A 248,132-nucleotide genomic window follows, 5' to 3' on the forward strand; every position below is an offset into this window, starting at 1 on the left:
GCAATCTAAGTTTTCTCTCGCACCCAACGGCCCGACGCCGATTCTACATGCCGAATCGCAAGCTGTCTGGTGTTGGCGTAAAATAGCGTCGAGCAAGGTCTTAAATGCCACAAAAATGAATAAAAAAGCCCTGAAAATTCAAGATATTAATTGTCTGTATGATCTGAGTTGATGTGTTTAGTTAAGCTATATCTCGAAAAAGAGTGCTACTTTTTTCTGAAAGTATAACAGTTCAATAAGCAGTAAGTTAGGTACACGAATTGAATTTTTAGACATAACATCGTCAATTTCGCCACTAGTTCCAAACAAAGCAGAATATCTTGAATGGTGGTGTTTCATTCTTTGAACATTCAGCTTTTTTGAATGAATCGGCTCAGTGTAAATGATTCATTAATCTCATTATTTGTTACTGGTACAGTTTGTAGGCTACATATGTTTAAAAATTCACGTGGGCTAAAAAAATGAAACACAACAAAGAAAGGCCATCCAAACTGAACATTCATCAAAAGTGTTCAGTAGCGCATTCCAGAAATGTGTCAGTGTTCCAATTGTACTGCAATCTATATAGAAATGAAGTATACAATTAAGTGTATAATAGAAATTAATACTACTGTACTTGTGCTAAAATTATACTTTGATGGTAAGCAGGACCTGAAGGTGGACTTCCGACTGAGCCGGGTCTCTATGGATGCCTTAAAGGATTAAATTAAAATTTCCTGATAATTTACTCACTCCCAGTCATCCAAGATGTCCATGTCCTTCTTTCTTCAGTCGAAAAGAAATTAAGGTTTTTGATGAAAACATTCCAGGATTTTTCTCCATATAGTGGACTTCAATTGCCTCCAAACGGTTGAAGGTCAAAATTACAGATTCATTGCAGCTTCAAAGTGTTCTACACAATCCCAGACAGGAATAAGGGTCTTATCTAGAGAAACTATCACTCATTTTCTTAAAAAAAATTAAAATTTTATACATTTTAACCATAAATGCTCATCTTGAACTAGCTCTCTTCTTCTCTATCAGAATCCCAGCAGTGTAGACACTGCTAAGTGTATTACTGCCCTCCACAGGTCAAAGTTTGAACTAAATTGTCATATACAATATGCTAATGCAAGTATATAACAATTATTTCAAACTTTGACCTGACTTCGTCTGGGATCGCGTAGAATGCTTTGAAGCTGCACTGAAACTGTCATTTTGACCTTCACCCGTTTGGAGGCCATTGAAGTCCACTATATGGAGAAAAATCCTGGAATGTTTTCATCAAAAACCTTAATTTCTTTTCAGCTGAAGAAAGAAAGACATGAACATCTTGGATGACATGGTGGTGAGTAAATTATCAGGAAATTTTAATTTGAAAGTGAACTAATCCTTTAATAAAGCCCAAAGTATATTTCACTTTTTACGTGTAAGCAAGGGTCAGCGAACAGTGTGCTTGACACGAATTTCGTTATCAAATGAGTACACACGTACTGTACACACAGGTCGCACATGTGCTTTTTTTTTTTTTTTTTAAGTAATTAGTTTATTCACAAGGTGGCAATGGTGCCCTGGGGTCTGGGGGGTGTCAATTCACAAGGTAGTCAAAGAAAAAATGCATAAACAGAACAGACCGGAACGCATGCAAGCTACAGTGACAATGGAGGCCTACATAGACGACACATTGTGCGAAGAGGATAGAAAGTACCCTCATTTGTACAACTCTAGCATTAAAGAATACAACGATGTTTAGATGGCAAGTTGTAACTCGTGGCGAGAGATTACTCAAAATTTAGCATGCGTCGAACGCCTGTGTTTGCGTACGAGTCAAATGAAGTATACTTTGCAAGGCTGTGTGTTCGACTGTGCGCGTACATTAATATACATTAGTATACCCAGGGCTTAAGAATGTTGCCACATGGCTGGGGACACCACATAACAGTACTGATAACCATGTCCTGGTCTTTCATACAGTGAGGTGTCCCAGGGCCTTTAGGTGCCAGTGTGCAGACTGGTTCAGGAATCATAAAGATTGCAGCCCTGTGCCAGCAGACCATAAAGTTGCCAACTGTCCAAGAGCTTAACAAGGTTGGCCTTGGGCATTGTGTGGGTGCCATAGATGGGTGTCATGTCCGATTCAAGACCCCAGGACTACATCAATAGGAAGCTCTTCCCATCCTTTCAGTTACAGGCAGTGTGTGATGGGAAGGGCAGATTCCTTAACTTTTTTTGTGGGATATCCAGGTTCTGTCCATGATACCAGAGTCCTGAAGAACAACAGGATCTACAGAGAGGCTCTGTATCTTCCACAAGGATACTTCGTTGTGGGGGATAGTGGCTACCCCTGCATCAGTCATTATTTTCATCCATATACCAAGAGCCAGTCCAAGGGAGGGTACGGGTCCATATCAGCTGTCCATCACGGTGGTGGAGAAGTGATGATTTGGGCTTGTTTTGCAGCCACAGGACCTGGGCACCTTGCAGTCACTAAGTCGACCATGAACTCCTCTGTATTCCAAAGTATTCAAATGAGGCCATCTGTCTGACAGCTAATACTTGGCCGAAATTGGGCCAGGCAACAGGACAATGATCCCAAGCACACCAGCAAACAGAATGGCTAAAAAAGAAAAGGTGTTGCAGTAGCCTAGTCAAAGACCAGACCACATCCTGACTGAAATTATGTGGCAGGACCTTCAGAGAGCTGTGCATAAACACATGCCCACAAACCTCAATGAACTGAAGCAACATTGTAAAGAAGAGTGGGCCAAAATTCCTCCACAACATTTTAAGAGATGCATATGAAACAGAAAAAGTTATTGCTACTAAAGGTGGTTCTACAATCTATTGAATCATAGGATGTACTTAGTTTGGTTTTATTTTGTTAAATAAATAAGGACACAGTGCAATATGTCATATGCTCTTGCTCATCTTTGGTTGTATTCACCTAATTTTAAGACCTGCTAGATGATTTTTTATTGTGACCTGATATGTAAAACCATAGAATTCAGAAGGGTGTACTTTCTTTTTCATATGACCGTATATGCAGAACAATGTAGAGTACACATAGACAAATATTGAAAATGGATATAGAAACATAAATTAAAAGTAGATAGTAGAAACAGTTTATTAGAAAAGTGCCAATAGGAAATTCCATCATTTAAGCCTTAGGGAAAACTTGTATAATAAGATACATAAGTTACTTGTAACATTTGCCATTCAATTAAGTATTGCTAGTAGGCTAAAAATCTTTTTTGACCTATTCTGAATGCAAAGAACATATTGGTATACAACTAATTTATATTTATTTTATTCCATCTTATGTAAACAAGAATCACAGAGTCCTCAGAACTAACTTTATAACATGCACAGACTTGGCATCACAACACACACTTTCAGCATTACCCCTTCTCTGACCCCACAATTACCTACAACCAAAAAACGTGAGTTCCATCTAGTGGCAAATTAATGTAAGGACATCACATATTCCCCTCTAAGTGAAATGCATTATTTCTGTAGTCAATAACAGTGTATGAAATAGAAATAAAGAGCATCACATTTGTTATAAAACATTTTCACATGTATGTAAATAGTAGCCTACACTAAACTGAATAGTAAATAAATGTGAGAAAACACTCTCAATATGAACATATTGTTAAATGTAGCCTAATAACAAGATTTTGGTCGTTTTGGATGAAATCGAATGTTAAGTTAATTTTATGCATTACCAAAAATAATATAGCATGTCTGAAACATCCCTCTCTCCTTGCCTGAAATTTGTGACACGTTTATGTTCTTTGGACTGACATGACAACATTTGATAGAAATGAAAATAAATTAAATAAGCCTAATTAAAAACGAATAAGTGAAATTATAACTTTTAAAACAACAACACTTTTTCAACAAACATTTATCCGAAGCTTATGAATAGCTACAACAGCGATTCATCTTAAGGAGGCAATTAATGACGCGAAGTGAGAGAAATACAAAGCAGACGATGTTTCAAACTTTGGGATAAGTTATAATGAAAGCATATAATAAGATTTATTGAAGAGTCGGGGTGGTCTCGGAAGAGATGAGTTTTCAACTTCTTCAATATTATCAGAATTCGGCTGCCCGGATAGAGCTGGGAAGAAGGAACAGAACGGAAACATTGTGGAAAGTGATTTTGTGCCTCTCTGTGATTGTACCACGAGGCGCCGCTCACACACCGATCGCTGGCTTCTGGAGGAGATGTAGACTAATAAAAGAGGTAGGAAGATGCGGAGCCTGTGGTTGTTTAACCAGGGGCGTAATTTTGTCACCAGTGACAGTTCTGGCACCTTTTCCTTACTGCGAGTCAGTGGTGTAATTATCTATTGTCCCATATTCCAAGTTCAAGGCTTCATAAAAAAGACTGCACAAAACAAATTGTTCAAAAATTTAACAAATATTTTGTTCAAAAATGTTCATGTCATTTTGTCCACTTTAAAGGGATAGTTCGCCCAAAAATGAAAATTCTGTCATTAATTACTCACCCTCATGTCGTTCCACAGCAGTAAGACCTTTGTTCATCTTGGAACACAAATTAAGATATTTTTGATGAAATCCGAGAGGACTTTATTGAACAATATCTTATGTTCCATGTCATTCTCATATGCTGTTTACATTCAGGCTTCCAGGTTTTACTTCAGAACGCTGACTCATTATTGGCCAACTATCACACGCATGCGTAGTGCTGCTCATGTGAACAGCCTCTGCCAATACTGAGCCTGCATTCTAATGTGGAACCTGGAAGCGCTGAAAGTAAACAGCATATGAGAATGACAGAAGAGAAGATATTGTTGAATAAAGTCATTTTTTTTTGTTTTGTTTTTGCGCACAAAAAGTATTCTTGTCACTTCATAAAATTAAGGTTGAACCACTGCAGTCACATTGACTGTATTAATGATGTCTTTAGTACCTTTCTGGACCTTGAAAGTGGTGGTTAAATTTCTGCCTATGGACGAGTCATATCGGATTTCATCAAAAATATCTTCGTTTGTGTTCCAAGATGAACGAAGGTCTTATGGGTGTGGAACGACATGGGTGTGAGTAATTAATGAAATAAATTTCATTTTTGGGTGAACTAACCCTTTATCGCACACCTTATGGCAGCCGAGAAATGAAGCCTAGAAATGAGCTGGCTCAACTTAATGTACATTATCCAAAACGGAAGTTTTAAGGCAAAAAAAAAAAAAAAAAAAAAAAGCACAGTAAAACTACTCAAAATTTTGCGTTTCGTTAGAGCAAATAAGCTACCTCTAGGCCAAGTCTGATTTTGCCATCTTCAGATCATGACCTGTGCCGAGATATTGACGAAGGGCATTTCAAGGATGTCTTCGTCTCATCAGTCTTGTATATTTGAACTCACAGAGGATGAACTGCAACTGCTTCAAGACATTTACTCTTTAATCTTAAAGTTCAACCAATACAGTAACATAGGCCTAACTAATTATTTACATTATATTTGAACTGTAGCCTATAGCAGGGGAGAACTGATCCGGTCGTTTTTTCCTGTTTTTTTTTTTCTTCTTCTGCATCAGATGGATTTTTTTCACACTATAGAGAACTAGCCTAGATATTATGTAGGCCTAATTTGCATAGGCCTAATAAGTAGGCTACGTGACTTTCAATTAACTTCACGGTTAAACATCACGGCCTATTTCGGAGAATCTCGGTATTCTTAAAATCGGGGAAATTAACACGGTAAGTGGATTTTCTCTGAAAAAATTTGGTAGTTCATAAGTGGCTAATAGCTTAAATGATTGGGCTAGGTGTTGAGATAAAAAAGTAAATCCAACCAAAAGAATCACTTTTGCATGCAGTACATCGCCTTATTAATCAAGAAAAACATGAAATAACTGGATTTTACAAGGTGCCTGTTTAATATTTTGGAAGGCTATTAAATAATGACGCTTAGTCTATTTTGTTCCCCTCAAGACATGACATTTGCGAACAAATTTCACCACTTTACAAGCTAGCTCAAGTGCACAAACATTATCTTCAGAACTTTAGAAATCGAATCGAGAATTAGTTTATTTCAGTGACGTCTGGACCACAGCCTGATGGTTGCAAGGATGGGACACGTGTAGACAAAAATCAAAACATTAACACTATTATGATATTATTGCTATTCTTTCACAACCATAGAGACACGTTGAAATGTTTTTGAATCTACAGTAACTGAGATAGGCTTGCGCTCCATTCTCTTTTTTTCGCAGGAAAGAGGCGTGTGCTGCACGTATATATGCTATAGCCTATTATTCATAGGTCTTCTCAGAAAACGACGCATTGATCACATTACGAAGACCTATACACATTATACCTATTAAAAACCTATTTATTGTTCTTAAACCAAGTTCCGTAAAATAATATCCTACATTTAATAGACCAAACCAAGAGTTCCACATATTTGCTGTTCTTGCATATAGCCATAATATTATGCACAAATGCTCAGATAATAAACACCTGCTGGCAGAACAGTCTATTTGAATGTAAAGATATGCTTTTTTTATGATAAAGTATTGAGTAAATGATGTAAATGATGGATTGTTTGTAATAATCACGTCTTTTAGCCCTCAAATGCTTTATTGATTTGATAAAGTGTTTCAGTGTCGGCCAAGTAAATGAATGGAGTTCGAAAAAGAGCGGCGAATAGGCGCGTAGAACGCAAAATATTTAATGTGGTACAAATTTATTTTCGTTTCGTTTTTTCTGCTCGCCCTACTAAGGGGTAGTTTTGGGTTAGTGTAGCCTATAGGGATGGAGATTCATATTCATACAAATCGTACATTTTCATACGAATCACATCGTAGCCTACACTCTAAAAAACGCTGGGTTAAAAAAAATCCCAAATTGGTTTGGAAATGAACAAACCCAGCGATTAGGTTGTTTTAAACCAGTTGGGTTAAATGTTTGCCCAACCTGCTGGGTAGTTTTATTTAACTCAACTATTGTTTAAAAATTACTGTATTGCTCACTTAAAATGAACCCAAAATATGTTGGAAATTATTTATTAATGTTTAATAAATTAACATGTATTAATAAGTTTAATAAAGAATAATTAAACAATAAACATTTATTAAATTGCTTATTAATAAATGTTCGCATTTTGATTAGTATTGTTGCATCTAGTAATTATGTGTCTGATTTTTAATTTCCTGCCATATAGTGATTTTTAATTTCCTGTCATATAGTAATTTTTAAACAAGTTGAGTTAAATAAATCTGCCCAGCACGTTGGGCAAACATTTAACCCAACCGCTGGGTTTGTCCATTTTCAACCCAACTTGGGTTGTTTTTAAGAGTGCAAGTATAAAATTGCATACTCGTAAAAGTATCATTGCGTAAAACATCTGGTGTCCGATGAGGCCGTTTTTTGAAAAACAAAACAAACAACCTTTTTCATATGAAATACAAGTGGTGTGGCTAGTGATTTAGGAAACGGTGAGTAGGCTATACGTTGCAGTGTGTGCATGGATTCCGCAACAGGTCACATAATAGGGTGAACAGCTGACTTCGAGGCGTGCTGGCAGATGGTTGGTATAAGCCGGGTGGTGGTGGTGTGTGTTTGGTGGGGGGGCTCACATTCATTGTTTAGTTATTTGAGCCCCACGCACAGACAATAACCCCATCCAGTAGCAAGAAAAGATGGAAAAGCTTCTTCTTACAGAGAGGAAATGGTCTAAAAAAAGTTTAGAAAAATCTCATTGTTTTGCCCGTCTGCTGCTTTCTACCCGCAGATGTCAGTCGTTCAAACTCATTTGCGATTCGTTTTTCTTTGTAACAGATGCATTTACTTACATATTTTATAGTATAAGCTAGCCTAATAATAAATGAAACATAATCATAACCCCCCAACAAATAAAAATAAAAAAGTCCTATATGCATAGACTATTTAAAAGGTTAAACGTAATTCTTGTGAATCCATTAAAACAATTTGATTTTTCCCCCACTAAAATTTCATTTAATTGTCCAAAGATGTGTCCCGTTTGTAGTCATGGTAAGCGATGTCTTTTGAATAGGCTATTTCAACAAACACTCATTAACTTTAAGAAGTCTGAAATCAGACCTCTACGTCAAAAATTGACTTTTTCATTTGGTAAGCGATGTCCTTTAAATATAGTCAGCTACTCCAAGAACGCCAGAAAAAGGGGACCTTTCAGTTCTCCAGATAGCCTACGGATTTGCCCCTCCTCTTTTTCGAGCTCTGCAACCCATTCATACTATAGGTCCCAACAGACTCCCGCAGCATCATCACGTTCTTATGGTTTTAAACGGGCACCATCCCCATCCTCACCAGTACAGGGTAATCGGCAGAGCACATAACCTCTTCAGAGCACCTTGTGAATGTTTGAATCCATATCCTGAGTGGGTTTATTTGTAGCAGCACATCTGCAGACGTTATTTGGGAAGTGAATGTTGCTCCCGTGGAACAGGTGAGCAAGTGGACGACGCACATAGAGTTTGAATGGGTCTCGAAAAAGGATAAATCTACGCCAAGAAAGCAAGTTTCCAAGAAAAAAAAAAACTTTCAAGGACATCACGGGCAATTTCGGAGAATCTCGGTATTCTAAACATCGGGAAAATCGTTCCATCCTCTACTGAGTCATCAGGAGAATCTTCAGATTATTTTGACTGTTTGTTGTAGGCAAGTGCTTCTGCAGTTTTGCACAAGAGTTTACCTTGTCATTCAAATTTGGTGGTAAATGTTTGGGAGTCCAGATCACTCGCCAAGAAACATCACCGGGTTGAAAGTGGAAACTTTTGAAGACGAAATGGATCCTGTTCGTTCTTGGGTTCGGAATGTCGGCGTTATTGATGCAAACATAGCGGCACAGAGGTAGGATATTCTGCATTGATGCGCACTAAATTCTTTTAATTAGTTCAAGTCTTTACATACAAAAACAACACCTAAAGACTGAGAATATTTCTTTACTGGCTGTTCTGTCAGCAATGTGAATTTAGCCCAAATAACACGCATGGGCTACTACACAAATGTTAAACTATTACCATCCAAAAGTACAGAGCATAAATGTAGGATTGAAATTACTTCTATAACTATTAGCCTAAACAATTGCGTGAGTTGTCAAAATGCGGTTGTTATATTATTATTAATAGTAGGCTAGTATAGTAGTAGTAGATGTCAACTACTTTCTACCAGTTTGCTATAACATTTCAAAAATAGCTGCAGCAACAGGTCGGCCTCTTTTGTGGCGGTGGACGTAAAATGACACCGGAGATTAATAGCGTCATCTCAGCCTTCAGTGCTGTTGTAGCTTGAGGTGACAGAGTCACGAGCCGAATGAAAGAGGCAAACAAGACAACACAATGAAACCCGTATTGGCTCATGGTGATACTTTAAGACGCTTGAGCACGTCAATTGAACGGCGATTGTTCGCGACGTTCTTATTTCCTTTTCATTTCTTGCTCATAGCCTATATAGCATAATGTTCTTTGAGAGTATGTTGAATCCAGTATTATTGAACGATTTGTCAAACGTAATTGAATAATTTTAGGAATTAAAAATCAAATCATTAAAAGTTGACTGGTAACTCTAAATAACGTTAGGCATTTATATTAACGAAAACACACACATCTACTGTTTGATAAGTCGATTAGTTATCTCATTTATGACTCGAAGTTAACAACTGCCCAGAGCTGCGTTTCCACCAAAACATGGTTAAGGCTGCAATGCTTTTGGAAAATGCAGACAGCTGTTTCTTGTCTATAGGGCTATAAATAATTTCGTAGTCAATTACCAAATTAATCAGAGAAGTAAGTGTGCAAAAGTTATATTATCAAATGGTACATTATTAGAACAATCAAATAATTGTTAAAAATAAAATAAAATGTTGGCTACATTTGGGTGGTTCACCAATTGCACACTGTGCTTTTTAGAGACTTGATGTATCTGATATTACTGCAAAACGTTTGTTCAGGAAAAAAAAAAATCAAAGATTTAAAATTTTAAAAATGTAAGAACGTGTAATTGAATATGGTGAGGGCAAATAATAAAAATTAATCAAGACATTTTCGAAATTAGGCTTTTATATCATTTTTTAAATTATGACAACAATGTGCTCAAACACACTTTTTAGGCCTAAAACTGTTATTGTCTTCAGCAGTAATAGGTTATAAAGACTCAAGCAGACATTTTTATAGGTGGAATGAGTGGAAATGTAGCTTCAAATGTGGAAGTATTTTTTTATTTTGATCTCATCCGAGACATGCATTAAGAATTGTACTGAGCTTATGTTGAATTTAGCAGATGGTATTATATAAGTAAATGGTCAGTTATATGAATTGTGAAAAAAAAAAAGAATAAATAAGCTGTTTTTTAACTCTCTGAAACCCTACATCCACAGTGGAGTGTCCTTATCCCGTGCTCACTTCGAAAAGCAGCCTCCCTCCAATCTCAGAAAGTCCAACTTCTTCCATTTTGTTCTGGCACTGTATGATCGCAATGGGCAGCCCGTGGAAGTGGAGAGGACAGCGTTTGTTGACTTTGTGGAGCAGGACAAGGTATATTCTAAAGCATGTTCCACATGATTGAGCATCACTGGATTATTGATGATTTTACCTATAGAGTAAAAGCTTGAGCTTTAAGAGAGAAAACACAACCTTATAAAACATATAGGATGTATGGAATATTTGAAATCCAGCAAAATGAGAGAAGCCATTCATGTACTCCTGACACTTATTTTACAACATTAACTCCCTCCTCCCAACTCTTCCTTCATGCCTGTTATCTATGTCCATTTTTTCCCTTACCTTTAATCCATTCTGGTAGGCTCTTTTTGCTTGTCCTGGCAAGACACAGCCTAATGCAGGTTCTCAAACTCTAAAAAAAAAAGACAGTTTTTTAAATTTGCTTTAGTACTATTTTCAAAGGTGCAAACTGATCACATTTGTACCAAACCAGAAGCCATTTTTTCAAAACATCATCTCATGTTTTCATTGCAGTTTTACATATATTCTTTCCACATAATCATTGTTTCACAATGCAATATTGTAACATAATGAGAGCACAATAGTATTGTCTTCTTTCAATTCAGTAATTTAACTGTTAATGAAGTGCAACAATGCAGGATACATGTTTCAAATCACTCTCGTTACTGAATGAAAGATATTACAGTAATGCAGTTGCCACATTAGAAAACGCACTTACCTAACTTAATATAAAATCTGTAATGTTTGTAATAGTATCTCTTCATTAAAAGTTGCTTTGAAGATTTGACACGGCCATGAGTTTTGCAAGTTTGCTACAAATAGTAAATGTTTTCACTGTACCCAATGACTGAATTTACAGTTGAGGGGTGACTTACAGTAATTTAGCAGTCTCTACCATGGTAAGGCCTAGATTTACAGTATCACATGGCATGTAAAACTCAAATACAGACATTACAGCTCAACAGTTAACTGCTATCTGATCAACCTGATGGTTAAACTGATTGAGAAGACAGTAATAGCATTTTGAAAGGCAGTTAACTGAATAAAACTTTTTGAAATGATGAAACACTTATTATGTGATTTTGTGTTTTGTACTAATATAACTGAAAACATGCTGAAATGTTTGAAAAAGTGCATTATCTGCTGTGAGATTAGAGTTTTGAAAATGTACCACTGGCGCCTGGCACCAAAGTAATTAAACAAATATATGTGCTAGTTGTGTAGACAATATTCATGCCACAAACTCCTGTATGTTTTCCTGCTTGTTTAAATGTTAATTTTGCGTAATCGAAATTTTGTCCTTCCCGTGTCTGTCCTTGCTGTTTTTCTAAGGAGCAGACAGGAGAAAAGACCAACAATGGAACTCACTACAAACTCCAGCTTCTCTATAGTAATGGTATGCTCATAATTTCTCTTCTCATATACACCTTTATGTCCATGTAGATATTATTCTGTCTGTTGGGTCATATAGCATGGGACATATGTGACATCAGCAAGCTTTGTTTGTTGTTTTTGTTCACAGGCGTTCGCACAGAACAAGACCTTTATGCACGTCTCATTGATTCCGTCACTAAACAGGTAAAGCACCACCTTCTTTGTCTTCTAGCCACTAGAAACATGTTCTCAGTTTTGCTTTCTGTGTTGATGACCTCTTTTAAACTCTGTTTTGCATGGTTCAGCCCATATCATATGAAGGACAGAACAAGAATCCAGAAATGTGTCGTGTTCTGCTAACTCATGAGGTCATGTGCAGGTGAGTAAAAAACACAATCAAACCAAAATAGCTCTATTGTGCTATTCGAAAAGGGCTGACTTCTGAAAAATGTCTGAAAGAGTGCAGCATTTACTCTACAGTGATCCATACTCCAGCCACTTCTAAATCACAATTCTTAAAAATATAGGATGGTTTCATGAAGAACATCCATGTAACATTTTAATTGCGCAAAAGGCTCTTTATAGTGGACAACGGTTCTTTAGATTATTAAAATAAAAAAAAAAAAAAAGGTTCCTTTAAGAAATGTTATGTGAAAGGTTCGTTGGTGAATCCAAAATGGTTCTTCTATGGCATCACTGTGAAAACTCACTGGAACCTGCATTTTTAAAAGTGTATCTAAAATACACTCCCAATAAGTATAAGCAACTTTAAAAATGATTAGCTGTCATTGGATGAGGCCACACCCTCTCATGAATAAAAAGGGGAGGTACTTAAACATTAGAAATGTATAGATGTACCTAACCCTGTAATATTTAGTAACATTCATTCATGATTGGTTTCAGCCCCTGAAGAGGAAATTTCCCCAAAACATCTCAAACACTGTCCGCTAAAATGTACAAATAATGCATGCTACCTTGTCTTTGGTAACGTGTTCATAGCAGCAAAATCCCTAGCTAGAAGTTTACATAAAAGAAATACATCTTTAGGAAACATGCTGAATGTCCAGCCTTCTTCTAACAACCAAAAACATTTCTAAAGTTTGTTTCACTCTAAGCCTGCAATGATGTTAAGAGTGTTCACAGAAGGCTACATTTCTTTGGAAACATCTTCTTTTTTTCTACATCTTGGCCTTCTGTCCACACCGAGATGGTGTTTTTGTCCTGCGTAAACTGAACCTTTTGAAGTGGATACATTTGAAAGTGGCGTTTTCATGTTGTAGTGTGGTCTGTGAGGTACAGTATTTGAAAACGATGGCATGTTTAGTCATGTGACGCATATATTGTACCGATAGATATATGGTTAAATGGAATGTGCCTGCTGTTCTCTTTCACAGTTTTGCTAAAGTTGTTACTTTCTGATGAACACAATCTTCATATCACATTCCTGCAGAATGTAGACAGAACATTTACTCTCAACTGCTGTCCAGCAGCAAAACATGAGAGCAGTTGTGTTTTAGACCCTACATGGAATGCCAATTGAGACGCACCAGTAAGTGGTGAGATATTTTGCTAATAAAATGATTAATGCCAGAAGAATAGCATGAGAAATTTGGTGTCTCGGTATCATCTCAGTGAGCTTTTATTGGTAACGTTTTATTTTATAGTGTCCTTGTTAGACGTTACATGTACTTACTATATTAATAACAGTAAATTATGCATGATTACATGCAGCTAACCCTAATCCAAACCCTAAGCCTTTAGTAAGTACATGTTGTTAATTAATCTTACTCAGTACAATAACAAGGACATCTTAAAAGAAAGTGTAACCCTTTTGTTCTGGTTTACGCATGGGCAGCAAGATGATTTTAGCATTTTCTGACATTTCAGTGTGGACGAGAAACTTTTGGAAAACTCTTGATGATGCTAATTTCCAAATGAAAACACTGTTTTCAAATGTTTACGAATTAGATGTAGCCTGAACAAAATGAACATGAGCATTCTCTGCTCAGTACAAGAAAACACAGGCTCATTGGGAAAATGTGCCTCTACCTATATTTTTGCAAAACTCAAAACACACACAAATACATACAAATCACTGCAGGTTACAGCTGAAATGAACACTAGAGGCAGTAAAACAGCAACAACATTTATTCCTTTTCACACAAAAAATATGATTACAGGGCCAGATTGCGATTAATAATTTTCACACGCTTCCTTGTGCAATACTGTGTTATGACCTCAAAACACTTTTACCTTAGTGCATCATTTGTAAACTAATACATATTGACCTTTGCATCATGTAACAAGCTCCATAAACACTGTAAACCCGAACAAGTTGAGCTAACTGAAAAATTTGAGTTAATCAGTTACATCAAATTTTTTGAGTTATGATGTTCCCAATTTTAAGTAAGCAGAACTATCAAGTTTTGAGTTTGTAGTACTCATGCATGTTAATTGCTCCTAACTTTAAGTAATGAGTTAGCTAACTCATACATTTTGATAGCAATTAACATAAAAGATTTGGTTAATTAACTTTCTTTTAATTTTGAGTTCTTGCAAATCAAATATGTGGCTTTTCTGACATAGTAGACTTGCTCTGTAGCTCACCTGGTACAGCATTGCAAATCTAAAGTAGGCCACTCATGTACGATAAAAAAGCTCAAAGACTTGTAGAAGCAAGCAAAAATAGCATGGTTGCTCCAGTAAATGCAATTTTATCTCACGTTTGCTTTAGTTAACACTGTTGGGAATGTTTAGGCTTTAGTGTAGGTGGTATGTCAAATGCGATAGAGCATTAACCTCTCAGGACATTTTATTTCCAAACTGCTGTGATACACCAACCAGCGTAATAAAATGCTGCAGGATTCACGTTTATCTGTTTTGGGTAAAACTGAACATGCTTTAAGCACCACTCACTTGACATTTCACTTTAAAAAGTGTTGCGAAACGTGCAAGATGCAATGCAATATCATTCATTTTGCAGAAATGTCGCCACGTTTTTCCAATTAGCCTGGGTTGGAACAAGCACAAGCACAATGTCCAAGAGAGTATATGGTAGCTGGGCTAAGAGAAAAAGGAACAGCAAGTGTCACAGCAGACAGAAAAGACAGGGGGTGTGCAGTGACCTCAGGCTTGAGGACAGCATTAGGGAGGGCAGAGGGGGAGTCAGAATTGGCTCTGCCCCCATTGTGTAGCCAGCAGATGCCCGAGTGGGCGCTCACAGCTGGTTAATAACAGAGCTGATGGGGAAGGGGGTGCAGAGGGCAGGCGACACAGCTGGGGAGTGACTCTGTCTGATGGGGGGACTGTGGGGTGGGGGAAAGGAGAAAGCATATAGGCAGATGGCCAGGGGTGGGGGGCACTTTTGTTATGCTGGTGGCGTGGTGCATGAGGTGGGGGGATTGTGTGTGGGAGGGGGGGGACGTGCCCTGCACAGACAGGAGGTCCACCGACGGTGTGTGTGTGTGTGTGTGTGTGTGTGTTGTCTGCTCTGTGTTTGTGTGTGTATGCTTTAGAAGCAGGGATTGAGCTTGATCATTCACAATCAATGTGACAGATTGCCGGCCTGCCTTTTTCTGAGTCTTAATTGTGGTGGTCTTATGGAGCAAGTTTTAATAATTCATTATGTTCTCTTTTTCCATACAAAGTCGCTGCTGTGAGAAAAAAAGCTGCGGCAATCGCAATGAGACACCGTCCGACCCTGTCATCATTGACAGGTAAGTCAAGTTACAAAACTTTTCTAGTTCCCTACACACGAGCTTGAGTGATTTATATGTTCACGTGATCCAGAGTATGTTTTTGTGCAAGCTAAAAGGAAAGGAAAACCTGAGAAATAATAATTTTGAGCGAACTCATGGGAGTTGTAAGGCTAGTATACTAAAACTAGGGCCAAACTGACCAAAGTCTTGGTTTATATGTAAAGAATATAAGTAATTTTGGATTTTTAGCTAGTGATTTGGGGTTTGAGAATAAACACATCTGTCCTTCTTTATTCTTTGCCTCATTGCAGAGAAAGGATCAGTACTTATTTTGGTAACACTTTAGTTTAGGGTCCAATTCTCACTAGTTCACTTTAAAATGAAAATTACCCCATGATTTACTCACCCTCAAGCCATCCTAGGTGTATATGACTCACTTCTTTCTGATGAACACAATCAGAGTTATATTAATAAATATCCTGACACATCCAAGCTTTATAATGCAAGTGAACGGGGACCAACGAGTTTGAAGCTCAAGAAAGTGCATCTATCCATCATACTCCACACAGCTCCAGGGGGTTAATAAAGGCCTTCTGAAGCAAAGCGATGCCTCTGTGTAAGAAAAAATATCCATATTTAATAAGTTATGAAGTAAAATATCTAGCTTCCGCATATGGAAGGTTTAGGACGTAGCATAAGCATTTTAAACTGTGAGAGTCATTACACTTTCTTCGTAAGTTGAAGGCGGTCTGGCGGAAGCTAGATATTTTACTTCATAACTTGTTAAACATGGATATTTTTCTTACATTGCTTTGCTTCAGAAGGCCTTTATTAGGCCGTTTATAATAGATGGATGCACTTTCTTGAGCTTCAAACTCGTTGGTCCCGTTCACTGGCATTATAAAGCTTGGATGTGTCCGGATATTTATTAATATAACTCTGATTGTGTTCATCAGAAAGAAGAAAGTCATACACACCTAGGATGGCTTGAGGGTGAGTAAATCTTAGGGTAATTTTTATTTTAAAGCAGAACTAAGTAACTTTTTTTACCTTCATAAATAGTTTTCTAAGTCCTTACGATGGTTAATTGACTTGTAGTGGTGTGTTTGAGGCGTGCACTAACCCCCTCTGGCACGTCTACGCCAGAAAACAGCACTTGCAAGTTGAGCTGCATCGACCCGACACAATCTCGCCTCATGTTCACGTTCACGCGAGAGTGACAAAATGGTAATTCAAAAAAAATGTATATATTATGACTTTAAAAGACAATTTCGAAAATTACACACCTACATCGAGATTTCTTGTACTGTATTTGCAAAACTACTGCGCTGGTGAGCGTTGTAGTCATTGTAGTCCAGAGCTGCGCTTGGAGTATTTACGACAGTGTGATTCACTGAAGGAACCTGTAGGGGGAGCTTCGCAAATCTTACTGAGGTCCACTTTAAAGTGAACTAATCCTTTAACCAGTAGCTTATTAGCATGCATATTAGTAGGATATTAGCTGTGCTTATTAAGCACATATTAATGCCTTATTCTGCATGACCTTAATCCTACCCAATACCTAAACTTAACAACTACCTTACCAACTATTAATAAGCAATATTTATTGATTATAGTTGATAATTAGTTAATAGTGAGAATTGCACCCTAAACTAAAGTGTGACCCTTATTTTCTACTCACTACATAAATACAACACTTAAATGCTAGTTATTTTGCTCTCTTATGCATACTAAATCACTCTTTGTACCACAACTTGATCACCCCAAGCTATCTTTCAAAGATATTTAGTTTCAGATATCCCTCTATACCTCTCTCTCCCCACACTTTTCAAGCTAACAGTGTTTATAAAGCGTCTCTGAGGATCTGCTCGGACTTTCTCAAGTCAAGAGTGGAAAAAAAATTGATGGTTGTCTCTGAGATTTTCCCAGAATTCCTTAGCACAACATCTGTTTTTATAGTTTTCTCTGTGATTCTTCTCTCCTCTCTCTTTCTCTCGCTTGCTCTGTCCTATCTGTTTCTTCTATCTCTTTAATACACCAAAACAAAGTCAGACTTACCCAGAGTTTTAATATAATGAAGGGTTTAGACAGCCACCTTTGGTATTGACAGATGTTTTGTTTTGTTTTTGCTGTAGCTTATATATTGCCTCATTAGTGCATGATACTTCTCAGATTTGGCAACAGTAAACAAACTGGTTGGCTTTTTTGATTTTTTTTATGTATTGTGCACCATTTTTAAAATCATCAATGTGTAAAAAATGCCTGTTGTGGATATAAGATGTGCTACATCATTGATAGATTCATACAGTATCTTCTTTTCTTGGCTACTTGATATCCGATATCCACTGAAATTTTTAAAACCAACAAATGAGAGTTGACAAAGATGTTTAATATTTTATTAGAAGATATTCACATATTTTTAAAGATTTCCTAGTTTTTATAACCTTCACTCTCTTGTTTTCTATGCCATCTACAACCTTTCCCCCTAATATTGATATAATTAGTCAGCCTCATCAGGACACCTCCCCAGTGCCTGTGGGAATTGGGATCCCAAAGCACCTAAACCCCCCTCCTTTTTTAATCTGTGTCCGTTTTGTTTGGACCTGCTGCTCAGTCTGTCTGTCTCTCCACCCCCTTTCTTCCTCCACAACTAATCCAGTTATTAGCAGAAGGGGAGAGAATAGCTCTCAGCTGATGCTGAAGGAGGCTTTTGTCACATTATGATCCCCACATCTTCCTTTGGCTCTTCTTGCTGCCAAAGATTATGGCTCAGCTTTTACCTGTCCATATGTTATATTAAACATGATTTTTTTGCACTTTGAAACCTTCATTAGTTTCTGTTATTTTGTTTATATGATTGTACGTCTTATCATGTGCTTGTGCATATTGATTAGAAGACCAACTGAGTCAATCCAACAATCCATGACGGATCAATACCACCCATGTGTTCTGGCCACATGCTTTAATCTTGTGGATGAAAGCTACTGTTTTAAAAATGTCTCATGCAAATTGGTAGTAGGGATAATATGTTAATGAACATTTTGGTTGGCATATGTTGACCACGAGCCGTGTGTGTGTGTGTGTTTGTGTGTGTGTGTATCACTGATCTATACTTGATTTACATATTTGTTCCTAGAAAGGGCTAACTCTGACAAAGCCAATCAGAGACATCTGGTGCTATCATCATCATTTATAAAAACATTATATAAATTAAGTGCTTTTTTATTGTAAAAAGATTTGAGTTAAGGTATGGGTTAATGTTATATTTATAATTAACTGTGAAACTATGAAACATTAACTATGAAAATGATTGAGGTCCATGAAATTTAAGTCATATTTTTATATGATCATATTTTGGGGATAAATTTGTACTCAAAAGTGAGCTAAACAAAACCGGATGTCCTCATTTGTTAAAAAAAAAGTAAATTATATATATATATATATATATATATATATATATATATATATATATATATATATATATATATATATATATATATATATATATATATAATTGTTATTGAAAAAATGCAAAATGTTTTTAGTTACACATAATTACTAGAGGCAACAATAATAATTAAAAGGTGAACATTTATTAAGCAATTTAATAAATGTTTATTGTTTAATTATTATTCATTAAACGTATTAATACATTTTCATTTATTAAACATATTAATAAATGTTAATTTCCAGCATACTTTGGGTTCATTTAAGCAAGCAATACAGTAATTTTGAAACAATAGTTGGGTTAAATAAAAATACCACCTAGCAGGTTGGGCAAACATTTAACCCAACTGCTGGGTTAAAACAACCCAATTGCTGGGTTTGTCCATTTTCAACCCAACTTGGGTTGTTTTTAACCCAGCATTTTTAAGAGTGTAGGGTTAGGATTAGTGTGGGTTAGGTTTTTATAACTAACTGTATATAAAAACAACAGAAGTCTATGCAAGGTTCCCATTTAGATAGCCAAGTAATGGTGTGTTTGTGTGTGAAAGTGTCAATTTATTTCCAGTTGTTTTTAGTGTTATGCAAAACATGCCTAAATTGGATTAGGAAAAGTTTTGGCAAAGTAGAAGCACTATTTATGTACGGCTTCATGGGTAAAGAAAGGTTTCTGAAAGTCCTGGTATATATATCTTTTATCCTTTGCAGTAAATGTACAGCTGTATGGACTAACAGCTTGAGACTCAGCAGGTCAGTACCACACAGGTTCAATAAATGGATGCAAACGACTAGTGGGGGTTGAAAAAGAACTGTTGAAAAGAAGGAGAGGATTGAATAGGGATCAATCCCATGGTGGGTTTTGTGTGTTTTCAATCTATATAGGTTAAAACAAACAAAATAATCAATCTTATCAATAGAATAAGGCAACCAAAAGAACAATGCTGATGGATTGGTATGCTTGTTAATTTGTTTGTCTTTTATTGTAACTATCAAATCAGTTTCCAAATGTTGTCTCGGTGATTGCTGAAAACGTTGCTAATAAATGAATAGTTTGTAATATCTACACAGAATTTGGTTGTGGTAATAAATACAGGTCCTCCTTCTAATGTTTACTAAATGAAATTCTGATTTCAGGATTTATAAATTAAAAAATTCCAGAAAGCAACAACAATAACAACAAACTTTGGACCACTGGTTATTGTATTCTCAAATTTAGCAATCTGAGGACGTGCACTCAAAAACAAGCATCAACAAACTTAGCTGTTTTAAAGACTGGTCTGACATAGCATTTTATTTGCATCCTTAGTTCTATCTGCAGTGAGTGCTCTGGAAAAAAATCACAGTGGTACCATCTGTCCCCTCTCACTTTGCTAATCAAACCCAGGGGAGTGCAAAACTATTGGATCAATAGAGAGAAAGACAATTAACTGATCCTGAAGGGAAAATGTTCAACAAAGAGTGAGAACTAGAAGACAAGTGAAGAGATCACAGAACAAAAAATAATAGCAGTTCTTTGAGCATAATACAATTTTGCATGTAAAAGTTGCAGTTTTAAGAACAGAATGTGCAGAATTGTTTATGGTGGAATAAAATAAAATACAATATTTCTGCCTTGCCTTGCAAAAGTATTCAAGCCCCTTTTATTTTTATGTTGCAAACTTATGTTAAAATACTTTCAATTATTTGTTTTTGTACTTTTTATATTTTTAAAACAACTATACACTAAGCCCAAGATCTGCCGGATCATGAAATAACAAAGAAAACATGGTAACACTTTACAATTAAGGTTCATTAGTTAAACATTAGTTAATGTATTAACTAACACAAACTAACCATGAGCAATACATTTGAGTTACACTTTATTTTAAGGTGTCTTTGTTACACTCTAATGATACATTTAAGTACTGAGTAATATTACGTAACTACATGTACTTATTAGGATTAGGGTTTGGTTTGGTTTAGGGTTAGTTGCATGTAATTATGCATAATTTATAGTTATTACTATACTAACTACATGTAACATATGAAGAGTTTCGTTGCAAAACGAGATAACTCCGTTTTTAAAATTTTTGTCAAAACATGTTTATTATTATGTTATCATGTTATTATTTTGTTTTATGGTGCTACTTAGCTGTATTTTTTAAGTTATGAAGGTTTAAATCAAAACAAACTAACTGCAGTTGAATTGATATTAATTGGAATGCACAACCCAAAAACAAGATTTTTGAAAAATTAAAAAAACGGAGTTATCTCGTTTTGCAACGAAACTCTTCATATGTAACAATGACACTAAAATAAAGTGTTACTGTATTTACTAATCTTCGTTAAGGTTAGTTGTTCATTGTTTGTTCATGTTAGTTCACAGTGCATTAACTAATGTTACCAAGATTTTAATAATGTATTAGTTAATGCTGAAATTAACATTAACAAAGATTAATAAATGTTGCCGTTCATTATTAGTTCATGTTAACTAATGTAGTTATCTAATGTTAACTAAAGAACCTTATTGTAAAGTGTTAACAAAAACACAGTAAGTACAATCAACAAATCAAGCAACAGAAAAAATAATACCCATAACCAAAATAAAATACAAAAGGGGGGTAAAAAACTACATCTTCAAGGGTTAGTTCGCCCAAAAATGAAATTTCTGTCATTAAAGGTGCTAAAGAGGATCTTTTCGTCGACTGAGAAACCAAAGACTGTTAGCGAGTTTTTGAAATGAGCGCATGCGTAAGAACAACCCCCCTCCTTCACAACACATTTCAAAGGAACGCCTCCCAAAACTCGTAAACACTCGTATTGGAACACGAGTGTTTACCACCGGCATTCACTGTGTCGTGTTAGTGGATTCATTATGTCGGACTCACCGCAGGTAACTCATAATCTGCAGTTGTTACTCCTGTCTCCTGACAAAAACATTGCATGCAGCGCCTGTGGAGTGTGGAAAGTTACTGGAGAGCGCAGCCGCGCTCGTCTCTCACAAGGAACGTCACGGCAGTGATTGACAAGCCAGAGGGCCAATCGTTTAAGCGATGATCGCGTAAACGATTGGCTGATGTTTTTAAGGCCCTACCTCGTGCACAGATGATGTATATTAATATAATTCCTTTCAGTGCACCTAATAAATAGTCTTTTATCAGTTAGTAAAGACAGTTTCAAGTAATATTGCAAAAATGTATAAAACAAACCATCCTCTTTAGCAACTTTAATTACTCATGTCGTTCCAAACTCGTAAGACCTTTGTATGTCTTCTAAACACAAATTAAGATATTTTTGATGAAATCCAAGAGCTTTCTGACCTCCGATACGCTGCAATGCAATTACCACTTTTAAGGCCCAGAAAGGTAGTAAAGACATCAGTAAAATAGTCAAAGGGGGGTGTCAGAAAGCTTTTGGATTTCATCAAAAATATCTTAATTTTTGTTCAAAGGATTAACGGAGGTCTTACGGGTTCGGAGCAACATGAGGGTGAGTAATAAATGACATTATTTTCATTTTTGGGTGAACTAACCCTTTCAAATCTCAGTAGATCAGATAGAGCCTAACTAAGGTCTAACCAAAACGCTTTAAATAATTTTCAAAAATTTGGTTGCATCCCTGAATTTGAGGTTTCTACACTTTGATTGGAGTCCATCTGCTTTATATTCAATTGATCAGGCATGATTTGGAAAGGTGGTTCCTGTCACCGCTGTGAGGAACAGTGCTGCCTATGGTGCTAAAATATGATGTCCATGACTAATCCATAGCAAATGTGTACACATGCAGACAGAAGTGTGGGGAGAGTGAGAGCAGGGAGGGGAATGGGAGGAAGGAGGAGTAGAGACTGACAGGGCTCACAGCAGGCCTGCTGTGAAGCTGTCAATGGCCCTATCAACTCTGACCTGAGTCCTGACAGATTCATCACACACATATACAGAGACATAGGAGTCGACATTATCTGATCTCTCACAAATGCACGTCTATGATATGACATCAGTACTGTAAACTAATTCGGGGCATCTGTTCTGATCCTTAATTCTGCTGTATACACAAAAAAAAGGAGGAACTTATGTGGAGAAAGTGGGATTATGTTGAGGCATATGGAATTTACCATGGAGGACGAGATCTTCTGGATCTCCTCCAGATTACTGGCAAGCAGACACACACACAAATAAACAGAGGGGCCAGGCTAGCACCAGGGGGCATCATTAACTCATTAGTGAAATTTAAGACAGTCAAGCACCAGTGCCTACACACACACACACACACACACACACACACACACACACACACACACACACACACACACACACACACACAGATGTATCCCCAAACATGACAGCATATCAATTTAACCGTCAGGCAGACGGTTCATTTCAGCAAACTGGCATTTCTAAAATGTCTCAATATGGCTTGGTTGCTAATTAAGCATTTTCTATGATATATGTGGGCCAAAAATATAGTGCCTTACAAAAGTATGTTTTTTTTTTTCAGGCACTTATTTTTCTTTTTTTTCTTGAAAGCTGCATGCTTCTCCTCTCAAAACTCACATCAAGCTGTTCGGTTTGAGACATTCAGTAACATGAGTGCTGGCATGCTCCATTCTACCCCCCTCCCAAACACACACACACACACACACACACACACACACACACACACACACACTCCCAATTTGGAAACAGATGTTGTTTGTCAGATCCCATCATTACTGGCTAATTAAGCAGACATCTTTTCCTTCTCTTCTCCTATCTGCCACTCTTGTATTCATGCAGATTATCCTGCCTTTGTTTCCCCACAAAGATGAAGGCTTGTGCAAAAAAATGTTTTTTCTTTGCTTGTTTGTTTCTGCATTGGTTAAATAAATCTGCGCTTACATAGACATACTGATCATTAAATATAAACATAAACATCATCTTTAACATCATCAATATATATATATATATATATATAGAGAGAGAGAGAGAGAGAGAGAGAGAGAGAGAGAGAGAAGAGAGAGAGAGAGAGAGATGATGATGATATTAATTAATGTTCATTTTAACATTAACTAATATCAAAAGTTCATATTATTTAATGGACCTGAGTTAACATGAACTAATATTGAACAGTTGCATTTATTAACAAACCTAAACGAAGGTTAATAAATAGATTTCTCATTGTTAGTTAATATTAGTTAATGCATTAACTAACGTTAAAGGGATAGTTCACCCAAAAATGAAAATTTGATGTTTATCTGCTTACCCCCAGCGCATCCAAGATGTAGGTGACTTTGTTTCTTCAGTATAACACAAATGATGATTTTTAACTGCAACCGCTGCCGTCTGTCAGTGGTATAATGCAAGTCAGCAGGAACGTGGACTATAAGAGTAAATAAAACACGACAGACAAATCCAAATGAAACCCTGCGGCTCGTGACGACACATTGATGTCTTAAGACACGAAACGATCGGTTTGTGCGAGAAACCGAACAGTATTTATATCATTTTTTACCTCTAATACACCACTATGTCCAACGGCATTCATCACTCGATTCGTTTGGTCTGATCGCGCTCTGACATCGGCAGTGATGTCTCGCTCTCATTGAAGTATATGCGCGAGACATCACTGCCGCTGTCAGAGCGCGATCAGACCAAACGAATCGAGTGATGAATGCTGTTGAACATAGTGGTGTATTAGAGGTAAAAAATTATATAAATACTGTTCGGTTTCTCGCACAAACCGATCGTTTCTTGTCTTAGGACATCAATGTGTCGTCACGAGCTGCATGGTTTAATTTGGACTTGTCTATGCAAGTTTTATTTACTCTTATTGTAGAAGTTCCCATCCACTAGCATTATTTGACTGACAGACAGCAACGGTTGGAGTTAAAAATCATTATTTGTGTTCTAGTGAAGAAACAAAGACACCTACATCTTGGATGCTCTGGGGGTAAGCAGATAAACATCAAATTTTCATTTTTGGGTGAACTATCCCTTTAACTAATGGGACCTAAATGTGAAGAGTATATAATAGAAATATATAATAGGTATGTTGAGATCAGTGAAAATTATTTCTGGGACTTTTTATGGATCAAATCCAGTGGTCAACATTTTTCTTGGTATCCCTCTGAATGTGTTTTTGTATTCACTGTCATTTTACTTTGCCTCGATTATGATCATAAAATATGGCGAAAAAGACATAAAAAGTCACGTGACTGAAACAGATGAATGTCAACTGTGTTTACAAAGTGCTTTACAGAAAGCATATATAAGAAAAGAAACTAATTGTAAAAAAGGGGAAAAGGACGACAAGTGAGGAGGAGATCAAGAAAAGAAAATGCTTAGAAAGTGCTAAGAAAGTGAGTCAACTAAGTAGCCGGTCAGTGAGAGAGTTACTACACAGATTAGGACCATAATGACTAAAAAACAAATAACTGTTATAATGTTACTCTAATGTATAAAAAGTCAGACTTCCTTGCTGCAATTGAAGCACAAAACATGCTCTTTGGAATATTCTAAGGATATGCTGGGAAAACATGGATCTACACATCTTACATCCATGCCAGCAGGTGTGCATGCTATCATTAAACCAAAAGAGATGGCAAATATAAAAATTCATGTACATTTTTTCATCTTCAAACCAAACTTGGGTCTTCAGCCAACAAAGAAAGTGGACAAGCTCAAAACGTTTTAGGCCCTGTTTCCACCTGGTATTAAAATGCGTTTTGGTCGATCGGATCGGAAGTGGACGACACTAAATACAGGTGTAAACCTTGTCTAAAAGATTTTGAGCTTGTCCACTTTCGACCACTTTACAGAGGTAGTCGAAAACTCATTAGAGCGGATTGCTTTTCGCTCATGTGGTCAAACGCATTCAAACAGCCACAAAAGACCATCTACTCTCCGCCTACTGACCTAATGCGTAAACATTATGGGAAGCGTGCTTGCCAGAAGGGATTTTGTCGGCTGAAGACCCAAGTTTGGTTTGAAGATGAAAAATGTACCAAACACAATGTTCTCTCACCGTTCCTGATTTCTAACACTCGCTCAAAGCGTTCGGCAGGTCTTGCGGCTGTCAGAGCAGAAACGAAAGCTCATGCTCTCTGTATGATTTTCCGTCATGTCTGTGCGCTTTCATATGTAAATTGCGCAAGCTTATTTCACCCACTAGACTGAAAGACCTAAAAAAGCCCATACATTTACCCACCCTTAGACCCTCCCCTTGAAGAAATCAGGGTGGTTGAAAGTGGACAACAGAGACAGATTAAGGGGAATGCGTCTCCCTCGGCTACTTGTGATCCGATCGACCAAAACGCATCTTAATACCAGGTGTAAACAGGGCCTTAATTGACAGGTAGTTGCAAAGTTAGTAGAACGTCTCACAAGCATTTTTAAGAATTTACTGACAGAATATTTAGAGCAGTTGGTAACTGTCTGAAAAAAGAAGAAGAAAAGTTTTTGCCTCAGTAAAGGCAAGAGTCCAGACACAAGATATTGGTTGGTTGCTTTTATTTTCCTTAGTTGTGGGAGCAAGTGTGAAAGGTCCTGGTGTGGTATGTGCTGATGGAGGTATTGATTTTTAGAGCCTGTATGTGTGCCCTGTTAGTGGGGTCAGAGGTTGGGAACGTGCCCTGTTAACCCCACGACCAGTCTGGCCCCAAAGTCTGCCAAGGGATTCTGGGAGCCCAGAGTATTTATGACCGGCTCTAGCTAACCTCTGCTACCCAGAACCCCTCAGAGGCTTCCCCCACAATCCTCACCTACAACACACCATTCAACACTAGAGATTTTACTTTTTGTTGTTGTTGCTTAATTGCTGATGATACGTATAATATCAGTACGTCGATCTGATACTTCATCTCTAATGAACAGCTGGTTCAAATCTTAAACGATGTTGTCTTTGATTCGGGTTGAATGTAATGTTGTTGTGATGTAAAACTGAATCTCTGTACTCACACACATGTGGTATACAGTCGTTGATGTATCGCTGCCGAAACTTTTCAGCATGTCAGTGTTTCGATGCTGCACATCTGGTTTCCTAATTTTCCTTCCCCCACTCCCTCTATGTCATGACACTGTTTTGTTTTTCTAAGACGGAATGGGAGGGAGGTGAGATGGACAAGGGGAAATACTGATGAGTGATTGTTCTGAATCCAGCATATCAACAGTCTCTTTCTCATCCTTTGTCTCTGTCTGTGGTAATGGGTATTACTTGCTATTCAAATGATAAATATATCAAATATATTCTAAAGTGTAATAATACCAATTTACAGCCATTAAGATAACAGCTTATTCTTTGAGTTAATCCACATCTTATAAAGGAAATCGCAGGATGATTCATGATTCAGTTTGGAAATTTAACATTTGGAAATACCTATACTTATTCTGTAATATTACTTTATCTACATTTTAGAATTAGTAAAATAATAGTAACTTCCACCAATTAAGTATAAAATTACTGTACTTATATGTGACCAAAAATGTTAAACCAATCAAAACTATCCAATATTTTAGCTTGGCCTGGACATTAACTCATTAACTCATTCTCTGATCTAATGTAATAATTTAAAACCTTAAATATTCTTCTGATTAATAATAATTAAAAATATTAGGTTTTGCAAAAAAAAAAAAAAAAAAAAAAATCATATTAAAGGTTTGGAATCATTAAGATTATTTTATGTTTTTGAAAGAAGTCTCTTCTACTCACCAAGGCTGTGTTTATCAAAAATACAGTAAATACAGTAATATTGTGAAATATTATTACCATAACTGTTTGAATATACAGTACAGTCCAAAAGTTTGGAACCACTAAGATTTTTAATGTTTTTAAAAGAAGTTTCATCTGCTCACCAAGGCTACATTTATTTAATTAAAAATACAGTAAAAAACAGTAATATTGTGAAATATTATTACAATTTAAAATAACTGTGTACTATTTAAATATATTTGACAAAGTAATTTATTCCTGTGATCAAAGCTGAATTTTCAGCATCGTTACTCCAGTCTTCAGTGTCACATGATCCTTCAGAAATCATTCTAATATGCTGATTTGCTGCTCAATAAACATTTATGATTATTATATATAATCCTGAAAAAAAATATTGTACACAAATATTTTGTACAATTGTACACATTAAATGTTTCTTGAGCAGCAGATCAGCATATTAGAATGATTTCTGAAGGATCATGTGACACTGAAGACTGGAGTAATGATGCTGAAAATTCAGCTTTGCATCACAGGAATAAATTACTTTGTGAAATATATTCAAATAGAAAACAGTTATTTTAAATTGTAATAATATTTCACAATATTACTGTTTTTTACTGTATTTTTAATTAAATAAATATAGCCTTGGTGAGCAGACGAAACTTCTTTTAAAAACATTAAAAATCTTAGTGGTTCCAAACTTTTGGACTGTACTGTATTTTAAAATAATTTGTTCCTTTGATGCAAAGCTAAATTTTCAGCATAATCCAGTCTTTAGTGTCACATGATTTTACCTAAAATATTCAAATATGCTGTTTTGGTGCTCGAGAAAACAGTTTTTGCTGCTTAATATTTTTGTGGAAAGCATGATACGTTATCATTAAAAAGTTTGGGGTACGAAATTAATACTTTTATTAAATTGATCAAAAGTGACCTTAACGACTTTATGTTACAAAAGATTTCTATTTCAAATAAATGCTGTTTATATTCATCAAAGTATCATTACAAAAGCAGTTTCCACAAAAACATGAAGCAGAAACTCTTTTGAGCATTGATAATAATCAGAAATGTTTCTTGAGCAGAAAATCATATTAGAATGATTTCTGAAGGATCATGTGACACTGAAGACTGGAGTAATGATGCTGAAAATTCAGCTTTGCATCACAGGAATAAATTACAGTTTACAATATTTTCACATAGAAAATGGTTATTTTAAAATGTAAAAAATATATTTCACAATATTATTATTCAAATAAATGCAGTCTTGGTGAGCAGAAGAGACTTTAAAACGTCAAAAATCTATTCACTCAACAGGGCCAGGATTAACTCAACTGTAACTATATATTTGTCCGTATACATGTTTTATATATATATATATGGAACAATTTTATATAAAACTACTTATGACAAGTATTATTTTTTAGTCATCTCAGTTCCAAATATATGAATCATTGGCCCACTCTGAAGACCTTACTCCAGTAAATCCAAATATCACAGCAGTGCAAAACTTGCATTGTTATTAATAAACTTTTCCTTATGATACAGCAGAGATGGAGGGGTGTTGTGCTGAAGTTGCAAGGTTTTCCAGGAGTCCTAATTAATTATGCAAGATGGGTCTAATTATGATGCAGTGAATGGATACATGGCAGAAGGTGCAAGGCAGCGAGGCTTAGAGATTTGCATGCTAAGTGGGTGGGGGAGTGACTAATGCATGTTAATGTGAGCTTGGCCGATGTGCTTTCATTTGCCTGCTTGCAGCTGTGCTCTATGATATCATGAAGGACTAACAAGTTTATTATAGTTAAAGTGAAAAGAATCTGCCGTGGGTCGGCCATGAAACAGCACACAAGAGTGTGTTGTAAGATATTATAAGAAAGAGAGACAGGGTTGGCACAGACAGTGGTTCAAACTTTAGGCAACTAATTGGTTAGTCTTATTTCAACTGTATCCACATGTTTTTTGGGGTCCATGCAACAAAACTGCTGGAGTCCTATTTTTTTTTTTGTTGGCTGCTATTCCTATTAAACATTTACAAATGTGTGACCATATGGTTGCGTCCAAGTTCTTTACATATCTACAAGATAAGAATGAAAATTTTACATACATGCAAGAGGCATAAAAGTACTTAAGGGAAAAGAATAGATTTGCTTCATGATGACCAATATGTTCTTTGTAATTTGAAGGTCTTAATAAGTTTAAATATAGTAATGAAGTGCAATTAGTAAGTTACACCTTTGGACATATGTCCATCATCTCACAAATAACAAATTTGTTCCTTGGACCCATGATGTGTTTATTTTGGATTTAGTTTGTTTGGAGGATTTAACCCTCATTTTCTGGTCATTTTTACACGGAGAGGATTTTCTTTCCCCTGAAAATGCAAGTTAATGTAATCGCATTGGACTGAAACTGACTGACTTCGCTCACACAGTGTATAACAACTTCTCAAAACATTTATTGATCATTTTTGTTATTCTTTTTTTTTTTTACACTTGTGGTGATTTGAGTCAAAAATGACCAGACTACAAAAAAATGGCTTATAAATCTCCGTTATGCTACATTATTGCCAAATATTAGACTAATCTTTTTCTCAACTTGTTTTCTTTCACTGAGCACAGGTTTTGTATTTCTTTTTGGATCTGATCAAAAAATGCTGGGTTAAAAACAACCCAAGTTGGGTTGAAAATGGACAAACCCAGCAATTGGGTTGTTTTAACCCAGTGGTTGGGTTAAATGTTTTATATTTAACCCAACTATTGTTTAAAAATGACTATATGGCTGCTTAAAATTAACCCAAAATAGGTTGGAAATTAAAAATCAGACACAGAATTATCAGAGGCAACAATAATAATCAAGGTGAACATTTACTAATAAGCAATTTAATAAATCTTTCTTGTTTAATTATTATTCATTAAACTTATTAATAAATATTCATTTATTAAACATGTTAATAAATGTTCATTTCCAACATATTTTGAGTTCATTTTAAGCAAACAATATAGCCATTTTTAAACAAAAGTTGAGTTCAATAAAACTACCCAGCAGGTTGGGCAAAATTTAACCCAACTGCTGGGTCAAAACAACCCAATGGCTGGGTTTATTCATTTTTAAACCAACATTTTTTAGAGTGGCATCATTGATCTGAGCTGATGCGCCCCAGTTTTTGAATGAAAAAAGTTCATTCAAGCTTATTCACCTCAAAAAAACAAAAAACTGAGGTGCATCCTCCCAGATCAATGAGGCCTACGATCAATAAGTTGCAAAAAGAAGTACAAAACCTGTATTTTTTTGTATTTCTAACCCTAGAATATAACAATTATTCTTCTGTGAACTGTACAAAAACGAACAACTGACAGAGTGTGGGATGGTCGAGTGAGAGACAGAATGAGTTTTGCTTAAGAACTTTATGCTCACTTTAGCATTGGAGTACAAAATATGTATCATAGAAAATGTATCACAGGCACAACAATAACCATTTCTAAATGTCTCTTGAATTTAGCCGGGTACTCGGCAGTCAATAATTTAGCACAAAAAACACAATAAGGTCAGCAGAAATCATGTTTATCCTGACTGCAAATGAATGTTTAATGTAGTCTAGTTTCTTGCATAGTTTATTATTGTTTTTGGGTTTTTTTGGACGATCAGGGCATGTCACTCCAGTTCATGCTGGCATCTGCATATTTTGGCTGCTTCTACTGGTCGTACATACTTTGAACTGAAAGTATTTATGACTATTGTCAACAACAAAACATATGGGAAGTGTTTTCTCCTCCCTTTTAAAAGTGGATACACCTATTTATTATGTATTTAGTTATAAGAAAGCTACTAATAGAAGCAGGCCATTGTTGCTAAACAATTCACATCTCCCTCTCCATCTACAATACGCCTCCTCTTCTAGCTTGAATTACAGCTTGGTTTCCTGTTGTTTCCCACAGATTTTTCTTGAAGTTTTTCCTAAAGTGCAATCAAAATTGTCTGAAAACAGCAGGGAACCCCAGAGACATGAGGAGATTTCAGGTATGGATCATTTATATGTGAATGAAATATTTACAAAATGCAGAAATGTTTTGCTTAAGGCAGAACAGTCACAGTGAATTTATACTTTTTTCCGAGATTATTCTTTTCTAATAAATAAATAAATAAATGGGTTTTTTTTTGCAAAAAAAAAAAAAAAAAAAAAAAAAAAAGAAGAATAAAAGCAATTGAGAAAAGTCTGCAAATCAAAGAACACATTCTCTGAAAACTGTATGCAATTTCCTTCTCAGGTACATTTATCATGTTTTAAGGATATTTCTACTGGAAAATAAGACAAATTTACTTATTTAAGAATAGGTTTTGTTTGCAGTGTAGTGGTGGATAAACTAAGATTGTGAGTTCAATATCTCATGAGAAAAATCAGGAAAGTAGCAGAAGCAGGGATCATCAGGAAATCAGGCGAGGTGCTTCAGGAAGTTGTCAAGATTTGAGTGATGGGCTCCAGATGGGGCAGGTCAGGCTCTGTGACCCAGGAAGTGCTCACTGGGGACCCTCCTGCTTCACTTCCTCCCACTTGTCTTTCATTGCTGGAGCTGCTATCGGACATTTCATCCCTCACTCTTCATTTCCCTGCTGTCCTTCCTTATTCATTTTTGTGCTTTTTTTTTTTTTTTTTTTTGAAATGTGAAATTTCTTCTTTTTTTTATTTTGCAGCATCCCTCATTCCTCTTATGTGTTGTTATGTTGTTTTCTCATCTTCAACTCTTCAATCTTTTTTTGCATTGGGGCTGCACGATATGTCAAAATTAACTTCAGCCCAAGAGGATTTTGACCTTTAATAAAGTCTTTAGAATAAAAATGTTTTTATTTTCTAGCGAAGCACTTCCCACTCACAGAACAATTCTTTCTTTCCAAATATAGCTTTTCAAGTCATCTGGTGAACATTCCTGTATTTTTTTTTTTTAACCAGATTAGTATTTTGTTTGAAACCCAATTAACATTGGATTTTTGGCTCGAGCACATAGGATTCACTCCATAATTTATAAGTGTTTATAAGTCTACAGTGGCATGAAAAAGTATGTGAACCACTTGCAGAATCTATGAAAATGAGAATTATTTTAAGTGAGATCATACAAAATGCATGTTATTTTTTATTTAGTACTGTCCTGAGTAAGATATTTTACATAAAAGATGTTTGCATTTAGTTCACAAGACAAAACAATAGCTGAATTTATTAAAATAACCCCATTCATAAGTGTGTGAACCATTGATTCTCAATACTGTGTGTGGTTACCTGATGATCCACGACTGTTTGTTTGTTTTGTGATGGTTGTTCATGAGTCTCTTGTTTGTCCTGAGCAGTTAAACTGAGCTCTGTTCTTCAGAAAAATCCTCCAGCTTCTGCAGATTCTTCAGTTTTCAAGCATTTTTTGCATATTTGAACCCTTTCCAGCAGTGACTGAATGATTTTGAGATCCGTCTTTTCATACTGAGGACAACTGAGGGACTCAAACTCAACTATTAAAAAAGATTCAAACATTCACTGATGCTCCAGAAGGAAACACGATGCATTAAGAGCCGGGGGTGAAAACTTTTGAATTTAAATATCAAGGTAAATTGTACTTAATGTTTCTTCCGGGAAACATCAAACTATCTTCTGTTGCTTCCGAAGGGCAGTACTAAATGAAAAACAATGATATTTAAACAAAATAAGGAAAATTGTGACATCTTCATCCTGTTCAAAAGTTTTCACCCCCCCCCCCCCGGCTCTTAATGCATCGTGTTCAAGCAAAATGCTTGAAAACTGAAATTTCTGCAAGACCTGGAGGATTTTTCTGAAGAACAGAGCTCAGTTTAACTGCTCAGAACAAACAAGAGACTCGTGAACAACCATCACAAAACAAACAAACAGTCGTGGATCATCAGGTAACCACACACAGTATTGAGAATCAATGGTTCACACACTTATGAATGGGGTTATTTTAATAAATTCAGCTATTGTTTTGTCTTGTGAACTAAATGCAAACATGTTTTATGTAAAATATCTTACTCAGGACAGTACTAAACAAAAAATAACATGCATTTTGTATGATCCCTCTTATTTTATTAAAATTATTCACATTTTCAGATTCTGCAAGTGGTTCACTTACTTTTTCATGCCACTGTATAAGGTTTGAATGCTGTTGTCTAGAAATAAGCAGGAGAAAAGAGAGAGAAATAAACTAAAGGAAAAAGGAAAAAAAAGAGTAAAAATGTAGATTTTAGGGAGAAGAATACAGGAGAACATAGAAAAGGAAGAGAAGGAAAAGAACAAATAATTCCAACAATAATTGTTAGAGGACTGCAATATTCTGTAATTATCACTTTTTTTTTCTTACGCTCTTTGGCTGTTATTTGTGTAGTGCTCTTTATGACAGATGATTCGACAAGTGCTAAATCTATGGATTTTAAATCAGCAGCAGTAGCAGTTTCTAAAGATAACATTGCAAGGATATTATTCATCATATATTGAGATAAATCAAATTATCAGTTTTTTTTTTTTTTTTACTTAAATCTCCTCAATCAAACGGTTTTTGTTATCAATATGCCTTTCTTTGCATTCCAAACAGGTGGTTCTGTCCACCACGGTCAGCGTGGATGGTCCTGTACTGGCCATTTCTGATAATATGTTTGTGCACAACAACTCCAAACACGGACGTCGCTCTCGCAGAATGGATTCAAACGAGACGGTGGAGACTAGCATGGAATACGGTGAGATTTAGAAGAAAGGCCACTGAGAAAAAGCAAGGGGAGGAAGATTTTAAAGGGCTAGTTCACCTAAAAATGAAGATTCTGTCATTAATGACTCACCCTCGTGTCGTTCCACACCAGTAAGACTTTCATTCATCTTCAGAACACAAATGAAGATCTTTTTAATGAAATCTGAGAGCTTTTTGTCTCTCCATTGACAGACTGTGCAACTATCACTTTCAAACCCCAGAAAGGCAGTAAAGACATCATTAAAGTAATGCATGTGACTCCAGTGGTTTAACCTCAATTTAATGAAGCAAAGTGAGTGTTTTGTTTGTGCAAAGAAACATAATTTACCACTTTATTTACAAAATGTTACTCTCCAACGCTCGTTCACTCAACATCATCTGATTTTGCATCAAAAATAGTGTTTTTTTGCTCAAACAAAAACTTCATAAATTTGAGGTTTAACCACTGGAGTCACATGGATTACTTTAATGATGTCTTTACTACCTTTCTGGGGTTTGAAAGTGGTAGTTGCATAGCTGTCGACAGATTTCATTAAAAAGATCTTCATTCGTGTTCTGAAGATGAATGAAAGTCTTATAGGTGTGGAACGACACGAGGGTGAGCAAATAATGACAGAATCTTCATTTTTGGGTGAACTAACGCTTTAACCATGAAGTCAAAAGGGGAGCTCGACATTTTCTTATATAGGTCTGCTGTTACAAGACATCTAGTATCTATATTGTCACTTAGGATGTTTATTAGACTTTACGTAATAATTTCTTGCGTCTTTAATGCCCTTTTCATTCTATCTCCACTACAGCTACTCCCTGTATCAAAGCCATCAGTCCTAGTGAAGGTTGGACTACAGGCGGGGCGATGGTCATTGTGATTGGGGAAAACTTCTTTGACGGTCTGCAAGTGGTGTTCGGGAGCATGCTAGTGTGGAGCGAGGTATATATATGTATATCAAAGCAAACTTTGACGTCTAATGAGGAAAGCTTTTGTAATATTTTGATAATTGTCTCAAGGATTGAGTACCAAGAATATGTAACAAACTTTTTTTCTGTCATTATTCATGCAGTTAATCACTCCTCACGCAATCCGAGTTCAAACTCCTCCTCGACACATTCCAGGGGTTGTAGAAGTTACACTGTCTTACAAATCTAAGCAGTTCTGTAAAGGAGCTCCAGGGCGCTTCATTTATACAGGTGAATACATACCCAGACATCCACACTCATGCACAATCGCAAATTTAAAGACAAGTGTATTATGTTAAACCAGTGGTTCCCGAACGTGTTCCTGGAGCCCCTATCACTGCACGTTTTGAATGTCTCATTTGTCTGATGCACCCTTTTCAGGTATTTGAGTCTATACTAATGAGCTGATCAGGTGTGTTTGACTAGGGAGACATACAAGTGCTGCATCCCAATTAGCCTACTTATACAATGCCTAAAAAGTAGTTACTGTTTTTTTGAAGAAAAAGTACTTACTTTTGAGTGTGTAGCAGAATAGTAAGCAAGATTTGAGACATACTTCGTCATAATTACGTCTTAACAGTCCGCTCTGTTGCTTGTTTACATGCATCCTGTCACCATTTAAACTGCCCTGTCAATCATCTTGTCACAGTTAAAATCTTCCACATTCAATTTAACGTAATTTCCTACCGAATCTGAGAGAAGTGTAATCACACGTTGTTCTCTCTACACTGTAAAACCCAATAAGTTAACTCAACTCAAACCATTTGAGGAAACGAATTGCTTTAAACCATTTAAGTTTAAAAACTAATACATATGAGTATTGTGAACTTGTATATAAAGAGTCACATTCACTCATAATTTAGTGTTGATTTAGTCAATCATTTAGAGTATAGGTAACTTGAACATTCTAAGTTAATTCCATTCATTCAAACTAACTGATTTGAGTTCATTTAATAAATCTAACCAAGCCTACACAACTATATAGCTACTCAAATGGTTTGAGGAAACCGATTGCGGTAAATGACTTAAGTTGTTTAAACTCAAATTAATAAACTTACATAAGACAAGGGAAAAACATTAGTTTAAAGCAATGATGAAAGAAAAGGATGCAAATATTAACAATATTTATTGAAAATCATATCACAAAAGCTTCTGTCATAAAACAGAAGTGTGCTGTTCAGTCCAAATGCATCACATTAAAAATACAGACTTGCACTTTCCCCGTGAAATATGTAATCTATTCCTTATTTCTAATGTAGTTCATCCAAAAAAAAAAAAATTCTGTCATCATTTACTCAACCTCAAGTTGTTACACACCTGTATGAGTTTCTTTGTTCTGTTGAACACAAAATAAGATTTGAACAATGTTAGTAACCAAAAAGTTTCTGTTCCCCATTGACAGGGTTGGGAACCACTGTAGTAAACTACTTTCTTTCTATGTTTGAAGTGCAGAGATAACCATTAGTCATTTGTAGGTTGTCAGAAAACCAATACATTGCCAGATTTACATGAGTGACCCAACATGTCATCTTCTGGCCTATCCAATAAAAGTTTTGTGTGAAACTACCTGTTTGGCTGGACAATGGAATATGGTAGTATGGGAGTTGGAGTGTTTGGGAAACCTGTTTGGACACAATCGTGGTAACACTGTCCACTTCAGACATTCTACTAACAATAAGTAACTTTTCAACTACATGTCAACTACTGGTCATCTCCTTAATATCTTCTAACACTTTATTTTGATGCTCCCCAACAGACATTCTACTGACTATAACTGACCATTTTATACTAACACTAACCATAACCTAACAGCCTTCTAATACTCTAATGACAGTTAGTCGACATGTAGTTGCAAAGTTACTTTTATTTAGTAGAATGTCTAAAGTTGACCATCGAAATAAAGTGTAACCACAATCGTTTGCAATTCTGATTGGTGCCACTACTGAAGAAGAAATTACATACTTCACCTTTAACAATTTTTGTACGAGACTGAGAATATCACTTAGGACTAGAGTGGTTATGGATTCATACATAAATACCTTACCTGATTCCTTGGGATTTATTCAGATATGTGGAGGGTGTTTTAATGTAAATAATGGATTCTCACTAAGTATGATTATCTCTAGCGCTGAATGAGCCAACTATTGACTACGGCTTCCAGAGACTTCAAAAGCTGATCCCTCGACATCCTGGTGACCCCGACAAACTGGCAAAGGTTAGTATATACTGGTGTACACATATAACCATTAAGACTTAAGTACACACAAACAGACCCACAGATGTCATATTTATCTTCTCTCTCTGGTACTGATTTTTTGTATTTTAGGAAATGTTACTTAAAAGAGCCGCAGATGTTGTTGAATCACTGTATGGAAATACCACCAGCAATCAGGTAACCACTGAAATGCAGTAAATATATACAGTAGATATAAGAATACATTCATTGGGGTCCAAATGCCTGAGATCACTAGTGAACATGCTTCTATTTCTATTTTAAAATTGAACTGAAAATTTTCAGAAATCTATCCATAGTATGTCAAGATCCATATTATCCAGCATGGTTAGAAAATGTTCCATAGCACATCATGTGTACTTCAATGGAAGTAAGGAAATCTGGTTAATGAAACAAATCTGCTTATTTGATTAGTGAAGTTTTGAATCCCAGATTTGCAATGTGGTATCAGGCTTTTGGGACATTAAAGGGTTAGTTCACCCAAAATGAAATTTCTGTCATTTATTACTCACCCTCATGTCGTTCCACACCCGTAAGACCTTCGTTTATCTTCGGAACACAAATTAAGATATTTTTGATGAAATCCGAGAGTTTCTGAACCACACATAGGCAGCAACGGCATTGTACCTTTTGAGGTCCAGGAAGGTACTAAAGACATGGTTAAAATAGTCAACATGACTACAGTGGTTCAACCTTAATGTTATGACGAGAATATTTTTGCGCGCAAAAACAAAACAAAAATAACGACTTTATTCAACAATTTGAACCTGTGGCGTTCGGACGTAAACACGGAGGCCTGCCCTGCGTTTACTACATCAACTGCGTATGACAACAGTGCAAATTGTTAAAGTGCTTTCAGTCCATACAATCCAACATTTCCATTCCAACTGTCTTTATTGATAAACATAAAATCACAAAACATTGTTTTGTATCATAATCCTGGTTCAGGCCTTTTGGGGTCAATGTTTGCAAAATGTAAATATAGTGAGTCTCCCTCAATGACGTGAATATGGAAGCTTGTTTCCGCCACTGAATACAAAATAAAAAAAAGTAATTGTGTCTTTTTAATGCAATTGCAAATTTATATCCCTCAATTCTGACTTTATTACTCGTAATTGCGAGTTTATATCTCACAGTTTTGAGAAAAAAAGTCAAAATTGCGAGAGCTAAACTCGCAATTGTGAGGAAAAAAGTCAGAATTGCGAGAGAAAGTCACAATTATCTTTTAATTTGTTTTATTCCGTGGCAGAAACAAGCTTCCATATGCAAACTTCATCAAATATGAGACAAGTTCAAATTCTGCACTAAAGCTGTATAATAGTGTCATTTTTCAGCTCAATTCAGGTCAATAACTGTGTCCATTCATATCAAATGTATGATATCAAATGATATCAAATGCAGCTTCTGCTGACAAATCCTTGTTTTTAAAGATCTTTATGCCAGCAACATAGACAAGGTTTTAATTAATAAATCTAATTTTTGTGTTTGATTAACCTGATGAAGACCCTTTTAGGGTTAGTAAATTGGAACTAATGGCAGTGTACCAGTGTTTGTTTGTTTGTTTGTTTTGTTTGTTTATTTGTCCTTTATTTATGTAGCACTTTATACAATACAGATTCAGTGATGCTAACAGTTTATTTCAGCAGCAGCTCTAAAAGAAAATGGTGTCATTGTTCAGCTGAAGTCAGTTCAGTGTTGATTCAGTTCCACTGTAAAGATCATCAATTATTAAATTAGTTCATTTAATCTATAAATTAGTTCTGCAGAAAACAGTGATGTCATCGTCCAGCTCAGTTCAGTTCTCATCCACCAGTGTCAGTGCAGTCAAATCAATAATATTGTTGAATATTAAGTCTCAGACGTTGGACCACACTGTATGTGATGAGTGGCTGTAAGCTGAATTGATTTGTCCGTCTCCTGTTCATATTGAGAGAAATGTAATTGCTTAACACAAGTGATGTCACCCAATAGGTTTTTTCTGTTTTTTTTGCACTGAATCACAACTTTTCTATTCCGTTGTTGCAGGACATGTTGCTGAAACGGGCTGCAGATATAGCCGAGGCTCTGTACAGCGTGCCACGACCTCACAGTCAGCTGCAGGCCATGCCAAGTTCTCCGGTCCATGGTAGTGTCATGGGCCTCAGCTCTTATCCCTCCCAGCTGGGTGTAAGCATTGGAGAACCTGGGCAAACCAGTAGCCAAGGTTAGGACCTGAGGACATTTACCATAGATTCAGTCCTGATCAGTGTTATAGATAAGCAATAAGGTACTCAAGGCTGTGCTGTATCATGAATAAGTCACGGCTGAAGGGGTTGCAACAACACCCTTCAGCCGTGACTTATTCACGATACACTAGCCTCGAGTACCTTATTGCTTTTATAAAACGGTTACCACACAATACAAATATTAAAACCAAAAAATATGTATCAATGCAACTTTCATGAAGTAAACTCTTACTAAAAGCCTTCCTTCTGCCGGAAAAAATAATCCCTGACCGTGAACAGCAACAGAAGTTACATTATTACGCCATTAGATGGCGGCAAAGACTGTCTTTATGAGTGTGTCAGTCAGTAGCGAAGACTTTTACATTGAAAAGACACGGAACAAGAAGCAAATGACAAATGCTTTGACTAGTGCTGTCAGTCATGGGAAAACCCTTAACTGTTAAAAGGACAAGATATTGCAGTTTGAACATTTTTTATTATGAACAGGACTGACCTGAAGGAAAATGCTAAATCTGAATGCAGGGAATAAACTCGCTCACTCGATCTCTTTCTCACAACACTCTTCTACATAATTCAGTAAGCTTCAATGAACAATATCAATTGAAAACATACAGTTTACGTTGCTAAAGTGGTTGCTAAGGGTGTTGTGATACACAGAACCGTTGGGTGAAGCGATCATAGCCGTGTTTTATCGTGAATACAACACAGCTATTGACCAATCAGAATCAAGGAAAGGAACTAACCATTTTATAAATGTCAATAAGCATATGAAGAGTTTGGTTCCAAAACGCAATAATTCCATTTTGATTAATTTGAGTAAAAAGGTTTTCTTTACCAAGAAAGTGGCAAGATGAAAACCACTATTTTCTGTTTCAAACTTTCACATAGCATCTTTTGGTTATAAAAACATTAAAAGTTCAAATCTACATTTTGATTTTAAAAAGTTTATTATAAAAACATGTTATTTTTTTTCCCCAAAATGCAATAAATCCATGATACTTTTTTTTCAAAATGCAATTAATCCATCAATATAAAAGTTATTTTTTAAATTGAAAATACACAACAAAGTAAGTTGATTCACACATATATGACAGAGTCTAAACTTTGCCAATATTTATCTTATGTACAGACATTTTACTAAAAATACATTCAGCTGTCGCTCCCAAAATGAATTCAACGGGTCATCTTGTTAATGTTATAAATTATTTGTCATTACCGATTAAAGAGTATCTTGCGCCACCGCACTGTTAAATAAACACATTTGCCAAGTACATTGTTATTAAAATCGGCTTTTTAAAAAGCCTTCAATGTTTACAGTGGGTGGAATGGTGCGCTGGGATTGGTTGAGAGAGGATATATCGCGTTTTGGAGAAAAAGGAGACTGGCGTTTGTCGCATTTTGGAAAGAAAGGGAGGGAACATGACAGGATAACACAACGGATATCGCATTTTGCGCAAAATTAATAAATGACTTTTCAATACTGACCATATACAATACTGATTTTGGCGGAAACTCTTTTTTTGAAAATGGCGTTTATCGCGTTTTGGAACCAAACTCTTCATATGTTTTACTCTAAATCAGTGAAAAAAATAAAAGTTATAAATCTAAACAAGTTGTGTTCCAAATTTGACATTGATATCTCAAAAACAAAACAAAACAAAATTTCAGTAAGATTTTATTTGGGCGCAGTACTAAACGTTCCCACAAAAACCCATTTTCAAAAATCTGTTACTTGTAATGCGTTACCCCCAACACTGCACATAGGAATAAATAGGAATATTTCTTTTCATTTATTTCCGTAATAATTTGCCCCAAACATCATACTTTGTGCTGGTATTGTTTGTTGATTAATTGAGCAAAGTATTGTGATTTCTCTCTGTTTTCTTCAAGGATACACTCGCAGTTTGTCACCACGTGGCTATCCATCAGCATCGACCCCGCAGCAGTCAGGTTATGGATCCAATGGGGGCATGAGTTACGGGGCAGTGCCCATGAGCAGCCTGGGGGTTTCAGGGTCACCTGGCTTTAACAGTGCCTCCCCAAACAGCTCTCCTTATGCTAGTGAGTTTCAGTTTTGTTGTCCCTTTCCACCTTTTTTATGAATGGGATTTCTCATTTTTAATAATCCTCCTGCTGGAAACAGAGTGAATTTAGACATTCAGATAAAATGTTGGTATAATCGAAACACCTTTTTTTTTCCAGTCATGCCATCTAGCCCCACTGTACCAGGCTCCAGTTCCTCATCCTCCCTCTTGCCCTTCTCATCTTTCCCGTCTTCTACAAAACAAAAAAGTGCCTTTGCTCCAGTCTTGAGACCACAGGGTTCACCGTCACCTGTTTGCCAAACTTCAGGAGGCACCAGCTTTAGAGGTACAGCTACTGTTTGAAACCAAATTCACACTTTGTCAAAAATGTTTTCTTTTTCCCCAAGGTACACTCTTAAAAATAAAGGTTCTACTCCGTACCCTGCTACTTAATTTAATCCCCCCATAAAGGAGCTAAATTGTTCCTAGTTTCTGTGGTGCGAACACGCCAAAAAAGTATATAGAAACTGTGGAGATATAGGCATAGTGTATGAATTGTTTATTGAATCATCTACTTAATATAGCTGCATTTTACTGTCATAATGGAACAACTTTTTTTTTTCTTCATTTCCAGCAATGACAGGCCTCGTGGTTCCTCCAATGTAGAGGATGAGTCTTGTCCAATCCTAAGCTTTAAAGCCAGTGGCAAGAACTGGACTGACACCAATGTTCAAGCCACACTGAATAAAAAGGATACAGTTGTCTAATCTTCTGATGAAGAAAACCTTCAAGAGACAACAAGGACATATTCAAAACACTTTGGGGAACCTTCTTAAGAGATATCCACTCTATGCACACCGTTCGCATCTGATCGTGAGGAGGTTGCCAAAGGGATGGTGTTACTTAAAGGTTCTTCCACTAACAAAACGCCAAAAGAGCTATAATTTGAGAACATGAGACTGCTACACATTTTTGGCCATGTGCTCTCAATAGACTTTCACCACAGTAGATGCCAGTAAAAGGAATGTCAATTGTGTCAAAACCTTTTTATTTTTTACAATATACTGTTAGATACACATCCCTAAACTGAAATTGTGCTTTTAAAAGTATATATATCAGGATTTTTCATTTAGAGCAACAGAAAATGTTTATTTAGGTTTAGTTTTATGAACTGATTACCTCATATATTGACTTATTTAATGACAAAAACTATATAAGTTATATTTTTAGGTTAATGACTAATATAAGGAACCATAATTGTATTTGCTATTATTTGGTATTGTTATCTAAATGTGTTTGTTTTTCTGTAAACATTTTTATATGTTGTCATTTTGCTATTGATATTAAAATAGTGACTGTAGATTTTTACATGTAAAAGTTTTGTTGTTAAATACATAGATGATATTTTAATTCTTTACCGACTTTATTAAGAACACATTTGTAAGAAAGTATGTACTTTTGCAGAGTTTTACAGATTCTGATCAGGAAAACGGTGCGAAAGGAGTCTTCGTATATGAAATTACTCCAATCAGACACTTTTTTCAGAGTTTACAGCAAAAGATCAGACCTTGCTATCTATGAACATGTTTTCACATTATTATCCCTACAAAATATTTCTGACGCACTAAAAAAACTGACATTTTTTTCAGTCATTCCCATCTATTTATTCCTTTCTGTAATCATTAAAGAGTTTATTTTTTTATTTTTATGTTATTCCAAACAAACCAAAGGCAGGGCTGTAATTATGGACAATAACTTTTTAGTATAAACATATTAAACCATCTGTGTTATCAGGTGAAGATCACAAGTCATTTTTTTAATCAGATGATGTTGCTGCCTATATCACTTTTCATTGATACAGTATTGTTTTTCTCTTTTCCCCCCATTCTTCCTCAGACAGTTTTGTCATTAGCACAGGTAAACAGGATCATTTAATTAATGTTATGCATGAAAAGAGCATCTGTTTAATTAGCGCAATAAACAAATTGATATGTGTGCAGGTATATGGCTTAACATATTCTACCCGAATTTATAGCACACAGACAAACAGTTTTCATGAAAACTGTCACCAGACAGTGAATATGATCAATTTATTTAAGATGAAGAATGTATGTTGGTAATGGCTTTTTTTGTTTCATTCTCATCAATAGCGAGTAAAATTGACCATTTGAATAAAAACAGCCATTCTGGCCTTTCCTCACAGGAAATCTCAGTGGTCACGACTTCAACATGGCCAACAACCTGCATAAATACATATGTAAAATACATGTATGCGTTTAATAAGTTCTGCTAGTGAGCTGCTGAATTTTTTGGACAAGGAGGGTTAAATAGGGGTAAAGATTTGGGCCATGGATTTGGAGGATAAAGCTCTTTTTTTAGCTCAAGGCCATTTGCTACACTTTTGACAAATCCTTTATTGAGGTACATTATAACTCTTCCAGATTCACGCCTCCTCTCTGAGTCCCCTGGGCGTCAATGGCAGATGGAATACACAGAAAAGAGTCCCTTGTGTGTTTCTCAAAACAAAACAGAATGTCTCTCTCACACACAAATGCATTCAATAAATTTTGGCCACATGTCCACTTTCACATAAATTTGTAGATATAGTGTTCATTTTTGATAATAGAAGATATTTTATATCTACTAACATGCTCCCAAACTACTATCTCAAAAAAAAAAAAAAAATTATAACGAAACTGTCTCTGTTTTCATGTGTTTTAGCCTACTTGCTAATGTCGTTTTACTGAAAAAAAAAAAAGTTTACTGAAAAAAAAAAATATATAGAGGATTTTGGGAATTCTAAACGTATATGGGATTTAAAAACTAATGTGGTTTCTTCAGAGAGTATCTCAGTTTTCTCATCCTCCCACCTTTTATCTATAGCCTACTATCAACCTTACTTTTCACGTAAGAGCGGCCATTTGTAAACTGAACTCGCTTCCGGTATCGCTTCCAGGCTATTTTTAGCTGTACAAAACAGCTCGTTATGCTGCTTGATATTGCAAACTGATATTTCTTACCATATTATTTTAATGTATTGTATTAATTATGTAATGTATTGTATTAATTATAAACGCACTGCGCAAAACGTTTTACCACACTTTATCGTACTGTGTTATTCTTCTCGTTATTTCCCTATAGTGGCTAACGAATCGGAAGTCTCGCGCATTTCACAGAATTCGGCTATAATTTACATCCTCGTTGAAAAATAAGGTGGATGCAGTACGAAATGAAAACATAAATAATTACAAAACATGAGAAAACTAGGCATTTTATTCTTATATTAGGCTAAATCAAATCAAGCTAAAGTTTATCAAATGCACGTCAACAAAATGTTCTTTCTGTAAGCTCTAGAGAAAGAAAATGAAGACATAAACACACACAAAAGCTAGAAATTATGAAATTCAAAAACAATATATCTAAACTAAAATTAAAATAGTCTAACTATAGGAAAAACTAAATAGTGTGCAATATCAAATATCTCCAATATGAGATTATTTAAAGAAATTGCACAGGGAGAGCTGAATTTGGGTGAATTGTATAGCCTAACTGAAGACTTAATTATGCTGAGACGGTTGCTGGTTGAATGACAAATTAAACTCATACCATCTGACAGATGGATACCACACACAATACCCAGCAATGGGGCAAAAGTCCACTAGCTAATTGTCTTGGAGTCTGTTGGGTCATCAATCACCCTGAGCTGTAAAGCAGCATTCAGTCTATGACACTGATGTAAAAGCATGCTTGATGTCATGTAATATCATTAGATATACGTTTAATTCACCATTCACAGATGAGCACTGCCTATATGGGTGACAAAATGGGGAGATGGCCGTTTGAAAGTGATTGTTGGTCTCATTTGGGTGGTTATAGGTTCAATAGCCACATCTGAGATGATAAGAAGACTAAAAATAGCTGCCTAAAAGGAATAGCAAAAAGAGAATGAGGTGACTTTCTTAGCTAGAAAATTGTAGTAGTAGGCCTATAGGTCAGCATTAATTTTGCTGTTATTTTAGGCTCTCTATAAATGGATAACTTGTATTCTGGACATCAAAGACTAAGGTAATCTGTCATTTATTTTTCCCATATATACTTTGTATATTACTGAAAATACATGGATACAGTGATTCTTAGAGGATTCCATCAATAAAATGTTTCTGCAAAAACAAAATCAAACAAAAACCTGATGTGTGATTAAATATGCAAGGCCATATATGATGATTATTCATTAATTAATAGGGGTTGCGGATGTTCTCTCTCATGCATTAATTACATCCGCATTAGCATATCAATTAGATGAATCAGAGATCATGTAATTAAAGCCCAAGTAGGAGCACCTGCTGCCTCTGTTTATGTTTGTGTGTGCATATGTTTGTGTATGTGATAGCATGCCTTCGGCTGAGCGTACACTTGTCAATCAATTGCCTCTTTATTCTGTTTGCCTCTGATGGAATGTTTCACATTTAGATATTTTAGGTTCTAGTTAAAACTTTTTTTTTTCTTAGAGACATTTTAATATGTCATTTTAATATGTTTAATAAAAAAATAAATCAAATTATTAATTATTTTGAGATTTTCACGGTATGCAACATATCTTCACAAAAGAACACATCTTGATTAGAGTAAGAGTTTTCCACACAAATATCTAATAAAATCTAAAATACATTTTAGCACTTGATCTTGAATCAGTCCTCTTGCTTAAACTACTCATGGCTTTTGATATGGGTCCATCTGCTGGCCACATGATGTTTGAACAACACTGATAGGGTAATTGTTTGCATTTACAGCGACATAATACATAAGTGTATTTTCTAATGTAACAACTCAATTAATAAACTATATTTTACACTCCACAAATCACTAAACCATGAAACCCTCATTAACAGACACAAAACCTTTTGATTTTCAACATGATAAAGTCAGAGTTTTTCCATAGACACAAAATTCAATTACAGCATTTTATTTGCTTTAGTAGTAATATTTTCACAAGTATGTTGTAATGTTTTTCAAAAATATCCAAACTGAATACACTCGTCGTCACTACTGTCATTCATTCAGAAATCACCAGATCACACTAAATCTCCTTTCAATTTAGAACTTGTGACAAATAGTTAGTTAGTTAGAAAAATGTATTAATCCCTGAAGTCTCTCGCTATAAAAGTTAACCAACTATGATGACTTCCGCTTCTGAGAAACCCAGAAATGTGGGTCTATTGCACATTACAAACAACACAAAGAGGCAAATAAACATTAAAAACAACAACAGTCAATACATGCAAAGAATTACACAACTTCAAAACCTATCTGCAGTAGGAATAAAAGACCTTCTAAATCGCTCTGTAGAGCATGGAGGCGTCACTAATCTTCTAAATGAACTTTTAAAGGATTAGTTCACTTTCAAATTAAAATTTCCTGATAATTTACTCACCCCCATGTCATCCAAGATGTTCATGTCTTTCTTTCTTCAGTCGAAAAGAAATGAAGGTTTCTGAGGAAAACATTCCAGGATTTTTCTCCATATAATGGACTTCAGTGGAGCCCAAACGGTTGAAGGTCCAAATGTCAGTTTCAGTGCAGCTTCAAAGCGTTCTACGCGGTCCCAGACGAGGAATAAGAGTCTTATCTAGAGAAACCATCGCTCATTTTCTAAAAAAAAAAAGTTAAAAATTATATACGTTTTAACCATAAATGCTCATCTTAAACTTGCTCTCTTCTTCTTCTCTATTAGAATTCTGGCAGTGTAGACACTGCTAAGTGTATTACTGCCCTCCTCAGGTCAAAGTTTGAACTAGTTGTTTGCATATTGTATGACAATTTAGTTCAAACTTTGACCTGTGGAGGGCAGTAATACACTTAGCAGCATCTACAAGCTAGTTCAAGATGAGCATTTATGGTTAAAATGTATATAATTTAAAAAAATTTTTTTAGAAAATGAGTGATGGTTTCTCTAGATAAGACTTATTCCTTGTCTGGGATCATGTACAGCTCTTTGAAGCTGCACTGAAACTGTAATTTTGACCTTCAACCATTTGGAGGCCATTGAAGTCCACTATAAAGGAGAATAACCCTGGAATGTTTTCACAAAAAAAAAAAACTTTCATTTCTTTTCGACTGAGGAAAGAAAGACATGAACATCTTAGATGACATGAGGGTGAGTAAATTATCAGGAACATTTAATTTGAAAGTGAACTAATCCTTTAAGTTCACTAAAAATACAGATGACCATTGTAAGACAGAAGCATTTTTAATTCTGCCCGTTCTCTTTTCCACAGTGACCTCAGGCCAATAACCGAACCAGCCTTTCTAATCAATTTATTAATCCTATTTTTATCATTGACCGTGATACTACATCCCCAACAGAGCACTGCAAAACACTGGCCATGATTCCCTGATAAAACAACAAGAATAATCTTGATTGTGCCTTCTTAAAAACAGCCTCTTCTTCCAGGTTAATTTACTGTCCAAATGGACACCAAGATATTTATAAGACTGAACAATCTCTATTTTCTGACCTTTAATTGTCACTGGCAGTATCACTTCTTTATTTCCTCTAAAATCAATGATCAACTCTTTAGTCTTTTCCACAAACAATCTTAGGACATTTTCATCACACCATGTACCAAATAACTCAACCTCTCTTCAATAGTCCACATCATTACCCTGATTAATTAACCCCACAAGGGCAGTATCATCTGAAAACGTTTGTATACAACAAGATGTCTGAGTGTGCTTATAGTCAGATGTATAGAATGAAAATAGAAAAAGTGATAAAATTGTGCCTTGTGGGGCTGTTTTAGTCAAAATAATGTCAGACATTTTATCACCCAGCCTAACAAACTGGGGTTGACTTAGAAGATAATCCAATAAATAGTCCAATAGTTGTACTATGTAGGTTAAAACACGACAATTTATCAGCCAGAACATGTGGTTGTATTGTATTAAAAAAAAAAAAAAAAAAAAAAAAATAAGGTTTTTGATGAAAACATTCCAGGATTATTCTCCATATAGTAGACTTCAATGGGCACCAAACAGTTGAAGGTCAAAATTTGTTTCACTGCAGCTTCAAATTGTTCAACACGATCCAAGATGAGAAATAAGGTTCTTATCTAGTGAAACCATCGCTCATTTTCTGAAAAAATAAATAAAAATGATATAAGTTAACCAGAAATACTCATCTTGAACTAGCTCTCTTCTCCTCTATTAGAATTCCAGCAGTGTAGACGCTGCTAAGCGTAATACTGCCCTTCACAGGCCAAAGTTTGAACTAATTGTAATATACTATTGAACTAGACTAATCCTTTAATAATAATTGCATAATAATTGTTCATTCAGTAGCAAACAATGCAAGATACATGTTTCAATGAATGTTACTGTATTGTAATACGCTAGACGCAGTCATCATAATAGAGCCAGAGGAATCCCAAATCTCGAAATGTACAGGGCTTGAGCCCCTGCCCCTGAGCACGCCACTGATAGAGTGCTTTTCAAATGGAAGTCTGCGTCCTAGTAAGAGATAACATGATTCATGATGCACAGTGACAATATTTTAAAACATATTAATCAGGTTAATGTATAGTACAAACACGAGGAGCAGGGAATGGGGGACTAGCTGTCGGCTGCCCAAAACTGGAGGAGCTGTCCACCAGGTCATAGGGACATCTGCCGAGGGCTATCCAGCACCACTACCAGCCATCGCAGAGAAGAGGGGCTGCCTCTTTACTTTTGTTTTGTAATTTATTTATTTTGGGATTAAAGTTACGTTTGCCAGTTCCCGCTTCCCTCTTCCCTGACACTTTAACTTTGCTACATCTAGATACTTACTTTTATGTGTGTGGTGGGGGTCCGGGTGCCTGTCTGTCCCGTATTCCACTCTGAGTAACCCGATGGGGAAGCTTGATGGGCTCCCCTGCCGCTGAGAAAGCTCTGCTCCAAAGCCGACCGGTGGCTGTTCCAGTACTACAAGATCAATCATTCATTGACGTTATCACAGAGCCATCGTGCGAAGCCAAACAAGGTGGCTGTGCTGCCCTAAGATCAGGGATCGGAAGCACTGGAGATGTTGTTCGGGGCCAACCCGTTGCAGGATGGCTTTCTTCAGATCCGTGTAATCCAGGAGGTTCTGGATGGGAATTGTTTATTGAACACAAAAATAAAATACCAACACAATGGCCTAAATCAACAACAAAAAACACTTATCACTCATCTTGGGGAACACATTGGTCACACACATACAGTACAGTCCAAAAGTTTGGAACCACTAAGATTTTTAATGTTTTTAAAAGAAGTTTCGTCTGCTCACCAAGGCTACATTTATTTAATTAAAAATACAGTAAAAAAACAGTAATATTGTGAAATATTATTACAATTTAAAATAACTGTGTACTATTTAAATATATTTGACAAAGTAATTTATTCCTGTGATGCAAAGCTGAATTTTCAGCATCGTTACTCCAGTCTTCAGTGTCACATGATCCTTCAGAAATCATTCTAATATGCTGATTTGCCGCTCAATAAACATTTATGATTATTTTCAATGTTGAAAACAGTTGTGTACTTTTTTTTTTTTCAGGATTCCTTGATGAATAGAAAGTTCAAAAGAACAGCATTTATCTGAAATACAAAGCTTCTGTAGCATTATACACTACCGTTCAAAAGTTTGGGGTCAGTAAGAATTTTTATTTTTATTTTTTTGAAAAGAAATTAAAGAAATGAATACTTTTATTCAGCAAGGATGCATTAAATCAATCAAAAGTGGCAGTAAAGACATTTATAATGTTACAAAAGATTAGATTTCAGATAAACACTGTTCTTTTGAACTTTCTATTCATCAAATAATCCTGAAAAAAAATATTGTACACAAATATTTTGTACAATTGTACACATTAAATGTTTCTTGAGCAGAAGATCAGCATATTAGAATGATTTCTGAAGGATCATGTGACACTGAAGACTGGAGTAATGATGCTGAAAATTCAGCTTTGCATCACAGGAATAAATTACTTTGTGAAATATATTCAAATAGAAAACAGTTATTTTAAATTGTAATAATATTTCACAATATTACTGTTTTTTACTGTATTTTTAATTAAATAAATGTAGCCTTGGTGAGCAGACGAAACTTCTTTTAAAAACATTAAAAATCTTAGTGGTTCCAAACTTTTGGACTGTACTGTACGCAAAGTCACTCTCAGGTCTCTGTTCTCCATGGCAGACAGCAGATTTTTTTGAACTCCATTGTGGCTCACTGCATTTGATAACACCTATCAGTCTCAGTTACACAAAGGTGTTCTCTTACCGCACACATGCACCATGACCCCTTGCCAAATTCGCCAAATGTAAACTATCCTATCACCCAGCTCTAAAATGCTCAATGTGGACTTTGACTTATATTTGAATTTCTGTAAAGCTGCTTTGAATCAATGTGTATTGTTAAAAGTGCTATACAAATAAAATTAACTTGACAGTATAATTTCAGGTCACATGCCAGATGTGCAGTTACTATTAAGATTAAGTCTGATAATACTAATATAAGTATAATACTAACCTCCTTGTAGAGGAAAATGAAAGCTCTCACTGAGAGAAGAGAATTGACATCTGATATACAAACAAAAAGATCTATGCTTTTAAAATACATATCTCCAATTTTGCATTTCAAACATTTTTTGGCAGACTGGAAGATAAATGTATTCTTTTAAAGATGTTTATAACTCAGCAGTGGTAAACTATATTTTTTGTTTGTATGTGTGTAAACTAAACCAGTTATAAACAAAGAAAGAAGTTTTGAGTGTACATATTGCAATCAAACTCACAAAATCAGGATTATGCTCTGAGTTTTTAGAATTACTCAGGTATAGTTTTAAGAATGTCTCTTTTTTTATTCCATATTCCTGCTTCTACAAAAACATTAAAGGATGCAAAACTGTCTGTCACTGTCTGTCTCTACGTACAAACAAAATCATCCAGTAGCTTTAGGAGGTGTGGCATTTATTGTTAGATGTAAGAAGAGGTGTTATATGTTAGAGGTGTAAAATATCTGAGATATTCGGTTGCAATGGGCGGAATAAACATGAATATTCATGAGTTTCCTCTTTCATGTTAAAGTTACCATGAAATCAAAATTTACACTTCTATTTATGGAAATATTGCAGTCATTATTATTGTAAATGATTTATAAGTGCACATTATATTTATCCACACACCCTCATAATCTTTCATCAAAATACCTTTCCCATCCCTCTTGCAATGACATTTCTTCTCTGATGATGTTTGCACCAGCACAAAGGCGGGACAGTAACCTCTACCCTCAGCAACATGTCACTCCCATGAGATTACAGGCGACAATCGTCCAATTCATTCCCAAAATCAAATCTCACCCTTTGTTTTTTCTCATTCAAGAAGCCGTTTCACTCAGATATACATCACAATAAAAATTATAAAAAATTATATATAAAAATTAAAAACTATTATAATACGTCACAATAAATTCATTTCAAATTGCTTTAATATTAAATCATGAAATCTTTTTTCCTCAAAATTAGGCATTTAGTGAAAGCAATGTATCATAATTTTAGAGATCTGTTTGATACAAAGTGATGGAACTATTGTGTTGGTCAATTCATGAAATAAGCAACCATGCAACTACTAAGTGTTTCATTTCTGTTCTACAAGTTTACCATAACAATTAAAAATGTCAAAGATTAAAGTTACTCAATGGAGTAGTTTTTGATTGTTTTTGTTTGTTTCCCTGACAGCAACATCCAGAGCCGGCCCACATCTGGTCCGCATGTAATCCACATGTATCAGATGTGAGCCAGATCTGGGCCACACTATGTTGCTGTCTGGGTTGTTTTTGCTGAATAAAGAGAACAACTGATAAAGCTATGTGTTAAAGTTTCATTCATAAATGAGGAGAACACATTAATTTAAAACAAATCATTTGAAACCTTTGTAGCTATCACATTCGACTAAAAAAAATTACATTTGCATTTGAATAAAATGTGTTTCATCATGGTCTTTTTGTTTATCAGTAGTGCATGCTGATGACGTTTTATTCTTCTATAGAAACTTGCATTGTAGCCTGCGAGTCAACAGGTGTCCTCATCGTACAGCCTACATGCTTGTCATACCCAAGTTTAAAAGATCCATGTCGCACAGTGTGATTTTTAATAATCTTATAGGACTGCTAAAATCGTGCAGTGTATCCCGGGCTTAAGGCCTTACACCACACACAAAGAGAACAGACCAAGAACCAAACAGTGGAATATATATACATAGGCTGATTGAATGTGGGAGAAAACAAGGAACAGGTGGGACTAATCAATTAACAGTAACCATGGGAACAAATGAAATCGGGACTAAACACGGGATAAAACTGAATGAAAAACCTCAAGCAACATCACTCCCCTCTGCTGGACCTCAGTCAACTCAAGTGTGACATCATTCCCAGCTACGTCATCCCTCCTCTGAGGTTAATGGAAAACAGCATTAAATCCAGTACAGACAGGCCAACTGGACTGGGCATCTGTCTGACAAGCGCTGACTCGACCATGTACACTGGTTAGGGGTCTATGATGAGCATGACGAGGGCCGGGGAGGTTGAGATTCTCCTCCACCTGAAGGGGGATCCATTTTGCTGGAGGAGGAAGGCCCCTTGAGAAACATCCCCAGGCAGATTTTGTATGTGCATTTAGCTCAGCATGGAAAAATACTCAGAGGTAGTCATCCGGGTAATGCACCATGTGAGTCAGGTCTAAAAACTCACATGTTCCTCAAGGGGACGATCCCCCTGAGTGAGGAGGATATGTACCGCTGCTAGATCCATGGTTTGTTCCTCTGTCAGAGAACGTGCAATGCTGGACGCATTAATTTATGATATGAGAAATTCAAATCTCCCCCTATTATTTTGGGAATCAACAAAGTATTCCACATGAACTGCCATCTGAGTGGTAGCCTACTGTGTCATATTGTGAGGTTTAAATTTGTAGATGTTACTTGCCTGAACGAACTGCAAAATTGTATATATAAAAATAATGTTTAGTGCAGTACATTTGATTTATCAGATGTATAAATCAAATGTGTGTGCGCTTAATTTGTGAAGGCCTAAGTTTTATAAGAACTTATTAGAATATAGCCCATATTAACCATTTGTAGAAAGCAGCTTCACATGAAGCTGGTTTTTAGAGGTCTAACCAGCCACCACCATGAGTAGGCTACAGATCGAGCTGGTCATGCTGGTCTAACTGGTTTTTCCACGAAGGCAGTGCAATGCAACCAAATACCACAGACAGAGGTCGGGTTTACTTTCCTCCTCCCTAAAGTACAGATGGACCAATACCAGCTGAGTTCCCGCTGTAGCCTATCTCGCGATCGAGCCTTTAGAAAAGTCATTGAGCATCTATAAATTCGGTCATCTCCATGGCTTTGGCGAACAGCCTTTCCGTACAGCCAGCAGCATCACGCAACCATGAGTGAGACCGCTATTTCATTCGCCAAGGACTTTTTGGCTGGTGGAATCGCCGCCGCGATCTCCGAGACTGCTGTTGCACCCATAGAAAGAGTCAAGCTGCTCCTTCAGGTACGCGTTATACCTACATTACCATCTGCACACGTATACCATGTAGGCAATTACATTCTAAATGAGATGCATTAATGAATAGCCAATCTTTTTCACGCATTTGTCCATCTTGGTTAATGTTTATGAATATTGTTCATTAGGCTATAGGATCGTGTTTGGTCTTAATGATATGCGATATAACGTTATCTTTATAATAGACCTATAATAAAAACATAGTGGACCAATGATGATTCTGAAATAAAACTCACCTGGAGTATTTCACGCGCATCTTGTTGACACATGCGCGCTATATTTCAATGTTGTTGTTGATGTTTTGATATTTCAGCAAACAGTTTGCTTTGTATAATCAGTTTAACAGCATTAAGTTAAAGTGAACTTTATTATTCAATATGCTTTGTGCTTGTGCATTTTATACGTTTTATTGAATGAGTGGGGTATTTAATTCAGTTGCTCGTGGTAATGTAAATAGTAGGCTATTCAGGGTCGGACAAAATTGCATTAAAAAAATCAGTAAGAAGCTCGGAGCTATAGAAATGCATCTTTATATTCAGTATTGTAGGTAACGCATTACAAGTAACTTGCTATATGTAATTGGATTAATTTTTTCAAGTAACTAGGAAAGTAACGCATTACTTTTTCAATTTACAACAAAATATCTAAGTAATGCAAGTTACTTTTTCACATTTATTGACTGACAGCTGTCCTGTCCTCATGTTGATAGCAATAAAGGTCAGTGTGTGCGCTGTGTGAACAAGATGGTTATTGTAGTTCTAGACTAAAAGTGAACATGCATTTACTCATCTCACTTGCATTAAAACATTCAGTACTCCTCCAAATGAATAAAATCTCAGAATTTTTCGCAAACCTGTAATAATTAAATATATTAAATTAAACAAATATACTTTATGTATTTAATCTCACTTTATTAACCAATGTCTTTGCTGCTGACCTTCAATGATCCAATTTAACCATAATAATAAGCAAAAATTACTTCAGATTAAATTTAGAAATTTAGAAAGAGTGTTGAACTTCCTTCTTTAATCCAGAATGGCAGCACAGCTAAGGTTTGTTTGAGCTGCGCCCTCTACTGTACAGGTGTAAATATACATTTCCTTCATCCTGAGGCTTATTCATTTCACTTCTAGTGTAAAAGGGCCTTAACATTTGCCAAAAATAGAACTTTATTGTTGATATTAAAAAACAAACAAGCAAACCCAGCCCATGAGAAAAAGTAATGCAAAAGTAATGTAACAATTACTTTGCATTACTTAGTTACTTTTTTAGGGAGTAACTCAATATTGTAATATTGTAATGCATTTTTTTAAAAGTAAATTTTCCCAACACTGTTTATGGTTACAAATAGGCTAACACTTAATATTGCAAGTATGATACATATTACGAGTACGTTATTACATGATATGCACTCTGCTACAATGACAGCGAGCAGAATCACACAACAAAACAGATTGTAATCAACACACACTGTTTTTGTCGACTCAGTTTCCACTAGTGTAAGGTCTTTCAAGCGCACACACACACTCTCTATCTAATTCAACTCTCGGTTGGCTCCCACGCTAATGAAAATGTAGGGGGAAAAAATATTTTGTTGACTCACAACTTACAACTGTCTTACAACTGGTGACAAGGTCATGCAGAAAATTTGAATTGTTTAAATGATGTGCTGAGATGTATAAAATAATAAAATTGTGCCATTTTCTTACAGGTCCAGCATGCCAGCAAGCAAATCAGAGTAGATAAACAATACAAAGGTATTGTAGACTGTTTAGTACGTATTCCCAAGGAGCAGGGCTTCCTGTCCTTCTGGAGAGGCAACATGGCCAATGTCATTAGGTACTTCCTAACACAGGCTCTCAACTTTGCTTTCAAGGATAAGTATAAGAAGATTTTCCTGGAAGGCGTTGACAGCCGTACCCAGTTTTGGAGGTACTTCGCTGGTAACCTGGCCTCTGGTGGTGCTGCTGGAGCCACATCTCTGTGCTTGGTCTACCCGCTTGACTTTGCCAGAACTCGTTTGGCTGCTGATGTCGGAAAGGCTGGTGCAGACAGAGAATTCACAGGCCTTGCAAACTGTTTAGTAAAGATCTTCAAGTCTGATGGTCCGAAGGGCTTGTATCAGGGCTTCAATGTGTCTGTGCAAGGCATCATCATCTACAGGGCGGCATACTTCGGCATCTATGACACTGCAAAAGGTGGCTTTTCAAGGTTTTGGTGTTAGACATAAGGCAGATTGCCTTTTAGCCCCGATTTTGGCTCGCCGAATTTTGGAAATGCACAAATGGAAATCACAGGCAAATCTGCTCGTTCACGCGAGTAAATCACGCAGTGTGAATGAGCAAAGACGTGATCTGAGAGAATCGCCGACGAGTCGCTGCACCCGTGAGATATTTGGCATGCTAAATATCTGGACCTGTCGGCGATTCAAAATCCTGCATTGAAAAGTGTTCTGATGAAAACTCATGGCGATACCGACAGCCAATGAGAGAGCAAGATACAGAGCAGTGGAAGTTCGGGGAGGAGTTATAGACCACAACATCAGCAAGCATTGCTTCATTTCAGATAAACATTACAATTTTATCATACAGAAGCAAAGCATAAACATTTGCTTGACCATCAACAGCAGCACATTGAAAAGTTATGTATTTTGCTCCAACTGTCGTTGCAGAACACATAATCCTTGTTCCTCGCGTCTCCCCAAACATTTCCTTCTCCATATTCTTCTTTTCTTGATGTTGTTTTCGCTGCAAATAGCGCACAGGCAATTGTATTTCAAGCTTCTTGCGGGCTACATTTTTAATAATAATCCCACCGTGTGTCTCAATCAGCTCCCTAGTTCAGCAGTCAGGGCACTGATCAGGGTATCAGCCACATTCGTTTCATTATATACTGATTCACGACCTAGGGAGCTAGGGAGCTGATTGAGACACAGGGCCAGTCTCACATGAGAACTCTGGTCTTGCGCGCGTTGTTTCCTTGTCATGTCTTGCGTGTGTTTGGTTGTGAAACGTAGTTTGCGTGCCAGACAGAGTTGTCGGCGATTCTTCCTATTGTAAAGTCATGCAGTGTGAAACCTTCTGTCGCCGATCCATCGTGCAGTATGAACATAGCAGCGACTGAATGCTGGCCAAGATAGTCATGCAGTTGAAAAGAACAGTGACCCGACTAATTTGAAAATCGTGCAGTCTGAACTCGGCTTAAGTGTATGAACACTGGCAGCTGTTCAAACATCCCCCACCACTGTACTGTCTTGCCCATGCCTAATGGACAATGAGAGCCCCAAAAGCCACCAAGTCCTAGGACAAAATAATAATAATAATTAGTGCTTTGGGGTCCTAATAAAAATAATATTTTGGAAAACAATAGGTTACACTCAGGGCCATACCCACCATAGATGTCCAGACCTCTGTATTTTTCTGAGGTATATACACAGATCAGGCATAACATTATGAGCACTGACAGGTGAAGTGAATAACACTGATGATCTCTTCATCACGGCACCTGTTATTTGTTGGATATATTAAGCAGCAAGTGAACATTTTGTCCTCAAAGTTGATGTGTTAGAAGCAGGAAAAATGGGCAAGCGTAAGGATTTGAGCGAGTTTGACAAGGACCAAACTGTGATGGCTAGACGACTGGATCAGAGCATCTCCAAAACTGCAGCTCTTGTGGGGTGTTCCCGGTCTGCAGTGGTCAGTATCTATCAAAAGTGCTCCAAGGAAGGAACAGTGGTGAACCGGCGACAGGATCATGGGTGGCTGAGACTCATTGATGCACGTGTGGTCCGATCCAACAGACAAGCTACTGTAGCTCAAATTGCTCAAGAAGTTAATGCTGGTTCTGATAGAAAGGTGTCAGAATACACAGTGCATCACAGTTTGTTGCGTATGGAGCTGCATAGCCACAGATCAGTCAGGGTGCCCATGCTGACCCCTGTCCACCGCCGAAAGAGCCAACAGTGGGCATGTGAGCATCAGAACTGGACCACGGAGCAATGGAAGAAGGTGGCCTGAACTGTGATGAATCACATTTTCTTTTACATCACGTGGATGGCCGGGTGCATGTGCGTCGCTTACCTGGGGAACACATGATGGCACCATGATGCACTATGGGAAGAAGGCAAGCTGGCGGAGGCAGTGTGATGCTTTGGGCAATGTTCTGCTGGGAAACCTTTGACACGTACCACCTACCTAAGCATTGTTGCAGACCATGTACACCCTTTCATGGAAACGGTATTCCCTGGTGGCTGTGGCTTCTTTCAGCAGGATAATGCTCCTGCCACAAAGCAAAAATGGTTCAGGAATGGTTTGAGGAGCACAACGAGTTTGAGGTGTTGACTTGGCCTCCAAATTACCCAGATCTCAATCCAATCGAGCATCTGTGGGATATGCCGAATAAACCAAGTCTGATCCATGGAGGCTCCACCTCGCAACTTACAGGACTTAAAGGATCTGCTGCTAACATCTTGGTGTCAGATACCACAGCACACCTTCAGGGGTCTAGAGGAGTCCATGCCTTGATGGGTCAGGGCTGTTTTGGCAGCAAATGTTAACCAACACAATATTAGGAAGGTGGTCATAATGTTATGCCTGATCGGTGTATAATAAAGGTTGTGAAATAATTGCCTAAAATGAACTCTTCGTTGATGCTGTAAGGATATTGCACAAGATAACCAGCCCTCTCATCTGAGCAGCCTGTGGTCTGTAACCGCAAAATGTTTGAGATGACCAATTTTAATTAAAGTAGGCAGGCTTTATGTTCACAGAAGCTGCTGAGGAAACATTTAATATTTGACAACTGTTTTACGATATGTCAAACGACCAACATAAATGATCAGTGATGCAAACTAATTTGTAAAGTCTAATTTTGCCAATTTGAAACTAAAATACATAGTTTACGTGATTCATGTAATAAAATTTGTAACTGTCAATGTCATGAGAAAAGAAATAAAATAGTAATGCTCACTATAAATGTATCACATCTAATAACAATCTTGAGTCTTAAAAGAAGCACATAATTAAGTTGTACCACTTAAGAATGAAAGCTATAACACGCAACATGTAAAATTGAGATTATCTGCATAATATTTTAATTAATGTTTGCAAACTAAAACACTCCATGTGAAGTGAGATCCTTCACACCGAGCATGACGCATCAGGATTCCAGCTAAATAATCTTAATAATCTTGTCTTTCCACACGGAATCAGAGCTGTTATTGCTCAACACTGGGACAGTTTTAAAGTGAACATTTTTTCTCCTGTTAATAGACAGTTTCATAACACATTGAAAATATCTGTTAATCTGTTAACCCATATTGAGCAATGGCATCCATTTTGGTATTTGGTTGAAGGAAGGATCTGTATTTTACAGGCATGCTGCCCGACCCAGAGAACGCTCATATTGTGGTCAGCTGGATGATCGCTCACACCGTCACCATTGTCGCTGGCTTCATATCGTATCCCTTTGACACAGTACGTCGTTGTATGATGATGCAGTCTGGACGTAAAGGAGGTAATATCCAGTCCCCTTTCCTCCCATGCTCCATCCAAAATTGGTGTTTGTTTGGTTATGTTCAGTCTTGAATGTCATGATGTTAAGTGTTTAATTTTTATTTTATTTTAGCTGACATAATGTACAGCGGCACACTTGACTGCTGGAGGAAGACTGCACGTGATGAGGGTGCCAAGGCCTTCTTCAAGGGTGCCTGGTCCAATGTGCTCAGAAGCATGGGTGGATCCATCGTCCTGGTGCTGTATGACGAGCTCAAGAAGATCATGTAACACTTCACAGAGTTCACTATTTGTATTATGTGAATGGACATTAAAGCATGTGAATGCTTTACTCATGAGGCTGGACTGTGTTGTACTACTAGTTATAAAGGATGTGCTTTTTTCATTTTATTATTATTATTATTTAAAGATTGCCATTTATTTGTTTTAGTTAGTTTTAGTGTTTATTTCAGTTAATAATTTTAGTGCTTCAATTTAAACTAAATGAAAATTAGAAATGTGGTCTAAGTTCTTTCAACTAATATTTATATTTTATTGCAGCTTTATTTCAATTAACAGCAATTTTTTTAATAGAATTAGTTTTAGTTAACAATACTAACCCTGGTTTGGAATAGCAAGCCGAAAGTAAGAATCAAGGTTATTATAGTTTACTAAAACTAAAACCATTAAAAAAGCATTTTCATTACTTGAAATAAAATAAACATTGACTGAAAAAAATATATGAACAAATTAAAATGAAAGTGGAAAATACAAAAATAAAAATTATAACAGAATCTCAGTTTTATCTCAATTTTATTATTTTAATTCCTGTAACATTAAGTATACTTGGTATTGTATGCAAACTCTCTTTATGCATATGAATAGGTGACCTTACTATATTAAAATATACACAGTGTAAATATGACCAGTGATAATATTGGACTAATGTTATCACATTTTCTGGACCTGGTCAGAGCTTCTGAGGTTCCTGGGTTTTGAACAAGCTGTGGTTAATTAATGGAGATAGTGGGTCATCCATCTAAAAGTTGGTAATCCAGCATTGAAGTTATGAATGCATTAACAAAATTTCTTCTTGTGTCTTGAATAAAAAGGTTCAATAACTGATTTTGAAATGACAATTACAGTTAAACATGACACCCAAATCTGCATAACTGAATCATCAATGTTTCTGCATAACACTGAAAACTAACATCATGCTAATGATAATAATAAAAATATCACACAAAGTGATTCTCAACCTGAAGGCTGTGCCCACTAGAGGGCCTCTGTAAACTTGACAAAGGGTCTGCAATAGTGCCAGTGTCCTAAGCACTTCTTCAGTCCTCCATTGGTCGGACAAACAAAACACAATTGTTTATTTGACCAATAGCCCAGTCCACTGATTTTCCTACAATATGCTAATGTGTTGTTTCTTGTGGTCTCCTTCTTGATCGATACATTTTGTGTAATTAGCAGGATAATGCAGCAGCAGAGTAGCGAGTTTATGCACAAGGCATAATGTACAATCAGCTGGTAATTAAATAAAACCCAAAATAAACCCAAAGCACAAAATGTCATTACAGTGCATTATTTTAATATATATTTTTATTTTTTTTAAAGAGAATTAAGTTTTATTACTCAGACAAATAAAATTGTTTATCTAAATATTTAATGCTGATTAAATATTTTTTACTGAGTAACTAAGCAAGTATAATTTAATCATTGTTAAGCAACAAAACATTGAACATTTGCCAGCAGAACAACAAGCAGCATCAGGACAGGTGTGGCAATCCTTTCAGCACTATTGTTTACATCAAGTGATGTTCCTCCTCCACCTGATAATTAGGAGAGAAAAGAATGAAACAAAGAGAGCCTATTATGTTTTTTACTTTTTCAACTTACTTTAGTGTGTAATGATGCTTTTTGAGCATGAAAAAGATCTGCAAAGTTACAAAGCATAAAGTCTCTCCGGCAGGAGTTATTCTCTCTATCAGTGTCACTGTTTCTGAACTCCCTGAAACACCTCCATTGTAGTCTTGAGTTCTCTTCTGGGAATGAACACATCACAATAGAGGGTATGCATTAACGTCACTTTCCCGCCAGTACACACTCCCTCAGCTGGACTGAGTGGCAAAAGAGCTGCTGCATGACTGGATTTAATAGGGGAAACTGTGAAAACACGAGTAAAACAAACGATTACAGTAAAGGTTGGGATCAATAGTGTTCCTTACAACTTGTCAAAGAAACCTAATCCATGGATTTTGATGCCAGGGAAATACATAAAGCAAATCTGCCTGTGAACGCTTTATATAACTACTATATAGGTAGGTTTAAATCCGAGTAATCACTTATATCAATGTTATATATATCGTAATATTGTCCAGCCCTAAAACTTGTATAATTTTTGTCAGTGTTTATTTAAAAACACCCAGTTTTGCAGAATATAAGATGGTAAATATTTAATTGATGAGTTGTCAAAACAATATATAACAATACAATATTTTGGGTATGATTTTACCCCAAAATCAAACATGTTGAAGCAAAATGATAACTGCAAATCCATGTTTCTCCGCCTGGAGTCCAGCTGTGTCTGTAAATTGCAGTGATCCATTTGCTTCTATTTTCTGTAGCTTTCAGCAGTCTGTAAAAATATACCTCAGATTTTGTGTCAAATCTATTTGTACAGTCAATCACAAAGCATTTTCCCACTTTGGATGTGTTTTGTGTGCTTTTTGCTGCATTCATGCTAAAAACCAATGCTGCCACTCTTTTTGCCACTCAGTGAGCGTAACCGCAGTCATAACAGCCGATAGTGACGTCACATTCATACCCTCTATATTCCTCATTAAAATAATTCCCACCCAAGGTATATGCAAAATAAAGGGGCAAGGCTTGGTTGAGTGATGATAGTGGCCCTATCCCAAATGGCACACTTCAGGCTCTATTTTAACGATCTAAGTGCATGATCTGAAGAGCATGGCACACTTTAGCTAGTTTAACAATGGAAAAAATGGTCGGCGCATGGTCCAAAAGTGTTGTCTAGAACTTGACAACACTGTCTCTTAATGAGTAATGGGTGTGACCAGGTTTACACCAGGTTTTTGTTGGTCAATGGCGCAGTCGGTTGCCTCAAAATAGCAACACGCCAACAATGCACCTGAACACACCTTATTTTCAGACCAGCACACCCATGTGCGAACAGATGGGCATGAGTGCATTTGCTATTTAAACAACATGGTGCAGGACGTGAAAATGAAAACTGCGTCAAGCTGAAACTAGCTAAAAAACACTTGCGTTGCGCCTGGCGTCGCATTGCGCCGGGTGTATGATAGGGCCCTACATGTCCACTTTCGGTCTTGTGAACATGACGGTAAGATGTTATTCCACATTTCAGATTGAAATTTTCAGCCAATATGCGCCCTCGATGTGGACTTTTGCCCGACAGTCAAGGCAGCTTTATGTCACAAAAGTGTGGACTCGGTGGAAGATTGCGAGGGCTTAGGGTTTCATTTGGGACAGGACCAATAGTGTGTTGAAACTCGCAGTTATGGTATGGACATTTCCCAAATATGCTCGAAGTGGTTGCCCAATCATAACACACTGGTCCAGCCAACCAATCAGAGCACATTGTGCTTTTCAGAAGGAGGAGCTTCAAAGAGACAAGAACTAAACAGAGCATTACTGACAGACTGAGAAGAGAGGTGCTGCAACTATGTAAAATATGTGAAAACATTCAAGCATGAAAGCCTATTCTAGTCGACTCCAAAAAATCAAGACTTTGTAGAAGGGCAAAGTAGGTCCTCTTTAAATTGTGACAACATTTTAAAATGTACAAAACTATAGGCATTCTAGAATTATCTTATTGTTTCCATTTTTACTCACTTTGGGTCAGAGTCGGTGATTTCACATTTACCCAGAACACAGTGCGCTGCTGGGCTACGGTGGCCCTAAGGAAGTCGTGGACAAATAATGAGTGTTTTAATAATTTCTATGGATTGTTGGGGAGAAAAAAAGCATATAAATTTCACATTCTTCATTTCTCACAATCATTAGTAGGCCTAGAGTCACATAGTATCATTTTGAGATAGTTATTGTTCACTCTTACATGAAGAAGACGCTTTTTGCTGTAGCTGGTGGAATCCAGGTATAGAGGGTGGAGTTGTTTTTTATGTTGGTGTTGGCATGGGTGATGGCACCTTGCTGGTTTCCCGAACACTGGAAAACACAAGTGTATGACCTCCAGTAACTGCAATTACCAAATTTATCCACTTTACTTTTAACATAAAAGGCCATTTGTAAAATGAATGTGTCTGGCTTCTGGTCACATTCGCTTCCAGTTATTTATAGCTGTACAAACATAGTTTGTTATGCTGCTTGATATTGAAAACTGGTATTTCTTACCATATTATTTTAATGTATTGTCATAACACACTGTCTGGCGTTGTGAACTACCCCATTCATGTTTCTATTGTTCTCACTCGACAAACCTTTCACACCTCTGCTGGGTATGGGAACTAATCTTCGTTATTCTTTTTTTACAAATACTACACTTGTACCACAAACTGTAGTTTTAAGAGTTTTTTAGACAAGAATGTAGTTGTTTAGACCTGAAATATGTCACTCATATTTAATCATAGTGCCTATTTTACCATTTCTTTAGACATTTTTGGAGATGCGAGCTCCAGGCTGTCAGCGGCCATTCAGTGCTCGTGTACCCGCCGAGAACAGCTTCATCTCGGCCAGTGTTTCGAGGATTTGCTGCTGGCTCTTATAGTGGTTAAATATTAGATATAATTCATTTTGGGTACATAAAACCCAAAATGAATGTTATATCAGACACAGGTAATGCTTGCTCAGGCAATCCCTCTCTAATACTGTACAAAATACAATGAGTTTCAATGGAGGGACTCAACATTCCTTCGTTACTAGTTCTAAAGTGACGTTTTAGAATTAGTAACGGAGGCTTGGTCCAACTGTCAACTTGAGATTTGAATCCATGGCAGAAGGAAGTAGTTCCTCACAAAAGAGGGTTTTAAAGACACTCCATTGTTATTTCTTATTTATTTACACACTTGTGCTGTCGAACTGTTGTATAAATGCAATATCACACTCGTAGCCGTGTGATATGGCTGTATATCAGCACACTGTGATTACAGTACCTATGGCCGAATCACAGCCGTGCTGATATACAGCCATATCGCATGGCTACTCCTGTGATATTGCTCATATACGATTAATACTACTATGATTTTTAACTCACTTTAAACCAACAACCAGTGTATGCAATATCTTCCAGTTGTGATCTAAAGTGGGTTTTGGTCATATTGTGTTGTTGAAATATTTTGTTTATAGCGCTGCACCTGTAGAATTTCTCATATGAAAATAAGCCAAATCGCATGAAAATCACATACAAATCATTTACTTCTTACATCTTGTGTGTTCATTAGCTTCATGTTCCACATGTAGAAACATTTCTCTGGGTTTGTTATTTACAGAAGAGAATTGAGAAGTGTAATGGAAGTTAGTCATTTTGAATGCGTGATATGAGTGGCAGATGGGGTGAAGATAAAATGAAGGTCAAGTTAACCCAATAGTAACGACTCAAGTATTACCAAATCCGTCAGAAGCAATTACTAATTATTTGGATCAGTATTCTAAAGTGAAAGGCATTTTAAATCACTAATATAGACTGAAGTCATTGAAGTCAAGCTTTTGAGGTTTTTGTAAGGTTTTGGATAATAATGACTCAAGTGTTAGTACATCCTTCTAAAGGAATTACTAATTATTTGGATCGGTATTCGAAAGTGAAGATCATGGTAAACCAATAGTAATGACTCAAGTGTTACCAAAACAATCGGAAGAGTTATCATGCTTTTCACTTCAGAATACTGTTCAAAATCATTAGCAATTTGTTCTGAGGGATTTGGTAATACTTCAGTCATTACTAGTGGATTACCATGATCTTCACTTCAGAATTAATTATAAATGATGCATTATTCATGTTAATTATAAGCCTGTATATAGTAGTTCTTAGTAGTCCTCTAACTGCTATTAATTACTAATTCATTAATCAGAGTTAGAGTGTTAATAATGCGTTACTCCTTTGTTCCTGTGTAGTTATTCATTAATGATGGAACAGTATTCTAAAGTGTTACTGTAAGGCATGCAGTGCAGTCTAACTATACAGAAATCCTTACCGCTAAGAACTTTGTGTTTGTTGGAGGTGTCTGCCAGGTTCCTATTGCATTTGTGTCGGATCCAGAGCGGGCCTCAAGGAGCACGCCACTATAGTCTGGACCTTTGATTACAACTGACAAACAACAAATGAACAAACATTTTCAGTCCGTGATCCGTTAATCCTGATATACAGTAGTGGATATTTGTTTTTAATGACCCTACAAGTTCAATTAAACCATCAAAATATGAGGAAACTATTTATATATATATATATATATATATATATATATATATATATATACACTTTTTTTTAAAGTATGAAGGAAGAACAAAACACTAATCTTGGTTAATTTATTTATCTGACAAAATTATTTGGCAAAAAAGGCAAACTACAACAACAGGTTTTATTTTACTATGAAAAAAAAATGCTTAGAAAAACAAAAATCTCACAGGAAAAATCATACACTGACTACAATATAATAATTTAATAATATTTTGTTTGTTCACTCTTGTTCATAATTCAACATAGCCAAAATTATTATTTGGCATGTTTCATCGCTTTATAGCAATAACATTTGAATAAAGGGTGAAGATGTTGATTTTCCTAGAACAGACATCAGTTTTGTCCATGCATAAGAGAATTCAATTGCAAAATAACTTTAAAATTCAGTTAAAATATTCCCAGAAATTGGCCTGCAATTACAAAACAAGGAAAACAGAACCAAACCAAACCAAATCATCTCTATTAAGTTTTATTTCTTGATTGAGGAGTTTTCCATAACACAAAACTTCTTGGTATTCCAAATATGGATGAATTACAGTTTAGTGGGTTTGCTTTGGTTTCAGTCACGCAGATCTTGAAAAAAATTCATCTAGAATGTCAAGAATTATTTTATGAAATGTTGCTTTTAAAACAGTAGTGCCCCCTTCGTATTTGCTTCAAATGGTCCCTTACCTGTGATGGGACTGCCAGTCTGAAAAGTTGTGTTGCTTGGCTGGATGGTGTACGGAGCAGGGTTTGGCTGGGGCAGTGTCCCTCCATGCCTCGGCATCATATCCACACATGCTGAAGTTGGTGCCCCGTTTGGAAAGCAGAGAGCAGAGGTCAAAACTTGTAGTATGACAGCCCCAAAAAACACAGCGTCCATCATTCCTGAAACAGGCTTTTTAACAGCTCATTTGAGATCAAAACATTCAACGCAAAACAAACGGATACACACACAGATCTTGCGGTGGACATTCAACTTTTGAAAGGCACTTTTGCTGAGTCACAATTGCATACAAAATGGATGTTTCATGGAACACGCCATGCTGCCCCTCCCTTGCATAAAATATTCACATGGGGTCAGGTGAGACGCTTTTCAAAACAGAAAGAAAAAACTCTGTTTCAGGAATCTGTCATTGATCTGGACAAAGAAACAAAGACATCCTCTGTTGGGAAGGAAATAAGCACGGAAAATTGTAATTCTCCCTGCCAGACTCATGCTCTGTCCCACTGTTATAAAGGTTGGTTGGTCATGGGGGGATCTAAGAACTGGGTGTATGGTAAACAGCCTTTTTTCTTTATATTTAAATTGCAGAAACTTACATTAAAGTCTTTATTATTTAAAAAAATGTACAGACCTACAGTGACCTCAAAAAGAATTTGGAGTCTTAAGACACACTTGTGATCACAAAATATTAAAGAAATTAATGCAATGACTTTTAACCAGTTGGAGTGAAGATGACTTTTGAAGACATGTTCACACAGGTGTAGTTTATCACAAAAACTATGAAATGAAATCATGCTATTACATTATCTTTTAAATCATTAACATTTTTGTGGTGTGTTTTACTTATGCTGTCTTTAAAATAAATGGCAAGTGGTTTGATAGTTTATTTAATGCAATTAAGTTTTAAACAAAATTTAGAGGTCCAGATATTAAAATATTTTAATTATTAAAATATAATTAATTTTGTTTTTTGTTATTGTTTTTTTTTTTTTTTGTCCATACAATGTACAGTTCTGTGCAAAAGTCTTAGGTATGTCAGTATTTTTACCCAAAAAATATTCCGTATTTTACCCCCAAATTATTCCGTTTGCTGTAGTGTGTCAGTAGGAAATATCAGTTCACATTTCCAAGCATTCATTTTGCCATTAATTTTAATAATCCACACAGCAAAATCCCTAGAGTTAAATCAACTCTGCTCAGAGAACATATGGTCCCTCTCTACATAGAGTTAAAATAACATTGAAGCAGAGTTAAAGTTAATGATATAATATGCTGTTTGTGGAGTTGTTTAATCAGATCTTGAGAGATTTAATGTCTTTTATCTTCAGTTGATTTCATCTAAGGCTGTGGCTGGAAGTAATTAGTAGTTATTGTGTTTCTCTTCAGTGATTTTGCTTGTTAACAGCAGGTGTTCATCACTAATGCTCAATCATAACTTAATTAATCACTTAATTATCTCATTAACTTTAACTCTGCTTCAGTGCTACTTTAACACTGTATAGAGAGGGACCATATGTAATCTGAGAAGAGTTAATTTAACTCTGGGGATTTTGCTGTGCAGTGAGATTTTTGAATACACAAGGAGTCTGACAACAGCCTGTGCTCTACAGAGATCTGATTTCACCATCAGTGAGTCTGTCTGTGATTACATGAAGAAACAGAGACAAACTAAATCCAGAAGAACCTTGGCCGTGTCTCAAGACGCTTGAAGAAACCTTCCTTCAAATCCACCTGAAAAACGATGCCCAAGTGTTCCTGGACAAAAGCTGTTTTAAACGCAAAGGCTGGTCACACCAAATATTGACTTGATTTAGTTAATAGAAGTCAGTTGATAAATAAAATCTATTTATGACAGTATTTTTGAAAGCATCCTCACTTTACAGCATTTTTACACAAGTGCGTGAAACTCTTCACAGTACTGTATGTTTACAGGTAAGTTTGTTCACGCGTCTTGGAGACACGGCCACGGGTGAGTCAAACTGTTATGTTAGCAACATTCTTCAAAATATATTCCCGTAGCAGATCTATACAGGTGGAGCTGGGGAAGGGGGAGGGTTTCTGAAAGCGCTGCTACTGCTACAGCAGATGCTGACCAAGCATTTGAAGGTTGTGCAGCAAGCTCATTGGCTACTGATACAGCAGGAACCAATCAGCTCTGCCTTTACTTCAGAAGGACTTTATTTACTGCCATTATAAAGCTCGGATGCATCAGGATATTTATTAATATAACTCCGATTGTGTTCATCAGAAAGAAGAAAGTCATATACACCTAGATTGGCTTGAGGGCGACTAAAGCTTGGGGCAATTTTCATTCTGAACTAAAGTGAACTAATCCTTTAATACATGTAATCCATATCAATTTATATAAATATTTATCTTATTTATCCATATACATATACGTTTCACTTAATCTGTCAAATTCAAAAGCCCTAAACTGAATGATGTATGTTGCAATGTTTAAAATGAAAATAAGCAGAATTTGATAACATGTCTTTTTATTTTTTTTATTTTTAACCCATAATCATGATAGTTGTGATGGGGTGGATTCTGGAATATTGAAGTACAGAATATTATCTGTACCTCTCACTGAGAGAAATTAACATGTTATCAGTATGTTTTGGGAAAGTTTCCTGCTCAGATCAACTTTAACCTTGAAGAAGTTGCGAAATGTTTATCTGTGTATGTGCAGGTCCTTTGTACTGGACAACTGGCACAGACCAGCAGACACCATGTCATGACCCCAATAGGACATCCAGTACCTTAATCCAGGGTCCCCTCGTCAGCATCGTGACAAAGGGAGATATGCTTCTGACTATCTGTCCATGTGTGGAAGATTACCAAATTTGGTAAATCAGAATCATTCAACCTGACGTAATGACGTAGTTAGTTGACTCTGTTAGAGTATAATTGTTATGGAAATGTGAATATACGCAGAGCGGCCTACGAACTCCTTGGGAGACTTGAAGCTGGCTTCTGCTTATGAAACTGCAAACTATTCTTCAGTAAAATTTTCTTCAATTTATTATTTTTTTTTAAACTTTGACTCCGGGTCTTTATTCAACATATCTGGGGCCATATTCACAAAACATCTTAAGGCTAAAAGTAGCTCCTAACTTGCCGATTTAGGAGAAACTCTTAAAAATAATGGGCGTGTCAGTCCTAATTTTAGGAATCCTAAATTTTTGTAAGAGTATTTCACAAAGCATTTTAGCGCTAAAAGTAGCTCCTAAATCTGTGAAACGTTAGGAGTAGTCAAGAGGACTCCTAAGTCACTAAGACCAAATCACAAACAGTCCTAATCCACCTAAAGACAGTGTACACCATTGAAGCAGGCGATAGAGCCTTAGTTGCTGAACTTTTTCTTCATAAATGCAATACATTTTTATTTATAAATTTGAATCTATGATGAGATGCAAAAAAAAAAAACTTTAACAAATAAATAAATATTGTCTGATTACCTGTGGCAATGGTTTTCATGAGTTCACACTTACAAATGATTGAATATAGAGTAAAAAAAAAAAAAAAAATTATATATATATATATATATATATATATATATATATATATATATATATATATATATATATATATATATATATATAAGCGTATTTGGTGTGCTGTCCAAGGGGATTGAGGGCTCCGAGCTTGGAATTTAGCCCAAACCCAAAGTTATCTCCGTATCCCCAGCCAAGAGTGAAAAGTGGGGTGGCGGAGGGATGCAGAAAACTGTCGAAGTAACTATAGGCGAGTCGGCTCTCGTCTGTGTGTATATTCCTCCTCTCGAGCTGATTGGAAAAACTGTTCGAATGTGTTTCTCCCAGACTTTGTTTATAAAACATAATTTGTCGCTTGAATTCTGCATTCTGTTGAGATGCAGACATCCAAGAGGTGGACAATTAAGTGTATATACTAGTTTAATTAGTGACGCTTAGCCCATTTTAAAACCTTTATGGCAACATTTTATTTTGACTATGGCATCATTTTTATTAAAAAATATTTATTTGAATAGGGCAACATTTGTATTTTAAACCTTTATTTTAATGTGGAAACATGACACCTCATTCTACAATATTTCTATGATTATATCGCTGACTTATGTGGAAAAGAAAAATTACAAAAAGTTTGTTTGGTGATTTATTAGAGACATCTTCTTGAATCATTTTCCTCACAAATAAAATGACTGAAGTCATTCATTTTCCAGTTTGTTTTTCCTCTTCCGTGATCTTCGTTTTCTTTCCGATGAGTGTTTTGTGCCCGTTTTCTCTGTGGTCTTTTCCTTTATGAAGTCCTCTTTGACAATAGGCTCAATGATCGCACCCATTGTAGTGACAACGTTAGGTTTTGTCATCTTCTGCACAGCGCTGTGTGTGTTCCACGTATGCCCAATAGGAGTACGGATGCAAGATTCAAACTGATCCGTGTTTGTAAATGGGAACGGAACGTAACTAACCTGAGAAAAAAGATGCAATAATAATTAGAGAAATGCAGGATTGAGCTTCCATTTAATTTATGAGATGACATGAACTGAACTGGCCACACTCAAGATGATGAATTGAATTCCAGCTCCTTTAACTTCTTAATTCAGAAAATTCAGAAATTCAATGCATTCACGAAAATGAGACTCGTACTCAAATTCATATCAATTTCATACCTGATGTCTACCAATTGATGCGTCTCTCTTCTCTGATATGATGACATCAGGCAGTTTCTGGTCTTGTCTTGGAGGCGGTGGGGCCATTTTCACTGTAAATCTACAGAGACAAATGAACCGTTAGGACCATGATGAAGCTTTGATCTGAGCACATATAGGTAAGATTAGACTGCTTTCTAAAAAAGTTTGTCAACTTAAAACCATTCAAACTTGAAACCCATTTTACTTCTGCAAAGGAAGGAAACGGTCTGATCTCAATGACATAATATATCTTTACCTATGCTTTTTTGCATTTTCAACTTTCTTTAGTATGTAATGTTGCTGTTTGAACATGAAAAAGATCTGCAAAGTTACAAGCACAAAGTCACTCCAAAGAGTTATGAACTCTGCCTCCACTGTAGTCTTGAGCATTCTTCCGGGAACGAACATGTCACAATGCTCCTCATTTAAATAATTCCCGCCCAAGGCATACGCAAAATAAGGGGGCAGGGCCTGGTTGAGTTAGGGTTAGGGTTAGTAGTGTGATAAAACTTGCAGTTATGGTAAGAGGTGTGACATTTCACAAAAACGCTTTAAGTGCTTTACCAATCACAAAACACTGATCCAGCCAACCAATCAGAGCACATTACGCTTTTTTCATAGAGACAGGAACTAAACAGAGAAATACTGACAGACTGGGAAAAGAGGTGCTGCACAATGTCAACTGTGAAAAATAATGTGTTTTTTGAACATTCAAGCATGAAAAACTATTCTAAATCAACCACAACAAAACCAAGACTTTGTAAAAGGTCATAATGCGTCTTCTTTAATTGTAGCACTTGTTTCAAAGTCTCATTATGTTGTTGTTATTATTGTTGTAACCCTTTTTACATTAACAGTATTAAATGACTTTTAACTATTGGTAATATTTTAGAAAAGCTGCATTACCACATTAAAACAGCAGCACACAATAAACAGCCAATTGGTTACATTGAAAACAATGTTACATCAGCATTATTTTCTCCATCGGTGTGGCCAAGGTGATGTCAGTTGAAAAAGTACATTTGTTTTATTAGGGGTGCAAGTTATTACATTTTAATAACAGATTACAAAAACATTTTTTCCTCAGGAATAATGTGCACTGATGTATGGACAAAGACCAGGAACATGTGAAGGGGTCAATTTGGATTTCATGTTGGCTATACGGTTAAAGGTTAAGTGCGTAATTTGTGGACCACTTGCATCACCAGACAGAACTGCAAAAACAATGAGTGTTTTCAAACACTCCCCTTGACTCAACCAATAGCTCGAGTTTAATATGAAATGGTTTGTGAGTCAGTGTTGCCATTTAGTGACGTTAAATGCTCAGACAAACAGAACATTTTTTTGAGAAAGCCAGAGAGCCACACAGTGTTTTGCATTGTATTCAACCTACAAATGGCTTATAGATGTCTCTGCATATTAAAGATCCTGTGATTTAGCGCAAAGTGTTGACATTTCCAATTCAGACGTGAAAAGCACATACCTTTTTTAAAATATTGTCATTAGCTTTTAGTTTATATTTGCAATTCCAAGGTTTTCTAAAGGTGCATTCACACTACCAGAGACACAGCGAAAAAGCGACACAATCCCATTCATTTCTGGCAAAACGAGCGACAGTGACCATTTGTGACCAGAAGGGCTGGGTCAAGCGATGTGACAAAGTTGGGATCTGTTGAACTTCATGCAAATGAAGTGTGACTTTTGGGAGCGACAACCAATAGGAGTCAAGTCAGTGGAGCTCATGTGATCGAGCCAAGATGAAGGAGAAGCTCATTTTAGCAGTCAGCATCTGTCCTATAATTTATGACATGTCTTTGTGTACATACTTTGGTACTTGCCGTGGTGACTCCGAGCCTGAATGGTTTCGTGAGCCCAGATAGACCGGCATTTGCCCTTTTGCTGGACATAAATAGCCATGATGGCAAAAAGCACTCGCTTTTTCTCGTTCATCTTTAATATTAGTCATTTTATGTACTGATTCCATTTATAATTTTTCCCTTCCAAAATTGTAGCAGTAAGAAAACTGATTTGTTTTCTACAACATGGAGTAACATCCATGACTGTCATTCACAAACGTTACTGGGCAACCAGTAGTGGGAACGCCCACTAGCGACCTCACCGCCAACAACTGGCGTCAAAGTCGCTGGTAGCGTGACTGCACTTTAAGCGATCAAGATGTTCTTCATAGTTCTTCACATGTGAATTTCAAATTTGACAAATAAATTTTGTGGTCTGCATTGCAATATCAAGGAAGTCTGATTAATCCATTCTCATAATCATTTGATTGGACAAAGTTTCTTAGCCTCTGTGTGACATAAATAACCCTGGGCCTGTTTAAATTTTAGTGTCAATTTTGTGCATTGACATTTGAGTTGTGAGAGTGAAAAGCTGCTTTGATAGAGGATTAATTAATGCTTCCAATGAGATTCATCAGACATATACACAACATAAAAGGTATTATTATAAATTAAATTATATCTACGAAAAATGACGGAAATGCACAAGTGCATTTGAAAGTTGTGTTGTGTGATAGTCAAAAGTGCTCATCCCAAAACAAACACGCTAAAATAGGCAACTATTGTAAACGGAACTCACAAAAATCCATTTAAAAATTGTTCTCATATTAATTTTGTGCATATGACAGATTGACACTGCACATCTTGCACTTAAAGACTTTGATTCCAGGCATTCGACAACGAATGTCATTATCGTTTAATCGCGTCTGCCCACGTGCATGGAAAACTTCCACCAGTAACGGCAAATTACAGCACGGAATAACGTGTTTCCATGGACAAAATGCATCTAAAAACAGTGGAACTGTTGCTGCGGGAAAGGTTATGAGATTCGAGCTAACTTAAATGCAGGACAAAATTCAAAGTATGGGTTACCACTTTAACTTCAACTACTGGCCTGGACGGCATGTGCAATGCTATCCAGTCAGATCTCAAGATACCGCTCTAAACCAATTGTAAAAATATATAATCCTATACTGAAAACATTGTGACAATCAAAAAGATGATGGCAGAAAGACAAGCGTTTTGAAATTTAAATATAAAAATAATTTAGCATTCTTACCTAGAACGTTTCCAGCGGGAAGGTTTGAGACCAACACCTCCCCACTCTCCCCAGCCGGGCAGGGTCAGGTCCACCTCTTTGGGCTTCCCTGCAGCTTCCTGTTTCCTTTTGTCTTTTATGAAATCAGAAATGACATCATCCCCAGCAAAAGCCTCCTTGATGATAGAAATCTGTTCATCATGCTCCTAACAAGAAAACGAAACCATTGTAAACACGGGAAAAAATGTTTCTTGTAACAACTCAAAAACTAAATGTCCAAGTTAACTGAGACAGACCTTAGGCTCCGTTTCCACCCGAGGGCTGTTTCATAAAAGATGCTAAGAAAACCGAGGATTAAACTCCAAAACCTGACTTGAATTAACCTAACAAATGAGTTGGGGCTAAAACGGTTTCATAAAAGGTAACTGAAGTTCACATAGTCCCGGTAATTTCGCGTGCACGCTTTTTTTTTTAAGCAGCCCTAGAGGTCGATCATGGATCAAATCGATCCACCATAGGAAACAGCATACATTTTGTGCTATTTTATGCATTTGAGACATGGTGTTTTCCTCAGTGCATAACTTACTTTTCACAAGTTTATGCAAATATTTCCATTTTGCTGCTAAACTTCACAGTGAACGAGCGCTGCTGCGCGCATGAGCGCTAAACAGACGGACCGCAACAGAAGCGCAATAATTCTAAAATATACATTTTGCTAAAATATTTGATGTTGGGCATTAAATGTGCCTTATGTACAATTTTAAACCTACAAGTAAGTGTATTTTTACACTTACTTTTACAATAAAAAAAAAAAAAAAAAAAAAAAAAAATATATATATATATATATATATATATATATATATATATATATATATATATATATATATATATATATATATATATATATATAAACAGGTCTAAATCATTTTGAGCTTGTCCACTTTCAACCACTTCCAGAGGTAGTCGAAAAGGCATTTGACCGGATTGCTTTCATAGTGTAGACTCTCATGTGGTCGAATGTGTTCAAACAGCCACAAAAGACTGCCTACTCTCCGCCTACTGACCTGAAGCGTAAACATGCTGCTATATATAATATCTCCATATATTTTTCCATTGTTTCCTTTCGTGTTCAAATGTAAATTGCATGAGCTTATTTTGTCCATTAGATCGAAAGACCTGAAAAAGCCCATACATTTACCCTCCCCTCGAAGAAATCAGGACACAAGTGTGTGAAAGTGGACAAAAGAGACAGATTAAAACAATAGGTGTAAACGGAGCAAAACGCATCTTAATTCCAGGTGTAAACAGGGCCTCGGTCAGGGTTGACGATTCAATGGGACGTACACAATATTATAAGTCTATTTTTCACAACCCATGTTTGAGGTTTTTTGTCCATGAGAACACACTATACATCTGACAGTCTTGTTTTCATGTTGGTAAAATAAAATTTGTTGTCTACCCTCAATAAAATCTATTGGTTACACACTTTTTTCAACCCCCCCCCCCCAAGTGAAACCATTCAACTCACTTCTTCAACCACTGTTGGTAAAAAGGGAACTTTGATGACATTGGCTTCTTTGGTGAGTACTTCGTTGAGGTCGATTTCCTTGCTCTTTTTATTAGTTGGCTCTGAAGTTGCCTCTACAACAGCCGTTTGTGGCAAAGATGGAGCCACAATGGGTTGGGGCTCCAAAACCTCATCCAAAACCTCCATATCTTCCATATTCCTGATTCGATTCGGTCCTTCCAAAAGTTCCTCTCCAACTTCAGGCGCTTCCTGTGTCTTCTCACGCCTCATAAGCTTGAAAAGGGTGTTAAACTCAGAAACATCAACCTCCTCTTCCTCCTCCTCCTCTTCCTCCTCCTCTTCTTCTTCTTCTTTATCATCATTCTCCTCATTGTCAGCAATCTCCACCACATCTTCGCCAACCACCTCACTTGCGTGTTCTGCTAAAAGAATACAAAGTTTGGATGAGAATCACCACATACACTGCCAGTCCAGTGAATCACCTGAAATGTTACAAAAGTAAGCAGTAAGCTGCTAAGAAGTTAAAGGAACAAAGTATTTTTCAATGAAAAGGCAATGGATTAAAGCGTTAATTAACTCCAAAATGAAAACTGCCATCATTTACTCACCCTCATGTCATTCCAAACCAATAAACATTTCATTCTTCTTCGAAACACAAATGAATATAGTTTTAAAGAAACATGAGATTACTGTCCATCCATTGAAAGTCCTTGCAAACAAAATTTCAAAACATTCATAAACAGACAGTGAGCAGTTTAATCCGTCTTCTAAAGAGACACGATCATTTTACATGACGAACACATTTAATTTACACATATAAACATTGATCAATACACTTATATAAAGCACATCAAATATAGTAATCAGCAGCTCAACCGTACTTGCTTGATGTCTGAGTGCCAATGCAGTTTGTTCTGTTCTTGGTCTGTTCAGTTTGTTATTTAATATGCTTTATTGAGAGTTTTGATGCATGTTTACATCCGAATAAAAGCCTAAACTAAAACCGTTCATCACACAAAGAAATTGTCTCTTCAAAAGAAGAGATTCCTATGGACCAATTTTACGACGTCTAACTTTTTGAAGCTTGAAAATTCTGGTTGTGTGGACTTTCAGTGCATGGACAAAAAGAAATTGGTGTTTGATAAACACCATAGTGAATAAAAAAAACTGATGCCAATTTGAAAACATTTAAATGCTGTTTGACTTCCTTTCAACAAATCAGTTTTTAGAAAAGGAAAGTTTGTGCATTTTGTGTCCTGGAGTATCTGTTTTTATTTCTACTTTTCGACAAGTGTCCCCTACTGTCAGAAAGTGAATTAGCATTTTCATTCAGCCTATCTGCCATTTTTTACTTATTGGTCACATGCGAAAATAGGACAGAATTTTCATGCTGAATATTCGGCATTAACACATTTCAATGAAAACCTGTACAACTTCTTTCTGTGGAACACAAAAGTGGATGATGTGCAGAATCTTTAAATCTGCTCTTTTCTATACAACAAAATAGACTGCGACTAACAGCTGTCAAGTGGTCCAAATGACTTTACACTATACACGTCTTTGAAGACATGCCAATAGCTTTATGTAAAAGTCTATCAGTCTACTTTTAACGTTTAGAATCGTTTGGACATTATCTGCATGTTAAATCTGACGTCACCATTTCTAGGCCTTATCATATGCCAAAAGCAAACAACAAATGGTGCTATTATACATTCACAGCGTGCTGTAATACTAGATCTTAACCTTTATCTCCATACAAAAATCTCATATGGCCAGACAGTGATTCATCTTTTTTGAATCATTCAAATATTGGTGTTCAGGACACCATGAGCCCAGAGGCTGTAGTGTAGACTGTGAACTTAGCTTAAATATTTGACATGAATAAGCAGTGCTCATGTTGAAACAGTATTCTAGATAAAAGGAGTAGAGGCTTAGACTTGCAAACAAAATTCCTTACCTAACAAGCGCACGGAAATAATTACCTTTCGGGTTCCATGGAAGAAAGTAAATGATATGGTTGGAGAATAGCATGAGGGTGAGTAAACAACGACAGCGGAGCTGCACGATTCTGGATAAATTGAAAATGACATTTTTTTTTGTTTCAAACAGAGATTCTCCCACGATTCTGAACAGACAACAAAATAACATTTGTCAGAGTTAATTAAATGTTAATTGCTGCAGTCTATTTGAAATGTTTAATGAATCTGAATTATTCAAAAATCGTTTTGAGTGAATGATTCAATGACTCACTCATAAATACTTGACTTTTTTCATTACTGAATAAATCAGCGGTTTTTTGAACAAATCTCTTGAATGATTCAATGACAAATGCCTTTTGTCGCCATCTACTGGCGTAATAATGTAATGACACAATCATTATATGAAGCATCATGTTACTTTCAAAAGGTGATTCACTATGCCATTTTTAAATGCTTCCATAGACATCAGTGTTTATATCCGAACTATAAACTTTTATCCCAGTTGTTCTGCGATATGAATATTTGTAACAGAAATAACGATACCGTGAGCTTGAAAAGACATACATTTTCATACATGACAACTGCTCTTTTTTTTTTAGGTTCAACTGCAGCGTGTGATTTTGTCAAAGGTTCAACAGACATAGCCAAATAATTGTCATTTAGGAATAAGATTGCATGGGCGTTTGAATCTAGATTGCGATCTTTTTACGATTAATCGTGCAGCTCTAAATGACAGAACTGTAATTTTTGTGAAAACTATTTTCTTTAAGCCTACTCTTTTCTTCCGTAGGAGTCAAGGCCTCTTCATCAGCTTGCCTCAGCCTCCTCTTCCGCTCAAATTCTCCAAGAAGTTCCTCTTCCTTGTTTTCCTCTTCAGCTGTTTGAGCATCCTCAGGCGTGACGCAGCTGACCTCAGGCTCTTCACGTGTAAGTTGGCCTTTCATCCAGGGATTGACCGAGTCAATGACTGGCTCAGGATCGTTCACAAAATCGGGAACGGTCTCCAATTCTTCGCCCTTGCTTTCATGTTCATCATCAGAATGCACCACAATCTTCTGTGTAAGATCCTTATTTATCTGCAACTGCTCCTGCATTGCTTTACGTGCCTGATGAGTATGAGAGATACCCAAATGTCACTATTGAGTTACGGTAATGAAACTGATATCAAGCGATGGAAATCATGACATATTCTGGTTCTCATTCTGGTATAAAAAAAATAAACTCACCGACTGATCATATCTTGCCATGATAGCCTTGGCTTTGGCCCACTTGCTTTTGTTCTGATGTTTGAGAGACATCCTTTCCTGTAGTGAAAACATTAAAGGAAAATATATTTCAGCCCAAATAACTCTCACTTATTCATAATCGCTTTCCATGCTTCACCACACACCTTCATCCTGGACATTTCTATCTTTTGTAGCTCTTCCAAAGCAGCTTGAGGATTTGTCTTAACCATTTCTTCAAACTGCTTCAGAAACTCCTTGCGTTTTTTCTTCTTCTTGACCCTGCTATACCTGAAAAAAGATAGATTTTGTAGTTAAACTAAATGAAAGACAAACAAAAAGTCATCAGAAACATTCAGTTGTAGAACTCACTTTTTACTCTTGATTTTCTTTTCTCTTTTGGCTTTTGCCTCATAGTATGACTGGAGCGCTCTTGCTTTTTGAAGCTCAGCACGACGAATCTTAGCCTGCCAGGCAAAACAAATTGTTACAAAGTGAAATATTGATGATAAGTAGGACTAATAACAAAGATAGAATAGTTCATGTGCTGCTCGGTCACCAAAAATAAGTGCATATACAGTTAAATTTTGACATGTGCAAGAAACTACATCATCCTGCCCTAAAATGTGGATTCCACCTAACCAGATTTATAATAACTGCAACATCCAAAAGGAAGTTATAGAAATGGACACCTATCAATAGAGTCCATGCTAGCTCAAGTACATGCTGTCATTATAGCAAAACTTAGCAAATCCATATTACATTTGAACATATTTAAACACAGTAACTAAAATTATTTTTAAAACCATCTACATCACCATAAACGTAGCATTCTGAAGTATTAAAATAGAGTTATCACAATCCCTTGTGAATGCAATGTGCATATTGCGATATGAACATTAGCAATATATCATGCAGCCCTCCATACCAAAGCTTCTCGATCCTTATGTTATTCTCCGTTAAACTGATATTTTAATAGACATTCTTAGGGTGCTTTCACATTAGCACTTTTGGTGCGCACCCGGGTTCGATTGACGTCAGAGTTCGGTACGTTTGGATGATGTGAACACGGTCTTCTGAACTCTGGAGCGCACCCGTGAACCGTACCCGAGTCCACTTAAAAAGAGCGGTCTGGGGTGCGGTTCAAGTGAACTCCGGTACGGTTCGCTTCTGATATGAATGCAAACGTACCAAATTGGGGAAGTGAACCGCTATTAATGCCGTATAATTTGATAAAAATGTGTGTTTGTGTGTGTGTTTCACTCACTTTCCCGACGAGCGTGACTGACGTGCTGCAAACAGAGAGCTGTAGCGTAGCTTTTCTCATTTCTGCTCGCCTTCAGCATTCTACATTCGCGGCAGATAGACGCAAGAGCCGTTATGAACAAAACCAACGGTTCAAGAACAAAAATATAAAAGTGAGGAGAGCAACGTTACGCATTTTGCCGCCTTCTCCTGTGCCATCGTTACTAAGCAACGGAGTAAACAGTTGCTGGTTTGATGACGCAAACGAACCGCGGGTCGGACCCAAATAATAAAGTGTGAACACAGTCCAGTGGGCGCAGGGGGAGGGGGGAGCAATCGAACTCGGGTTCGGTCCAGGCAATCGAAACAAGTGTGAAAGCACCCTTAGATTCAGTCTCAATTCCAGTGTTTCCGTGTGATCAGTGTTTGTTGCTGCTTATTCTTAATCTCTGTATGGAAGCTGTGGATTATTTTTTCCATGTTATCGTACACATTCTGTTGGGACTGTCTGGTAAAAAGCACACATGCAGATCCATTCCATTGTGTTTATGCACCCTGAGCACTTGTTGAAAGCGTTACTAGCAGCAGTAGTATCAATTGCAACTCGTGACGTCAACATGGCATTGTCATACCTCCTCCAAGCTCATGGCTTTAAGTGATGCCTCCTCGATAGGGGTCAAAATGGGGTCAATGACTGGCTGGCTGTTGTTGTGCAGGAGTTTGAAAATCTCTTGTTCAAGAGGAGTTTCAGCCTGTCAAAGAGAATACAAAGTTATTATCAAATAAAAGCAAGCGCTTCTAACAAACATGTTTTAGTTACACCCGTTCAGAGTACAAAGAAACAATTACATTGAAGAAACATCTGCACTTCAAGATAACAGTAATTCTCTGTAACACTGAAACTTTATACAGAATAGTCTAATTCATTATGCTTAAATCAAATAAGCGTAATGAATTAGACAAAAAGATAAGAAAACATGAGTGCATTTGATGTAACATGAGTGGTGGCTAGGCATGGGCCGGTTACCGGTTTCAAAATATTACGTTTTCTAATACCTTTGGCTTTATTTCATTCACGGATTGCTTCTGTTCTGACAGAGCTGCGTGAGCTCGCGGCACCATTTGCGGCACGTTTAGCACGATCGCCAGGGTTCAAAGCGCCAAATGCGAGTAAAAATCAGCACTAAAACGCTTATTCGCCAGTTGCCCGGTAACTTTTTATTCATTTTGACATTGTATGGATGTGAGAATGTGATGTGCCTTAGTGCGATCATCAAATCGCAACGGATGTGATCTAATTATAGAAATATAGTCTGATGCGCTGCATAGAGTAAAACAGCTCTCAGCTTCGATTCACAGAAAAAGCTGCTCTGCAAGTGCTGTGTGTTTGAGTCGCTTATCATTTGCATTTAGGAACACAACGTGCACCAAACATCTGTACTGAGGGTGCAGTTTATAGATCTGTTGTCATCTTCCTGGATCTCCCTGTGGTTTTCCGTCAAAATAAAAGCTCAAGGATTTAACGTTTGAAAGCAAGAAATAAAGACATCCACAAATATTAGTATTGAAATCTTACTGATGTTCTGTAATATAAAAATAACAAATGATTATATCATATAATAACTAATAATAATTTAATAGTTTTATTATAACTATTAATAACTTCTTTAGCTGATCACATGCTTAACTTTTTTTTTTAACAGAAAATAATTCAATTTCTGTTCTAATTATTGTTGAGCTGCAGGTCTAGGCTCACTTAAATGACTGAATTTATTTTATTTTATATTTTAATTTAATTAAGAAGATTATTTATTTTAAGTACTTAACTTAAAATACATGTTTCCAAATATTCTATTTTGCTTAGAAATAAATATATTGTGTTCAAAGGAAAAAAGTTGTTTTTTACCTAGATATTATAAAATAACACATTTAAGCTGTAATAGTAATACCGTGATATTTTCGCTTAAGGTTATCATAATAATAATAATAATACATTTTATTTAGAAGCGTCTTTCTGAACACTCAAGGTCACTTTACATAACAAATAAACAACACACATAAACATTACATAAACATTAAACAATTGGACGATGAGTGCAATCACTAAGAGTAAGCCAGTATGAACAGATGAGTTTTGAGTCTGGATTTAAACAAAGGAAGAGAATCAGTATTACGAATGTCAGGTGGAAGTGCATTCCAGAGTAGGGGAGCAGAGCGACTGAAGGCTCTGCTCCCCATAGTGCTGAGACGAGCAGTGGGCACAGTGAGGTGAATGGAAGAAGAAGATCGAAGTGAACGGGAAGGAGTGGCAATGTCAAGCAAACCAGATAAATACGGTGGGGCAAGGCAATGGATGGCCTTGAAGACATAAAGGAGAATTTTGAAATTAATTCGAAATTTGACCGGGAGCCAGTGAAGTTGTCGAAGAACAGGAGTAATGTGGTGAAAAGTGGGGATTTTACTGATAATGCGGGCAGCAGAGTTCTGGACCAGTTGGAGCTTATAGATAGATTTACGAGGGAGACCAAAAAGAAGAGAATTACAGTAATCAATACGGGAGGTGACGAGGCTGTGTACAAGAATCGAGGTGGATTGAACAGTGAGCGAAGGACGAAGACGGTTAATGTTGCGTAGATGAAAATATGCAGAGCGGGTTACATTATTAATGTGAGATTGGAAAGATAAGGAACCGTCCAGTATGACCCCTAAACTTTTGACCTGAGGTGAGGGGTGAACTACAGAGCTGCCAATTGATAAAGAAAAACTGTCAACTTTGGATAATGTGTTTTTTGTGCCGATGAAAAGAACTTCAGTTTTGCCACTGTTTACTTGTAAGTAGTTAGATGTAAACCAAGATATTATTTCTGAAATAGGTTTACTAGATAGATACAACTGGGTGTCATCTGCAAAGCAATGAAAGTGAATATTAAATTTTCGAAAGATATTGCCAATGGGGAGAAGATAAATGATGAAAAGAAGAGGACCCAATACAGATCCCTGAGGAACACCAGTACAAACCAGGGAGGACTGTGATTGAAAGGATTTTAATTGAATAATGGCCTGAGAGATATGAACGGAACCAATGAAGAGGGGTGTGAGTGATTCCAATGGAAGAAAGTCTGTTGAGAAGAATGGAGTGAGAGATAGTGTCAAAGGCAGCACTAAGATCAAGGAGTATAAGAATAGAGAGTAAACCAGAGTCGGCTGCGATGAGAAGATCATTAGTTATTTTAATAAGAGCAGTTTCAGTGCTGTGGCAAGAGCGAAAGCCAGAATGGAATTGTTCATAAAGATAGTTCTGGGATAGATGGGCATGGAGTTGTTCTGCAACAGTTTTTTCAAGAATTTTTGAAATAAAGGGAAGATTGGAAATGGGGCGTAAGTTATTGTAATTGTTAGGGTCTAAGCCAGGTTTTTTAAGAATAGGAGTGATTACTGCAGTTTTGAACAAAGAAGGAACAATTCCAGTAGAAAGTGAGGAGTGAATGATAGCAGTTATAAGGGGGAGCAGAGAGGAAAGACAGGATTTAACCATACCGTCATACCGTCAAAATCTCATACCGGCCCATGCCTAGTGGTGGCAATTATGAACTATGTTACTTAACCTAAACAAAGGCATATTTTAGACTTTTTTTTAAATTATAATGAACTTACCTAAATGTTTGCACACTCAATTCAAAGTTAAAGCTGTTTTACAAAGAACAGTGGACATTATACTCCGTTTCATTTATAAACGATGCAATCATTTGCTGAATCATTTATATTGTTGTAAACCATAGCTGCATTAAATAGTTTAAATTTGTAAAAAATACACTGGAGATGGCACTAGATTTTGTTAAATTCCCCCTGCAGTCAATCATTTTATTCTTTAAAACGCATCATTCTTATACGCTTGCCGAAAATGGCATTGTTGCTCGTCTGCATTTTGTTTCGTTTCCAAAGCAAGAAACGAGGAAGCATCCACGTCCCGTAGCGTTTTCTCCCTTTCTTTCACTCTTGATTTACAGGTCCTGTGATTGAATGGATGACGTCTCTGCCAGTCATCGTATCTACGCGACATCCCGAGAACCAATCGGACACTAGTGGGCGCGTATAAAGACCCGGATATGACACGAGCGCAGGAGAAGCGCTTGCTTTTCTTTTGTTTGCTTGCCTGCGTTTGCTCTTGTATGTTGCTCTTGTTTTGCCCTTGCTTAGTTGTTATTTTGATTCGTTTATTGTGGGTTTTCTTTTGTTGAATCTTATGTTTGTTAGATAGTGTAGATAGCGGTGTCCTACACTGAAGATGTTATTTTCCTTGCTTTCTTTTGATTAGCTTAGTATTTGTTGGGGTTTAGTTAACTTGTTCATGTTTTATTGATTTCTTTTCTTTAACACCGCTCTTGTCCCTCGCTTTGTTATAGTTTATTCTTTACGTTTGTATATAATTTGTAAATAGGTATTTATTTGTTTTGGATGTATGTTTGGTTCACTGCTTATTGTATTATTGGGTGTTTGGTTATATTGAATTATTTTTCTTACTAAAAGCAACTACAAATTCAGTTTTCCTCTCTGCCTGTTCCTTTATTACACACATCACATCTCCTTAATAAATAAATACATTCCTTTTAACAGCATTTTAATAGTTAATTCTTCTCGTGTTACGTCTCCATATCCCCTAGACGCCGGGGGGACGTAACAATCCACTGGAGTAGTGAGAAGCACCCAGGAAAGCATATATGAGGGAGAAGGGCTTCCAGAAGCCGTGGCAAATATTACGCTCCAAAATAAGCTCTCAGAGAGAAGTATCTTTTGGAAAATGACTTATCATAAGAGTTTTAGTCGCATAACATCAGTTAATGGAAACGGTGCCATTTCGCAAAAGTTTTGCACAAATCTGTAAAGGAAACCTGGCTAATGACACAAAATGAACCATGAGCTGTTCCAATAAATAAATAAATAAATATCCCCACCTTCCATCCAGCCACAATCTGCTCCACCCGTTTAGGTCCTAAGGGCTCCTGGTTCAGAGGAAACACCATTTGTTCAGCCCTCTGGTTATTCATTACAATGGTCTTCCAGAGAGCCACCTCTTGAGCGGTCTTCTCAAATGCTATGGCTCTCTGAATCTGTGGACATAGAGAAAAAAAAAAAATTCAGCAAACAAAAACAAAACCAGTTTTTTAATGTCATGCAAGCTTATATGGCTATAGCCATTCAAGGATATTCAGTAAAATGAAACAACTAGTAAAATGTGTAAGATCTGTTTTTAGTAAAAAAAAAAAAAAAAAAAAAATCAAACTGAAAGTGGCCTGACTTTATTAAAGCCCTCTTCAAAGGGTGTCATCAGAATAAAACTGACTAGAAAAAGAGCCTTGAGCACCAAGAGAAAATGACTTGCTCCCAGTGATTGATTATTGAAATAAATTGTCACTGATCCCATTCTAGGGTTTGTTTCCCTAAAGCAAAATGAAGTTAATCAGAACTTGTGATCATACTTAACTAACAATGCTGTTGGGAAACGCACCTCTGATTGCTACTTGCTTTTGACATGAATTTGATGATTATATAGAGTACATTATTGAAATTGCATCCATGGTGATTGCTAATAATTTGAAAACACTGGAAGCTATTTTGATTAAAGAAGAAAGTGTTTTTGGACAAGTGACAAGCCTCTGGGTTAATCATAGAGTGAGTGAATGAACTGAAAATGCAGCATTTCATGACCTTCTCCGTTTCCCGTTTGTTGAGAGGTAGATCCAAAGTGTCGTTACTGTTTTCTAGTTTCCTCAGCTGTTTCTTGGTTTTATTGGAGGTTCCTGGGGTCTTCTCCACAGTTCCCAGGAGGTCAGAAAGCACGACTTTCTCTCCAGTACCTTTAAATAGAATAAATAAATCTAAGACAAGTTCTTGATCTCGATCAAGTTGAAATTAAATTAGGATGCAATCTGCTTTTACCCTCTGCATTGACAAAGAACTCGGAGACCTGCAGACTTGCTTCAGAGCGCTCATTCTGCTTTCTCCTTGGATAAACAAAAATCAAACTGTTAATGAACAACATACTAACTAAATAAGCAGTTAAAAAAAATTCTGACAGCAGGGAATAGATTTATTTCAGGGGTGTCAAACTCAGCTGCTAAAGGGCAACAACACTTTGGCAACTGAAATTTTTTGCCCCAAAAAAGAGCATTACACAATTTCAATGCACAATGTGGAGGTGGAAAAAAACAAAACATTAATGCACACTTAGCCATGGATTATCCTGCTTATATCATGGGCACTTGCCAGCATAATAACTTAAAGCTGTCATTGATGTTTGCAGCACCAAATTTAACTGGATATATAATGGATGTTTATTATAATATATAGGGCAAGTGTACCCATTAAGCTCATCAAAATCTAAGTTTATTAATAGATATTGAAAAATGATTTGTTAAAATGCAAGATTTCTCTCTCACTTGAAAATGTATTAATTAGTTGATGTACATTTTAGAATATAAAATTATAAAAGATATTTTATGAATAAAGTTAGAAGTCTGACATGGGCTTAATTGGTACTTTGACACCATTTGCATGTGTTCCAAATAAACCCACATCAAGATTAAGATTTACAAAATATAAAAATGTATTGAAGTAAAACTTACATATTTATTCAGTGAGGGGAAAGTATTTAAAAAAAATCTTTTTACTAATGTTTGATTAGAGCCCTGGGTGGGATGGGTAGGTGTTAGTGGCCGGTGGTCTGGAGCCATAAGTCGGCTTGACTCTGGAGTTGTAGCTGGAAGTTTGACCGGGTGTATCCCGGAAGCCAAGCCAAGATGGGGCTCCATACTCTGGGCTTGCGGGGGTCTTATAGTGGGCCCTCCATGCCTGGAGTATGGAGCCTTAACTCAGCTTGGCTTCAGAGTTACGTCCGGTTATACATGAGGAACTTTAGGACACAACAGGCTCCATCTTTGAACTGAATTAATGTGTGTAATTTGTAGGCCTATCTAAATATAGTTGTAAATGAAAGCAGTAAGTAAGGTTAGTCAGGTAAAAGTGCACAAATAAATGTTATCATTAAACAAATTCACTCAGAAAATTCATTAAAGTTTGTAATTAGAGGGATTCCTCATTGAAACAAATAAGCTGGGCTTAAATGGTACCACAGTGAGTAATGGTGAAAAAAGAATGTTTTCCTTGAAAAATATAAGATATGTTTACAAAGACGTAAACATAATGTGGAATAAGCATCATAGTAATTTTCATTGCGCCCACATTGAGAAATGTTACATTTTTTTCATTCAAGGTTAGCTTGTGTTGGCTATAGTTTGCATGCTAAAGCTAGTTAAAACTCATCTTTCCATTTAAAGGAAAATGATATATAAAATGATTAAGAACTTTTTGTTCATACACAAAAAACAATACATATATTTCTTATTTGACATAATATCACTTTCTAAAGAATTGGCTGAAAATTGCAGAAATGTGATTTTTAAAGGGTCCCGAAACAAGTTTTGGGGGGTGCAGTTGGGTAATTATATTGTATACAGTTTGCGGGCATCAGGGAACCACTGATGTACTGTACTGTAACCGACTACCACAGCAAGCCTAACCATGTCCCTTTAGGAGCTCTTCATGCCTTTCTGAATATGGAATTAGGCTTTGGGCACATCCCTAATAATTAGAATTAGTTTACTTATTCCATGTTCCAAACATTCCAATTTTCAGATTTTGGGCCTGTCTGTCCAGAATTTTATTTTTGGTCAGTGAAGCATTTTCATTTCAAGTGGTACTATAAACACAAATCTTAAATGTCGCAAACCTCTTTCTTCCACCCATCGAACTGATGGCTTCCAGTAGCTTGTTGTGTTTTCTCTCATCATCACTGCCCTCCTGTAATTCAAAAAATGACAAGAAAATTAAACGTTTTGGCTTAATTTGCCACAGGTACAGTGGAGTGCAACAGTCTTGTATCTGTAACAGTATGATGAAACTACCTGCAAAATACATGACAGTTCCAGGAGAAATAACTTTTGGAATTTAAAACCCATTTAAATTGGAGAAAGATTAGACCTAAAAGGATCCATTATTCTCTTGAGGTCAATATTAGTACTGCATTCAAATTATGGAAAAAAATGGAACTGCCGCTGCGTTCGTTCCGTAAGTACAATAGTGAAGGCGTAGGACATACAGCGTAAGCGCTTTGAAGAATGCGGAAAGCGGAAGCACGCTCAAGGCAATAATGTGTGTTTATAAAGCATATACAGTTATATATTTTTTTCGAAAATAACAGATTGTGTCTCTAGATAAGACCCTTATTCCTCGTCTGGTATCGTTTAAAGCCCTTTGAAGCTGCACTGAAACTGCAATTTTGACCTTCAACCGTTTGGAGTCCACTGAAGTCCATTATAAGGAGAATAATCCTGGAATGTTTTCATCAAAAACCATAATATCTTTTCAACTGAAGAAAGAAAGACATGACCATCTTGGATGACATGGGGGTGAGTAAATTATCAGGACATTTTTATTTGAAAGTGGACTTATCCTTTAAAAACAGACCCTTACAGAGTCAGAATAAAGATTGAAAATAATAATTTTTCCACATATATATTAGCTTTTTTAAATGCAAAAACATTATAAGTGAACCTCAAGGAACATTTTAAAATAATAATTTTAATAAATTGGCTCCTTTAAAACCATTCCTGTCTTCACGAAGAGTTTAAAGTGATAGTTCACCCAAAAATTAAAATTTGATGTTTATCTGCTTACCCCCAGACCTCACTAACCGACTGCTGAACGCAGTTGGACATAATGGTGTTTTAGAGGTAAAAATGATATAAATACTGTTCGGTTTCTCACACAAACTGATCGTTTCGTGTCTTAGGACATCAATGTATCGTCACGAGCCGTAGGGTTTCATTAGAATTTGTCTGTGCATGTTTTTTTGACTCTTATAGACGAAGTTCCCATTCACACGCATTAGAAGACTGATAGACGGCAACGGTTGCAGTTAAAAATCATAATTTGTGTTCTACTGAAGAAACAAAATCACCTACATCTTGGATGCCCTGGGGGTAAGCAGATAAACATCAAATTTTCATTTTTGGGTGAACTATCCCTTTAAAAAAACCCAGTCCTAGATAAACAGAAAAACATCAGGCACTATCAACTACTACTGTATTTAATTAACACACAACCTGTTTGTGGCAGGAAAAAAATGCATAAATAAAAGAGAAAACAAATAAACAAACAGGTACATATCTTTAGTACACTAGTCATAAGAGCATGAAGCGATGATTTTGAGTACCTCATCTTCACTGGCACTGATGGCTGGTTCATCTTCACCGGGAAGCTCCTCTTCATCAGCAGACAAAGTGACCTTCACACTTTCACTGTGGAGGAATACAACAAGAAATGCTAGAGTAAAGAGTTGTTGCTCACAATAACGAAAAGACGGACCCTGAACGATCGCACACTAATATTTTAGGTGCTGGTTTTAGCTTCACAGTTTTCATTTGAAAGAAAACATGGTTTAGAATTAAATGGTTCGTATTAATATGTAAGAAAAGATACTCATTAGATGTCTGGAAAAGGTGCTACTTTAAGATAAAAGTGACACGAGCGAACCTTAATGTTGTTTTCTGGAGAGAGCTGGACGCGGCCATGCTGCAGTTTAACCACGTGTCCAGGAGAAGAGTCAAAACGGCTGATTTCTCTCTTATCCCCGAACTGATTTAGAGGATCAGAGATCTCGCAAGTCAATGTGTCCGTTAATTCAGAAAGTCCAACATGTCATATGAAATTCTGAAAGATATCAGTCGGTGGAATCAAATTCACTACGCACGTCTCCTCCAACATCTGATTCTTCTGTGTTTACTAGAGGCTTGCGAACCCACAAAAAATTGCATAGCGCCACCTCCCGTGCTGGAGTGTGCAGCGGTCTCTAGTGCTCTTCCAAAATATTCTAACTCGATCTTTCAGGGAAAATGTTTTTAAATGAGTCATTCCATTTGGACTTTTACATACTTTTCTGAACACCCATTATTTTAAAGGATTAGTTCACTTTCAAATTAAATTTTCCTGATAATTTACTCACCCCCATGTCATCCAAGATGTTCATGTCTTTCTTTCATCAGTCGAAAAGTTCTCCATATAGTGGACTTCAATGGAGCCCAGACAGTTGAAGGTCAAAATTACAGTTTACAGCGATCCCAGACGAGGAGTAAGGGTCTTATCTAGAGAAACCATCACTCATTTTCTAAAAAAAAGAAAAGAAAAAAAGAGAAACTGCTAAGTGTATTACTTTTTTTGTCATTTGTCATATATAAAATGCTAGTGCAAGTACAGGTGCTGGTCATATAATTAGAATATCATCAAAAAGTTGATTTATTTCACTAATTCCATTCAAAAAGTGAAACTTGTATATTATATTCATTCATTACACACAGACTGATATATTTCAAATGTTTATTTCTTTTCATTTTGATGATTATAACTGACAACTAAGGAAAATACCAAATTCAGTATCTCAGAAAATTAGAATATTGTGAAAAGGTTCAATATTGAAGACACCTGGTGCCACACTCTAATCAGCTAATTAACTCAAAACACCTGCAAAGGCCTTTTAATGGTCTCTCAGTCTAGTTCTGTAGGCTACACAATCATGGAGAAGACTGCTGACTTGACAGTTGTCCAAAAGATGACCATTGACACCTTGCACAAGGAGGGCAAGATACAAAAGGTCATTGCAAAAGAGGCTGGCTGTTCACAGAGCTCTGTGTTCAAGCACATTAATAGAGAGGCGAAGGGAAGGAAAAGATGTGGTAGAAAAAAGTGTACAAGCAATAGGGATAACCGCACCCTGGAGAGGATTGTGAAACAAAACCCATTCAAAAATGTGGGGGAGATTCACAAAGAGTGGACTGCAGCTGGAGTCAGTGCTTCAAGAACCACTACGCACAGACGTATGCAAGACATGGGTTTCAGCTGTTGCATTCCTTGTGTCAAGCCACTCTTGAACAACAGACAGCGTCAGAAGCGTCTAAAGACAAAAAGGACTGGACTGCAGCTGAGTGGTCCAAAGTTATGTTCTCTGATGAAAGTAAATGTTGCATTTCCTTTGGAAATCAGGCTCCCAGAGTCTGGGAGAAGAGAGGAGAGGCACACAATCCACGTTGCTTGAGGTCCAGTGTAAAGTTTCCACAGTCAGTGATGGTTTGGGGTGCCATGTCATCTGCTGGTGTTGGTCCACTGTGTTTTCTGAGGTCCAAGGTCAACACAGCCGTATACCAGGAAGTTTTAGAGCACTTCATGCTTCCTGCTGCTGACCAACTTTATGGAGATGCAGATTTCATTTTCCAACAGGACTTGGCACCTGCACACAGTGCCAAAGCTACCAGTACCTGGTTTAAGGACCATGGTATGCCTGTTCATAATTGGCCAGCAAACTCGCCTGACCTTAACCGCATAGAAAATCTATGGGCTATTGTGAAGAGGAAGATGCAATATGCCAGACCCAACAATGCAGAAGAGCTGAAGGCCACTATCAGTGCAACCTGGGCTCTCATTACACCTGAGCAGTGCCACTGACTGATCGACTCCATGCCACGCCGCATTGCTGCAGTAATTCAGGCAAAAGGAGCCCCAACTAAGTATTGAGTGCTGTACATGCTCACACTTTTCAGTTGGCCAAGATTTCTAAAAATCTTTTCTTTGTAATGGTCTTAAGTAATATTCTAATTTTCTGAGATACTGAATTTGGGATTTTCCTTAGTTGTCAGTTATAATCATCAAAATGAAAAGAAATAAACATTTGAAATATATCAGTCTGTCTGTAATGAATGAATATAATATACAAGTTTCACTTTTTGAATGGAATTAGTGAAATAAATCAACTTTTTGATGATATTCTAATTATATGACCAGCACCTGTATATAACAATTAGTTCAAACTTTGACCTGAGGAGGGCAGTAATACACTTAGCAGTGTCTACACTACTTGGAGACCATATATATTTTTATATATTTATGGATATTTATGGGAATGGCAAAATGAGTGTCCTTTTTTCTCATTTTATTTTTCATATCCCAAGTACACTTTCATAGAAGGCCTTGAGGGACATGACAAAATAGGTGGTGTCAACTGAAAAAACAATATAATTTCTAATATAAAGATCAAATGTATGTCATATTTTTAAACATTATTAAAGGAGACATTTCAATTAATACAAAAAGCTTTTAAAAATATATTTTGGTGACCCAATAGATAAAATACACTGAAAAAGGTCAGAGGGACTCAAATCGTACCGGTTTCATGGAATGACTCAAATAAAGACTGGAAGAGTTGTCGGGATCTTAATCATGGTGACGTTGAAATCATGTGATGTGGTGTAGGCCAGTTTGTTTATAGGCAGCTCATGTTTAGCTTTTTACTTCTACCACTTTTATTAGGCTTGTGTTTATTTGCGAAGATTACCATGATGAACAAAATGTTATTGGTCATAGAGCTCATTTTCTGCAGTAATCCAAAAGCCAGTGGAAAAATCCTATTGGGTCTTTGCTGAGGGAATCAGGGTGATGTGAACTTCTGGGTTGGCTTACAAAAATATCACTGCAGTGCTCTATACAGTACCTCGTCCTCCTTTTGTCCTTCCACTGCAGAACCTGATTTCATCAAGTACAACATATATCTGGATCCACATCTTTGTTGATCCTGGAATAACATTCCAATCAACCAATCAGATTTGAGGGACAAGTTTACAGTTAATGTAAAGTTTAGGCTTACAACCAGGGTTAGGTGCTTCTACATCAGTGTTATTCACCTTCCCTCTGATTTTAGGGATAACTTATGTGTAGGATTAGGTTTAGGGGTAGGGATATGGTTAGGACTAAATTAACTGACAGGAATGTTGTTCCAGGATCAACAAAATATGTTGACCCAGGAACGTGTCTAACTCGGAACATGCCCTAAAACCATCTGAATGAAAGATTACAGTTCTGCAATGTACAGCTGTCACATTTGGCAACACACTTACAAAACGACATAAAATCCAACATTCCCAAAATATCTACAGCAGTGGATCTCAACCTTTTTGACTGCAAGTCCACAACATTAATCAAAGGCCCCTTGAGTTTTCCAGTTATTCATGATTTACGGGATATTTTTTTTAACACAATTTCTACCTGATAAATTTATTTTATGAAATGTATCTAGAAATCACACTTTCTCTACAAATAAATAAATCTTGAGGGGGTAAATTAAAATGAGAATAAGAAATGTCTTGATATTTTAGTTGTTTTAGCTTATTCTAATGCTTGTTTGGTCTTATTTTTGTTCTTCATTAAAGGGTTAGTTCCCCCAAAAATGAAAATTACCCCATGATTTACTCACCCTCGAGCCATCCTAGGTGTTTATGACTTCTTTCAGACGAACACAATCAGAGTTATATTAAAAATATTCTGGCTTATCCAAGCTTTATAATGGGAGTAAATGGGTGTGAGATTTTGAACCCCCCCCAAAAAGTGCATCCATCCATCATAAAAAAAAAAAAACCTCCATTAAAGGATTAGTTCACTTTCAAATTAAAATGTCCTGATAATTTACTCACCCCCATGTCATCCAAGATGTTCATGTCTTTCTTTCTTCAGTTGAAAAGAAATTAAAGTTTTTAAAGAAAACTTTCCAGGATTATTCTCCTTATAGTGGACTTCAACAAAGATCCAAATTGCAGTTTCAACGCAGCTTTCCAACATGATTACATAATGCGTGGCGCATCACAGAGCAGTGCAAGATGAGCATTTGTGGTTAAAAAGTATATAAATGTTTTTTTTTTTTTTAGAAAATGACTGATCGTTTCACTAGATAAGACTCTTATTCCTCATCTGGGATCATGTAGAGCTCTTTGAAGCTGCACTGAAACTGTAATTTTGACCTTCAACACATTGAACCCCATTGAAGTCCACTATAAGGGGAATAATCCTGGAATGTTTTCCTCAAAAACCTTAATTTTTTTTGACTGAAGAAAGAAAGACATCTTATATGACATGGGGGTGAGTAAATTATCAGGATTTTCATTTAGAAGTGAACTAATCCTTTAAACTCCAGGGGGTTTCTGAAGCGAAGCAATGTTTTTTTGTTTTTTTTTTTGTAAAAAAAATATCCATATTTAAAACTTTATAAACTATAGTAGCTGGCTTCTGGCAACAGCCGTACGCTAGTTGAGATCTGGCGAAAGAGTGACCTCTGACCTGACATATGATGTAGGATGTAGGAGTAGCGTATGGTGAGAGTAAGACGCCTCTCGCGGTTCAAACAACAAACTCAAGCTCCTCCGATATTTCTCTTTAAAAATTCTTGTTTTAGACTTCTAATTCGTGATCTGTGTTTTGTTTAGCTCTATCTTCTGCACTTCCACATTCATCAATATGTCATATGTTGGGTCAGAGTTCACTCTTCTGCTGCAATTAGACTGGCCATTAACGGAAGCCAATGATTCTAGTTTAAAAAGTTATAAATATGGACATTTTTCTTACAAAAACCCATCGCTTCATGCTTTATTAACCCCCTGGAACCTTATGGACTATTTTTATGATGGATGGATGCACTTCTTTGGGCTTCAAAATCTCAAGTCCCATTCACTCATGGCAGAGTCAGTATATTTTTAAATATATCTCCGATTGTGTTCGTCTAAAAGAAGAAAGTCATATACATATATAGGATGGCTTTATTTTTTTATTTTCATTTTTGGGTGATCCCTTTAAAGTCATCTTGAGGCTCCCTCCACTGATCTATAGTGTGTAAAAAATAGTGTGATCAATGAAGGTATGATGCCTCCACAAGGTCAATACTGTAAATGGTACTGTAAGACTTGTCTACAGTAATGGCATTTTCTCTTTACTACTAAAAACTCACTGCCTTCCTTGACAAGATGTTCTTAAAGGGTTAGTTCACCCAAAAATGACATTTCTGTATTTTATTACTCACCCTCATGTCGTTCCACACCCGTAAGACCTTCGTTCATCTTCAGAACACAAATTAAGATATTTTTGATGAAATCCGCGAGTAAGCTTTACAACAGAAAGCACATTCAGAAAAGTAGTAAAAACAGTTAAAATAGTCAACATGATTACTGTGGATCAACCTTAATGTTATGAAGCGACAATAATATTTTGTGTGCAGAAACAAAACAAAAATAACGACTTTATTCAACATTTTCTTCTCTTCCGTGTCATTCTCCTACGCTGTTCACGTGAGACTATTTTAACGATGTCTTTACTACCGTTCTGGACCTCGAATGTGGTACTTTTGTCGCCTTATATGGGGGATGAAAAAAACTCTCGGATTTCGTCAAAAACATCTCAATTTGTGTTCCGAAGACGAACGAAGGTCTCACGGGTTGGGAGGGATTAACGACAGAAATGTCATTTCTGGGTGAACTAACCCTTTAATGTATGACTGAATTGATCAGTTTCAGGTTCTGCACGCCTCCCTTCTTCAGAGCAAGTCTCCGACGGGCCTCTTCTTTCCACTGCAGGCTATTCTGCTTGTTTTCTTATTCTTTTCTGCAAAAAAGATACGTAGATGATATGTAGACATACACAAATGAAATCTCACTTTTTTTCTTCTGTTGATATATGGACATTGATATTTGCACACAGGGGCTGTATTATGGAAACTTGCTGTATAAATTCTTGACTAAAGTTCTTTAGGATCATGGTTGCGAAACAGATTCTATAATACAGCCACAGGTCCAGAAATAAAAACACAAATCATCCCATCCTTTAATGTACAGGAAAGTACTATTTTTTTTTTATTCCTTCATATTCAAACTTCACAAACAGAGTGAACTTACAATACCTCAGAGAGTGAAAATTACAAAAAAGGTGCTGGTAACATTTACAAAAAAATCATCCTTACTTTGCAACAATCAGTTATTCTTCCACTCTTTTTTTTTTTTTTTTTTTTTTTTTTTTTAGTCTTTTGCATTAAGGCTTAATACTTCTGTATAAAGTATATGCAAGTCTTCACAGTTTTTCGAAAAAAGTCACAATATTATGTAACATAATGAAGCTTTTACGGCTATTTTCTGTTTAATAACAAATACACATCACTGGTAAATATACGTGAAAATACAGGGCTTACTGTAAAATGGCAAGTAATGATACTGTTTGCTGAAATATTTTTTTTTTTCTAAACACATTTGTAAGAAAGGTTACATGAGATACCACTGAAATAACTGAAGCAGAAGGAAAAGAAAAAGAAAAAAAAAAAGTAATAATAAACATACAAACAAGGGAGATCGCCTCCAAACTTTGGCACATCCCTTTAAATATTTTCACAAAATATATAAGGATTATTTTTTCTTTCAAATCATATGCATGGAAGTATAGCAAAAACCGGCATAAAGTGAAATCATGCTGTGTAGTAAGGTGCTAAATTAGAGATATTACAAGGCCTGTCCGTTCCAGACAGGTGAGAATAAGGTGCATTTGTAAGACTGAAAAGCATGTAGGCCTTTTTTAGGTTTCAATAAACAAAAGGAAACAAAAATAAATTACAAATGCATCACAAACCAATAATAATAATAACATGACCAATAGTCTCGAGGCGACCTCATGAACTCATGCACTCCCACTGATTCAGAGAAATGTGTGACAGTCTTTTCCACAGACGTGTTAAATATCGTATATGGTATGTCGTATCATATATGTTTGGTGTTTCTTTTGAATATGGAATATCGAGACGTGATGATGTCATCCAACGATGTGAAACAGAACAAAGCGGAGCTTTTATTCCGGGGATTTCCTAAGCTGCACTATAGTTTAGAAGTCAAACGACACAAGCTCTGTCCCTAGAACTGACCCTCATGCATACTGCTAAAGTGACGCAACAAGCTTGCTCAAATAACCAACATCACAAAAGCAATTTGGTTTTTAGTGCAAACACAACTGGCTGGCTTCAGCTTCTTAAGAAAAACAAGCTCACCAAGAAGATTACATGAAGGCACATACTTATGCTTCCTCTAACACGCGTCATATCGAGACAAACTCGGCAACACCACGAAGCAGTTTTAACAGGAAAGCCACTATTTCCAGAAACCAAAGACCACCGACTGCTAGACGTTATCGCCCATCACCTGCAACGACGTTCCAGCTTCACTCACGCGTTCTTCCTTTATAATATGACTTTACGAGTCGGAAAAGAACCGTTCCCATTCGCGTAGGTTGAAACCGGACCATGCCTTTCGATGCACGAGAAAATAACGTCCCAGAAACATGGCAGTATACGGACGAATGCTTTAAAGGAACGGCAACGACTAATTTAAGAAGCAGTAAGTATACGTGTGCACTCAATTTAAGGTCTCTGACACGCAGATCTCTCCAGAGAGTCCAGCAAGTGGGCCTGTATGAATATTCCCCTGTAAATATTTCATTAGTGTTGAAACACACACACACACACACACACACAAAAAAACATGTCTTCATGTTTCTGGGACAGCCTGCCTTCTCCACTTCTTCTTTACCTTGTAAAAAAAAAAGTACAATTATCGTTCAAAACGAGGAAACAGGAAGCATTTCATTTGATGTACCTACAACTTGGACATGTTATATGTATTTTTTCTTTAACTTTACAGCCTCGGCATCATCACACATCTTCCGTGTTGTATCTGTATAAACAAAGAATGCAAAACACACTTTTTTCCTTAAACAAAATAGCATAATTTAAGAGCACAGAAAGCTTTCGTTGTTTTACACGGTTGGTTCACGTTTATGTTAGGTGTTCTATTGCTATTTATCAAAGAAGACCAAGAATAACTTTAGTGCAAAATTCTTTTCTGGTTTGAGAAGTGGTATTTGGGTTGAAGTCAATGAGGATTGCTACAGGGATCAACTGTGGTTTACTGTATGTTTAGTGGTTTCTCTCAGTGGTTTGCCTTTTGACATTTTTATCATGCAGTTACTTTCTTTAGCATTCTTACGTTTTATTCGATTTTTGCGGGGGGGAAAAATAGATCTCTGTGACATTAGGGTGATTAAAGAAAAACTGCAAAAACGGGGTCAAATTCATTCGAGAGACAGTTGAGTGTAGACAACCCTGTGTAGCTGAACAAACTGAATGTGTTTGGCTGGAACAATTCTGCGTGCTGCTTTGTGTTCATGAAAGCCCTATTCAAATCAAATCGGAATTTGACTTGGCTTGACTGACGTCGCGCAAATAATGTCTCAAAAAAAAAAAAACTAGTTTTAGTCCAGTGTTTGACATATAAAAATAAAACAAAATGGCCTTGTACACACACACGCACGCACACCTTATTCTATATCTCTAAACAGCAGGTGTTATAAAGCAAACAAATTTTTCACAACAATAATAGAAATTGGACAAACACAAATGAAAATGACAACCGCAGATTTTAATTTTAAGGTTGTTTGAATACTGTAAAATGTTTAATACCTTTACTACAACAGCTCCACATTTGCTCAGTTTGAATGTTTCAATATGAACTTCTGGAAGAAAAAAAAATAATAATAATAATAAAGATAATGAAGTTTGTGAAAATAAATTATGTGCTAGTGCAAGAATAAAACAAGGCTTAAGATATGGCTTTAAACAGTGAAAAATACCAAATCTTTTTGAAAACAGCTAGGTTCTAGTGTAGTCACCTAAACAGCACAAAACAGCACAGAAAATAGGAATAAAAGTTATGAAATAAGCTAGTGAAGTATCCCATGGCATGTTACTACATTGTCTATTTGTCAAGGGGTAAATTCTACTATACTGATATGAGCTTTCCATCCAAAGATTCACATTAAACCTTCTTTTACATCGATTATATGATATCACAATATGTTACAAAGAAAAATGGGAATTTGGTCCTTAAAGATAAAATGGATCTCTCATGTATTTCCATATTCATTTAAGGTTGAAAAATCACAGCTGGAAATTTCATTATAGAGCTGTTCTATAAAGGTCAATTTTTTGGTAAATTAACCTCTTTATATATATATATATATAAAAAAAAAAAAAAAAAAAAAAAACAGGTACATGCAAACACAACAAATGAAAGGCTTGGTCCATGCTGACAGATAACAAGTGAATCTTAACGTCCACTGCACGAAGCAGAACAGCTGAAATGAGGAAGAAAGAAAAACATGGAGAAAATCTATTTATCTTGCATCAGTGCAATTGCTTTCATTTTAGATGTTTGCTTGATGTTGCTGAAGCTAATAATATTAGGAGCAAATTAACAAATGGGTGAAACTATTTAAAGGAGTTTCCATCAGTGTTATCAGAGCACAGAATGAAAATGATGCACATATTTCACAAGCATGACCAAATTTCTGGATGTTTTACACATTGTGTTTCTGTTGATATTGACATAATTCTTTGGTGTTAACAGAAACTTTACAGACCTACATGGTCGATATTGTGGATCAACTTTTCAGACTTTACAAAAACAAAATTGTAATTTAACGAATTGCTTTAGGAGCTTTGGACTATTTAATTTGTTTGCTTTGTGCTGCTCAAGCAATAGCACATTTGGTACAATAAGAATGGTTAAAACAAAGGTTAAAACATTCAAATAAAAGAAAGAACAAACAAACAGGTGAACTATGCCAAAATTATTATGATATCATGCAAAGATTCTCAAAGCCTTTTTAAATAATATATTGTTCTCTTGTTGACATGCTGTATTTAAAAAAAAAAAAAAAAAAAAAAAAAAAAAAAATTGAGTGGCCCCAAACATCCATGTTCAAAGGAGCAGTTGTATTGCAGCATTAATGTCCGAAAAATGTTCAAATTTCACCGACGACAGAATAACATCTATAACTAGGGCTTTAATAGCAGTTTTTGTGTTGTTTTATATTTCTTAAGCTATGCAGTAAAATAAATGAATGGTGGATTTGTTAAGCCATTTTAGAGGAGTGTTTAAGGGTGTGACGATTCCTCAATTCTACATTAAACTCGGATCAAAATTACAGACAAGAATGGTATTAGAATGATCGGATATAAGTGCTTACCAAATGAGTAGTGTCTAAAGTCCAAGCAAGCATCCACTGTGGGTCAGTCTAAACGAATTTGGAAACAGACTAAATCAAATAGCCACCGAATCCAAACATTCGACATACTACGTGAAGATGATTCCATGAAACAAGTCATTTTAAATGATTAAACACCTAACTATCTGTTTGCGACACTGAACTATATGCACTAGTTGTGTAAATATGCCTAAATTTGCTGTTTCATGGTACTTCCATAGAGAGTTACAATAACGTTTAAATCATAGTTGAAAGTGTAGCTGAATGAAGTTTCTATGATTAGGTACTGTTGAATGAATTTCAGGAAAGATCTGCCTAAATGTATGTCGTGTCATTGTTCCACATTGTAGCAATCCAGATCTGTATCACCTTCCACAAACAGTCTGTAGGAATTAACAGAGAAGTCAAATTGTGCGGCGATGTGGTCTCAGAGTCCAATGTATCAGAAAACTCTTACTGTCCAAAATGGCAATTGATAAAGGAGTAAACAAAAACCGCATCTCAGATCACCAGTAACAGCAGGGTTGTCCATCATTCAGGATTTAAAGGTACGCTATGTCACTTTTTTATTCAAAATGAACAAAAATTAAATAACGAGTCAATGACGGGTTGGTTTTCGCGGGAAATTGCGTGCGCACCGTCACTCGTCATAAGCGTAAATAGAGAAAAGTTGCTCCGCCTACTTTGACGCGTGTCTGGAGCGGGAGTGGCAGAGGTTAACTGTCACAACAAGTGTGAAAGATTGACATGGAAGGAACATCTTCTGCTAGTCAGCTTGAGAACTTTTTCATCTAAACTGGTTAAATCTCTTACATCTAGTAGTGAATGTTTTATGAGCAGCAAGATAACCATAATCATCCGCACAGTCACACAGAGCCAAAGCACCAAAAACAACGATCTTCCGCAAAATGCTTTTCAACCGCTAGAGGGCCAAAAGTTACATAGTGCGCATTTAATTAAAGGATTAGTCCACTTTTAAATACACTTTTCCTGATAAATTAAAAATTAAAAATACTCACCCCCATGTCATCCAAGATGTTCATGTCTTTCTTTCATCAGTCGAAAAGAAATGAAGGTTTTTGAGGAAAACATTCCAGGATACGGTGGATTTCAATGGCTACCAACAGATTGAAGGTCAAAATGACAGTTTCAGTGCAGCTTCAAGGGCTTTAAACGATACCAGACGAGGAATAAGGGTCTTATCTAGCGAATCGATCGGTCATTTTCGAAAAAAATACAACCGTTTATGCTTTATAAACAAAATATCGCCTTGAACGTACTTTCCGCTTCCGCATTCTTCATAACGCTTACGCTGAATGTCCTACGCCTTCCCTATTCTACTTACGGAACGAACGCGGCGCCAGTTTCGTTTTTTTCCATAACTTGAATAGGGAAGGCGTAGGACATTCAGCGTAAGCGTTATGAAGAATGCGGAAGCGGAAAGTACGTTCAATGCGATATTTTGTTTATAAAGCATAAACGGTTGTATTTTTTCCGAAAATGACCGTTCGATTCGCTAGATAAGACCCTTATTACTCATCTGGTATCGTTCAAAGCCCTTGAAGCTGCACTGAAACTGTAATTTTGACCTTCAATCTGTTGGTAGCCATTGAAATCCACCGTATCCTGGAATGTTTTCCTCAAAAACCTTCATTTCTTTTCGACTGACGAAAGAAAGACATGAACATCTTGGATGACATGGGGGTGAGTAAATTTATCAGGAAAAGTGTATTTAAAAGTGGACTAATCCTTTAAGGATGTTTTATGAATGCACTTCATCCCTCCATTTTAATTTAGAGAAGTAGAATTAAAATGGAATAAAAATCCAAGTCATTTTTGAGAATGCATTTCATTTTTTTAAAAGTTTAGATTACATGTTATTACGCAAAAACATACGGGAAACCATTTCATAATGTATTTCTTTATATTTAAAAAGTATTTGCCAGAATACTCAATATATTATATAATCAACAGATTTTAAAATTTTGAAATCTTTTCGTGGACGTTTGGTGAAATGCGTAAAAATGTATCTGATTATATTCCACCAGGAATTCTTCATTATGACTGTTATAGTCAGGCTTTGTAGAAGCAGAACAAAACCTGTTACACATAATTTGACCGCTTAATTATTTGACTAAAAATGCTAGTAGTTCTTCAAACACCTCCTGTTACTGATGAACTGAGGTGTCGTGTATCGATCTTGACACATAGGCAGACAAGATTACATTTTAACAGGACAGATTGATTCCTTTTCGGTGTATACAGCGGCAGTGGAAGATAGAGAAAGCACAAAACACGTAGCGCACAGATAAGAAAAGCCCAGCACGAGCACCAGCATCTGTCCGGCCTTCACTCCATTCCTTTCAGACCCTTAAATACAATCCACCAAGTGGCCTTGTTTCAAACTGCGGGTGTCGCTAAAAGCATGCAAACTATCCTGAATCCAAATCCCAACTTTCAGTGTTTCAAACTCCCAGGTTTCAGTGGCCAAGAAAACGCTATCCTCAACATGCAAATGACATGAGCACACTTGCGTTTTCCAGTAAAAAAGTGGGAATCGTGCCTGTGTAGTCAGCATTAATATTAAAAGTATGCCTTGTGTGATTAGTAAAGAAACTGCAGTATCTGTATCTGAAATTTCATATATATATATATATATATATATATATACACACACACACATATATATATGATTCATCTAAAGATATTTTATGTTTGCTTGCTTCTCCTGTTAAAATCTGTATTGTACTTTGTCCTGTAAATATATGTATACTTTTCTATTGTTTCTGAAAAACAAACAAACAAACAAACTCTGTCATCATAAATAGAGTAAATGCTTTGTCTTTGGATTTGAGCCTATGATACAAGCAGAAGAATATCATATAATCAATAGTGAATACCATTCAGAGCTGTAACGCAGAAAGAGAAGTGTTAGAAAAGTGTGTGTAATCACAAGCATGCTTACATATCTAACCTCTGGCAAAAAAAACAAAAACAAGATTAAATAAATTTGGTATTGAACGTATGATATGGTCGTCTACCGACTACAAAGATTAAAACGGTTTTCATTTTCTCTGTTATATTCTTCAAAACACAGCTCGCTTCGACTCTATACTCTAGTTTCGGTTTACAGACTTAGTCTGTAAAATCTCGCAAAATCACAGAACAACAATGACCTCTTTTCACATAAACCATTGCAATATCGATTACGGCGTACACAATATTATGTTGATTATGTATAACAACAACTGCTCAAAAGCATATAGCATCAACATCTTTGAAAGAAAAGATGTCATCTCAAGCAAATTCAGCATCTAAGAGAAGAAGAGAGGAAGAAGAGGAAATAGAATAGGAAGAACGATCTTTTTGTTGTTGTTGTTGTTGTTGTTTGTTTGTTTTGTTCACATACATAAATGTCCAATAAACTGCATACGGAAAAGGCAGACATTTTCAATAGGGCATTTAAAATATGCGACTTGTAATCGTAAAAATGATAAAGGCAGGTTTGGATAAAAAATAAAATCAAAACAAAAACTTTTTTTATTATTATTATTATTATTATTAATTTTAACAGGGGCACTTTGGACACAATATAACACTGTATATTGTAGTATAAAATAAGCTTCATTTTGGTGATTTCAGGGGTTAAAACACAATAAAACACCCTTACTTATTAGTGGTCCTTTTTGTGACATTTCAGATCTATTTCGTGATTATTATTGCTGGTAGTCCTCGCGCTTGCCTCACCGAGGGATCTGTCTGACAGTTGATAAATATGCGTGTGTTTGTTTCATTTTAGGCAGTGAATATTGTTTTGTTTTTTTTACTGTATTATTATTACAGAATAAAAATAACAGTATTATTGTGAGCTTTATTAAGCTTGGATCTGTAAAAAGAGGCACTTCATCATTTTTTTTTCTTCTACAAAGGAGAGGCATTGTAAAACTCCACATGTACAGTGTTAGGTGTTGTTTTGGTTACAGTACTATCTGTTGTAGATGCTGATGAACACATGGATACTCTTGTTTTGGATTGTTTCGACCGTCGTGTAGAGAATATTACGTCTTTGTTTGCTAGAAGAAGGAAAAACTGCAAGATGAGAGATTTCAGTGCAGCAAGGTTAGATTGAATCTCACCGTTTAAAAACAGAGATGGGGAAAACGGACTGGATCCACTTAGCATTACGGGATGCGCAATATATTTTGTACGTTACGAAAAAACTCTGAGCGTATACAACAAAACCAGTCATTCCAGCGGCTCCAAGTAATATTCACTCTGTCAAGCGAGCAAAACATATAAATATTGGTGATGTTTTCCAAGGTCTTTTCTGTGCCCACAAGCCTATACTCTAGGAATAGATATTATTTATAAATTAAGATTTTTTTTTTAAAAAATGTACCTTTGTTAAAAAGCAAGGAGAAAAGAAGACTTACTGTAATAGCGAAGAGAATGCTGTATCTATACTGTACACTGAAGAAAATCCATATGTATTGTAAAATTACCATTTTAAGCAGAAACAAAAATAAAAGCTAATTCTACATTTAAGAACTGTAAATATATACTGTAAGTAATGTAAAAAGTCTATCTGAACTACCCATAGAAGTGATCGTCATAGTGCTTTTTAGAACCGTGTCCAGTCTAGATGCGATGGATCGAAGACTATGACATTTTAGCATCTGAATTGTGTCTAAACATTTTCGTGCAGATTTTTACACTTTCACAAACTACACAATTTTGGCTAAACAAAGTCTCTGCGAAATAAAACGTCTTTTTTTTTCTTCTTCCCGTCGTAGTTGTTGTTTTTCGCTTTTTACATATGAACAAACACGGAGTAAACGGTAATATCGGACGTTAAAGCCTCCTAGCACTTCAACACGAGCGAGATGAGACGTGAAGCCTGATACGAGGACCGGTGACGCTGTTGCCTGGTTATGAATCCATACCGAGATGAGAAGAGAAATCAGCGATTTGCATGTAGCTATATATACGTACGTCCTTCATAACCATCGCTAGACAATCGTCCAACACTGTATTGCAAGGTTGCTTTTCTGTCCCCCTTCCCTTGTGTAAAATAAACGCAAGAAATTGCAACAGCACCTTCACAAGCAATATTGCATTTGGTTGCTTGATTCAAACATGATTAAGGCTATCCTTAAAGACACAGCTGATGGCCAATGCATCCCCCCCCTCCCTCCACAAAAGGATGTTACTCGAACAATATAGCTTATCTAGCAAACCATTTGGAAGTGATATCGATTTATCTGCTCTCTAGCAGCACGCGTTAGGTGCTTTAATGGTGAAATGTTCATGTTTAGGTTGGCCTGACCCCTGACATATATGCTCTGGTATAAAGTTTCCGTGAATTCAAATGACTGAACTGACACTACATTATATCGTAGTTCAAAAATACGCCTATGCCGATGATGGATCATCAAACTACGGACAATATCGACAATTGAGAACCAACAACACTGTAACGCTTTCGAGTATCACCTAGAGCTGCACGATTCTGAGAAATCACAATTTTACGAATAAAACAATTCAATGACTACTTGTTTCATTAGTGGATGAATCAGTGTTTTTGAACAAATCTTTTGAATGAATGATTCAATGACAATACATTTTTTAACAGTGATTGATCGCCACCTACTTGCGTAACGATGTAATTGATACAACCGTTATTCGAAGTGTTGGTTTGATCACTATCGTAGGCATCAGTGTTTATATCCAAACTGTAAACATTTATCTTAGCGCATCTGTGATAATTTTAATATTTATAACACAGAAATAACCAGTGTTGCCAAGTTCACGGTTTTCCCGCGGAACTGGGCTACTTTAACACTGTTGCCATGGGTTGCTTTTTATGTACGAGGGTTGAAGCAACTCCAAATAACATGATATTTAGCCCCTGGAATGCGAATTTTACCAGGGGAACCCCGACAAAAATGCGGATTTTACCCTCTGGAACGTGATTTTTACCGGAGGACCTCCCCTGAAACGTGATTGGGCTAATTTTGAGCTAGTTTAGAGTGGCAATTGGGCGGGTTTTGTTGCGAAAACCTGACAACCCTGGAAATAACTACTGTGTGGTTCAAAACTGCTCTCTCTTTGGTTCAGTGGCAGCAAGAACACATATTTGAATGTTCCGGTATGATTTTGTCAATAGACACGGGCAAGTCGTCGTCATTAATAAATAAGATTGCGTGCGTGTGATCGAGATCTTTTTACGATTAATCGTGCAGCTCTAGTATCGGCGCCAAAAATCTCCTCGATTATCCAAAGACCGGCCAAATGCAGCCAACAGAACATTCTTCTCATTTCGCTACTCAACACAACTGTTCGAATGGTACGGCAAGCTGAAGCACCAGGTCTCAAAAAACAAGAAACTTGATTCGAAATGACCAACAAACACGTACGCTAGTCTAAGGCAACACCTCAGACCGATACAAAACAGCCTGTGGCCAAGCTTTGCAGCATAAAATTGAGTAAAAAGCGACGTTTGGTCTCACAGCACGATGAATTCACCGGGACAGCATTGGGTTAGGCCAGATCATATCGTTCAGACTTAAAGCAAGGGCCTTAACAGCATCATGTTCCTCATGTTATTTATTGTAGGGAATATAGTAATGATTGTTCTTGAGAAAGTTACCAAATGCACTCCTAGGTGTGTAAAATAACATGTTGTCACTGTTGCCGTACCTGTACTGCATATTGCAAAGGAAGCCCTACAGTTCAGGCGTCACAAATTGTACAGCACACACATAGAGGAATATACACACACAAACATGTTGCACACACATGCTCATACAAACACATACATAAATGTGCTTGATCCCTAGACAGCACTAAAAGCTTTGCACGACGACCCTCTCGTAGAAACTTACTTGTTCTAAAAGACATTTATCATATATTTAGGCACACACTACAATTTTTTTTTTTTAAATGTGGTTTTGTGGTTTTATGGATTTTTTTTTTTATGTTTGTTTTTTTTTTTTTTACGTTTGGTATGAATGAGAAGAAAAACCGAGCATTTGCTTGAATGAATTAACTGCATCGGGGTGGTGTTGGGATGTGGGAAGGGATGGAAGTGGTGTAAGCAATACATCATTAGGATCTGACCAGGGATAAGCTCACAATGGTTTAAATATAAATAAAGAAGAAAAGAAAAAACTTGCATAAACAGCACAAAGTAAATACAAAAGCAAGTGATGATAACAAAGCCAAGAAAAATTTAATCATCTAATAAAAAAAAAAAGAAAAAAAAAAAGGAACAAAGCTACTCAAACACAAGTGAACTATAGAACCAAATATTTGATAAAAAAAAAAAAAAAAAAAAAAAAAAAATGATTATCTCTAAAAACTAGAACATCTCTGGTAACAGTAGTGCACTTATTGGTTTAAGCAGTGCAACATATATGCAAGAAAACAATGCAGTCCTCTTATCAAGCTTTTAAGAAAAGATATTTCCTTTATAAACAATGAAAATAAAAAGAGAAAATCATAGAATTTAATTTCTTAAGTAAAACAATTCAACGTTTAAGCACAGGATTTTGAAGTAAATGTGCAAAGTAGCACTGTTTTTCAAACCTACAACTTATGTGACCAAATTCCAAAATGGAAAAAAGTCGAAATAAACTGATTGATACATTTTGTCATCATTTTAACGACACTTCAAAGGTGTATCTACTCAGATAAGTGAGCAAAATTGCCTGATTGCAGTTGCACGGCAGATGAGTCTTTTATATCCATAAAATACGTGTATAACAAAGCCAAATATGAACACAGAGCTTCTGAGTGACGTAACACCAAAAATACAACCTTCTTAACTCACTTCCCAAGTACACACACAATGTCTAGATATCGGTAAAATTGGGAATGTTTCTTATTGTTTGGAGAGCTTTCTCCCTGTGGTATATTAAAGTAGAATGACCGTGTTTATTTTATTGTGGTTCAGTAGATGTTTCTTTTTTTCTTTTTCTTTTTGTTTTTGTTTTTTTTCTGTTGCCTATATCCTTTCCCTTCTGTATTTCCCATCAGGCAAAACACAAGAACGGCTGTTTGAGCCACTAGGTGGGGCTTTAGGAACAGGAGTAGTGCATTTTAGTCACCCCACCGGCTCAAACAACTGAGTCATAGTAGTCGCCGCTAACAGGAAATACATCATTTTACGCATTTAGGAGGTTATTTCTGTCCAGTTCACTTTTGATCTAATCTAGCCCATGGCTCCAAATAGCTTAACGTTTCCCATGTTCACTGAGAACTAATAATAATTAGAGAAATATCCACATGACGTCGGATTCTACAGCTGATAACAGTCTCAAAGTGAGCACGTGAGGAGCAGCAGTTAACTTGGATTCTGGGCCTGTTTGCATACTAAAATCTGCCATTTTTTCCTTTTTTCCAAAGATAAAAAACAGAACCATGGAGCAAACGAAAAGAACAAATCAATTGCTCGAAACTTTATATCACATTTTGTTTTGAAGCGGAAGAGGTCAACTAACAGTCGTCTTCTAAGTGGCAGTGTATGCAAAACGAATTGGAAATTATTAACGGCATTCAAATTTTTTGCTCGAATACTGTCATTGATAAACTTTTTTTTTCTTTGTAAACTTGACCTGAACCATCAAAAAAGTGTGGCGGGAGAAAAAAAAAAAAAAATGTCATAATCATAATAATCATTCATTCATCGATTCCCATTTTAGTACAGTTAGTAAAACTGGCTTGTACCTTGACAACATCAACATCATAATCCCTCAATGCTATAATAATAAATAAAAACCCAGTGTCAAATTGAACAACTCTCCTGTTCTTATCGCACGTAAAAAGGCAAACATGTGACCATCAATATTTTAGAATGAATCTAGAGCCAAATGTTTTTTTTTCTTGTTTTTTTGTTTTTTTTTTTATAATTTTTTTTTTTTATAATCTATACCACAGTAAGCTTGGACGCTTATAGTGTCCAATACGGTCTACATGGGAAAAGATCTACAAGTTTAAAAAATTCACTGCAATGTTTATTTTTGTGCACACGCACGCTCACATGCACAAATACACATACGTACAAAATACCTCTACCATATATAAGTGTGTATAAGTAGTTTGTGCGTGTGAGTGCATGCATTGGTATGTGTATATGTGTTTGTGTATGTCTGAGTGTGTGCGCGCATGTGAATTTTTTTTTCTTGTGTGTTCTTTCGCAGGCCTTTCGGTAGTGTTCAACACATAAATCAGTATTTAAGGAAAGCATACATTTAGAGGCCAGTAGTATGGATCCAGCCAGTGGATCATTATCCAACTACACAGCCTTAAGGCCACCATCTTTTTTTATTCTTTAAGAATAGCAAGGACAAAAAAAGGAAAAAAAAAGAAAAGAAAAGAAATTAAACGCTTCTTTTTTTTCTAGAAAACTTAATGTGCCAGTGTCTATACTCATTACTCTTCATGCCCCCAATATAAGAAAAAAAAAATCTAGTGCCGTTTTCTTTATCATTTCATTCTTTTTTACGTAAGTTTTTTTTGTTTGTACTTATCCGTCGGAGACATGCTTGCGCATGTGGTCATTGAAGTGCTCGATTTGGTCAAACTTGACAGGGCACACGGAGCACATGTAGGTGGTCCCCTCCTGGCAGCTTGCTTCCGCAGCGACGCCCACTCCGGTGCTTCCGACTCCGCCCCCCGCTCCGCCCGCTCCCACCGGCATGGCGAGGGCCACCACTCCCGCTCCCGGCTCGGGGACGGCCATCGGAACCGGGATGGACGCGGGGCCTCCGGCGCTTCCTGCGGCACTGACCCCGGAGACCCCGGTTCCGGTGCTGTGCAGGGCCATGTGGCGCTCCAGCAGGGTCTTGTGGGAGAACTTTTTCTTGCAGATGTAGCACTCGTAGGACTTCTCTCCGCGGTGCAGGCGCATGTGGACGTTGAGGGAGCTCTTCTGGGTGAAGCGTTTGTTGCAGATGCTGCACTGGTATGCTCGGACGCCTGTATGTGTAACCATGTGTTTGATAAGATAATCCTTCAGCGAGAACGAACGCCAACAGATACTGCACTGGTGCGGCTTTTCACCTGAAAGAGCACAGAGCACAGACTCGTTAGGAAGGAACGATTCGCTAAAGCCTCTTGCATAAACCATCATCGTAATAACTAGTGAAAAATAAATATACCAAAGTGTATTTGAAATTGTGTCAAATGTATTTGAAAATGTATTGTTGAAATGATGAAACTTGAAAGTGCTGTCAAATCGATTGATCGAATCTAACATAAAAGTTTGTTTACATATTATTTGTGTGTATATATATATATATATATATATATATATATACATGTGTGTGTGTGTGTGTGCCACACATGTAAATTCATGTCCCTGTTACACTTAATGTTGTCACATTTTCCTGGTTAAATAAACATTACTTAACATCAAAAAGAAAAAGGAACCACATACAATTCTATTTTGTATTTTTATTTTAACAATGTAATGTTCTCTTTATTAAAACCAAGTATAAATCTCATCAAGTTAGTGTTTTTAACAGTTATTCCAAAATAATAACTAAAGCCAGTAACAATTTAAACAAATGATTTGTGAACTGATGTTCAGCTTTTCTTTTTAATAGTCAGCTTATTTATTGATCATCAGTCATAACACTGATCATAGACACGAAGATCTACCTTTAATTTTACCAAGCTGACTGCCCATAAAAAAAAAACAAAAAAACCCAACACCCCACAGTCATCATGTGTTCAGGCAATTTCATGTGTGATTTTGATGTGACAAAGTGGGGATATCTAAGAAGCTGAGCTGTTTACGTACTTTTTATTTAGTCTTTCCATATTAACGCCATCATTTTGTTCATTCAGACTGTTTTGCGCACGTAAACAAGAGGCGATCGCACAAACAAATCATAGTGCGATGGAGTCATTGCCTTCTCTCAGGTAATTTGTCCCCATTCATTCTCAATTACCCCCCATCAAACCCACTGCACGCTTTAGTTAAAGGGTTAGTTCGCCCAAAAATTCTGTCATTTATTACTCACCCTCATGCCGTTCCACACCCGTAAGACCTTCTTTAATCTTCGGAATTAAGATATTTTAGTTGAGATCCGATGGCTCAGTGAGTCCTCCATATATAGGGAGCAATGGACACTTCCTCTCTCAAGATCCATAAAGGTACTAAAAACATATTTAAATCGGTTCATGTGAGTACAGTGGCTCAATATTAATATTATAAAGCGAGGAGAATATTTTTGGAGCGCAAAAAAAAACAAAATAACGACAAAACACTGCTTCATGAAGCTTCGGAGCATAAATGAATCAGTGAGTCGAATCGTGATTCAGATCGCGTGTCAAACTGCCAACTGCTGAAATCACGTGACTTTGGCGCTCTGAACAGCAGATTCGACACACTGATTCATCTGTGCTCCGAATCTTCCTGAAGCAGTGTTTTGAAATCGGTCATCACTAAATAAGTCGTTATTTTGTTTGTTTTTTTGGCGCACCAAAAATATTCTCGTCGCTTTATAATATTAATATTGAACCACTGTACTCACATGAACTGATTTAAATATGTTTTTAGTACATTAATGGATCTTGAGAGAGGAAGTGTCCATTGCTCCCTATGGAGGCCTCACGGAGCCATCGGATTTCAACTAAAATATCTTAATTTGTGTTCCGAAGATTAACGAAGGTCTTACGGGTGTGGAACGGCAAAAGGGTGAGCAATAAATGACAGAATTTTCATTTTTGGGTGAACTAACCCTTTAAATTTCAATGGGCTCAGGGGAGGCAAGAGAGACGCGGACTCCTGCTGTAACTTTACCCGCTGGTGATGCTGTGGGACAGTGTTACTTTAGAAAAACGAGAGATTTTTTCACCTTTTAATGTCACAGTTTGTAATATTTGCGTTGTTTTAGTTTTGTAGTATGGATTATTTTCTCATCCAATTTCTTTGAGGAGGCACTGCCTCCCTTGCCTCCTAGGAGGAAACGCCCCTGATACACACATATATTATGTAAACACAAACTTTAATGTTAGATGCGATTAATTGGAATTAATTGATTTGACAGCACTATTTGAAATACATTTATGTTATGTGAAATACACTACAAATACATACTTACATATTTATGAAATTAATATGCAATTGTACTTTTGGTATACTAAATTGATATATTAAAGTCTGCTAAACTGGAACAACTAATTTTGTACTTAATGCACTTTTTAGTTATCCTGAGGTCCAACTAAAGATATAAAGATATATATATATCATATTTGATTGTGTTAAAGTGGAACTATTGCAAGTATACTTTAGGAACACTTTAAATATCTTACTAACAGTGATATTAAAACACAGTTGGGCTTAATATTAAGAAATGTATAAAGAAATACTCCAAATAAATTTTAATTATAAGATTTATATCTGTAAGCCTCAAGCGATATGTCAGTAAATATGTTAATGTATTTGTACTATACTTAGTATGAAATAAATGTATTTTAAATACATTTCGGTATAGGTTTTTTTTCACTAGGGATCACAATCATCATTTTACTAATTTTCATGTTATTACAGATCCAGGCAGCAAAGCTGCGCAGGTTCTTCTTCTGTTTGTCACCGTATGGTGAAAAGTTACCAGGTAATTTCAATGAATACATGTAATAAGTATAAAACAGATACTTGCTTAGCAATGTGTCTGTTATATTTATGAAAGCTCAGAGCTTGTTTGACCTACAGACCTGGAATTTCACACATACATGTTCCTCAGTCTTTTATTAAGAACTAATAGGTCTGCATTTAGATTTTTAATAACACCTCTCAAACTCTTTGTGAACCTTTTCACACAAAATTTGACATGAAATTCTCTGTGCATATTTTAAATGTTGAAAAATAAAGTACAGATTTAAAAAAGAGAATTCCTGTCATTCTTTCTTTTTAAAACATCTGTAAGTTTTGCTGAAAAGTTAAACTTTGCATGCAGGTTACTAATGTTGCTAAATTTATTAATCTTAATTATGGAATTAATTAGTGCTGTGGTTGCCTAGCAACAGTAATGTAAAATTTTGAAATCTGAAAGCCCAGCACAACCAACATGTTTAAGCTACATTGAAATTTCATACACGTTCCTCTTCTCATCAGGATCATGTTTTGCACCAGTGATGTCTATGAAACTAATCTATAGTTACATAAAGTGTTTAGGTAACACTTTGCTTAAAACCTTTAATGCATTATAAAAGTATTTTTAATGCATTAATTACGCCTTGTAATGTGCCTTATAATGCATTGTATGGTCTCATGAATACTTGTAACCACAGTATAACACATTATAACACTTATCTATAATGCATTAAAACACATGACAAACAAACACTTTCAAATGTAACAAGGAATCTGCAAATGCATTTTAACTTTGGTTACAATTATTTATGAAAAAAAGGATTATAACGTACATTGCATTATACATGAATTACACAAGTGTTACTGATTTAGGTGTGGTTCTACCTTATGTAATTTGCCTCACAAAAATATCAAAATATCAAAATGAATATTGATTTGATGATACTGATGAACAAAATCTGAAAACATGTTAATCATAGAAGAGTATTTAAGTCATTGTGTATGAATTACATTTGAATATATGATATATATATATTTTTTAAATGAATAGACCCTGACTCAAACTATGTATGTTTTCATTTAAATTAGACTGAACTGGAAAAAAGTGGAAGCTTAGACATTTTTCATGGTCATTATTACCATCAGGAATCACATTAAGCTTGTAGGACAGTAATTTCTACATGGTATTTAAATGAAAATTGCATTCAAAAGCACTGTTAGCATTAATAGCCTAATTCATTAAAAATAACTGCAACTGTGTTGTAATTTTACTATGCATGTTGGTCTGCTGGTACAAACTGGCGTAGGTCTGAGCCTTAAATTTACAGAACATATGAAATACATTATTTAACATAAAAGAAACGGAAAACGAGAAAAGTGAATTTACAATAAAATTGAAAAACTATGACAGAAACAGTGCAAAAAAATGAAATGTATATTGCTGTTCCTTTCTGAAATTAAAAATCAATTTCACCAAATTATGGTGTCATTTACAGTAATTCGGTGTAAATGTTTATTACACTTAAAAATACTGGAAACTCTGCAGTATAGCTATATCACAGTCTTTTAGCCCACAGGCAATAACATCTGTTGTTATTGTAAAATATATTTTGTGCTATACTGTATGATAAAAGCTCTTGTGCTGATGACAGCGTCAAGGATCAACATATAAAGATTAAAACATATAAGATTACACAGACTCCATTTTGTCCTGAAGACAGATCATTATTGCATAGTAATGTACTTCAGCAATTCACAGCAACTCAAATGTAATTATCTTATTTAACTTAACATTGCCACATTGAATGCACTTTTGAGGTCTGGGTACTTTACTGCGCGAGACCAATTTGTTCTGCTGCTGCTTCAGAACTGTGTGGCTCAAGACAAGGGTTCAGAATAGGTCGCAAAATCAGTCTCCTGTCCAGAAGAAGTAACTCCAAAACAGTTACTAGAATCACAAGTGCATATTTCACTGCCAACCTCAGGTTTCTTAACTCTTTCCCAGCCATTGACTGGATTTTCCATCATTTATGACACAACCCAGGTGAGAAAAAAAAAGAACATTTCTATAATGTACTCAAAGTGCTCTATTTTTGTGCATTCTTTTAGGGTGTAGTATACTGTAAGTAGGCGAATTGGGACACAGCACTGTATAGCATATAACAGTGCTTGCTGGAAAAACTCATCAGTGTCAAGGAAGCATTCCCAGGTGAAAAAACAGTACATTTCTATAATGTACTTCAAGTGCTCTATTTTCGCGCACTAATTTTGTACTTAATATACTAAAAATTCTTCTTTAGTACTTCTTAAGATAATCTTAAAAACATCCAAGTGTACTCAACTGTGCTATTTTGAGACACCATGAAATATGAACTAAAACGTGGTTTTAATATACTATATCTGTTTTTAAAAATGTATTTAGATACCACTTATAGTACACTTGAACCCATAGATGTTCTTAAGATTATCTTAAGAAGTACTAAAGAAGAATTTTTAGTATATTAAGTACAAAATTAGTGCGCAAAAATAGAGCACTTTAAGTACATTATAGAAATGTACTTTTTTCACCTGGGAATGCTTCCTTGACACTGATGAGTTTTTCCAGCAAGCACTGTTATATGCTATACAGTGCTGTGTCCCAATTCGCCTACTTATACTACACCCTAAAGAATGCACTCTTTTTGTGAAGAAAAAGTACATACTTTTGAGTGTGTAGCAGAAGAATAGACAAGCTTTGGGACATACTATGACGCTGTCGCATAGTTACATGCATCCTGTCACTGTAAACTGGCCTGTCAATCATCTTGTCAGTTAAAATCCTCCAAATTTTATTTTTTTAATTTCCTGACGTATTGGAGAGAAAAGAAGTATGTGTTTGCATAATGATGCATTTAAAGGATAATGGCTAAACAGATCTTTATAAAAGTCCACATTGTTGTTTCAGATTAAATATAACACTAAATAAATATGTTTTTATCAGGTTAAATCAGTCACTCAGTCCCCTTTTATCTAATTTAACCGTCGGTTGCGCACACCCACCATGTTTGTACTTTTTACTTGTGTTTGAATCCTCGAATCCTCCTCCAAAGCATTATGGGTCATGGGCAATATTAGTCGTTATAGTGTGCACGGATCAAAAATCTACCGGAAATAGTAGACCATCCGGGGACTTTTGGCATACACTTTTCAAAATACTGTTTTGGGACACACATATTGTAATCTCACATACTATTTAGGATGTAATATAGTATGCACATTGGGATGCAGGGCAGGGCTACATCTGAAATCACATACTTCCCTACTATATAGTAAGTGAAAAATGTCGAACTCAGGAAGAAGTATAGGACTGTGAAGCTTTTGGGGTGTCGATGAACTCGATCTACATTTTGATCTTAATTCAGAATTTGTCTTTGAAAAAAAGTTTTTGTTCTAAATGGAACTTGAGTGTTGATAAAAAAAAACTGAATGAAGCTAGAACAAAATTGTTATATATATAAATTGTTATATACTGACAGTTTACATAATGTATTCATTATTATGGGGGCCGTGGAAGATTAGTGAATATGATCAAAGATGCTGGTGCTGGCTGGCAATTTAAAAATAAAATGCTGGCAGGGAAAGAGTTAAGGATGTATTGAAAGTTGGTTTGCATAAATAGCACCTTCTTAATATGTAAATGATTCTGTGGCAAGTCAAAACATTGGTGCAGACTTTTTCTGAGAAAATATCACACCTACATATACATGTGTGTGTATATATAATATATATACACACTTACAATGACAAAACCTGAATGCGTTTGGCACATAGCTTGAGCATATTCTGGCAAATAGCTTGAGTGTATTCTGTGTAAAGCTTAGACTTTGCCTAAGGGAAAACGGCTATTAAGGATGTTTCTCATGGAGACTCATGGCGATCCCGTGTCGACCAATGAGGCCCAAGTTCATCAAGTAAAAACTTTAATTATAGACCATGGCAGTTATCGTAATTTTTTAAGTATACACAAGAAAGGCCTTTTGGCATTCAAGATAAAAAAATCATATTGGTCTCATGGCTTGTCATGCCTCAAGAGGGTACGTACAGAACATAATAAAGCATTTGCTTAATAACTGTTAAATTATAGTTAATAGGCTGCTGATATGTGTTAAGAGCTTTTGCTCTTAGGTTTAAGTGGCTAGTCACTCACACGACCACTTGTACCGTATGCATTTTATAACAGCAAAAGTCCCACTTGCGGTTTCCAAAGTGAGGAGAAAGGAACTCAGCACATTTGTTATACCTTGCTACCTTAAAGCTATGCACTGACTATTCAATTTGTAAGTAGGGGTGCACCCACGACATGACACAGGGACTCCTTCCTTCAGGCTTGAACAATACACCGCCTCATTTCTTTTCATATTCTGCTTCTATTGAGCTGTGTCTGTAAGCCCAACAAATGAAGAATCATATCAATATTTCTGAGGTCCTAACAAATGCCAGTTAAACTGGGTTGCTTATAATATAATACCTAACCCACAGAGAACAGTCAGCAAGGATGATTCACAGTGAAATTAATAATTGCTGCCAATTATCCATCTAGAATCAAAAGCTTACCTTAATTGTTTCAGACTAGCTTTTCCGTAAAAGCAATTTAAAAAGCTCATAGATATAATTGGATAAAACTTAACTACACACAGCACATGCATTATACAGAGATGAAAGTCAAGGGTACTCACCTGTGTGCACAAACATGTGTTTGACGTAGTTTTGTTTGGCAGTAAAGGTTTTACAACAAAGAGTGCATGCGTAGGGCTTCTTTTCCCCATGCTGTCCCACTGCCGCACCACCTTGCTGTTGACTTCCACCGGGTGGCACCGTCAGTCCACTGGGGAATGGAGGCATGTTCGGAGAGGGCACTGCCACAAATTGGGGCTGCTGACTCCCAATGGACTGGGGCAGACTGAAGAGGAAAGGCTTGTTGTCGCTGGCTGACTGGGTTGCAAAGAGCGTAGGCAAGTACGTGTTGCCTGCGGTTCCCATTACCTGGGTGTTGCTGGTCAAGGTGAGGGGCATGCGCAGGTTGCTGGTAAGTGGCTCACCTGGCCGCAGGTATGGCCCGCCTGGCATGGACTGGGGTGTTGCTAGGTTGGCTTGAGGCGGCTGATGGATTCCAAGCTCACCGCTCTCTTGAGAAGGACCGTTTCCACTACCATCTTCGACCGACTCTTGGGTCTGCTCGGGAGATGAATCGTTGACCTCGATCTGCACCGGGGTTCCGCGCTCACCTTGCTGGCCTTTATTCGGACAATTGTCTCGAGCGAACCCGGACAGGAAAGGCTGTTCGACAGAATCGGTTTCCGTGCCGATGGAAGAGCTGACGCCAGAGTCGAAGCTCTCGCCTTTGGGCTCGCTTTCGATGCACTCCAGCTGCTCGCTGTCGTCACGACAGTCCTCAAGCCCGTAGCAGTTGTACTCGTCCCCTTGCTCCTGCTTGATGTGAATATCACCTGTGTGGAGCCTCACGGGACGAGGCTGTTTACGGCAGTGTGTAGTCTCCGACGTGGCCAGGAAGCGCTCCATCTGTTGCGAACGCTCGTGGATGCGTGTGATCCAGGCAGGGTCCTGCCCTCCCTCCTTCTGCTGTAGTTGAAGGGGTGAGTCGTAGCTGGCGGTCACCGCAGAACTGGGGTAGTGGGAGCGATTTCCACGGGTACCGTTTTGCAGGCCCAACCCAGGACAGCTGGAATAAAGCGAGGAATAAACGCGGTCAAGGCTCTGGTGAGATGTTTGCATGTAGCCTGATTCGGCATCACTACTGGGACCGGACGTGCCAGACTCGGGAGTTCCCCGTGGTGTCTCCTGCCCCGAGTCACCTGGGACGACGGAAAAGCTGCCAGATCCAGCAATGCCAACATTCTGTGAAACAATGCGGGTGCACTCGTCGATAACGGTCTTGATCTGAAGTATGCTGGCAGCTGTGAGGATCTGCAGGGCCTCGGACTGGGAGACCCGCAGCACGCCGCTGTACATGAAGTCAATCAGTTTCTGGACGGACTGTACAGAAACCACAGAGGGGATCTCGATGTCACTGTAGCCCAGGAGCAGCTTGTCCTGAAAGAAGGGGCTGCCTGCAGCCAGCACACAACGGTGAGCTCGCAGCATGCTACCATGGATCCGAACAGTCACGTCACAGAAGTGCCCGCGGTTTCGCTGCTCATTGAGGGTCTCAAGTACAGAATTGCTAAAGTTGTGGAGATTAATGTGGTGAATGCGTTCGGTCATCCCCTTGCACCTGATGTCACCTGTGTGGCAGACACAAACACAAACAGAAATGATTACGTGATTTTTTTTCAGAAATATGAACTGTCAACTGCACTTAAAATGCCAGCTGCTGTAAGCTAAATGTATGAATTTCACTGCAAAAAAAAAAAAAAAAAAAAAAAAAAAAAAAAAAATATATATATATATATATATAAAGAAATTACTTTTACAGCTATTTTTGACTTTTAACCAATTGATGCTAAAGTCATTTTTGTGGATGCACAGTGTGTTGGTGTCATTGTATGTTCAAAATCGATTCCTACAGTATTTGTACAAAAATTAAATACTCAAAACTAAAATCACATCAAATGCTGAAAACTTTCTCTAGATCAATGATGTTGAATTGTGCTTTTTCAACCTGAAGGACCTGTTTAGAGAGGTTAAGATTAAAGTGGAAAATCTCCGGAGATCTCCAAAATAGGGCGTGAACTCCAAAAGTGGGCAGAACCTCCAAAAGGGGGCGGGGCCTCCAAGTGCACAGACTTTCGCTATTGGCTCTGGCATCACCCATTTGTCATTGATTTACATTTGTCAGATGTACTAACCCAGTGTTTGGGTAGTTTTTGTGTTACCCAGATCCTGGATCAGATATAACAACCCAGGGGTTGAGTTATTTATCGTGGGCTTTTTGCGACCTCTTCAGGAGAGAGCAGTGCAGCTCTGTCAAATTGGTGCATGTCTATTTTAACTAAAAATTTGTTATTGTTCTGTATATTGTTTAATTTTATGCAAAGCAACATACAGGGGCGTGATATGAGACACCTAAATGAGTGTCGCGACTCGTGTCGGTCTTTTTTGCGTGATGGAAACGCCTGATGCCTTCCGTAAAAATGTATGATTTTATTCAAAATGATACAGAATATAAATACTTAAGATGTTAAAATATATTCTCAGAATTGTACACTGATTATTTATGGACAGGTTATGGAGTCCGTCACATCATTTTTCATTTACGAGTGAAACACAGGACGGCGGTCTGAAGTTAGCAGTTCCCCCGCCGAACACGAGCCATCTCCGGCACGAGATCCAGCGCCTTTACGGATGGAAACAGGACAACAGAGACCGGTCGATTACACTTGAATTACTTCTAAATGTTTAATTTTTACTTAAAATATTTGTTAAAAGAGCTTAAGTGTGGGCAATATGTATTAAAAACACTATAAAATACGTTGTACTATAAAATAGGATAATTTGTAAATAAATGAATTATGCTAACCAGTGGTTGTGTGAAGTATTTAAAAAAAGTTTAGAGGATTTAAGTTAATCAGTAAACATTAATTTATGTATTGAATAAAAAAAGCTAGTATTATAGTAAAAATGAATCAACCCATTATGCTGGGTTAAATAAACAACCCAATTTGCTGTCTAATATTAACCCAACATGTGTTCTGTCCTATATTTACCCAGCCCGTGGGTTGAAAACAACCCAAATTGGTTGTTGGTTAAGGAAGTAGGGTAGGTTTAGTGGTTAGAATTTGTTGTAGCATAGCATTGTAGGAAATCAGCACTGTGACTGATGGTCTACATGACCTATAAAATCTTTAGAATCGGCTGTGGGGTGGAGTTTGCCCTGAACTGGATTGGGGGAGAAAAAAAAAAAAAAATCACACATGCATGTCCTGTGCCTGTCTGTCAATGGGAGGAGGCCACGCCCCCATTTGGAGATCTCCAGGCTGCAGCTATACCCTTCTCTGAAAATCTATTTAATATAATGAAAACACAAAAAACACAAAATAATAGAAATACTAGATATATGATGATATAATAGATAACAGAAAGAGTGTCCCTGGAATTTTCCACAAAGATAGGAGAAGGATAGGCTGTGCAATGCATAGATAGAGATCGACATTGCTTTAGGTCTGTACTTTAATTGCCTTGATTATGACCAATAAATAAACCATTGATAACCACAGACATGTGATTCAATCTGGCAGGATCTTATGGAATGTGTATGGCCTTTAATTGCTTTTGTTCATTGTCATGTTTTCTGTAGAATGTGCATTCATTTTCTGTTTCTATCTTATGGACAAAATGGTCATGGGATGTTGTTTGCTAGAATGTAGCAAACTGCAGAGAGTATCACTTTGTCTCTGTGATTTTAGAACAACGTCCTGTTGATGTGCTGTGAAAAATGTCAGAAATTCTAAGAATTTATTTAAGCGCTACACTACTGTACACCCCAGTACTATACACTGCAGCAGTAGTAAGAGAAACCAAATCAATCACGTTTTTTTTCCTTTCATTTTCGGAAAAAATATGTACTGTAAGCTGCACTTACAATGTCAGCTATGAATTTCATTGCAAAAAAAAAATGTGACATGCAAATGATGCTAGAGCTTTTCCAACAACTTTTGCAGGTATTTTTGACTTTTAACCAATAGTAAGAGAAGTGTGGTAGTACATTTACATGTGATTATTTTATGTAGGCTAGCAAAATATCTTTTTTATGTTGAAACAACCTGGAGCTAAACTCAAGGTGCAGGGCTGAAACCTCCGTTACAATATAGTGAACATATCCTGTAAGATAAAATACCATGAAGAGTTTGTCAAAATGAGCAGTACCAAAGCTTGCCGTATGGAATACTATATCCCACACATATGGATTTATAATGCAAAATTTTAATTTAATGAGGTCATCTGTCAAGATCATGTGATTATCAAGTAGCATACTACTGTTTGAAACATTTATTGAGGAATACCTACTTTTTAACTTGCTCTATTTAGAACTAAGTGATATAGAGTGTATAGACCTTATGTAGCCCCACCCCTTTTAACCGCTGTACTCGTTGTCTTTTGTCTTCCAGTTTGTATTTCCACAGCGATCTTACATATTTATGAATGAACCTGCTCGTTTTAAAATCTTATGGGTCTACTGACATTTGTTATGACATCTGCTTTAAACATTACAATGCTCACGTTAGCTTTCATCAACTCTACAAGAAGTAAATCCACTTCACCAGCTAATTATTCTTTGACAGTGATGCAATAGAAATATACAGAGCTACCACAAAACGCAAGTTCAAAGACACTACTCTAAAGATGGCAGTACGCTTGTTTCTCTGGCGCATAAGGCCTATAGTGATCAGTATTCAGTAATCTAGTATTCCATTCCAAACATTCCTGCAAACACTGCAGAGAATATCATATCCCACAATGCAATGCTCTAAATGTTCATTTTGAGTGAACTATCCCTTTAAATATTTACTTATATGCATGGATGCAGCATTTAAGAGACTAGCAAATGGAAACAATGTATCAAAATAACTTAAAGGATTAGTTCACTTTCAAATAAAATTTTCCTGATAATTTACTCACCCCCATGTCATCCAAGATGTTCATGTTTTTCTTTCTTCAGTCGAAAAGAAATGAAGGTTTTTGATGAAAACATTCCAGGATTTTTCTCCTTATAGTGGACTTCAATGGCCTCCAAACAGTTGAAGGTCAAAATTGCAGTTTCAGTGCAGCTTCAAAGGGCTTTAAATGATACCAGATGAGGAATAAGGGTCTTATCTAGTGAAACGATCGGTCATTTTCAAAAAAAATGTAAATGTATATGCTTTATATAAACAAATGATGCCTTCCAAGTGGTTCCACTTTCATATTCTTCAAAAAGCTTACGCTGTATGTCCTACGCCTTTCCTATTCTACTTATGGAACGAATGCAGCGCCAGTTATATTTTTTCCGTAAGTAGCATAGGGAAGGCGTAGGACATACAGCGCAAGCTTTTTGAAGAATACGAAAGTGCGGTTTTGGTGGAACCACTTGGAAGGCGATCATTTGTTTATATAAAGCATATACATTTACATTTTTTCCGAAAATGACCGATCGTTTCGCAAGATAAGACCCTTATTCCTCATCTGGTATCGTTTAAAGCCCTTTGAAGCTGCACTGAAACTGCAATTTTGACCTTCAACCGTTTGGAGTCCATTGAAGTCCACTATAAGGGGAATCCTGGAATGTTTTCATCAAAAACCTTAATTTCTTTTCGACTGAAGAAAGAAAGACATGAACATCTTGGATGACATGGGGGTGAGTAAATCCTCTAAATCCTTTAATACCAGCAGTGTGGCATGCTATACTCTAGCTATAAATTATATTAAACAGCATTTTTCTAATTGTTTGTATAAATTATGCATGCAATTTCATACGTAATATTAATATAGTGCATGGAATTATTGAATTATTATATTTGTACTTTTAGTATTGTCACACAACAAAACCATTTAATGAACTAATGAAGGCAAATGAAAGATCTTCACACTATCCCTTACATAAAATGTTAATATTGAAAAAAGGTGACGTCTATGTTATTTGTCAACTATTCATATCTAAGTCAAAAATTCCATAATCCAATGCTGAAAACAAAATATAATGACAAACTAAAGACAGAAAATTAAAGGCAATTCACAACTGTTAAGGCCCGCTCACACCAAGAACCATAACTATAATGTTAACTATATTAGCGTCCGCACCAGCTGACGATATCATTGTTTATTCTAAGTGTGCAGTTTTTTTATTTTTTATTTGCTGCTTTAAATGCTCAAGCTCTCTAATGCAGGATGGATTCTGATTGGCTGTCAGTGTTTTTATCGTTCGTCAACTGGAAAAAAAAAATTGATTCCATCTACATTGTTTTTCTGTGTTGTTATCGTTATAGATGTGGTGTGGACTCTGCTATTCTTTTATATTCACAATGATTTTTAGAAATATATCTTTATTGTTATCATTATAGTTATCGTTGGTGTGAATGGGACTTTAGCCACTAAAACGTATAATTCCACAATGCCTAATTTTCAAATCTATATCCAATTCTCACATATTAGACTTAAAGATACACATTTTATTTACATGTCATGAAATGATATTAAATTATAAACATGTACTTTAATCTTTAGCACAGGAGTTTTCAAGCCTGTCCTGGACATTTTGTAATGGGTGCTTCTCAATATTAAAATTGAAGCTTCCTCGTTTCCTCGCTCCTCCAGCCTGTGACCCGGAAACCAATCAAAGTCAGTCATCTTGAAGGAGATCTCAATTCTCTAATTGCACTGCGAGGAGGCGAGTAACGAGTGGAATAATGAAGTCTTTTCCCTCTAAGCAAAAAAATATCTCGAAGTCAAGAAGTTCCAGATACCAAAAGACTATATTGGACCAAAAAACAAAGCCGAGATGCCAGCTGATCATCTGACTATCCCATTACAAACTTACAAGTTCTCTTTCTTATACCATTTCTGTTATCACCTATTACCCAATAAGCCTGCATCTGGGTCATTCCCAGGGTTTAACCCATCCCATTTGTTTACCATAGCATGTTGCCAACTAGTCTATTTAAAAAAGAAAATGTAATCCTATTTATCAAGAAAGTGTACATGTACACAGAACAGAGCAGTTTGATTAATGATTGTACCATACAGTGACTGATGAATGTTTTCTTCGCCATGTACTATTCTGTGAAATGAGATAAGATAAACAGCATAGCATACAGTACTGTATGTGCGACCTTCAAAGTTTTCCATAGCATAGTCATGTGGGTCATGTGGGTCATGTGGGCCAGTTTTCCTGGCTTCCATAAGATCTAGATCCCAGGAGTGCAGCTGATGACACTTTTAAGTGACACTCGAGTAGGGGTGTAACAATACCCTTATGTCACGATTCAAAAGATATCATGATACCGAACTCACGATATTATTGCGATACTCCAAGACATATGGTAAAAGGATAACAAAAAATGTACTGTTGATTAAAACACTAAATTTGGTATCACATCGGGGGTGAAAATGAATAGTCTTGGTGCTGGTAATGCACAGGACAATGGTGACACCAGAATAAAAATATTCATGATTCTAATGCTGAAACACAGAATTATTTTAGATTAATATGTTTGCACTCTGTCACTGACTAGATATATTTAAAATAATGTAGGCCACTTTTTACTGGTAACATAAGACATTTGGCATTGTCAGGACCCACAAATATTCCCCCGTTGCATTATTATACATTATATTCAACATTGTATATATAGTAGTTTAATGTAGTACTGACACTAAGAGCCCTATTTTTAAAAATCTAAGCGCATGGTCTAAAGCACAAGGCGCAGGTGCGCACCCGGCACATGGTCTAAAAGGGTTGTACCTAGTGAGTTTATGTGCAATAAACCAACCATCTCTCATTCCCTTTAAAAGCCAGCTGCGCTCACGCCATGGCGGATTCGCTATGTACATGGCGGAATTTGCAAGCAGAAAAACCGAACGCTTCCCTAGCGAGGAAACGGATCTGCTCTACGCGAGGTTAAAGCGTGTGAGCAGACCATCTACTGGACAAGCCGGATTCCACCAAAGCATTTTTATCTTTATGCACACAATAATAATCTTTTACAACGTAATCCTTTTATTTTAAATATTTAGCATGTTTGTGTGGTGCCGCGCGTCTCTGTGTATGTAATAAGCAGAGTGTACGCACATTTGTGCACCCGCATATAGGGGCTTATTACTAACACGCTCTTTAAATAACAAAACAAATATTGCGGCATCGACTTTAGACCAGGTTTCAGTTGGTCAATGGCGCAGTCTATTACAGTTGCCTCAAAATAGCAACACGCCAACAATGCACCAGAACGCACATCGTTTCAGGATGCAGAAATAAGACATGAGAAGCACCCTATCGCTGTGTTCAAAATCACCCCCTATACACTATTATTCTCTATATTAGTCCACTACTATAGTCCACTTGAAGGAGTGAAAGAAAACGAGTGCACGAATTCAGACACTGAGTGCGCTGGAAGGGCTGCCGCTTTTCATAGTTTGTGCTTGCTGTTTAATAATCATTTGAAACTTAGTAGTAAAGAAAACATTTATCTAGAACTCTCTCATGGAAACTATGTATAAACCTTAATTAAACAATTTTATAATCAATTAAAAAGGAATTTATACCTGTATGATATTACGCTGTAGGCACATTGGACCAGTGGTTTGCGACCCTCACAGTGCATTATGGGTATTCTCTAGCCGAGTTGTACACTCGTTATTGCGGTGCATTACGGGATTAAATGAGTACACTCCATAACGTCCACTGTGGACACCACTACGAATGGATGTCCCTTCAAATAGTGGCCTATTCAAGGGTATAGGGGGCACACCCTATGTCTCTGACACACCCACTTCAGGTCTTGCAGTCTCTACTAATGAGCTGATAAGTTGAATCAGGTATACTAGATGAGGGAGCCACCGTTTGGCTGCATCTGAAATCGCATACTTCCCTACTATATAGTAGGTGAAAAACAGTATGTGACAAAAGAAGTATGTCTGAATTCACAGTACTCATAAAAGACTAGGGGAAAAGCACCCGGATTAAATACTTCCGGCACAATTCTGAAGTGCGCATATGATGGACACTTTACTATCCCATGAGGCCACGGGAGAGGATTTGTGAATGGCGGTGATGTGACGCAACCGACGCTGGTAGGTCACATGATAATGAAAACATGGCAAATCCAGATTACATTCATACTACACGCTCTCATACCATATAGAACGTACCTTTTTAGAGGTCATGAAGAAATTACTTATTCAAAATAAGTAGCTACTCAAGAGAGTATGTGATTTTGAACACAGCCAAAATGAGCAGTGCTTGGGGTCCTCCAGGACATGTTTGAAAACCCCTGCTTTATCCTAATAGAAACAAGCTTGAAAAACACACTGAATAATCAATGTCGCTCTTTACAACATAACAGGTGGCGCTGCCAGGGCATTTGAGTAAATCCTACCAAACAGCATTAAACTATCACAAATTAGCACACTGGAGACATTATTTATGAAAAGTGGAGTGGCTGGAAAACAGTGACCTAAAAAAGCTTTTCTTTTCACAGACAGAGGGCGGTCTTGAGCTAGTGTGCGGTGTGTGAACTAGCCAGCACTCGTCTGCACATGCAGCATGTGTTTCGCTTTTGCGTTACATATGAAATCAAAAAATAAGTAAATCAAATCAATCAAGCTATGATGGGTCCACGGGATCATTATTCATTCAATGAAAGCAATTTGAAATTCAATGAATTTGAAAGCTCTCGACTGTCTATACAAACACTTTTGGAGAGAACACAAAATGTCTACTTTCTATGAGGTGCTGCGCCCTTTTTCAACACAAGGCTTTGAAACTCCTAAAAATGCTCAGAAGAGTTTTTAAACACTTTTGAAAATCGATCGTAATTTCTGTGGACACTAGTGATATTAGTTCCCTTTGCAAAACGTCATCTTACAGAAACACGCTTAACGAAAGTTGAAAGCACACACTGTTTGCTCCTCGTCATATTTCTCTCACCCCTTTCCACATGCATTCCTCTCTGAGCACTTCTCAGTTTTATGCATTGTCATTTTGGTACCATGCCTTACCCCCTTTAGCTCATTACAATAGCAAACTCTAAAATAGCAAGTGTTTACTATTCCTAAGAAAACAGAGAAATGCCACTTCTCCTCTCATATGGTTTCAGGAGCATTTAAATGTTAGTGTGGTGCAAAGGGATGTGAAAAGACAGGTTAGCAGAAGAGACCATTCATTTAGGATTCATAGCAAACAAAATACTTCAAGTATGCAACCTTTGAGCCTTAAAGGGATGAAACTGCAAGGAAACTACATCATTTTTGAAGGTTATCGAGACAAAGTATTGTATAAGAGAACGAAGAAACACTATGTACTTGTGTGTCTAGACATGTTTCTGTAAAACTTTAAACCTTTTGTAAAATCTGTTGTGTGTGTGTGTGTCGTTCAGGTATTCCCTACAGTCCCAAGGATGCCAATAACAGAAATCTTTGACCTTGTGGACACTTTTTGGTCCTCATAAGGAAAACAGCTTATAAATCATATTAACTGATGTTTTTTTGAAAATGCAAAAGTGCAGAAAGGTTTCTATGATGGGTAGGATTAGGTTTAGGGAATAGAAAATACAGTGTGTGCATATAAAAATAATTACGTCTATGAAAAGTCCCCATAAAACATGGAACCCTAATGTGTGTGTGTGTGTCTAGCTAAGAGGTGTTAAATGAATAATAATAATAAAAAAATACATTTCATTAATTTCTAATGTCTGATTACGATTGTAATATATCTTTATACACTTACATAACACATGCATAACCCAGATTTTTATATTTGCAGCATGATGCGAATAGGTAATGTTTAAAGTTGGCATGAAACAGAAGTCGCAAGCCTTTGCTGGCCTATTGTGATGTAAAACGGCTTTTTCGAACAAGAAAAAAAAAAAGTAGAGTGATACTTGATTTTGTCTGATTGCATTGTGGGATCGTTGTGGTTTGCTACTGGTCAATCTCATGTGATTGACAGGTTGCCCCACCCTTGCACCGGTGAACATGTCACTGGATTGCAATATCTTGCAAAATAGTTCATTTGAATTGGATTGCACAATGTGTAAATGTTGTTATTGGTATATGCATGTGTTTCTTTAGATAAGCAAAGGGCTAGTCAAGGAACTGATGATGATCTTGCAGAAGCATGATTTATTTGAACTAGCACACGGCACTTTCAGTGCAAAATTACGTTGGACCCCGAAACAAATACGGGCAACAAAATATGATATCATTGTGTAGGTCTTCTGTAATGAATAATTAAAAATAATAAAATAATAGACTAACAACACTTTTTAGATTTTAGGTGTTAGGGCTCGTTCACACAGAATGTGTTTTTGCTTTGAAAAACGCAAGAAGTGGACAGTGGAATGGGGAAAACACACAAGGTCTCGAGACATGCTTTTTAAAAGCTGAACTGATTTTAACTCGAGTGCCGCGTTTTTCTAAATGGTTAGCAGAACAGACTTCATAGCAAACGACATACTTCAAGTATGCAACCTTTGAGACTTAAAGGGATGAAACTGCAAGGAAACGGCATCATTTATGGCATCATTTATAACGGCATCATTTATATCAAGGTTATCAGGGCAAAGTATTGTATAAGAGAACAAATAAACACCATGTACTTGTGTGTCTAGACGTGTTTTTGTAAAACTTTAAACCTTTTGTAAAATCCGTTGTGTGTGTGTGTGTTGTTCAGGTATTCCCTACAGTACTTTATGGGGGCAAAATGTCCCTGCAAGGATGGCAATACCAGAAATCTTTGACCTTGTGGACACACTTTTTGGTTCTCATAAGGAAAACAGCTTCTAAATCATATTAAATGATTTATGAAATGTTAAAGTGCAGAAAGTTTTCTGTGATGGGTAGGATTAGGGTTAGGGGATAGAATGTTTGTGCATATAAAAATAATTATGTCAATGAAAAGTCCCCAAACAAAACATGGAAACACAACGTGCGTGTGTGTGTAACATCTAGCTAAGAGGTTCTCATGGTAGGAAGCAAGACCCTGGAAGACCCTGTTCTGTGTGAACGGCCCCTTAGGGTGCTGTGGGTGTTACTATGCAGTTGCTAAAGTAATCTGATTGGTTGTAGTGCATTGCTATGAGGTTCCTATATGTTTTGGGTAGTTCATAGCATAGGACATTGCTACAGGATCCCTTGTGAAAAAGAAGTGCACTTAACTGTGGTCCTGTCCCAAATGGCACCCTAAACACTCAGGGTTTTTCTTTTGAGACATAATGCTGTTTTGACTGTCTGGAAGAAGTCTGCTGCGGAGCTCGCTCGGCAAAAACGTGCATCATATTGACCGCTAAGGGAGCGCTCACGAGCACCCTTCTGAAACCTAAAATGACACATAAGACAGCCTAGGGTCTAGTGGACTTCATGATCACGTGCACACGATGGCCATTGTAAGTGCATAAGAAGTGTACCATTTGAATTGTATTGAAAATGCACTTGTAGTGTACTTCATAGCTTAACAGTATATTTAAAAAGTCAACTTGCAGATAATATAATATTAATTAAGAGAGCACATTAATGACCTAAGTTTCTCGAAACACTTTTAAAAAGTGCACTTTGTAATCTTTTCAAATTAAATGTTTTACTTTAAAGAAATGATATTAAAGTCCCCCTGAAATCAAAAGTTTTTTAGCTTTCAGTGTGAATATGTTAGCCTTAATGTCATGAATAAGCTGGTGTGTTCCAAACCAATGACAAAATTTGCATTTAGGAGATATAAGCATTCAAAACTTACAGTCTCACACTTCCGCTAAAATAGATCACGGATTTTCATGGCATCAGCATTTGATTGGATCTACTGTCCAATCAAATGCTCTCTAGAATCCGAAGTCCCGCCCCCTCCTACACTATATACGGACACTGAAGCTGCGTCTGAAATCGGTCATTTGTTCACACATTTAACTAGTTTCTACATGGTGAATGGCACATAGTGCACTATATAGGGGATAGGGAATGATTCAGACAGTCTAAATATGCTTTCCTTTAACGCGAATGAAGTCCGTTTTCACATTAATATAACGTGAACCGCCGCAGCTGCTCTGCTCTGGCCCAGGGACATGAGAGCACCGAGCGGATCATATCCGCGAGTCGGCTCAGACTACAAAAGGTATCGGACCCATTTTAAATTCTGCACAGAATGCTGTATTTTAAAGTGATATAGAGGAGATTAGGAGGATAAACGGTTAGAGATTAGAAGGAAACAGAGGTTTTATTGAGTTTAACGGTTCTGGCCGAGCTGTGATATAAACGGAATGCTATTGGCTATTTTAAAAAAGGGGCGGGGCTGTTCGATACATAGCCCTGTCTTCCTGTTTCAGTTGAAATTACGTCAACACATTGAATAATGTTGCACGTTCCAAGACACTTCAGCGGGCCTTTAAATTAAATAATTATGTGGTGCTTTAAAGAAGTACACTCATTTTGATGTGTTAAATAACATAAAGCACATGTAAAGTACATTTTAACTGTTGAGTGTTTTTGATATTACATTTAAAGACATTTTATAAAGTACTTAATTGCAACTTCATCATTACAAATGTGTAATTATAAATGTATTTACATGAAATAAAGTTTCAATAGAAATGTATATTTCAGTTTACCATAAATGCTTGTCAGTACATTCAACAGTACACTCGAACCATATTTCAAAGACATTACATTAAAGATGTACTTATGTCCTACTTAAGCGGGCCAAAAACACTCTAAAGTTCATCATTTAATATAAATTTAAACTATAATACATTTTCATCTAACTGCAATTAACATTCAATTACATTCAGTAAATTTTTTTAAAATATATAATTATTTCCATAACAAGTACTCTTTTTGAAAGTATGCTAAAGTGTACTTATTTTTCACAAGGGTATCCCTCTAAGAAAAAGACAATTTGATGCGCATAAAAACGATGACAAGCAAACATATTTAACTCTAAAATCAAGAGAACAAAAAATAAGGATTTATATTTTGCATAAAGAAAATGAAGCATATTTTAGGAGCACAATCATTTGTAAGTATTAGGCCATTATTTTCTTGACAATTAAGCACATTCCCCATCCCCTCCCCCAAATTCTCATTACTGTAATGCATCCATTTTACTTCTGAGATTTTACGTAATTTTCATTATTTTCAATGATGATTTTCATTATATTCTCATTACTGTAATAAACATAGGCAGAGTGAGAGCTAAGCCTTTCCCTGACCATGGGGATGAGGTGTATATACAGTACATGACTACAGATGTTAGTGATAGAGGATGCTTCCTGTTTGGTTGCTGGTCTAGGATCAGTTTCTCCTCCACAAATCTAGTCCAATCAGAATCGTGTATTTAGACAGATCACGGTATAATAAAATATACACATCAAATAAGTTTTTCCCATTATAGTAGTGACAATGAGAATTGTTTCACATTATAGTAATGAGAATTTGGAAGGGAGGGAAATGCTCAAATGTCAGTAATGTCACAATACAAAAAAAAAACATTTTTTTATGCTTTTAAAAAAGGTTTTGTTTTAGTAACATAAGATTTTACGTCTTTCTTTAGATTTTTGATGTTACCCAGGCATGTTCTTGACAGATTCACCCAAATACAGTTATGTCTATATATGTGTATATTCAACACACAAAGTGTATGGTGCAAACAGATGGGGTTTTCTTCTGTATGTTGTGGTGTAATGTTTTAATATCAGAAAGAAGGAAGTAAGAAAGGGTGTTCGTATTTGTAGGTCAACACATTGCGCAAACGAACATGAAAAACAGTTTGATATTATGCATTAATCAAGCAAAGAGAAATGAATTGAAGCTGGGGAACTTACAGTCTGATGGTGTTCTGTTAGGTAATTGTGTGTATGTGGGTGTGTTGGTGTATCAGGCTGGTGAAGAGGCACTGGTTAGATGCTACAGGTTGCTGGTGGTGGTGGTGCAGCGGAAGAGGTCAGTCGTTAGCCACTCATTTCATTTCGGTCCGGCCACAATCTAACCTCATGCAGAATCAATGTCGCCCTGCAAATAAAGCAGAGAGAACATTTATTGCATGCCTTTTTTTTTTTTTTTTTTTTTTTAAAGAAAAGTTGTGCAAAATGGGAGAATTAACCTTTTCTGAGTAATAAAGTTACATCCATTTAATACATGTTTTTTCATCAAATTACATTTGCTTACACACAAAATCCTTACTTGTCACACAATTTATGAAACCTGAGACTCAAACACCAGAACCACACGCCAAATCTGCAAAACCATACACTAATTCTTGGCCTTCGACGCTTTTTGCAAAACACAACACACAATTCTCTATGTAACACACAAAAATCTAACAGGAAGTATCTTGATTTCCTTTTTCAAACACAACCATTGTTTCTGTCCAACTACACAGGGTTGATGTATTTCTTTTCTTTCGTACTCTGTAATACTGTATTCACAACCACAAATGCTTACAGTAAAACAACAAATAGCTTGGTTTAAATCTCGCTTTCTGGTTTACCATGAATTTTTCAACATCTCTCTGCCAATTGCTTTCAGTCTTGTACAGAAATGAACATAAAAGCTCATGAAGGAAGAGCTTTAGGTTTTGACTAACTGTGTGTAATGTATATGATATATCCAAAAATAGAATATTATGGCATTTAAGGTGTTTGCAATGTGAGACAAATGTGTTTGTGATATTTTGAATGCAGTGCTTTATTTTGCAAGAGATGTGAGGCATTTTGTGTGTGCAGTTCTTGGATGTGTGTGTAAAGTTTTGAAAAAAAAAAAGAGGCAAAGTTTTGAGAATGTGTGTAAGCAGTTGAAAAAAAAAAAAAAACTGTAACAAGCAAGCACCCACAAATCAAAGCCTGTTAATTTTATACAACAGTAAATTATAGTCCTCGAATCTGATTGGCTTGACATTGAGCGTGCAAAATTTCTTCGGACACTGCAACGGTCGTGATATGACGTCACGCTTTTAGAAACATGAATTCAACATATAACAAAGATTAATACACTTAAAATGTAAAAAATATACAACCTTGCTTTACTGCAAAAATATAATTCTTTTAATTCAGCCAAGAGGTCACGCCGTGAGGTATCGATCTTCTACTGGTCACCCGACTTCACGTTATGTGAATTCGCAGGTCAGAGTTCACCAAACTTGAACTGGAACGCAGCGAGAAATGAGCTTGTGTTTCCAGCCTGACACATTTGCATGCGTATAAATGGAAGTCAATGGAATAAAAAGTGCAGTGTGACCGCACCTTAAGTCTAGACAGGCCGTCGGTCTTTGTATTTTACAGCGGATCATCAGTGGTGACATTTTACAAGGACGTTGTCATGTCACCATCAGTGTCCCAATGTGAGTCAGGGTCATTACTGTCCTTACCAGTGCCTGAATTCATCTACATGATATACTGATTCATGACTAAGGAAGCTGATTGAGATGCACACATTGTAAAAATGTTAAAGTCGACATGAAACGGAATTTGCGATAGTCTTTTCTTCCCTATTGTGACGTATATCCAAGTGAAACAGCTTCTGGAACAAGAAAAAAACGTAGAGCGGGAGTCGCGGGACTTGATTTGTCCATCAGAAATTGATTAGATTGTGGTTGTCTGCATGTAAATAAAAACTTAAATTAAAACTGTTCATCATATAAAGCGATTGTGTCTCTTCAGAAGACTTAGATTAACTTTTTGAAGCGTCAAAGATTTGGATGCGTAAACTTTCAATGGAGGGAAAGAAATCTCACAGGTTTCATTTGGAATATCTTCACTTGACGTTAGGGTGAGTAATTTTGGCCTATAATTGGTTCACCTTCTGCCTACAGCAAAGTAAAGCAGTAAGCCCCAAAAAGACATGGTTTACAGTGATTTTAGATCAGGGGCGTTGTTAGGTACTCCTAGCTGTTGTAAAATCACTGTAAACACTGGCTTTCTTGTTTTCTTTAAACGGTTACTACACATAAAAGAAGAAGAGAAAACAGATGCACCAGCAGTAAAAATACTGTACCAACTTGCTGTTCGCAATGCACGAAATATAGGAAGAAAAATATAAATATTGAATTGGTGTTGGTGTTTATATGAATGTATCTCTGAAGGCAACTGACTGTCTTCAGAAAAGTTTAGGAAGGAAGTGCTGTACCGCTGCTGTTCCATAAGTGCCACCTACTGGCAAAGAGTGAATTTGCATTTTCATTCAGCCCATCAGCTGTTTTTGTTTTGTTCAAGTGTGTCTTGTGTAGCATAATTTCACAAATCTAAAGTCAGACCATTCGGTTTTTGCTTTAAATCTTGAAATTATAATCTAATTTAAAACAAAAACAACTGCTCATGCTACATGTGTGTAGCATATTTGTTTTGGATCATGATTGCATTGGTTGCCTCTCATTTCAAATGGCTACAGATATACAGTTTGGCATATAATAAAGCAATTAAACAACAAATAAATTTGCTTAAAGAAAAAAAAAAATCTGCAACCCGTATCGGAATCGGGTTGCATTATGCTTGTAAAAAACTGGAATCGGCCATGAAAAATTACGATCGTTTTTTTTAAAGTATAAAATGTAAAATTTGTGAAAAGAAATTCATCATTATTTATATGCCCCAAAGTAAAATTACATAGTAATAATAAACAGTATTTACCTACATTTGATTTAATAATGAAAATGCAGACTTTTGCATGCAAGCTTACTAAATATAGCATAATTTTTTTCCACTGAAGTTTAAAATAAGAGATGCTATTACAGCATCTCTGTATTAACACTCTCATGCTCACAAAAACTAGGACAAGTAAGGTCATATTCAGTATATCACCTGGCCCATTTATAATCCCAATCATGATATTTGTCAAAATAATCTCAATTTGATTTTTTGACCAGAATTAATGCATCCCTAAAGCTCTGGCATAAACCCAGATCTTAAAAACATAGATTTTTCCACCATGCCTCCTTAAAAAAAAAAACACCAATCCTCCATTCTTTGAACTTTGTAAACCTACGGTATGAAGAGGTGGTTGTAACGCTGTAACTTCCTGCCTATCGCTAAGGAGGCAGGAAGCAGTTCCCTCTGGGTTATCACACAGACACATTTGTGACAGGCTTGTGGATACACTTCACCACCAATTACAGGGTCAAACTCTGCCGAAGGAGAAATCATATGCTCACTGGGCCAGGTGTTATTATGCAAGAGAGAGATGAAAGAATGGTCAGTCAGCCTGCCACACCCATCCTTTCTACACCACAGCCGATCACATTCTCATTACACACACACACACACACACACACACACACACACACACACACACACACACACACACACACACACACACACACACACATTCTATCTGAGGTTAAGAAAAGTGAGTCTGTTGATTTATTTCACCAATTAAACTGAAGATGTCATCCCTATTTTATTTCATATCAATTCAAACTCTGATCATGCAAGACTAGTACCTAATGTTACGGATTCACATTACCCATACTATTTTTGCATGATGTTTACATTGCAATTTAAAATTTTGCATTACTTAAAATTATGCAAATTTTCTCCATAGGCTACATCTTCCAAAATATGCATGCTGTATAGAAATGGGAGGAAGATGTCTCATAAGTGGTATAAACCACAATTAGTAGGGTCAGATGACCCCTTAAGAACAATGTGCATACATTTTTAAATTGTAACACATTTAGATATAGGTTAAGCAAGTGCAAGATGCTGAAATAAAACAATAAATCATCCATTTTGATTTGTGTTTTGACAATTTAGATGAATAATTAAATAATAAATGCCAGGCAATGCAGAATCCCAGAAAAAGAGATTCATCTGAAAGGTACATTTATTCTGTGATGATTTATATACAGGCATATGAATATATACATATTTAATTGCCCATATTTAAACTGAAGATATGCCATAATAGCAACACTATGCAATGATTTCACTCGATTAGCCTATAGGTTTTAATGCATATCAAAGATGTTTGAAATGTACATCTAACTCATGGAATTATTGAATTATAACCCCGTGAACTACGATAAAAACAGTAACAACATGTCACTCGGATGATTCTGTCCCAATTCTCTGAGTGTAAATTTATCTTTTCACTTCAGAATAAAAACAGTATTTTGTACTCCACAAATCTGAAAACACAAATCCCTCATTAACAAACAGACACAAATCGATTGATATTCAACATAATACAGTGTTTCAGATCACTACTTTTCAGAGACACAAAATTAGATGAATTAACCTAAAAATGACTCAATCTTATAAATGTTGATATTCAGATGAAATGGCAAAATTGAGAAGAGCAAACTGATCAAATGTGTTGAGATGAGAATAAATAAATAAATAAATAAATAAATATGTAAATAAATTAAAAAGGGCGGAGGGGGGGTCGTATTAACATCTTTTTCATGATGCAAAGTTGAATTGCGCTCTGAAATATCAAGACATTTTTTACACACAGTAGGATTAAAATGCAAAAAAGCCCTATTCATTTTTGGGAAGATGACTGAGCTCCACTCGCTGAATTTAACAAGAGCTGTAGTTAGGTTTTGACAAAATGCAGCCCACTACTATCGAAACAATCTTCTTTACAAGATGACCACACATATGGCATGACAATGTCTTATTTCTCAATTGTTTTTTTTAACATCTCTGGATCGTCTTCGAGTCTTGACTCGAAGTTTGGGGCACACCAATTAAAAGAAATTTTAATTAAAAGAAATCATGACAGCATGAGTTTTCCAAACACATGCTTCCTCTCTCAAAGCAAGTGTTGTGTCCAGCTTACATTAGGCACCTCGTTATTCCATACTCTATTTTAAAAGTTTGGTTCACCCAAAAATTTAAATTCTGTAAATATTTACTAACACTCATGAAGTTCCAAACCAGCTCTTCCTTGGCACACAAATAGAGGATTTTTAAGAGATGTACTGGTCACTTTTTTATATGCAACGTCAATGAATGAAACTTCATAGAAAGATCATAAGAGGAGCATAAAAGTATCACAAAAGTGGTCCAAACCAGTGAATCTCTACCTTTTTTGAGTAATGGACCCCCGTCATATTTGGAACCATCCTCAAAGACCCTAGAATAAAATTGGCTCATTGGTATCATTAATGTCTTTGCGACGAACAAATGCAATCAAGCGTAATTTACTATTATGTTAGTTGACTTGTCCTATATTTATAGAGTCAGTTATATTATACATATATTATCTTCTTTTATGGGAACATAAAAAAGTCAAAATATACAAAATAATTATATTCAGATATTTTATAAGGACCCCTTGACATAATGAAATATGAAAATGAATATGGACCTCTGGTTGAGAAACACTGGTCCAAACCATGTATTCCAAGTCAAAATTTGGTCTTATTATTTATTATTTTTTAATGGAATATTGCAGGATTTATTATAGATGATTTATCCATGCACATCATTATTTTTTCTAATCTAAATACCTCCCCCTCCCTCTTGCAGCTATCTTTTCTCTTCTCTGATGACAAGTTTACTGGCGCGAGGGCGGGACAACCTGTCACTCACGTGAGATTGACCAATAGAAAACCACAACCATCCAATCAATTCCTCTCAGACAAAATCAAGTTCCACCCTACATTTGTTCTTGTTCGAGAAGCCATCAGAGTTGCTGCACATTTTTTAACATCAAATTTAAGGCTTTTAAAGACCTTTTTAAGACCTGAAGAAATAAAAAATAATACTGTACATTAGGGGTGTACAACATTGACAAAAAATTATATCTCAATATTTTCAAAGATGCTTCAAAAGTTTCAAAATTTGTTGATTGAGTGTTTTTTTGTGCTGGTACCATGGCTGGTTTAGGCTTGTTGTGGACAGCTGACTCGCGAAGACATTCATACTTTTCATATTCTATGCGGTGGTTAGTTAAAGGTGCCCTAGATTATGTTTTTAAAAGATGTAATATAAGTCCCCTGAATGTGTCTGAAGTTTCAGCTCAAAATACCCCATAGATTTTTTTAAATTAATTTTTTTAACTGCCTATTTTGGAGCATCATTATAAACGCGCCGATTTATGCTGCGGCCCCTTTAAATCTCCGCCCACAGAGCTCGCGCTTGCCTTAAACAGTGCCTTAAAGTTTACACAGCTAATATAACCCTCAAAATGGATCTTTACAAAGTGTTCGTCATGCATGCGGCATGCATGCGTCGGATTATGTGAGTATTGTATACTGTTATATTGTTTACATTGATTATGAATGAGTTTGAGGCTATGCTGCGTGGCTAACGGCTAATGCTACACTGTTGGAGAGATTTATAAAGAATGAAGTTGTGTTTATGCATTATACAGACTGCAAGTGTTTAAAAATGAAAATAGCGACGGCTCTTGTCTCCGTGAATACAGTAAGAAACGATGGTAACTTTAACCACATTTAACAGTACATTAGCAACATGCTAACGAAACATTTAGAAAGACAATTTACAAATATCACTAAAAATATCATGATATCATGGATCATGTCAGTTATTATTGCTCCATCTGCCATTTTCGCTGTTGTTCTTGCTTGCTTACCTAGTCTGTTGATTCAGACATTGATCCAGACGTTTTGCCCTTGTCTAATGCCTTTCATAATGATAATGTTGGGACCGTGGGCTGGCATATGCAAATATTGAGGCGTACATATTAATGATCCCGACTGTTACGTAACAGTCCGTGTTATGTTGAGATTCGCCTGTTCTTCGGAGGTCTTTTAAACAAATGAGATTTACATAAGGAGGAGGAAACAATGGAGTTTGAGACTCACTGTATGTCAATTCCATGTACTGAACTCTTGTTATTTAACTATGGCGAGATAAATTAAATTTTTCATTCGAGGGCACCTTTAAGTAACAGAAAACAGAAACTAAGATTTTTATTAAGGGTCAATATTTGCCCCCTTAAAGCTACAATATGTCGTTTTTTCGCTGCCAGAGGTCACCTATTCAAAACAAAGGCGTAGCTTGATGACGGCAAGTTTGAGCGCGGAATCTTGGGAAATGTCGTCTTCACCTCACAGCTGGTGGAAAAGAATAGGAATTGGGACTCGAGCAGAAATCATGTTCATGGATGAGATTATATGAAGCAGAGCAGGTTGCTGTTGGAGCGCAACGAGGCCGCTGGAGCGACTGCTAATGAGAGACGAGCGCGACACATGACTCGAGAGCAGCGGAACTTTTATTATGCCACAGTCGCCGGCGCTGCTTCTTCCGGTCAAGCATACGAGATAACACATGCAGCGCTGTTTATCATTAGATACATGTGAGTGTGTTAAAAATTATGTTATAACGTTACTCTGAGTGTTCGCTCGGCGGCTGCTGTGAGACACTTGTTGCACACTGCAGTAAGATAGATCGATATTAGAATGTCATATTAATAAATGCTGGGTGGCTTGTGTTGATAAATGGCATGCAATTAATTTTAAAATGTATTGTATGATGGAGAAAATGCTGTATTACTGTTACTAAAAATAAAGCTGCATCTGATTATGCTATGTTAGCTACTTGACACAATAGTGGGTTTTTTGAGGAATGGTAAAGCATGGTACTCGCAAAAAAATCAAGAAAACTAGATTTATAGACAGAAAACAAATTGTTGTAACCATACAGATGTTCCCTTGCCTATTAAAACATGTAATATGTTAAAGCGTCTTTAGTGTTTCCATGGTTTCTACAAAATAAAACCGGAAACCGAGGGTAACGCGGGTATGACATTATTGAATCATTAATTAAACTGATTCGTTTAAAACGCGGATTCAGTCAGTAAAAAAACAAAAAATCACTGTCTGTTGCATGAGGACTGTGATGCAGTGGTTTCATTTTAAAATTTTTAATTACAATATTGTGTCTAAAAGGTTAACTTCTTGTTCATTTAACTGTTGTATAACATAATTATCACATTTGCAATCCCACTGATATTTGGGAAAACTGCATTCTTGATTCAAAGCACTTTTTACGCCTTGCTCTTCCACAATAAGAGCTTACTATACGTTTATATATATTTTGAAAGGCCTAACCTACATTCAAAACATGGAAGAGGAGGCACAGCGTGACACTGTCAGATCGCAGCATTTCATATGTAACTAAACTTAGATTTGATGAACCTTTACCTTTCCCTAACTCCCTCTCTCACTCCTCATCATGCAGTGAAGTGGTTAGCCTGAGATTCGATTTAGTCTTTGTCTAGACCAGTGTGTCATGCCTATGTTCTGGCCCTGTGAATGGATCCAGCATCAGTAGGTCACAGTCACCATCCATTGAGTCAAAACAGCAGCTGTGGTGCTATGATGCTTTCCTCACAAACATTTCTCTTTCTCTCTCTCTCTCTCCATTCCTGTTTCTCTCTCTTTCTTATTCTTTCTGTAATATCCTCAGCATTCACCAGGATGATGAAAGACAATCATTTTATCATTGAAAGCACAAACATCTTATAGATGCCGGGGTGGAACATGTGATTAAACAAATAGATCCGACTCTGGATGAGCCACACTCGAAAGCCGTTGTAAAATTCGCACACCGGTATTCGCACACCTGTGACCACACATCAATCAAATTTGTTATTAATGTGCCAAGTTGGCGTGTTGCTTGGCAACCATAAACAGCCTACATTCTTGCATTGCACACCTGCACTATTTTTTAATTAATGTTCAGTACACAAAAGGGCACACTTAAAATAATAAAAACTTTTTTTTTGCTTATTGGATAGTTTTATAAAAAAAAAAAATGCTGAATCACTTAATTAAATTATATTACACAAATAATGAGGTCATATGACAAGCAGTGTGGCATACTGTGACTTTTTAGTTAATAACACTTAACTTTTTTTTTTTTTTTAAAAAGAAAGAAAGAAAAAACAGTTCATACTGTAGCAAGCATGAAGACTAAAATTGTATTATTTTCAGTCTTATTATTCTTTATTAGTATTCATAATCAGTTGTATTATGTATTTTGCGAAGTTTAATGTGCATGAGTTAGAGTGAGCATGAAATGTGTCTTAGGGTCACATGTCAAGAGACGTGGAGAGTTATTTTAACCTCACTGGAATGTATATGCAATGTAGCATATGTTCTCCACTAATGCATATGTCGACTGAAGTATCCTCTATAAGGAAGGACTGTGTAGCATGATGTATACATTCTATTTTAAACATGAAAAACAAGTTTCTCTACTTTGTAAGGATAATGTAATATCCTTTGGTTAGCATATAAACGCCTAACCTTTGTGTATGGACTCAGAGAAAGCTGAGCATGAAGACCATCTATCCATTAAATTGTCTTTAATGTCTTGACCTATAATAAAAAATAAGAGATCTCTTGGCAAAATAACTGGTGTCTGGTCCCGTGATTCGGGGATAAAAGCTTAATTTCAAGTCTACATGTGTTTCTTTCTGAACACAACTATGGTCTGTGTTTATGTACAGATGGCTTTAGTCACTGCCGTCATGTCTAGCAGTTTTTTTTTTTTTTTTTGCATCTCACGCCATGAGCATTTTGATCATACAGTATCTAAAGAGATCGTGCTTTTTTAAACAATCATAAAATATGACTTTGTTACTTGCTATTGCTAGTCAATTACAGGTAGAAACAATTCTCATTAAAGAAAGCATTTATTTGTACATACAGTTTGTCTATGCCCCTGTGAACATCATATGATGCAGGGTTGTGATTTTTCCATATTTATAAGGATTTCTGTATTTTCCGACCTTAAAAGTATGACCCACGTGAATCGCGTAAATCCGAGAAAAAAAAAAAAGTTTGGGGGTCTGGTTATTGTATAGTGACTGAAATCACAAAATTGCCTTAAACAATTACTAAATTAACTGCGAAATGTTACATTTTCTGATTCACATTTATTTCATGCATGGATTGCCTTTGGCAGCGCTGCAAAAGCTCATGAGTAAAAATCTGCGTTGAAACGATGCCAGTTGCCGGTAACTTTTTATGAATTTTGACAAAGCATGGTTGTGAGAATGTGATATGCCTTAGGCTGGTTAGCGTATTTTCCCAATTTATTTTCAAAGGGAATGCCGCGTTTTTAAAACGGCGGGAGCATTACGAGGCGTTGAGCGTCTATTTCACTTATCATTGTCACTTTGTACCTAGCCGTCCAATCACAGTGGAGGAGGGGCGGGACAAATACAACACTGCCCAACCACCACATTCTGCTTGTACAATGTCAACAGATGACAACAACAAGCATAATAACGGATCAAAATAATTTAAAACAAGAGCCAGAGCAAATACTTTACATTGTATCAACATTTTTATATAGAAACAATACAGAAACAAACTATCTGTTAAATGAGATACTAGTAACACTAACAAACCGTGGATATTCTGTATCATAGCAAAGCGTCTCAACTGAAAAAAAACACTGTGCTGCTGAACCGCTCTCAAGCGCACACAGCAGTGCCTAGAGTTTTCAGCTAGCTAAAAATGCTTTGGTGGACACGGCCTTAAGGCCCCGATATACTTCAAACCAAATCTAAGAACGAACTGATATGACGACATTGCGAACAAAATCAGGCCAAGACGAAGATCGTTTTGTGTTCGTTTTGGGAGTTCGAAACGGCTTGCCAAAGTGAACTCTCAGGAAAAGTTCGATCCAGCTGCAAAGCATCTTTGTACTACCATTGGTCAGTGACGATAATGTAATAGGAGGTGTGCGCCTTCTTTCACGTGGAACACTTCTCCGACTCATTTCGTCTGTTGAGTCCGTTGAGGTAAGATCTCCGTGGGTGAAAACATGAACACACTGGATAGCCGCTTTATAGTACAAAATGAAATTGTGCTTCTGATGAATGAGGCACTGACATTGCTTTTCATGTTTGATACTGTAAAGCTGCTTGATTTTAAGCAATCTATTGAATAAAGTGCTATATGAAGACGTGACGTGACTGGAGTGCAAATTTGCGGAGCTCGTGCTAACATTCCCATGTTGTTATGATCTTTTCTTATGCTTTCTATAAAAAATGCTTGCGGTTTTCTCATTTTCGTTGTGTTTATTTTGTTGCTGAGAATACTTCCATATTCATCTAAACGTCACTCTCAGCAGTGTGGGCGGCGTCAGATGTTCGATTACAGTATATTGCAGCTCACGTATTTCGAACTTCATTTTACCCCTAAACGAAGACCGAAAAAGAACTTTGTTTGAAGTATATCGGGGCCTTTAGTCTGACGCGCTGGTTCAGAGTAAAACGCAGCTTTCAGTTTCGAAGTGAATGCTTCTCTGCAAGGGGTGTGTTTGAGTCACTTATAATTTGCATTTGGGAATGCAACGTGTGCCAATTATCTTCCTCAATTCGTTTATAAATCTGTTGTACCCTGCAGTTTTCCTCCAAAATAAAAGTTCAATGGTTTAACATTTGAAAGCAAGAAATTAAAACATTCATAAATGTTGGTATTGTAATTGTACTGTTCTGTAAAATAAAATACTAATAATGATAATAATTAATATTATTTAATAATATCAATAATTCTATTAATAATTTTATGATGACTTATATTGTATTATAATGTATTATTATTATTACTCAACATTTTAATTTTACAATACAATAGTATGTATATTTCTTTATTAATTTAATAAAAAAAAGTACTACTAATAATGGGGTGGTCCTAATTTTTTTGTCTTTAGCTGATCACATGCCTGATGATGACATATATGATGTTCAAAGCTAACAGACCTTGATTTTGATTTCATGGTCTTTAAACGCAAGAACACATTCCAGAAAAAGTGCATACTGCGCATATTAACCAATTTTTTTTTTTTTTTTTTTTTTTTCATGAAAACTAAAAAGGAGAAATTAAGAACCCTAATGCAGCTCATTTCCACATAACAGTTTGAAAGTTTTGACAGCAGTTTTAGCAGAGGTGGTTAGTTTTAGCAGTTGTGGTCTGTTCCTCATGCAAACCCATCAAATGGCTTCAAAAGACTAAACAACTTTTATGACACTTATTGTGTTTTAGTCATTGTCATAGTAAGGAAAAATCTTCAAAAATTCTCTTACTGTATTACACAAAACAATAATAGCATTAGGAATGACGTAATTGAGTAAATAATTAGATTTTTATTTGTGGATGAACTATATTTTTAATGCCTAGGAACACTCCTTAACCATGGTAAACACATGCTTATATAAATAAATATTATTTATAATCACTATTGTGTTGATGTTGTATTGCAAAACGCATTTTCTGCTATAGAGGCAGGATACGGGTAAGGTTAGGTACAGGTTTGGTGGTATGGTTAAGTTTAAGAGTGGGTTAAGGTGTAAGGGAAGGGTCAACAGTGTTATTATACATAGATATAGATTCAATTAATTAAAGATGGAATTACATGCAGATTTTTTATTTAAATATAAGTACAATTTAAAAACATATGTACACAATAAGTGCATTGTGTCAAATGATTAATTTAGATGTTATTACTTGGTTAAAGTCGATCTGCTTACAGCTTTAATCAAACTTCTCAAATCAAAAACCTCTTCATGTTATTCTAACGGATAGCTTATATCTGAACTATGACAAAAAATAATTTCCAACACATTACAAATTGCAAGCTGAATTTGTTGCCAGGGAGAAATCAGACATGGCATATGACAATCTGTGTACAGTCATTTTAGGTATTTACTCATCTCTGATTTATTCTAATATTTCCTTAGAAAATGCTGATATTTGTTGAAAAGGTTGATGTTTGTTTCTTCAAATACTAGTTTAATTTACCCATGCATATTTTCCATTGTATTTGCACGCCTCAAGCAGACAGCACAGATGCATGCAATTAAAAATGTTTTTTTTTTTTCCTTCAGAGATGCAACACTGAATTTCACAGATAACCTTTCAACAAACAATGCAGTCTTTGAATTCTCAAAATCTCTTCAGTTTTTCATTCACCCATAAGACAAAATTTCTCTCTTTTTATTTGGTCACTATCATATATATATATATATATATATATATATATATATATATACATATATGAGCAAAAATGGAAAAAGTAGATGTTAAAAAATAATTCAAGGAAGAAGGCTTTACAATGTCATAAGCCATAACCATTCAAGCTGGAATGTACAAGTTGTTCTCTTTGCCAGACCACACCATATTTGCCTGATAGCTGTGTGTGTCTGTGTGGAGAGTAACCAGTAACCGTCAACACATGCCAGGTGCCAAGCCTCCCCCTTAGTCACCAAACTCGCTCGCTAATCAGCATTACCGATGAGTAGTTTATTATATACTTGTTTGAATGTAAGATAGAGTGAAAAAATGTGATTAAGATCAATTACGCTCTGCTCCAAGAGAAATCTCAAACAATTTTTTTTTTTTTTCTTATTTTCTAGAATTCTAAAGTAATTAAAACCTGTAAAACTAGTTTGTTTTTTATCTATTTTTAAATCGATGGGATATGTTTGTCATAACATAACGCTGTACTTCTCATTTTACTGGTGACATTTGCATTATGTATACTGTGTGTAGTATGCACATTTTCTGTGTATGCAATATATGGCCTACGACATTTGTCAAAATATGCAGTAAACAAAAGAGCAAGATAAAACTGTATCCTAAAATTCAGTGCACTTTTATAAAATACAAAAACATCCCCCCCCCCCCCCAATGATCACTGGACATCGCTCGCTGAATTAAACATTTAAGTGACATGCAGTGCCACATACAATACAAGCAATACATGCACGCAAACTCTCAGATACCCAAGCTCACGTTTGTGGTTTGTTGCCGTTTGAAATGTGTCAGACTGCGATTCATAATGCGATGCAGCTACGTGTTGCATTCTCTATAGCTGACATTATCACACCCATGAGACACTGAAATTTGTTAGTGTTCACACTGCTGTGATAGTAAGTAAAAAAAATATTCAAATGTTTCACTGCGTTCTGTTTTATTCTTCTGTGCTGCATTAAAGCATTGCTCTGCTCAACTTTGGTCACCAACGGTCACTGCTGCTCGTATCACCAGAAATCGCCAGCTGTCTTTGAAAATAAATTATGTCTGGTCACTTAGTCTCGGGGAATGAACCCCTCTTAAAGGGTCAGTTCACCCAAAAATGAAATTTCTGTACTCACTCTCATGTCGTTCCAAACACGCAAGACCTTCGTTCATCTTCAGAACACAAATTAAGATATTTTTGATGAAATATGAGATTTTTTTTTTATCTCCCATAGAAAGCAACAAAATTACCACATTCAAGGTCCAGAGAAGTAGTAAAGACATCATTTAAAATGTTTCAACCTTAAAGTTATGAAGGGACGTGGTGCGTGAGCAGCTTCATCCAGTACAGAGTCACAGAAGTTAACACAGAAGAGCTGCACTGCGTTCACTGTGCAACTGTGTAGAAGACTGACAGGGAAGAGGAAATATTGTTGAATAAAGTCACAAAAAGTATTCTCGTCACTTCATAACATTAAGGCTGAACTGTAGTCACGCTGACTATTTTAACAGTTGCTGCATCCCATTTCGCATACTATACATCCTAAATAGTATTCGAAAATAGAATTAGTACGTCCCAAATCGTAGTATGTTGAAATGAGTATTCTAAACATACCTGGATGGTCTACTTTTTCCAGTTAGAATTCGAAGTGCAGATCCCTGCACTCTCTAACGGCTAATATTGCCCACAACCCATTGCACTGTGGATGAGGATTCGATTAGAACTACAAATATGAATGAAAAGTGTTAAAAAACTACAAACATGGCAGATGTGCAAGACCGAACGGTTAAGATAAAGGGGTTTGAGTTATTAATAATCAGTATCTAACCTGATGAAAAATATTTATTAAATGTTATCCACATTATATTTCATCTACAACAGGATTGTGAACTTTTATACCGATGTGTTTGGTCATTAACTTTTAAATGCATCATTATGCAAACATGAGCTTCTCCGTATAGAAGACCCACGACTGGCAGATCAACGTGATACATTTCTCTCCGAAACGGTAAGAAATTAAATTTAATTGAATGTGGAGGATTTTAACTGTGACAAGATGATTGACAGATCAGTTTAAACGGTGACAGGATGCTAGTAACTAAGCGACAGAGCGTCCATTAAAGACGCAATTATGACGAAGTTGTATGTCCCAAAGCTTGCATACTTTTCTGCTACAGACTCAAAAGTATGTACTTTTTCTTCACAAAAACAGTACATACTTTTAGGGCATAGTATAAGTAGGCAAATTGGGATGCATCAAATGTCTTTACTATTACTCTAGACCTTGAATGTGGCAGTTTCATTGCTTTCTATGGGAGATAAAAAAATAAAAAAAAACTCTCAGATTTCATCAAAAATAGTTTGTGTTCCAAAGATGAACGAAGGTTTGGAACGACATGAGGGTGAGTAATTAATGACAGAAATTTCATTTCTGGGTGAACGAATTCTTTAAAACCAACTAGACTCCCTACATTCTAAAATCACAATGACAGAATCCCACAATAGCAAAATCACGTCGGTGCCGATAGCCTAGTGGGCAGCACTGACATACAGCGTTGTTGCGCTTCGGGCGATCCGAGTTCAAATCCCAGCTCGCAGACCTTTCCTGATCCCGTTCCCCTCTCTCTCTCCCACTTTGCTTCCTGTCCTATCATTATAAAGGCAAAAGTGCCAAAACTAAATCTTAAAAAAACCCAGCAAAACACTTAGAAATCAACACAAATTGTATTATATTAGATTTCTCATGCAAATATACTCATACACTGGACTAAAGAAAAATAATACCCATGCCCACTGGAAAGTCTTTAATGGATCAAAGCTCCACTGACCTTGGTCTTTATGATGAGCTTATCACTTTCACATTTCCGAACCTCACATATTTATCTGTGCATTTGTTACTTTCTCAGAGATACAGTATTAGTCACTCACTCCCTTGTGCTCTGATTAACAAGGCTGTTATTTATTTCTTATCGTTACACCTGTGAACACAAGCCTATGCTTGGCATGAGTTTGTGCCCTTGCATTTCAACCACAAAAATCATCCTCCCTTATATTGCAGCAATGGCATAGGCATTGTGTAAGATAACATTACAAAATGCCCATAAACACCACAAGTCTATAATATAGGCCAGATACGCCTTGCGTTAACCCTTCATGCAGTGAAACATCATCACACTCAAGCTTAATAAACCACTAGGAATCAAAAGACATTAAAGGTACACCATGTAACTTTTGTTTTGTTCAAAATTTACAACATTTATATAATGAGTGAGTACATCATGAATCCATCTTCCAAACCGTGGTTTTGTTTATTAAACGTAGAGCGCCAAAAGTTACATAGTGTACTTTTAAATAAAAAATAAGGGTTAATGCGTCATCCATTATATTGACTTGCAATGCTAAGAATGAACTGTTGTATATATCAACATGGTGCATTTTGTTCACCAGCTTTGACTAAATTTTTGCGCAACGGATGGCTATGACCTGTTATGACTAGACATTTAATACAAGTTACAACACTGCTAAACCTACCAAATGTTTAAATACATAAAAATGAACAGATAAGTAATTTTACTTTAATTGTAGGTGTTTTGTGGCAGTGGTTTTCGGCTGGTTGGTCATAACCCAAACAGCTCAGCATAGTCAAGATAGCAAAATAAACAGACTTTTCAAAATTGTTTCACCCATCTTCTTGTTGTTGCATTAAAGGCTGTTCATCCTTTCAGATCTGTGGCTCAAATTTTGATGCAAACTGATCTGTTACTTGGCAGAAGCTACACATTTTAGGCAGATCCCAACATGGGGTCATTGTGTAAACCATGATGCAAGGTAAATGAAAATGACTACATTAAAGAGCATTGTTGATTCAATACATGTTACATTGTTTTTCACCGAGAGAGGTCGCCTATTAAAAACAAAGACGTAGCTTGATGATCCCGAGACTGAGCGTGGAATCATGGGAGATGTCGTCTTCACCTCACAGCCGAACGAGGCCCCTGGAGCGATTGCTAATGAGAGACGAGCGCGACACATGACTCGAGAGCAGTGGAACTTTTATTATGCCACAGTCGCCGCTTCTGCTTCTTCTAGTTAAGCGTATGTGAGGAAAAGCAGCGCTGTTTATCATATTACATACAATTGAGTGTGTTGAAAATGATGTTTTAACATCACTCTGAGCATTTGCTCAGTGGCTGCTGTGAGACACTTGTTGCACACAGCACTAAGCTAGATCGATATTAGAAGGTCATATTAATAAATGCTGAATGGCTTGTTTTGCTAAATGGCATGCAATTAATTTTAAAACATATTGTATGATGGAGAAAATGCTGTATTACTGTTACTAAAAATAAAGCTGCATCTGATTATGCTATGTTAGCTACTTCACAAAATAGTGTTGTCTCTGAGGCGTGGTAAAGCATGGTACTCACGGAAAATCAAGAAAACGAGATTCAAACAATACGACTAAATGTGTTGAGCTATATAACAACAATTAGTTTTCTGTCTATAAATGTATCCAAGATGTTGTTCCGTTGTCTAATAAAACATATAATATATTAAAGCGTCTTTGGTGTTTCCATGGTTTCTACAAAATAAAACTGGAAATCGAGGGTAACGCAGGTCGGTGTCCTGGTTAAAATTGCTTATTTCTCTGGATTTAAACATTCTTGGAAACATCTGGGATAATGTAAGCACACTAGTCAACAAAATATCCAAAATTTTACATATTGTGCCTTTAAGTATTTGTTGCATAACGGTGGTCACCACAAAGAAAAAAAAAAGAGATTATGAAATAAAAAAAGATTATGGTGAGGCACTTAACAATAAAGTGAATGGGGCCATTTTTGGAGGATTTAAATAATATGTAATAATAAATAATAAAATAAATATGTACAAATCATAACAACATATTGTTTTGCATGGTGCATTGTTGGCTGCTGAGAACATGAAACCATAAAAATGTAGACATTTAGAAGCCAAAATTTGCCAAATTTATTATTTAGTCTATGTCAAATGAATATTTTAACAAATTGTTGGCCAGTGCAGTTTATGATATCAATACATTGCAGTGCTTGATTTTAACCACGTTTTTGTTTACATTTGTTCAATAAGCAATTTTGAAATTGTGTTTGATATTGGATTGCCACTTAATGTTCACTGTATATATTAGTTAATAAAAATATTAATATAAACAGGCTACTATAAATGCATTAGATGGTCTGTCCAGCAGTTTGTTTGACAAAACATCAAGTACTAATGACAGTGACCCCAATCCATCCACCATCATTCCAGCCAGATGCTGATTTTAAAAGACACTAATTTGATAGACACTCATTTTGATAGGCATTGTAGATCAACCTGATATTACATTTGAAGCGGGCTGGTTGTTTCCAGACGGGCCACCTCTCTGATCAGGGCCCCTGGAATCGTCCTAACCTCGTTCAGCATCATGGATGAACAAATTAGTTTTTTTCCTACGATCAGACATTTACTCAAGCTGAAATAGCTCTATGTCTCTCAGTGATTGACCCTGATCCTGGATGTGTAATATTCTAACTTGAGGGACCGGGGCGTCACCATCTGTACACCAAGCAATTATTACATTTATTATGCCGATGGCAAAGACTATGCATGCCCCACCAGTCCCATTCACAAAGCACAACATGTTCTAGCAATAAAATTACCTTGTGGGACAACAGCTTTTCGTTTTACAAAAACACTGAAGTTGTGTCCCAAACGATGCACTATACACTATGCACTTATACACTCGTACAGTATGTACTCAGTCGCTGTTAATTTATAAGGTTATTCTGTCATTCATCATCAGAGTCTGATGCTCCTCCCCCTCCACTACGTAATAGAACAGCTGAGTTCATAAAGTGGCCAACTTTCCACGCTTCGTTTTTTCAGTTAATTTAGTGCATCATCCGGGTATTTAAAGTGCACTTTTTTTTTGGGAATTTTCAGTGTTAACTCGCACTATTTATACTACAAAACGGCATAGAATAGTGCATAAGTACGCAAATTGGGACGCACCTTGAGTCCACTTGAGTCCAAATCGCTCACTTATCAGCTTAGATCTACGTTGCTAACGGTTTTTAGGGTGTTCTGGTAGTTGCTATAATGTGTTTTAGGTATTTGCTTGCTGCCAAAAAAGCACTCCCAAAAGTCTATATGATATTCTGGATTCTAGATAGGGCTCAGATCCCTCTTTTCTAAGTCTGTGGGATTCGCCAAGAACTATATTTTATATATCTATATATATATACATATATACATACATTTTTCATTTTTAGTCTTTTAAAAAGGCATCTGAAACAATAAACTAAGTGCAATGTGTGTTGTCAAAATATCGATTTTTCGATACATATCCATATTGCAATATCTGAAACGCTTCCAATACTCATTTTCCACAGAATATACACAAGATACCAGCTGCTCTTTCTCTCTCTCTCTCATCTCTCGGACAGCGAGTTGACACACAAACCCGCCTCCCCTCACTCACTAGTTTCATTTGCTCTGGATGAATATTGTTAGTGCTCCAAGGCTTGAATTTCGGCATTGGGATTGCGCGAACTGCGCATAATTTTACTCGTTCCCACAGATTTTGTGCTCACACCCAAAGTGCGCACACATAAAGCTTAAAGTACTAAATTTAGTTATTTTTCACTGCTTATTGAGCTTAAACAGTCAAATACACACAAAATAATGTCAAAATGCTGGTCTTGGATAGTATTCACATAAACACAGTCACAGTTATGTTTTAGGTGAACGTAAACAGTTGAGAAAAACACATTTGTAACAGCATAATTGAACTGTGCGTCAGGATTTAAAGTGACAGCAGCCTAACATACCTGCTGCCAAATTATGAGATAAAAATAAAATATATCCATATGGGGTAACACTTTATTTTAGGGTCTTTTAACTAGTTGCTTATTAGCATGCATGTTACTAGAATATTGGCTTTTTATTAGTACTTATTAAGCACATGTTAATGCCTTATTCTGCATGACCTTATTCTACATTCTTCAATCCTACCCGATACCTAAACTTAACAACTACCTTAACTATTAATAATCAGTAAATTAGGGTTTATTGAGGGAAAAGTCGTAGTAAATAGTTTATACGTGTTCCCTATACTTAAGTGTTACCCCATATGGCAGTTTTTCCACATATCAATGTCAAAATTGTGGCCAGTGAAAATGCTAAGTGGCTAGTAACTTTGGAAAACCACTAGCCACAGTGGCTGGTGAGCAAAAAAAGTTAATGTCAAGCCCTGCATGTGATGCTAAGCAAACTATGTTGATTTGTGCTTATACTGTCACTTTCCGTTTTTGCTTGTAAACTCTTTTCGGTATGAAGTTAATTTGTTGTGGCTTCATGCTAATATGACACCTTCCACTTTATATAGTAGTAGCCTGCCATTCTTTCTTTTATTTACAGATATGATATAAACAGGCATGGATAAATGACAGAAGTATGCATTAGGTGGCCTTTTATTTGCTAAATATTATATTATATGCAAGTATAGTTTTTTTTTTTAAATATAGTTTTTAAGATTTGAAGTACACTGCAAGTTCACATTCAACACAATTACAAGAAATCATTTCAGTCCAATCACTTAAACGAGTAATATCATAGCTCTCATTAATAAGCCGCATAATCATTCATGTTCATGCTGTATTTAATGCATATATGCTACCATATACACCCCAAAGTTTTATACAACGATCATAGTTATGCTTTCCTTAGCCAGCAGTCCAGCACTGCCATGTGTTATTTTATGTAATGTTGTTATTCATATCATCACCATCAGAATACTCATTAATTAACAACAGCATCATGGTAACAAGACCTCAGAAGGTGATGAATTAACGCTAATGTAGTCCACGATACATACTGTACTGCATATATTGTGTGCACATCCTTTTGATCACCATCCACGCTGCCAGAATATATGCATATGAATATAAATGGCAGAGAACAGAGGCCATGATCAAAGCCATGTTCTCGGTATAAACAAAAAGAAAAGGTGCTTTGTCTATACCATGCAGCATGACAAACAGTACAGACAACAATGAATACTTCATGCATATTGATACGGGCAGAGGAGGTAAACGTTTCCTGATAAACATGCACACATATGCGTGCAGAGAGACTTTAATAAAAGGAGCTCATTAGGGCGCGTAGTATGAAGATCTTTCAAAAGCTTTTTAGGGGTACATTAGATGTAACAGACATAAAAGCTTCACAAAACACTCCATTAGCCTCTCGAATATTTCATATATTTCGTGAAGCATAACATTACATACTAAGTGGCCGCCCAATTTTTTGGTGGCCTTGATTTTGCAAGTATTTTTACGGATTTCAAAAAATTCTTCAGAAAAGAGTTCTAAGCCTTGAACCAAACCAACCAGCTCTGAAATGAATCACAACATGACCAACGTGGATTTGAAGCAAAACAGTATATGAAAATCAGAACAAAAGACAAGACTGCATACTTTATTTTATTAGGGAAATAACTACTTATCCCATGAAGTATTGTGAAGGACATAATTGATTAAAAAATGTCATTTACAGTCATTGATTATATGTATAAAAAACAATATTATTTTATTAATTTTTTTGCAAGTTTAGCCTTGTGAAAAAGAAGTGCGTTTAATTGGACTGAATGTGCACTTGTGGTGTACTTCAAATCTTAAAAATATATAAAAAAAACAACTTGCAGGTAATATAAATTAAATAAAAGGCAACTTAAGTGTATGTACGTACACTTTCACGACTATGTTTCTTAACACACTTACTGTAAGTACACTTAAAAAGTGCACACTGTATTAAGATCAAATTTGGTCCCACTTTATATAGTGTCTTTACCTACAATGCATGTTTTTACATTGTACTTATATTTAAAAATACCTGCATTTAAATATTTCTGTAATGAATTTCTGTAATTACGTCTATAATAACACTGTTGACCCTTCCCTTTCCCTTTAAACCAACCCTTAAACCTAACCATACCACCAAACCTGTACCTACCCTTATCCATATCCCACCTCAAGAGCAGCAAAATACATGATGAACACAATTAATTTTTGGCACATAAATATAAAGTGTGACCAAATTGAAAGTTTTGCTTTCAAGTACATTTTAAATCAATGTTTTACTTTTTTTTTTTTTTTTTGTCTTGCTTTAAAGAATTACACTTATTTTGATGAGTACAGTACATGCACTTGATTGCAATTTTAATACTAATGTGTTATTCAATATTACATTTAAATTTCATTTTAAAATTTTTTAAATACATAAAAGTTTCAATAGAAATCTCAGTACGTTCGGAAGTACAATTTAACCATATTTCAAAAACAATAGAAGTAATTTTAAAATTACATGTACTTTAGTCCTTCTGTAAGTGGGTCAAAAAAGCACTCTAAAGTTCAGCTAAGTGCATTTAATATAAAGTTAAACTATAATACATTTTCATTTAATTGCAATTAACATGCAGATAAGTGTCCAAAAACAATACATTCATATTCTTTCCATAATAAGTACTCTTTTTAAAAGTGTGTTGCTAAAGAGTACTTCTTTTTTACAAGTGTACAGCAAAATATTTAGACATAGGTCTATACAAATAGAGTAGTTTGAGAGTGTAGCGAGAATGACTCAAATGTATCATTTGCTTTCACTGTTGTTTTTTAACACACATAATTTGCATAAAATGGAAGTAACATTTGGGACTTCAACAGAGGCATAGGCTATATCATTACTTAACCTCAGAGCTCAACGTAGGTCTGTCTTAAATGGATGATGTTGTTACATTAGAGTATAATTTCTGTGCCACTAACTTAGCATAACAACTTCACAAATAATGGCTGTTTTCATACAGGTTTCCTGAACAACCCCTGGTCAGTCAAACAGCCTTAAACACATGATACATGCAATGTTGCAACAGCAGGCTGGTAGGATGAGTCAAACAAAACAATGTTTTAAAAGTGTCACGGAGCCACAGTGCTTGTAGTTGTCTCTGCACGTTAAGAGTGTATAGAAAAAAGCATTTTAAAAGCAAATGAATGGGACTTTTACTTGCAGAACCTGCTGTTGCGATACATTAGTCACTTCCACCATCGGGCTGAACGGTTCTAAGAACGGTAAGGAACGGTTACAGTTAAATTTCCCACTTAAGCTTGGTTCGGCACATTACAAACTGTTCTCGGCCTGGAGTTCTGAGTTAAATCCATATCGGAATATAACGGTTAAGCCAGTGTTTCCCAACCACTGTGCCATGCCGTGCCGTGAAAAATGATCAAATTCCAAAAAATAAGTAAAAATAAATACTACAAATAAGAATATATCATCACGCCGCTGGGCCGAAACCTCGTATCTCTATATTTTGTCATTTTTGTTTTATAAAATTAATGCTATTGGTCATCATTTACATCTGTATGTATGTTTTACAAATATTTAACCAATAAAAAGCATTTAAAAGAGGTTGTGACTAAACCTCGTGACTCCATTGGCTCCTCAAACTTGTCAGTCATATGTCATAACTCCACCCCACCTCCATTTAGAATGTGCCACGCACGGTTTGGAGATCTCTGCTTGTTTTCAGTGCAAGGGTAAATAAAGAACTGATGTCTGAGTAAATACATCGTTTTCTTTACTCAAGAAAAACTATGTCCATTAATGTATTTAAAGAGCTGAGAATCTAGTTAAAGCAAATATACTGTTTTAAATATCCTGTGCATAACGCTTCATGTTTTGTATTATGAGATTTTGATCATGAGATTTCAGCAAGAAAACCGAGCGCCCATATAGCTACAATGAACTTTATATCCTGTACGTTGATGAAAATGTAACGGGATGCACTCACTGCCTCAGATGCGGCTGTTTCAGTGACAAAATATATCTGAATTCGGCAGGCTAAAACCTCGTAACTCCATTTGAGCTTGATTTTTATAAAATGTTAATATTATAATGCCACATGCAAGCGTCTGGCCATAGCTATATTAAGCCACAATACCAACTCTGGCGACAGTGTTTAATGACATACGAGGTATCCGCCCGACAGTGACGATATGTAAATTTGATATTTTATCATCACCAACAACAAACATCATACTATGAGCTTATTGTGTTCATATCTGACTTAAGCTCAAGTTTTGCATTAAATGCGAGTACTACATTTAATGTAATATCTAGTTTAAATATGCCATTTGAAGCAATGCATGTTTGTGAAATGTTGTTATATTTTTATATAGTGGTGTGCCATGGGATTTTTTTACTTATCAAAACTGTTTTTTACTTATCAAAACGACTTTTTATGCTCATGGAAAGGTTCTCATCATGGGATCATCTTAAGAATTTAGTTTTAATTCATTAATTTTGTTTTAATTAATTTTCTATTACATTTTATGAATTAAACAATTGCTAGAAAAAAATTGGCATTAACCCATTAAATATGAAAGTATTACGCAATGATTTAGACATTTTTCCTTATATAGAACCATTCTGGCAAAGCGTTCTATATAGAACCCCACGGATTCTTTTTCTAAAAGTGTACACCATGCAATGACATCATTTCTGGAACTCTGGGACACACTGGTGATCTAAGTTTTGTAATTTCTCTCATAAACACTGCCTGAAATATTACAAACCCTTGGAGTGATCTGAGGTGAAATTAGGTAACAAAAGTGCAAGGAACCTGAACGTCAAGAATTCCTCCCAGAGATCACTCCACACACACACATGGGCGGGTGGGCAGCCATTCCCCTCCTTCCTGCCTGGCCCACAGTGGGTGCACAGCAGTCGCCTGCTACCTGCCCAGAATTCTAATCAGTCCAGGGGTCTGTCTGTCCCCCCGCCTTCCCCTGTCTCACTTATTCTCTCCCTCAGACTCGCTCCACCCACTTGCTCACCCCTCCGTCTCCCGCCCTGCCTCTTTCTCTGCCTTGGACGAAAGGGGCCGATGATCCTTCAAAATTAATTAGATCCCTCCCCACCCCTTTTTCCGGAAAAAAAAAAAAAAAAAAAAAACTCCACCATAAGCACCCCCTTCACCGCCCTTGTTTTCCCTCTCCCAAAAATCTCTAATCTTAGGAGGGAATCTTCTCTGAGATTTATGACAAAAAACTGCTGAGAGCCTACAGGAAACGTTTTCTGTGTGTTCCGTCACTGTCGCTCCGTGGCTCTATACGTCTGTCACTCAGTAACACAAACTGTCGATACGTCCCTAGAGGTCAGTTTGTCTGGAAGACGCTCAGACGGCTGTGCCCTGCTGCGGTGACAAAGAGCACAGGGTGACTGAGACGAAAGAAAAGAATAATAACGCAGATGACGGACAGGCAGAGAGAAAAAGTAAGAAAGGAGCCGAAATCCAGGTTAATCAGAGACGCTTTTTAATGAGGCGGCCATCTCATAAAGCATGCAGTGTGGTGACTGGAAATCATTTTTATCAGGGATGGGGGGAGATGGGGGGAAAACAAAGAGAGAGAGGCAAGGCAAGAAAAAGGTGAGGGTGGGGTGTCGGGCAGAGAGAAGGAGGGAGGGGGTTTCTGGGAAAGGATGTCAAGCATCTGAATAATATAAATCTCAAATATGCAAATGTGACTTACAATGCTCGGCATTCACACATTGTCCTTTGCCTCTGAGCCTGGTCTTTAATGGCACACAGCAGAAACAATAAGAGTGAGAGGTGGTGCTGAGGATTTATTTATAACGCTACCAAACTATATTCGCATATAAAACCAACATAAATATATTAATGTTGGTGAATGGTACACTGACCTGCTTTCCTTTTCAAATACTAAGTGCTTTTTGATGTCTCTGTGTCCATGCTGTTTGTTTATAGGTGTCAATAGCCGGCATCGCAAGTGTCAGAAAACCGTATCGCTCTCGGTGAAAGCAGGTTTAAAAACCACAAAAAATAACTTCGAAAGGAACAAGGCAAGATAATGAAACTATCTTGTCTAGATTTATGAACAAGAATAATTCAGATCCAATGAATCACTGATACTCTGTGTGACATACTTTTTCCTTGCTTGTAGGTTTTAGCCAAGGTCAAAATCACAAAATGTCCTGCACAAACGCAACACTGAGTTGCACTCTCGATATTCCAAAAATGTTTGTTTTCTCTATAAAGGAAATCCACTGAATGCAGAGTTAAAGCATGCTAATTATTTTTAGATCGATCAATCAGGCGATCTTTTGAGAATTGCATTAATGTGCTTGACCTAGTGTCAGTCCAAAAGCCTCGTTTATTGATCATTTACATTTTCTATTATTTTGTGAGTAATAAAAAATAAGTGTTTATGCAAATTCAGTTATTAGTTCTTAATTGCTGACAATGAATCGCCGGGCTCACAACTCTGAGACCACACTGAAACTCTTGATCCAAAATCTTATGTTCACCTAAAAAATAAACAGTCATTTTAACATTCATTTAATATTGACATTAAATGATTGTACACTATTAGTTACTAAGCTAATTTTTTGACAGCGTGGATCATCACACTTTGCACAAACTTGTGGAGCTTGAGTGCATCCTGTCATTAAAGCACAAGGAGGAAACGTCAAACACTGAGAAACTGTGAAATTCATGTTAATTTTAAATTGTTAGGCAATATAATTTGCAATGAAAATATTAGGGGGGAAAATAAGAAGCACTTTCACTGGTGCTCTCAGACGTTTGGAATGCGTTACACTGGCCATCATTCAACCTGATCTTTAATCAGTTAAAAAAAAAAAAAAAAACATATAGGTCAAACACTGTTTTATAGGGTTGATGCAAAAAGATTTAAGTGAAACCAACCAGGTTGTGCGTTTCCCGTACAACGACGCAACTCACTGCTTCGCTACCACAGTACGATGCATCGCTGAACAAATCAACTAGCTAGTCACGACTGTTTCCCAAAACCATATCGTCGCAAACTTGTCGTTCAACCACATTGGTGAATGATGTCATGCAGGAGGTGGAGTAATAACTTCTTTAAATGAATCTGTTTGAGATCTAATTAATGCTAGATTTTTTGCTAGAAATTACAGACATGGCATCTGAGGACTAATTCTCTTTTCTCAGTTATTTTGCTTTATTTCCAAATTCAATCATAGGCTCGTTCTTACGTACCAGAGCACATACGCACATGCGCACTCTTCAAAAACGATTCTTAAAATATGTAAATGACATTTGTATATCTTCAAATAAAAGATATACATTGTACTTAGTGTCATCTTGCTTATTTTGCTCAAGATTAGTCCACATATCATAAAAAACAAGAAACTAGGGATGCACCGATATGAAAATTTTGGCCGATACCGATATATTTCTTTATATTTGAAAGCCGATAACCGATATATTGGCTGATAAATCTAAAATATTTTTTTTGTATAATTTTTGAGAGCCTGATTACAAAAACAAAAGTTTCACCATTAAAAGCCATGTTCCAAGCACACAATTATAATTTTATGTAGCGTATATTCCAGACTTGTGCTGCACATGTTGCACTTAACGGTATTTTTCTTTTTGAAGTGATTTCAATCATATTTCAAGCAATTCAAAACCATCATGGTGAACAGTGCGCATCTGAAGTGTCTCAGCTGAAGGAAGTAATCCACTAATTATTGACTTGGACAAATTTTCTTTTCTGGCCGATAACGATAACATTAAAAATGAACATATATCGGCCGATACCTCGTGCATCCCTACAAGAAACTATGCTTCTAACCACAGCTCGAGAGCTGTCATTCCAACTAGGGCTGGGTAAAAAAATATCGATTTCTCGATTTTAATCGATTCTCATTTTTACGAACCGATATCGATTCTTAAATCCCAAGAATCGATTAGTCTAGTCTGTTTTCAGTTGATGAATGAGCAGAATATGTAGCGCCTCCCATCCAATAAATCGCAATAATCTTTGTGCGTCTTATTATGAGAGTCAAAAAATAAATACCGTTTTGGCACTGTTTAATGTGGCGTGACAGATCGCTTTAGCACCTCAGTTAAAGAGAAGCGGCAGCACGAGCCTCTCCTCTGCTTTAACCCTTTAACACGTACGATCACACCGGTGTGATTAGAACGTTGAGTGCATTACGTGATCAACTGCCAAATTCAAATGTGCGTGCGCGCTTTAACTGGCGCTAAACCAGAGACGGACGCGCGCAGCGCTTTTAATATATCACATATATGCAGTGTTTTCAACCAAATAATGTTCATTTCAGGTTTCAGACATTTAAATACACATGAGTACTAACAAAACAATATATTTAGAGTTTGTAAAATACACAATGATGTCTATAGAAGCGGAAATAACAACCCTTTCCATTATAACTTGACAACACGTTTAATTCATATCAGATACACATTGTGAAAGTAACTTAAAAGCTTACTCTATTCTTCCCCAGTTCACCGGCACACTTACTTTCATGTATTTCGGGAGAAGTGGATAAATTCACGGGTTGTAAATCCAACAGATCCGATTCTCTGCGCGGCGCAAACTAACATGGCGGCGCCCATCGCTCATATGGCTCAACTAACGCGATCGTTATAAAGGTGTTTAAAAAGCAAAACACATTCACTTGCACATATTTGGCAATCGGAATATTAGATATTTCATGCTATAGTTAACAAATTTGTGAATATTTTGAATAAAAAAGGAAAAATTAAATGAAAGCAGATCATCAGTCATACAGCGCTGCGGTGTGTCACGTAACAAGCAATGACGCGTCACCATGGAAACCATAAAGTGATACGTTCTAAATAACGGTCGCCTTAAAAAACTCACGCTGGGGGGTCAGCCAGAATATTTGAAACTTACGTGCGAAAGGGTTAATACCAGTTACAACGCGAAATAAACACGACTAAACATCTGAAGGTATGTTAAAATATACAGTACAACTTACCGAAATCCGTATCATGTCTCGTGTAATCGCTAACTTAGTGCTTCAACCTCGGAAAGACGTCAATAAAACAGCTTGTAAACAATGTCACGAAACACAAAGTCGTTGAACTATGTTAGTAATGACAGACCTTGTGATGTTAGTTGGCTAATGATGCTTTTGGGAAACGCACCCCAGATAGCAGATTTTCAACCAGCTTTCCTATTCATTCTCCATCCTTTCCTAAACATTCATGCTCTTAATCCAGTCAAGAGTACACTTTCAGAAAAATGCAGCTTTTCACTGAAGGCAGTACCCTTCTCTGGGACATCTCTGTACCCCTAAAAGGAGCATGTACCTTAAGGTTACATATTCGCAATTAACCTTCACCTTTTAGGGGTTAAATAAGGTACAAAGGTATCCCTTTAAGGTACTGCCCCAGTGACAAGATGTTGTACCCCTAAAGATACAATTTTTGCACCTTTTTTTTCTGACAGTGTATAAACTACTGTAAAACCAATCCTTCAATTGTAATCACAAAACAGCACTGTAAAACTCGACTTATTTGCACTTTATATGCCAATAATATGCCACAAAAACATCCTTGATAAAAGAATAACTAAATGATCAATCAATCTCAGGATTTAATTACCTTTGCTCCAATTGTGTGAACCCTACAGGCAGGTTTGCATTAAAAACACCTACACAGCGCATCAGTTGTAAAAAGCGAAATGCTGTTGCCGTTTGTGGAAAACAATAACTACATACATTAAGAAATATTGTATTGTTCATTTATTATATTTCCTGTTAAGAAAAGGTGACATTTACATCAAAAAAAGATTTATATCCCAAAAACAGCCAGAGAGAGGTCTCTACATTTTGAAATGGCTCCCCATGTTTCTTAGTAAATCTGAAATCAACACACACACACACACACATTCATCATGAGATATTAGTAACACTGGCTGCACACACACTCTGTCGAGGTCTGTCGAGGTGATGGTAAACTCTGCCTTAGGTTAGAGGAGTAAATTATGTTAGCATATAAATGCAGACCAGACTGCATGAGAATACACAAAGACAGACAGTCCTAATGAATAAAATATCACTTTTGTCTTTTCTTTCTTTTTCTTTTTTTTTCTTTTCTTTTTTGTTCATGATTTTGTGCAATACAAACATTCCTAAGCAAGCTAAAACAACGGACTGTTACCAGTCGCCGAATGAGATGACAAAATATGTGCCGTCCTCCTGGCAGCATTCATCATTTATTTATTTATTTATTTAGCTAGCTAGCATTCATTTTGAGTTGAATAGGCGGCTTCACTAAATGTAGAGCAACTGCTTTTGGGAACCCTTTTAACGCGCAACAAATGCACAAATTGAGTACAGGATGCACATTAATGGAGCAAAAAAAAAAAAAATAATTAAAACAGTTTGTGATTGTTTGAGGAGAAAGTCTTTTGCTTTTTATACCATTCAAATGCAAAACGTGAGAAGCAGAATTCCTACATGCATAGACCTTTAAAACAAGAATATCATTCGTTTCTAAAGCACACAAATACTGCTGTAAACAAATGTGGCGAAAAAACAACAAGCCATGTTAAACATCCTGACCTGTTCAGACTGATCCCCGGTGAGCGTGCGTGGCGACTCCTTATGCATTTTAGATGCACAAAACGCGTTTGCTGATTTACCTACAAAATTTTTTTTGACATGCTCTTCAACCTTCCACTGCGCTGCCGTCTGATTTCTCAAATGTGATTCCGGCACGTGAAAAACAAGGAAGTGAAATACAGTGAGTCGAATGCTCTGCACTTCCTTTACAACAACACACCAGGCCTGACCTAAAACGACCCCACGCTCTTCAGGCAAAGTGCCAAGAAAGTCTTCCGGAGAGAAGCTTAAATTGCGTGTTTATGGCCTATTGCCATCTAATCATAAAGTTACGCATGTTCCTGCTTTATCTGAAGATCTTCTTCTTGTTTTGCTGTCAAATTAGTCCTACTCTTCTGTACTATAATATAGTTGTCATTATGCAGAGTTTAGGATTTGGGTTTTTTACTGTGTACCAAACAATCGCTTGACCCTTCTTGTGGTGAAACACAATATGGTTTTTATTTTTGTCAAAAAAAAAAAAGTGGTTTTAATTTGTTTTGTTCATTGACATTTTTGTTTCTGAATATTGCAAAAGGTAAATGGCACTTCTGAGTCACGGCTTATTAAAAATAACATTTCTCCTGCTTTTGTGTAAACTACTGATAATTGGCTTACCAGGTACTGGTGTTCAATCAGATGCCATAAATACTCATTAACAGCATATAGACCCACTATAGGGAGTCTCTGAGTTTTGTATCAATAATAAAGTTATTTTGCTTTATTTTAAAAATCATTACTATAAAAAAACTACACTCGAAAAAATGCTGGGTTAAAAACAACCCACATTGGATTGAAAATGGTGAAAACCCAGCAGTTGGGTTAAATGTTTGCCCAACCTGCTGGGTAGTTTTATTTAACACAAATATTGTTAAAAAATTACTATTTTGCTTGCTTAAAATGAACCCAAAATATGCTGAAAATGAACATTTATTAATATGTGTAATAAATTAACATTTAATGAATAATAATTACACAATAAACATTTATTGAACTGCCTTTTGATTATTATTGTTGCCTCTAGTAATTATGTGTCTGATTTTTAAGTTTCGACCTATTTTGGGTTCATTTTAAGTCTGACATATAGTAATTTTTAATCAATAGTTGGGTTAAATAAAACTGCAAACGGCAAACATATAACCCAATCGCTAGGTTAGTCCATTTTCAACCCAATTTGGGTTGTTTTTAACCGAGCATTTTTTAGAAAGTAGAGTACACCATGATCACATAACTTGCTCTGTTGATGTTTTACGTTTGCTGTGATTCAGTGCATATAGAGAATTACGTGTGCAAATATATTATAATGTAATTCCACAAAGTGCAAGCTCTTATATTTTGTTTCCCTTTTTTTTTTTTTTTTCATCGTTCTATGGAAAGGTCTAAATTGTGCAGAGGTCCTGCATAATGTTCCCATTTTTGGGTAAACAATGTGCAATTGATTCAATAGGTCCTTCTTACATATTAAGAGATACTGGCATCTTGAGATTTTACCTCTTGACATGCTTTAGTGAAATATGACACATATTTTCCAAATAACACATTTATGTACACTTAAGAAAAAACTTTTGAAGAAATATCTAATGCATCATGCACTTGGGAAATAATTGTAATTCCATACAATTTGCCCCCATCATTAAAGTGTAAATCCCTATGTTAATTTATATCGCTCATGATGCTATTTTCCCATTCAAAGGCAACTCTTCAGTCATTTCTATTAACTATATCTCTATTGCATTATATTTGGTGTAAAATTGTAAAAGAAAAAAAGGAGAGAAAAAGAGCCCTGTGACAGGCACTTTTCTATGCCGATTTAACTGAATATATCACAAAGATATTTTCAAGATGGACCATTTGACTGTTCATGTGATGGTCTTCAAAATTATTCAAACCCTGGAGCAGTTATTGGTACAATTATAGTCTTATCATGTTGGTACAGATGTCCATGGCAACTGGCAAATTAAAAAAAAAATCGTATCATGAGCAAAAGGGGGATAGCCGGTAGAAACAGGAAGTCATGAGAATCCTAAAAAAGATCAGAGTGGCGATACACCCACTAGTGCTTCAGTTCACACTCGACTCCCAATCTGCAACGTCAGACCCTCTCTGCATGGCATCAATGGGGAATGTGAAGGTTTCAGTTGTGTATGGCTGTTTTGCATTGTATGTCAGAGCAAACACACTTCAGCCTATAAAAATGGACTCTGAATTCAGCCTGCTTCACCAAAGCTGGTCTTCATTACTGTGGGCTTAGGACATTGTAAACTGTAGTTTAAGCAGACGCCATATTTCTCTGTCTTCTGGATGTTATTACAGACCTACTGTAACAACAGCAATCAGCATTTTCTAATCAATGGATGGTGATCCAAAATAGCTAAATAGCCTAATTTATAACATTAAAGGGGACATGAACTGCATTTTTATTTTATTTTATAATGTTCTCTGAGGTCCACTTATAATGTTATCAAGATTTTTACACTAAAACATCCCAATGTAGAAGTAATAATCTATTTCCTGTCCTGGTTTTGACCCTCTGTTTCAAACACTCCATTTTGATAGGCGTGCCGCATTCAAGACTAAACACGCACTGCTATGATTAGGTTTTTGCATATTAAAATAATTTTCAACGTCTCTGCCATTACACATGTGAATTTTTTTTTAAAACATTTGATGTTGAAACATATCTTGTTACGTAGTTGAAACATTTGCCAACAATGTGAAACATTTATGCAAATTACATATGCTTTATAAGTCTTGGTTGTAAATAAAGTCTAAGTATTTGGAGTTACCACAGTTATAATTGACAAAGGATGACTTGCGGCATTTTGCGTAAATGTAATTATGATTTGAATGTACCCTTGATTGTCACTGTTAGTTTATAGTTCATCCTTTTCGATAAAGTGAAAAATGTATACAATGTCATTTGCGGTGTCGTGTTTTAAATAAAATGAAACGTGTTGCAATGTCTTACTGGTGACAAAACTGAAGCTTTTATTCAGGATTACAGAGAATGGCTTCAATCAAAACAATAACAAAAGCAGCGTTCTTTATGTACTATCTTCTGTATCCAATAATCCAACGCATTAATAAATGCCAAAGCAAAGGAAAGAACAGCTAATCACAACATGCCCGTTCACACCAAGAACGATAACTATAAAGATAACGATTTAAAATGGCAGAAGACATTGCGGAAATTTGACATTTGGACATTGCATTACGTAATCACGTTGGAAAGGTCACATGTGACGTAGGTGGAAGTATCAAGCAAGTGTTTACAAAGCGAACGTACAAAGACTAAGCCAAACAGCCTTTACGAAAAAAGGTAAAAGAACGATGTCGGACGATTTTGAAGTTGGAGGAGAAAATGAGATGGAGTTTTTCACCCCATCGCGGTACTTCCGCCTACCTTTCCAACGTGATTACATAATGCATGGTGCATCGCAGAGCTAGTGCAAGATGAGCATTTGTGGATAAAAAGTATATCAATTAAAAAAAAAAAATAGAAAATGACCAATTGTTTTGCTAGATAAGACCCTTATTCCTCAGCTGGGATCGTGTAGAGCCCTTTGAAGCTGCATTGAAACTGACATTTGGATCTTCAACCCGTTGAACCCCACTGAAGTCCACTATATGGAGAAAAATTCTGGAATGTTTTCCTCAAAAACCTTAATTTCTTTTTGACTGAAGAAAGAAAGACATGAACATTTTGGGCCCCGTTTACACTTACATGGTTATTTTGAAAAACGGAGACATTTCCCTTCGTTTGCGGCCTTCGTTTACACGCAAACGGAGAATTCGCCTCTGAAAACGAGTCTTTCTAAAAACTCCGGCCAGAGTGGAGATTTTGAAAATCTTTGTTTGCACATTTGCATGTAAACTGAGACAAACGGGTGTTTTAGGCAGCCAACGTCACAGTATGCGCCAGAGCTTGCACCTACGTCAAAAGTGCGACCTATGTTTACATGTGATCGTGGAAGCGTTTAGAGTAGCAGTCGCATTTATGTTTATGTTATTCGTTGCTATTTATGTTGTTATTCGTTGCTATTTATGCATTTATGTTGGTGCAAACTCTTCTCGTGTATTATTCGTTGCTATTTTCGGGATTCTGACTGGCTTACGCGGGCTTGAGCTTCTCGTTACACCGCCACCTACAGGTTTGGCATGCTCTTGACGGCATATATACACGGGTATGTGTAAATGAACACTTTTCTGAAAACTGACATGTGTGAACGATGTTATTTTTGAAACCGGAGAGTTTGAAATGTCCGTTTACGAAAATAGCCGCCAACGTGTAAACGTAGCCTTGGATGACATGGGGGTGAGTAAATTATCAGGAAATTTCAATTTTGAAGTGAACTAATCCTTTAATATCAAGTGTTGCTCACTGCAAAGCTAAATGACATCCGGCTCCATCTCTGTGGATCTAATGGGTGGAGAGATAGAGTTTTGGGTAGGGTTAAGGTATGGTTTGAACTTCTAGCTCCACCCATTAACACCCAAATTACATCTAGAGAGGGGGAGTTGGACTTCACGCTCCACCCATGGCTCAGTGATTATTGAATATTGATATGTGCTATAAAAATAATGACAAAAAATCAGCCTGAGTAATAAGCACTGGAAAATAAACAGTACAGGCCAGAGTTACTAACAGTTTGCCACAGTGCAAAAACACTACTGTCAGGAAAGATGCATAGTGAAAAATTAGCAATGAAAGGCGTGCCATGCATACAGTTATTTTTGTGGCTGACCTTATGTGCATTTATCGAAGTTTCTCTTTCAGATGCAAAATTTATGGGAGGAGAGTATTTAAATAAATCAAGCAACATGATTTACTAAGGTTTCAGTAGTAGTCAATTTACTGGTGTTTGCGCCATTATTTAGAGCTGAAAAAAAAACATGTCTTAACCCAAAAGCCGCTAAACGCCACCCCCATCAAAAATGAGATAATGATATACCGCACATAGTATATACGTTCATTAAATACTTTCGCTTCAAATCCGCTAAATCCCAGCGCCAGCATAAACCACTAAATACCACTTCCCTTTAGGCTAAGGCACCTTAAACACTCGCGGTCTTCCTACGAGTCTGCACTTTTGTGACGTAACACTGCTTTGACTGTCAGGAAGAAGTCTGGTGCGGAGCTAACTTCGGTGCAGGATCGACAAAAGTCCGCATCGAGGGCGCATACTGACTGCAAAAGGGGGGGCTTGCAAACACCCTTCTGAAACCTAAAATTGACAAATGGGATACCCTACGGTCTCATGGACTTAACGGACACATGCACGCAGCAGCTATTCTAAGTCCACAAGACCAAAAGTGCATATGAAGTGTGCCATTTGGGACAGGGCATAAGTTGTTCGAGATGCATCGGGGATCGCGTATGACATCAAAATACCACAAGAGCGATTCAAAAGCATAATGAGTCGTTTGCTCTCCAATCGCTCTTGAGGTACATTGATGTCATACGCCGATCAGTCTGCACAGGGTCTTTTGTCAGCAAAAGCCTCTAATTCCACAGAAGAACCAGTCGGAAGATACGAATCGAATCATTTGATTTCAAGATGAACGATGGTGTGCATATGAGCCGGCTTTCAATTGCCGAGCTGCAAGTTTTTATCACGTTTTGTCCATCGTTACAATGGCAGAGATTTCGCGAGTAGCAAGTAAACACAACAGTGTTCCTTTTCCTGCTATAAAACTGATAGAAACTGATGTTTTACTATGTCTTGTTGTTCAAAGAGGTGGACTTAGAGGATTTCGCAAAAAAAACACACACGGACTCATCTGGTTTTGCGGCAAAATTCAGTCAAATTTGTTAAATACCAGTGGATTGACTAAAGTGACATTTTTGAAAATAAGGAATTTCAATAAGGCTCAAGTGGAAACACAACTGGAGCCATTCCTTACAATTATAAGAACCGTTCGGCCCGATGGTGGAAAAGTGGCTATTGTTTCTGAAGAGCCCTCACATATTGCTCTGTGTGAAATACAGACTGAATGGAATGTCAAAACATCCCACCACTGTATGGCCAGATGATACGCAAACTATGATTCTCGGCTGGATAAAGCAAACCAGCGTCTCGCTAGTAAAGTTTTGATGGATGAGGATTGCAGTCAAGGTTAAGATGTTGTACAGTAAGCGCACGTGAAGCCACAGTCACACTAGACATTGAACGTGTGAAATTTCATCGATGCTGCAACGGTCATGATGTGATCTCATGGTCTACAGCGTCTTTTATAATAAACATGAATTCAACATATAATAATACATTCAAAATGTAAAAATATACAACCTACTCGACTTTACTGCAAAAGTATCATTCTTTTAATTCAGCCAAGAGGTCATGCCGTGACTAATCGTTCTTCTACCGGTCGCACGTCTTCACATGATGTGAATTTGCAGATCAGAGTTCAACAAACTTGAACTTTGGAACACAACGAAATGCGAAACTTTTCGCACAATCTTGTGTTTCCGGTCTGACGCATTCACATGCATATGAATGGAAGTCAATGGAACGAAAAGTGCAGTGTGACTGCACCATGAGTCTATTGATGCACAAACATGTGGTCATGTTCGGTATCGCAGCTTGACTTGACTAAAATGTAAACTATTTCTTTTCTGTTGCTCTGTACACTGTGAATTCTGAAAAGCCTTTTTCTGTAATGGTTTTTTTTTTCATGGGTGGGCTTTGGTGTTCATAAATCTATGAATTATATGGACTCCTTATATCATTTGGTTATCTGGTGTCCTTTTGGAGTCTCCAATTGTTTTTTGGAAAGACACCAAAATTTACCTTGAAAAAAGCATGCAGAAAATACAGTTTTGTGAGAATCACCCTTCAATCTGATGGTTTACTCTGCTGGATATAGCAAATGATGACAAAATGAAAATGTTAAACAGGATAAATGGTATATACTTAATTTAATAAGTGTGTGATTAATCGCACAGAAAGGGTGTAATCACAATTGAAATTTTTAATCTATTGACAGCCCTAATATAAATATATCATAGTGTCCGACAAGACGTGATTACATGATACTTATTACAGGTAGTGGGAAACAATTGGTGTAAAGCATAAAATATTTTACTGAAAATTACATAGATATTAATGAAATCAAGCTAGAATCCTGACTGAAATGATAGCAAATAGGAACAAGCTTGAAAACTGTGTACATACCTATTGCCATCGTATTAACACACAAGGAAATGAATACACTGTCAGTACAATTCACTGTAAACAGGAAACCTTTCTTTCTTTCTTTCTTCCTTTCTTTTTCTCTTTCTTTCTATTACTTTCGTTCTTTCTTAAACAATGGTATTGTTTTTTTCTAGTAATTCCAAATAAAGCAGCCCAGCCAAATCTCCAGTGCCAAAATATAAGGCCTTTAGAAACCCTACGTCGTCAGATTAATAACCATGTTGCAATTGCAGCGTGTTAGGACAGCCAACCATTTCACAAGATTTACACAGAAACAGCCAAAATCTCATTAATGTTCTCCACCTTATCAATGAAAATAAGGATGTGACTTAATTGGACGTGTGAATTAAAAAAATCGGAACAATCCTTTCGATGAGGGGTCATCACACTGCAGTATTAATTTAAGTGAATTAGAAAAGTTGCACATCTAAAAAATATTATGCCAGTTCCACAAAAGGGCTTCTTGTATAACCCCACACATTGTTGCACACTTATGAAAAATAATGCTATAGAATTATAAGTACCATCATAAACAGCTGCATGAATGGTGTTAAAACATAGGGCTGGAACTAACAATTATTTTCACAATCAATTTCACAAAACAAATGTGTGTATATAAACTGGGCTTTGCACATGTCTTAGGGAAAAAAAATCATCCAAATTATTCATATTCTCTGCTTTTACAACAAAAAGTAAAAAAAACAAAAAAAACATTTATAATTGTGTGAGACTGGCTAAACAATTCACTTTCACCTCTGCCAAATTACCCTGGCAACAACTGCCTGGAAACGACAAGTGACATGGCACAATTTTTTTGCCCGAATATTAATTTATTCGAAAATACATTAGAAATGCGATTCATACATTCGATGACTTGAATGGCATCGTCTTAAAGCCATTGTGATGATGAACAAGTTTTTCATTTCTCAATGAAAATTAATTTGGGGCATGAAGTAAAAAATGTCAGGTTGTTACAATTGTTTTGATGTCATAATGAATAAAAAAGCCTCACTGAAATAATTAGTTTGGCATAGTAATTTATTATTAATTTATAGAAAAAAAAGTGAAGCAGTTTTATTAAAATATTATAAATATATATATATATATAAAAAAAAAAAGTTCACCACGGTAGTGTGACCAACAATGACATGAGGTGCAACTAACATGCAGGAAAACAAACAAACATAATGATATCATCATGTCAAGGGCAATAGGTTTAAATAATTTTTTAACATCTCTTTATATTGGACACTTTTGGAAAATGTATCATTAGACGTGTTAACACATTAAACCACATCCGCTGTCCACATAAGTCCATCTTTTTAACGTTAAGATTCTATTCACACCTTGGCATCAACCACACGGTATTGTTATTTCAGTGTTACAAATATCCAAATGATCACCGAAGTACTGGAATAAAAGTATATGGTTCGGATATATAAACAGTGATCTCTACAGTAGAGATCAAAATAGAGCAAATTACCTTTTGAAAGTGACTTGATTGTATCATTTCATCAGTTAAACCAGTAGGTGGCGACAAGTGACTGTTAAAAAATATATTTGTCATTGAATCATTCATTCAAGAGATTCATTCAAAAATGCTGATTCATCCAGTAATTACATATGAGTCATTGAATTATTCATTCAAACTGATTTTTTAATAATTCATTCAAATTAAATAAACATTTCAAATAGAATGCAGGAATTAACATTTTGGCAGAACATCTAGTAAATTACATGTTATTTTGTTTAGTTCAGAATTTAGTTTAGTTAGTCTGTTCAGAATTGTGGGAGAATCGTGATCTCTATTTGAAAAGAAATGTGATTCTGCAGTTTATTCAAAATCATGCAACTCTATAACTTATACAATTTTAGAGCTGTAATGTTCCAGCTTCTCTTCTTTACCAGTATTTCACAACAGGTCCTGATCACACATGATCTCTAAATGGCATAATGTGTTTTCCATAAAAGGCTGTATGTGTGAAAGTGTCCTGGCCAAGCTACATATACCTAAGGTGTATAGGAAACGATTCAATCATATGTTTAAATTAATTCTAAAAAAAAAAAAAAAAAAAAAAAAAATCAAGTAAATGCCATCCTCAAAAGAGTTCCTTGTATAACACATACACTGGTACACACCATCTACATTTTCTACTAAACTACTAAAGAATATAATTCTACAGAATTACAATCACTAATATCAGCAACAATACTGACTGTGATTACAAGGTAAAGCAGCAACTATTTCTGGTGATGAATTCTTCAATTAATCAGATAAAACTGACTTGTTTTATTTTCAGTATTATATTTAAAACACATGCTATTCCACATCTAGCCCAATAATCTTCAATATGCAAAGAAGTCTATGTAATGAATGCTGTATAAGCCTATTTGTTAGAATTGATATAGATTATTCTACATACACATTCTCTCTTCTGAGCATATAACACTTTTCCATCACATTACTTTATTAATTGGGCTTTTAATGGAGAGACTAATTATTTTTCAATCATCCCAACATCCCTATATAAATACTACTACTACTACTACTACTACTACACACACACACACACACACACACACACACACACACACACACACACACACACACACACACACACACGTATGTATATATGTTTGTTTACATAAGATGTGTGTGTACTGTGTATATTTATAATGTATATATAAATACACATACATACATGTATATATTTAAGAAATATTTACATGTATACATGTACTATATGTATATATGTATGTGTGTGTGTATATATATATATATATATATAATTTATATTATATATAAATATACATATTTTATATATAAATATATCTTTGTTAAATATATACATGCATATATGTGTATTTATATATATACATAATAAATATACACAGTACACACACATCTTATGTAAACATAAACTTTTATTTTGGATGCGATTAATCACAGCACTAATATATACATACATATATACATACATATATATATATATATATATAAACACACACATATACTTTTGGGACATGCTGTTTTGCAAAATGTAAATTCTTACATTATAAGAACAGTAAAAAGTATAAACAAAAACCTTGCAACTGCACCGAACAATACCAGCACTCAAAGCACCTGACACAGAAACCTAGATGACCTTCTTTAAAGCGTTTATTATGGACTGCTCTCATTCTTGTGTTGTACACTTTTTCTGCTGTATCTTGCTCTGTGACCTCAGCTACTATTGATTATTATCATTTAATTGTTGCAGCCCTAATCAAAAGATAATTACGCTACAAAATGTTTCATAGTAGACAATATAAGTATAATTCTTTGTTCTCTGCTTTTAGTAGACTGCAGATTAAAAAAAATAGTGTTCGGCTGGCTAGAAAACAACTCAGGAACACTTCCAACACTTGTCCCTCTGTCCAATTGCTTTTTCCTGAACATAGGTAAATATTCCTAACATACTGTAATTGTACATTTTTTTTTTTTTTTATTTGTTTGTATAACTTACACTGGTGGTTAAAAAATATATAATGCTATAAAATCATGATTGGCAAAATTAGCAACAATATTGGCACTAACAGTACTACAGAATGATTCATAATAGTATAAAAATATGATTCCATATTCTCTTGTTTTTGCTAATCAGTGAGGAAATTGTAGATTAAAAAATCTCAAAAATGTTACTGGCCAGAAAACAATTCGCACACTTGCACCTCTGCCAAAAATTGCCTTGGCAACAATAACTGTCCTGGCAACAGGTATGCACACCTATGCACAGAGTTTTCAAGGCCATTCTTACTTCAAAACGTTGAAAATGTTTCCTCGGTTCTGCAGCTGTCCTCTTTAAGCTGGCCCAGTTCATACATACCCATAAAAACGTCAAGTGCTCTTTCCAAAATGGCCACATAATACAGAGTAGGATAAACAACACCTGGATAGAGACACTGCAATAACGTGAGGCTTGTTCCCTCCCCTATGAACCAGACACAAGTCACAGACAAATGTCCTCAAACTATAGCAACACACACAATACAAACTGATCCTGTTTTAAGCCCGGGGTCTCAGGGGACAGAGTACGCCTTTAAAATATTTACATAAAGATACACAGTCGTGACCTTTACGAAGAGTCTGCATGCTGTAGTTCTTTTAGCAGGATTTAAATTATATATATATATATATATATATATATATATATATATATGCATCATATTTTAGTTTTATATTTCTGGACTGAATTAAACAGAATACCTCGCTAACACTCTGTGTGTGTGTGTGTGTGCGCGCGTGCATTCGATGACAGTTGTTGTCTTCTCAGAAACATGATACATTATATATTTGTCCCACCAGATCCTCCACTGTTTTGCGCAGCCACATCACCGATCGTCTTCAAAAACTAGTCTTGCCAGGAACAATAAAGACTTGTTAACAATGTGGAGTGGTAATGTGTGAAACAGCCTTTACTCGATTCCGCATTTGTGCCGCCGTTTCTGTTAGCCCATGTGTCGTTATTACTTCTCCTATTGGAACAGTGAACACGTTTGGAGCTGCCCTTTTCTCCAAAATGGAGGACATTCTATCTCTGAGTGCTCTGCTGTGCTCCAAAGCGGCTCCCTCCCTTGCGTTCGTCAGGCCCGTTTTATACAGCCCGGTTGTAAACAAATAAGAAGTAAACTTGGCCAAACTCTAAGAGAGAACTCTTTGACTACCTCTGTTTTATTTTTTCATCTCCCTTTTACAAACCATTTCCAGATATTTTCCTTTAGAAATGGCAGTGATCTCACTAAGACTTGTAGAAAACCATATGAGTGCCGGGGTTAGCTGAGGACACGAAAGCACCTTGGCAAACATACAACTTCCCTATTAGAATCCAAGATACATTTTTCACATCAGTGAAATGCCTGTGTACTCGTTTATGCGTTTAAAGAGACACGCTGAAAAGATCCTCGTCTTATCTTACGCCTTCTGACTAAAATATAAGAGAAAAGGCTTTTATTTGCATGTACCAAAAACAAACTCTCTGACTCGTTTTTTTTTTACGTTCAATACGAACACAAAGTCATGTTGCACTGTGACATTGTCATACTGAAAATACATTCTTACTTATTTCACAAGTGCAACTTCACATCGAACTTTAGGCAGAAAAACATTCACCAAGTTAATGCTGCAACACATGACTGACAATTATGTATGCAAAAGGGCGGGAAAGAGTTCTTGGCACACTCAGTGTGGAAAATCCCCATTGTACCAAAGCAACTCTTCTTGAAATGGTAAATGTTACTACTCTGCCAGGTGAGGTCTAAACCTTGCTGCCTAAAACTGGTTTTCCCGATGTGGGTGTGTGAATGAGATAGCGCGAGTCGGTGACGCTGCCTCGGTCAGGTCATCTGAGGTGAGCGGCGTGGAGTGCACAGTACAAACTACGATGTGTTACAAGTGGGAAGAATGCATCAAGAGAAGAGAGCAAGGACGTCTCCGTCACTAGTGAACACTGAAGCAGCTGCTGTTCAAGGAAGCACAATTACACTTTTAGAGGGGCACATGTGCAAAAGACAAAGAGGTTTCAACTTTGACCTGGATTTAGCATACAGTCGAGGCCTATATTAAGAATTCCCTTTTAAACCCTCGAGCTGTTGCGTACGGCATTCCCACTCGTGGAGGGAAGCGCTGTATCTGCCCCAAAATCACACACTCGACAAGAATCAAAGATCTAGTCTCTGAGCGTGTCCAACCAGCCCTATCTCCACATTCTTAAAAATAGTCTAAAAAATTAGGAAATCACTCATCGAGACTAACCTCGTATTCAGTAAAATAAAAAAAAGGATAGAATTTATTCTTCTAAGATAAAGCCTAGGGGTAAGGGAATGTTCAGCTCAATTAGGAAAAGTGGATAGCTCGCTAATTCTGATAGATCTCTCAGATTAAATTGTCGAGTAATTACATTGCAAGCATTCACTAAAAGCAAAAAAAAAAAAAACTGAAATTCAGCCCAATTACAATCCAATTCTAAATGTTTTCTCAAGGGCTAACACAAGCATCTAAGTTTCATAGCTTCAACAAAAACCAACTGTTCTGAGATGCGTGAAAAGCAAAAACAGATACTGTTTTTTGAGTGTAATAATGTATCTTTTTGGGACATTAGCATCGTCTTTAAGCCGTTTTTACATTCTATACATACGCGAACTTAAATACTGATGTATATTTGCGAAAGAGCTGGATATATATTTTTATTGTTATAGACCCATGAAAGAAAGCAGAGAAAATCAAAGTGTGAACAAATTGCCTGTGTCTTGTGTTTGATCATTGTTACCATGGTTTCCCCTCGGGCTATGTCATGAGTTTTGATGTAAAATTGTTCTTCTACGTAAGAGAGACATCATCGTGTATTAAAATTCTTACAATGAGTTACAGTATTTGAATGGATCTAAACAAGCCATAATTCTCTCAACTCAATACAGAATTTTGCTAGTTCTTTCATGTTCTGACTTTTAGTTTTAGAGTTTTAGTTTTTGTGCCTGTTGTTTTGTCTTCAGCTACATATTAAGGCCATTTTGACATATTCATGTGTTAGCAGTAATTAGTTGGATTTAGCTTAGAAAATCAAGAAAAAAACAACACAAACAGCCCTAAAGTAAAATGACTCCTCCTACTGGTTAGGCCCAGAACATCAGAATAAATAAAGAATTCTTGTTATGCATGTTTGCATAATTGAAACCCTAGAATCGACGTTATGTTAAAATAATACAGGATATCAATTCAGGAAGGAGTGCTGTTAACTATCCTATGGTCAAGGATTTCCTCAAACCATGTGACACAGACACAGGATACCAAGCAATTAAACTGAACATAACATGATCATTTTGATATGAAAAAATAGCATAACACGTCAGGCTGAAATTTAGCTGTTGCAGCCACGTTGTGAGGAAAGAAAAGCCAAAAGGTCAAATGCCTATAGATAAAATAAAAAAAAAACTCCCTTCTTAGTACTGTCACCAACTGACAATACATACGATTGGTTATTAATACATTTGTGTGAGCTGAGCAGTTCAACCTTGAGCCAGTTCAACAGAAAAAAGGTACCATAGTTTTCAGCTCTTGCCTCAATTGAAACTGTATGGACATTCACTCCTGCATGTGTGTGTGTGTGTTCTTGTATATATAGTTTATGAAGACACAAATGTGTATAATAAAATGGGTATTACAAGGTAAACTTCCTGCGTCCTCGTAACCTACTAAACTGTTTTTTTTTTAAAAAATGCCTAAAGTTTTCTGTGATGGGTAGGTTTAGGGTTAGTATAAAAACCATTACGTCTATGGAGAGTCCCTGTAAACCACATATACAAGTATATGTGTGTGTGCGTGTGTGTGTGTGTGTGTGTGTGTGTGTTTATAATGTACAGTATAGTTGGCGTCACTTCTGCATCTAGATAGTTAACCTGGACATGTGTGTTTGGCTCTGTTTTATTCTCTCATTCCCCTGATTCTCACAAGATTCCTTAAATAGGAGTTATCTGACCTTGACATTTAATTACATTAATGAAGGTCACCATCCAAACTGGTACGATGGTTAAGATATCCATGTAATCTGACTTAGTAACCTCTGGTCTAATGGTACAGCCAACAGTATAACAGTAATCAATGCTATCATGAACCATTCTTAGTATAATTAGAACGGCATACCCACTGTGATCAATCATATTACAATATCATTGAAATTTTGTACACCTCTAATTGTTTAATTGTAATTTTGCATTTTTCTCAAGCGTAATTCTGTCAAATAATCAATTGCAAGGCAACTGACAAACTCTTTAATAGTCTCTTGCTGTGGCATGTGAGCATTACTTTTGAAGCACTAAGAGGGTTTGATGTTTCCAAAATAAACAGCACACAATGCCTTCTTTTGATCCACGAATCCCAATATTCCTAAGATCGTGATTTATTTGTTGTCTTTTGGCCACATTTATCATTTCAATCTCCCCAAAAATAGACAAAAGAATGTTTAACATTTTTAAAAAACTTTAGAGAACATTCAGAATAGGAATATAAATTCGTATTATAATCCAGTCTACATGTACTAATACTGCATCCATTACAAGCTGAATAAATAAATCAATAATCACACACAGAAATTGCTGTATCATTAAACATCCACAAACACTGTTCAAAGGTCATGGAGCATGAATATAAAAAAATAAAATATGCTTGAAAACATATATTATGATCACAACCTCTATTGCCACAATAATGCCTAAACTCAACTCAATCATTATATATAAGAGACAATCAATTTGCCCAACAGATTAATAATCGCACCAATAAACACATTACTATTTAGAGCGAACAAATAAGTGGGAAAAGTAAGATAATACACATAAAAATGCATGCATATATTTTGATAATTCATATCTGGGAAAGCAGTGGTCTTAGTTAATGTTTAGCTATATGATATAACTTACTTATCAGCAATGCCTTATTGTTTAAGGTATCTCAAGAATAAACAACTCGCACAGGTTTAACATCTTAAAAGGCAAAAACATCTTTAAAGACAAAAGTGTTACATATTTCCAAGCATTATAGAAATGCAATAAGACAAATCTCTCATTTAGTATACTATGGTGCAATAACACGTGGAAGACAATTGCAGGAGACCCTGGCATTGGGATAGCCTGTCTATAGTGTGACTGGGACTTCCAATGTATTTCTATTTGCAACACATTAAAGAAAAACTAAAAAGTGTATTTTCGGTTTTGGTAAACACTATCGTATACTGACGTAAAACATACATCTCAAGGTCTTTTACACGCATACAGCAACTTAAGAGTCGGTAAAGCTGACAGACAAACAACCTGAACGCAGCCAAGGCCCTCCTCCCCATTCTAACTACTGCCCCAATCATCCATGAAACAGTGAAAAATAATCGATACACATACACGATTAAAAACGGATTTAAATGAATTAAACAGGTGCATAATAAGGAACAAAGTGCGAGCAGAACAGTCTTGTGCACGTGGGGGGAAAGCCTGGTTCATAAACTAATAGCCTATAACTTGTATTTTCATTAAATGAGCCGACTAAAATAAATCCCTAATTTGCCACAGATATAGAAAGAGTTAATTTACTCGACCTGCAGAGCCACGAAGAATTTGACAAAAACCTGAAAAGAAGGCCGGTATCAGCTAAAAAAATGTAGAATAGCATAGTGGAGGGGAAAAAATAAAAATGTCAAAGAAATATTGTTTCTGACACAAGTATGCATTTGTAATAATATTAGAAGCAAAAAGAAAACGCTATCATATTATAAGATGATTTACAGTTCAATTGCCTTACGTTAATGCACGCCTAGCCTATACATCACCCTCTTGTGAAGCATAGAAATGTAAAGAGAGAGGGATGAAAGTTTTAATCATGAACCTGCCGACATTTAACATTGACTGAAGTTGGCTAAAGACAAAAAAAATGTTATTTAGACATCCACAGGTTTAGGAGACTGACGGTTGGCTAACTAGCAACAAATATATTAACGTAGAGCAGCACAGAGGGTTAATAGAACAGACGCCATGATTTACAAGTGCAAACCTCTTTTTTAATAAGAACAATTTGCTTGTATTCCATATTTCTGTACTCTTAAAAATCCTTAACGTCGAATTAAGGAATATTTGACCGGTAAAATACAGCTAAGTTGTGTTTTTTTATCAATAAGTAAAGGGGAGCAGTCAAACTTCCAAGGCCGCAATGACCGTCTGAGAGACTGGCGGTCAGCAAATCCAAAAAATAAAACTAAAAAAGCGAACAAACATACACAATACTAACATTGGTAATTAAAATAAGATTATTACTTTGTCGTGAAATAGCAGGGTTTTCCTTCTTTCAGCTCATTCGTTCAGATAAAACAAAGTAGCCAACACCGGATAGAATCTCCTCACATAACTGACAACCTTTTCATGTCATTTGCTATAAATAAACAGATTATATAAGCCAGACATTTTATAATACAGCGTCGGGAAACAGAGGGCATATGATAAATTAATGAAAAATGTGTCTGGTGTGTTTTTCCACTACGGGCCAGTGCCATGGCTCTCATACCCGCCGTCTCGTATACTACACAGAGATAACAATACAATCAGCGCTGTGATCGGACCGCAGCTCGAAGGCCTCCCAAAAATGAAGAAGAGCTCCTCTCTGTTTTGCCATATTAAGTTTTTTGTGTTAAAATGGCCGAGAGATTTATTGTTTGCTTAGCCTACAAACGCGTGCGTTATAGGCAACAAGCTGGCACTTCACAACACGGAGTCAAAAAGAGGTCATTCAGTAAGTACAAGCATTAGAAAACAGGACAGATGGGCATTCATCTTTTGAAAATGGAACTAAATTTGGGTTTCTTTACGTACTTGGCGCGAGGACTAAAATTTCGGTCACTTCGTTAGGCTGCGCGTATCCTAATTCAATGATGACAAATAACGGACATGGTAAAGCGCCAGATACACTCCCTACAAAACTCCATACTTTCGTGTGGGATTTGTCCGAGCTGCTAACAACGTCTACACAAAATATTCGGAACAATTGTGTTTGTCTGAGATAGCCCGAAAGCAGAGGCTAGCGCGCAAATCTGCCGGGGTCAATAAAATATTAGCAATAGCCCGGAAAATACCAGGACTCAGTCAGGATACGCGGCTGAAATGTTGAAATAATCATTTCCATCTCTAGTTAAACAGAACGTTTAGTCTTGTGTCGCTTTGTCGGGCTTTAATCTTGACACTTAACACACGGTTAGCGCGGTGTTATTCTATCAAATATTTTGGTCGTATGTAGGGAAGTCCCTAGCGGCTCTGTTGAGTCGTATTGTGCTTTTCGTGTCATGGTTCAGTGTTGCGTTTAACACTTCGCTAAATATTAAAACACACAGCCTTAGTACAACAACACTACTTATAAAAACTACAGACAAAGTCTCATAGCCTGCCAACTGCTAAACAAGTAGAAAAACGAGTGGTCATTTTACCTGAGACGTCACTTCAGACAACCACGAGTCTTTTTGTTTAATTTCAGACAAACATGGGATGTTGTTAGAGAACTCAGCCTACAGATCCTATAATCCAGAGTGTCACAACTAAATGTAATTTCGCCAAGTTTTCTTTCCTTCGCAGCTGCTTTATGTGTGAAATATTGGACTAAAGTCTTGTGTTTGAGCTATTCGTATATGCTTCATGCTTAAGTTTTTATCACCACATATCTAGGGGACGACTGCTATTACTCTTATAAATAGCCTAACATAAATAGTAGGTATAAGTACCCTCCCCCTCCCTTCCCTCTCTCCCTATTTCTTACCTGCTGCTTTAAGGGTCTTTCTTCTCCAGTGGCTACAGCGCTTCACAGCTTCCCCGGTTTTCCCCAGGCAAGGACTGAGTTTATTAATATTGTCCCTTACTTTGTTTCATTTCTCACTTCCATCTTCTTTCATCTCATCAATAAACACACGCTGCAGCCTACCTTCGGAGAGGACATCACGCAGCTCACTCGTGCCCTCCCATTTTTTCACTATTCGTCGAAGATTTTGGGCAGCCACGCCTTTCTACTGGCGATTGGAACAGAATGGACTTTCTTGAAGCACGTAGGTTGCGATATAAATCGTTCAACATGACTTTACCCCAATCGGTGAGCCGCACGCCCTCCCTTCCGCGCGGCGAGGAACGTTGAAACTGGCTCCATTGTGGCTCTGAAAGTGAAACTATTCTGCCTTATCCAATTGTTGTGTTTGAACCAGCATGGACACTACGCATCCTCAGTTTCTTAATTATCGCTCGGTGTACAAGTGCACAGTTTTCCGTTAAGAATTTCGGTGCGCCCTTTTTGAGGAGTTCTGCTTTTACGCGTTGATTATTGCGCACGAAGGAACGCATACATTACCAGGAGATTAATGCTATTTGGTGTTATTAAACTCCCTGAAATCCATGTCCCATCCTCGATCAAAAGGCCAGTCATCCGAGAATCCTGCACGTTGATCATTTATAGATAGCCTACTTTAGATTGGTTAGGGACGATGTCAATAAATTTCTCAAAATTGCATCTGGTCCCACATTGGATGCTGACACTGCCCGTCAGTTTGAAGACCAACAAGCTAGATTGTTTCACCGTGCCTTTTACTTTCTACGCATTTCTATTTTCCCATTTATTTATTTTTTAACGTCCCTAGCTGACCTCAAGGAAACGTAAGGAGAGTTGCTGACGGGAGTGCTGGCCAATCAGATCGTGAAAAGTGACACCGAACTTTTTTTGTTCACCAATACGTTCACAGAGCCGTTGTGACTGACACAAAATGCAATAGTGAGTCCCCCAGCTACACAGAGCACCCCCTCCCCCCGACACCCCCCAGTCTAGACAATGACAGGTGTGTGTGCGCGCGCGCGCGCGGTCGTCTGTAGTCTAGACGAGGAATAATCAACCTTCAATCCTAAGTGATTTTTTTTATGCGCTGTTTTTTGTTAAAGCATTAATATATATATATATATATATATATATATATATATATATATATATATATATATATATATATATATATTAGAATAATACAATCCTTCGAAACAATGATCGTTTCTTAGTGTTATGATAGCAGTGAACAACCTAATTAACATACATATTTATGTCTGGATATCGGCAGCGATATAATTTTAATTCACGGCCGCGTGTCCCACATTTTCTGATGTCAAACGTCAAAAGTGGCGTATTTACGCATATTTGCGTATATGTTCTGTATATTATTTTTGATAAAAAAGCTCTTCGACCTTGGCTCACGTAAATATTTCGTCACATGTAACAATCCCTCTCCTCCATAATATCATTCCGCTTAGTAGGAGGTTTCCGTTGGTAGCAAGCTTTTCTTGATATTGAGTTCCCCCTTTCGGTTATAAACATGAACAGCAACGTTTCACCGAGAGGTTCACCGGGGGACACGCACACCGTCTGCCCTACATAAAATGCACCCATTGTAGGCCGAGGTGTCAGCTGAGGACGACTTGCAACCTAGAAACGGCGGTTTAGCCCCTCCCTCTCTTTGTCAGTCGCATTGTAAACGTTAGCCTGAGGTCTTCTGAGGTAATTTTCTGTCTAAAAATAGATGGTTAAATCGGCATAAATTGCAAAAGTAAAATTTCGACCGTACGAATACAGTTTTTCTGCGTTTTAACAACGCTTTTCTACGATTCTTTATCAAAGGCGCTGTCCCAGGGAACTGTGCCCAATGACATCATCCAAGCCTTTTGTATACAGTTGCTAGGGGTTACTGGGTGACATTTCAAACAGTCCTGCTCGAGATACGCGGTCTCGTTTCTCTATATTAACATAAAACGAACTGAAGACAAAGTTTGATCTTTGTTTTAAACTGAGGTAATGCATACTTTCTTAAAGAGCGAACGCTAACTATTTGAGTTATAACGCTGCTCGGAAGTACACTTCGCAACTTACTTTTTGTATATGTCGTTTTTAGTACACTACATTAGCATAAACTTTGTGAGATGGCAGATTCTGTTCTATCAGAAAAACTGCTTATCACCGAGAGTGCGGAGAGCTTTCGTGGTACCTCAGTGTTCACGGATCCTTATGAACGCTCTGTTAAATATATGGAGACTCATAATATTCTTCAGATATTTCAGGTGAGAAAGAACAAAGCTGCAGCTACTGATATATTTTCTTAGGAAGAAAATGGTAGACAGTGATGAATGGCTTAGCACAAAATGGCGAAGGACAATTCAGAGCTCTGATAGAACTTCCAAATAACAAGTAAAACGGTTAGCTGCTATTAAAATATTGAATTATTTCACTTTATTTAATAAAACTACTAAAGTATTACAGCAAAAAAAAAAAGAGCTCTTACTAACTACCAATCATCCAAGACAAGAATGATTGTTTTGAATTTTTTCACTCACAGTCACATTTGTGCTATTTCAGGACATCACAGAGAAACTGGTTTTTGATAGACCAGATGATCCACTTCAGTTCATGTTAGAACAGGTATTTGTTTGTTTTTTGTTTTTTTTACTTCCCTACAGATATATATTTTAATATATGAAGATTTGTTTCAGACATGAACTATATCCAAAATCTCTTTTTCTTGATTTAAGGATAGTACCTGATCAATTGGTGATCAATATACTGTTTTAAGAGAAAGAGTTTGTTAAATATATTGCATTCTGTAGTCGAGGCAGAATTTAACCTATTTAACTTGGCCTTATGAACATGCTTTTATTTTATGGATTTAATAATAAGATGTGACATTTTTGAATAGCTGTGAACCATCTGTCAAAACTGACTTTACAAAAACTTTTGCAGGTGCAAATGAAGATCAAAGTCCGTGATGAGTCAAGCAATACATTTGTCAAATCATAATGAATTCTAAAGCAAAGTAACAAGTGCTTTGCAAGGAATTTAATCTAAGTTTATTCTTTTATTTATATATTTCTTTAAATGAGGTGTTTTGGTTGCTACAGGTCATTCAGTGACTCTGCATTGTTGTTGTTTCCAAGCAACTGTCTTCCAAATTTATCAAGTTTGTGAGTGTCTTTGACCTAAATATCTCAATATACTCAAGTGGCAAGTTAGATCTTTTAAATCTAAAAACAATATGTAACTTGAGAGGAATTACTGACAGGCGTTCTATGGATATCGGAGCCACATAATGGATTGATTTGCATGCTAGCATTATCACTCACAATTCTCAGATTGTTATTGTTATATGAAATAACTATATTTTATATTTTATGTATCTATATGTTATATATCTATATATATTTTTTATACATCTCTATTTTGTATTATTTTATAATACAAAGTAACTTCTAGTTTCCACATTTTGCAAGTATTCTCCATAAAATTGCTTGCCAGACACAAGCTGGCTTTTGCTCTGTACTCAAATTTCCATGATGTATCTTAGCTGCATAAATAAAGGAAGTCTTTGTTTAAAGTAGGCTCTTCTTACAGGGTATTTCTATAGTTATTTACATTTACTCTGGAGCAACATCTTATGTTTCAAGACTGGTTTATCACATTTTTAAATAAAAATGAATATCACAATAAGTTCACAGTTACATTGTCTATTTGCATTTATTGTGTATTTTTTAAACACAACTCTAATTTGTATTTAATGAGTAAACAAGAGTAGAATAAGCTGTATTTTAACCATCACATCATGTGATAAGAATTCGTTAGTAAGGTAAAAACATTGCAGATAATTATTAGGTCTTATATCAGAACTTCTCCAGTTCTAAAAATATAACCGTACATATTGGTAAATGCATTTATAGATGTATTTTAAATTAATATTTTTTTTCAAAATGGTAGCTAGCTTTACATTTACACATTTGACAGACACTTTTACTCAATGTGACTTACAATGTATTCAAGGTATAGATCTCTTTGGTGTAAAGTGTGTTAGGTTTATCTGATAGTAGTGATCAGTGAGTGCAACTGCAGTAAATACTACAACAAATACTATTAAAATATTGTAAATCATTTCACTACATTCAAATACTATTAAAGCTTTCCCTGGCTGGTTTATGAAAATGTGAATATTATTCTGCAACACAAGACTTTGCCATGTGATTCTTGTTCCCATAAAGTATGGCCATTTTTATTTGAAATGTAAATTACTCCTATATTCCCGAGTGATTCAACTTACCCCTATTGAATGAAGCAAATTGTGTCCCTGAAACTCTTCACTATTTATGTAGGGTTCACAATTCTATGTCACACATTTTCCATTTTTGCACACATCCTGAAATATCAGACGTGATTTGCTTTTATTTCTTATTTATATTTACCTAAAAGACAACTGTAAGTAAGTGGCAAAACATACCCCATTTTCCCATAGTATATATTTAAATTCTGCTTTATATACCCTCACATTACAGAAAAATATGCAAATAGAAATATGGCATTGAAGTGCTTAAGTATATGTCACAGGGTACACATTACATGTGAAGTGTTTTTATTATTTTGTTTAGAATGGAATACATACAATAAATCCAATGTGACTGAATACAAAAAGAGCATATTACAAGGTTAGTGTTCTTTGGTTACAATAACTGACAACTTCATCTTTCATCCTTGTCCCTGTCTGCTTCAAAATACATTTTCTCTGCTCTATAGTTTATATAAAATATGGGCAGTTTCTTTATATTCTTATTTTTTGAAACCTCACTATATTTGTTTCAAACATTTCTGTTAACCAAGTAATCAGGAGATTTGAAAATATTAAAAAAAATCAAACTGCATCTACTATATTCACCAGAGAAGAGAACACAGCCTGAAACAATGTTTGAATTATTCAAGAGCATTGACCTTTAAACTATCTTCAAATCTTTGGACTTTTACCCCAAACATCTGTACAAATTGATTTTTACTCTTTAGAGTACATTTTTTGTATGACGATGACAAAACAAGACACTATTGAATAAATAAATGTTTGTTTTTTTGTCGATATTGTAAATATCTTAATAGTTTTAACTTATTGGCTGGCATGCTGAACACCTAATTTCATAATGTAGATTTGTAGATAATTTATAAATGCTCCAACTGTAAACATACTACGTTCCGATCATGATAAAAACAGCAGACACAAAGACCTTCAGTTCCACAGGAAGGGAATGGAGTCAAATTAAACTGAGATGTGCTTGTACAGTCTGTATTTACATATACAGTAGGAGCCTGCTGAGTTTCCCAGGTATATCCTTAGGCATGTTTCAGTTTTTCTTGCAAAGATAGAAAAAAAAATCTCTGATATAAATCCTTAGCAGTAGCAGCATTTTACACAAAGCTTCATACTTACAGTTCTGATTATCAAGATTAACGGCACCTTGATTTCCAAGCATCGTTTGTGTGTTCTATAAGGTATACTGACACTCGGTCACATTTGATAAGCTAGAAGTTCGCTAGTTATCACATGATGGCCAATTACAAGTCAGTCTTATCTCACTCAATTTGCCTGTTACTTCTGTTGTCAAATATCATTGACCTCCTTTGTGGCTGGTAAAAGCAACTGGTTGAGGTCTCAAGCCTTTGTCCACTCTTTGGCAAAGTCATTTTATTTCGCAAGGTTACCCCCTCGGGAGTTTTGAGGTTTTCAGCTAGTTCTTTTGCATAGACATCAAATGGTGATGCTTCAGCTTTAATGGGAGATAGGACTAGTTTACCATCTTCCCCTACGGGAGGGTAGTCCATGATTGGAAAAGGGGGGCTAAACAGGATGAGACTTTGAGGTCTTGGGCGATTTCTGAAGGACGATCTCTGAAGAAGCGTTGAGCGCTCAGGTCTAGGACGATCCATAAAGTAGTCCCCATTTGCAGATCGCTTCCTTCTCAACACTGGAAGATCCGGAATGGCTGTTGGTTTGAAATTCTCGTTGCATGTCGCATTGTTCGTGGGCTTCTGTCTTTGAACCCCTGATGGTTGTTCAAGGCTTGGCAGGTCCTCCTTGTGGTCTTTGACTTTCTGGAGGGGAAGTACAGAACTTGCTTTTCCCAACTTGCTCTTGGCAGGTTTCTTTTCAGATGTACTTTTACTGACTTGATCCGTGCTCCCCTCAGGTAGGGCATGAGGTATGTGGCTGTATTGAATTTTTGGTGGAATAACTGGAACAGCTTTAGCTTGGCAGGTTTTGATCATGAATGCAGTGCGAACTGATGACACGCTGACTGGTGCAGAGTTGCGTCGCATAGGTGCCTTGGAGCCACTCAGGAATAGCTCCAACTCTAGGGATGAGCTACAATGCTTGGATTCAGGTGTCACCCATTCCTGTGCAACTGATTGCTTTGCACTTTTCAGATACTGACTATTTGAGATGTCTCTGAAACCTTGGTGTCCTAAATCAAGGTTTAGGGAGCATGGCCTGAGTTTAGGTTTAATGTTTTCTTGACTTCTCTCCACAACACAGGACTCTTGGGATGTCTGTCGATGAAATCTCTGAGAGGGAGAAGAGCGCTTCTGTTTTGCTTTGCTCAAGTTTTGCAGTTCAGTGGTCTTGTCTGCATCAGTGAATGTCTTCAATATCTTAACCTGTGGAATCTCCAGTTTGCCGTCATCTTTGTCTCCCATCCACTTGCAGTTATCTCTGTCAATATGTGCTGTTACCTGTGCAAAACAAGCTACATCTGTGTCTGCATTTTTGTTTCCTGTTGGGTTTACAAAGTTTACAAGTTCACAGGCAGCCTCTTTTTGAGATGATGTAATGTCATGAAGCACAGAGGGTTCTTTAGCTTCATCCTTCTTGCTGCTGGGCAACTCGTCCACTTTTGGCTTTTCAAGAACTTGGCTGTGAATGGCTTGACATGGCATAGTCTCTTTTGGTGTAGGTAAGTGATCCTCAAGTTTTGGTGAGTGCAGAGGGCTTGTCACCCATTGCTTGGCAGAACACAAGTCTTCCCATGGTTCAACCTGATCCAAACCACTCAAATTACTCCCTGATGTGTCTACATCATCTTGATACAAAATTTCCAATGTCAAATGCTGTTCGTTCAGACAAGTTGAGAGTCTTTCTAAGCTTCCCTTGATTCTTCCTGCTAAGTCAAGTTTCCTGGGTTCATCACTAACCTCCTTATTTTCTTTTTCACAAATATCCTTTGTTACTAATGGTTCTTTTGTGTCAGAGTGAAGAGCAGTCTGAATATCTGATTTTACATAAATGCTTGAATGATCTCTCGAGTCACTTTTGGAAGTGTTGTCTTCCTTAACAGGATCTGTTCTTAGTTCCTCTTCGCTGCATGGATCTGCATCTTGGAGAATATCTGTTTCCTTTAGGTGGAGAAATGGGGAAAGATGTAGATTGGTTGTTATTATGTTTTGTGACTCTAGTCTCTTGTGGTCTGTCCTGTCGACATCATTATCCAAGTAATTCCAGCCACCATCACATGACAACAATCTTTCAGGCAAATGCTTCATGACAGAATTAAACGTAGTAGCACCAGAATGATCAAACATTACGTTTTTGGTAAGGTCTATAAAGAGTCCCTTTGATGATACAGTATTTGTGGGCAAACTACTTCTTCTCCGTGCTTGACCACTTGGCTTGAGACTGTCCTCATTTCCAGTCATCTTGGTGAAGCTGGGCTTCACCTGTTCATCTAGCATATTTGTTTTAGCCTCAGTGACTGAAACTTTCTGATGCATGCCAGACGATGACACCTTGTTGAGTACTTCCTGTCAAACACAAAGAAATAAAAATAAGAAAAAAAGGTGAGAAAGACTGATTAGAGCCATTTGTTCTGATAATATTTCTGAGGCCACAGTTATGTCTTTCTAAGACCGTAGCTTAAAGGGTTACTTAAATTCTGTCATTCCTCACCCATAAAACTTCCGTTCATCTTTGGAACACAAATGAAGGTATTTTTAATGAAACCTGAGAGATTTCTGTCCCTCCATTAAAAACCCATTCCACCAAAACATTAACAGTTCAGAATCTTCTGAAGAGACTGACTGCATTATATGATGAACAGATTTAATTTAGGCTTTTATTCACATATAAACATACATAAAGCACTCAAATATGGTAAATGGAAGTTCAAACCTTGATGCACAAGATCAAACCTCATTGGTCCTCACATGTCAAGTAAACATGCTTGAGCTTCCATTTACACTATTTGAGTGCTTAATGTACGTTCACTGATCAATGTTTATAGGTGAGTAAAGGTCTAAATTAAATCTGTTCATCATATAAAGCCATCGTGTCTCTTCAGAAGCTTTGGATTAAACCACTTGGTTCATATGGATTACAGTATGTTTAAAATGTCTTTATGAACTTTTTGAAGCGTCAAAGTTTTGCTTACTTTGGCTTATTTCCAAGTGTCATTCCAAATCAGATTATTTGTATATCCAATTGGAATCTGATCTAAAATTATTGACTGTCAATATTTTCCGGAATATCTGCATTGATTTCTATTGCAATGATGTTGCGTTGATAGGTACAGTATACGGCAAAAACAACAACAACCCCAACATGGAAGGGTTTGCAATACAGAGGTTGTCTAATGAGGCCTTCACATGCTCTTGGAATTATCGCAAATACAAGTTTCTTAGGTAAAAATTGCAGTCACATAAAAAGTCACATAAATCACGTGAAATCCTATCAGAGCAGTCAAACTGAAATGGATTTCCAGAAATGCGATTTGAATATGAATGTAGCTTGAAACAGATTCTTAAAAATTACATTTCATGTGATTTTTTGCTGTTCAGACTTGCTAAAACTGATTGGATTTCAATCGGATATGCACAAAAATCAGATTTGGACTGACAGTCTGAACGTCGCCTTTGACAGAAATTTCTCAGGTTTCATTAAATACATATTCATTTGTGTTGAACGAAAGACTTGTGGGTTAGAACAGAAGAGAATAGACTGGAATAGAGTAACATAGAAAAGAACAGAATCACTATTATCTTTTCATTTTGGGTAGGTTTACAGCTAAATTACTTGGTCTTGTTATAAACTATTAGTACTTCAATCTTAGTAAAAATACAGGGGTACAATTCAAAGATGGCCTATGTGTTTTATCAGTTCAAATCATACCAGTTTGTCCAATTTTGTCATTTCTTGTTGTGTTGATGTAGTTTCCAGTTCTTCCCCTATTGCTTTAGTTTCAGATGACACCTGAGGTTCAAAATTCTCCACACTGGCTATCAGCTCTCTCACTTCTGCGTCCTTACCTGAGAAAGTACAGATAAATCAATGTAATAATCAGTTAGGGTAGTAGAGTTAAAGATGTAGTGTGTAATTTCTGCGGTACTAGCACCAAACAGAATGGCAAAAATAATGTGATTGCCGAACACTTCCCACATCTGCCATTAGTTAGATATCTGACAGTCCAGACCAAACACATGCCATCGGTTGAGGCAGTGGTCAGGATTCAAAACAAGGCAATGTGTAAAAGTGCCACAGTGTTTACAACCTACAGATGTTCTACTTTTAGTTGTCTCTAAGCTATTCTAACACAGAAAAAATTACACACTTCACCTCTAAGTTATTGCTTTAAAAATGTAGATCTGAATTATTTTCTACTTCATCTGACTGCTCAATATCTAATAATATATGATAATGAAAGAGTAAAAGAGTATGTCAGTGTTTAACTTTGTATTATTTTTTTTATCTATATTAAAATGTAATTAATCAGCTTACACATGCAGATTTAAATAATTCTCACTAAATTAAGATACACTTATGTTCACACACACACATACACATGTTGGGTTTTTATGGGGACATTCCATAGGCGTAATGGTTTTTATACTGTACAAACTGTATATTCTGTCCCCCTACACTAACCCACACCTACCCATTACAGAAAAAATTCTGCTATATTAGATTTTCAAAATGCTTAATTTAGTATGATTTATAAAGCTTGTCAAAAAATGTCCCCACAAGATCAAAATTTACTGGTATTGCTATACTTGGGGGGGCATTTGGTCCCCATAACATAGGGAATACCAGGACCACACACACACACACACACACACACACTAAAATCGTCATACTCTTTGTTGTCCCCAGAGTGATCGTATCTGTAATATCTCTTTCCCCTGTCTGATCCTCCTTCTCCATGGGGAAAGAGCTGCTGTTGCTATAGATACTGCATCCGCTGCCTCCACTGCTGTCACTGAGCGGGTGCTCTCTGTACCCAGTACTGTTGGTGTGACCTGCTAGTCCAGTCTCCCAGTCTGTGAACGTAAAGTTGCCACTGCCGCTACTGATGTGGACAGGGAATCCAGCAGTGCCAATGCTTTCACTGCGATGGGCTTCCAGAGGTCCTGCCTCCTTAGGAGGCTTAAAGAGTCCCCCTAAACCCCTGTCCCGTTCTTTGCCCGGTGCCCTGCAGGGGGTGCTGTTAGAGTTAATAACTGCAGACACACGTAAAGGTACAGACACTGCAAATGGCTCCGAAATGTTGAGCGCCTTCCGCTGGTGCCGTGGTGATGACTCCAGCGGAAACAGGCTGCCTGGAAAAGATGGTCTAGACGATCCATTGTTGGCAGATCCAGAATACAACATCCGACGGTTTTTGGGAGATGTGGGCTGGCAGCCACTGCGGTCGTCACCTTTGAAAACTTTCAGCTGTTCTGGAAGAGTTTTCTGCAGTGGGGATAAAGATGGTGATGAAGAAGAGGCATTTAATGCTCCTTCTCTTTTCTCACTCAGACATCCTCCTGAAGCAGTATGAGGATCTAAGTCCCATTTTGGATCCTTTTTGTTCAGGCTGCAGTTGATATCTGAGCCCAGGGTTCGGGATTTAAGAACTGGGCTGAAGATGCCATTGCTTCCTTCTGTTGGTACTTTGTCCTCATCTGAAATGGAGTGAAAAAGAGAAAACTAGTGGTGATACCTGGCAGTCCCAAAAAGTATTTTTGCATTTAAGCCACACTTAAAAATTGATTTATGTGTTTGTATGACATAACACAATATCAAACTTTTTTTTTATTAGAATTAATAAAATAAAGCATTAAACTTAAACTGTTTGTCAAATGAAGCATGACCTTAGTTAGAGGATTTGTTCCCTTCAGAATTCATATTTCCTGATAATTTATTCAACCCCATGTCATCCAAGATTTGTATGTCATTCTTTCTTCAGTCAAAAAGAAATTAAGGTTTTTGAGGAAAACATTCCAGGATTTTTCTCCATATAGTGGACTTCAATGGGGATCAACGGATTGAAGGTCAAAAATTGCAGTTTCAGTGCAGCTTCAAAGCATTCTACACGATCACGATAAATTTATATACTTTTTATCTACAAATGCTCGTCTTGCACTGCTCTGCGATGTGCCACGCATTACGTAATCACATTGGAAAGGTCACGCGTGACGTAGGCGGAAGTACCGATCCAGTGTCTACAAAGCGAATGTGCAAAGACCAACTCACACGGCCTTTACCAAAAAAATGTAAAACAATGATGTCAGACAATTTTGAAGTTGGAGGAGAAAATGAGTTTTTCACCCTTTCCAACATGATTACGTAATGCGTGGCACATCACAGAGCTAGTGCAAGACGAGCATTTGTGGTATAAAAACTTTAGTTTATTTTAGAAAACAAGTGATCGTTTCGCTAGATACGACCCTTATTCCTCATCTAGGATCATATAGAGCCTTTTGAAGCTGCACTGAAACTGACATTTGGACCTTCAGCCCGTTGAACCCCAGTGAAGTCCACTATATGGAGAAAAATCCTGGAATGTTTTCCTCAAAAACATACATTTATTTTCGACTGAAGAAAGAAAGATATAAACATCTTGGATGACATGGTAAATTATGAGGAAATTTTCAATTTTCAATAGGCCATGTGCCACACTGACACCTTAATTAATGTAGTGCATTAATTACTTTCTTTTTAATATGTAATATATTTTTATATACATTTATTATACATGTACCTGTACAAACCTTTTGTTTTACATTTTTTTAAGCAAAAAAAATGAAAGAAAGAAAGAAAGAAAGAAAGAAAGAAAGAAAGAAAAGTGACAGTAAGACTAAGACTAAGGTAAGTATATTTATGGAGATCTAGCCCCACCTGCTGCTGGAAAAGAACAAAGAGAGTCCATGCTTTTGGATGGCCGTATAGCAGGTTTTTCTGTTTAAGAGAGAAAACAAGCATAAAACACATAATAATATATTTTTTTCTCTTTTCACAACTTTTTTTTTTTTTTTTATCACAAACAAATGCTAAATTAGCTATAATATAAAAATATAATTTTGAGGGCGGGACAACCTGTCACTCGCATGAGATCGACCGAATAGCAAACCACAAATCAATTCCCAATAGACAAGATCAAGTCACGCCTTACATTTTTTCTTCTTTGAGAAGCCATTTCACAAATAGGGTTTGGTACGAGAACCAGTTCAAAATTTGCAAGAACTGTGGATTCGATAGAACACGCTTATTTCGATTCCACCTATCGATTCCTGTGTGCGGAATTTAATGTGATTTTAAACCATTATAGTGCAAGAAGACACGAAAGAGAACTCAGTTCGGCACTCACATGTGTGCACACACATCCAAAGCACGCACACAAAAAGCCACCTCTCATATGGCGTGTGAATACTGAATTGAGTTCTCTTTCGCATTTTCTTGTGCTTGAACGGGCAAATACACACAAAATGATGTCAAAATATCCTCATAAACACAGTTAGTTATAACTTAAGTTAATGTAAACAGTTGAAAAAGAAAACACATGTAACAGTATATTGGATCCGTGCAGCTCTTAGGCCGGGTTCACACCGCAAGCGGCAGCAGAGCAGAAGCAGCGCGTATTTTTTCCGGCGCCCATGTTAACAGATGAGAGCGTTCACACCACACGCAGAGGCTGCGCAGCAGCGCGGAGCAGGAGCAGAGCAGTGCCGCGATCGTTTCAGCGCTGGGTCTATTTTTGCCGCGCTGCTAACGCTCAATTAAAGTGAAAGTACACCTTTGATGGACAAAATAAATATGATTTCACACAAAAAGTGCTCAAAATGCACAGAATAAGCATATCTAGTGTGTTTTAACAAGAATTGAAGTATGTCAGGAAAGGAAATTCATATTAAAACATAGTTATAGAAGATTTACTCATTTAAACTTGTTTTTAATTATTCAGTTTGGGTTAAAGTATGGTATATTATAGAAAACTAAACTAAACTAGCCAGAAAATATGATATATAAACATTATTTTAGTTATTACACAGACAGCAGTTTAGGCTCTTGCATACCCAAATCAAACCCGAGTTTGCTGGCTTTTTCGCCGAGTTTGCTGTCTTGTAAACATGTTCATGCGTCAGATGATGTAAAACACAAAGCTTACCTCATTCGTGTGGATGGATAACACGAGGCTTTTATTTATTTATTTTTTATTTATTTTACGTTTATATGTGAGTGTTGTACACCTTGCATGTTAACAAACTTTCAAGACTATCAAGTTTAACAATGACCAATTATAAAAACAAATTGTCTTTGTAAAGAAATGCTCACTTTATATGTAGCTTTGAGCCGCTGCTGTGACGCTGTACAAATGCTTCCAGTGTGAATACTCGCACTCGCTCACGCGCTGCTAACGCGCTGTTTCCGCTCTGCTGCCGCTTGCGGTGTGAAAGCGGCCTTAAAGTGACAGCAGCCTAATATTCCTGATGCTGTCTGTGTCATTAACGTTAATCAAAGAACAAAAGAAAAGAAAATCACTCACTGACCTTGACTGAATAACTTTTGTAACTTTAATAAGGATTAACTTATATTTTATTTATAAAAAGAAATCTGTGCAGTGTTATTTTACATGTGGTTACATTTGATTTCACTAAAATTTAAACTATACTCAACCCTAGTCACAATAGGAAAGAAAAGACAATCACAACTTCTGTTTCATGCCGACTTTAATGTTTAATGTCTTTGTGTTGTCTTTTTAAAATATGCATAATATTTTCTGTTATGTACAAAAAACACCAGAAAAATTCATAAAATCCCACAATAATTTCTACTGCCAGTATAGAAAGCCAGTATGTTTTCTGCACATCAACACGTCTGTACATCAAGCAAAAATATTATTTAACTAAACCTTTGTTAGCACTTTATTTTACAGTTTCCCATGTACATCCTATGTTCTTATTATAGTAATTGCAATAACTGGGTAATAACTAGGTACTAACCCTAAACCTTAAACCCTGTAGTTTTTGTTTGTTTTGTTTTTTGAATGTTTTAAAGAAACTTTCTTTCTTTCTTACCTGAGGAATTTTGGCCTCTCATAAACGCACTCCTATTGTCAGTTCCCAATAGACAAAATCAAGTCCCACCCTACTTTTTTTCTTCTCCGAAAAGCCGTTTCACAAATAAGGTTTGTTATGAGAACCAGGACACGCACACTTCGATTCCACTTATCGATACCTGTGTTCGGATTTTAATGTGATTTTAAACCAGACCCAACCTTAACCCATGTTTGTTTTGTTTTTTGAATGTTTTAAAGAAACTTTCTTTCTTTCTTACCTGAGGAATTTTGGCCTCTCATAAACACACTCCCATTGCGACTCAGTTTCCCTTTAGAGTCGATGACAGATCGTCCAAGACTGAAGATGGACTTCCACTTCTTAGATTTTCCTGAGAATTTTCTTCTGTGTTGTGAGAATGTTTGAGAATATAATGGAAAATGTTAAAACGTAGAAATATTTAAGAAATGCTGTTCTCTGGGTCTTGAAAAGCATTACTTGGTTACTGTAAATAGTGACAGTTTATGTATACAGTTTCAACACTGTTAATGTTTAAACCTAAAGTACACATGTTAGGGAGTGTGTGTAGGTGTGCATAAATGTATGGTATATAACATACCTGCTGTCAGACAGATCTATTACTGTATGATACATTGCCGCAGTGCTGGTATCTGGAAGGCTGTTCTCTCTTTGCCTCTCTCTCATTGCTGGGTGGTTGGGACTGAGAGAGCGAGCCTGTGCTTCCTCAAGACTCATGAGCTTCATGGGGCCACACTGTGTGCTGGCAGGCAAGGTGGCGTACTTCTCCCCACAGGCCATGCTAAGGCCTGCAAAACCATAAAAACATGTTTGATGTAGCATGTCTTGAGAGTAAAAAAACTCTGTATCACTAAAAATAGGTCAAAGCTTGTGAAGAGTGAAGACACATGCTTATTCTAGATAGTCAAAGGCTGCACACACGTAATTCAATTCAAAACGTATTTTCATCCAGCATTATTTTAGTATTATTTATATTAGAGTTTTTATTATACAGTGGTTTTTATTTTTATGGTATAGTTTTTATTATACAGTGGTCTGTATACTCAATTCTGATTGGCTGGAAGGTGTGCAATAAAACGTTTAATGCACAGGTAGTTCCAAGTCAGTTTAATCACCGTTCTACATTAATGCGCTGCTTTCAAGGCACAGGCACACACATACGTTACTTGCTCACAGAGATTGCGCTGCTGTGCGTGCGCACACAGAAATAGGAGCACAGAAAATTGTTGTCAACACTGTCCCGCAACTTTTTATTAATAAATTAACTTCGCTACTGAATCGCTACATTATATTACTCAGCAAGGAGGATGTAACGTCGCTGTTTTTGAATTTCATTGCAATCTTCATTGCAGAGAGCATGAAAAAAGCAAAAACAAGTGATAAAAAGCACTGCTTATTATGTCTTTGACAAAAAAAACTTCAGCTTTTTGTTAAAAATGTTTTTTTTTTTTTTTTTTTTTTTTTTTAAATTAAACGCACCCACTTTCAATTGCAATGCATGAAGCTAGAATAAAAGTTTTTGTTTGTTTTTTAAGAAGAAGCTCTATTCTTCCTTTTGATATATTGCATGTATTCATACAAAAATTCTGGGGACCATGAAAGTTCGGTGAAAATGCTCAAAAACGCTGACAGGGAAAAAGTTTTTTTAGTTCAACTTATAGTCATGTTGTCATGTCCTTTTGTCATTTGCATGAATATTATTTAGGTTTAATTTATTTTTAGTTCAGTTTTAGTTTTTAAAAAGTAAAATTAAAGTAAATTTTGCATTTAGTAATTCAACTTTTACTTATTTCAAATAGTTGCCAAGGCAACATTTCTATTTTTTTAATATTTATTTTTGTATTTTATTTTATTCAAGCTTTATTTCAATTAACAAACATGTTAGTTTTATGTTAACAAACATGAATAGTTTTAGTTATACTAGTCTACTCAAAAATTACAGTATCTACTCAAAACACATTGGGTAGATAACTGTATACACCTTGAATACTTTTAAACAACACAATTGCATGTGTGCGGCCAATAGCTCTTTGCTTTTTTGTATGTAACTTGCCTATTGTTTTGCTGGTACATTTTTGGCTACAGATCTCATGCCATTGTATACACCCCACTCCAAATATAAGACTCATTTCCTGACTTTATCATCAAAGTTGTCACGAATAGCACAGTAAAACTTATTTAGAAGATATTATTAATGTATGCAGAGACCCAGAGGAACATTTTATTGTGCAGTAGTTGCACGTTCTCAGCAAATGTAATTACATTCATACTATTATGACATACTTTATTTCTGGTCATCACTCGTAGGCAGATTTAAATAGGAGTATTATTAGAAAAGAGCCTTATGCAGGAGCTTTAGGAGGCTGGGCTAAAACAAACACACAAGACCCCTGATCAAATGATCACAAGCTGTGTGAGACCGCGTGGCTTTCCACTGAGCATAGACTACAACTGTATGCTAATTACCTTAATGAGCTGTAATTTCCAATTACTGTATATTTTGTTTTGATTTGTACAGCATGGTTACAGAATATTCCCAGATGGTTTACATTCCCCAAAAAAAGATCATCTCACTAATTCCCTTCTCATTCAAAAATTACACATTTCATTTTTGAATGGTTTTTACATGAATGTACTAACAACATCTGGCATTTTTGCTCACAGCTCAGCTAATTTAGAAATACAATGCATTGTCTATTCACTGTGACTACATTGCTCCAATTATCCCACAACATAACCTGTTTATTTAGGCATTTTGCCTTTAATATGATAGGACAGTAAGCAGACAGGAAGTAAAGTGGGAGAGAGAGGTGGGACTGGATCGGGAATGGTCCACGAGCTGGGACTCGAACTCGGGTCACACCAAAGCTCAATGACGCTATATGCCGGCGTGCTGCCCACAAGGCTATCAGCGCCGACAATATTTTTTGTTTTATAAAAAATAAATTTTACAAAATTCACTAAAGGCTATGGACAAAAGTATATTGGGACACCTGACCATTGCACAAACAGGGACTAAATACATAGAATGCGATATATCCCCTCTTTGCAGCTATAACAGCTTCCACTCTTCTGGGATGGATTTTCACGAGATTTTGGAGTGTTCCTGAATTTTTGCCCATTCATCCAGTAGAGCATTTGTGAGGTCAGGCCCTGATGTTGGACAAGAAGGCCTGGCTTGCAATCTCAGTTCATCCCAAATGTTTTCAATGGTGATGAGGTCAGGGCTCTGTGTGGGCCAGTTCTTTCACACCAAACTCATCCATCCATGTCTTTATGAACCTTGCTTTGTGTATTAGGGCACAGTCATGGTGGAATAGAAATGGGCCTTCCCCAATCTGTTCCCACAAAGTTGGAAGCATAGCATTGTCTGAAAATTCTTGGTATGCTGAAGCATTAAAGGGGACCTATAATGCCCCTTTTATAAGATGCAATGTAAGTCTCTGGTGTCCCCAGAATGTGTCTGTGAAGTTTCAGCTCAAAATACCCCTCAGATCATTTATTATAGCTTGTCAAATTTGCCCCTATTTGGGTGTGAGCAAAACACACCATTTTTGTGTGGGTCCCTTTAAATGCAAATGAGCTGCTGCTTCCAGCCCCCCTTTCCAGAAGAGGGCGGAGCTTTAACAGCTCGTGCTTCGGTTGCTCAACAACAACAACAAAGCTGGAGAATCTCACGCAGCTAAAATGAGGATTGTCAGTAACGGTGTTCAGCCTTACATTGTTCAAACCGGAGTCGACACTGATGGAGAGACTCAGGAAGAAGTTACAACTTTTAGAATGAAACTGGACGTTTCTGAATGGTTAGTGGATAAATTTACGTAGTTGCTGTGGAGTTGATTCCACTAGCATGTGCCGTCACGTTAAACTTTTGTGCAAATCCAGCATTGAATTGACCCTCATTTGTAAAGAAGTCTGGCATAAAATGGCAGAGAAGCGTGATTCGTCACTCCACAGAACATGTTTCCACTGCTCCAGAGTCCAGTGGTAGTGTGCTTTACGCCACTCTGTCCGATGCTTGGCATTGTACTTGGTGATGTAAGGTTTTCATGCAGCTGCTCGGCCATGGAAACCCATTTCATTAAGCTCCCGCCACACAGTTTTTGTTCTGATATTAATGCCAGTGGAAGTTTGGAACTCTTCAGCTATGGAATAAGCAGAGCATTGGCGACTTTTACGCACCATGCATCTCAGCACTCGGTGACCTCGCTCTGTGACTTTACGCTTCTGTTTCGTGGCTTAGTTGCTGCTGTTCCTAAACACTTCCACTTTCCAATAATAATACCTACAGTTAGCCTACAGTTGACACTGGAATATCTAGCAGAGATGAAATTTCACAAACTGACTTACTGCAGAGGTGGCATCCTATCCCTGTACCACACGTGAATCCACTGAGCTCTTCAGAATAAATCATTTTTTATAAATGTAGACTGGATGGCTAGTTGCTTGATTTTGCACACCTGTGGCAATGGGTCTGATTGAAACAACTGAATTCAATAATTAAGAGGTGTGTCCCAATACTTTTGTCCATATCGTTCAGTTTGGACTCTAAGGGGGCCATTTACATGACACCATTTTCAAATAAAAACAGAAAACTTTTTAGGCATTTTGGGGTGTTCATTTACATGACAATGGCGTTTTGGGGGCCTGAAAACGCAAACTTTTAAAAACAGATTTCAAAGTGCAAGTTTTAAAAAACGATATTGTTATTGTCTCAGTGTAGTCTACAAAAACAGCAATTTGTGAAAACGGTGACGCCATATTCATGCACATTGTGTGTTCAGTCTATAGGTGCGTAGTAGGGGTGTGACGAGATCTCGTGGCACGAGATCTCGCGAGACTAAACTGTGACGAGATTTCTCGTCAAGGCGAAAAGTAGTCTCGTGATGTTGCCATGACAGAGTGTTAGGATGATTAGGAAAGAATATGCCACCGCTACGTTTACATTATGCCTCCACTGTCGTTTTGCTTTGTATTTAAATAAAATATAATATAACATTTAATTCAGTTGGATAACGGTCGCCGCCGCTCCATATTTACAGAGTATGCGCGACCGTTGAAAGTGAAAGTAAACGCGCGCGCGCATTCAAACGTGATTTCAATTTGAAAGCGGCTCCCCGATGAATGCAGATATCTCTCAATATGAAACCTATTTTAGGCTGGGCAGTGTAGTTGTAACCATCTCCTAGCTCTGTATCAAAGAAAAAATTGGTCTTATTTGATCTTTGAATATTGAGAGAGTGCGATTATGGTTGCACTTATTGTAAAGTGTTACCATAAAATGAATAACAGTTTTCTCTTCTTATTATTTACTAGTACAAACAATAAGGTTTCATTTGTTAACATTAGTTAATGCACTGTGAACTATCATGAACTAACAATGAATGACTATTTTTATCAACTAACAAACAAAGATTAATAAATACTGTAGCAAATATATTGCTCGTTGTTAGTTGATGTTGGTTAATACATTAATGTTAATAAATGAGACCTTATTGTAAAGTGTTACCATTTTTATTTATACTGTTTTTATTTCTGTGATCTGTTTGTGGAGAGGAGTTCAGTTAGGAGGTCAAAAGCTGTAGAAGCTCATAATTCATGTACAGTAAGATCTGAAGAGAAGCCAGTCAGTTCAGTTAGTGGCAAAACCTTTTACAGTGCTTGAGTATTGTTGTCTTTTACTGCATATGATAATTCAGTCTCAGAAAGTAGAACTGAAATGACATTCATTACAAAATGATTAGTTAAAACATTTCAAATACACCTGCAGAATATTTTTTCTAGTCATGTATTTCGCCATCTTGTCTCGTCTCGTGAACTCAATCTCGAGTCTCGTCTCGTCTCGTGAGATACTGGTCTCGTCACACCCCTAGTGCGTAGTGTTTCTTTACAAAGTGACATCGCCAACTATTGGCCCGATGTGTTTAATATTAGGTTTATAGACGTTTTCATGGATTTATATGAACGAGGACCATTTGGACAAAGTTGATGTCTGTCCACAAAAACCACAAAAACATTTCAGTTTTTAGTACATTGTTATGTAAACATATTACATTGTGTAAATTGTTGTTGTGTAAAGGTACCTTCAAATTGCTAGATAATCAAAGCCATATGTCTAACCAAAGTTCCAAATGTGAAGTTGATATTACAAAAATCAATCCCGCCTAAAGGTTTTAAAGTAGTGTTTCCATGGGAAGGCAATGTATATGGGTTTCACAGGATAAATTTTGAGTGTTTTAAGCTGATACCTAATTTAGGATGATTACTTAAAGGATTAGTCCACTTTTAAATACACTTTTCCTAATAAATTTACTCACCCCCATGTCATACAAGATGTTCATGTCTTTCTTTCGTCAGTCGAAAAGAAATGAAGGTTTTTGAGGAAAACATTCCAGGATTTTTCTCTTTACAGTGGATTTCAATTGCTACCAACAGATTGAAGGTCAAAATTACAGTTTCAGTGCAGCTTCAAGGGCTTTAAACGATACCAGATGAGTAATAAGGGTCTTATCTAGCGAATCGATCGGTCATTTTCGAAAAAAATACAACCGTTTATGCTTTATAAACAAAATATCGCCTTGAACGTACTTTCCGCTTCCGCATTCTTCATAACGCTTACGCTGAATGTCCTACGCCTTCCCTATTCTACTTACGGAACGAACGCGGCGCCAGTTTCGTTTTCTTCCGGCGTTGAACATTCAGCGTAAGCGTTATGAAGAATGCGGAAGCGGAAAGTACGTCCAAGGCGATATTTTGTTTATAAAGCATAAACGGTTATATTTTTTTTCGAAAATGACCGATCGATTTGCTAGATAAGACCCTTATTACTCATCTGGTATCGTTTAAAGCCCTTGAAGCTGCACTGAAGCTGTAATTTTGACCTTCAACCTGTTGGTAGCCGTTGAAATCCACTGTAAGGAGAATAATCCTGGAATGTTTTCCTCAAAAACCTTCATTTCTTTTCGACTGACGAATCTTGGATGACATGGGGGTGAGTAAATTTATCAGGAAAAGTGTATTTAAAAGTGGACTAATCCTTTAAATATGTGGTGGGGGGGGGATGCTACCAGGATGTTGGCAGTTAACAGGCTAATGCTACAATAGTTAATGCTAGATGTACCTTCTCTGGACTTGGTGGACTGAACTTCCTGGTTGAAGATTTGCTCAGTGTGGTTGAGAATGAACTCCACAACTGACTGCTGGACCCGCACCTCCTGAAATGCTATATCACCATTGCAGGAGGGCACCTCTACCTCCTTGGAGCTAGACCAAAAGAAAAGAGGGGGCTTAGAAAAGCATGTTTATTTAGTAGACTGCAATGAAGATAATGAACAAATCATCCATCTTTGTGCGGAATAATAGCAACATGAATACCTCTTGAAGAACGTATCCCATTCATCATCATCAATCATCAACAGACAAGTATAATAATACCATGAATATGATAATTATATAATTGTATTTACTTATGCAAGTTCACTGTAGACTTCACATATTTGTGGTATAACCAATTATATGACTCTTTGTGTCATACAGAATTATGTAGACAATGGATAATTAGTGTATGAAATGAAAGTAAAACTGCTGCAAGTCTCACCGAAGTAGATTTGGAGCCCACACCAAGGCAAGATTGCGAGCGTGCATGTTGGTTTGGTGACTGAGGGTAGCTAAATGTGCCAAATGTTTGGTGAGGTATTCCAGAGTTCTAGGAAAGCAGAACAAAATACAATCATAAAGTCATTCGTGTATAATTTAATGTTTATAACTTCAGAGTAACTGTAAATTATCTTCATCATTTCAAGTAACATAGTTAAAAAGACTTTAATTTCAGGTTTACATTCTTTGACTTGGTATTTTAACAACTAGGATCAATTAACCTGTAAATAGAAATCTTGCACATTTTTATTTTATGTTAACCTGTATGACTTAAGGCCCGTTCACACCAAGAATGGTAACTATAAAGATAACGATAAAGATATAGTTCTAAAAATCGTTCTAAATATAAAATAATAGCTCTGTCCACACCACAGCTATAATGATAAACTATATCGTTGGGATCACTTTCAGAACCATTTTTTTTCAGCGGTTGAACAATAAAACACTGACAGCCAATCAGAATCCATTCTCATTTAGGGCTCAAGGCCTCGCGCAATTAAAACGGCAGACGACATTGCGGAGAAGTTAATCGCAGAGGTTCAGAAAAAGCCACCACTGTTTGAAATAAAGGATACTTTAAAGAAAATGGATATATGGAATACAATCGATCATACCATCGGAATACACGCTGAGAAGTATTATTAACGATGAAATCATTATGCCAGGCTAGCAAACAGTGTAACATAAAATTACCTCAGGTATCCAGTGCTAGTTTCAACAACATTGTCTTGTTTCCTTTGAAGTTGCAGTGAAATAGACTAGGTGATGTTTTTATTCCACTATATTGACTTCATCAGCTAAATTCACTGTTAGATTAGATCGATTACACTAGCTATTCACTCAAAACACAGCATGCTGAGGACATCTTCTGGTTAAAGCCATGTAAATGCAACAAGAACAGCAAAAAACGTACTTTGAAACCGCAGCGAGTGAGCTTAGAATAAACAGACCGTTATCGTTCGTTGGTGTGGACGCAAATATAATTAGCGTTAAAGTTATCTTTATAATTATCATTCTTGGTGTGAATGGGCCTTTACTCTTTTCCTGTGGAAAACAAAAGGATAATATAGGACTAATACATTCTTTTCCGTGCAATTTCTTTGAATAGAGCTTGCAACCTTCAAAAAGGAAACACCTTAAAAGTATCATAAATGTAGTTAATATGACTTGTGTATCAAGTCTTTCTAAGTCATAACTTAGTCTGATGAACAGACTGGTAATTAGATCGTCATTCACTATAATGAACATTCGTAAACAGCATAGCCAAGTTGTGTGTTTGGAAACTGTGCAGTACAGTTTCTTATTAGTATGACAAGTGGACTTAAAGGGTTAGTTCACCCAGAATTAAAAATTTGTCATCATGTTCCAAAACAAATTTGTTGTTCCAAACCTGTATGGCTACTTTTGTTGAACAGACCTGGCAACCCTGGTCACAGGAACCATTTTTACAGCCATTATATGCAGTATTACAGGAACATGCCATTTTGGCAGAAATGCAATCAGATCTTTTTTGATGACAAATGTCATCATGGACTATGATAGCAACTCCAACAAAGACACTGCATGCCAATTTTGAAGTCAGTCGGACCAACTGTACTCTAGTTAAAATCATGTTCATGTTTTGTTGCACAGTTCCACTAAGTCGCCTTCTTTTTTCTGCTGAACACAACCGATGATATTTTGAAGAATATGGGTGACCAAACAGTTGATGGGCCCCATTGACTTCCATAGTATGAAACACACACACACACACACACACACACACACACACACACACACACACACACTATGGAAGTCAATGGGGCCCATCAAATGTTTGAATGACAAATGCTTTTTTGTCATTTTGGTGTTTGACAGTCCCGATTCTTATCAACTTCCATTATATTAAAAAGACTTGCAAGGATATTCTTCAAACTTTTACCTTTTGTGTTCCAAACAGAAAGGAAGTCATGCAGGCTTGGAATGACATGAGAGTAAATAAAGACAGATACAGTTTACAGAATAAAGCCACATATTAAAATAATCCTCAGCACAATAATGTCAGATGTACCTGAAGTGTGAAACGGGAAGTTCTTTTATGACACTCTGATGTTTCGGAGTTGCTCCTGCTCCTCTTTAACTGACACCGCATTCTTTGCACAAAAATAGAGATGGAGGAACATTAATTCCTGGATGCAGGAGAACATTGTTTTTATTTAATGTTTTTGATGTTTTGACACACATCTGTCAATAGTGGCTGGAAGTCACTTGTATTTATAATCATTTCACATATGGTAGATGGTGGTATCCGTGGTCCAGATGGAACTAATACTAAACTTATTTCCTATTATTTGTAGGAAACACTTACACATGTTCATCTAATATACTATGTAGGAGCACAGACCATAAACCTTTATTGTTTTTAACCCTGTAAAGCCTGACAAATGACTAATAGTCTTTATTAATAATCTTTTTTTTTTTTAATGGAACGATTTATTGAACCTTTTCCTCGAAAGCCTGATTAACCAGATTTTGCTAAAAAAAAATGTATGGATAATCAAGTAAACCTAAATTGCTTCAGTCTAATCTAGTGTTCATCTTGAAATATTACTAACAACATAAAAAGTTATTCTTATATTCACTTTATAAAAATCAGACAAGATTTCACAGCAAAAAGATTATACTAAAAGGCCTAAAATTATGAACTATCAATCAGAGGGTGATAAAGTAGATGAAAAGTAGTAGATTGTGATGTTTTTCAGCAAAGTTTTGATTTTTTTCGATAAATTAGAGGTCTTAGAAATCGGCTTGTCAGATATGACACAGTTTTAACCTCTTTGCATTACTGAACTCTTAAAGTGTTTTCAACTTATTTGTCTCCTCCTGTCCTGTCTACATGTGGCTGCTTTCTTTTTCCCCTTCCTCTTTGTACTATATCTTTGTATAGTTTTGTATCTGCTGTCCTTATGATAAATGTCACTTGTATCCAAATACTGAATGTTTTTGTACTTTTTATTTAAGACACTAGGCCACTGTATCAGATGCAATCAATCATTCTGCTATTCTAGTCTAGTCTAGCCCATCCTTTTGTTGTCTTGCTCACATACTTACTGTAAATTTCTTGTAGAGTTCATAAGTGAGGAGAGGGTTGGGGAGCTCTCTGAAGTACAGCTTACATAAAGAGCCGACGCAGTGGATATCCTGAAGATACACTTCTTTAGTGAGGTCAGGACAGAGCTCAGAACAAAACTCCTGCCTGTATGCGCACATAGAGAAACACACATTTACTACAAAGAATTGATTGTATAAATGATGTATAAGCAAGGGTTTCCCACCATCCAAAACACAATTGTATGCATGAGGTGTTGAGTCTAAAAACTGGCCAACCTGAGTCTTTGAATGTTGGATGTGATTCCTGAGAGTCTGTAGATTCCATCCACAATCCCATGTTCCTCTATGAACTCTGCGCAAGTCTTCAGAACGTGAGGAACTAGACAAAAACAGGACAAATTCATTGATGGTCATTCAGATATATCAAAACAGCTTAATTTATTGAAAGAATAGTTCATCCAAAAAAAGTCAAATCTGGTCATCATTTATTCACCCTCATATCATTCCAAGCCTTTATGACTTACTTTTTTCAAAGAACACAAATTAAGATATTTTGAAGAATGTTCACGCTGATCTTATCCATATAATAAAAGCATACAGTAGAAAAAAAATGCCATAAAGTATATGTCTTTTGCACTAATCCAAGTCTTCTGAGGCCATTTGTGTGCTAATTTTTTTTTTATTTTTTAAAAAAATTTTTATGAGCCTCAGGTGTGAGAAACTACTTTCTCCGGGTGCAAAAGTGGCTGGTATAACATGAGTTACTGCATATCATGATCTGTCAAGAGACATGAGTACCAATGTTGTCTTGCAACCTGACACGTCTGTATGCAGCAAGTTTGAATACTATATACTGTATGGAGCATGAATGAGATTTAAGCACTGTTGTATGGACTTTTTATAATGTTTTTATGATGTTGTTTGTTGGTTTTTGACCTTGTTGGAGCTTTGACATCCCCTAGTCACTGTTAGCTTTCACTGTATGAAAAAGAGCTTCATGAAAGTTCTTCAAAAATATCTCAGTTTGTGTTTCACAGAAGAAAAAGGCTTTGATGACAGTCATGGCAGTCACTGACAGTGTTGCCAAGTCCGTGATTTTCCCACGTAATTGGGCTACTTTTAAGTTGTTGCTGCGGGTCATTTTTTTTTTTCCGTGGGTTGATTTCCACCCCCATATGTATGATTTCGGTGCTCTAACACCCAGAAAACACCCCTCAGACACAATAATTCAGTGGAGAATTCGTCCGCCCTATGGAGAAAACTGCTTTGGGATATTTTTGGGCTACTTTTGTTGAACAGACCTGGCAACCCTGGTCACAAGAAACATTTTTACAGCCATTTTTCATCTTATGTGCAGTATTACAGGAACATGCCATTTTGGCAGAAATGTACAGGTGCTGGTCATATAATTAGAATATCATCAAAAAGTTGATTTATTTCACTAATTCCATTCAAAAAGTGAAACTTGTATATTATATTCATTCATTACACACAGACTGATATATTTCAAATGTTTATTTCTTTTAATTTTGATGATTACACTGTGTGCAGAATTATTAGGCAAGCTAACTTTCTGATCATGTTTTTTTTCCAAACACATTTTACCAATTTCAATCCACATCAATCTTAATAACTACTATTAATAATGTTTTTAATCATTTATAAGTGATATATAATTGTTCATGAAGGCTGGAAATGAAAAATGCCTTATATTCAGGTGTGCAGAATTATTAGGCAGGTTTGCTTTTACAGGCAAAATGAGCCAAAAAAGAGATTTAACTTAGACTGAAAAGTCAAAAATGATTAAATACTCACGAGAAGGACGCAATACTAATGCAATACTAGAAATTGCAAAGTTAAAGCATGACCAATGGACAGCAAAATGCTCATTAGGTCAGCGGGGTCATACAAAAACAGGTGGAAAAGAAAAGACACATGTTAACTGCAAAAGAGTTAAGAATTAAGGTGAAGAGTTAAGTGTGAAACCATCAGGAACCTTTTAGACTCCAGCGCCACCATTTTCCAGAACTGCGACCTACCTGGAGTCTCCAGAAGTGCAAGGTGTCTCAGAGACTTAGTTAGGTTAGCTAAAGAATCCTAAAAAATGACCCGCTCTTAATAAGAATCACAAGCTGAAGTGTTATAAAATACATGAAGACTGGGTTTTTATAGGCCTTATAGACAGACAGATTGAGAGTGACTCCTGAAGGACCAGCACCACATCCTCTTTTACCGCTGTTTGAAGAATTTATCTTCCAGAATCTGGCAGTAAGTTTTGGAAGATCATTTTTAGTCCATCTCTGCAAGACGGACATTTCAGGATAAGAGAGGGACTAAAAGTAAACTCCCACACCTTACTGCCAGATTTTGGAAGATAAATTCTTCAAACAGTGGTACAAGAGTATGTGGTGCTGGTCCTTCAGGAGTCACTCTCAATCTGTCTGTCTATAAAGCCTATAAAAACCCAGTCTTCATGTATTTCACAACATTTCAGCTTGTGATTATTATTAAGAGCGGGTCATTTTTTAGGATTCTTTAGCTAACCTAAGTCTCTGAGATCCTGACACCTTGCACTTCTGGAGACTCCAGGTAGGTTGCAGTTCTGGAAAATGGTGGCGCTGGAGACTAAAGGGTTCCTGATGGTTTCACACTTAATTCTTCACCTTAATTCTTCAATCTTTTGCAGTTAACATGTGTCTTTTCTTTTCCACCTGATTTTGTATGACCCCGCTGACCCCATGAGCATTTTGCTTTCCATTGGTCATGCTTTAACTTTGCAAATTCTAGTATTGCATTAGTATTGCGTCCTTCTCGTGAGTATTTAATAATTTTTGACTTTTCAGTCTGAGTTAAATCTCTTTTTTTGGCAAGTCCTGTTGGAAAATGAAATCTGCATCTCCATAAAGTTGGTCAGCAGCAGGAAGCATGAAGTGCTCTAAAACTTCCTGGTATACGGCTGCATTGACCTTGGACCTCAGAAAACAGTGGACCAACACCAGCAGATGACATGGCACCCCAGACCATCACTGACTGTGGAAACTTTACACTGGACCTCAAGCAACGTGGATTGTGTGCCTCTCCTCTCTTCCTCTGGGACCCTGATTTCCAAAGGAAATGCAAAATTTACTTTCATCAGAGAACATAACTTTGGACCACTCAGCAGCAGTCCAGTCCTTTATTTCTTTAGCCCAGGCGAGACGCTTCTGATGCTGTCTGTTGTTCAAGAGTGGCTTGACACAAGGAATGCGACATCTGAAACCCATGTCTTGCATACGTCTGTGCGTAGTGGTTCTTGAAGCACTGACTCCAGCTGCAGTCCACTCTTTGTGAATCTCCCCCACATTTTTGAATGGGTTTTGTTTCACAGTCCTCTCCAGGGTGCGGTTATCCCTATTGCTTGTACACTTTTTTCTACCACATCTTTTCCTTCCCTTCGCCTCTCTATTAATGTGCTTGGACACAGAGCTCTGTGAACAGCCTCTTTTGCAATGACCTTTTGTGTCTTGCCCTCCTTGTGCAACGTGTCAATGGTCGTCTTTTGGACAACTGTAAAGTCAGCAGTCTTCCCCATGATTGTGTAGCCTACAGAACTAGACTGAGAGACCATTTAAAGGCCTTTGCAGGTGTTTTGAGTTAATTAGCTGATTCGAGTGTGGCACCAGGTGTCTTCAATATTGAACCTTTTCACAATATTCTAATTTTCTGAGATACTGAATTTGGGATTTTCCTTAGTTGTCAGTTATAATCATCAAAATTAAAAGAAATAAACATTTGAAATATATCAGTCTGTGTGTAATGAATGAATATAATATATAAGTTTCACTTTTTGAATGGAATTAGTGAAATAAATCAACTTTTTGATGATATTCTAATTATATGACCAGCACCTGTAATCAGATCTTTTTTGATGACAAATGTCATCATGGACTATGATAGCAACTCCAACAAAGACACTGCATGCCAATTTTGAAGTCAGTCGGACCAACTGTACTCTAGTTAAAATCATGTTCATTTTCTGTGTGACTTTAGACTGAGCCCTTACACAAGTGCATCAAATTTGACAAAAATATCTCATTCCATTTAACAGTTACATCCATTAAGATACAAATAAATGCAGCAAAGGCCCGTTCACACCAAGAACGATAACTATAAAGAACTATATTAGCATCCACACCAGTTTTGTCATCTGCTGCTTTAAATGCTCAAGCTCTTTAATGCAGGATGAATACTGATTGAAATACTGAAAAAAAAGAGCTCTGAAAGTGATTCCAACGATATTGTTTCTCTGTGCTGTTATTGTTATAGTTGTGGTTTGGACTCTGTTATTCTTTTATACTTAGAACTATATTTTTATCGTTATAGTTATCATCCTTGGTGTGAACGGGCCTTAAGGGAGGGAACCTGCGAAGAACCAAACATCAAATAAAGGAAAACGACGTGGAACCAAAGTAATGAAGTTGTCCTCAGAAGCCATGTTTGTTACAGCAGCATCTCAGAGAAAGTACATTGGAGAAAGCTGAATGTGTAAAGTGTACACAATATTGTTAAAGGGTTAGTTCACCCCAAAAATGAAAATTATGTCATTAATGACTCACCCTCATGTCGTTCCAAACCCGTAAGACCTCCGTTCATCTTCGGAACACAGTTTAAGATATTTTAGATTTAGTCCGAGAGCTTTCTGTCCCTCCATTGAAAATGTATGTACGGTATACTGTCCATGTCCAGAAAGGTAATAAAAACATCATCAAAGTAGTCCATATGACATCAGTGGGTTAGTTAGAAGTTTTTGAAGCATCTAAAATACATTTTGGTCCAAAAATAACAAAAACTACGACTTTATTCAGCATTGTATTCTCTTCCGGGTCTGTTGTTCATCCGGGTTCACGACTCGGGTTCAGTGAACCGCAGCGCACTGCTGAGGTAAGACGCTGCTGACATGTTATCTGGTGCGCCAGAGTTTCGTTTACAGTCTGAGGGAGACGCACACTGTATTCAAGCTATTTTTTAAAATGGTGCGTAAGTATGCATGTCGCGGATGTCCTAATCACCAAAAACAACAACGTAAAAGTGCATTACCAACGCCGACAGATGAAAGGATTCAATGGAATCAATTCAGTGGAATCAATTCAATGGAATCAATTCAATGGAAAGGATTCCGGAAGAGAAGACAATGCTGAATAAAGTCGCATTTTTTATTATTTTTGGACCAAAATCTATATAAGATGCTTCAAAAACTTCTAACTAACCCACTGATGTCACATGGACTACTTTGATGATGTTTTTATTACCTTTCTGGACATGGACAGTATACTGCACATACATTTTCAATGGAGGGACTGAAAGCTCTCGGACTAAATCTAAAATATCTTAAACTGTGTTCCGAAGATGAACGGAGGTATTACAGGTGTGGAACGACATGAGGGTGAGTCATTAATGACATAATTTTCATTTTTGGGTGAACTAACACTTTAATGTTATTTTAAAAAATTAACGGATTTCTGTTGTTTGTGCAAATGTTCTACAATAATGAGATCATTAACGGCAGTCTTATATTGTTGAACCAACGTGGATCAAACGCTGGAAGTGCGACCACATTTTCAGGAAACAGTCGTGATTAGTTAATTCCGTTAATAACGATACTAATGGAGCAACTTACATTGTTGTATTGGAAACGCACACCAGGTTATTATTGCAGAAGCATTAAGCTAAAGTAAATGCAATTAAATTTAGTAAAAATTTTTAGTACATTTAGAAGTTCATAGTGAAATCTGACTTTTGAACACAGTTTGAGACATTGTTGAGAAACTCTAGAAGAGTCATATTTGAGATAATTTGGGGTTTGTAGCTTTTTGCAGTTTGGCAAGGCTTTGTGTGAGAAAATACTGAAAAATATGGAAAAAAAGCCTCAAATCTTATACCCTAAAGCTAATACTTTTGAAGAAATCTTCAGTTTTAATGTACCCGGGAACAAAAGAAGGCCTATAAATACCGGACATTTGTAAACCAAATGTTTTTTACAATTTGGTTACATACATAAAGTAGCCTAATATTCATTAAGTACTTACTTGCAAAATTGTTCTTTGTGTATTAATCTTTTAAATAGTCTGTGTGTGCATTTCTGTTGTCTCTCTTTGAAACTGTAGTGTTTCATGTAGACTACAGTATTACACCGTCCTTCCTTTATCCTGTCAGGCTGCTTATTGTGGAGAAGGTGGGCCAGGGCAGGAAGTTAAAAATGGTTTGTTTGTTTCAGAGGAAACCTGACACACCCAGGCCTTGCAGCTGGTATTACTTATGACACTTCCTCTTATTCTAAAAGGCCTTTGGAAAGTTCCCACCCAACTTCATCACTTCCTAACCATACCTTCAGCCATGATATCTTTAAGCTTTGTTTAGGTTTGTTTAGAGGACACTAAACAGACAGTATCATGATGGGATACCATTTTTAACAGGTTTATCACAGTAAAAGTAATTTTATAACCTTTATTTTACTGTGCTTATTTCTACCATTGAACACAAATGGAGAAACATTTTTGGAGTACATTTGACAAGAAAATAATATTTGTCTTTGTACTTCAAAATTTCACATTTAATTCAATGGTATGCCATTTCTTATTTGTAATTAATCATGGAATTTACTACCAATTTCTGAATGAAAATTGTTTCTACACCACTACAATCCATCCATCCATTTTCCAAACCACTTGTCCTATGAAGGGTTGCAGGGATGCTGAAGCTGATTCCCCTCACCAAATTACATTTGAACAAAAAAACAGGGCCTAGATTCAATATGTTGACACATCAATGGCATCAAACCTTCTTCGTACTTGTCATGATGTTACGACATGCAAGAACCAATGAGGTTTCATGTTATCATTATTGATGTCATCATGTGATTTGATTTGACAGTAATCAAATTTTGGTCTGTTCATTATACAAAGTGATTGCATCGATTCAGAAACTGCTGTGGATCACTTTCATGCAACTTTTGGGTTCTTTTTGAAACTTTGGATCTGATTTTATTGGAGTTTGTTTCAATTTAGTTTGTATTAAAGCCTGTTTCGGCCTCAGAGTAATTCTGAGCCACAATTAATGTTAGTTATTCATTTTATTATTATTATCATCAAAAAATCATATATATTCATATATATTTCAAAAATCCAATCATTTATTGGCCTTTTTTGTTGTTGGACAGAAACACTTGAGAAAATGTAGGACATTTTGAGGATATGGTATTGGGAAATTGTTAACCAAACTTGAACTCATCATGAGCGTTAAGGCTTAAAGGGATAGTTCACCCAAAAATGAAAATGATCCCATGATTTATTCACCCTCAAGACATCCTAGGAGTATATGACTATCTTCTTTCAGACGAACACAATCAGAGATATATTTAAAAATATCCTTAGTCCTCCAAGGTTTATAATGGTTGTGAATGGGGGGCCACAACAAGTCAAAAATTATGCATCCATCCATAAATAAAGTAATCCATACGACTCCAGATATGGATTCTGAAGTGAAGAGATGCGTTTTTGTTAGAAAAATATCCATATTCAAAACTCTATAAATTCATACTGCACAAGTCGTACGCATACTGCACAAGTCGATTTGCAGTGGAAGAGTATCATCCTTTGACCTGAGGCACAACGTAATGACGAACAAGGAAGCTCAGAGGATAGAGCAAAACAAATCATCAGTCACAGATTATAGTCTAAAACGCTAGTTTTAAAAGAGAAATTTCAGAGGATTTTCATATAAGAGAAGAGGAGGTTGAGTTTGTTGCACAGCCCTATTTGTTTGAACCGCGAGAGGCGTCTAAGCTTACGATATAGATTACTTTGATTATGGATGGATGCGTTATTTTTTACTTCAAAATGCGGCCCCCCATTCACAACCATTATAAACCTTGGAGAACTAAGGATATTTTTAAATATATCTCCGATTGTGTTCGTCTGAAAGAAGATAGTCATATACACCTTGGATGGCTTGAGGGTGAGTAAATCGTGGGATAATTTTCAGTTTTAGGTGAACTATCCGTTTAATATATCAGAGCATGTGAACTAAACATTAGGCTGCGGCTTATAGTTAATTTTAGCATTTTATAAAAAAAAACTTTTTTTTTTTTTGGAAATACAGACCAGATGACAGAACACAACGAGCGCAGCACTGAAAAGGGCCAGGGCTACATAAGGTCTATAGAGTAGTAGGCTTAAAACTTTTTAAGCATAACACAAAATACTTTGTTCACTGAATAAATTATAAGGCACTTCAATGGGTCTTGGTCCATTTGAAGAGAATTGAAAGAATGCTTATTCAAGTGCTTCACTTTAAAAACATATTCCCAATCATTTAAAATAATGAAATAGCCCTCCTGCTGTAGGAAAAAAACATTAGCAATTGCACCCCTGAACCGATTAACCATCCAGAGTCTGAGGAAGTCTACACTTCCCATACTTAATCTACCATTATCTAAAAACTGAAGCACAAATCTATCACCTAATTGTGTATCACAGAACTTTATGTAAAAAAAAAAAAAATTAATAAAGAGAGATCAACCTAGAGTAGCCTAACTGAAAATCAACACACATAGCAAAGCACATCCCCTGTGGAAGCTTGTTTCCGCCACGGAATAACAAAATAAAAGTAATTGTGACTTTTTGTCATTCAATTCTGACTTTATTTCTCGCAATTCTTAGTTTATAACTCCAAAATCTGAATTTTTCTCTGGATTGTGAGATATAAACTCAGCATTGCAAGAAAAAAAGGTCAGAATTGTTTGATATGAACTCACAATAAACTTTTTTCTTGCAATTGCGAGTTTATATCACAATTCTGACTTTATTTCTCGCAATTCTGACTTTATAACTCAATTCTGAATTTTTCTTCAGATTGTGAGAAATAAACAGATAAACTCAGCATTGTGAGAAAAAAATTTGAAATGCGAGTTATAAACTGCATGAAATAAAGTCAGAATTGTGAGATAAAAAGTCGCAATTACCTTTTTAACTGGGGCTTCTTACTTTTTTCTTGCAATTGCAAGTTTATAACACAATTGGTCCCACTTTATATTAAGTGGCCTTAACTAGTATGTACTTACATCAAAAAATAAGTACAATGTACTTATTGGGTTCATTTTGAATTGCAAAACACTTTTGCTGCTGTTGAGGTGGGATATAGCTAAGGTTAGGGAAAGCTTTGGTGGTATGGGTAGGTTTAAGGCTAGGGTTAAGGTGTAAGGGATGGGTCAACAGTGTAATTAAAAATGTAATTACAGAAATTAATTACAGATGTAATTACATGCAGGTGTTTTTAAAATATAAGTACAATGTAATAACATGTATGTACACAATAAGTGCATTGTATTAAATGATTAATTTAAATGTAAGTACATAGTAGTTAAGGCCACTTAATATAAAGTGGGTCCACGCAATTTTGACTTTCTCTCAATTCTGACTTTTTTTTTCAGAACTGTGAGATATGTAAGCTCACAATTGCGAGTAATAAGTCAGAATTGCGAGATATAAACTTTATAATTATTCAGACTTTATAACTCGCAATTGCGAGTTTATATCTCCCAATTCTGATATTATTTCTTGCAATTATAAGTTTACAAATCGCAATTTTGACTTTTTTTCTCAGAAATGCCAGATATAAGCTCACAATTGTGAGTTATAAAGTCAGAACTGTGAGATATAAATTTGCAATTGCAAGAAAAAATGTCAGAATTGTGAGATAAAAAGTTTCCATTAAGAAAATCTTAAAGAAAGTACAAAAATGAACGTAAAGTAAGGAAAGTAAAAATTGGGAATTTAGGGAAAACCCAAATCATTTACTATTCAGAAATTCTGCTTGGGATGCAGTGAAGACCTCCAACAGGACGGATGAATGAATGATTGTTCTGTGAGAGGAAGGCGACTAAGAAAAGCTCTCATTTTGACCTGCCGGTCAGAGAGATACTTTTTGAGTGTTTTACAATCATTGATAAATCTTGCCTTAGTTTTCATATGTTATATTTAGTAGGAGATACTGACAGTGAAAAGTAAAGAATATCTTGTTAAAAACACCAACACATGTTGTGTTTTGGATGGCGGTTCACATATGGGATACTGATATGTTGGTGTTCACACAAGGCTTCTTTACCAACTTAACTTGCAAAACTGTCTTAGAAATTCATGGAGTAAATTAGTAAAAAAGTAGGCATTTCAGGATGGTGAAAATAAGAATTCATCCAAAATGCATTCTGATTTTCCTGCTCAACTCCTGCCAAAAACCTTTTTGGAAACACTATTTGATTTCACACAATGAGTTGATGGATATTACTTAGCACTCATATCTATCCAAAAAGTATAAATCCATTTAATGCTAATACAATGTCTAAAAATCACTAGCCAAAGGCACCTGTGGCATGGCTCAGTGAGGCCTGCATTGACAGCAAGATAATTAACACTTTCAGATGCCCAGAAAGCTACTAAAGACATATTTAAAACTGTGACTACAATGGTTCAACCTTAATGTTATGAAGCGACGAGAATACTTTTTGTGCGCCAAAAGAACAAAATAACGACTTTATTCAACAATATCTAGTGATGGGAGATTTCAAAACACTGCTTCATGAGCTTTACGAATCTTTTGTTTCGAATCAGTGGTTTGGAGCACGTATCAAACTGACAAAGTCACATGATTTCAGTAAACAAGGCTTCGTTACGTCATAAGTGTTTTGAAACATTTTGAAATTTTAATGGTTCACCACTGGGGGGCGTGACGTTGGCAGTTACATGCTCCGAATCATGATTCGAAACAAAAGATTCGTAAATCTTCGAAGCTTCTTGAAGCAGTGTTTTGAAATCGCCCATCACTAGATATTGTTGAATAAAGTCGTTATTTTGTTTTATGCCACACAAAAAGTATTCTCGTCGCTTCATAACATTAAGGTTGAACCACTGTAGTTTTAAATATGTCTTTAGTAGCTTCCTGGGCATCTGAAAGTGTCAATTATCTTGCCTCAATGAGCCATCGGATTTTATCAAAAATATCTTCATTTGAGTGAGTAATTAATGACAGAATTTTCATTTTTAGGTGAACTAACCCTTTAAGTAATGAAAGAAAATCAACTACTTAATTGCTGTTTTTTTAAATAACTAAAAAATGTTGGGTTGTTTCAACCCATGTTTTAGAGTCATATCAAAGAATGATTTAAGCATTAGTAATAATTGTTAACAATTGTGTTTTCTTAGTTAAACGTTAAAAAAACAAAAACAAAAAAACAAATGTAAACAATATTAAAATGTAATCTTGAACACAGAAAAAGAATCAAAGCTTTCCGTGTGTTTACGGTCATTCTGCTTGCCTCAATGTTCAAAACATGTGAGCAGACAGGATCTTAAACAAAAGACTGTTTCACAGTTACAGGCTTCAGATGAACTCGGTCAAGTCACATGGATCTGTCAAACCATGGGTGGCATCACACTGTTTCGAGATCAGTATTGTGTTTCGTCTCATAATGTTAGGAAAAGCTGCTGGAAGAGGTGAATCATAAGCTGTTATGGTTGATACCCATCAAAAATGCATAATCGTAACACACCCTGAAATTTATTTTAAGGATGGGAACAAAAACTTTGAGCCAACAAATGAAGAACTTCCAATGGCATATCGGACAAAGTGATATTCTCAATAATACACAATCACTTTGAGAGGAACCGGTGCTTTTAAGTTAAACAGCCTTCGACGTGAAACACAGTGATATTTCATGAACAGAATGTCTGCATTTAATATGACGTATATCTTTAAAATCTAGTCCTCCCTTTTCTCCTCCTCTTTTCCCCCTTCCTCTTCCTCTGAACATTTCCTTTGCTCTTTATTTTCTTTTAATGCTTATGTGTACTAGGTAAATCTAAGCGCTAAACAGGCTAAGATTACATCCAGATTTGTTTTATACCCATCAACACGCCCAACGTGGAGATTATTAGCCAGTTAAATAGCTTTAGGCAAGAGGAAAAGTGTCCACCGCAAGGACTTTTGAAGTTTGTAGCCCGACTCTGAATAAAGTATCTTCTTTTTCAATCGCACAAAAACACAGACACATCATTCAACCAGCGCTGGGTGAGCGAAAATGGGTGTTGGTTTATTACACGTAGCTAATGTTTACGCAGAGGCCCAGGCTGCTGCTCTGGTGTGGGTCCGTAATAAAGTAAACTTATTATGACTGCTGGGGCTTTGAAAAAAAGGGGCAGCCCGTTATATGAATGGCAAGAGGAGGAGTGAGTGTGGAAAAGAGGAATTTACCGTCTTGTCCTGAATTCTGCAGATGTTCAGTCAAGTCACAGCCGAACGCATTTTCAGTTCCTTTCCTTTTGGACTTCAGCTTGGCAGCCTTATTCTTCATCAGGCTTCAGTAACGTATCCAGATCAGAGTAAATACACCTTAAAATCAACCATTGGTCCCACAACGCATGGGATGGGAAGGGGGGAAATGCGGTCAAAGTCAAAAAGAAAAGTCCAAATCAGGAAGTCCACAGTGTCAAACAAAAGAAATCATCCGCTCACATCTTGACTAAGCCACCAAAGAGCTGGTGTGGGCGAAGAATTCTGGAGCGGTACACGCCCAACGTCACTTCATCATCAGGGTCTCTCCTCCCTCATGCCCCCGAACAGAGCATGAGGTGAGACTGTGTGTCGCGTCTGAGGGGAAAAGTTACGACGCAATCTTCTGCTCCTCCGAGAAGCTTTGCAGAAGAGACACTTTTCTGTTCTATCTGTCTATCTATCTATCTGTCTGTCTATCTGTCTGTCTATCTATCTGTCTATCTGTCTGTCTGTCTGTCTATCTATCTATCTATCTATCTATCTATCTATCTATCTATCTATCTATCTATCTATCTATCTATCTATCTATCCTTTTCGTTCCACGTTGTTCAGGAGGTCATCGCGTGCTGGTGTTGAGTGGAGGCTTGAAATGTCAGAACTTTTTGCAAAGGGGAGGGCAGAGGAGCAAAGGGGAGGGGAGAGAAATAACTGCCTGCTTTTTCTTCACCAGTTTGGACATTACTGAACCCCTTTCACCCAACCCCCCCGACCACCCCGCTTTCTCTCTTCCTCCCTCCTTTTTTTTCTTTTTTGTAGCCATGGCTCCAACAGGAAACCTGCTCTCTGCCTTCCTGAACGCTTCCAGAATACACAATTTCCTGTAAAGGGAACCTTGTTTGGAAAACAAAAACAGACCAAGAGAAGGACGTTGGGGAGAGAGACAGCAAGATGGGGAGAGAGAGAAAGGCAGAACGAGATACACAGAGAGAGTACAGGAAAAAACTGGAGAGCATTACAGAGCAGATGAGAGAGAGGAAAACACAAGGTTCCCGTTAACCACGGCTTGTTAGCCATTTTGAGTGTTTCTGCAACTACAGGCACTTTTATGTCCCTGGGACTGATTTTTATTAAAACTAACAGATTCCTTTTCTTGGAATCTCCATCATAGTTTTTGCAACTTTTCAAATGCATTTTATGTAGAGATTTTATTCTTGTCCCATAATTATTAAAATTCATCATTACGGCATTACATTCTTAGAAAAAAAAGGTTCAGTGGGGTTCAATGTAGAACTCTAGAACCCTAAAGGGTTCTTGGCTCAGTTTTAAAGAACCCTTTATGCCAAAAAGGTTCTATATAAGGAGAAATGTCTAAATGATTGCATTATACTTTAATGTTTAATGGGTTATTTTGATTTTTCCTACTGATAAAGTATGTTTACAAGCTGCGTAATTCATAAAACTGACATGATGTCACCGCAGACTTCAGCTTCTCATCAGATTTTCTGTCCAATCAAATGCTCTCTAGAATCTGAAGCGTCCCGCCCCCCTACATTATAAACAGATGCTGAAGCTGCGTCTGTAATCGGTCATTTGGTGAATGGCACATATACGGGACAGGGAATGATTAGGGAATGATTCAGACAGGGTAAATATGCTTTCCTTTGAGGCGAATGAAGTCTGATTTCAAGTTATTGTCATGCGAACCACAGTGCAGAGAATCTGCCCCGGTCCAGAGACACGAGAGCACAGAGCAGACCATATCTGCGAGTCGCCGCAGATCACAAAATGTATTGCGCTCATTTGAATTCTGCACAGAATGCTGTATTTTAAAGCGATATGGAGGAGAAACGGTTAGAGATTAGAAGGAAACTGAGGTTTTACCGAGCTCAATGCCTCTGAACTGTGATATAAACGAAACACTAGTGGCTATTTTAAAAAAGGGGAGGAGCTGTTCGATATGTCCCGCCCTGTCTTCCTGTTTCAGTTGAAATTACGTCAACACATTAAATAATGCTGCGCGTTTCAAGACACTTCAGTGGTTTTAGAACCATTTCTTCTAAGAGCACATTTTTCATAAATTATGAAAATGTAAACGGAGTAAAAAGCTACAGATCATTTCAATATTAACTGTATGCAAGCGATTTTTGACTGTCCCGCTCAGCATCATGCTCACTGAGATCAACATTTTTGCCATTTTCATGATTTTTAGTGTAATTGGTTACCAACTAAGTCAATGAAGAACATGCTTGAAATATGAGATCCATCCATCCATTATCTAAACCGGTTTTATCCTTATATTAGGGTTGCGGGGGGCTGGAGCCTATGAAATAATGATATGTGGAGTTTAAAGAAAACAAAGAATAGAATATTCATTATTGTGCATCATTTTCAGCCAAGCTGTAATTTTATCAAATGATTCAAAAAGTGTGAAAATATTATTTGTGTGCTGGCTGCTCAGAGAAATACACGTGTGACCACACATATGTATACGTAGATGCCATATTCGATAGCTCCAGACACGTCGTCACTCACAGTAAGAACCATAAGCTGGTCGTGAAATCGCCAACATTTAAATTCCCAAAGAAATGGGATAACCTTTCACTGGTAAGAATGTGTTTGTGTTTTTATATGTAGTAACTCAACATTACAGGTTTTCAAACTATGGTAACTTTTTAATGTCGTGATAGCTAACCCCTTTGCCTTGAACTATGTTAGTTTAGCAAAATCATTTGCTGAAGTCTATTGCAGATATAGATATTCATACATGCAACAAATACGGTTGCTCAAGTCAACTTGCTCTTGAATGTTTACGGACCAGCTTTGACTATTCCAATATGGTGGACAGCTTACATATTGCGGCCCATAGAAACAGCCGCTAATGGGGCATCTATGAATATACTGCATATCTATGTGTGTGACAGCCAGCAAAGTGTTATTTTGCTGTGATCTGAGAGGAAGGAAGTATAACAGATCTGGGACAGTATATGCTGACAAACTTGGCCATGCAAGCACAAGCAGTAACCTTGACATTGTTAACATAAAAGATAAGGGAGCATCTCTCTTTTATGTTAAAACTGTTTATATGTCCAAAAGGCTCGTTCTCATTGCCTTTTGTGTGAGAAAATGTCAGGAGGTTTTTTAATTATTTAGTTTATAAAGGTTTTGCTAAACTTTTATGGTCAAAGTAGTACCAGGGCAGATTCTAACCCAATATACTGTGGATTTTTGTTGTTGTTGTTGTTGTTTTGTTTTGTTGCATAGCAGATTCCAAGCCTGTGATTGACTCTATCTACTGTAGACAGTAACACAATATCTGCACATTTCTGCTGCAGAATGAAACGTTATCCAGAGAAGTGATGGAAGATAAGGTTGCCTTCAGAGCAGATTTGTTGATGTAGAATACCATTCAAAGGTTTGAGATTGGTAAAATGTTTATATTGTATTGAAAGAAGTCTGCATTTATTTAATCAAAAATGTGGTAAAAACTGTCCTAATATGAATTATTATTACAATTTTAACTGTTTTCTATGTGAATATGTTTAAAATGTAATTTATTCCTGTAAAGGCAAAGCTGAATTTTCAGTCTTCAGTGTCACATGATCCTTCAGAAATCATCCTAATATGCTGATTTGCTGCTCAAAAAAAAAAAAAAAAAAAAAAAAAAAAATCTTATTATTATCACTGTTGAAAACAGTATTAATTGTATTTTTGTGGAAACCGCAATGCATTTTCTTTTAAATTCTTTGATGAATTTATTTAAAAAATATGTTTTGTAACATTTTAAAGTCTTTACGGTTTGTTTGTTTTATCAAATTAATGCATCCTTGCTGAATAAAATAATACAAAAATAGTTGAATAAATATTCAGACAAAGTAAAAAATAGGGGAAAATATGCTTCTATTTTTACTTGATACATTACAAATGCAGCTTTATTAGTAACATTTCTTCTAATGGCTTTTCCTAGCAGGCTCAGAAAGTATTAGTATCAACAGACAGAAAATGGATCCTTTCAAATATGGCATTAAAAAAAAACAGACCACTGATTAAAGCGTTTAGAGCACAAGAACAGACACTTTTTTGTGTCTAGCCACCATGTGCCAAAGGTTGTTCTTCCTATAGGGGAGCCCTGAATCATGTGACAGAAGCCAACAAAGGGAGAATTCAATCAGATGCTTGTGTCAGACAATCTCAGTCCATGATGTAATAGAGTGAAAACTGCCCACTTTTTCAATAGCCTTGGTTTCCAAATGCTTTTCCCATTCATTTTCTGCATGGGAATATAATAACAAATGCTTTAATAAGATAAAAATAAAAAAAAGAGAGGAAGAGAAATACTAATATATATACAAATATACGAGTAGTTAGAGACTGAGGAGCTTTGGGAGTGGACAATCACTGCTACTGTACACTCTTTCATTACTCCAACAGAACTGTTTCTCAATATGTGTTCTTAGACAGTCTTGAGTCTTGTTCTGTGCCATCAATAACCACCAAAGTTCAATTCTAGTCATCAAACAGAGGATACATGAAATCACCCAGATGTGTTGTTGATACTGAGGATGCATCGGATGCAACTTTGTGCTGTGTACAAAATCACTCCCTATCTCCTACATACTGTAGTGCACTATAGAGAGTGTTGTTGGCCATTTTGTGCCCTAAAATTGATCATACATTCGCTGAAGCACTAATGGTGCGTTCAAGTCATGTCGGAAAGATCGAGTTGAATGCATATGAACCCGCCAGCGTTTTTTATTTTAAAGTTGCCAGCCACCACCAGCATTTTTGATAATTTTCACAAAAAATTAATGGCCCCCAGAATATTTTATTGTATGAATATTTGAACATGCAACATATCAACAGAGTTTTATTCTTCAAGCATTCTTTTTTCTTTCAATACTTGAATGTGGGCACGTTTCATAAAAAAAGCAACATTTAGAACAAAAAGTTGAGAAAATTAAGTTTAAGTTTTAAAGACTAAAACGTGCATAAACCATGCTTTTATTTCTTGTTTCTGCTTTTTACCTGTGCTTTGATCCAGAGATTCTGTACTCTATCGTAATGCGTAATAGCGCCCCCTAACGTATAAAAGTGAAAACACGGAAAGACGGAAAATTCCATCAATGGCGGGAAAACAGTTTAGCAGTGACATTTTATGTTGTTGTTTTATTTACAACAAAATAAGCTAACTACCTGCCCAAAATAGGACAGCATTGTAATATAAAAATATAGGCTAATATGTAATGATAAAGTTTACAGTGGCTTCATAAATTAAAGAAAAATGCTCTGGTTGCTAAGGTTACCTCGGTTCCATGAGAATTCAGGTTGATTGGGACACTTTTTTTTTTAAGTCATCTCAATGGCAAAAAGTGTCCCAGTCACCCTGAATTTACCCTAACGAGAACGAGCATCGCGTCAGTGTTTTCTAACGCTTGTGTTTTTTTCTGAATACTGAAGCCTGATTGGTTCACATTAGTAACCGAGGTTATGTTAGTAACTGGAGCGTTCCCTTTCAATATGGTTCACTCACATTGCATCAGTGTTTTTTGATGCTTGTGGGGAAAGCACTGCAAAACGCCATGCTACTAGCGCAGAAGGTTGTCTTGTGAGCTCATAGCCCGGGGGGTGCTTGATGCCAAGGGCCCCATGGTAGGCTACTAGAAAGATAGGGACTTAAAGTACATCCGATAAGATGGGCTCAGTTCCGGAACCGGAGCCTATGAGGCATGATACCATCAGGAAATATCTCAGAGAGTAGGGAGCGACTAAGCAAACAATAAATATCTATGCCTGAAGAGCAGGGACGTCTAGGCTGTAGAACCTGGCGAAGGTGGACGGCAAAACTCCAGACTGGAAGTGTCCACTGAAAAAGCCTGCAGATCACCAACTCACTTGACTGATGCCAAAGCCAGAAGAAGGGCAGTCTTTAGCGAGAGAAGGCTGAAAGTTGGCCATCATGAGTGGCTCAAACGTAGGGCCCCAAAGAGCCCTCAGGACAATGGACAGGTCCCAGGATGGGACTGTGTTGCGGCGAGGTGGGTTAAACTTAACTACCAAGACATGTTTCCTAACTGACTGGCCAGCTATAGGAGTGTGGTATGCTGCAATAGCTGCTACATATACTTTGAGTGTGGACAGGTGCATCCACCGTCCAGTAGCTCCTGCAGAAAAGAGAAGATATAAGCGACTTCAAAAGATAGAGGGTCTACACCCCGAGCTGAACACGAACTGGAGAAGATAGACCATTTTTGGGCGTAAAGGTGCCCTAACCTCAGAGATCGTGTTTATTTCCTCCTGGTAGAGGCCACAGATGGAGGTTCCACAACTCTGGTTGGGGATGCCAAATTTCCCTCTCACCTGGGAAAGGGGGTCCCTCCTCAGTGGGATTGGCCATAGAGCTGCCGATAGCAGCTGAACCATGCCAAGGAACCATGGCTGGTTCTGCCAAAGTGGTGTCACAAGCAAAATCGTGAATCTGTCCTCCCTGATTTGATTGATGACCTGAGGGAGCAGAGCTACTGGCAGGAAGGCATAAAGGCACAGAGAAGACTAACTTGTGCCTTCCCTTCAAAAAGAACATCGGGCATTGAGAGTTCTCCTCTGATGCAAAGAGGTCCACTCTCCACCTGTCCGAAAATGCTCCAGATCACGTGAACCGTCTGGGTGGAGTCTCCATTCCCCCGGAGGTGGTCTGTGTCAGGACAGCATATATGATCCCGTGTTCATGGAGTCTGGCATTTGAACTGCCCTCACTGAGTGAAGGTTGCATTATGCCCACACAAGGAGGCGGCATGCCAGCCTGTTCAGCAGGCGGGACCCGAGACCCCCTTGGTGATTTATGGAGTCTACCACTGTCATGTTGTTTGACCAGACCAGGACATGGTGCCCCCTGAGTTCTGACTGGAACTCCTTGAAGGCCAGAAGCACTGCCATCATCTCTAGGCAGTTGATGTGCCAGTTCAACATCGGCTCTGTCCAAGAGCCAAAGGCTGGCCTGCCAACACATAGGGTCCCCCAACAGGTCTTGGAGGCATCCATCATGACTACTTTCATTCTGGAAACAGAACCCCATTCCACCCCCAGCTGATACAGTTGGGGCGATTTCCAGGGGACCAAGGTCTAGGTGCAATCGTGGTTCATCCTAAGAATGAGGTGGCCCTTGCGCCACACCAAAGGTGGGACGCGGACATTCTGAATGACCAACACTTCACCTCAGGTTCAGCCTTTGGCAGGGGCTAGGTGGGTGTGAGATCTGGCTTAGTGTGCTGCTGAGTTGACAACAAATTAGGGCAACCAGAACAGCAGATGTACTGGCCCGCTTTGGCAGAAAATGGCATATGGCCTGCAACGACTTCTGAGCTGCTGTGAAATGCTCAGCAAAGCCGTCCACTGTAGAACCAAATAAGGGAGAGGCAGGGGAGCCCAAGAGAGCTGTCTTGTCAGCGCCCTTGATCTCTGTTAGATTTAACACCCTAGGATTGGCCATGGTATGCCCAATTCCTTGGGCCGTTGACTTGGTGGCACGCAGGGTGAGGTCGGTTGCTCTGCGCAGCTATCACATCATCAAAGTCCTCCTTGGAGCCACCAAATGAGACCAAGTTGCATCTGTGGGAAGCAGTGGAGCCCTGCATGAGCCACACTCATGACGCAACATTTTGCATCAAATGCTAAATTTGCTCTTTTAATCAAGAAATTTTCTGTTAGCCACAGAGGAGAAGTGCAGAGTCAGCTTTTCTTACGAAACACTGTTAATCCGCTGCCTTCTCGAAGCTTGATTTACGGACAGCAAAAAAAGCTTCTTTCTCTTCTTAATTAGCAAGATGATCTTTGCACTTGAAAAATAATTCTATAATAAAATTGCTTTTAGCGCGACTTAGACAGTTGGCCCCGCCCATTTTGGCGGGCTGAAAAGCCATTTGTCTGTGTAGGTGCACAGATGTGAACCAATCAGGCTTCAGTATTCAGAGAAAAGCAGAGCTTTCACCACAAGCATCAGAAAACACTCACGCAATGCGAGTGAACCATATCGAAAGGGAAGATAAAAAAGCAAAACACACCTGATGTGCATTCTTTGTTCTTCATTTTCTAGAAGCAGAATTTAAAAAAATGACAAAACATATGAACATAGCTGACATCATAATTGCGACTTTCCAACTTGTAAATATGAACTTCCCAGGAGGACCATATTCCCAACATCCAATGCAGAGAGGAGAAATGCAAGCTAATGTAAGAGCTAGAGAGGCAGATCGCCCATGATCAAACTTTTCTCTCTCTTTTGGTGTTTGTTCTTACCTTTTTTCCTTTAATCATTAGTACAAGGCCTACCTGATTTAAAACACTAAAATATAGACAATGACTGTATAAGAAATTGTGCCCTATATATCCTCATTCATACTTCCTTAGTCCACTTGAAGGAGTGAATGAAAACGATTGAGTGAATTTGGATTTTATGCCTGTTATACCATATATGATCTAAACATATTTACTAATATTTTTGTTGATTGGTCATGATAAATTTAAATAATTTATCACAAAAAAAAATGTATTATAAGAGGACTATCTCAAAGTAACACTGTAATGTATACTATTTGATGCAATTATTTTTTAGAGTACACATTATCGTTTTAATTTTAAATATTTTTATAATATAATCTTATATGAATAATTTTGAAAGTTACCTCTTTAATTTTTTTAGTTAAATATTTGTTATATTGATTTCAGATGTGTTTCAATTTATATATACAGTATATTTGTTAATATTCAAATAAATGACACTAGGGGGAGTAGTAAGATCTACAGTAATCTGTGAATAGATCTCATCTCATATGACTCTTAACAGAAACTATATTTATTCCTAAATGAGTAAAACTTTAGCACCAAAACTACTGAATGCACCTTTAAAGCACAAATAAATGCAAAGGGTTTGGATTTGTACTTTGCATTGAATATCATATATATATATATATATATATATATATATATATATATATATATATATATATATATATATATATATATATATATACAGTACAGTCCAAAAGTTTGGAACCACTAAGATTTTTAATGTTTTTAAAAGAAGTTTTGTCTGCTCACCAAGGCTACATTTATTTAATTAAAAATACAGTAAAAAAACAGTAATATTGTGAAATATTATTACAATTTAAAATAACTGTGTACTATTTAAATATATTTGACAAAGTAATTTATTCCTGTGATGCAAAGCTGAATTTTCAGCATCATTACTCCAGTCTTCAGTGTCACATGATCCTTCAGAAATCATTCTAATATGCTAATCTGCTGCTCAATAAACATTTATGATTATTTTCAATGTTGAAAACAGTTTTGTACTCTTTTTTTTTCAGGATTCCTTGATGAATAGAAAGTTCAAAAGAACAGCATTTATCTGAAATACAAAGCTTCTGTAGCATTATACACTACCGTTCAAAAGTTTGGGGTCAGTAAGAATTTTTATTTTTATTTTTTTGAAAAGAAATTAAAGAAATGAATACTTTTATTCAGCAAGGATGCATTAAATCAATCAAAAGTGGCAGTAAAGACATTTATAATGTTACAAAAGATTAGATTTCAGATAAACACTGTTCTTTTGAACTTTCTATTCATCAAATAATCCTGAAAAAAATATTGTACACAAATATTTTGTACAATTGTACACATTAAATGTTTCTTGAGCAGCAGATCAGCATATTAGAATGATTTCTGAAGGATCATGTGACACTGAAGACTGGAGTAATGATGCTGAAAATTCAGCTTTGCATCACAGGAATAAATTACTTTGTAAAATATATTCAAATAGAAAACAGTTATTTTAAATTGTAATAATATTTCACAATATTACTGTTTTTTACTTGTATTTTTAATTAAATAAATGTAGCCTTGGTGATCAGACGAAACTTCTTTTAAAAACATTAAAAATCTTAGTGGTTCCAAACTTTTGGACTGTACTGTATATGTGTATATGTGTATATTATGTATATATATATATATATATATATATATATATATATATACACACACACACACACACACACACAATGTCCAACAGCATTACTTTGAGGTAGTCCTCCTCTGATAATAAAGTTATTTGTGATAATTTATTTACATTTATCACGACCAATCAACAATAATTCAAGTAGTAAATATGCTTAGATCATATATGGTTTTTCAAAAAAGAAAAAACAAAACAAAAACTACAGTCTGTGTCATTCTTTATTGCAGTATTAACATCATCAAACTGGATTTTTCAATATCACACACAGATTCAACACTGCATGAGTGGCAAGCACTTTCCATGAAAAGGGTACGAAAACAGTCATGAGTTTCCTTTTCAACAAAGATTTATCAAATGGTGTGCTCAACCTTCAGAAAAACCTCAGAATGTCAAACTGAATATATTATTCATACTATATTATAATTCTTTTTAAAATCACCATTTCAAGGGGGCTGTAGAGATATTCAGTGGGTTTAAAGGTACTCATGTGGTAATTTTATGGCAGGTAAAAGTTTATCTAAAATATAAATTCCCATTTCACCGAACATGTTTTCTCCTCTTACTGCTATACAAATGGTTATTGGATCCCAATTTGCACCCTATTCGTGGAAAGTAATAATATTCGCAAACCTTTGCCCATGATTTTTCTTACAGTATAAAATTAATATAATGTTCACAGGTACAACACCCAAATCTCTTAAATGTGTGCCACAGAATGTAAAGTTTGAGTAAAAAACTGAGTAAAGATGCAAATATGATACCAGGAAATAAAAATCAAAAAGTTATGACAAAAGCTCATAGAAAATAAGTATATTGTTACTTAATTTGATCTTCATGCACTTTAATAGTTGTGTAATTGTTTTAACCTAGAATGTCTGAGAAAAAAAAAAAAAAAAAATACAGAATGCTTGATTTCTGTTTGTCAAGTTTCAACAACACTAGATAATGACCTGGCCAACTATACAGATTCTTGGAGTTCATAATTATCCACATAAAATCCAAACTTACATTCACGTTCCCACACTCATCAGTTGGTTTAATAAGACACACGGACGTATTGTGTTGAAATTCAGCTTGTCAAGATCAGTTTCTAGTCAGACTCAGCTTTAGGAAAGTTCCTGAATCAACTTATGTGCAAATCCTGTGTTCTACTGAGCCTCGTGTGCACATACTGGTATATGAATTTATTTGGACACATTCCCTTCATAAATAAAATTACACCGCTGCATCCTTAGTGGCTCAGATGTCAGCAGTTTATGGAGACTCATATATAATGTTCACATATCACAAGCTCAAGGATGGTCATTCTGGAGTGCTGCTGTCCTGCAGTTTTGCTCCGACCCAACTTACCTTCCTTCACGTAGCTTTAGTAATTTCAATAATTTCATTCAGGTGCATGTTTGATCAGGGCTGTAGCTAAACTATGCAGGACAGCAGCACTCCAGGACCAGTGTTAGGACTGTTACACCGTTGTCGCTTGCGAAAACAAAATGGCGGCGTCTTGGGTGGAAACGTAAAGATTAAGGGGTGCTAATATTATAATAAGATCCCTTTACTACATCACAAGGGGAGCGAAATCTGAGCGGCTCGTTTTTTCACATGCTTGCAGAAAAAGGCTTACCAAAACAAAGTTACTGGGTTGTCCCTTTTCATGTTTTCTGGGTTGGTAGATGCACAGGTGACCCGATTATAGCACTTAAACACGGAAAATTTCAGATTTTCATGATATTTCCCCTTTAAGGGTTTTTATATATAAACCCCGCCAGGACAGCCCATCATATTATAAAGTCAGTAAAGTAACACCACCCAGTTTTATGAGTGAACAGCCGATCTGTCTTAAACAATGGCCTAAATGTAAAATAATGAACCCATCTACAGCTACATTTCACTGAAATGAAACTGACCCGATTAAACATCATCTCTGGACCCAAAAACCTACTAAAAATCTACAAGTTTCCACCAGACCGATAGCTGAAGCATGTTCAGCTGGAATCAACATCATAGAACATGCAAACTTGTTATAAAAGTACACCTACTCTGCCCACATATATTTATATCTATATCAATATTTAAGTCTACTGTACATAACAACATATCTCTACTGACCAGTCAGGTACAGCTCTTTTGTTTTCCATTACTTCCAGATGTTTTGCCATATTTCTGTGATGACCTAAATTAATACAAGCCATACAGAATGCATTATATGAAACTATAACTTCACTAGAAGTAATGAATATTAATTTTTTTTCAACCTTGAAAGCTATACCTGATCAGTCTATTTAAATTCTACTTGATTACTGTAATACTTAAAAAGTAGTGTTTGATCAATATTCTGGCCATATTATCTTACAGTTCCAAAGGACAGATTCATAGTGCAACCTGGTGTGGAGCAACAACACCTATATCAGCTCTGGCAGGCACTGGTGAATGCTGTTTCAACGCAAAATGTCTCTTGAAATTTAATATCCAAACACATGGCATGCTCAATGATCACGCTCCGGCTGGCCAATGTCCACGGTGATGTTGATGAAGAGTGGCGCTCTGTCGATAGACACAACCTTGTAGGAACAGGAATTCAAACCATCCTTCATCCACATGTGATGAGTGCGGCGTAACAGTTGCATCCTGTGTTGGGCAAAGTGAAAGCAAAGCGTCAAAGGCCCGTTTACACCTGATATTAAGATGCGTTTTTGTCGACGGGATCACAAGTGGACAACGCTAAATACGCTTCTCTTCATTAGTTATGTTTCCATCCAAAGTTGTGAATTTGTGAAAAAGCACCATTTCCGCTAAATACAGGTGTAAACGGGGTCTAAAACGTTTTGAGCTTGTCCACTTTCGACCACTTCCAGAGGTAGTCAAAAGCGCATTCGACTAGATTGTTTTCATGATGTAAATGCTCGTGTGGTTTAATGTGTTGTGCACTGAGGGATTTATTCTGTATATGCGATTCCATCGTAGTTTGTGTGCATGTCTTCTTATCGGATAAAATGAATAAAAGACTAAATTAAATCTGTTTTTCATATAAAGCGGGTCTCTTCGGAAAATTTGGACTGATCTGCTCGATTCATATGGATTAGTTTTACGATCTTTTTACGAACTTTTTGAAGCATCAAAGTGTTAGTTGCATAGCTGTCAATGGAGGGACAGAAAGCTCTCTGATTTCATTAAAAATATCTTAATTTGTGTTCTGAAGATGAACGAAAGTCTTACAGGTTTGAAACAACATGAGGGTGAGTAATTAATGGCAGAATTTAAATTTTTTGGGGAACTATTCATTTTAGGGCGAGTTATATTTGGAGCAAAGAAATGCTGTTTTACAAACAGAAATCACAGAGAACTTTGCAACATTTTTATGGTATCTGCAAATCATCACTGAATGTTGTAAAACTTGTGAAACAAAGCAATTTAATGATTCAGAGTCAGATTTCATGATACAAAATTAATCATAATACATAAAAGTTGTGGCTTTGATAATCTGGTTTGTTTCTGGTATTTTTGTTTTGGCTTGTAGAACTTCTGAATGACTAGTAACTTAAATTCAATAGCCAAATTTGCTGGTGAATGAAAGTGTTAAGTTAAGTTTTAACCCTGTTTGGCATGTATAACACCACACTATGGCATCAGTGCTCAAGCAGGTGCCATCGAGACTTTTTTCTTGGACAGGAAATATACTTGAACTGTTGTAATAGATTATAATTAGTACAGTACATTTATCTAAACCATAATGTTTTAGTATGATCACCATGTAAGAAACTGGACGTATCAATCTCATTTCCTTAAATCAGTTGTAATTTAACAATGAATGCTCTCAAAAATGTTCCTTACCTTAGTTGTGGTCTATTGCAAGACCAGAATAACACTCTAATACTGCAACATTTATTTCTCATAAACTTCAACTGACCTGTCTTTATTGACTTGATTGCCGCTGTCTCTTTTGTGAAAGACCATGGTGTAGCGTGCCACTTCAGGCGACGGCCGAATTATTGTCATTTTCTGCAGTTGCACCCTGAAAAAACATGGTTCTATTAAAATCAACAATGGGAAGAATATTGCAATGTTCAGAGCAATGTACCACGGCAGTGAACATTTCCCTTCACTCAAACACACTTTCCTCTTCATACAGCATGAAGTACAAATTGGCTTTGCATTTTTTTTCCATGTCCTTTTTTGTGGGTTTTGATGATTAAAAACAAAAATGGATCAAGCCATATTTGTTACACATACATGAAGCCAAACGAGTAAGACAACTCACTTCAAAACTGCTATATGTGTCTATATTTTAGATTCTTTTCAAAATGTTGTCAATAAAAATTTCATTGCAACTAAGAAAGCCTGTTAAGGATGAGCATTTTTGTCATTTTGTCTACTTGAGGAAAAAAAAATAGTCAGTGGATTTTAATCAGTATGTAGTACTTGTGTGAAACTTAATGTGTCCTTCTAAGTTTGTCTTACCTTATCCTCAGGTCATCGTCTTCTCCACCCCAGCCCCAGTAGGAGTTTGGGAAGCCATTCACCTTGTGGAACTGCTCCGTTGTCATGGCTGAAACCCCTCCAAAGTAACCTTTGTATCTGAGTCTGGGAAGTCAATGGCAAAAAGTGATGAAAGTCTTTCAAATATTAAACAAGAACTATAGCATTGTACAAAATAACTTTATATATGTAACAAATAACAAAATAACTTATTAAGAAATTACTTATGCTACATTATAGCTGAATACTAATGGAGACTGGAGAACCACCTTTAAGCATCTCCAAGATGCTTCATCCAAAAATGAATCATTATTTACTCACCCTCATGTCGTTCCAAACCCGTAAGACTTTCGTTCATCTTCAGAACACAAATGAAGATATTTTTGATGAAACCTGAGAGCTTTCGATCCCTCCATTGACAGCTACGCAAATGACACTGATGCTTCAAAAAGTTAGAGATCATAAAACTAATCCATATGAATTGAGCATTTAGTCCAAATTTTCTGGCTTTTTATGATGAACGGATTTAATTTAGTATTTTTTCCACATATCAGTTGTGGTAAACTTGACGTGTGAGAACCGATGAGGTTCATTCTCACGTGTTACGCAGCACGTTTGAGCTTCCGGAAGAGGTTTGTTCTTGCGCATCAAGCAGCGTTGGTTGAGCTTCGGTTTGTTTCCTGATGAATGTTTATTATATAAAGCATATAAAGCGATTGAGTCTCTTCAGAAAGTTTGGACTAAACCGCTCAATTCACATGGATTAGTTTTACAATCTCTTTAACTTTTTGAAGCATCAAAGTGATAGTTGCGTAATCTATGGAGGGACAGAAAGCATCTCAGATTTCATCAAAATGATCTTCATTTGTGTTCTGAAGATGAATGAAAGTTTTATGGGTTTGGAACGACATGAGGATGAGTAATTTTTGGGTGAACTAACCCTTTAATACAACCTACCTGCAAACTACCTTAAAAACTGTGTGCAAGTATATCTGGCAGATCTCGCTAGATAAGTTAATGACCTGGGGTCGGTTGCATAAACTGCTAAGACTAGTCTTACAAGTTGGTCATCATTTTTTCTTTAAGAATGTCTAAGTTTAAGAAGTCAGTTACAAAAAATGTAGATTGGTCAGTTCTAGAAAGCTGCTGTCCTGCAGAGTTTATCTCGAACACTGAAAAAAAACCTAAACTGCCTGTAGCTTTAGTAATCCTGAAGACAATGATTAGCTTGTTCAGGTTTGTTTGGTTAGGGTTGGAGCTAAACTCTGAAGCACAGCAGCTCTCCAGGACCGACGTTGCTCATCCCCAAACTTATTTTTGCACTTGAACGAACAAATGCACACAAAAAAAATTGCAAAATATCCTTGTAAACACAGTCGGTTATGTCTTAAAGGTCCCGTTCTTCGTGATCCCATGTTTCAAACTTTAGTTAGTGTGTAATGTTGTTGTTAGAGTATAAATAAAATCTGTAAAATTTTAAAGCTCAAAGTTCAATGCCAAGCGAGATATTTTATTTAACAGAAGTCGCCTACATCGAACGGCCAGTTTGGACTACATCCCTCTACTTCCTTCTTTAATGACGTCACTAAAACAGTTTTTTGACTAACCTCCGCCCACAGGAATACACAAGAGTTGCGTTTGTAGAGTGTGTTTGTCGCCATGTCGTCGAAACGCTGTTATTTTCATCCCGCAGTCCAATCACCGGGTCTGATTCCGGCTCAAATTGATAGGGTAAAATTACAGACATGTTTACAATAACACTGAGCGCGTGCATCTCCACGTTATGGTAAGAGGCGTGACCTTTCCGGGCAAGGTTCGCTAAACTGCTGTCGAATCACAACACAGGAACCGCTGGCACAATCAGAACTCGTTACGTATTTCTGAAGGAGGGACTTCATAGAACAAGGAAGTCATCAGCCCGTTTTTATGACAGTGGAAACAGCGGTATACAGATAAGTAAATTATGTGAAAAATACTGTGTTTTTTTACACGCGAAACATGAACACATGTTATATTGCACACTATAAACACAATCAAAGCTTCAAAAAATCCACAAAAAGCGGGACCTTTAAGTGAACGTAAACAGTTGACAAAGTAAACACATAACAGTATACTGGATCAGTGCAGCTCCTAAAGTGACAGCAGCCTAAAAAGTCTGCTGTCGTCTCTATAATAACGTTAATCAAACAACAAAAGACAAAGAGAAAATTCACTAACTTATTGACTGAATAATGTTTGTAACTGTATTTGTAATGTATATTTTATTTATAAAGTGCAGTATTATTTTACATTTGATTAAAGTTTCTGTACCTGAATACCTGAAAATCTTAAAACACTGTTTATTTCAGTTGTATTTATTTGTGCGATTGCTAATTGATTACTTGTTCTTTTTTAATTACTGAGTGTTTACTTGTCTTTAATAATGTTTAAAAAAATTTATATTAGTAATGACAATTGTTTACCATAGGCAGAAGTTCCTTGTCTAAGTGTTCTTTAGCCTGTTGATGTTTGTTCATGGTATTCAGCTACAATGAAAATGTTTTAACACAAGACTTATAACATATATCATTTAGTTTTTTCTTTTTACCTTATTGGAATCTATAAGAATCAGAATCGATAATCGGAATAGCCAAAATTCAAAAGATACCCAACCCAACTCATTACAGTGTGGTATTTCTAACCCAAATGTTGTTGGTTCAAGTCCCAGAATGCTCTGTAATGTGCTTGTTAAATGAAGACGCCAATACTCACTTGTACCCAGTGGAATTCCTCCCCACTACTAAGTGTTTAGGCTGTTCCCCACACATGTATAAGTTATGATCATTCTCAGGAACCAGATCAACATCATGGAAGATGAAACAGTCCCAGTTCTGGTCTTTCAGAGCCTCGAGGTAGCCAACATTTAATAACTTTGCCCTGTTAAATGTAGCATCTCCAGCCTACAAGACAAAGAGACATACATTGTACACACAGTTTTAAGATGTTTGCAAACTTTTTGTTGTGACTTCCTTTAGATCACCAGGTCTTTTCCAATACTCATACAGTATTTCATGACTTAAAAGGACCAACAATCTTATTGTGCACTTTAAATTCCAAACATGCATCTCCATTTTGAAACTTTAGGCAAATGTAGAAATACTATATTGTAATTTTTATGTCTTTCTTTCCAGTGTAGCACTAAGTTATGTGGGCACTCCAAACTCTCATTGGCCTGTTAAAGAGTCTTGTTTTGATCACACATACGAAACTCAGTATGTGTCTTTAGCACCATGCCCTAACAGTACACAAAAAGTTATCACCTTGTGGGCAAAAGTTATAACAAAATGTACAAAAATGCTAATAACTTTTGACTATATTAACCTATTGTAATGCGTACTGGTAGAAACTCAGTAGATTCCTTGGGTCAGGCTGAGAACATAGATATCAAATTTGCCATAGTCAGCCATATTATTTTTCGTTAAAAACCTACTTATTTTTTCGAACTCCTCCTAGACAGTTGCTCCGATTTTCACAAAAATCGAACCGTATCATCTTCAGACCATGCCGAAAAAAGTTATGGATTTCAAGTCGATACGTCAAACCATTTCCGTATACCGGAGCGACGAATTTGAGGCATGATGCAAACCGACTCTTGAAACTGTATCTCTGCAATGCTTTGGCATATTGACACCAAACTTTGTACGAGTCACTGTCACCTTACTTTGACCATACCACAACACTTTGGTCACAGCGCCACCTATTGGTTGAAAGTGATGAATCATTAAATCATTATTATTAAAAGGTATTTATGATTTCTCTGTCATTTTGCCTAAATATGTCTTTAATTGACGACTTGTGCCTTCCTTCTGCTTGGCCCCGATAATTGCTGCTTGCAGCTATATTTATCTTTATAGTTATTCTTGGTGTGAATGGGCCTTTAAAGAGTTGTTATTTTAATTAGGAAAACAATTATAAGCTTAACAGAATTACTGACAGAGTTACTGGCAAAACTGGCAGAACTAGAATGGGAACACTGTAAGATTATTTCATGATGAAGAAAACAGGAATTCATTCATTTACCTAACCTTACATTTCCTCAAAATGAAAATTGTACAATGTAGCATACAGTTGCAAGAAAAAGTATGTGAACCCCTTGCAGAATCTGTGAAAATGTGAATAATTTTAATAAAATAAGAGGGATCATACAAAATGCATGTTATTTTTTATTTAGTACTGTCCTGAGTAAGATATTTTACATAAAAGATGTTTGCATTTAGTTCACAAGACAAAAAAAAATAGCTGAATTTATTAAAATAACCCTGTTCATAAGTATGTGAACCATTGGTTTTTATGTTTTGTGATGGTTGTTCATGAGTCTCTTGTTTGTTCTGAGCAGTTAAACTGAGCTCTGTTCTTCAGAAAAATACTCCAGGTCCTGCAGATTCTTCAGTTTTCAAGCATTTTTTGCATATTTGAACCCTTTCCAGCAGTGACTGAATGATTTTGAGATCAGTCTTTTCACACTGAGGACGACTGAGGGACTCAAACACAACTATTAAAAAAGGTTCAAACATTCACTGATGCTCCAGAAGGAAACACGATGCATTAAGAGCATTTACTGCTTTTGCATTCAAATATCAAGGTAAATTGTACTTAATTTTTCTTCCGGGAAACATGCAAGTATCTTCTGTTGCTTCCGAAGGGCAGTACTAAATGAAAAACAATGATATTTAAACAAAATAAGAAAAACTGTGACATCTTCATCCTGTTCAAAAGTTTTCACCCCCCGACTCTTAATGCATCGTGTTTCCTTCTGGAGTATGAAAAGATGAATCTCAAAATCATTCAGTCACTGCTGGAAAGGGTTCAAATATGCAAAAAATGCTTGAAAACTGAAGAATCTGCAGGACCTGGAGGAGTTTATCTTTATCTCAGTTTATCTGCTTAGAACAAACACGCGACTCATGAACAACCATCACAAAACAAACAAACAGTCGTGGATCATCAGGTAACCACACACAGTATTGAGAACCAATGGTTCACATACTTTTGAATAGGGTTATTTTAATAAATTCAACTATTGTTTTGTCTTGTGAACTAAATGCAAACATCTTTTATGTAAAATATCTTACTCAGGACAGTACTAAAAAAATATAACATGCATTTTGTATGATCCCTCTTATTTTATTAAAAGTATTCACATTTTCACAGATTCTGCAAGTGGTTCACATACTTTTTCTTGCAAATGTATTTATATTACCAGCAGCAGCATCAGCTGGTGGTGCTTTTCTCTGCTGTTGTTAAAGGCCTCATATCATGATGTGGAAAGCTGAGTTTAATACGAAAACATTTCAGAACTAAAAACTTCCTCTTCAGTCCAAAAGACAATATGTTGACATTAAGCTGCAAAAACAGACCGTTTTGACTAAACAACACACTATCACATAACTGCCCACATTTACATGAAATTTAGTAGTTAAAAACTTGGCTTACTCAGTCCCAGTGTAATAATGAGACAAATACTGTTGTTAGACACCAGAAAACAATAAACAGTACTATCATTCCAGTTTTTGTATAACTAAAGAACAAAAATAGTATGCTTCCAAATGGACTTTGAGGAAATAGAGTTTTAATATTTTTGGTCATTTCAGTTTGATCGTAACAGGCAGATTGTTTGGTGAATGCGTGTCACAATGTACTGCAGACTTTGCAAACAGACGTATTTAAGGATGGGCCAGTGCAAACTATAATGAACCCCAAAGCAAAGCCATAAGTAAACATTGTTACGCATTTCACATATGAAGAGGGCGTTTATGTTCAAGTCTTAATGGTATAGAACCAATAAATGGACCCATTTAAGGTAAGAAATGGTCATAAAAAGCACCGAAATACTCTAAAAATGACATCAAGAAAGTCATTCTCGAAGCTTCATTGGCAAATCCTAGCAACAAGGATTATATGATATCACTACAAAAACTCTCTAATGGGAGCTAATGGGAGTTTTGCCTACCTGGTGAATGACATAGATGGCGTAGTGAAGCTGCTGCCTCTGTAAGAAAGGGTGAAGGTGGTAGAGGAGGTAGAGCAGGTGCTTCTCTCGGTTTCTGTGAGGGATAAGGATGGCCACACTCTGTCTGGCTGTACAGTCAGAGGGGTTATATTGACCCTCCATGACCTCCTCGTTTTCACTCTCTACCTGATCTATCGTCAGCGAGGGCTCAAATGACAGCTTTAAAGAACCTCCTGTGGAGCGGAAAAAGCAGAAAAAAATAAACACGCATGTAAACGGGACCACAAGTAAGTGAAAGGCCCACATCCCAGGTGCAGTCTTTAAATACAGCACCAGCTGGGGCCCACATTAATTACAGGGCCCCATCTTTGGAAACAAGCCCAAATTAGCAAGCAGCTGTGGAAGGAAAAAAACAGTAATGTGTAAACATTGACATTCACATGGAGGTGGTTGTGAGATTCTCACACATTTCTCTCAGAGTTGCAGTTTCTTGGTTCACACTTGGTTTACCCAGTATTATCAACTCATTTTGCAAAGACCTAAGGTTTCCAAAGTAATAGTTATGTTTAGAAAAAATATTCACCCTCACGTATACCAAATCTGTATCATTTCTTTTATCAATGAAACACGAAATGAGATTCAATGGTGGACAGTAACAAATGCACTTCTACTTCGTTACTGTACTTGTGTAAATTTTTCAAGTATCTGTACTTTAGAAGAGTTTTTATTTTGGGAAACTTTACTTTTACTTCACCACAGTCCAAAGCATATTATCATATTTCATAAAAACATATTGTTTCTCTTTATAATCGAACTGAAGAATTTGACACTCAATCCAAGACATGACAATGTCAACAATGTCCAATTTGTAAAAGAGCAGGGTTTTTTCTTTTTTCTTTTCAAATAACCGGTTGAATCAGTTTGCAAAAATCACACTGAATGATTCATTCATGAATTGAACAGATCTGATTGCATCTGTTCTCGAGTCAACAATGGGAGTTAACAATTCAATTTTGAGTTTGACTGTTGTGTGTGACTGAAAAATAACTCACTAATGCCAAATTATAGTAATTGTTGTAAACAAAAATCATATTTAGGTCATGACTATCAGTTATTTGTAAACTAAATCTGCTGTTAAATGATGAGCTGTGAAAATAAATCTGCACTGTTTATCCTTTTGATCTTCTAAAAAAAAAAAAAAAAAAAATTCACAAAACCTTTCACTGAAGTAAAACAATTGAAAGAGGGCGAAAATCTCATTATGAAATAAATGTTTTTCTCCAATGAATGTTGGCCACAATTATTGGCACCCCTAAAAATTATTATGAGTAAAATATCTCTGAAGTATATTCCAATTCATATTTATGTTTTTTAGCACACCAGGGTGACTAGGAGCATGACATTTTTCAGCCATGACTTCCTGTTCCACAGGAGTACAAACATGAGGAAACACAAAAGGCCAAATTCCCCTTAATCATTCATCACAAGGAGTAAAACCAAAGAATATAGTTCTGATGTGCAGCAAAAGATTGTTGAGCTTCACAAAATAGAAAGTGGCTGTAAGAAAATAGCTAAAGCATTGAAAATCCCCATTTCCACCATCAGGACAATAATAAAGAAGTTCCAATCAACTACAGATGATACAAATCTGCCTGGAAGAGGACCTGTGTCTAAATCGTCCTGATGAGGATGATGAAAAGGAAAAGAGGAGGGAAGTTTGAGTGGCAAAAGACTCTCCAGTGATCACAGCTGGAGAATTGCAGAGATTAGTTGAGTCTTGAGTCTCAGAAAGCGTAAAAAAAAAAAAAAAGAAATCAAACAGCACCTACAAGTTGTTCGGGAGGTTTTCAAGAAAAATCCTCTGCTCTCATCCAGAAACAATCTCCTGTATATTCAGTTGTCAGACACGACTGAAACTTCAAAAGGGACCGGCTTCTATGGTCAGATGAAACTAAAAATAATATTTAAAAAAAAAAGATCATTTTGGCAGCAAACCCACCAGATGGATTTGGTGCACACAGGGATAATAAAGTACCCCATGTCAACAGTTAAATATACTGCTGTATCTTTAATGTTGTATTTTATTTTTATTTTTTTTGCTGGAGGTCCTGAACATCTTGTTCAGATACATGGTAACATGAATTCTATCAAACACTAACAGATAAAAATCAAAACCTGACCACTTCTGCTAGAAATCTTATAATGGGCCGTGGTTGGATCTTCCATCAGGACAATGATCAAAAACAAACAAAAATGTGTCACTGAGCACAAAATGAAGCTTCTGCCATGGCAATCCCAGTTCCCTGACCTGAATCCTATAGAAAATGAGTGGAGTGAACTGAAGAGAAGAAGCACCAACATGGAGCTGGGAATCTGAAGGATTTGGAGAGATTCTGTATGAAGGAATGGTCTCTGATCTCTTGTCAGGTGTTCTCCAAACTCATCAGGCATTATAGGTGAAGACTCAGAGCTGTTATCTTGGCAAAAGGAGGTTGCAATAATTGAGTGCCAATAATTGTGGCCAACGTGAACTAGAGAGAAACATTTATTTCATGAGATTTTTCCCCCATTTTCAATTGTTTTACTTCGATGAAAGGATAGAATTTTGTGAATTTTCTGAATGAAAGAACAAAAGGATAAACAATGCAGATGGTACTGAAGGATGATGATAAATAATTGTCAATTAATAATCATGTTTTAACAATCAGTAACTTTAATAATTAAAAATCAAGTACTTTTCAGAACTTATACTTTTACTGGAGTGATATTTTATTATGGCAACTGTATCTATACTCAAGTAGTTGATTTGTGTACTTCGTTCACCACTGTTGAGATGGTGTGGAAAAAAAAAGCTAGGTTACTCTTTATTTTAGTGCCATAGTTACATTGTAATTATGCAAATAAGTACTGAGTACTATTAATTAACTACCTGTACTTACTATAGAGTTACAGTTAGGGTTAGGGTTTGGTTTAGGGTTAGTTACTTGTAATTATGCATAATTTACTGTTATTACTATATTAAGCACATGTAGTAACATGTAACTACAGCACCGTGTTACCAAAAGCTAATCTTCTTTTTCCCATTCAAGGAAAGCAGATGGTAATTTACACTGCCAAGTTCCAAAAAGCAACAAAAATGTAGTATCATGAAGTTATGATATCGTTTGGTTTGTTTGGCAAAGTGCTCCAGAGTTATTTATTTGAAAGAGTAACAAGACCACTTCTTCAAGGAGGTCTCGGTACGCTTGTTTGGTGCGCACCCAGGTGCGACTGCTGCATTCACACCTGCCCAAATGAACCGCACCAAGGGGGACCACGAATTCTAGTGCAATTCATCCGAACTAAATGAGGCAGGTGTGAAAGCAGCCTTAATTCGAACAGCACCAGAGGGGTTGTTTTTGAAGCGGACCTAGATCAACCTTTTCAAGGGTGTCGGTCTGTTTGTTGGTGTGCACCAAGGTTTGGATGGAAGCGTTCACACTTATTCAAATGAACCGCACCTAACAGAACAATCGCACCAGAGTTTGTTTTAATCGAACCAAACCTGCCAAGTGTGAACACACCCTCAGTCAAGATTAACCCACAAGAAAATTATTAAAGACAAAATCAGAGCACACTCACGGAGCAGCGGTGAATGCTCTGGGCAGCTCTGTTTGGGTAACTGTTCCTCCACATGCTCCTCCACACGCTCCTCTATGCTCTGCATCATTTCTGATTCCAGCTCCAACTGACGAAACCCGCCACCACTCCTAACGTCGCCAAGACGATTTAATTGCTCCTGGGCAGTTTTAATGCTGTCATCACTTGAGAATGTTGCTATCCATGCTACAACGCAAAGGCACAACAACAGAAGAAACAGATACTTCCCCTTCCTCATTAACTTAGACATGAAAGGAAAGATTCCCATGACTGAAATTTAGATTGAGGTGAAATCCAGAGAAAAGCAACCAAGAGACATCTGAGCATCTGCTTGAAGTTAAACAGTCACTCTTAAAGTTGGCAAGAGTTCCTCCAAAAGTCTCTTTCATCTGTTTTTTTGTTCATTTTTTCATCTGAAGAGGAAAAATACTTCAGCTGAAGTAACTGTTGTGACAAAAAAAAAAAAGTATTAGAAAGGTTGATATGATTTGCAGCAAGACAAACTGAATGTTTTCTTGACCATATAACCATATATTAAAGGTGCAGTACGTAAGAATTCTGTCCGCTAGAGACCTATTCAAAACAAAGGCGGAATCTTGGGACATGTGGTCTCTAACTCAACAAACAGTGCAAAAAAATCGTGATAGGACTGTGATTATTAACGTTACTGTAGTATGAAGCAGAGCAGGAGCGAGTGTTGCAGGAGCTGAACGAGGCCGCTGGAGCGATTGCGCAACACACGCAGAACTTTTATTATGACACAGTCGCCGGCGCTGCTTCCGCTTATTCCGCTTATCCGAGTATGAGGTAACGCAGCTCTGTTTATCACATTAGATACATTTGAGAGTGTTGAAAATGATGTTATAACGTTACTCTGTGCGTTCACTCGGCGGCTGCTGTGAGACACTGTTACACACTGCAGTAAGATAGATCGATTTTAGAATATCATATTAAATGCTGGATGGCTTGTGTTGATAAATGGCATGCAATTAATTTTAAAACATTCTGTATGATGGAGAAAATGCAGTATTACTGTTACTAAAAATAAAGCTGCATCTGATTATGCTATGTTAGCTACTTCACAAAATAGTGTTTTTCTCTGAGGCATGGTAAAGCATGGTACTCGCAAAAAAAATCAAGAAAATTAGATTTAACCAATAAGACTAAACGTGTTGAGCTATATAACAATAATTAGTTTTCTGTCTATAAATATATCAAAACAGTTGTTCCCTTGTCTATTAAAACATGTAATATATTTAAGCGTCTTTGGTGTTTTCATGGTTTCTACAAAATAAAACCGGAAACCGAGGGTAACGCGGGTATGACGCAATTGACAGGCGACTCCTCACACGTCCCGGAGCCTTGGTTAAAATTGCAATTTTCTCATGATTTACAAATAGTTGCAAACGTTTGGGATATTGTAAGTACTCAAATGAACAAAATATATAACACTGGCCTAGTGGCTTTTGGATATTTTACTGCAAAAAAATATTACATATTGCACCTTTAACTGAAAGAATACATAAATTAAACAAGCATTTGTCACACGGCAGTACAATTGAAATGCAAAAAACACTAAAAAGTTGAGAATGAACAAAAAGTAATCTTAGCACATAGACTACTCAATGCACTATGACAAATCGAGTGAGCAAAATGTAAAGTAAATCTATCTGTAGATTTCTGCATACTTACTTTATTTTTTGGCATTCACTTCATGAGCCACACCTGGGATGCATGTGTTACCTGTTAGTCACATTCCACAGGTTGATCCACAATACTGTACTTTTCCTTCTCACACAGCTTCTGTCACCTCCACCCTCCTCTACCCTTACTTCTCAAGTTTCATGTTGACATACTTCAATGGTTTAGGTCTACTGTGTGCATTTCATCATCTCTTTGCTTTGTAAAAGGACCTTCTCTTGTCCTTGCCACGTCAAACAATTGATACATTTTATTGTGAGCTAGCTGTATGCCCTACACTCTAAATATGTTGCTTTTTGTTTTACAATTTACCTAATCGAAAGAAATATTGTATTTCATAGCTGGTTGGGGGTCTAACTGTAGTATTGCATTATTGTGATAACCCTTAAACACTTAAATAATTCGACATCGGTTCATCATTCCTTAAAATTAGCATTTCAAGTGACAGCTGACATTAGCAAGTCAAGTGCTTCGTCTTCATCATTTTAAAAATAATTTATTTTGTGTCCTGAAACATCTGTATGAACAGAAATTTAGGAAAAAATGGGTTTGTAGTACTTGTTTTTTTAATTTCTTTGATACAGAATCGCTTATGAAACACGTTCACATAACGAAGACGACCGTATTTCCATTTTAGTTAGAAATGTCAGTTTGTTATGATACTGTTTGACAGCATGATTCAGGATGGTCGCACATTCGACAAAAAAAATTGCGGTAAACCAACCGTTCACATGCTAGTTGCTGTCTTGGTACGCACGTATTTTTAAACAAACACACAGGAAAAAAATAAAGTAGAAACTAAATAAAGGTTAAAAAGACTTACTGTAGTGAAAGCAGCAGCAGCACCCTCAGCTCAAGACCATACTGTACTGAAACAGCATTTCCGCAAATACAGACGCTGAAGGGACGTCATTGGCTGGAGTCACACTGACACAGAGGCGGGGTAACATCGCAACACCTGCTGGCAGATGCCGAAACTACAACCAAAGGCAAACAGCTATAGATGAAGGGTCACCATAAGACATGTTCCTTTATTGGGAGTGACCACTTTCCAATAATATGCTCAATAAACGTTGAAATAGATATTCAAGAAAGGCCTAGACATAAGAAATGGGATTTTACAAAAGCTGACTGGTAAAAATTTATAGAAATATGTAGTGAATCAGCAGATTTAATTGTAATGGAAGGTGATATTGAGAAATGTGCATCTGAAGTATCATAATTAATATTAAATGCTGCTTTGAACAGCATACCATTCAAGACAGTTGGAGGGAAAAGGAAAATGGTTCCATGGTGGAATGATAAGTGTACAGAAATTATAAAAGAACGAAATAAAGCTCTGAGAATATTAAGAAATAACTTGAATCAGGAAAATATTATTATTTATCAGAGGAAAAAGGCTCAAGCTCAAAGAGAAATTAAAAATAGTAAACGAAATGCATGGAGGAGTTACTGTTCAACTATTGGGACAGAAGTTCAAATAGGAGAAATATGGTCAATGCTGAAGAAAATGAGTGGGAATAAAGTGTATGTTAAAACACCAGTATTAGAGGATCAAGGAATAATGGCAATAACAGATAAGGAAAAGGCAAATATGTTAGGAAAGAAGTTTGCCAGTGTGCATAGTGGAGATCATTTAGATGATATTTATAGACAAAATAAAGAAAAGATTTTAAATGAAAATAAGGATGTGCTTATTAAAAAAGATAACATGGAAAATGCTATGGATGAAGAAATTAATATGAATGAGTTAGTGACAGTATTAAATGGTATCAGAAATACTGCTACAGGAGAAGATCAACTGAGCTATGTCATGTTTCAAAAATTACCAGAAAAAGTATTAGAGATAATATTATATCTATTTAACAAGATTTGGGAAGAAGGCAAAATGCCAAAAAATTGGAAGAGTGCATTAATATTACCTTTTAAAAAACCTGGAAAGGATCCTAACAACGCTGGCAATTACAGACCCATCGCCCTAACATCCCACTTATGCAAGTGGATGGAGAAGATCTTGGTAAGAAGACTTAATTATTTCGTTGAACACAGAGGTTTATTTGCACCATACCAAAGTGGTTTCAGAAAAGGACGTTCTACAATGGATGCTGTTGTGAAAGTAAGCAATGAGATAGAGAAAACATTTAAAATGAAACAATTAATGAATATTGTATTTTTTGATATTGAAAAGGCTTATGACTCTATGTGGAGGGAAGGGTTATTAATTAAATAAAATAAAATTGGAATAAAAGGTAGGTTCTATAATTGGGTTTTAGATTTTTTATCAGAAAGAAGATTTAGAGTTAAAGTAGGATCAGAAGTATCAGAGGAATATGAAATTATTAATGGAACACCACAAGGAAGCGTCATAAGTCCGGTTTTATTTAATGTTATGATTAATGATATTTTTATGAATTTAGATAGAAGAGTTGGGTCAGCTTTGTATGCAGACGATGGGGCCATTTGGGTAAGAGGGCGAGATCCCATAGGTGTGATAAATACAATCAAGGAAGCAATAAGTAAAGTAGAGCAATGGTCATATAATTGGGGCTTTAAGCTCTCTCCAAGTAAATCCTGTTATATGTTATTAACAAAGAAAAAAGGGATAGATAAACAGAACTTGAAGTTATATGACCACAATATGGAAATGGTAAAATGTTTGAAATATTTGGGTATGTGGTTAGATCAAAAAGGAACATGGAAAATACATATAGAAAAGGTGGAATCAAAATGTAAAAAAGTTATAAACTTAATGAGAGCATTAGCTGGGAAAGACTGGGGAGCAGATAAACAATCACTGATGTACATTTATAGGGCTTTAATGAGGTCAACGATAGATTACGGATGCTTTGTGTATGGAGCAGCAGCTAAAACACATTTAATGAAAA

At 36.5% G+C, this 248,132-nt stretch overlaps 8 protein-coding genes and 1 long non-coding RNA gene across 17 annotated transcripts; 3 read left to right on the forward strand and 6 right to left on the reverse strand.

The window, feature by feature from the left end:
- Positions 1–7,371: 7,371 nt before the first annotated feature.
- ebf2 (EBF transcription factor 2) lies at positions 7,372–44,875 on the forward strand. Of its 2 annotated transcripts, none has more exons than XM_048189710.1 (16): positions 7,372–8,838; positions 10,364–10,520; positions 11,781–11,844; positions 11,971–12,026; positions 12,128–12,201; positions 15,470–15,538; positions 31,561–31,642; positions 34,210–34,351; positions 35,160–35,290; positions 35,421–35,547; positions 37,443–37,531; positions 37,643–37,708; positions 39,575–39,752; positions 41,665–41,835; positions 41,977–42,144; positions 42,433–44,875. In XM_048189710.1, exons 1-16 carry the CDS (start codon positions 8,705–8,707, stop codon positions 42,462–42,464), a joined length of 1,740 nt encoding a protein of 579 aa, XP_048045667.1. In that variant the 5' UTR covers positions 7,372–8,704; the 3' UTR covers positions 42,465–44,875. The 2 variants fall into 2 exon arrangements, with proteins under 2 accessions (XP_048045667.1, XP_048045668.1); XM_048189711.1 differs by having other exon boundaries at positions 11,787–11,844.
- On the reverse strand, positions 10,190–24,239 carry LOC125267771. 2 transcript variants are annotated; one of them, XR_007184720.1, is made up of 3 exons: positions 24,182–24,239; positions 10,770–10,839; positions 10,190–10,578 (listed from the first exon to the last, which is right to left on the reverse strand). It is a non-coding gene; the product is annotated as an uncharacterized LOC125267771 (long non-coding RNA). The 2 variants fall into 2 exon arrangements; XR_007184719.1 differs by having other exon boundaries at positions 10,465–10,598; positions 24,182–24,216.
- Positions 44,876–53,998: 9,123 nt separating the features above from the next.
- Positions 53,999–60,659, forward strand: si:dkey-251i10.1 (uncharacterized protein LOC100038774 homolog). Its single transcript, XM_048189712.1, has 4 exons — positions 53,999–54,375; positions 56,099–56,585; positions 59,761–59,901; positions 60,013–60,659. The coding sequence occupies exons 1-4, from the start codon at positions 54,265–54,267 to the stop codon at positions 60,168–60,170; spliced, it is 897 nt and encodes a 298-aa protein (XP_048045669.1). The 5' UTR covers positions 53,999–54,264; the 3' UTR covers positions 60,171–60,659.
- Positions 60,660–60,675: 16 nt separating this feature from the next.
- si:dkey-251i10.2 (uncharacterized protein LOC562682 homolog) lies at positions 60,676–67,369 on the reverse strand. The gene is made up of 5 exons (XM_048189713.1): positions 67,012–67,369; positions 66,077–66,189; positions 63,985–64,094; positions 63,762–63,826; positions 60,676–61,714 (listed from the first exon to the last, which is right to left on the reverse strand). Exons 1-5 carry the CDS (start codon positions 67,205–67,207, stop codon positions 61,605–61,607), a joined length of 594 nt encoding a protein of 197 aa, XP_048045670.1. The 5' UTR covers positions 67,208–67,369; the 3' UTR covers positions 60,676–61,604.
- Positions 67,370–71,169: 3,800 nt separating this feature from the next.
- si:dkey-251i10.3 (uncharacterized protein LOC553498 homolog) lies at positions 71,170–90,666 on the reverse strand. Of its 3 annotated transcripts, none has more exons than XM_048189716.1 (15): positions 90,341–90,666; positions 90,021–90,105; positions 88,536–88,606; positions 86,687–86,748; positions 86,456–86,604; positions 85,702–85,857; positions 81,382–81,501; positions 79,877–79,971; positions 79,672–79,795; positions 79,508–79,585; positions 79,057–79,387; positions 76,303–76,724; positions 74,796–74,980; positions 71,700–71,799; positions 71,170–71,498 (listed from the first exon to the last, which is right to left on the reverse strand). In XM_048189716.1, exons 1-15 carry the CDS (start codon positions 90,376–90,378, stop codon positions 71,235–71,237), a joined length of 2,280 nt encoding a protein of 759 aa, XP_048045673.1. In that variant the 5' UTR covers positions 90,379–90,666; the 3' UTR covers positions 71,170–71,234. The 3 variants fall into 3 exon arrangements, with proteins under 3 accessions (XP_048045673.1, XP_048045672.1, XP_048045671.1); XM_048189715.1 differs by having other exon boundaries at positions 76,303–76,721; positions 86,687–86,751; XM_048189714.1 differs by having other exon boundaries at positions 86,687–86,751.
- A 13,764-nt stretch (positions 90,667–104,430) lies between these two features.
- zbtb20 (zinc finger and BTB domain containing 20) lies at positions 104,431–182,961 on the reverse strand. Of its 3 annotated transcripts, none has more exons than XM_048189717.1 (4): positions 181,991–182,961; positions 132,842–133,028; positions 118,067–119,632; positions 104,431–110,812 (listed from the first exon to the last, which is right to left on the reverse strand). In XM_048189717.1, the coding sequence occupies exons 3-4, from the start codon at positions 119,610–119,612 to the stop codon at positions 110,277–110,279; spliced, it is 2,082 nt and encodes a 693-aa protein (XP_048045674.1). In that variant the 5' UTR covers positions 119,613–119,632; positions 132,842–133,028; positions 181,991–182,961; the 3' UTR covers positions 104,431–110,276. The 3 variants fall into 3 exon arrangements, with proteins under 3 accessions (XP_048045674.1, XP_048045675.1, XP_048045676.1); XM_048189718.1 differs by lacking the exon at positions 181,991–182,961 and adding an exon at positions 181,665–181,955; XM_048189719.1 differs by lacking the exon at positions 181,991–182,961 and adding an exon at positions 163,439–164,404.
- Positions 182,962–183,769: 808 nt separating this feature from the next.
- On the forward strand, positions 183,770–186,725 carry tex55 (testis expressed 55). 2 transcript variants are annotated; one of them, XM_048189722.1, is made up of 4 exons: positions 183,788–184,045; positions 184,146–184,311; positions 184,607–184,669; positions 184,988–185,738. In XM_048189722.1, the coding sequence occupies exons 2-4, from the start codon at positions 184,174–184,176 to the stop codon at positions 185,042–185,044; spliced, it is 258 nt and encodes an 85-aa protein (XP_048045679.1). In that variant the 5' UTR covers positions 183,788–184,045; positions 184,146–184,173; the 3' UTR covers positions 185,045–185,738. The 2 variants fall into 2 exon arrangements, with proteins under 2 accessions (XP_048045680.1, XP_048045679.1); XM_048189723.1 differs by lacking the exon at positions 184,988–185,738 and adding an exon at positions 186,658–186,725 and having other exon boundaries at positions 183,770–184,311.
- On the reverse strand, positions 186,619–220,075 carry arhgap31 (Rho GTPase activating protein 31). Its single transcript, XM_048189721.1, is given in 14 exon segments — positions 186,619–189,442; positions 189,632–189,847; positions 191,211–191,347; positions 192,173–192,979; positions 194,196–194,255; positions 196,632–196,756; positions 196,971–197,178; positions 203,511–203,653; positions 203,988–204,095; positions 206,097–206,136; positions 206,139–206,178; positions 207,137–207,281; positions 207,413–207,515; positions 219,419–220,075. Coding segments are annotated over 14 exon segments (4,050 nt in total). The 5' UTR covers positions 219,519–220,075; the 3' UTR covers positions 186,619–187,624.
- A 9,570-nt stretch (positions 220,076–229,645) lies between these two features.
- Positions 229,646–246,205, reverse strand: b4galt4 (UDP-Gal:betaGlcNAc beta 1,4- galactosyltransferase, polypeptide 4). Of its 2 annotated transcripts, XM_048189725.1 has the most exons (8): positions 246,071–246,139; positions 245,239–245,289; positions 243,529–243,990; positions 239,908–240,140; positions 236,670–236,857; positions 233,901–234,023; positions 233,350–233,454; positions 229,646–232,070 (listed from the first exon to the last, which is right to left on the reverse strand). In XM_048189725.1, the coding sequence occupies exons 3-8, from the start codon at positions 243,812–243,814 to the stop codon at positions 231,929–231,931; spliced, it is 1,077 nt and encodes a 358-aa protein (XP_048045682.1). In that variant the 5' UTR covers positions 243,815–243,990; positions 245,239–245,289; positions 246,071–246,139; the 3' UTR covers positions 229,646–231,928. The 2 variants fall into 2 exon arrangements, with proteins under 2 accessions (XP_048045682.1, XP_048045681.1); XM_048189724.1 differs by lacking the exon at positions 245,239–245,289 and having other exon boundaries at positions 246,071–246,205.
- Between the last annotated feature and the right edge of the window lie 1,927 nt (positions 246,206–248,132).

Source organism: Megalobrama amblycephala, linkage group LG4 (assembly GCF_018812025.1).
Source record: "Megalobrama amblycephala isolate DHTTF-2021 linkage group LG4, ASM1881202v1, whole genome shotgun sequence".
Taxonomy (NCBI): Eukaryota; Metazoa; Chordata; class Actinopteri; order Cypriniformes; family Xenocyprididae; genus Megalobrama; species Megalobrama amblycephala.

Bases quoted from the DNA above. Each gene is read 5' to 3' on its own strand.
- ebf2 (XM_048189710.1), top strand. From the start codon at position 8,705: ATGTTTGGGAGTCCAGATCACTCGCCAAGAAACATCACCGGGTTGAAA. The intron at 8,839-10,363 runs GTAGGATATTCT...CTACATCCACAG, and splicing joins GCAAACATAGCGGCACAGAG to TGGAGTGTCCTTATCCCGTG. The intron at 34,352-35,159 runs GTGAGATTTAGA...TCTCCACTACAG, and splicing joins GGAGACTAGCATGGAATACG to CTACTCCCTGTATCAAAGCC.
- si:dkey-251i10.1 (XM_048189712.1), top strand. From the start codon at position 54,265: ATGAGTGAGACCGCTATTTCATTCGCCAAGGACTTTTTGGCTGGTGGA. The intron at 56,586-59,760 runs GTGGCTTTTCAA...TGTATTTTACAG, and splicing joins CATCTATGACACTGCAAAAG to GCATGCTGCCCGACCCAGAG. The intron at 59,902-60,012 runs GTAATATCCAGT...ATTTTATTTTAG, and splicing joins GCAGTCTGGACGTAAAGGAG to CTGACATAATGTACAGCGGC.
- si:dkey-251i10.2 (XM_048189713.1), bottom strand. From the start codon at position 67,207: ATGATGGACGCTGTGTTTTTTGGGGCTGTCATACTACAAGTTTTGACC. The intron at 64,095-66,076 runs GTAAGGATTTCT...TGTGTTTTCCAG, and splicing joins CAAACACAAAGTTCTTAGCG to TGTTCGGGAAACCAGCAAGG. The intron at 61,715-63,761 runs GTGAGTAAAAAT...CCTAATTATCAG, and splicing joins ATCACCGACTCTGACCCAAA to GTGGAGGAGGAACATCACTT.
- si:dkey-251i10.3 (XM_048189714.1), bottom strand. From the start codon at position 90,378: ATGGCCGCGTCCAGCTCTCTCCAGAAAACAACATTAAG. The intron at 90,106-90,340 runs GTTCGCTCGTGT...ATTCCTCCACAG, and splicing joins CTCCAGAAAACAACATTAAG to TGAAAGTGTGAAGGTCACTT. The intron at 79,586-79,671 runs GTGTGTGGTGAA...TTTTCACTACAG, and splicing joins TAGAAATGTCCAGGATGAAG to GAAAGGATGTCTCTCAAACA.
- zbtb20 (XM_048189717.1), bottom strand. From the start codon at position 119,612: ATGACCGAACGCATTCACCACATTAATCTCCACAACTTTAGCAATTCT. The intron at 110,813-118,066 runs GTGAGTACCCTT...GTGCTCTTTCAG, and splicing joins ACACATGTTTGTGCACACAG to GTGAAAAGCCGCACCAGTGC.
- tex55 (XM_048189722.1), top strand. From the start codon at position 184,174: ATGGCAGATTCTGTTCTATCAGAAAAACTGCTTATCACCGAGAGTGCG. The intron at 184,312-184,606 runs GTGAGAAAGAAC...GTGCTATTTCAG, and splicing joins ATATTCTTCAGATATTTCAG to GACATCACAGAGAAACTGGT. The intron at 184,670-184,987 runs GTATTTGTTTGT...AAACTTTTGCAG, and splicing joins TTCAGTTCATGTTAGAACAG to GTGCAAATGAAGATCAAAGT.
- b4galt4 (XM_048189724.1), bottom strand. From the start codon at position 243,814: ATGGGAATCTTTCCTTTCATGTCTAAGTTAATGAGGAAGGGGAAGTAT. The intron at 236,858-239,907 runs GTAGGCAAAACT...TTTGTCTTGTAG, and splicing joins CCATCTATGTCATTCACCAG to GCTGGAGATGCTACATTTAA. The intron at 232,071-233,349 runs GTCAGTTGAAGT...TGCCCAACACAG, and splicing joins AATCAAGTCAATAAAGACAG to GATGCAACTGTTACGCCGCA.